The sequence below is a fragment of the Cyprinus carpio genome, chromosome B24, assembly GCF_018340385.1.
Source record: "Cyprinus carpio isolate SPL01 chromosome B24, ASM1834038v1, whole genome shotgun sequence".
NCBI classification, from domain to species: domain Eukaryota; kingdom Metazoa; phylum Chordata; class Actinopteri; order Cypriniformes; family Cyprinidae; genus Cyprinus; species Cyprinus carpio.
The window spans coordinates 10,860,418-11,148,775 of NC_056620.1; the positions used below are offsets into that span (position 1 = coordinate 10,860,418).

General features: G+C 36.0%; 4 protein-coding genes, 1 long non-coding RNA gene and 2 pseudogenes across 14 annotated transcripts; 4 read left to right on the top strand and 3 right to left on the bottom strand.

The window, feature by feature from the left end:
* Nucleotides 1-20,499: 20,499 nt before the first annotated feature.
* On the top strand, nucleotides 20,500-33,310 carry LOC122142201 (annotated as a pseudogene).
* Nucleotides 33,311-62,355: 29,045 nt separating this feature from the next.
* Nucleotides 62,356-174,053, top strand: LOC122142211 (docking protein 6-like). Of its 7 annotated transcripts, none has more exons than XM_042752032.1 (9): nucleotides 62,356-62,668; nucleotides 82,822-82,953; nucleotides 99,902-100,009; nucleotides 106,711-106,825; nucleotides 114,404-114,523; nucleotides 119,742-119,931; nucleotides 120,209-120,347; nucleotides 123,266-123,374; nucleotides 173,934-174,053. In XM_042752032.1, the coding sequence occupies exons 1-9, from the start codon at nucleotides 62,603-62,605 to the stop codon at nucleotides 173,972-173,974; spliced, it is 1,020 nt and encodes a 339-aa protein (XP_042607966.1). In that variant the 5' UTR covers nucleotides 62,356-62,602; the 3' UTR covers nucleotides 173,975-174,053. The 7 variants fall into 7 exon arrangements, with proteins under 7 accessions (XP_042607966.1, XP_042607963.1, XP_042607965.1 ...); XM_042752029.1 differs by lacking the exon at nucleotides 173,934-174,053 and adding an exon at nucleotides 136,892-137,028; XM_042752031.1 differs by lacking the exon at nucleotides 173,934-174,053 and adding an exon at nucleotides 136,797-136,918.
* LOC109106014 lies at nucleotides 136,447-138,619 on the bottom strand. The gene is made up of 3 exons (XR_006158444.1): nucleotides 138,301-138,619; nucleotides 136,925-137,315; nucleotides 136,447-136,848 (listed from the first exon to the last, which is right to left on the bottom strand). It is a non-coding gene; the product is annotated as an uncharacterized LOC109106014 (long non-coding RNA).
* Nucleotides 142,947-152,856, bottom strand: cd226 (CD226 molecule). 3 transcript variants are annotated; one of them, XR_006158443.1, is made up of 7 exons: nucleotides 152,705-152,856; nucleotides 151,249-151,575; nucleotides 150,724-151,080; nucleotides 149,609-149,705; nucleotides 145,258-145,312; nucleotides 143,475-143,977; nucleotides 142,947-143,263 (listed from the first exon to the last, which is right to left on the bottom strand). XR_006158443.1 is itself a non-coding variant. In XM_042752035.1 (6 exons), the coding sequence occupies exons 1-6, from the start codon at nucleotides 152,769-152,771 to the stop codon at nucleotides 143,846-143,848; spliced, it is 1,035 nt and encodes a 344-aa protein (XP_042607969.1). In that variant the 5' UTR covers nucleotides 152,772-152,856; the 3' UTR covers nucleotides 142,947-143,845. The 3 variants fall into 3 exon arrangements, 2 of the variants coding, with proteins under 2 accessions (XP_042607969.1, XP_042607970.1); XM_042752035.1 differs by having other exon boundaries at nucleotides 142,947-143,977; XM_042752036.1 differs by lacking the exon at nucleotides 143,475-143,977 and having other exon boundaries at nucleotides 152,705-152,855.
* Nucleotides 153,096-223,383, bottom strand: rttn (rotatin). Of its 2 annotated transcripts, none has more exons than XM_042752025.1 (49): nucleotides 223,316-223,383; nucleotides 214,410-214,597; nucleotides 213,978-214,173; nucleotides 213,675-213,752; nucleotides 212,509-212,599; nucleotides 212,298-212,412; nucleotides 211,395-211,542; nucleotides 210,732-210,897; nucleotides 209,603-209,787; nucleotides 209,366-209,481; nucleotides 207,851-208,021; nucleotides 207,372-207,584; nucleotides 206,355-206,467; nucleotides 206,111-206,237; nucleotides 204,618-204,743; nucleotides 204,229-204,345; nucleotides 203,635-203,774; nucleotides 200,700-200,862; nucleotides 200,423-200,522; nucleotides 199,885-199,973; nucleotides 199,037-199,154; nucleotides 197,155-197,251; nucleotides 196,239-196,304; nucleotides 195,892-196,083; nucleotides 194,824-195,063; nucleotides 193,671-193,815; nucleotides 190,312-190,484; nucleotides 184,891-185,110; nucleotides 184,505-184,633; nucleotides 184,190-184,300; nucleotides 180,852-181,010; nucleotides 176,886-176,963; nucleotides 176,537-176,714; nucleotides 176,160-176,257; nucleotides 174,848-174,944; nucleotides 174,543-174,738; nucleotides 173,980-174,067; nucleotides 171,963-172,113; nucleotides 171,733-171,870; nucleotides 170,933-171,129; nucleotides 169,411-169,516; nucleotides 168,804-168,901; nucleotides 162,813-162,893; nucleotides 161,712-161,838; nucleotides 155,646-155,854; nucleotides 155,160-155,436; nucleotides 153,777-153,880; nucleotides 153,467-153,536; nucleotides 153,096-153,333 (listed from the first exon to the last, which is right to left on the bottom strand). In XM_042752025.1, exons 2-49 carry the CDS (start codon nucleotides 214,497-214,499, stop codon nucleotides 153,251-153,253), a joined length of 6,570 nt encoding a protein of 2,189 aa, XP_042607959.1. In that variant the 5' UTR covers nucleotides 214,500-214,597; nucleotides 223,316-223,383; the 3' UTR covers nucleotides 153,096-153,250. The 2 variants fall into 2 exon arrangements, with proteins under 2 accessions (XP_042607959.1, XP_042607958.1); XM_042752024.1 differs by lacking the exon at nucleotides 223,316-223,383 and adding an exon at nucleotides 216,183-216,338.
* Nucleotides 223,384-223,396: 13 nt separating this feature from the next.
* LOC109058536 (suppressor of cytokine signaling 6) lies at nucleotides 223,397-227,544 on the top strand. The gene is made up of 2 exons (XM_042752027.1): nucleotides 223,397-223,780; nucleotides 224,783-227,544. The coding sequence occupies exon 2, from the start codon at nucleotides 224,907-224,909 to the stop codon at nucleotides 226,482-226,484; it is 1,578 nt and encodes a 525-aa protein (XP_042607961.1). The 5' UTR covers nucleotides 223,397-223,780; nucleotides 224,783-224,906; the 3' UTR covers nucleotides 226,485-227,544.
* Nucleotides 227,545-240,649: 13,105 nt separating this feature from the next.
* Nucleotides 240,650-240,803, top strand: LOC122142328 (annotated as a pseudogene).
* Nucleotides 240,804-288,358: the final 47,555 nt, after the last annotated feature.

The following is a 288,358-nucleotide window of genomic DNA, read 5'->3' on the forward strand; positions in this document are numbered from 1 at the left end:
GTTCCAAACTTCTATGACTATAGAGGTCAATAGGAAACATAACTATTTTTTCAATGTATGTCCTTTTATGTTCATGCAGGATTGGAACAACATTCAAAATATCTCGTAAATAATGACAGAATTTTCAATTTTGGGTGAAATATCCATTTAAATAAATGCAAATCAATTTACTTTAGTTCATTGCAGCCCTGTTTTGTGTGATGTCATATCTATTAACCCTGGAGGTTGGCTTTTGGTGCTTCAGTTCAGATGTTAAGCTAGCTCTTCTTGAACTGAGCTGGAACACAACAGTACTTTCACTGGTTTGAATACACTCACTTGCATCCTTAGTAATGCTTTGCTTTTTGGTCTTTCCTTTTTTGGAAGGTTTTCCACATGCTTAAAGCCTACAAATGTGTTCTTGGGGCTTAGAAATTGTGGAATGTTGATTAGAAATCATTTGGAAAAAACTCTGCATTTTGCAACCCCCAGAAAAGAGCATTTAGTGAGATTGCTAATCATGCCGTACCCTCATGAAATATTGAGGCGGATTAACCATAACATGGAAACATGTTTGATGTGTACGTGCACCCTTAAAAAATTTTTTTAATGTGTTTTTTTATTTAGAAAGTCATTGATGTTCATTTTTTTTTTTTATCATTTGTACATACATTTATTATGTTTTCAGCAGTATAGTCTCTACAATGCATGCATAACAGTGGCATACTATTGCATTGTATTGCATTGTATAGATTTCACTCTTTGAACTGCATTATACAAGCACTTAGGAGATCTACCAGGCAGTACTCCTGCAGTAATCTGGACATGGAGGGAGGGGGATATAAGAGCTATTTATCCCTTTTCCTCCATAGATTCAGCTTGGTCAACATGACTTTCATTTATTGAAATTGTATTTTCTGTTAAATTCTGTTCTGTAAAATATTATTTTAAATTTGTCATAGACTGCATCTCTTACTGTGTTAATATGTCTTTGCAGCAGACCTCAGAATAAACATTTTTTTTCCTCTCTCTCTCAAATGTGCTAAACAAGTTATGGTGCTAGATTTAATGAGCATGATGTTTACATGTGTGTAATTGCACCTATTGTTAACCACGTCATATACAGTACATAAATTGCAACTGTATTTCAGTAACACTTTATGTTTTTCATTTGAAATAAGCTGTACATAGCCTTTTTATACAAATCTTATATATAAATGTGTTATTTAAACTTGTCATTTTGTGCCTCATTGCAAAGCTACAACACTGCTCAAAAGTTTGGGGTCAGTAATATTTTAAGAAATTATTACTTTTATTTAGCAAGGGTGCATTAAATTGGTCAAAAGTGACAGTAAATTTATGGTGTCAGATTTCAGTTTTAAATAAATGCTGTTCATTTTACCTTTCTATTCATAAAATAATCCTGACAAAAGTATCCACAAAAATATTAAGCAGCTTAAGCAACTGATAATAACAAGAAATGTTTCTTAGGCACCATCTCAGCATATTAGAATGGTTTCTGAAGGATCATGTGACACTAAAGACTGGGTTAATGGCTGCTGAAAATATAAGTAGAAAAGTTTTTTTTTTAAGTATTATTTGACATTATTTTTTAATTAATATATATATTTTTAATCAAATAAATGCAGCCTTCATTAGCATAACGAACTTCAATCATTCAAAGATCTTACCGACCCCAAACTTTTGAAAGCTTTGAAATAACACCCACCAGCAACAAATATTTTAGGTGAGAGTTTTGGATCAAGACTAGTTGTTGAAAGAGACATCAGTGCAGATTGAGGTTTGAAAACGATTCAACAAAAACAAATACAATCAGAAACCTAATAATTATTTGAAGTATATGTGTTTTATAGAAGTATAAATACCACCACCTTGCTGACTATTTAAATTAATGTTGTATTTATTCTTTTTAATCAGACTGCTTGCTGACATATTTTGTATTGTTGAATAAAGCTGAAAACCATTTCACAGTTAGTTTTTCTTCAAGTGTGTTAATCAGAAATATATATTCCCTCCTTTTTTCTCTGTCCACCCGTCCCCTTCTCTTGTTTTCTCTCCCCTCTCTCTTTACACAGAAACAGACAGAGCTGATAGTAATTATGGGATCTTCTGAGAAACTCTTTCTCATCGCTGCTCTTTTGATGCTCCGTTTACAGTTTCACTTAAGCTTTGTAATTTTAAGACCACTTCCTTGATATGAAAACTGGTTACAATTATATCTTGATAAGAAAACGTTGACTTTGGCCTAGCCGATACCCATCTACATAAACAATATGTATATTGTCTTCCGAGAGGGGCCCTCGGGTCTGCAATGGAGCGAATGAAACCGATGAACTCTGTGAAAGCTACAGGCTCCTCCTCGTGCGCTCACTTGGGAGAGGGTGGGGCGAGCAGGCAGACAGACTTTTATAAATTTACCGCTACCAAATTCAGCAGATTTGGGAGAAGTATGCAGATTTCACAGGGAAATATGATGCCATAAATGTTTTGATCTATTGGACAGACACAGCTGTTCTTCTACAGACTTCCAGCTGTGAGAAGAGGCAGATTCCTGCCAATGGCGTACAAAGAATAACAGATCATCGTACCCTTTTCTAAACCTTATGGTATGCGGTAGCTGTGCATAAAATATGCCAAAACATTAAAAAGGTAGTGTTTCACAGGAAGGATGAAGTAGGTGTACAGTAACACTGAATGGGCAGGCTACGTAAGGCATCAAAAATGGACCATTTACTAGCTTTTTATACTGGTCTTATTGTGCACAATTCATTCATATTGTTTTAAATAAAAAATTGTTAGTCTTAATAATCTTTAATCAAAATGTAATAATGCACTTCCTCTCAAAAGGCTTTTCTTTCCCTGCTAACGTCAAGCTGATGGAACTGATGGGGAAAATAGCCAAACATGTCATCTGATTCTCTCCAACTATGTAGCAAACAGAAAAGGTGACAAAGTCTATTTTCGTCTGCTTCTGTCCTGAAACTCTGATGGATCCTCATCCTCAGACAAACATCATTACTGGCCTGCCAAAAGCAGATGTGCAGAGTTTGTCATATTATACCCCAAAACACTTAATGCTTTAAGGCACTATCCAAAGGTGTTTCAACTAAGTACAGAGCTAATGGTGTGAATACTTATGCAATGTAATTATCTCATTTATCTCAAGTCATTATGGTGTACAAAGAAAATATTCAGAGAATATATCAAAAATATATTATATTAAGTATTCATAAATATATAAAAAAGAGATACATAAAAAAAAAAAAAAAAACATTTAATGTATGTTATTTCCCCCTGAAATGCATTTTATAATTCAGTATAATGATATATTCTATTTTATTCTAATATTCTATTATTTTTTTCTTTTATTTTTTTTTTTTTTAGTTATCAGAAATATATTGTTTGCTTTGCCGTTATGTGGTTTGGCGTGTAGGCAGATCTGAAAAAAAGCACTTAAGTAATATTTTAAAGCACTAGCATAATGCTGCAACATAACAGATTGTGAAATATTAGTGTCCCATTTTTGTATATATACATACAGTGAGTCTAATTAAACCACATAGGAGATAGGATTGGTTTGTCAAATCCTGTTTCATTTAGAAATGTTGCATCAAGGAAGTTAAATTAGTTGTCAGCGGGGTTTGACATTGAATTAATTCTGTTCCATTATATTTAACAATATAATGCATTATTAATCATAGGTTCTATTGAGTATATTTCTGTTCTGATTTTTCACTTGCCTCATTGCTTCATATGCCTCATTACGCTCGTACAATACAGCCCTGTTTTGATTTAAGCTCTTAGGTCAAAATGACTAATAGTGCGCTTTAGTAAAATCCATACAAAGTCCAGCTCAAGTGGAAATTAATGTTTCACGTCCTTAAACAAGAGGCTCCTCAGACCCAAAACTGCAGCTGCAAGAAAAATACCCCACCTGTGTGAATTACAAGATTCATTGTGCACTTGTTTGTATTCAACTAAATTGGACATTGTTTTATTTCAGATCAACCCAAATTTGTCACAAAATTTCAATCTCAATTATTCCAATAATAATGTAAAACTTTGAGTTTTTAAAATGCCATTTTCTTATGAAATACAACTTTTACTTGGAAGATGTGAAGAACAGGTGATTAATTATAGGAGTTTTTTTTCTTTTTTCTTTTTTTCAAACATGCCCTTAAACTCTTCCAGCTAAACATCAGGTGAGTTTGTGGCTGACAGCGGATCAGAAGAAAGATCCAGTTTGTCTTTGGCTTGCACATGGCAGACCAACAACCTGCTGATGAAAACTTGGCTCCCACTCATTTTCTTTCATGTCTCCCGGGAACCATTGCAGATAGCATTCTTCAATTCTTTGTGTGCTTTTCCCCCTCTCTCTCTCTCTCCCCCCCTCCGCCCTCCCCTCCTTATGAACAACACACAACAAATCTGTTCATTCGACAGGCGTCCCTCCTCCCCCTCTCCCTGCGCCTCCTTCCTCTCATCTGAGGTGGCTAAGTTCAGACTGGCCTCTGCTGTCCTCGGCCTGCCTCTTAAATACTGTCCCCACTTTCCATGCTACATGAGAAAAAGCCAGCTGTTCATCATAATGGAGCTTTAAGCTTTACATAATGCTTGTCAAATACAGCTTGGAAGAAAGCTTGTAAATTAATTTATGTTAAAGTTAGTTAATGCATTAATTAACATTAACTAACAGCAATACGAATACAATATTTAATGTTGGTTAAAAACAAAGCTGTTGTTAGTCATTGCTAATTCAAGTCCATTATATATTGACACAACTTTTGATTTCAATAATTTATAAGGGTTTAAATTAACATTAACTAAGATTTTAGTTTTCGTCTTACTAATGTATTTAAGAAATAACAAATGGAGCCTTATTGTAAACTGTTACTGATATATTGATACATTACAATCTTTTGAAAGCCCTAATATATTTATTTTAAATTCATAACAATACCGAATTAAAATCTTTCCTAACAACCCTTGGCTACATGTACCTTTGGTTAGGAGAACTGAGCATTCGGGAAAGGAAAAACACAGAATGAAGGGAGAGAGATAACAGATAATGTACAGTGTTTGAAGCAGGCGGTGGGTTTTCAACCATGGCTTCAGGGCCACCAGGGGACCTCAGCAATCTTGGTTTTTCCTATGTTCGTGAATTTGGAATGTTGGAATATATCTTCATTTAAAAAAAAAAAAAACCTGCTGCAGTTAGATCGTACTCCTGTCTCCATTTACTGTACATCCGATGTTATAACCATAATCATAAACACACCGTAGCGCCATGCACTGCACATTCTTATTCTTCTAGTTATGTATAGTCGCTAATGAATCAAAAGTTTTGCGTATTCAAAGAAAATAGGTGACTTCCACATTGCAAAATAAAGAGGATACAGCTGACAGTGGAGACAGATACTTTTTCGCATTCGAATGGTGCAGTAAGCATGAGGGCTAACAACTAATAAACAAAGCCTTGACTCCTTGGTTGTGACATAAAGTATTTTGTCTTTCCACACTAGAACTGCTGGCTGGTGCAATTACAGAAATTTTGAAAATATTCCATGTTTAATGCACCTGTGATGGTTAGGATTTACATGGAATTTACATTGTCCCTGAAGCAAATCACATCTTCTTGATGATAGTGTGAGGAGGACTGTTGAAATTATAGGACTCTGCTTCAGTGGTTTATGGTGGCTGGAGCAGCGTGAATTTACACACATCTGTTTGACAGATAGCAAGGGCTCTGACTGGTTTGAGATCTTCACAGATGTTGGCGCATGGTTGTAAAAAGCTTCTCAGCTGTAAATCTCAAAGTTTGGTAAGATACCACTCAGAGTCTGTTCTCAGGATGCAACCAAGAAAAATGCTAAATGCATGGCATCTGTTTGAGCCCCTTGTGTCGATGTGATTTCTTTGTAATTGTGATCTTGTAATCTTAGTATCAAGTGATTGATATTCAAAATTAATTTGATGATCTTTTAGAGTTGTTGAACACATGATTATTTTTTAAAGTGTAATGTCCAACACAGTGGACATCAGGTCTTGAATGACAGCAGGAACCTCATGACTTAGTTGTGTGCCAGTTTGTGAAATTTGTGCAAGCATTTCAAAGCTAAAATGCAGAGCTGCTAATTCTAATGCTGTTTTATGCACTTTAAAGGGATACTCCACACCAAAATGATAATTTTGTCATTAATCACTTACCTCCATGTCGCTCCAAACCCGTAAAAGCTTCGTTCGTCTTCAGAACACAATTTAAGATATTTTGGATGAAAACCGGGAGGCTTGTGACTGTCCCATAGACTGCCAAGTAAATAACAGTGTCAAGGTCCAGGAAAGTATGAAAGACATCGTCAGAATAGTCCATCTGTCATAAGTGGTTCAACCGTAATGATATGAAGCGACGAGAATACTTTTTGTACGCGAAGAAAACAAAAATAACGAAGGATTCGTTCAAATCAAAGCGTAAATACATGTAGAAAATGTATCCTTGTGGCGCGGCTGACATCGAAGAGCATAAGCTGCTTGCAGCAGATGGACTATTCTGACAATGCTTTTCATACTTTTCTGGACCTTGACAGTGTAATGTACTTGACAGTTAATGGGACAGTCAAGGCTCCCAGTTTTCATCCAAAATATCTTAAATTGTGTTCTGAAGACAAATTAAGCTTTTACGGGTTTGGAACAACATGGGGGTAAGTGATTAATGACAAAATTTTCATTCTGGGATGGAGTATCCCTTTAAGGATTATGAATATTATTAATATAATTCCTTTATTAATCTTTAAACTGTCATTTACTTTTTCAATGGTTTTAGTGAGAGACAGAAACAGAGAATGTGAAATGAATGACTACACAGCAACACACACGCACACACACGCACACACACACACACAAAATGGGGCAATATTTTTTCAAAAGTTACATTTTTGTTCCTTTTAGGTATCAATATGTACCATTAAAATATTCATATGCATACTTTAGGTACAAAAGGGTACAGAAAAGGTATCACCCCAGTGGCAGTTTTAGACTGTACTAATAGCCTTACTGCCTTAAAATAATTTGCATGATAATAAAGCTAGTATATACCCTGACTAACATGAAAGACAATCACAGAAAAACAATACCTTTGCACATTTAGTTTGAGTATTTGGTGACCCATGTTCTGTGTTTGCCTTGATCGTTGCCTTGATCTGTAGTTTTTGTCTTGGAGAAGCATTTACATTGGGAGAACTTCATAGATTTCATGAACCATCATTTCATGCCAAGATCAATGTCTGTATGGGCATGAAACACTGAGATAGTGTCATGAAATCAGATTGGGCTTTCCCAGAGTTTCCTTGAAACAGTCCATTTCATGTTTCTAAGAGGAAGCCACTTGTGCTGGATGGCTTTGATGCTGAATCAAAGCAGTTGATGTGACATAATGTGATGAAAGTCTGTAGAAACGTTTGGTGGAACATATGCTCCATTCAGGTAATGAAATCAAGTCACACAATAATGGTACTGAATCACCAGCAGATGGCAATCTTTGCCAATATGGATCTTTACACTACCACAGACTTCATACAGTACCATCACAGTCCTCATGGAGGCTGTTTACAAAAGAGGAGTAGGAAGAGTGTGCAGCAGGTGGCTTGGTTTTAGCAAAATATTTACATTTGTATTGTTCATCAAAATATTAGTTTCTGTTGCTTATTCTTGATGACTGTAGAGATGATCATGTTATAAACAGCATTATATGTCGTGTAGCCTATGGTTAGCCTGTGGATTACAGGTAGGCCTAACGTTAAAAATGTTGCAAATAATGTTTAAAGTTAGTTTTTGCACAGGCAGATCATTTAGCTTCATAAGACCTCAGTATATCACCAGGAGCTACGGGGATTCTTTTTTTCCCCTGCTTTTTCCCTTACCTCAGTATTTTATGAATCACCTGCAGGATCATGGTTTCGGCTAAACGTCATCTTTACTTTTCTAGTGAAGAAAGAAAATAATCTACATCGTAGATGGCCTGAGGGTGAGTAAATAAAAAGCAAAATTAAATTTTTAGATGAATTATTATTTAAATTATGTAGCGAGAGAAAATTCATATAGTCCAATAGGTGGCAGAAAACGTATTTTGTAGGTTGTTTGTTTGTTTATTTGAAGAAAGTCTTGCCTCCTTTCTAAACTTGGTAGATATGGCTTTAAAAGACTAGTGAACATTGGAAAACATTGGAAGAGCAAGAAACCTGTAAGAGACACAACAAGCTGGATGCAAAATAACTAGCCTACATTGCAAAATAATAACATATACTGTAAATAAATATTGCGGAAAAGCTGTCACAAGGGCAGTATTTTTTTACCTTTAAGGTACCAATATGGGCCCTTTAGATACAAAGATGCACCTTTTGAAAGTGCACCTTTTTCTGAAATTGTAGTTTTAAATCAGTGTAAATTGTTCCACATAAAGTTGCATAAAATATATAATAAATACCAAATTTAATAAACTAGCCAGTTTGCAGAGTCAAAATGGAGTTTAAGTAATGCATTTAATTAAAGTGCAGTTAAATGTAACAAATCTTGTAAAAAATGTATCATCTTTTATTGGAAAATTAACAACATTTTATTACATTTTGATAATTGCCTTAATATTTAAAACAGCTGATGCAAAAAGATAGTGATTCAACTACATTTTATAAAAATCACCTTAAATGTTTAATATATATAAAAAATATATTAAAGTTGTAATATATATTAGATGAGAGTCAAATTGGACAGCAGGGACTCATCCAAGATCACTCATTTAACAGTTTGTCTATTGTCAGCATTATGGAGAAAAAAAAAGATAAAAAATGGGAAATATTCAAATCAGGAATGTCAGAAACAGAATGCATAGTTTGTAAATAAATAAATAAATAAATAAATTTACAGAATTAAATTATATTTTGTGGCTTAAATAAAATACATGTTACTCAAAGACTGAGACTGATTTATTTATTTTATTATTATTATTATTATTTATTTATTTATATATTTTTTACCAGGAAAGGAGTGGCTTTGATGCACAAAGTTGTTTTTATTGTTTTAATGTTATGTGATCTTACCCTTAAATATTCTCTTATGTGAATATTTTCATAGCAACATGAGCCGCTTAAAATTAAGAAAGATATCAACATAACTGATATTCAAAATGGTAAGCAATTGCTCCTTTGTTTACGTTTCGTATGTATGCGTTTATCTCATATATTGTTGTTTCGGTTTCTCCTTTAGAATGAGGAATAAAAAAAAGTGAAGTGAAGTGAATACAGTATATACTATTGATAGCTGCTGATATAGAGAGCTAATTCATCTCACGCAGGCACAGAACGCATGTGTAGTTTACAGTTGGCTGTAGTCTGTAAAGTGTTTTCAAGATCAGATGCTGCTGACGCAACCCTTACGAAAAATAAGTTTATTCAAGTGTGCTATTAGTATACTTCTTTTAAACAAAAAATAGGAAAGTATGCTTTTAGTTAACTTTTTATGTACTTCTCAGAAATGGGCTTTATGTACTTCTCAGAAATATACTTAAAATGACATTTAAGTATACTTGACTTATACTTACAAAAAGTCTAAATATACTTGAACTATACTTAAGTATACTTAATAAAATAAACTTGAAGTATACTACTTTTTGGTAAGGGAAGGCAACAAAACTGTCGGCTTTCGTCGCTGCTAGTTCTTTGAAGTTGGCTTGTTGTGTCCGGGCCTTATGGCAACATAGGGTGAGCCCTGTGTCCTACCCACCAAGACCTTATAGGACACACACTAATCCTAACTCTTGAGTGTTCCCCTGGGTTGAACTGATAGCTGTTATTATCTGATGTTATTATTTAAATTATGTTTTTGGGATTAGTTTTTTTTTTGTTTGTTTGTTTGTTTTTTTGCTTAGTTGATTCAAAATGTCAAATTATAGTATTTGTAAGAAAATTATTTTGGATTGTCTTTTTTTTTTTACATATTTTTGTAATTTTTTTGTAACCTAGGGACACACCATAAGCCACGTATCCACCGCTGGAACTTTACCCAGGAACTAGGGACTTTGGGCTGGTACTTGGTGTGTTTCCACCGCAGGAACCAGGAACTAAATAAAGTTCCAGGTAAAAAAAATGCCCCTCAGAAAGTCCCTGCTTGCGAGGTAGTACCTTTTCAAAGGTCCGGAACTTTCGGGGGCGGGACTTGGGCGCTAAACATGCTGATTGGTTGAGTTCACACAGCATTGTGATTTCAACCACCATTTATTCGGATCATTTTCAAAATATTACTGTTATTGTGTCATGAAATGTAATTTTCAAAAGTATTTCAGGCGAGAATGTAGTTGTTTAAAACTCAAATCTGCGGTTTATTTATAAAGACAGCGCCTATTTAAAAATGTGTTTCGCCGATTTCGGAGACGGTCAGCTCCACGCGATCAGCGGGAGCTCATGTATCCGACCTATAGCAGTCTCAACTCGGCTAGTCCTTCTGACATTTGCCGCTGGCTCTGATGCTCCTTAGTGATTAAACATGAAATATAATTCATTTTGGGCAAATCTAACAGGTAATCTTTGGTCTGTATTCAATTTATCTATATGTTATAATGAAAATAAAAAGAAGCAAATTGATATAATATTTCGTTTCATTGTAATGTAGGCTGTATATATACACATTTCCCTGAACTAAGTGCATTTCTGCTGCTATTATTATTTCTAAATGAAAAACGAAAGGAGGCAGTGGTATTTTATATCCCATTTAGTTTTACTGTAAATATACAGTGAGGAAAATTGCAGTAGCCAAGGCGAGCTGACTGACGTTATCTAGTACGCTGCTGTTTGCAGAATTACCGCATTTGCGTCGTCCATCTGGGCGACATCACACTCCCAAGTCGAATGCGCAAAGTCTGAACTACCGAGGATGCAAGTCCAAAATTTGCGTACTTTGTATTGAGAAACGCGCGCAGACCTATGTTACCAGACTATTTGCCTAATCTTCCCGGTACTTTAGACCGCGGTGGAAACACAGAAAGCAACTGGTCTGGGGTGGAAATAGTTCCTGGGGAAAAAAGTTCCTGGTACAATTGTTCCGGGTAATTTCGGTGGAAACACGGCAATAGTTCGAACTCCAAGTGTTTCCCCTGGGGTGAACTGACAGCCTCACCCAGATTTTCCAGGTGACCAAGTTGCACTCTTGGTCCATTACTTGCCGCCCTTCCCAGAAGGCTGGGGCAGAGCTTCCCTGTCCTGTAAGGGCGGCCTCTCCCTAATTGTACAGGTACTTACAGGTTTCCTGGATGCAGACTATATTAGACTTCACTATGGGCATATAGCTGATCTGTCCCGCCCAGAGTTCTGCAACGGAGCTAGGAACCAATATGACATAAAAGCCAATTTTCTCAATTTTTTTAAAAAAATTTTTTATTTGGCATTAGTTTTTCTTTGTCGTTTGAAAATGTGTTTTTATTTGCATTATTATAATCTTAATTATCTGAATTATTTTTGCTTAGTGTCCCTGGAACAGGTCTCCAGGCTTGCAGTGTTGAGGGTTTGGACGGGCCCCTAACTGCAGTGGCACATCAGTTGCCTAGAGTTGCTGGCAGCGCACCTTGCCTTGATCCATCTCAAATGGCGCTTATGAGGCAAGCATGTACTGGTCCGCACGGACAATACTGCAACTGTTGCGTACATCAACCGATAAGGTGGCCTATGTTCCCGTTGCATTTCGCAACTCGCCCGCCACCTCCTCCTCTGGAGTCAGAACCATCTGAGGTCGCTTCGTGCTATTCACATTCCTGGTCTGCACAACCGGGCAGCCGACAAGCTGTCACGAGCTGCGCTCCTGGGAGAATGGAGACTCCACCCCAGATGGTCCAGCTGATTTGGAGTCGTCTTGAAGCCACTTAGGTAGACCTGTTTCCCGCTCCAGAAACTTCTCACTGCCAGTTGTTCTACTTCCTGACCGAGGGAACACTAGGCACAGACGCATTGGCACACAGCTGGCCGCAGGGCCTTCACGAGTATGCACTTCCCCATTGAGCCTTCTTGCACAGACACTGTGCAAGATCAGGGAGAAGGAGGAGCAGGTCCTGCTCGTGGCGCCTTTCTGGCCACTCAGACTTGATTCCCGGAACTGATGCTCCTCGTGACAGACTTAGCAGATTCCTCTGAGAAAGGATCTACTGACTCAGAGATGGGGCACCTTGTGGCACCTGTGTCCAGAACTCTGGAAACTTCATGTCTGGTCCCTGGACGGGACTTGGAGGTTCTAGGTGACCTACCCCAAGACACCATTCATTCGGCGAAAGCACCATCTACGTGACATGCTTTCACCTTGAAGTGGAACCTGTTCATCGAGTGGTGTTCTTCTCACAGAGAAGACCCCCGAAAATGTCTGATCAGAGTTGTGCTGTCTTTTCTGCAGCAGGGGTTGGAGTGAAGGCTGTCTCCCTCCACCCTTACAGTCTACGTGGCTGTGATTGCTGCCAACCACGACCCCGACTGACTCCCAGGTAATCCTGAGTCCCTGAGTTATGTTCCCAAGGTTCCCACTACTCCCTTCAGGGATCAGGTGGTGAGCCTGCAAGCGCTGCCCCCGGAGGAGGCAGACCCAGCCCTAGCTTTGCTTTGTCCTGTCCAGGCATTGAGATGTTACATAGACAGGACACAAAGCTTCAAGACCTCAGACCATCTCTTTGTCTGTCAAGGAGGCTGGCAGAAGGGAATGCTGTCTCTAAGCAGAGGATGGCCTACTGGATAGTGGATGCCATCACCCTGGCTTATCTGGCACAGGGTGTGCCCTGCCCATTCAGGTTGCGAGCTCACTCTACTAGAAGTGTTGCATCCTCCTGGGCACTGGCTCGTGGTGCCTCGCTGACAGATATTTGTAGAGCTGCGGGCTGGGCGACCCCCAACACGTTTGCTAGATTCTATATGCCTTCGTGTGGAGCCGGTATACTCCTGTGTTCTCACCTCAAGTAGGTAGAAGCACTGAGAGGCCCCGGCTTTGGGTCGGCTTGCTAAAACCGCTAGGTGCCGATGAATCTGTGAGAACCGGTAATGGGCTGGGTTCCATATGTAGAGAACCATGTGGATCCCATGTGTGTAAAGTCCACGGTATAGCTTCAGAGCCTGTGTTTCCCCGGCAGACTTCCTGCTATTTTCCAAGAGAGTTACATTCACCTCTAATCTTCCATATGCTCCTAAACGGTTGTTGATATGTGTAAGTGCTTCCGAAACCTCCTTGGGGAAGAATTGGGCTTCCGCAATGTTCCTGTCCCTAGTGATACGGGTACATTTTCCCAGTGTTATCCAGTCTTACTGAGTGGGTAGTGCCATATCAGCAGTAGCTGGTCTTTTTGTGGTAAGCCCTGGCCTATGCCAAAAAGTAGAGGTGCAGGAGGCTTCCACATGACATTGGAAGGGGCAGTACCTGTGGCCCTTTGGTAGGGATCCAAATTCGTTGGTCATCCGATGTGACGTCGAGAGTGAACGACTGAAAGGGAACGTCTCGGTTACGTATTGTAACCCTCATTCCCTGAAGGAGGGAACAGAGACGTCACATCCCGTCGCCACAGCTTCTGTACCACCACTGAGCGGCTGTGTCACAGCCTCGGCTCCTCAGCGAAAACCTGAATATACGCTGCAAAAACATCCTAATTATAAACACGCTCTTATAATCTACACCCGAATTCAATAGGTCTCTCTAAGCGTGCATTGGCTCGTTTAGTTTACACTCGAAGTGGATTGGTCTCTCTAAGCGAGATCCCAATTCGTCAGTCATCCGACGAGACGTCTCCGTTCCCTCCTTCAGGGAACAAGGGTTATAATACATAACAGAGACGTTTTCAGTAATTAAAATGTTAATTCTTGATATCAGGAATTTGTTTTTCTACTAGTAACAATGGCTATTTTTGATATCAGGTATTACATTTCCACTAGTAACAATGTTAATTCTTGATATCAACAATTCAATTTTCACTAGTCAAAATGCTAATTATTGATATCAGGAATTCGATTTCAACTAGTAAAAAATATAAGTGACAATGAATTCTTGATATCAGGAATTCATATATTTACTAGTAAAAATTTATTCGAATTTTAAAGAAGTGGCGCGATCCAGTGTGTGACCGGTGACCACTTTTAGACGTCTACTCTGGGAAAATTATAACTTTCTGATGCAGATGACAACTATACTTATAACTATGTTCTTGTTTTTTCTCTACTATAACAAAAAAATAATAATTTCTTCCTTCTAAAAAAATCTTACTTGTTTGAGACTCTTCTGTTGTCTGTCGTGGTCGCTTCTTATGATAATTATACCTGCAGAAGTCTTGACATGATATTGTAGACATGTTGTGTCACACGCTGGTGTTTGTGTACAAATGTAAATGTGATTTACAATTTCAAGGATTCACTTCAGTTTGTAAAAAAAATAACTTATCTGACAACTACTTATGCCTATATTTAAACCTTGTCTTATTTAACTGTATATTTTTTTGTTTGTTTTCATTTAAAATCTTATTTGTGAGTGACTCTCTTCTTTTTAGGACAAAGATATGCTTGCAGAAGCATTGAGTTGATATTGGAGAGATGTTGTTTTACACACTGCTAAGTGTGTGTTAATGGAAATTTGATTTATATTATATTTTTAAGGTTTCAGTTTGTAAATATCCAAGTTATCTGATAAGTATTTACATTTACCGGCCACTTTATTAGGTACTGTTCAATTGCTTGGTAACACAAATTGCTAATCAGCCAATCACATGGCAGCAACTCATTGCATTTAGGCATCTAGATGTGGTGAAGAAGACTCGCTGAAGTTCAAAATGAGCATCAGAATGAGGAAGAAAGGGGATTTAAGTGACTTTGAATGTGGAATGGTTGTTGGTGCCAGCCGGGCTGGTCTGAGTATTTCAAAAACTGCTGATCTATTGGGATTTTCATGCACAACCATCTCTAAAGTTTACAGAGAAAAAGAGAAAATATCCAGTGAGCAGCAGTTGGGTGGACAAAAATGCCTTGTTGATGTCAGAGGTCAGAGGAGAATGGGCAGACTGGTTAGAGATGATAGAAAGGCAACAGTAACTCAAATAACCACATGTTACAACCAAAGTAAGCAGAATACCATCTCTGAACACGCAACACGTCGAACCCTGAAGCAGATGGATGCCGCTTCTGTCAGCTAAGAACAGGAAATGGAGGCTACAATTAGTAGGATCAGAATTTGGCTTAAAGAACATGAAAGCATGGATCCATCCTGCCTTGTCTCAATGGTTCAGGCTGGTGGTGGTTGTGTAATGGTGTGGGGGATATTTTCTTGGCACACTTTGGGCCCCTTAGTACCAATTGAGCATCGTTTAAACACCACACCCTACCTGAGTATTGTTGCTCACCATGTCCATCCCTTTATGACTACAGTGTACTTCTGATGGCTACTTCCAGCAGGATAATGCACCATGTCACAAAGCTCAAATCATCTCAGACTGGTTTCTTGAACATGACAATGAGTTCACTTTACTCAAATGGACTCTCTCATGGTTAACTGAAGTACAGTATGTTTTTCTTCTTTTATTTAAAATCTTACTTGTAGGCAACTCTTCTGTCATTTGTTGTGGTCTCTACATTCTGAAGACGATGACATGCCTGCAGAAGTCTTGATTTAATATTGTAGAGATGTTTTTTTTTCTCACACTTTCCACTTTCTTAAAGTCCTTCTCCTTGTATCTTGTACATTTCTTTACTGAATCTGTGTGGCCAGGAATTCCAAATTCCATGATGTCATAATGGGTGAAAGCTGATTGGTTGAGAGTGTCTCTGTGTCAGAGCGATGCATGATGCATTTAAAGACAGTGTTTATTAATATACTTTACTGTACACTTTTACAGCATTGTTCTTCTTTTGCAGTGGGATCTTTCTATTGAATGTTCTTTTTCATGCAAATTTTTAGGTGGACAATTAAATGGCAAGAATTAATTCTACTTGCATGAGCTAGGTATTAAAACAGATTTCTCGATTTGGTTCATGTCGAATTCATTTTCAGAATGTTGTCCATGTTCATTTTTTATGTTTATATAAAAGAAATGATCTATACAAGGAATCTTCAAACTTCACATTAGTATACATTTAAAAAAAAAAAAAAAATAGGACTGATAGATTAGTAGACATATTATTCAACACAACCTAAAGCTAATCTGTGTATTCCAGCTGAAGTTAACTTTTAATTTATTGTGTAAATGTATGTTATTGTAGTATTTTAAAATGTATTTTAATCTTTTAAAAACACAAAAAGTTCAGTTTAGCAGCTTTACACTTCTGTTGAAATGTTTTGAGGTCAGTCTAAAAAAATGCATTCATTTCCTGAGTCCTCTGATGCTCCAAATACAAGATGCTCCAAAAATGAAGAGACATGAATCCTTACTGTTGGCCACTGTTATTTTTTCTCTGTTTTCTTCATTGTTGTCTGTTATGTGTTGTGCCTTACTTTCTGTCTGTTTGTGATCAAGGCAAGGGTAGATGATTGTGTAAAATTTCATTCACTGTTTCAACTGTATCACGAAGACAGTTGAGCAGTGGACAATCTCTTGAATTTAGGGACACACTCCTCCCAGTCTTCATGGGTCTATGGGTCAGAACATCGCAGTCTGTTTATCAAGGTATGTTGATCGCATAACCAGCTGTGCCATGCTTTTAAGTTTACTATTGATAATGAAATAATAATGATAATAAACATTCATTTTTTATTGATTGAACCATTTTGCCATCCCTGATTTTGATAAGATTCACACAAATATTTTCCAATTAATTGTGCAGTGTGCAATGTGCAAACAGTACTCTGTTTTATTAAACAGTTATATTGTGAAATATTTCTACATTGAAAATAATTTTTCAAATGTGTTTAATTTCTGTGATGGCAAAGCTAAATTTTCTGCAGCCTTTACTTTAATATTCAGTGTCACGTGATGCTTCAGAATTATTTTGTGCTGAATTGGTGCTCAAGAAACATTTCATACTATCAATGTTGAAAACAATTGTTCTGCTTGATATTTTGTGGAGCGATTTTTTTTTTTTTTAGGTGTCGTTGGTAAATAGTTCCAGTAAACATGTTGTAAAATGATAAATGTCTTGATTGTCACCTTTGATCAGTACAATATAATGGGTCCTCCCTGAATAAAAGTATTAATTTCTAAAATAATTACCAAAAAAATCTTCTTTAATGATTCATGTCAAAGAGAATTTCAAAAGGTTTATTTAGTCCATGTCTGACAACCAGTTCTAAGCATATCATCATATCATGCATTAGCCTACAATAGGTTTGTCCAGATAGGAAGCTTATCTTAAGAGTATTATCAAGAACCTGAAACTCCCAGAGCAGCACTCTTCACAGTGATGTTGCCGTGGTTGTTTACAGGAGGAATATGGTAGGACGTGCTCCATATGAATATAAATGAGATGCACCTTGTTCCATGTGCCCTCCCAACTATACAGGAAGATTTCAGTGTTTTCCTGCTGTGAAATCAAATTACCAGCCCTGGATAGAATAAACACAAACACAGATTTTTACATATATTTGTCATACATCTCATTATAATCTCTGCAGGATGTATGCATGACAACAGAACTCTGTTTGGGGAATATGCATTGCATTGTCTTATTTACTCCTGCTTTTTCGAACCTTATTGCACAAACACTTGCAGAATCTTCCAGGCGCATTACTGCAATGATGTAAACATAGAGTCCATTCCTCACTTTCTCTCTGCAAATTCAGCATAATATATCATCAAAAATATCTTATATAAAATAGGTATTATGTTATTTTTCCCAAATCCTTAACCAAGAACAGATTAAGTTAGAAGTTGATTAAAACCCAGTACGACACTTCTTTTATATAATTAGTACTGGACATTATGGTACTGTCTGTAACATTTATAATTAAATATGCTTTGTATAATTTCAACAATTATTGTGAATTATTGTAGGTAAATTGTGACTAATTGCAAATGTTTTGAAGGTATTAGAGCTAGTGTAAGAGGGGGAAAATAATATTATTATGGTAATATAATATAAAAAAATGTGAAATTACTTACAGACCTGATGAGGAAAATGATCCAAATAGAAGTGAGAAATTTTACATTTTTGTAAAGTAATTTGCATGGTCAGTGTCACAAATTTGCATATTTGATTAGTGACCAAGTGCATCTTAAATACTCCTTTATGTCATGAATTTAAATAATTAAAACTTACATTTTTTTCAGAATGTTAAAATTGAATCTCAGAGCTGAAAGCTGAAACCCAATACTGCACTTCTTTATATACAGTACTTGGGACTGTAGATTATATACTTACTGTAATAATGATAATTAAGTATGCATTGTATAGTTTTGAAACATTATGTGAAAAGGTTACAAAAGTATCAAAGGTAACAGTATGATGAAAATATGCATTATTATGGTGATACACTAGTGCCTTATAGAAGTAACAACAGTATGCACCCACTATGTCTTGATATAATTCCACCTAGAAAACAGTAGAGGGAGACGTTGAGCTGTTTTTGGTCTTGTGTTTCTGGGTTCATCCAGTTTATTGGAAAGTAAATATACACAGGACACTAACTTAAATACTTATCTGTCTCATCAGCCTTAAAGCACATGTACACTTGGGGAAGAAGTGGCGATTTGGCTGCCCAAGAGGGAGCCAAATAAGAAAAGTGAAAAGACTTCAACTGGAAAGAACAACCAGATCTTCTACACAGCAATGCAAACGTATTGTCTTTTAACAACATATGTTATATGAAGCTTTTCATGGATATGGAATAGTGGGTTTTTTTTTTTTTAGTAATTTAGCAGCCATTGACTTCCATAGTATTTTTTTATACTTCATCTGTTTGTTTACCAACATTCTTCACAGTATCTACTTTTGTGTTCAGCAGAAAAAAGAAACTCATACTGGCTTGGAACAACTTGAGGGTGAGCAAATAATGACAGAATTTTTATTTTTTGGTAAACTGTCCCTTTAAATGCCATGACTCTATACTGACTGTGTCTTATGAATTACTGTAGTGTTTTGTGGTGGCCTCCTGCTGGCACATGAAACACCTTGGCATTTCTATTTCAGTTGTGGAGAGTCCTGGTCTCTTCACACAGCTATCCATTCTGATGGCTGCGGTCACGGCCCCATGCCAGTGACCTACACAACCAGCCGCAAACTTTGGTTCATTGCTGTTTAAAATGTGGTAGGTCATGCTGTAGAGACTCATTATAACATTAAGTGCAATGTAAAGCTGTACTCCAAAAGCACAGCTTCTGGTTTGGACAGTACAGAGATGCTAAATATGAATTAAAGAGTCAGCAATAAAACTGGATTGAGTTCAAATGTATGCACATGAGCTACTGTATAGCAGATAGAACAGTGATTTACATTAAGAGACAGTGTGAGCTCTGCAAAATATAGCAAATAGTAAAAAAATCATATTTTGTAAAGTTATTAGCCAAATATCTAAATATAAATATTGGTGTTGGTTGGGTAAGATGATGGTCATGTTATGATTTAAAACGTTTTGTATTTAGCAGATACAGTAATTGTATTTCTTGTTTATTTTTTACAATACAATGCAGGATTATTATTATTACAATTTTGTTAATTAACATGGAAGCAAGAAAAACTGACTTTTGTGATGTCACAAATTACCTTATTTGATTAGTGACCTAGTGCCTAGTAAATTTAATAAATTAACTTTCATTTTCATTTTTCTAAATCCTAAAAACAAACTTCTTAAAACCCTGTATATACACTTGTTACACCTATTAAAGAATGCAGATAATGTCCAGTGGTTCTGTTGTCAAAAATCTAAATTGGGAAGAAATGTGATCCAACTACTGAATGATTTATGGTGCCACACATGGTTGAAATATAAACTGCTGATTTTTTGGGGTGGATAGTGCAAAACAAACTAACAATAACCAGCATGCAGCATTTTTTTGTGGGTGAAAATGCTTTATTAATGAGAGAGGTGAGAGTAGAATGACCAGGCTGGTGCAATCTGACAGAAAGGCAACAGTATGTGAAATAGCCACATGTCATGTCAGTTCTTTGCTGAAGCACATCTCTGAATAGGCCTAAACATCAATCGGTGAAGTACACAGGACAGCAGCAGATGGCCATTTTTTCCCAAGGTTCCCAAGCCCAGGTACCATTCCAGGCTATGCTGGTCACTTGCTGAACAAAACTGGACTATACTATAGATGTTGCCTGGTCTGATCTTCTGGCCCCTAAACAATGAATTTGAACTCAAACCAGCTAATCATTTGGGATGTTTCAGAAGAGATCTAATACAAATACTCTCATATCAACACGGTTAGAATCTAAGGAATTTTTCAGGCTCTGTTGACTCCATGTCACCACCATGAGTTCTTGCATACTTTACTGGATAACAATACGTTGCATAAAAATAATAACGATGTATTTTGCATTAGCCTCTACCACACATGGCACACATTTATACACACAAAAGCATCCAGTCTCTAAATATTTCTTTGGATCCAGGTTAAACGGGTGGGGTGACTGAAACACGGGAGGTGTGGTTTGCAAAGATATTCGACTTTGTAAAAGAAGTTGAGTGTGGATTTAAAGAGATGCTGCAGCCTGTCACATATAGAGGGAACCGAGTCTCCACGGCACAGTGATGGTCGCTAAACTGCATTTATGAGCGCGATTACAGATGCTTTGGGATCTATGGATGATCATTCGCAAAAACATTACTGTCACTACACTTGAATTGCTCAGTAGCCTACTAAAACTTTTGGTAAGTCTGCAGAAAAGCTGCGTGAGCGCTCATTCGCTGGATACAGTGTCTCAGGTAATCAGCATTCAAAAGTGTAACATTCAAAAATAGATACTTTTTAATCAGTTGCTAGTGAAGTTATGGTCAGTTGTTCTGCATGTTGAGACTGTCTACTTTCACGATGTCTTAGCAAAATAATAGACTATTTGTTATTTAGCGTACAGCTTGCATTAAGTCTGCGATATATTTTATTTGTTGTTCTACTATAGACGTCATTCATCTGATTTAAAGCCTATTTGATGTTGATACAGTCGTCTCAAATTCGTGAACGAATCGTTCTTTTGAATCGGATCTTTTAAATGAATCGAGGTTAGCCGTTTTGAACAATTTGTTCACACAATTGATTCGGCCCCGAGTCAACTCACATGACTCGATCCGAGGGGCGTGTTTTAAAATCGTAATGAACAGAGAGCCTCTTTGTAAGGAACCGATCTAAATGATGGCTTGAGAAGTAAGTTACTTTAAAAGCCGAATATCAGAATTTCAACTAAAACATAGTGGAAATATGTTTATGCCTATTAATTGAGTTTACTGCAGTTTTATTCGTCTATGAAAAAGAATAAATTTTAGTAGGATACGTAGTATTTTTTAAAAAAAGTTTTAAGTTTTAAGACTGGATATATTTTTTTCTGTTGTGAACTGTAATAAATATTTCAGTTTGGGTTAAATGCTTTTAAAAAAATCATATAAAAGCATACCTTTTTATTAACTTTTAAATTAGGCTGCAGACGTGGATAATTAATATGACTCACAAAAATTAAGAAGCACAATACAATACAAAAATAAATGATTTTGAAATGATTTTGCATGATAACGAAACGTAATTGACAGAAATGTACAGGCTTAAGTAGTAAGGCAGAATGCCAGGGACCAAGTGAAGATGTAATTGCGTCATGATGTAAAAAAAAAAAAAAAAAAAGAAACAAGTGTCATGTCCTGTTTGTACCTTCCTTTCATCTGCAAAATTCTGTCCCTAGTGGAATACTTATAGTAGCCTAATTTTCAAAATTTAAACAAAACAAAACAAAACAAAAGAGTTTTCCATCTTTTTCTTCCAAGGCAACCCTTCCCCAATCTCCTTCTCTTTTTGTTGTACCTGTTTTATTTATCAGCTTTATTGCCTAAAAAGCTGTTCCTCTTCTCTTCAGTTACCCTCAGACCCTCAGACGTCATCATCAGAACTCATCCACCATGGGTCACTTAACCTCTGCATTACTGAGAGGTCTCTCTCTCCTGCTGGTGACCCAGAGTGTGTTTGCCATGGTGCTGTTTAACGCCACAGATCTCAGCATTCTCTTGGAGAAGTACCTGGATGATGATGGAGACTGGATGGTGGAGAGACAGAGAAGCAAGAGGGCCATCACTGCCAGTGACATGCAAGCAATCCTGGACCTCCACAACAAACTCCGGGGGCAGGTCTACCCACCAGCTTCAAATATGGAATACATGGTAAAACATCTCTACACTACAACATCTCTACAATAACACATATTAGGAATAAATATCCAATGTGGTTTATCGGTATGTGTACACAATACAACTTTGCAGTCAGTTTTGCATTGACTTGATTTGCAGTCAACAGTTGTTTTTGAGGTTTTGCTATTGCATAGAGGTAAAATTGTAATTTCAAATTCATGGGCTTTTTTATGACCTAATCATTTTGCAAAAGTTTTAGCAAAAGTGTGAGAATCGAGAATTAATAGTCTTATAATGGGGAGCAACATGAATTGCCTTTTTAGTATAGCCTGATGAGAAAGTAGTTGATTTTAATAAGCAGTCAAAAGAACTATAAATTCAGTAATATTAATAAGATTAATATTAATTATTAATATTTATAAATTCAGTAATAACCTGTAAAATGTTTTCTGTACGCTAAATATATATATTTAACCCATCCAAATATATATATATATATATATATATATTTAACCCATTATGTACAACAGTTATGTACAACTGTGGGGAAGTCATGGCCTAATGGTTAGAGAGTTTGACTCCTAACCCTAAGGTTGTAGGTTCAAGTCTTAGGCCGGCAATACCACGACTGAGGTGCCCTTGAGCAAGGCACCGAACCCCCAACTGCTCCCCGGGCGCCACAGCATAAATGGCTGCCCACTTCTGCGGGCGTGTGTGAGTGTGTGTGTGCACTTTGGATGGGTCAAATGCAGAGCACGAATTCTGAGTATGGGTCACCATACTTGGCTGTATGTCACTTCATTTTCACTTTTGTCAGCAAAGTTTTGATGATGTTGATAATTTAGAGGTTTTAGAAATTCATGTGTCAAAATTATAGGGTTAGTAAAAATAACTTGTAAAATGGGACTGGAGAAGAGTATAAAGGTTATCGTCTGATCTACTAAGCCTTGAAAAAAAAATGCTAACACAAGTGTGTATTTGTTTGTAATTACCTGGTCTTTGTTTGCAAAGTGAATGGTGGGGTTCCAGAGGTTTATGAGAAAAAAGAATAAAAAGGCATGAGATTATTACAGACAATTAGTGTCATTGCAGGATAGAAATAAAGTATCAAAATAATATGCATATTTGAAGGTTGCATAAACAGTTGTACAGCTTTAGTGAACGTATTGCTTTCCTGAAAGTTGCCCTGATTTCTTTGCTCAAGCACTGTCAGTTTTCAATGGGCTGTTTAACAGAGGACCACACACTTGCAGACACTCACCACCATCAAGACTTTAGTCTGCATGTAAATCACATATATATTGTTCTGTCTGAAGGATCATTGTTGAGATGGAAGGAATTATTATTCCCAGTATTCTTCCAGTCATTCTGTGAAACGGACGAAGAGCCCCTTCTGCGCAATGTTGACTCGTGGATATAAACTAGCAGAATGTCAGTATCTGAGGTGCTGTAAAACAAATACAGTTCAATATTGTTTCAGAAGCAGCATTTCCTCATGCTTAGTCTGGCTGGATTACCACCAAACATTACAAAGCCCTCAGCTCCCAAGAGGTATTAAAAGAATAGTTTGCTCAAAAATGAACATTTTGTCTTAATTTCTTCAACAGTTTCTTCACATTCTTCTAAATCTTTCTTCAAAAGAAAGGTTTGGATCAGTATAACAGAATTTATACAGAAATAAATTTGCTCTGTTTTACAATACCAAGCAAACATTTGGAATCAAAAGATTTTTTAGAAAGATTTTTTAAATGCATACATTTGATTAAATATACTGTGAAAACTTTTACTGTTTAAATAATATGTATACTGATTTAAACAAAAATATTAAGCAGCAAAAACACATTTTTAATATTTCTAATAATAACAAAGGTTTCTCAAGCATCTAACCTAACATATTATAATGATTTAAAAATTCAGCTTTGCCATCACAGGAATAAATTATTATTATTATTATTATTATTATTTTTTAGCAAACAAGTCAAATTGAAAACAATGTAACATCTCAATTTAACATACATTTTTATTATATTAAAATAAAAAAAAAACAGTTCCTTTAAACTGTAATATTTCACAATATTTCACAATACAATTACTGTATTTTTGATCAAATAAATGCTGCCTTAGGCTCTCCAAGAGAAGTCTTCTGTAAAAAAAAAAAAAGAAAGAAAGAAAGAAAGAAAGAAATGAAAACCTTAAGGATTTCAAGCTTTTGACTGGTAGTTTGAACCATTTGCTTCAGACTAAAATTAAAATAGAATTTGAAGCCTTGTTCCTTTGCACGCTAAACAAACCAGTACCATGAGACTAATACAGTTTACACTTTTAGAACAGAAAAAAATAAGTGGTGCATGGAGCTCTTGAACACTAAGACCCATTTATATATTTCAGCTTTTCAGAAAGACGGGCAGTGGTTTGAGAGATGCCTTGCAGGGATTGTTAACTGGGTGTCGGGAGTGGAGTTTGGGCAGCTCAGCAGAGTGAGAGTAATAGGAATGGTGTGATGGATCTGGAGACATGGAATGTGATGATGCGCAGCTCCAGCCCTCCACAGCCTCTCATAATACCGGATTTGGAATTCTAGGCAAAACAGCAGAATTCCAGTCTGAAATCGAGCAATCAACAGACCCTCGTTTCAACAGGCACACATATGCTGTACAGCAGCTGCAATAACTCTATCTTTTTTCATTTAATACTTTCCCTCTCAACAGAAAAAATGAGCTCCTGAGGGACGCTGGAAATTTTTCATTTTCTTGGAATGTGACCAGATGACAAAAAAAACGTGCAGCTGATGAGGTGTCAAGTGAAGTAAACAATGGTGTGTGAAAGAGTGTGAGTGTCTGCACTGACGGGACGTGTTCTTCTTTATTAGTCCTGTCTAAGTGCGGTCAGATTCTTGGGGGCCTCCCCTACCAAGAGCGCTGTGCAAACAGAATCACTTTGCAATTTTGAGTTTACAGATTTTGCAGGATAGACCATTTACTGGTGGAAATTTGCAGATCTGTACCCTAACCCTAACTGATGTTCAATTTTCGATTTTGACCGCTAAACAATCTATTTGTGTTTTAGAAGTGTTCGATTTTGTTGTATGCATGATTTAGTACACCCTAATACCAGAAGCCATTAAGACCCTAGTAAAAAAGTCATTTTTTAACATAAATTTATTTCATACCAAGTATAGTTGAAATCTATTAACGGATTTACTGACATCGCTTGAAACTTATTTTTAAGCCTAAAATGTGTTTTTTAGTATATTAAAATTTTACTAGGGTATTCATGTACTAGTTGATTATTTTAGTTGATTATTAGAGAAAAGAAAAACAACCTGGGTTACAGTGAGGCACTTAAAATAGAAGTGAATGGAGGCAATCTGTAAATAGTAAAATATTCAGTATGTTTCAATAATATAGATGTAAATAATGCGTTAACATGATTTTAGTGTAAAAACATGATTAACTAATGTTTTAAAAAAATCTTTTTACTTTAGCTTTTAATTGGACTTTTCTGAAAATTCGTTTTGTTGTTCTTTCTTAAGTTTCAATTTCCCAACTTTTATTTCTAATTCATACTTTATATTAATTTAAATATTTGTATTAGTCTTTAAACTTATATTAATAATATGTTTGATATTTTATCTGTTTTTATTTTAAATGTTTTAAATTGTAATAATACATTTAAATTAAAATTTTATATAAAATATTTTAATAATAAATTGTTGACATTTTTATCCAGTTTCACAACTTCGTCACCATGACAGCATAATGCTTAAAGCACTAAATGACCATAAAAATGATAAGAACAATTTTACAACTACACAATTTTTAACAGAAAAATAATAATGTTTTTATAAAATTATAAGCTGCACATTTCTGCTGTTACATCGTTCAAATAATGGCCCCATTCGCTTCCATTGAAGTCTGTTATTTGTTGTTGTTGTTAAGAAAATGAGGGATGAATCAAAATGCTATCATTGATCTTAACTTTATTGAATGCAGAATATTCCTTTATCTCTACAGTATGAAGGCCCACTTTGATTGGTGGCTTAGCAAACCAAGCAGACATCCAGTTGGCAGGCGCTCACTTCAAGGATTAATGTCTCAGGCAATTGTTTCAGCTATTTTAGGGACCTTATTGGGGCAGGTTTAGCACTGGACTGTGCTTTGGGACTACCCAGGAAAAAAAGTGTAACATGTATGGGCAGTGACAGGGCACATAACTCCCCAGCCACAATTCTGGCTCAGGTTTCTCTCCAACCTTGAGTTGTGCATGCTTTCCATTCAAGGTGAAAGTGCTGTTATACTTTTCCAGAATAATGAGATGTTTTTATTAAACAGCAAAATATGGGTCAGATGGACGGAAAAACACATATGTGAATGGCCTTGAATGATGTAGCTTGTGACCAAACCTAGCAACACAGAGCAGGAGCTACAGAAGACAGATACAGAAACACATGGAGAAGATTATTGTATCCAAAAATAATAATAATAATAAAAAATATCTGTGCCGTTTGAATCAAGACACAAGAGAAATAAACTAGAAAGAAACCTGGTTCTTTCTCCAGCCTGCAAGCACACATTGTATTGAAGTCTAAAGAGAACTTAACCTGCTAAAACTGACATAATATTATTGACTACAACAGCCATTGACTTTCACAGGACTAGATCATTTTCCTGTTAACCACATTATAAACAGGTCATCATCTTAACTACACATACAGTACAAAAGTTTAGAGATTAAACAGCTTTGTTTCTGTAGCGCTCTACTTGCCACTTGTTTCCATCTGAATCTGTATTTCTCTGCCATGTCTCTGTATTTCTTTTAGGTGTGGGACACTGAACTGGAGCGGAGTGCTCAGGAATGGGCTGAGACTTGCCTGTGGGAACATGGCCCAGCTGGCCTGCTGCCTCAGATTGGTCAGAACCTGGGAGTGCACTGGGGAAGGTCTGAATGTCCTTTGGTGTTTTATAGCAATGTGAGCTTACTAGTCATTGAGTTGCAGCTGGAATTTAGCTTTATTAATACACTGCTGTTCAAAAGTTTGGGGGTCATTGTGATTTTATTTTTTATTTATTTTATTTTATTTAAATTTTTTTGTAAAAGAAGTCTTAAAATACTAATTAACAAAAAAAAAAAAAAAACTTACTGGCCCCAGACCAGAATTGTGGTGTACTGTATGTCTAACATGTATTTAAAATAAACTAGTGAAATGCTATATTTACACCAGTCTCAATATCAGATAGCACACTCAAAGACCACCTACATGCTGTTCACTGACTGCTTGATGCATATTGCATATAAAACTAGAGATTGATTTTTAGATCTGGCAAACTGTAATCCAGTTGGCTTGGTTTACACAACTTTAGTCAGTAAGGCCAGACATGTTTTTTTTTTTCAGTCCACCTGGAAATGAAGTCAAAGGCACCATGCTGATACAGTGAGCTGTTTTGAAGAATGTTTGAAGTTAGTGTCAACAGATCTTTAAAAGATACTGGCACTTGAGGGAATTTCTAGCAAGGGTTTGATGCACTTTCTAGAAGTTTAACTAGATATCTAGATATGTAAGAATGTTCTTATTTTGGTTTCTGAGTCTGTGAGTCAACCATGCTAGACTGTTTGTTACATAAAAAACCCAGGAGTAATACTAAACACATAAAAAACAAATGAACTGTGGTTTGAATTCACTGTTCAAAAGTTTTTGAAATGAATTATTCATTTTATTTAGGACAGATTAAATAGTTCAGGAGCAACATTAAAGACTACAACATTGTTGTAAAAAAATTATATTGAAAAAAAAAAAACGCATCATGCAATGTTTCCACAAAAATATTAAGTAGTACAACTTTTTTCAACATTGATAATAATAACTGAATTAAAAGTTATAATGTTACAAAAGATTTTTATTTGATGTTATTCCATCACAGTAACAAATCAAACACAAAAATAAATTAAAATATAAAATATCCATTTAGCCATTTAACGGTTTGTTTTTAATTGTAAAAAAATATTTCAGAATATTACTGTGTTTACTGTATTTGATCACATAATTGCTGGCTTGGTGAGCATAAGACACTTCTTTTAAAAACATTAAAAAAAAAAAAAAATCGACCCCAAAATTTTGAACAGTAGTATACATATCAACGAACGTTTGACTTTATATTGCATTAGTCCAGTGCATTAAATGTAGGCTATTACTAATGATGCTTTTTTTAATGTTCACCCCAGATACCGTCCACCTACTTCTCATGTACAAGCCTGGTATGATGAGGTCAAAGACTACTCGTTCCCTTACCCCCAGGAATGTAACCCTCACTGCCCTTTTAGGTGCAGTGGTCCAGTCTGTACCCACTACACTCAGGTATATATACAGTAATAGCATACCTCATAAGCATATCACAAGTGTATTTACAGTAGGTGCAAATCCATTTATGCATTTGACAGATCTGAAAACCAATTCTGAAATTTATGGGATGTCAGTGAAGGAATTTTAATAACCAATGTAATATGTGCTCTCGTTCTGGTTGTCAAGCACTTCAGCTGTGCAGCCTTTTAAAATTGTTTGGAGTCTAAACTGGGCATTTGGAGAACACCAGACAGGAGAGAGCATGAAGCGCTTCAGTTGCTACCAGTGAACATGAGTGCCAATATCTGTCTGCCTTTTTGACAATGATTCTTAGATGTTAGAAGGCAGTTGTAAGGGCTGTAAATCATATAGTAGCATATTAAAACTAAGGACGTCACAAGATAGAGCCTTGAGGTACCTCAGAAGTTTAGCTGAGCAGTGACCGTAAATGGCCACAAAATATTTCTACTACTAAACAGTTAAAGACTACCAAACCACCAAACATATAAAGCAAAATGAAACAATGAAAAAATTATAATTAACACAATAAAAGATTATTTTTAAAAAATCTTAGTGATAGGTTGGATTATAACATGACATATAGTAAATCATATGGCTATAACTACTTGTTTTCTTTTGTTTGTGTGTTCTTTTTAAGATTGGGGCCATTGTAAAGACAAGATTAGAAAACCCACACAAAAAGAATTTGAATAGACTATAGCACATATTCCTTATGTTAAAGATAATGCCTAAGGCTATTTAAGGATAGATTTACTTTAGGCAGATATAACTGATTGTCTGTTTTCCTTACTGATTCCAGCTTGTTTGGGCAACTAGTAGTCGAATGGCTGTGCGATCAATGTCTGCTACAACATGAATGTGTGGGGGCCAGATCTGGGCAAAGGCTGTTTATCTTGTGTGCAACTACTCACCAAAGTGAGTAACTTATTAAATTATTCTCATTTGTTATTAAATAACTGCTCTCATTCACTGGCATTATATTATGATAGCTTGTCAATGTTGTCTGTCCTTGTGTGTGTTTCATCCTGTACAGGGGTAACTGGTGGGGATATGCCCCATATAAGCATGGCACCCTGGTTGCTCTGCCTGTCCACCCAGCTATGGAGGAATGTGCAGAGAAAAACCTCTGTTATAAAGGTTTGTTATGAGCTTTTAATGAAGTAGCTTCCAATATTATCCATAAAGACACTACTGTTCAAAGGTTTGGGGTCATATTTGACAGAAATATTACTGTTTTCACTGTATTGTTTTCACTGTATTGTTTTCACTATATTTTTGATCATATAAATGCAGCCTTGGTGAGCTTAAGAGACTGTAAGACTGCTCATTTCTCTGCTTTATTTTCAGGTGATGGAACAAATAGACAAAGCCCACGTGAGGGAAAACACGATGAAAAAGAAATTCTATAGAACCAGAGGCCCCTCATAGCCCTGGGCCCCGTTTACAGGCCCCAAGTCCAACCAGGACGCCCAAAATGCATTTGTGAGCAAAGAGCAGATGTGTAAGCTGTGGTTCTCTGATTATACTTTCCAGCGTCATGGGGGAAACCACTTTCAGAAATAAAAAGTTGTGCTTGAAAAACCAAAATTGATTTTCTGAATTGTGACTGCACCCAGAAATTGCTAGCATGCAAATTTATTTCTGTTTAAACTTGATTGTTTTGATGTTCACCAGGCATGGATCTGTCAATTTTTTTTTTTTCAAACATATATTTAATGTTGCAAGTCACTTTGTGCAGCAGGGAGTTTTTTTTGTTCTCATAATGGTGATCTCCCTGCTGAGTATGTTTGCTTTGGGGACGATGAATACTGTGGGTTTTAAAATTGCTTCCTTTGCTGAAAGCGGGTTTTGGGACTGCCCCAAAGCTGAGATCTCCTGCTGCTGGCCACCATGAGCTCCTGCTGGGAATTCCACGGCTTGCTTTTACAGAAACTGCAGGAACAGAGCTGTGCATTCTGAAGTGCAGTGCTGCTAAATTATACAGCATATCTAAACATAAATGAACCACCTGTGTTTTTTCTGCTTTGTTATGCAGCCCAGATTGTGACATGTGACCGAAAGCTAAGAGATCAGTGTAAAGGCACCACATGCAATAGGTGGAGATAAAAAACAATGCCATATACATCACATGGGTCTTTTTCATGATAATAATAATAATTCCAATTTTCAGTCCAGTTTTCTGCTATTATTTTTCCCAGATTATTATTATTGTTATTATTATTATTATTGCCATCGTAATAGGTATGAGTGTCCTGCTGGTTGTTTAGACAGCATGGCAAAAAAGTGGTTGGAACAGTGTATTATGACATGTTAAGCCTGGCATAAAGTTTTTTTTTTTGTTTATCTTATCACATATAGTCCAAACTTTTTCACACTGACAATATCTTTGCCCTCAGCAATCCAGTATTTGCCGGGCAGGCATTCATTACGGTGTCATTGACAAGGATGGAGGCTGGATGGATGTCACAAGACAGGGCAGAAAGGACTTCTTCATCAAATCATACAAAAATGGACTTCAGTCCCTCGGGGTAAGCAGTCTCCTCAAGATTGACTTTCATGCGCATTAGAGACATCTCATCTAACATAATGAAAATGTTGCAGGAAATACCAGAGTGCCAATGCCTTCACAGTATCCAAAGTTACAGGTAAATTACAATTTAGAATATATTACATGGTTCTCTGTAATACTTAATTTCTGTTGTGACATTCAGCAGTGAAATATTTTATATAAATGTTTTTGAAAGAATTCTCTCAAGCTCCCACATGGCTATGCTAGTTTCACAACTCCTTGTAACACTGTGCATTCTATTCTCAAATATTAAAATAATTTACATTTAAATTATTTTTTTTATGTTTTTGAAAGAATTCTCTCAAGCTCCCCAAGGCTGCATTGATTTAATAAAACATACAGTAAAAAAAACTGTTTAATACTCCAGTCTTCAGTGTGACATGATCACCAGAAATAATTCTAACATGCTGATTTGATGGTTTAACAAATATTTCTTCTTATTATTATTATCAATGTTGAAAACTGATGTGCTGCTTAATGGTTTTTTTTTTTAGAATTCATTGATGAATAAAAAGTTCAAAAGAACAACATTTAAAATATGTTTTTTTTTTTATAACATAAATGTCCTTATTGTCATTTCTTGTCAATTGATTTCTTGTCAATTTAGTACACTCTGCTGAATAAAATAAGCTTCTTAAAAAAATAGTTATAGTAATAATAGGTATTGAATATATATATATACAGTATAAGTAGCTGAGGAAAAAGCACAATGATGAACAACCAGTCTGTTATCATTGCAAAATAAACCCTGACAACAATAATCATGACCCCAATGCAAAACAGAGGGGTCTTGCATGATCCAGATTGTTACATACAGTACCTTTACTATTAATTTCATCATCTTTCCTTTGTTTTAGTAAAAGTTATCACATGCGAGACAACAGTTTTCTGCGCTGTGCCCTTACCAGAAGCCTGCAAGACACTGTCCAAGGTAAAACTGATCTGTAACGAACCAAACCCCCAGGTGAAAGTTTCTTTTGTGTAATCTATTTTAAAACGAAACTTGCCGTAGCATTTGAAACTACTATTATTACACTGTCAAACAAAATCTTCCAAACTTTCTTTTCTTCCCACAAGGATTTACTGTCCAAAGAACTGCCTGCAAGAAAATCCCCACCTTTCTCGAGTCATTGGCACCAAAATTTATTCAGATGTAAGCATTTTGTTTATTTTTTAAAATCAAACTGAAAGTAAGAAGATTGCTGCCCCACCAAAGACTTCATTTTAAATGTAAATTTGTTTTGCAGAAATCTAGTATATGCAGATCTGCAATTCATGCGGGTGTTTTAAGAAACGAATCAGGTGGTTACGTTGACGTGATGCCCACAGACAACAGGAAGCTGTACATTTCCTCTTACCAGAACGGCTATATCTCAGAAAGGTAGGTTTTATCCCCAAACTGGCCTGTGTGGAGCTGGGTAAGGCAGAGTATGGGGCAGCCTGTCTCTCTTTTAGCTTTTAAAATCACAGGCCTTATTAATAAAGCTGATTAGGGTAGAGCTGTACCAGTGGCTCCACTCCAAGCATGCTTGATAGAGTAAACTTGATACTGTATGTCACTTTCAAAGGTATGGCAGACAAAATCACAGATGAATGAACGTGTTCTAACAATTAAAATGAACACAGCCATCCCATCAGATAATCACAAAGGATATGTTAAAAATATCATAAACATCTACTTTAACTAAATAATAGTGCTGTCAAATGATTAATCGCGATTAATCACATACAAAATAAAAGTTTTACATAATATATTAGTGTCTGCTGTGTATATTTATTATGTACTGTATATATAAATACAAACACATGCACATATATTTATATATTAAAGAAAAATATGCAATGTTTATAGATATTAAATATATTAATATATAATATAAAATATACATGTATATACATGTAAAATATTTGTATATACATAATAAATAAACAGTACAGATAGTGTGTAAACAAAAATGTTTATTTTGAAATGCGATAAATCGTTTAACAGCTCTACTAAATAGGCTTCTCACCGAATGCTGGTACGAACACAATTATGTTTAAGGGTTGGGAAACATTGCTATTTAACTTCTGTGTTCTCTCGCAGTCTGCAGAACCCCTCGGGAGGCCAGGCATCAGGGTATACGCAGTAGTTCTTTGAGCGTGTGCTGAAAATCGTGGGTCCCTCATACGACTCGGTCTGTTGATTAGGCTGTAATAGTGGCCATTTGTGAAGGCCTTTCTGCTCTAACCAACCTGTGCTGTATTTTCTTTCACATGAATGTTGACTGAACTATTTGCTTATAGATGGAGGACCCTTTCCAATGCATCAAGCTGATTAGCCATTTGTATTGCCTAAAAAGCATGTAATTAGAGGATCATTCAGGGAATAATGGGTGTCTGTATTGCAGAGAAAAAAAGCACAATTAAGGAGTTTTTAATCTTATCGTTATTGTTGTATTAAAGAACATTGTTAAAGAATGTTAGCTTTTTTAGTTTCATTACATGTGGAGGAAGTCTCAATCATTTATATTTTTATTGCTTTTTTTTCACTTATGTATTTATTTTTATGTAATTTTTGCTTGTAGGGCAAAGGAAAAGGACTGCTGATATGGTTTTGATGATAATAGAAGCTTAGGTGGGATTATAATCCTGCCAGGGCCGGATCTTACATCTAAAAAAACATCCCAACAAAACCATAAATATGAAATGTCCACATCGGTTAAACCACGCGGTAAATCGCTTTGTTGTGAATAGCCTTGTCTCATGATATTAATTCTAATGAGGTTGCTGTATGCATAGGTATTGTGTCCTGTCTCAGAGAAAAAAGACTGAATTTTGATTTAAGGATTTCGGAGGTTCCCAAAAAAATGCTTTTATATTATGGCAACTGGAATTTGAGGTGCCCTTTGTCATTCCTTAACGGTGATAGTTCACCCAAAAATTGAACACTTTCTGTTATCATTACTCACCCTGAATTTTTGTCCAAACCTGTATGAATTTTGTTGTTTTGCTGAACCACACAGGAAAGGGAACATTGGAAGAATGTGGACGGAGCAACACAGTTGACGGCAGTCATTGATTTCTGGAAGTATGGAAAGTCAATAATATCCATCACCTTTTGGTTTGGTTTGGATTCATAACTTTAAGATGAGTAAATGATGACACGAACTTTGGAGTTGAACTATGGCAAATGGTTCTCAAATGGTTTAGTCACAATCAAAAATGAAAACAGAGGGGGAAACATTATATTTAGTTGCTGACATAAAAGGACATATCCAGCTAACATTCTGAGAACTTTGGTTGACGTTTGGCAAGGTTCTGCTTAAAGTAAACCTTACTGGAAAAAATTGTTTCTTCTTAATATAATGTTCGTTCAGGAGTTATCTGGGGTTTAGTGAATGTTCCCAAAAACACTAGCCACAAAAGTGTTATCTCATGCAATGTTTGTGGAACTCTTCTGAAACGTTTATCTGGACGTTTCATCATAATGGTTTTTTAAAGTACTAACTTGTTTTAGAACATTCAGAGAACCAGCAAGTACAGCTTTTTCGGCTAAAAGAATGTGTGTGTTTGCCAAAAAAAAAACTAATATATATCATAGAATATCTTATGAATAGATATATATATATATATATATATATATCTAGTCTATAATATTTATCATGATTTACTCCTGCCTCATGTTTTTCCAAAACTGTACCAAGGTTAAAACACAAAAGAAGAATTGTATGACACAAAAGAAGATATTTGAAGAATTCTGGAAGAAAACAAACAGATTTTGGTCCTCAATGACTGCCATAGTAGGGGAAAGAAATATATGGAAGTTACATGGGAACCATCAGCATTCTTCAGAATCTCTTATTTTATGTTTACATAATAAGAAGGAAACTCATACAGGTTTGGCAATGGCATGAGGTGTGAGTAAATGGTTGACATTTACATTTTTGGGTGAACTATCCTTTTAAATGGGAAAAAATGACAGAACTCTTTGAATCGGGGACATATATGTCAAGAAAGGTTTTGATGGGGCACTTTACGCACTATGTCGCGCGGTGGCTCAGGGGGGGGTGTGCCCAACATGTCGTGGAAGAAAAGGAGTCTGAAGTAAGTCAAAGGCAAGGTGTATAATTTTGTGTTATTCGCACCTTAGTTGTTAAAAACATTTGATACAATAAACTTCAGGTAATCAGTCCCCAATGAATCTTCAAACTCTTTTAACTGAAATTGTAGTTATATGTTCAGCCCACAATGTGATATTATAATTATTATTTTGGATGGATTCTTGGATTTGATCCTTTTTTGGAAAACCCTGGGGACTAGGCACAATGAATGGGGACCGAGAAACTATTGAGGCCATCTGTCTGTATAATAAAAAACCAGAGAAAATCATTTTCCAGTGTTTTACTGTCTCTCACCCTCAAAGTAAACGCTAAAAAACAATTCCCTTCGGAATTATCGAATCATTTTACCGATGCAGCACACGCTGGCACCTACTTTCATTCAATTCAGAACTGTTAGATGCCTGTTAGCTTATCCTTTAGGCAGCAGGAATTGAACTTGTCTTCTGGATAAGAAGGTCCCAGGTTGAAAAGTGACGATTAAGCTACGAGTACTAAACCAGCGCTGTCGTAAAAATATTTCAACACCTGCAGTTTCAGACAACCTCACGTCATCTGTTTAAAACTTGGTTTATTAGTTAGAAGTCCACTTTGTTCCAATGCAAGCTGTCTGTTTTCCGACCTGAAACAATTGCCGTTGGCTTTGCCATAGTAGAAAAGCCAAGATTTATGGTGATGTCCGAAACATCATTCTCCATCCAGGTTGTGTCCACCTGGCCGCCTGGCAGTCCAGAAAACCACAACTTCAGTTGTAATTTACAGCAAGCCGACTGACCTCATAACAGAACAGGATAATGTACCCTGCCTGCCACAGTCACCTATTTTTATAGGATCTTAACTGCCCCTAAGAGGGACCGAGATAATGACACCATTGATTGCACGCCGTCTCAAGACGTGTAAAATTTAACTTTGCCAGTTTAATTGGAGTTTGGGTGCCTTGGATTTAGGAAATTACTCAACAAAAGCAATAAGTAGGGACATGGGAAATATTAGTGTTCAGCACTGCTTTCGTTCCAGCATTATCGACAATTGTAAAAAAACAGAGGGCAAATACACATTTGAGGAAATGAAAAACAGCAGGTGTTATATGCTCACCGCTCTTTTTCAACTAAGTGAGACCAGACAAAGAACAACCATGGAGCATGTCAGGTGAATAATTCTGGTTGTGGAAACCCAAATTAAGCTGTCAGTCTGCATTATGTCAACCAGTTTTTTTTTGTTTTTTTTTGTTTTTCTAATTGGGTTGCCAACCGTGGATTGAAAACAAAATATATTACCACATGATTCTGCAGAACAATCTGCCAGTTCATCGAAACAAGCAATCAATACTTAATCAACAACCAAAGACAATGTGTTCAACAGCTTAGTTAATGCCAATCTCTAATCAGCTAAATACTTGGACAGCACACTGTAGTACATGGTCCACAATTCAACTCCTGCAGACGATCAAAGGCCGCATCAGACTGGGGAAGACAGAAAGTCGATTTACGTGACTTTGATATGGGCGTCAAGAGTACGGTCGGTTTGCTGTGGTCTGAAGTAGATTTCCGAAACTGTGACTTCTTCCCATTTCCCGCTCCTCTCTCTGGGTCCCCCGAATGGTCTGACCCTCGCGCCACTATTCCTGACACGCCGCCACACTAAGGGGTGTGTGGACCACCACGTGCACGAGACGCCCCAACCTTCACCGCCCAGGAGGCACGCTGTCTCCTGGCCGAAGAGGGACTAACGAGAAGAGCAAGGACGACCAGACGGAAGAACTAGACATGAACGCCCAAACGGGAAGGGTGACTCCTCCAACTGTGTGTGGGACTAGGGACACACACGAACAGACACTTTGAGACACGCTCTTCTTCTCTCCCCAGTCCGGTCTTGAAGGTATGCCGAAGCGGCCTCTCTGGCCTGCACACCCCGTCCAAAACCTTGCCGCCGATGGCTTACCGCATCGAAAGGACCACACTGTGAGCCACCAACGAGGCCTTAACAGCAGTTTGCACACGGTCACCCGGAACTGGACCAAAAGGTGGGAGGAGAAAGAGAGGAGGATATCGGTTGACTTGGTCTGACAATTTCTCCTGCTAAATTTGAATGGTAAAGTCCAAATTTGCCATAAACATTATGAAAGCTTAGATCAGTTCCGATTTGTATAAATGGTTCACGCTGGTGATGTATGTTTTAATGATGGGGAGGTGATGTTTGTTCGCACACTTTGGGACTTCTTAGTACCCCACTGAGCATTGTTTAAACACCACAGCAGACCTGAATGTTGTTGCCGACCATGTTCATGACCACAAGTCATCTTCAAACTGGTTCTTGGATCTTGACAATGAGTTCACCTAAACTCACATGGCCTAACACACCAGATCTTCAATCCAACAGAGAACCTTTGCAAACCTTTCCAACAGTGGGCTGTGTGTGATGGAACTGGCGATGGGCAATATCTGCAGCATCTGAGTGATGCTATATTGTCCAATATGGACCAAAAGCTTGAGGAATGTTCCAACATCTTGTTAAAATATATGCCAAGAATTAAAGTATAGTTCACCCAAAAATTAATAAAACTCACACTCATTTCATTCCAAACCCATAAGACCTCATTCCTTCTTCAGAACACCAAACATTAAGATATTTTTGATGAAATCCAAGAGCTTTCTGGACCCCTGCATAGACAGAAACGCACTGGACCCCATTCAAGGGCCCCGCAAAGAGGTAGTCAGGACTTAGTTAAAAAGTCCATGTGACATGGAGCTACGAGAATATTTTTTTATGCGCACAAGCAAACACAAAATAACTACTTCATCAACAATTTCGGGGGTTCTATAATATCTTAGTGTCTCTATGTCTTCTTACTTCTTTCCTCACAAAGAAAAGGTCTTCTGTGCAGGATGGTATCATTTTGGTCACACCAAGCTCAAACATTCTCCTTTAAGCCTAAACAGAAGGTTGTTTGAAACAGGAAAGCAGGTTCATTAGTTACCAGTTGACTAAATAAGGCACCAGAGGACTGTCTTTGGGACAGCATGCAGGACAAATGAGGCTGGAGTTGGCCTCAACTTTCCTTGAGACACGCTGAAGCGGTTGGCAGCAGCGCATTGAAGATGAAGATGTTTGTGACGAATGGAAACGACAAACATATAAGACTTATGCTTTCTGAAGTCCATGTAAAATAACAGTCACATTCTTAACTTTCTAAGCTGCTGATTGATGAAGTAAACTGAAACACAAGAAGATGTATGACACAAAAGAAGATATTTTGAAGAATTCTGAAGAACCAAAAAGATTTTTGGCCTCATGACTGCCATAGTAGGGAAAGAAATATATGCGGAAGAAAGGGGAACAGCAGCTTCTTCAGAATATCGTATTTTTATGTTTAAATAAGAGGAAAAATCATACAGGTTTGGAAGGATGAGGGTGAGAGTAAATGGTGACAATTACATTTTTTGGGTGAACTAGCTTTAAATGGGGGGAAAACTTCAGAACTCTTTGAATCGGACATATATGTCAGAAAGGTTTTGGAGGGGCCACTTTTACACTGTCCTTCTCAATGTCACAATGTCCTGTTATAATGGCCTACTGGGTAGCACTTGATTGTAATATCTGTGTGGTTTCACCAAACTCACGTTGTTTTAAAAAACATTTTACAATAAACTCCGGTCGACAGTCCCCAATGAATCGCAAAACTCTTTTAAACTGAACATGTAGTTATATGTTCAGCCCACCCAATGTGATTATTATTATCTCTTATTGTTTTTTTGTGGTTCTGGATTTGGATTATTTTTTTGGAACCCCTGGACTGGCCACAATGAATGTACCAGAGCAAAATATTGAGGCCATCTTGTCTGTTATAAAAACCAGATGGAATCATTTTCAGTGTTTAACTGCTCTATCACGCCTCAACGCCGTAACAGCTAAAACAATTCCCTTATGGAGTATAGAGTCATTTTATCGAGCAGCAGCACGCTTGCACTTAACTGATTCATTCATTCAGACTGATGATGCTGTAGATCTAATTTAGACGAAGAATTGAAATGTCTCTCTGGGTTAAGAAGGATGGGTAAATACGATTAACTACTAAACCAGGAGCTGCTTAGTAAATATATTTAACACCTGCAGTTTCCGACACCTCAAGTCATCTGTTAAAACTTGTTTATTAGTTAGAAGTCCACTTTGTCAATGCAGCCTGTCTGTTTTCAGACCTGCCACAATTGCAGTCTGCTGTGCCATAGAAAGCCAAGATTTATGGCTGATGTCCGAAACATCATTCTCCAAAAAAATCCAGTTGTGTTCCACCTGGACGCCTGCAGTCCAGAAACACAACTTGAGTGTAATTACCAGCCAGCCACACTGACATCATAACAAAACAGCATAATGTAGGGTGACTGCCACAGTAACCATATGTTTATATAGTATAAAGTGCCACTAAACATATAATGACATGATTTCAACAGCTTGATAAATAACTTTGCCTGTTTATTGGAGTTTGGTGCCTTTGGATAGAAATTACTCAAAAAAGCAATAACGTAGGACATGGAAATATTAGTGTTAGCACTGCTTTCTTACAGCATAATCGACAATGTAAAAAAACAGAGGGAAAATACCCACTTTGAGAAAATGAAAAAACCAGAAGGTGTCTATGCTCACCTGCTCTTTTCAACTAAGTGAGAACAGACAAAGAACAACACTGTGAGCATGTTCAGAATAATTCTGGTTGTTGACCCCAATTAAGCTGTCAGTCTGCATTATGTCAACAGTTCAATATTTATCTTCTTTCTTTCTTTCTTTGTTTTAAAACAGTGGATTGAAACAAATATTATTACCCCATGGATTCTGCAGAAAAATCTGCAGTTGCATCGAAACAAGCAATCAACTACTTAATCAACAACACAGACCATGTGTTCAACAGCTTGTTAATGCAAATATCTAATCAGCTAATCACTTGACAGCAACTGTAGACATGGTCAATTCAATCTGCAGAAATTCAAATGGAGCATCAGAATGGGGAAGAAAGTCGATTTAAGTGACTTTGAATATGGCATGGTTGCTGTTGTCTGAGTATTTCAGAAACTGCTGATCTATTTCCATTTAAAGCCATCTCTATGGTTTACACAGAATGGTCTGAAATAGAGAAAATATTAATTGAGCAGCAGTTCTGTGGGCAAAAATGAATGTGGATGCCAGAGGTCAGAGGAGAATGGCCAGACTGAGTTGAGCTAATAGAAAAGCACAGTAAGGTATTGAAGGTATGCAGAAGAGCATCTCTGAATGCACAACACGTCAAACCTTGAAGAAGATGGGCTACAGCATCGAAAGACCACACTGTGAGCCAAACCGAGGCTACAGTTTGCCACAGGCTCACCAGAACTGGACAATAGAAGATTGGATATAGGTTGCCTGGTCTGACAATTTCTCCTGCTAAATTTGCATGGTAAAGTCCAAATTTGGCCTAAAACATTATGAAAAGCTTAGATCAGTCCTGATTTGTATAAATGGTTCACGCTGGTGATGGTGTAATGATGTGGGAGATGTTTTTTCGCACACTTTGGGACTCTTAGTACCAACTGAGCATTGTTTAAACACCACAGCAGACCTGAATGTTGTTTGCTGACCATGTTCATGACAACCACAAGTCATCTCAAACTGGTTTCTGGATATGACAATGAGTTCACTAAACGCAAAGGGCCTACAACACCAGATCTCAATCCAACAGAGAACCTTGCAAACCTTTCCACCAGTGGGATGTGATGGAACTGGAGATGGCAAATCTGCAGCATCTGAGTGATGCTATCATGTCAATATGGACCAAAATCTTTGAGGAATGTTTCCAACATCTTGTTTAATGCCAAGAAATATATGCCAAGAATTAAAGGTATAGTTCACCCAAAAATTAAATAACTCACCCTCATTTCATTCCAAACCCATAAGACCTTCATTCATCTTCAGAACACAAATTAAGATATTTTTGATGAAATCCAAGAGCTTTCTGACCCTGCATAGACAGAACACGCAACTGACCACATTCAAAGGCCCAGAAAGGTAGTAAGGACATTATTTAAAATAGTCCATGGACATGACAGAAGCTACGAGAATATTTTTTATGCGCAAAGAAAACAAAAATAAACTACTTCTTCAACAATTTCGGGTTCTAAAATATCTAGTGTCTCTATGTCTCTTTACTTCTTTCCTCACAAAGAAAAGGTCTTCTGTGCAGGATGGGTATCATTTTTGGTCACACCAAGCTCAAAATTCTCATAAGCCTAAACAGAAGGTTGTTTGAAACAGAAAGCAGTTCATATGTTACCATTTGACTAAATAAGGCACAGAGGACTGTCTTTGGACAGCATGCAGGACAAATGAGGCTGGGAGTTGCCTCAACTTTCCATTGACACGTGCAGCGGTTGGCAGCAGCAGATTGAAGACTGAAGATGTTTGTGCGAATGATGAAAGACAAACCTTAAGACTTATGCTTTCTGAGAGTCATTTAAAATAACAGTCACCATTAATAACTTTCTAAGCTGCTGTTTTGATGAAGTAAACTGAACACAGCATATATATTCACAGCCTGGCAAGAAAATGCTACACTTTTCTCTTTCAGTCCTTTGGAACATCTTCAACAATCTTACTCATTCGTTTTTCTATTTACATGCTGCATTTTCCTAAACCTTTGAAAACGGTTCAGTCTGGCAACCACAAGGTTGCTGGTGATGAATTGAAATATTATGGTGACCAGAAGTAATGTCTGCCTTTCTACGCCCACCTTTTCCTTGGCATCAGAAGTGAACGTACGGATGAAGGGAAGTCGTTAAAAATATGACGCACAAATTAAAATTTTTTGAGTGGCAGAGCTTTTTTAGACTCTTTCGACTTGCCAAATGAGTCTTACAATTAGAGCTATTTTATTTCTTTAGACAAAACCTTATATAATTAAAAAACAGTAATTTCAAATAAAAAAACAGTAATGTTCAAATAAAGGGAGTTAACTAGAGCGAGGACACACCTCTACCAATCACCTCACTTCCCGAATCCTTTATATATCAGGCCGCCTCATACCGTAATATTTGTCTCTTTCTCTCGAACCCACCCTTCCCTCCCCTTATTCTTTTCAAGGTTGCATTGGGGGTCCTAATCATCTGGCCTAAATATACAAACGAGATGATACCCCCATCCTGAGTCTCTCTGGACCATCAATTCCAGACACCCTGATCAACCTGATCATCATCCTATCCCCTTTAACTTTCCATCCTCTTCCAACTCATCCCTAACATTCTGAACAATAAACCAGTGTGGTCTTTGCTTGTGAATATTAAATTAATATCTGGGCTACTGAAACACAAACTCCTACTTGTTTCCGCACGTTTTGGATTAACGTGAACGTGATGTGCACGTGAATGAGTGATTTGATTTATTACTTCTGACACATTAACAAGACTAAATAACGTCTCACTCTAAGCACAGCCACCATCCCATTTTTCATATAAAAATGACAAGTCTTTCCCCAGTGCAAATTTTACAGAAAAATGAAAGAAAAACAGCACAAAAAGAGCGCAATCGGAACATTACAGTAGTATGAACAGACAGTGACAGACAGTAATGAACAATCATTATGGTGGATGAGATGCCAGATGGATCAGGAACATGTGCTGTCAGCAAAAGCAGTATTGAGTAAATAAATCTGTTCTTGTTTCCACAGTAATGCAGTAATTTTGTGCCAAGTGAAACTTTTCCTTTAAACATGTATTCTGTGAGATGGATAGCTTTTGGATGACATTTTAGTCAAATATACTATAACTGGTTAAAAAAAAAACTAAATTATTGCTATTGTAATCTTCATATAAACAAGAATTTTTGCTCCTAGAAAAAAAGTGTAATTGCTGCCATTCATTGTACTATACATACATGCCAAAACTCCATCAATGGGGAAAACCATAACAAAGTTTTGCTTCAGGTGTGTACCATATGTCGAAGATTTCTTAATACAACAAGAACATCCAATTTCTGAGATCTTCTCCAGAGATTCCCAGTTTCTGGAAAGCTGCTGGTATTTGTGCATTAATATTGAAAGTTAAGGAAAGATTTATGATGAAAGTCTTGCAAAATGCATTGTGTAGCGTTCTAATATGTTTTGATTATTATTATGATCCTGCAGACTCAAAAGTTTACGTCTTCTTTAATGAGACTGAGTACTGTTTTAGTTTACTGAAACAACACCACATTAGTGAAATGAGGAAATACCTTTAAATACAGGAAACGGCTCAGATATTACAGTGCTGTCTACTTTGGCATTCATGTTGAAAGGAATCTAGGTCAAATAGGACGATGAAGAATTTTTTTATTTTTTCTCCCCCAAATGTAGAAGGAATCAAGCTGAGAATGAGTGAATCCAAAAGATTAGTTTCTGAAGAAAATATGGGATCTGGCAAGATATATTTATTCATGACATGATTGACTGTTTTGGGTTTCAGAAAACCCCAATGTGTTTGTTTGTTTGTTTGTTTATTTATTTGTTATTTTTAAAGAATGTAGTATTTATGTTTTTTGAGCATAGTATATAAATGCATGCATACACACACATATTAATTTATTATAATTTTTTAGTGTCAATATTCAATATTATCAATATTCAATATAATCAATATTCTTCACATGTATATTTTTATAGACTCACAAATGTATTTGCTTTTTCATATTATTTTTTTTCACTGTTGCTTTTTATTATTATTATTATTTTTATAGTGTATTTTCTTATTATATGCTAGTATGTATATCCAAACATAGACAAATCTATACTACTGTAAATTATTATATATATATATATATATATATATATATATATATATATATATATATATATATATATATATATATATCATTAAATATGACAAATATATAACATTATACAAATATTCTTAACTTTTTACATTTAATTTTTTTCAGTGTTAGTTTTAGTCATTTTAGTACTTTTATTTCAGCTATTACTTGGCAAAAGCAACTTCTCTAATTTATCAAATATTTTCCAATTTAGCAAATATCAAATATTTAAAACATATCAGTTTTTTTTTTCCAGTATATCAAAATATATCAGTTTACATGGTTGACATCTGTTACAGCAGCATAAAGGACACAGTAAGGTTACAGACTGTTGTGAGCACAAGGGGTTGTGCTTCTCATCCACGTCACCACTGACCTTTCTCTGTTTATAAAATGGATTTCATTTCGCTTCTTTTTACATGTACACACATGAGCCATTGTCAGTACCCGCGGGGAGGTAAAAGAGTCGCTTTGTCTTGATGAAATGGCAGCAGCGGCCACACATGTTTCTGCCAAAATCAGCCAAGATTCAGAGCTCCACAAACTTCACCTGTGTTATATTAAACCTGTCAGATTAAATGAGTGAGCTGATAAACTGTTGCGAATACAGTGTGAGCCAAAATACACGCCTTTACCCCCTCACTGGCCCAAGTATCCAACTGATCCCATGAATGAGTGTGTATGGCCAGCTTGCAGTGACAGCTTGTGAAATGAAATCCTGTCTGAAGTCAGCAACACTTGCTTGTTAATCAATTAATTTCACTTCCAGTTGGATATCTTATAAACAATACTAGATTGCAATACTTGGATCACCACTTGTTGCATGCATGAAAACAATTAATAAATTAGAGAAGAGTTTTTAATTCCTAAAGTGTTGGTACATACATCTTGAGTCCTCTGTAGAGGACATTATATTCTAGCAAATTTCTCAGAGACCATATATGCCACAGTTTTATGTCTGGATGTCACATTCAGGGCTTTAGAGATATCAAATATTTGGAGGCTTGACCATGACAACTCCTCTTCCTTTGTCTTTTAAAATGACTGATATTGACCAAATAATCAAATTTACCATAGTTATGGAAATATGATACTGTTTTGTAATTATTATTTAAATCTGAGTAATAATTATATTGTTTGTCATAAATAAACATCTCAGGAAAATGTTACAAATCAGAAACTGTCACAAAAGAGGACATCAGTTTCATACAAATCTTCTGTACAGGACACCAGGACATGTACAGAAGTATGTAAATTAGGCATTTTGTGGAGACACAACAAGTCAATAGGAAACAAAACTATACATCAATATTCCTATGAAATATAGGAGATATAGAGATATTCTTAAGAAAACGTTAAGAATGTTAAGAAAAAGTTATTACTCCCATTATTACACTTACTTTTTCCATTAAATGTTGCCCCAAGAACACATTAATATGCAAATTAGATACAATATAAAAAAAAATCAATTGTATAGAATGGGAACAGTAATCGCAATTGTGCACACATAATACATAAATTAAATAGTAGCCTATATCAAATCGCTCTGTTATAACTCTCAAAACATAGCTGAGAATCATATTTGTTCAAAGTTTGGTTAAAGTGCCCCTATAATGGATTTTTGAAAATTATCTTTCATGCAGTGTTTAACACAGCTCTAAGTGAAAACATCCTGCAAAGTTTTAAATTTGAAAGTGCACCGTGTATAAAGTTATTGTCTCTCAAAAGAAAAAGTAGACTCTGAATCATTGAAACGAGTCGTTTTTAAAACGAATCCCAAGACGTTTCATGTTGACGTCAACATGAAACATTAGCATATTGCCCGCCCACTTGCTGGTCTTTTCCCATTAGTCTGAATGAAAATGCAAAATCATTCTTTGCCACTAAGTGCCGCCTTTGGAGTGGTAAAAATAGTGGTTTCCACAGCAACGCTGTACACAAAGCAGCACTCACTGTGCTCACAAACTTATTAGGCATGATGAAATAAAAATGAGACTAATTGGACCAATCACTGCAGATTAGCATCACGCAAAGGAGGGGTTTGGAAAAATGAATCGTTGAGCGAATCGTTTGGGAGTCCTTGAGCAAGTAAGGTAAAAATAAATGCATATTATAAGACAATGAAAGTGTTTTTTGAACTTGCATGCATGTAAACCTGTTGTTGGGGACTCCCAAAACTAAATTACAAACCTTTCATTACCCATTATTGGGGCACTTTAAAAAATTTAATAAGTGAATGACAAAAACAAACAAACAAAAACAATAATATAATATAATATCAATAATATAATATAATCTATATAATATAATATAATATAAATATAATATAATATAATATAATATATTATATAATATAATATAATATAATATAATATAATATAATATAATATAATATAAATAATATAATATAATGATGATAACTGAGTCCTCATGTCCTCTACAGAGGACATAGCATGACATATGAATAAAATATCTATTTTCATTTTTTCCCCCCTCTCCATTTGTTTTATTATGCTCCAAACCAAAGCATAATATCACAAAGTTTTTTTCATGGTTCAGTAAAAAAAAAAAAAAAAAAAAAAAAAATATATATAAATAATATATATATATATATAATATATATATATATATATATAATATATATATAATCAGATATATTTTTCAGATTTTCAAATTTATTCAAAAAAGATTAATTGATGGTCATAAAACATAAAATGGAAAAACACCATTAAATCAGAAAACTCATTCATACAACTATAATATTCTAAGTCATCTGAATTCATGCAATAGTTTTGTGTAAGGAATAGGATTAAATTTAAGTCATTAATCATTGAAAATCTTACTTCTGTCACAGCCATTCTTTCAGCAAACCAGAATATATTAAAAGAGTTTTATAGTTTATTTTATTAATCTCACTTTCATACATCATTATGACCTCAGGGGCATGTTTAAAAAAAAAAAAAAAACAGAAAAACATTCAAAAACTAACTGAAGAGAAGTCCAGACATCTTCTGGCCTAAACAAAATGAAGATCTGAAGTCAAAATATGAGTAATCGACCATCGCTGTCTGGCAAGTTATATAAGTCATAAATTCATCCGCTTTGTTCCCCAGCATTGAGAATGAACCATCCAGCCATTGAGAGAATAACTGATCAAAAATATAATAGAATTGACGTCATAAGTGCCCCGTCCTTGGCTGATACCACAGTGCACCGTGATTGTTTGGTAAATTTGAGGGGAGCAGAGGATGCACACAACCAATGAATTCTTGATTCTTGTCTGAGGCCCACAAGGACCAAACTCTCCACAGGCCCAGCAGAACAAAACAGCCCAGCAACAACCTCAACAAAGAACAGCAGAAAAACCATTAAGAGAACCACTGAGATCGAGCAGTTCTCCACATCACACCACCTGCAAACCGTTTGCCTGCAATGACGTCAGACACCGAAACTGAGCACAGCAGAACTTGCTGGTGAACGTTTTTATAATTAGCACAGGCATTGCAGCAGTAATATCCTGATTATGTGTTCTTGCACGACTTATTTTGATGACCAAATTTTGAAGTCTTACTATTTTAATTCATAACTGATTCCAATCTTCAAACAATTCATTAGGCAGAGCATTGTTAATTGCATATAAATATTTATGACCTCAAGAAAGCAAACAAACTGTGTCCCTGGAGAGGGTTGTTTTATTGAAATGACATGGCACTCTGTGTGCTGTATTCTCTGAACACTCAATTTCACTGCTCCCTGTGTAGTGTTGTCTTTATAGAGTTTGGATTTGTGTTTCAAGGTCAAACATTTATGCGCAAAGGGAACAGATGTAATCATTGTTTCACTGGATTTCATACATACACAAGTATTTCTGCATAATCCTGAATCATCAAGAGGTTTGCACAAAATGTCCTTTAAATTTACTGTAAAATGTAAAAGCAACTAAAAACAGATGGAGCCAAATAAATCACACTATTTTTTTTTTAAAACAACTGATTTGTTTATCCAATTAAAACAACAACAAAATACATTAGTAAGTATGATCTGCCCTTATGAAAACTTTCCATAGATTTAATACAATGGTCACTACAGTTAAACCATGGTAACTACAAATTAACCATGGTTTTGCCACACTAACCATAATTTAACTATGGTATGTGGAGTGAAACTGTGGTTATACAAACAATAATCAGTACGAAAAAAAAAAAAAAAAAAAAAAACATGGTTACTTTTATGCAAATTACTTGCATGTATTGTATGTATTGTATGTATTGGCGATTGCCTCATTAAAAGAATATAATCTAGATTTGTCAGCAATATAAGAATGAAGGTTAGCACTATGACGGTCAGCACTAGAAAACATTTATTAATATTTATTTCATTTATTTATTTATTTATTTAAAAAAAAAAATGTTACAATTTTAGGCTGGCCTACTGAGCATCAGGAAAAAGAGTTCACGAAGAAAGGAATAAACAATCTTTTAAAATAAGCCTACATTTGAGAATTCTGTGCCAGTCAGCATTTGTATATAGGCCTATAAAGCATATAAAGTTAACCTCCAAGTTATATATGAAATTCACTCAGGCATAAATAGTCAAGTAATTCAAGCGAAAGACTGAAATATTGGGATGAGCTCAGCTCAGTGACCATGTGACAAGCAGTGACATGCACTAACTGGACCCTCAGGTTTCTTACATGCATCAAATGTAACATTGCCATCTAATGGACAATAGCTGCTGTGACAGCTGACAGTGCAGGTGTTTGTCATCTCTGTCTTGTTCCTAGAGGACAACAAGCAAAGTTTGTTATTTCTATGATTTGTGATATTTTGATTTAAGAATGTCTGACCAACTAAGGTAACTATACCAACAGCAAAAAGCAGCAGGTAATTAATTTGTTGGCAAAGCTCGTATCTTACTAACAAACTTACTAAATGGGAATATACTGGAAATATATTGAGCTATACAGGTACATACATTTTCTTATATGGGAAAATAGTGTTTATATTTTTCAGTATACTGCAATATATGCACAGATCATGTATGGCTATATATTGATACATACAAATATATAGCAATAAAGACAAAATCTGCACTACATTTTTACATGTAATAGCTTTATTGAAAAACTCAATTAACTAATTTCTCTTTCATGAGTTATTAACACACGTAATACATAATAAAACATTCAGAAACATTTAACTCACTTTGCATATCACACATTTCATATATGAAAATATGTTTGAAGTGTTAAGGAAAAAAAAAACTCTCATTAGAGACATGACAAATTGGTGGGTGGAAAATTAGATATTTTGAATATAAATATAGCATATCAAATTGAAATAAACACAAATATATGAATATGTATCATGGTTATTCACAAAAAAATTCTATATTTATTGAACACGTTCTCATATAATTGTGAACATATATCTGTTCAAATATATTTATACACACTCATTACCTTATTTATGTATCTGTATGAATTGTATTATTGAATATAAAATTACATACATTATATTGTAAGTTATAGAATTGTATGTATTATTCAATATATTGTAATATATTAACACAATATATTATTTTGTATTTTCAAATAAATAATTGAATATTGTTTGTTCATAACAAAATATAAAGCAAGAAATTTTGTTAAAAAAACAAGGAAAAAATCCTAGATTGTGAATGAAAATATGCATCTGTTTAGAATGTGTTTTGAGTTGAGTTATCAGGCATGATCAAACATGCAGTGGCAGTGAGTCTCATGACATTTCACATGCAGAGTGTGTAGTTGTGTGCATGTGTGAATGAGTATGACAGTTAGACAGCAGTTAAAGTGTGACAAGGCACACATTTTTTGACAATAAATCCCAATATAGCACAGCTAGGCTGTGATTAATAGTTTGGAGTTCACACTTCACACACTGCACAATGAAATGTGTGATGTTTATTCCAGTGGAAGACTTTGTTCCATCTTCGACGGAAGCCTTTATTGTCACCTTCAGTGACAGCTCTCCGACTCCTCGTGCATTGAGGGTTAGGTTTCATAGAGCTTTCATTTATTGGTGAGTTACCAATGTCATCAGCACAGCTAAATTACTTCAAAGGCAGCTGGGCTGCTAAAGTCTGTTACCTCAAAAGTGAAGGTCAAAGAAGCCCTCAAACCATTTCCTATTCAACAGTTATGAATAAATCATAAATATGACACCAGACTCCTCAGGGTGGACAGCGGAGATGTAATTTTTTATGCAATACAGTAAGTGGAGGGCTTGCAAATAAAGTTGCTGTGAAAGGTACTTCATCTGAGGTTGCATGTCTGTTGCGGAAAAGGTTGATTCTTGGTTGTGAGAGTTGAATGCAAAATTATCTTTTTACTCCACATGCAATGAATAACCTTTCTGACAGACAGCAGTTAACACATGTATAGTAACTCATAATGTAATAACTGCACAAATGTAATAAGTATTACATTATTAAAATAAAATAAAATGTTCATAATGTAATAATTTTTCTCAAAATGTAATAAAATCTTGAGCTCATAATGTAATAACAATTATTACATTATGAGAAATGTATTACATTATAAACTCACCAAAAATATTGTTATATTGTTATAATTCTATAATTATACTAAGCAGTCAATTATAAGGGACAGTCAAAATATTTGTGCTGTTATTATATATATATATATATATATATATATATATATATATATATATATATATATATATATATATATATATATATATATAAAAGAGATAAAGATATAGATATAAATGCCAAAATTAATCTCAGATGTGAACATATTTGCTTTGCTCAATCTTTTCATGTACAAATTTATTCTAAAAATAAATATATTTATACATATATTTGTACATAAATGGATTATACATGAATGAGTATACAGCTTGTTATTTCTGAATATATAAATAGATATAACATTTACATTTAGTGATGTAGCTGGGAAAGGTATAGCTAAGGTATGATTGGCTGATGTCATGCCAGCCTGTGAACCTATCAGTGTCCCTACTCCTTTGTGATTGGTTAACATGGTTTAAATCCTATTAACCTTTCAGTGTTGGCATTGATAATATACAAAGTGAAGGGCTTGATTACTCAGGATGCATCATCCTTGGTACTAGACCTTTGTGGAAGTAAGTCATTATGAACAAGGGATAGGGCTTGGTGCATCCTCCTGTTGTTGTGTTTTAGCAGTTAGGCCTTTTTCAGCATGCTAGTGGCCGTGGTGAGCGACCATGCATTTTGCTACATGGTAAATCTCTCTTGGTGTAACTGCACATCCAGGGGTTTCCAGTAACTTGGTTTGAGATGAATGTACATCAGTGATGTGACTGCACTGCTGTTTTGTTTTTAGTGTTTGTTGGGTGAATGTTTTAAAGTTTTCTGTCTTGGTCTTACTTTGGTTAACTTTGTTTGTATGGGTTTTCTCTTGTTTTTTATTCATTCATGAGCAGCCATTCATCAACTTGTGTGCGAGTTAGCTGGGAGGCAAGTAAGATATTTGGCCTTGGTCGTCCATTTGGTTCCTCCCGTCGGTGCATACGACTGCTCATTTTTATGTTTTTCTTTTTGTTTTTCATTTATTGTACAAGTAGTTGTCGAATCTGTGTATGTGGACTCCTTTTGGAGTAGATGGCTTTTTTGTAGTATGAAAGTGAGAATTTTGTATTTTTGAATGTGTCTTGAAATTTGTACCAGTTAACCATATTGTCATTTAGGAGTAGAAACTTTTAAAGCGGGGGTTGCAGTCTTTTAGCGTGTCCACATGGAGTACGGTGCTTAACCAGTTGTATTGCTTTCACAAGGTGTGAGTATGGTATGATGTGAAAATCCAAAAGGCCCCCGCTGGCCATTTCTCTCCTACTGGTCATTTCTTTAAAACTTATATTATTTTATCATCCTTCATCAATAATTTTTTGTGTACAAAAACCAATGCTTTAAACTAATGTTTTATTTTTGTGCATAAATAAATTGCTTAATTTTTATACTTAATGTCTATGTCTCCTTCATGTCTATGTCTCCATGCTCACCCTGCCTTTGGCAACAAACCTGTGTGCCCTTGTAAAGGGCTGTTGTGTCCAGGTATATTCCAACTGGCATAGTTGATTATAGGATGTGTATCCATTGTTTTTGGTAATTTCCCCTACCTGACTACTCACTGCCACAGTAATTTAGCAGACACTTTTATGCAAAGCAACTTACAAATGAGGACTATGGACGCAAGCAAAATAAATAAAAGAGCAATGATATGCAAGTGCTATCACAACTCTCAGTTAGCTTAATGCAGTACACGTAGCAAGTTTTTTTTTTATTATATGATAGAACAGAAAAAGAATAAAGCAAGCTAGTGTTAGAGGTCTTTTTTGCTTTTGTTAATTGTATAACAAATAAAGAGAAAACAAATTGATAGAATGCAAAAAGATTAGAGAAGCTAGTGTTAGCTTTTTTTTAAAAGGAAAGAAGCAGTTAGTAAATAAATAGAGTGCAAGTCTAAAAGTGGCAAGTTTTTTATAAACTTTGAACAAGGAATTTTTAGCAATGTGATCTGAGAAAGTCACCTAACCACCAAACATAAAATAAAGCAAATCTGCTGGACCGTGTAGTTTTAGTAATGAGTATGAGAAAGTCAGCTGATCATCAATCATAACTCCAAGGTTTCTGGCTGTTTTTTAAAGGAGTTATGGTTGATGTGCCTAACTGGATAGTGAAATTGTGATGAAACAATGGGTTTGATGCAACCACAAGCAGTTCTGTCTTGGCAAGGTTAAGTTGAACGTGATGGTCCTTCATCCAGCACGAAATGTTTGTTAGACAAACTGAGATGCGAACAGCTATCGTCGGATCATTAGGATGGAATGTGAGGTAGAGTGGAGTGTCATCAGCATAGCAGTGATATGAAAAGCCATGTTTCTGAAAGACAGAACCTAGTGATGCCATGTAGACAGAGAAGAGAAGTGGTCCAAGAATTGAGCCCTGAAGCACCCCAGTACTTAGATGTTGCGACTTGGACAGCTCACCTCTCCAAGATACCTTGAAGGACCTATCTGAGAGTTAAGACTTAAACCACTGGAGTGCGGCTCCTGAGATGCCCTTTGCCAATAGGGTTGACAGAAGGATTTGGTGGTTAACCATGTCAAAAGCAGCAGACAGAACCAGCAAGATAAATATTGAAGATTTGGAATCTGCTCTTGCCAGTCTTAGGGCTTTAACAACTGAAAGCAAGGTAGTCTCAGTTGAATGTTCACTTCTGAAACCAGACTGGTTGCTATCGAGGAGGTTGTTTTGTATAAGAAAGGCAGAGACTTGGTTGAACACAGCTCGTTCAAGTGTTTTTGCAGTGAAAGGAAGAAGGGAAACTGGTCTGTATTTCTCTAAAAGAGATGGGTTAAGGGTGGGTTTCTTAACTAGTGGGGTTATTTTTTTAACTCAAAAAATGTCAAATGGTGTATTAATCAAGTAGAAAGTAACATACTTTCCTTATATTCATTATTCTCAATTTTCATGTTTTTCACTGTTTTAAATAACATATTGTTATGGCCCAAGCCTTGTGGGTTTAGTGTTTATTGTTTGTTTTTCCTTTTTTTTTGGTGCTGATTTGGTTTATCTTTCCTTCCCAAGGTTAAGCTCCGCCCCTGCAACCTGTTTCGATGCTAGAGTCTTGTGCTCAAGGGAGATGAGGAGCATGGACGTTGTGGTGAGCTGAAGTGGTGTGTTGCTGCCAGTCACGTGATTCCTACGGTCACTGTTTAAGCTCTCCTGTGATGAGGAGTTTGTGTGTAATGTGTATGGTTCGCTGTCCTGTCAGCAAAGGAGCTCCATGCACGTCCTGGTATCCAGCCAGCCGTTGACAATAAGCTGCTTTCTGTTTTGTGATTTTGGTTGTTTTTGTTGATCTGTATTCGTTTATTTTGATGAATGTTAGGGTTTATTCACACCTGTCTTGTTTGGTTTGATTGAAACGAACTCTGGTTCGTTTCCCCCTTTGGTGCGGATCTTTTTGGCAGGTGTGAATACAACAATCGCACTCTGGTGCGCACCAAACAACTGAACCGAGACCCAGCTGAAGAGGTGGTCTCGGGTTCGGTTACAAACAAACTCTGGTACGGTTCGTTTAAGGTGTGAATATGATTCAACCTCGATCCGACCCAACTGCAGAAAGCACTGCGCCTTTTGAGTTAACAGTCTGGAGAAGACGCATAAAAATGTGGATATGTTCAGCAAGTTCAGTGAAAGGATGAAGGAGAGGGGATTTGAGCGGTCTCCCACAAATCACGTTGAGCGGTTTCTTCCCCATAGAAGTACATTATAAGGAAACATAACATGGTTTAACATACCTTAACAATGACTGGGGAAAACCAAACTTCTGTCAGATTTTACTTATAATAAACACCATTTTGCATCCACGTTAAGCTGTTTCCATATATGGACACCTGTGGTGGAGAAAGTTATATTTACTTAATATTAACGTAATGAGATATTATTCACTTTGACAAAATTTGACAGATGTTTGGTTTTCCAAGGTTGTTGTTAAGGTAGGTGTTATATCCCTTGTAAGAAGCAATGAGGAGGCATTCGAACATCAAGATCCTTTATTTAACCAAATTAAATAGCAGAGTGGTACAGCACACGCAGTAGCACTCTATTCAACTAAACGTATATCATGAACCTCTATTTCCACCTACTGGCCAATGTGCACAAAAGAACACAACAGTAGGCTACGTTAAACCACGTTAAGTTGTTTCCTTAAAATGGACTTTTATGGGGGAGAAAATGCTCAACATGATATTATTCACTTTATCTGTGGAATAAGGGCTCGTTCTTTTGACGGTAGTTAGTGTTTATTACAAGTAAGGTTTGACAGAAATTTGGTTTTCCCTGGTCGGTGTTTAGGTACATTAAGCATTTTAGAATGTCCCCACTTGCAAAGTCTGCCATCGCTTTCCTATGCGTGCTGTTTTTTTTAAATTTACCTAATTCATCTTCTGCGCAGTGCCATGGTCAGTATGCCATTGTAGGTGCACATAAGAGCAAGCTCTCTCCGCCAGAACCGTCTTGCAGCACTTTTTCCTCTTTACAAAATCTTTGTTACAACATTGTGTAGATGACATTGTCTCATCTGATGTTCATAAGTGTCTGTCATGGTTTGAAACGAAAACAAGAGCGACAAGAGTTTTCATTCGGTCAGCAACGGGGTTCCGTGTTAGTGAAAACGTTTTCCTCACCACTCTCTCACCCTTCTGCAGCGCCTGATGTCAGTTTTCAGCCTTTCGTATTTGACGGATTTGTATCTTTGGATGATGGTGTCGAAAGCCGAAAGCCTGTACGAATTTTGTGTGACACCGGAGGATCTCAGTCATTTATATTGTCGGACATTTTAGACTCGGCGTGTAATACCAGTGTGATTGTGCAGAGTATTGAAATGGGTTTTGTAACCGTTGCTCTGCATTGTGTATGGGTTACCTCTGATTTGGCATCTGGGTGTTCTGAAGTAGCAGTCCATCTTTCTTTACGTGTGAAGGGTATTGATTTTATAATGGGAAACGGCAGCGCTGGCGGTAAGGTAATGCCGGTTGTACAAGTGACAGATGTCCCGCATACCGATTTACAATCTGATGTAGGCCTACTTGTTAAATCTTTTCCGGATGTGTTTTCAGTTAGTGCTGTTATGACATGTGCACAAACAAAACATGACATTCAAGAGAACGTAATCAACAGTTCTACTGGAATGACGCCGTGTTGATGCGTAAATGGAGCCGATCATTAAATGCTGAGCAGACAGATGAGTGGAATGTGGTGCATCAAATTGTGGTGCCTTTGAAATTCCAGCAGCATGTTTTGAGTCTGGATCATGACCATCCTTGGTCTGGACACATTGGTATAAATAAGACCTATAACTGGGTGCTCCATCATTTCTTTTGGCCAGGATTAAAAACTGATGACTTGAAATACTGTAAATCATGCCACATTTGTCAGGTTGGTGGAAAATCTAACCAGGTGGTGCCACCTGCTCCTCTCTGTCGTATAACTACCGTAAGTGAACCGTTCGAATGTATTCTTGTGGATTGTGTGGGTCCACTTCCTTGCACTATATCTGGTTGTCAGAATTTATTGACGATCATGTGCGTAGCTACTCGGTTTTCAGAAGCTTTTCCGTTAAGAAATATAACTGCTAAAACAGTGACGTAAGCTCTTACAAAGTCAGGTGCTCTTCACCCTGAGAGTCAAGGGGCTTTAGAGCACTCGCGTATTTCTTAATGCCTTAAAAGCCCTAGGAGTGGCTCACGTTGTGTCAAGTGTTTATCACCCTGAGAGTCAAAGGGCTTTAGAGCACTGGCATCAGACATTAAAATCTGCACTGTGTAAGTGCTGCCTAGAGACTGGGCACGATTGGAACAAGGGAGTTCCTTTAGTTTTATTTGTGGTGCGCGAGGCGTGACAGGATTCGCTGGGATTTAGCCTATCAGAATTGGTGTTTGAGCACAACGTTTGTGGTCCTTTAAAAATGCTCAAATCCAAAGGACGAGAATCCAAATCCAATTCCGTCTGAGGAGACAAATGTTCTTGATTTTGTCACTGGTATCCGTGAACATTTACATAATGCTTGTACTGTGGCGAAAGAAGCTCTATCCCTCACACAGGAAAAAATTAAACACTGCTTTGATAAAAAGGCAGTTGTGCGTAGTTTTCTTCCAGGGGAAAAAGTTTTAAACCTGATTCCTACCCCTGGCTCCACTTTTACTGTATGCTTTTTGGGTCTCTATGTGGTTAAAAGTGAAGTGAGTGAGACAGACTACATAATTCATACTCCAGATCGGAGGCGGATAACTCGTTTATGTCATGTGTATATGCTGAAGCCCTATTTATGTCATAATAAAGGAAAGGATGAAACTGTTAATGCTTCTATGAGTGAGTTTCATTGCTTACTTATACCTTGCCTATTGATGTTGTGAATGATGGATTGAATTTATCTATGGAAGTTGTGAATGGTGGATGTCTGAAGAACTCCGAAGTTTTATTGACGCTTCCCTCTTAACTGTCTTATCTGTCTAATGAACAGTGGAGGGACAAGTAAACTGTTGGACAGCTTCCCAGAGCTTTTTAGTGACGTCCCTCCTGGTACCTCTGTCATTCAGCATGACATCCATGTCAACAGTGCATTACCAATTAAGCAACATGCATATCACTGTCCGATGAGTAAGAGTGAAGAAATGAAATGTGAAGTGAAGTATCTACTGCAGAATGGTTTTGCTGTGTTGAGTAGTAGCCCATGGAGCTCTCCATGTGTCTTAGTGCCAAAAGCTAATGGGTCTTTCCATTTTTGCACTGACTTTAGGAAAGTTAATTCTGTCACTGTACCTGACGCTTTTCCACTACTGCGCATTGATGACTGTATAGAGAGCCTTGGTGCTGTGAATTATATTATGAAGCTAGATCTGCTGAAAGGTTATTGGCAGGTGCCTCGAACCGAGCGTGCTTCTAATATTTCTGCCTTTGTAACCCCTGATGCTTTCCTACATTATACGTGGATGGCGTTTGGCCTTTGAAATGCACCAGCGTTGTTTCAACGGTTGATGTCCATGGCTTTGAGTGAAGTTCCTAACTGTAAAGTATATCTTGATGACATAGTCATTTATTCATCCACATGGGCTGAACATTTACATGATGTGTTTCGCCGTTTAGCTGTGGCATCGCTGACATTAAACTTTAAGAAATGTGAATTCACATAGGGTACTGTCACGTATCTGGGGAAGCAGGTGGGTATCCAGTGCCTACTACGAGGCGGGAGCTACGTAGATTTCTGGGGATTGTGGGGTACTACCAGTGTTTCTGTAAGAATTTTTTGAGCATAATTGCTCCTTTAACTCGATTATGTAGTCCTAAAATTGATTTCAGTTGGACTAATGAGTGCCAACAGGCATTACTGTCTGCAAAATCTCTTCTTTGCAGTGCTCCGGTGTTGTCGTTCCCAGATGTGTCCCGTCCATTTTAAATGGAAGTGGACGCCAGTTCTGTCAGAGCGGGAGCTGTCCTTCTACAGGAGGGTGCTGATGGAATATCTCACCCAGTGTCATACTTCTCTGTTAAAGGGTTATTTCACCCAAAAATTTAAATCAGGCAGCGTTTTACTCATCCCCGATGCATCCTAGGCATATATATGACTTTCTTCTTTCAGATGAATCCAGTCGGAGTTATATTAAAAATTGTCTTTGCTCTTTCAAGCTCTATCATTGCAGTCAGTGGGCATTGCATAGCTTCAGTCCAAAAGACGTGAAATAAAATGCGCCCTTCCATAAAAAAAGTGTCTCACACTGCTCCGGGGGGTGAACATAGGCCTCCTGGGGGTGAGTAAAACGCAGCCTAATTTTCATTTTTGGGAACTAACCCTTTAAGTTTAACCGTCATCAGTTAAATTACTCAACAATCATGAAGGAAATGTTAGCACTCTTGCTGGCATTACAACATTTTTGGGGCAAGTATGTTTCCAGTAATTGTCTATACGGACCATAATCCGCTAGTTTTTCTGAGTAAGATGTACAATCACAATCAATGTCTGATGCGGTTGGCATAAATGGTGCAGCTATATAATTCAGAAATGCGTCACAAAAGAGGATCTGAGAATGTGGTTTCAAGGGGTGAAGTGTTTCGGCCGAAGCCTTGTGGGTTTAGTGTTTATTGTTTTTTTTTGTTTTTTTTTTGTTTTTTTTTTGTTTTGTTTTTTGGTGCCCCTGCGCACCTGCAAACTGTTTCAGTGCAGGCGTCTTGTGCTAAAAGGAGATGAGGAGCATGGACACGGTGGTGAGCTGAAGTGGTGTGTTGCTGCCAGTCGAGTGATCACTATGGTCACTGTTTAAGCTCTGTAAAGAGCGTGACTAGCACTTGACGAGGAGTTTGGTGTGTATGGTTCATGTCCTATCAGCAAAGGAGCTCGGTGCAAGTCCTGATATCCAGCCAGCCACTGACGATAAGCTGCATTCTGTTCTGTGTTTTTGGTTGTTTTTGTTGATCTGTATTTGTTTATTTTGATGAATGTTAGTTTGCCTAGTTTAGTTCTTTTGTTTGTGTTATTGTCTCTTATTCCGCTAGTGATGATGATACGCGGGTGGTGTAGGTAAAGATTTTTGTCTAATAAAATGATTGATCTGTCTTTTTGGCTCGCGTGTCTGTTTATGTTACTAGAACCCTTTAAACGAGCATTTTGAAAGTAGGGTTCGTAACATTTTACATTTTAGGTAATATAGTATGTCCCACCTGACACTGCTGACCGCAAAAATATTAAAATGACTTTGATTCAGGAATGTTAAGCATGTTCATCAGAAGGTGTTTTCAAGTCATTGTATATGCATGAAATACTTAATGTTTTATGAATGCCTAATGATTAAATTAAAAAAAATAATGTTTTTTTTTTATTTAATAGGTAAAGAATGAGTGTCATGTCATTGACCCATGGATATTTTTTTTTTGTTAATTTTTTTACACTTATTGTCTTATATAAAATGTGGTAACACAGACTGAGTAACAAACATTTGCAGCATATTCTCTGACTGAGTTTATTTGAATGTAATGTTTTAATGTTATAATTTTCATAGCCAGGAGAAATGAAAAAATAATTGAGAAACAACTGCATAATGTTGTGCCTCAGAACAAAATAAACAAATGAGAAATGACAGCTTTCAAATTACATATAGTTCCCAATGACCTTCTTCTTCCCTTTTTTTTCTTCTTGGGGTGGTGGAATTGATGTATGATGAGAAAGGCAAAGTAATAAATATTTATATTTATATATAATTCTTTACTGAAATCAAGTTATATCCTCCATATGGATTTTACGCCTGATCCATTTACTATCTGACTTTTTTTCATATGAGATCACCCATATAACATCTTTCATTGTCATGAGAGATGCACAAAACCATCTCACAAGTGTAACTGTGTCATCAGCTGTATCTAATGGGGTTTGGCATTTTTCCACAGGCAAAAGGGCGTCTCCATAAAGCAGGATTAGAGAAGGAGGATTTTTCAGGCATTTTCGCCATTTGTGTCAGTGGAGCTACAGCATGCTCTACATCTAATGGATGACTATAACATCCCAGACCTCTTTTTTCTTTTTCTTTTTTCTCATTAGCTTTTGATCTGCTTTGATCTTTTAATCCCAAGGATCCAATCAATAAAACAAATTTCCCATCCACTAGTTATCAGCACCCTTTTATTATAGATGGATAATTCTTATATGAAAGCAAAACTGTATTTTGCTAATGAATGAAAATGAAATCTTACGGATTAAAGATACCACATAGCATATGTATCTGTCAGATGTAAAATAGTAGGAGTCTTATATTTTTTGGGGGTTAACTTGTCAGATTATTTAAGGCATGCTATGTTTGGAACATGTTGGAATTACTAACAACATGCAATCTCACACAACAAGTCATATTTTTTTATTTTTTTTACAAATAAATAAGACAATAAGCCCTTTCTCAAATCAAGCCGTTCTCAGCCTCTTGGCTGTGTGACGTCACACATACCCAGGCCCCTCCCACAATTGTTGATTGACACTGTTGTTTTACCTTAGACCCGCCCTGAGTGAGCTGTCAACAGTCTGTCATTCTTTCGACGCTGGAGCAGGATGTTGGATGTAATAATGAACATAGCAGTTGTCATTTATGCACGACATCTGAGCAGCTGAAGACGCATTGGTGTACCTTTGATTTTGAAGGGAATGCGCCCCTGACCTAAATGCGTCTATGTTTATGCAAATAATTTGTGATCCAGCCTGACCTACAGAAGAATTGGGTATATGCTTTTTTTTTTTTTTTTAATGAATCTTTGCAAATCGCCAACCCTCTAGTTAGCAAGTTCAGCAAGCATCATGATGAATTAAAGCTAAAGTTTACCAGAGAACTGCACGTCACTCCACAGAAGAGAGGGGTGGGGTGAGCAGAGCTCATTAGCATGATTAGATTAGCATGAACAGGGCTGTTTTTGACAAGGTAAAACAGGTGTTGTTATACACTACCATTGAGAAATTTTAACCAAAGTATGTTATAGACTTTTCATTAAGACCCTAAAGAATCATATCAATTTGTAAACAATGGGCATCCGATGAAATCCCAAATCCCATTCTTGTAAAACATGTTAAAATTAATGAATGAATGAGTAGTTACATAATTACTTTACAATGAAATGCCATTAAAAAAAAAAAAAAAAACATAAAAAAAATATTATACAATGATATTATATATGTAAGCATATATATATATATATATATAAATATATATATATATTGTATATTACCTAGGCTATACAGCTGTTAAAAAAAGTATATTAAAATGCAATGTATTCCCAAAATTCAATTCAATTCATTTCAATTCAAGTTTATTTGTATAGCGCTTTTTACGATACAGACCGTTGCAAAGCAACTTTACACAAAATTAAGTTTCTAAAATATTTAGTAGTAGCTTATCAGTGGTGAGTGTCAGTTTATGTACATACAGTATGGCAGAAATGTACGTAAAAATAAATTAAATATGTAATCAAACAGATGATGAACACTATTAACAGCAATTATTATATAATGCAATCAAACTTATAGCAAAATTTGGTAGTTCTCTATGTTGTTTCAGGGTTGGCATCAACTGAGGTGCTCTGAGGGGTTGGTATCATCTCTTCTCAGATGTTCTGGATCCAGACTGAAGTGTAAATCCTAGTTATCCAAAACCTCTTAATACTGAAATATCATAATATTTATTTATTTCTACTTGTGTATGTGTGTGTGTGTGTGTGTGTCAGTCCACAAAAAATGATACACACACACACACACACACACACACACACACACACACACACACACACACACACACACACACACAAACAGACAGACTAGAAGCTTATACATATAAAGGATTTTACAAGGAAGATTGGTCTTGACAATAATCTTCATAATCGAGTTTTTATTTTATTTTATCATCATCATCATATTATTATTATTATATTATTATTGGTCTTATATTAGCTATACAGCTGTTAATTTTTGATTTCCACATCTAAAGAAAATGTCCTGTGCCTGTGTGTAATGAAATAACCTATTCCCAAAAACATGAACCCACAATATCATTCATTCATTCATTCATTCATTCATTCATTCATTCATAAATAAATAAATAAATAAATAAATAAATAAATAAATAAATAAATAAATAAATAAATTCATGATTTTTGATTCCATTTTAAGCAAGTAAGTAGTTGTCTGCGTCCACCCCTCTGACAGTCCTCTCATGGTGCATTCCAGGAAGCTGCTCTCTTCGCTGAATTAAATCATCTGACGCGCGCGCTGTCTCCCCACTCGGGTGGAATGTGCGCGCGGTTCTCGCCGGTTAATCGAGCAGCAGCAGCAGCAGCGGCGGCGGCACTGGTACTGAGGCAGAGGCTGCTTGAGGACTGAATGTCGCACTGACTTCTGAGGGGACTCGCAGCCGAGACGGGGAAGAGGACAGAGAGGCTGTTAGGATGGCTTCAAACTTCAACGATATAGTGAAGCAGAGCTACGTGAGGATTCGGAGTAAGAAACTGGGGGTGAGTAGAGTCAGTATCTGCTGGACATTACTGTGTGCTCAGTCATTTTAGGACATCTCTATTTAAAAGGGCTTGATCAGGAACACTATTAACGTGCACGAGCAACTCATGCTACTTTTAGTTTTTTTTTTCTTAATGGCCAGTTATTTATTTTTCAGCATATATTTATTATTCAGTATATATAGCTTAAATCCTGTTCTGATAAAATCCATCTGAACAGGTACATAATTATTAAACAATCACGATAATAATTGCTTTGGCTTATTTCTTGTTTTTTGAGCAAATGTGGGTTGTTGAAAATTAGTTTTTACCATAAAAAAGTATGCTTTAGTCAATATTATTTAGGTATTTGTTTAAATAGCCCATGTTTTATTATCAAAGTTGTAATAGACTTTTGTCTGTTAAGAAGATTAATTGTTTATTACATTTGAAAAAGTTAATCAAGAATCTGCTGTCTTCAGTAGTTTCTTTGCCTATATATGAGAAGACACATTAGTCAAGTCTCCAGATGCAGCATCATCTGTTTATTGTCCTCCTGATTCTGCAGCTGTGACTAGAGCGAGTTCTGTAGGTCATCAGGGCTGTGTGATACAGCAGGTGAATTCATCCAACCAGGAAAGATTAATACATTCATACACAGTCGTACGACATGCCGATTATAGTTTTATAGCAGGGTAGGAGGTTTGATGAGAGTTTTACGAGGTATTTATTGAAGTTTATTGGCCAAAATGTATTTTATATGTAATTTTGTTTTGCTGAAATGCCCTTAACTGTAACAGTGCAATATACAGTGCAATCCAATATTAATTTCAACTTTACACATTATTCACAATATGCAAAACAAATAATTTTTTATGTATATACAAAATAAACTTGTTTTCTGGTATTTTAATTTAAATTGAAATAAATGAAAATGAATCAAAATATATAGAAATTACTTATTTTTATTTAGTTACAAATATATAAAATAAATAAATAAATATAGAAATGTATACATTTCTCCATTTGTATTTTTTTCTTATTTTTTCACATAGGAAAAATGGTTCAGTACTTATAACAGTTTATTCTGCTACTACATTCTATATTATTATTATTATATATATATTATAATATGAGTAATTTCTATATATTTTGATTCTTTTTATTTATTTCAGACACTACAGGTGAATAGGGTAAGGAAAAAACAAACAAAAACAAAAAACTAATAGTTATCGCCTTACCCGGCTGATTTATTGCAATGATAATTGCAAACACTTTTTGTATTACAAGTTTTCTAAAATGTTAGGTTTAAATATGCAAATGAGTAATTTTTTAAATAATACATACATTTCTAGTACAAAAATCTAAACACTGGATGATGTCAGTTTCAAAATTCTTGTTTAATTTTTTTTTTTTTTTTTTTTTTTTGACGTATTAGAATCAAAAGTTTTTACAGAGGGAATTTTGGGTATCTAGTTTTTGTCTTTCCATAATTCAGAAAATGCTTAGAACAGACAGAAAACACTATATTTCCACAATTTTTGGGGGAATAAAATGTTGTATATAATCAAACCAAATCATATATGAACAAATCCCTCTGTAAAAAAACCTTCAGGATATAGACACAAATAAAAATGTAAAGTTTGGTGTGTGTAAGTGCTACTGAAGTGGAGATTTATGGCTCAGTGTAGAAGAAAATACTCATTTTGAGAAAATGTCCCTTAAAATTATTATATATAATTCAAATCTATTGACACAAATAGATAAAGTGCTATAAAAGAAACACTTAACAGTGTCTTATGGATTTGGTTTTCTTTCCGCTAGTCTGAAAAAACAAAACAAAACAAAACAAAAAAACCCCCTAAAAAGCCCAAAATCTCAAACTTGAGAAGTGCATGAAAAAACAGTGTTTTTGCCTGCAGTGTCTCCCCTTAAAAGAACAAAAAACAAGTTTATTTTGTATATACATAAAAATGTCTTTCTTTTGCATATTACATATATTGCATTAATGTAATTGACAAATTAATTAATAATAAACAGACTTTTTGTCAGTGTTTTCAGAAATGTCCTTTTTAGCATAAATTATAAATACTGTATAACACTTTTTTTGGCAATGAAACAAAATATAACTAAAAGTTCTAATCAAAACACAATGTCTTAGGAATGTTTGACCATAATGGTTTGTTTTCATCCCTATAAAGATTGAATATGAGATAAAGTGTATTTCCACAGATATTGCTTCCATAGCGTGAGTTCACTCTAAATGCATTATTTGAAGTGCAGCTTCATATTGCATGTTGATTTTTATTGGTTAGATAAACTTTCCAGCTGTATTTCAGATATACATTAGCCTGTAAATACAGTAGTGGTCACATCTTATTGAAACACAGATAAAGAAAACCGCACAGTGATACCACATCTACTGCATCTGTTCTTGAATGCAGAGCATAGAATTACTATCTACTGTAATAGTACTGTGAAGAAATAAAACCACTCTCATTATTTTTCCCTCATGTGTGGTATCTTCATGGTCCCATTTGCCATTAATTGAGCAGAATGAATGTGAAAAAAAAAGGAAAACGTGTAAAAGCATGTGAGTTAATTTGCTTTGAAATCCGTGTAAAACCCTGTAATGTGTATTTACAGTTCAATGCACCTGACATTAACTGACCTTCTCACATAGACGTAATGCCCTTTGAACCCACAGACTTCTGCACCTTTGGCATTTTCCCATTTGACACATATCTGTGTATAAATATAACTGAACCTTTAGATATTATATAAATGTTAGTGATAACCATCCAAGCTAATCTGACGTTTAAACTTTTTACTGTTATTTAAAAAGCCTCTTTTACTGGTCTTTATCAGCCATTTGTAACATTTTGAGGGTAATCTGTTTATCTGATAAAGTACGCTGATGAAACAGGCAGCTGCTGCTTTGAAGACTGCTTTAGAGGGAAGGACTACTTGTCTCATCAGTGCTGGCACAGTCGTTTTTTTTAGTGCAAGTATCATGTTTTGAACAGCAGGATCAGCTTAGGGTTTCCCTCTGATGTCTCTCTCTGTTCCTCTCGTTTTCCCTCTCCTATCTTTCTCAGGCCCGGTCCACATGGAGATGCGTTTCGCTGTATACGCATACATTTTGTATCGTATAGGCATTTCGTCCATAGGGATCTGGCGTTTTGGGAGAGTGTAATCGATATTTTTTGAAACCAGGTCCCAGAGTGGATAAATTTGAAAACGCCGCCCTTGCGTTTTCGTGTGGACAGTGTATCCGTATATTTACTGAAATGATGACGTCATCATCCCACGTTTCACCCCTAGTCAGACACCGCTACGTCACGTAACAGAAACAAAAACATGAACAAACACTGAACGATTGTCTTTTTATTAACTACCATTAACACAGATAATTAAATGTATTGTTCCATGTTCGTTTGTATACCGCGCGCAAGGTTTATGTGCATAGTCCAAGTCTTCTTCTCTGTTTTTAGTGTATCTCTGTGGCAGAATTACAGCGCCACATGCTGGTCTGGCATGTGCACTACATCGTTTTGTGTCGGTTTTGTAAAAAATGAGATTTCTAAAAAAAACTAAAAAAAAAAAGATCGGATAGGGAAAGCTCTGGCTTCGTGTGGACGTAGCCTCAATCTTCTGAGACCTAGACATGTAATGCAAATGAAAAAATAAATTTACAAAAAATTACTAATGCAAATTAATTCATTTTTGGCAGTTTTCTCGAAAAGAGTAGGAAATGTTGTTTTTTCCCCTCCTTTTTTAAAATAAATGGTCAGAGATGCTTAAACTTCATAAAATGTTGATTTTAAAATGTTGATGTAAATTTCTATTTATTTTATTAATCTAAATTAAGCTTTCACTCATTAGGGGCAAGTTATGATTGGGATCAAATATTTATTTGATAATTTTTTTCATGTAATGACATGGGTAACAGTGTTGAATTCTTGAAATACAGATGATTTTACTTCTTGACTGTGACAATTAAAAACAATAAATAAATAAATATATATATATAATATATATATATATATATATATATATATATATCTATATATATATACTATATTATATATATATATATTATATATATATATATATTAATGAATTAATATACACTACAATTCAAAAGTTTACGGTTGGTGTGATATTTTAATGTTTTTGTTTAGTTAAAACAATACAAAAAACAGTTGTATTGTGAAATAATATTGTTACAACTTAAAATCTGTTTTATTATATTTTTAAATGTAATTTCTTCCTCTGATGCAAAGCTGAATTTCTTAAGTGTTACATGATCCTTGTAAAAAAATCTTTGTAATAAGCTGATTTGGTGCTCAAGAAACACTTATTATTATCAATGTTGAAAACCGCTCTGCTTCTTTATATTTTTATAGAAACTGTGACACAATTTTTTCAGGATTCTTTGATGTATAGAAAGTTAAAATAGGATTCTTATACCATTATACATTTATTTACTGTGCCTTTTGACCAATTCAATGCATCATTGCTGAATAAAACCATTCATTTCTTTCAAAACAAAAAAATCCTCTTAGGTGGGACTGGCAAAAATCACTATTTTAAATGAGAGACACAGATGTTTAATATGTTTAAAGCTAGTAACTTACTTAACATATAGTCAGGGCCTTTCTATATAAAATCTGTCCAAAATCTCTTTAACCTTGGATAATTTCACATGTCATCTGTTTATGTTGTCTTTGTTGTCCCAGACAGTCACTGTTTAGGACACTTACAAACAGCCTTCTAATGCATTGTGAATCCATAGAGAATCAACCAGGCTTACCCTGGAGTGGTCGACTTAAAACGGCCTTTCCTCTCAACACTTCCAGCGGAACTGTAATCTTATTTAAGCTGTTGTTGCAAGCCAGTACTTGACCCATATATCAGATCTGTGTTTTGTCATCTGTCTTTATGTACAGGCAGTGTAATAATGCCAGAGATTAATGTTTGACAGAGATCATCCTAACACGAGGTTTTGGACAATGAAAGTGTCTAGCAGTAAAAGCCCATATGATAGATATACATTGTCTCAATCCATGTTAAGATGTCATGTCAAAACAGCTGCCATATTGCAATTTGATATACACTATAGTTGTAGGTTAACAAGAAAATACTGTTTCAGTCTTTCTACTTCAGAATTATAGTTTAATTCAGTGTGTTATTAGCAGTTTTTTTGTAATTGTTTTTGAAATGTGCTAGCAATTTAAAAAGGCTGAAAAGTTATATTTAAATTTTTTTAACTTTTTTTTTTAATTATTAAAAAATGTTTTTCAAAATTCGAAATTCCTACAAACATCAAATCATTTAAACACATACACAAAAATAATTCATAACACAAAAAAAAATAAAAATAAAAAAAAAAAAACATAAAAAAAAAAAAATTTAAATGTTCTAAAAATGGTCAAAATCCTAAATTTAGTTTATTTTCCGGTAAATTGCTAGCAATTTCTGAGTAAAAAACATTTCTGAGTAAATCCTAAATGTTTTTATGTATTGTTTTTTTAAATTAAATCATTTAAATTATTTAGAATAATTCATTTTCTTTATTCATTTTAAAAACTGTTGTAAATATCACATCTTTGTCACAAATTTACTTATTTCGTAATTGTTTAAAGTGTTTAAAAATATTGGAAACCCTAAAATAGTGTTTATTTCCAGGTTTAAATTAGATTTCGGAATCACAGGTTTTCTCAGACTTTTGGACCCTCCTGAAAGTGTCCAAATTCAATTTAGAAAACTGCATTTTTCATATATAACATGCTTAGAAAAGATGTGACAAAAAATAGATACTATACTCTGTACATTCAAACATACATTTTGCAAATATATTATTTCAGCTATGTGCTAAACCTAATGTGCACACCAACTCTTTTTTTAGCATTGATGTGTCAATATTGATTATCTGACAGTAGTTTTGAGTAATTCATTCTATAGGGGAAGTCGTGGCCTAGTGGTTAGAGAGTTTAACTCCTAACCCTAAGGTTGTGGGTTCGAGTCTCGGGCCGGCAATACCACGACTGAGGTGCACTTGAGCAAGGCAATGAACCCCCAACTGCTCCCCAGGCGCCGCAGCATAAATGGCTGCCCACTGCTCCGGGTGTGTGTTCACGGTGTGTGTGTGTGTGTGTGTGTGCACTTTGGATGGGTTAAATGCAGAGCACCATACTTGGCTGTATGTCATGTCACGTCACTATAGTGTCTCTTGTGCGCACACAGCTACGTTTCACATTACTGTGTCGTATTCATACGGATTCTCTGTTTTCATGTTCATGCTAATAGTGTTTATCCAGCTTTCATCAAATTGATTCAAACAAAGAGCGGAAGACAAATTGGAGGCTCTTATTAGGGCTGATGAATTGCCCCCCACAGCAGCAGAAGCGGCAAATGTTATTCAGAGTGAATAATGCTGCACTATTGTGCCATTTCTTTCACAGATAAATCTCCTCTCAGTCTTCACTCCAACATTTCACATCATCGATCCCTGCTGTTTTTAATTACAAAACACACTTTTGTTTTGATCAGGAGCAAACATTACTATTAGCTTTCACGGATGTGTGTGACATAACTGATTGTGTCGATTCTTCAGTGTTGAGTGAGTCTCAGCTGTTTATGCATGTTATGTTCCCATTCACTCATTTTATCAGGCTTTGGAAGCGTTTTGTATCACAACAGTAATTTGTGTATTTTATACAGTTTTCATACTTCATAATGTCTAGAAGTTAAATAATCTTGACATAGCAAGAGGGCAAAAGTGAGAGAAAGCTTTACAGTCTCCTGCTGATGACAGACAAAAGTCTTTCATTCAAGGTGGTTTGAGTGCTGCCATTTAGCCGGTCATCAGACTGAAAAGTCAAATTGCACATGTTGAATCTGAAAAGAGGTCTTCATCATTGATTTTAGTCTTCCACAACTTCTGAAGCTTAGTGCAGGCTGCTAGACTGAAGCTTGTCACCTTTTCATGTTATAAAGGAAGAGTTCACCTAAAGATTCTGTCAGTATTACTCGCCCTCATGTCTTTTTAAGCCCTTTCTCTTGTAGAACTCAAAAGATTAAGTTTTTGAAGAATATCCTGGCCATTTTTTTAGTATAATGAAAGTGAATAAGAACTAAGGATGTCAAGCTCCAAAATGACAAAAAAGCCCCATCATAAAAGTATTATAAAAGTAGTGAAGTGATATATTGTAGCTTTATATTGAAATTTATATCAGTGTTCAATAATCATGACAACTCATTGACTGGTTATCAGAACAAACCATAAAGTATATAAAGTGTATGAATATATATATATTTATATATATATATCTATATATATATATATATATATATATATATATATATATATATATATATTATATATATGAGAGAGAGAGAGAGAGCGAGACTGTAATTGGTTTCTGTTCAGAATCTTATCATAATTTTACAAAACATAAAAAAAAAAAAAAAAATTCCCTAAACTGTAATTGGTTTCTGTTCAGAATTTTATTATACGTTTGCAGAATATTAACTACTCCTTAATTAAGTAAAAATGGCTTCAAAATAAATCTTACTCTATTTTTTTCAGTGTAGAGATTTTTTTCTGTCTAAAATGGGTTTCTATTTTTTTTTTAATTATTACAAAATGTTTTAAAAAAATCTAAACTGCTGTAAATGTCACATTATAATGTCACAAATTTACTTATTTGATTAGTGACCTAGATATAATGCAGAATCTTAAATAAGAATCGTCTTAATTGTTTATTTTATTTATTTTTTAATTCAAAACCCTAACATTTATTTCCAGGTTTAAAGTAGATTTTGGAATCATGAGTTTTCTCAGACATTATATTGTGTAATACTAATGCTAATAGTACTTTTTATTGCATCCTTTTTGAAGTTTTTAAATGTGTGTGGGAGAGTGACCTTCTCTTTTGAATTTCGAATACACTTGAACACTTTAAGCAAAAAAGCTAAGACAAGTTAAGCTAAGAACTTTGTGTCTCTCTTTTTATTATTGTTCCCCACTCCGCAAGCTTTGACTATCACAATTTACCAGTCCTATCATGTTTGTCCTAATCTGAGTGCTATATCATATATTCTCAGAAAACATTTCAGAGAAGATATGATCAAATAGCCAAGTCTTACTTAATGAGATACACAGTGAAACAAAGCTGTCTGGTTCCAGTCTACAGAGACTCTTTCAATTTGTATGGAAAATTTTCACCCCTGAATGAATGTACCATAGGTCCATTTACTTAGCCACTGTTTCTTCTAATCATTTGGCACACATTAATCATATCTGTGTCTCCTGGGTCTTGCTCATATCTAGTCATTTTTCTGTCTAGTGTCTCTGAGCACAGTACAGCATGTGCTTTGGGCTAAAGCAACAGCACCCAGTCTGGCCAGCTCAGCCCCAGTCAGCCTAGCATGGCCCATTGAACACACTTTTGGGGTTTTGTTTTCCGCAGGGCAATTTTATTTCACTCTTCTATCACTTTCTTTCCCACAGAACATCTCAGTTTCCTTTTTTTGCTCCCTCTCTCTCAAGCTGAGAAAGTTCTCGATGCTTCAGGCCTCTGAGAATTTGCTATGTGGACATGCTATCTGCTTTTCTCTGCCAGAAACGAAAATGTGTTTTTCATGCTACTTTGTACCCACAGATAAACCACAATCCATAGTATAGCTAGACTTTATTCTTTTTCGAATAATTTTATAGACCGTGTACAGTTATGTGCAGTTATGACCCCCATTATAAGGACACTATGTGCCTCTGGACTGTTTCAAAGTTTATTTAAATATGTTTTGAAAGATAAAATGCAGAAGGCCAGTGAATTTTTTTTATTTTTTTATTGCAGTTTATTTAGTCGTTATGACTAAAATGATTTTATATTGTCATGTCATATTCATTATTTTTATAATAAATATGATTTTTAATTTTTTTATTTAAGTTTGATACTTAATCTCCAAAGCTTGTTTTAAAAAAATGACAACATTGTATTGGAGACTGATTTTTTTTTTTGTCATATTTTTGTTAACCGTATGTTTTAATTTGTGATTTAATTGTCATCATTGTCATGTTGTTATTATTCGATTTTGTACCATACAAAATTAAAAACAAATCTTCATCATTAACTGCAGAAGGCTGATACAGTTTGTATCTTGCTCCAAGTGCAAAACTCAGTTCAGCAAAGTGTAGTTTAGCTGACTGAGTGTGTACGTGGGAGTTTTCATGCTCTGTTTTAATTGGAGAGCCACTCACTAAGCACCTGATCCCTGCAGTAAGTTATGCAAACAGCTTTCCATGAATCCATAATGCTGCCAGTCTTCGGTTTGAATTTTCTCTAAACCTAAGGCTTAGCAGAAGTCCAAAAGTGAAGTGTTGTCCGGCCATTTAAAATTAGTTATTTACAAGCAGAAATGGGGTTTGTGTTTATTTTTTTCAGATCCCACAAAGGCTTATTTTGGAGATTTGGTGCCTGCTCAGTACCATCAAATCCAGTGTTTACTTAATGGTTGCCCATTCTGCTTTGTAATATCTGCCAGAATGATGAACAGTCCCTCGCACATATATGAGTGACCGTAGACATTATGTTGAGAAATAGCGGTCGCCCGCATATAAGTGCAATAGACTATAATGAGCAAAGAGATGGCTGCCGAGCCAAAAACGATTCAGTTGTTGATGAATATAAAGCGTTTTATTGCACAGTAGAATGGATTTAGCCTTTTATTAGGCACAATTTTCATTTTGGCAAAAACATTTTTTCTAGAGAAATTTATTGGCAATGGTAGGAGATGCAGGGAAGACAAATGGCCTGGACAATAAAGACAACATGTAATTTATGGGAACATTGCCTGGAACAAAATTATATGTCATGAATATGATGAAATATATTCCCAGTAATGGAGATTCATATAAGATTGTGAATTTGTAGGCTACTACGGTTCTTCTTGATAAAAGCTTCCTTTCAGGTCTGCGTGACCTTTTTACTTCAAATTTCTGACCGGATTCCTCTATTCATGACAACTGAATGATTGCAGCGAATGATCTCTTTTAGTCATCCACTGTTATGCAAGGGTTATCTTGAATCATAGATCAACTTAATTCTTTCAGAGAAAAGCGAGTATAAAAATAAGCATGTAATAACACAGAATAGCTATTTTCTGTGTGCGGTGGTGCATTTAAGTGCTTCAGATCTCCATTAATCTGTGTCACATAGGTTTCATACTCTTAGATGAATTAATATATATGCACCTGAGTTTCTGAAAGGACCTTAGTGATTTCTTGGAACAGTCTTCAAACAATATCCCTGCATTAATCCCGGTTGTTTACCAATGCAGGTGCTTGGGTGCACGTGCTTAGCCTTGGTGATTAGTCCAAAAATAGCAAACCAACAGTGTCTCTAAACTCCACTTCATTATTCTCCACTGATCGTGTTGTCATGTGGGAGATGGTTGTCACGGTGGCGTGAAGGTAAACAAGTTAAAGTGACAGAAAATCAAAGCATCCTTGAGTTTTTCAACCATGTGTCTAAAAAAGATAGAGCTTTGCTCATGAATAACTTACAGAGCCTTTGAAAATACAAGGACCATAGACCAATTGTCTTATTTTGCTGTATTACAAACTCTCATTCTATTGAATTATCATCAAAACACTGGCTAAAAAATGACTTGTGTATAGAATTTTTTTGTAAGAAAATATTCTTGACAAAATCACTTCAGTTCTAGGTCGGGATGTGCAAAACAATATAACTGATTAGTGGTTTGTCTGAATGACTAGTTGACAAAATAATTGGACTTAAAGGGATAGTTTACCAAAAAAAAAAAAATGAATGGGGGGTTTGGTTACCGCATGATGATTGAAATAATTTTTTGTCTCTAACTGATCACATGCCTGAAATTTAAAACTTTATAAACCGTAATCTCTACTAGCTTCCGCTAACTGTTGTACGTGCATTCATGAGAGAGTGGTGTTGCAGCAGATGATGTAATACATAGGCGTAGCTTGAGCTCCGGTGAGAATATACTAGTCTCATGAGAACCAAGTTTTGTTTACAGCAAAGGAAAACCAGTCTCCTTTTGGATTATATCGACATCCTCTGACATTTTCCTTTCCTTTGCTCTCTCCTCTGTGTGTCTGTGTTTGTCACTTCTACACTCTACGTCCTGCAACATCCACTAGAACCCCGCTCTCTCGTGAATGTGTGTAAAATAGTTAGCGGAAGCTAAGAATTATGGTTTATAAAGTTTTAAATATAGATATTTCTCTTACACAAACACATCGCTTCACTTCAGAAGGCCATTATTTACCCCTTAAAGCTATGTGGAGTACTTTTTATGATGGATGGATGCACTTTTTTGGGCTTCAAAATCTCAACACCCATTCACTGCCATTATAACGTTTTGAAAACCCAGGACATTTTTTTATATAACTCGTTGTTATTTGTATGAAAGAAGAAAGTCATATACACCTAAGACAGTTTGAGGGTAAATAAAACGTGGTAATTTCCATTTTTGCGTGAACTATCCCTTTAAGAACTGGGGGGAAAACCTGGCAATATCAATTGAGAATTTCCAGACATGGAAAATTTGTAAAAATACAGTCCCAAAGGTTTCCGTAGCAGAACTTGTTTATTAATAAAAAGCTTCAATACTAAATCGCTACATTCTGTTTCTCAGTAATGAGGGGGTAAAATTGCTGTTTATCAAGTAACTAAACTCACAGCAGCATTGTTTGAATTAAAGTAGAATTTTTTTTGTGCTTAAACATTTTATTTTGTAGAAATAGCTGTTTGTGTGCGGAGCCCCTAAGGATAAATATGAGATAGACGTAAAATTATATTTAAATGTTTTTGTGTTGCCCCAAGAAACTTTGTTTTCACCTGCCTTTTTTTTTCAATCACCCAAAAAACATTCTCTTTGCTGACAGTATTATTGTATAATTTGTAGAGCTTTAATATCCACTTTAATGTCTCGCAAAACATTTGCTTTCTCCCAAAAAACTGTGCAAAAATATTTGAGAAGATGTGTTGTCTTGCAAAACTTTTGCTTTTATTTAGTGTAGATATAATATATTTTTTCATACAAATGAACTGACAGCACACTGTCAACATACAAATGATTTTTCAGCCACATAAAATATCAAAGCAAAAATATATAAATGTAGAGAACCATAATTTGACCTTTGTGATCCAACTCCAACAGTAATATTTTTCTAACTAAATCTTTTCAGACGTTGTATGTGGGTCATTATTATGCATTCTGTCAAAGTTTAGACATGCTGCCATGCGTTTAATTTCTTTTGGAGAAATTGCTTCATTTGTTTCTGCTCTCCCAGTGCTATGCAGAGTGCTTGATATGGTTGATGGCTGCACCTTCACTTCCTCCTCAGCTACTGAACTCTTTAGCTCCTTCAAAGTGATTGTTGGCCTCTTTGTGGCATCTCTCACAAACCTCCTTCTTGTCTGGTTGGAGGGCTTTGACAGATGACCTTTTCTAGATGGTTTCTGGGTGGTTTGCTGTAGCTTCCACTTGATAATTGACAATTCAGCCAACAGTGTTCACTGGAACTGGCAAAATCCTGTGTGACCCATCCTCCGGTTATTCATGCGAGCTATGTGCATCTCTAAAAAAACCTCTTGAATCGAGGTGGCATGTGTGTTTGCTTGATTATTTGCTTGTTTATATTTTATCGCGGCATAAAGATCATCCAGCTTGACAGTTCTGTGCAAAACATAGCATTTCCTGGGCTATATTTGTCCCTAGGCAGCTTTGTGGATTGCACAGCTTTTCTACTGTATGAGAACCCCATAATGGAAGCAGTGGATAAAAGAAAAAAATTCCATAGGCAAGCAACTGTACATGATTAAAAAAATGAAATCCCCCATTAGAGAGATGGGATGAGAGTATGGTAGTTATCCGGCTTATAGTCTCAGACGGCACACCCACAGACAGTCTGATGCATCTTGTGCACAAAAATAACTAGAACTGCCTGTAGTCGGCAGTTGCAGTCTGATTGGCTGACTTCTATTCAGTTTCAGAAGCACAAAGGAAGTGGAAGCAGAGTGGTGTTCACAAGTTCCCAGATTGCTACAGTGAATGCTTCTGAGAAAGAGCTAGTGACTGGAAAGTTTAAGAGGTTTGTGGCATGGAATCTTTGGACTGACAAGAAAAAAAAAGTATTTATCTTTAAATCCACTCTAACTCTGCTGGACACATTGATGAGAGAAACAGCACTGGCCATTTCATGAACAAATCACTGAATCAGATGTTTGATTGTTGTTCACAGTTCCCAAAGATGATTCTCTCTGAATGATACTTTTACAAAATCCAGGCTGGATGAAGTGGAATATTATCAGTGAATAATAACTCGAATTTGGTCTGTCTGTCATTGTATTGCTATTGGGTCATAACAAGGACAAATTTTATGAAGTTTGCATTGTTTTTTTTTTTTAAGGTTGAAAGCTACAGTTCCCAATGTAATTGCATGGAAATTCAACATTTCTTCTTTTTGAAAGAAGGTAGCTTTAATGACTTTTGAAAGACATTAATATCATAATATGTAAGAATCATTTGTGACTTCTGCTGTTATTTACTCTTGGATATACACTGCCATTTAAAAGATTGGGGTCAGTAAAATTTTCTTTCTTTTTTTTTATCCACTTTTTATTCAAAGATGCACTAAATCGATCAAAAAATTGACATTTATAATGTTTCAAAAGATTTCTGTTTAAAATAATTGCTGTTCTTTTGCACTTTCTATTCATCAAAAAGTCCTGAAAAATGTGTCAGTGATTTCCTCAAAAAATATTGAGCAGCCCAACAGTTAATTTAAATTGTAGTAATATTTCACAATACTACTTGTGACCCTGGACCACCAAACCATTCTTAAGTGTCAATCAAGTTTTTCGATATCTGAAAGCAGAATAAATAAGCTTTCCATTGATGTATGGTTTATTAGGATCGGACAATATTTGGCCAAAATACGACTATTTGAAAATCTGGAATCTGAGGGTAAAAAAAAAATATATATCAAAATACTGAGAAAATTGCCTTTGAAGTTGTCCAAATGAATTCTTATAAATGCATATTAGTAGAGATGTTCTAATTCACTCAACTCACAATTCGATTTGATTCATGATTTTGATTTCACAATTCGATTCACGATTTAAATATATATATATATTTTAAACAAAATGATATTTAAGACATTATGAATTAAATGTGTCCTTTTATTATTGCTTGGACAAAATGCTGTACATTTCTTTGTGAAATTATAATATAACTGTAATAATATACTAATATAGCACTTGCATATTATTGCTCTTTTGTTGGTTTTGATTGCTTCTTTTGTCCTCATTTGTAAGTAGCTTTGGATAAAAGCGTTTGCTAAATGACAAAATTTAAGTAGAATGTAAATGTAAAATAACAAAACTAAATTTAAATTTTAAAACAAGCCCCGAATCAAATAAATAACACAACTAAAATAAATCTCTTCATTTAAACAAAATAAGGCTTTGTCTGTGCTCTTTTACTCTCCAACCACTGCATTTTAATCATGATCCAAACAAAGATGCTGCATACAGTATATGCAACATGAGCAGTTTTTAATTTAAATTAGATTGTATAATTTAGAAATTTTGAAGCAAAAACAGAATGGTTTGACTTCAGTTTTGTGAAACTACACACAAATATCTGCATGAAACAGCAGATGAGCTGAATGAGACGCAGATTCACTCTCTGCCAGCAGGTGGCGCCTAAAGCGTTTCCTTGGTTTCTGCTGTAAATGAAGCAGCGCTGCACTTTGAACTTTAATATGCATTATACAGAGGCAAGATGAAAAGAAAAAAATACCATCTGAACTTTTCTTAAGACAGTAAGTTCCTCTCAGACATGCATTCATATAAACTCCTACACCTAAATGAATCATGATTTATCACATATTTGAATCGATTTTCAACCGGCTCGCGGTTAATCGTTACATACATATAGTAATCAAAAATTACGTTTTGGTATATTTACGGTAGGAAATTTACAAAATATCTTCATGGAACATGATCTTTACTTAATATCCTAATGATTTTTGGCATAAAAGAAAAATCTATAATTCTGACCCATACAATTTTTTTTTAGCTATTGCTAAAAATATACCCTAGCGACTTAAGACTGGTTTTGTGGTCCAGGGTCATATTTGATAAAATAAATGCAGCCATAGGGAGCAAGGGACTAAAAATTGTTTGCTATAATTAAACATATTATTATTTTGTGATTAAACCAAATGTCTGGTACTGCAACTTAAAAATCTGCCAAAAAACTTCTAACCTTTATAGTTAATAACTGTAGATTTTGACGTTTGCATATGGAGGTTTTTAGTATCTAAATAATCCTCACTCCACTGCTTCACTTTAAGATGAGGAAACTTGACCTACATATTGTTTCAACATTATTTTGCAGCTATTTTGGTAATGTACTAGTAGTATGTGCAGAGCTCAGGCAGGCGGTTAGACCTGCTTCAAACCTGACATTTTAACTAATGTTCTTCACGAAAGGTTAGAGTGACCTACATGCTCCATGTGGAGTTTTCTCTCTCCCCTTCTCTTTCTCCTTGCACCTGAATGAAACGTTGCCTTAATTGTTAGAACGCACAAAATGAGAAGTGTTAATTATTCAGACTTTAAATTAAGCGACTGACGTTAAAGAAGATACCTTGACGTTGATAACAACAGCGTCATTCTATTGTATATTTAGCCCTATAGAGAGAATATATCAACTGTATTTCCAAACTTTCTATTTCTGATACCGAACAGGGATGTGGCGGCTCTGATAAACCAAATGTTTGTGAGTCATCAGCACCTGCTGAATGTCACCTGAATTTCATTTCCTCCCGCAGCTCTCAGATCTGTTGGCCGCAGTAACAGGGAAAGCATCATAGGTGTTCTGCAGGACCAAATTTGTGCAAGAGGAATAAGTAAATAGAGGGTTATGCTAATGCTATAAGCCAAGAATGTTTCTCTCTGCCCCTCCTGTGCTACGCTGGACACTAGTTCTTGCTGGCAGTGTTATCATCCATGCAGATCTTTGAAAGGCTAGGCTTCGGATTAGCCCTGTGCTGACACAGCATGACCTTGTTGGGTTGTGTGTATGTGCGTCTCTTTGATATGTGAAAGTGTGTGGATCTGTGTGTGTGTCAACAGTGTTTTCTCCTATAGGAGGTAGGGAAGGCAATGCTGTTCAAAAAGAAAATTAATAAAAGGTGATAAAAAGTAATAATAATAATAAAAAAAACTATAATAACATTTTTCTTTCTTTCTGAACAATATTTATGTATTAGTAACAAATTAAGCTGAAAAAAAACTTTGATTAAAACGTGACTATTAGTATATTACATTTACTTGTCTTTAACTTGGACATTGGACTAAAACCCCCCATTATACACCATTAACTGAAATAAAATAAGTATAAGTCAAGGTACTAAAATTTCTAAAGCTGAACAGAAATTAAAAAAAGTAATAATTAAAGCTAAATTTAAATATTTAAAAACATTTAAATAAAAAACAATAAAAATGACAAAAGCACACAACAAAATTACTAAACCTAAAATGAAAATACAATATTATATAAACAATGCTGAAAAAACACTGGAACACAAAGAAAGCATTTTAGTGGTTTTTGCCCTTGCGATAAAAATCAAAGGTTAACCCTCTGGAGTCTAAGGGTATTTTTTAGGGCCTGGAGAAGTTTTGTCATGCCCTGACATTTGTGCTTTTTTCAGTTTCTTATAAATATCTAAATGGCTAAAGTCTAATCTCACTGTAATCAGCACAAACTAGGCTATAATAATATGTGAGCAGCATGTATGTACATGATTGTGTTTTTGAGAAAAAAAAAATGTTATGCGTGGTTAGTGAAAAACTAAAAATGTTAAATCACTTGAAAAAGGCAATAAAACACATATAGAAAATTGGTTCCCAGGAATTTTGAGTACTGGAGCTTGTAGCCTAGAATTTTTTTTTTCTAAATGATGTGAAAATCATCTTGTTTACTCACTTACAGAAAACAATATATTGATTTAAATTTTCTAAGACACTTTTTGTTGGTAAAAGTCATATGCGAGTAGGCGTCAACTATCATGAATTCACACCTGAGAAGACAAAGGCCTGCATAATGAGCTGCATAATGAGCCATTCAGTCAGCTGTGTCACTGAGAGGGATGAGTTACAAGAAAGAATGTGAGGACAAAATAAATCTATATAATTTTATGTTTGTAGTTTATTTAGAATATATTTAATTATCCCACAACATAATTTAATATTCATTTGTGAGTGCAGTTAAACAGTTTATTAGGATCAATCAAAGCTGACTTTCAAACTGAATTTTTTGCATCATTACTCCAGTCACACAATCCTTCAGAAATCCTTTTAACAATCTTATTTTCTACAAAAAAAAAAAAAAAAACATTGTTATTATTATCATTATTATTATTATTATTATTATTATTATTATTATTAATGTTGAAAAGAGCTGAGAATTTTTTTTTTTAGTTTTTTTAGGGGGGATAAATTGAAAGAACAGCAATGATTGTTACATTTGTTACAGTTACATTTATTGTTACATTTATATTATTTACATCAAGCTTTTGAATGGTATAGTAGTGTGTATATTGTTATTGAAACTTCATAATATTTCACTTGATTATACATTTAGTCAGGGAATTATAGTTTGGAAAAAGTCTTTGGAAAAAGTCTAACTAGTAAAATGTTTACACTTTATGTGAAAACTAGTACAAGTATATAAATAAATAAAAAGAGACTTACTCATGTTTATGAACTCTGCTGAATAAAGTGCTTCATTCTTTTTTCTGAGGAAATCCAAATCTCAAATCCTCAGCCACATCACATCTTTTTGGGGTGAATTATGTCTTATTCCTCCCATCGCGAAGCAAACAGTAAAATAATAAAAACTTGAAGAACAGTCTCGCTGCTTTGTCTTCTGTTGTGTGGGCGTATTCAAAAGCCGCGCGCTTGAGTGAAACATTTGAATCTCAAAAGCGCGCTCGGCGCGGGGGCGTGGTCGCATTAGAAGATAATTAAGGGAGACGTGAAAAACAGACATCGCGTTGTTTTCATATGGATTACTTTATCACAGAATATTTGTTTTCAGCAGCACTTGTTTAGTTTAAAAGTAGACATGTCAGGCTTTCTATAGATATCGCTCTCATGTCTCTTCGTTGAGTATTCACTGAGTTACAGTTCATTTTAATGACGCATTTGTATCTGAAGATCAGCGCAGACAAAGGCTGCAGACAGCACTCCTTGTTTGTTATCTTTATTTTATAAGTGCACAAAGTTTTGTTGTTATTATGTCTGTATACAAAAAAAAAGTAGACCCTTTAAAGATTCGATTGATGTATTACACTTATCTGTACGATCAAAACTGAAAGTGTAATTTAAGTTCTTTTCGGGGTTATCAGGAGAAAATACCCCAAAACGCGTATACGCGTTAATCGACTCCAGAGGGTTAACTCACTGGTTTTCAACAAGCGGCCCGCGGGCCGGGTAGTCACATTATCAGCAGTGAAGGTAAGATAGTGCTGGACATTCAGCATCAACTTTCAGTTTGCCCCACCACTCACTTGAAGATGTTTAGGCAAAAGGAAACACAAATACTATGCAGCAATCATCCTTAAGTGATGTTTTATAAAAAAATTTGGGAGAAGCACAAGCAGATAATTAACACGGCCAGTTCATAATTAGCGATTACACCATTTATCCAATCGGCACAAGAGAAAACTCGTATAAATAACCAAGTACGTCCTACCTTTGTTATCTCTCAACTTTCAGCATTCGGTTCGCTCCCTTCGCCATCCAATGAAGAGACCTATACTTGGGATCTTTTCAGATCCGCCGCAATATGCCAGCACCTTGATCACTCCTTCCCCGCCAGACATGGCCGCCGAGCACCAGGCTTCATCGCGACCACTGCTATTCTCAACCAGCCACACGCTCTGGCCAATAGACAGTGCAAAGCCTCGAGCTTGTCTCGCTCGACACCACCATCGTCTCGCACAAGACCCGGCTCTCCTTAAGCACTGGGTTGCAGCAGCAGCAGGCCTTCAATGAGCCTGGTCCACACCCCAGATCTCACCACAGCAAATCTTCATGTGCTTCCCGCTGCGGCTCAGCCTTTCACCGCGGCTCTTCCTGCCACAGTGCTGTATGCAGCCGGGCCTCCAGCTCTCATAACAGACGCTAGTTTGAGGTTTCCTTTGCTAACGGCACAGGCCGTGTTGCAAATTAATAAAATTTCAGGTTAAGTTGCTAAAAGCTGGTTTTCGTGGCTAAAGTTTGTTAAACGACGTTATAATAAACAGATGTTGTGTTTTTTAACCATGAAGCAAACCATGTTTTTTCCAAAGTTTATCATCCAAACTGAAATGTCTGAAAGCGTTACATTCGCCTTACTGTGCATGTATAAAACCTCACTGAAGATACAGACGGAACAGACATAAGTTTCATGCAATTCTTCTGGCAGGATCAATTCATTTATGGAAATATTTCACCATTCACTGACGCGCCCATGGTGCGCTCACTCAGAATTGATCTAAAACGCAACTCCCCTCGTGTTTTGCCGCAGGACAGCAAGTCGTCTTTTTAGGACTATAATATGAGGAGCATGCAAAGTAAATATTTTTTAGCAACAGTGTGAAAGTGAATAGCACATAACTGCAAAATTAACATTACTGGTATAAACATGTCTATTGGTACCATGCGTTTCATGACTGAACATGCTTCATCGTTTTCAAAAGCCTCCGTTTCCATAGTCCATACTCCAACGTGAAAACAAAATTTTCAAATTTTTTCACTCTGGAGAGCATTTAAAAAGGCTGAAAGGCCAAAACGAGAGGAAAAGATGCTTTTTCAACAGAAACATATTAATGTGGACAAGGCTTGAGGAATTGCCAAATCTAGCAACAAATTAATAAGTTGTCAACACTGCAGGCTACCCAGGCATTTCAGCTTGTCCCGTTAAACGTCTCTAACCCTTCCACTTTCCCGCGGCCTACAGCTACAGCAGCTGAAGCAAGCATGAAGCTGCTTCTGCTTGCAACACAGGCCCGCACATCTCAGTATTTCCATCCTGTCACTTCTAACCCCCTTTTTTCCTTTCAGCTGCCTCCAGCTCCCGTAGCAGACGTAAGCGTGAGGCTGCCTCCGCTAGAAGTGCAGGCTACACAGGCTCTTCAGGACATCACAAACCCCACCCCCTTCCCATGGCCTACAGCAACAGCAGCTGAAGCAAATGTGAGGTTGCCTCCATTTGTAACACATGCCCACATCTCTTCCGCTCCCTCACGCTACTAATAACCATTTTTCTGTTAAGTGGCCTCCAGCTCCCATAGCAAATGCTAGCATTAGGCTGTCTCTGCTAGCAGTGCAGGCTGCACAGGGTCTTCAGGACTCCCTTCCCGTGGCCTGCAGCTACAGCATGTGAAGCAAGTGCGAAGCTGCTTCTGCTTGCAACACAGGCCCTCACATCTCAGATTTTCCTCCTGCTACTTCTTACCCCCTTTTCCTTTTCAGTGGCCTTCAGCTCCCGTAGCAGATGCTAGCGTGAGCATGCCTCTGCTAGTAGCGCCAACCAATACACAGCCCTTTCCTTACCAATCACCTCCCCACCCCTACCCATGGCTTGCAGCCCCACCATCCAACCCTAGCATGAGGCTGCCTCCGCTAATGGTGCAGGCCCTGATGCCCGCCATTCCCCCTCTCTTCCCCTTCTTTTCTTCCTCTCCCACACCCAGAGCCGTCCCAAGCGTGAGCATGCCTCCGCTAATGACGTTGGCCCCAGTGCCTACCATTCCCCCTCTCTTTCCCTCTTTCTTTCACTCCCGGAGCCATCCCAAGCATGAGCATGCCTCCGCTAATGGCGCAGGCCCCAACGCCTGCCATTCCCCGTCTTTCCCCTCCTTTTCTTCCTCTCCCGCACCCAGAGCGGTCCCAAGCATGAGCATGCCTCCGCTAATGGCGTAGGCCCCAACGCCCACCATTCCCTCTCTCTTTCCCCCTCTTTTTTTCTGCTCCTGGAGCCATCCCAAGCGTGAGCATACGTCTTCGCAAGTGGTTCCTGCAGCTACCTTTCCTTCTCCCCCCTCGCATGCCCGCATATCTTTCTTCTCTTTATCTACCACACCCCTACCCATCCCTCCTAATGCTCTCACCTTGGAACCACCTCCCGTAGCCAGCAGCATCAGGACACAGATTTTGTCAGAAGTTCAGACTGTTGGCACCAGAGGCAGAACCATCCCAACCCCAGTCCCTCCCTATCCATAGCTGATATTCCCATAAACCATCCACTGAAACCTCTCCTTGAAGCTTCCCCAATTCTATCCTACAAGCCGTCTTCCCTAGGACCCTCCAATCTTTTCTAACAGCATGGAAATGCTTTAAAGCATTTCACTCGGCTTACAACCTGTCATTCCCCGACTTTTCCTTGCTTGCCATCACCTCATTCATCTCTCACATCAACAAAAAAACAACAACAAAAAAATACAAATCAGCTCCATTAAAGGTTATCTAAGCGGAATCTGATTTTTCAGATGCTATGAGCTCACTATCACATCTAGCTTCAACACAAACAACCACCCCAACTTTCTTCGGTTTTCTCAGATGCTATGAGCTCACTATCACATCTAGCTTCAACTCAAACATCCACCCCACTATTTTTGATCTAGCCGTGCTGGATGATGAAATCCTCTTTTACTTCATAAAGCAAAGTAAAACAGACCAAGAAAGGCCATTTTATTTTCAACCTCCAATCACCCATACTAGCATACCAAGCCCTCACTCATTTCTGGTTTCAAAAGCACCTTAAGTCTGTTCTGCTCCTATCTGGTACCCCAGCCATTCATTCCAAATTGGTGCAGCAAATAAAGCGGCCAAAAAGGCTTCTCCCAGCGGCCGATACAAGCACTCGGTCACTGGTCGTCAGAAGCTTTCAAGAGATACATTCGATTAGACCGCTTCCACATCAAGGAAGCCCACCGAACTCTCATCGGCCGACACCTTTAATGTCAGTACATCCCTGTTCACTCAAACTTCAGAACCATAGCTAACCCTTTTTTTAACATAACCTAATCCACCTATAACCGCCCATCCTCACTCCAGCCATCCAAGCAGCACCCTGCTCCTGCAGGAGCCTTACCTATTTCCCACACTGCCGCAGCAGTGCCCACTCCCGCACTAAAACATCATGTATTTCCCCACTGCCGCAGCAGTCCCCACTCCCATAGGAGCCTTACCTAATATCCAATCCAATCCAATCCACTTTATTTATGTAGCACAATTTAAACAAACAGCAAGGTTACCAAAGTGCTTTACAGAGATAAAAATGTAAAACAAGAAACAACCAACATAAATAAAATAGCATCAACAGTAACAGCGACAACGAAGACTACAACAGCTCTCATGGTGAGTCAAAAGCCAGGGAATAAAAATATGTTTTTAAACGAGATTTAAAAGTGTGGAGGGTGGGCGCAACTTTAATATGCAGTGGTAAATCATTCCACAATTTGGGAGCAACTGCTGAAAAAGAGCGGTTGCCTCATACCCACACTGCCGCAGCAGAAGCCACTCCCGCGGGAGCCTTTTCTGTATTTTTCTACTGCAGCAGCAGTGTCTGCTCCCGCAGGAGCCTTTCCTGTATTTCTCTACTGCAGCAGCAGTGTCTGCTCCCGCAGGAGCTTTTTCTGTATTTATCTACTGCCACAGCAGTGTCTGCTCCCGCAGGAGCCTTTTCTGTATTTATCTACTGCCACAGCAGTGACCGCTCCCGCAGGAGCCTTTATCTCTCTCTCCCACTGGTGCAGCAGTGTCCGCTCCCGCAGGAGCCTTTTCTTATTTCCCTACTGCCACAGCAGTATCCCCTACATCATTATCCCACTGCCGCAGCAGAGTCTGCTGCAGCAGTGTCCGCTCCCGCATGAGCCTTTTCTGTATTTCTTTACAGCTGCAGCAGAAGCCACTCCCGCAGGAGCCTTTTCTGTATTTCTCTACTGCAGCAGCAGTGTCTGCTCCCACAGGAGCCTATATCTTTATCTCTCCCTCTGCCGCAGCAGTAACAGTTCCAGCAGGAGCTTTTCCTGTATTTCTCTACTGCCACAGCAGTGTCTGCTCCTGCAGGAGCCTTTTCTATCTTTCTCTACTGTCGCAATAGTCGCGTCCCCAGCAGGAGTCTTTATCTCTCTCTTTCAGCATTAAATGCTTCCACAGAAGCCAAATTCTCTTCCTAGATACTGCTGCAACAATCGTATACCAAAGGATGTCCAGCACCCCTCTAACATTAAGCCTTGCTTTTTGGGGGGTCGTAATTGCATGTATCTGGCTGCTATCCTGTTCTAATTGCTTTTTGGGGGAGCGCTTTTGGGCCGAGTCTTGCTGAGCTCGGAGCCCTCTCCCTGGACAGCACGCCAAATACACATAACCTTTATTTAATTATATGTAAGTGTGAACTCGTGAAGTGATGTTTTATAAACAAATTTCGGGAGAAGCATGCACAGGTAATTAACATGGCCAGTTCATCATTAGTGATTACACCAGTTATCCAATCAGCACAAGAGAAAACACCTATAAATAACCAAGTACGTCCTACCTTCGTTATCTCTCGACTTTCAGCATCCCTCCGCCACACCAACCCCACACCTTCAGGTAGTTTCTAGCCTATCACGGGAGAAGAACTCGGGGGAGCGATTTTGGGCCAAGCAAGACCGAGCTCGGACCCCTCTCCCTGGACAGGGGGAGGGTGCCCTGGGCTCGGGAGTCTTGTCAAGCTCGGAGCTCTCTCCCTGGACAGCACGCCAAATACGTGTAACCTTTATTTAAATATATGTAAGTGTGAACTCGTGAATTGCAGAAATGTGGCAAAACATCCCTGGAGAGAACCCCAGATTATTAAAGGGGTGGTTGACTTTTTTTTTTTTCTAGGCTTGATTGTGTTTATGGGGTGCAGTATAACATGTGTTCATGCTTCGTTTTTCACATAATTTACCTTTATTCCACATTGATCTGTCCCTTCTCTGACAGACACCTCAATTATTTCCTGTTTTTTATGAAGCTCCCCCTCAGAAATACGCGATGGGCTGAGATTGGTCGGCTGGCTCAGTGTGTTGTGATTCACTAAACCGCCTCTAGAGCGCGTCTAAACATCCTGCCCCTCAAGCTCAGAATGTGCTCTGGTTTTACTGTAAACAATGACGTCCTCTACATAGCTTATCAATTGGAGCCCGATTGAGACGCAGAGCATATTAATGAAGAGGATTGCCCAGAACCTGTGCAAGCACAGCTCTTAATGGTATGTTTGTTTGTTGTTGTCTCATACTTTTAGATACGCTGTTGTTTGTAAATGCTACTGCTTCTGTTAGCTTTTAATATATGGTTTTATTCTGATTAAAGCTTTATACAGCACAGCAACCGTACGCGTGTCCATGTATAATGCTTCTCATTGTTATGTGAAAATAAGTGTATAAATGGAACAGTTTGTTGGAGCTGATCTGATGATCTGAATGAGAGAGGGAGAGAGAGAGAGAGAGATGCAGAGCAGGGTGACGTGAGGAACAGGATTGAGAACCGCTGCTTTAGAACATTGGTTTTGAAACTTGTGAATCCATTAGAATCGTTAGAAGACAGAATCACGATTCATACAGTATATGAAGAAATTTTTACATCCACCCCTAGTCTCTTCCTCTTCTCTAAAGCAGCACAACATGGCCTTGCCCCCTTTGTTGCATGTTCCCGGGGGTGGGGTTTATCTGGGTTCGTGACATAACGGACCTGGGAAGAAGCCTGTTGTAGTCCCTTACCAGCCATTTTTGTAGGCAATGAACTGCCAGAATTTTAAAAGACGATATCTCCGTTTGCATTGAACTTTCAGAGCTGCAACTTTGTAGATATTATTTATGCTCAAACAGCAACATTGCACACTAACTAACGTTGAGTGAGTGAAATCGCAATCAACCACCCCTTTAAATTCAAATGTGCTTTCCATATTTGGATCAACATAGGCTACTTTGTGAATGCACAATGTTCAGAATTGTTTATTTATTTATTTCAATGAATGTAATAGATTAGATATCATAATAATTAGGCTATAATATTATAAATCTGGTTGGTTTGTATTGGTGACGTAATATGTAAATGATATGCGTGCGGACCGTGAGATTTGCACTAGGACCAAAGTTCAGCCCAGTAGAAAAAAAAGGTTGAGAACCACTGACTTGGTTGACTTGGTGAGGTGGTTAGTTGTCTAATAAAGTAAATTGAACCACAAACTCAAATAAAATGTTGTTGTTATTATTATTATTATAAAATTAACAATAGCCAAACAACAGTTATGTAGTAGTAACAATAACAACAAAAACTTGCTCACCAAAAACTGTTAAAAACTTTGGTTGGTTGGTTTGGTTATTTAGTACAGTATATTATATTTGCTTGTTAATAGTGTAATGGATTTCCATTTTCCAGGTCTTTAACCTGGAATTTACATTGGACTAAAAAAAAAAAAAAGCCCATAGAGTGACTTTGCCTCCTCATTTCACAAGTCGATCGCACGCCACTGGTGTGTGTGTCACTTTGGCGTATGTCATTAACTCCATATTACATTTCTGGACTTGGGTGGGAGCCCATGGATATTTTATTAAAGAGCGTCCGTGCATGGGAAATGAGCCTGCGCTACACTGTGATTACTTGCTACTGGGGCAACGGTGTGTTTCACTTTCGGAATGTCTCAGATAGTGTAATCTATGATTAACTGGGGTATAAGTTTCACTTTCCTTGGAGCAGTTGTCGTCACAAAGCAAATTAATAAATTAAATGATGCCTACACCTGAGACACATCAGCTTGCAGTCAGAGTGGAATCTAAACCAGGGCCCGCCATCAAACTTTTCCACATACTTGCCTTACAAGCAAAGTAAAACTGATAGTTTACCTGCCTAATATCTTTAATGGGACAGTTCACCCCAAAACATCTTCTGTCATCATTTACTCACCCTCATATCGTTCCAAACTGGTATGGCTTCCATACCAAAGAAATCCAAAATACGGTTTAAAATAAATAATAAATAAATGAGAAATTATAATTAAAATTATAATTACTTATATATTTATTAGAATTTTATATTACAAGTAAAAAGATGAAAAACTTAAAACAAACTGAAAAATAAATGAGCACTAAATAGAACTATAAAAAAACAAAAAAGCACAAAATTACTAAACCTAAAATTAAAACTGAAAATATAAAAATAAAAGCTAATACAAAAATGAATAAATACTATAATAGCACATTAACAATTCTAAAATAACACTGGAGCATAAAACATTTTGAAAGAGGTCCAATGTTATTTTGAATTCTCTAATAAAGTGAAGTGAACCGCAAACTCATATCGAATGGGATCAGATCCGCCTATCTCACATCATGACACACTGGAAACATTTTGCCCTTATTATGACAATATATATTGTCAAAATAAGGCTTGTCCCAGAAAAGCGTTAATGTAAAGCCCTGATATCTCATATGTTGTGAAACTAAAAAAAAAGCTTTATCAGAATGCAAACAGAAGTCTGGATGTGATTGCAGTAATGAAGGCCTTATAGCAACCGCCCGTCTAGATAATAAATCAAATCATAGCATCCTCTACAGCTCTGTCCCAAAACAGCTTGGCAATCATGTCGAGAGGAGCCCATTTTCTTGTTTGGAAACTGGTACTCACAGAGTCAGGATATTCCCAAACAACATCACTGCTCATCAGTCTTGCAACTTCATTCTTCATGGTTTCTCAAAATCAGCAGAAATTGCTTTGTGTGTCTGTGTGTGTGTTTAGTCATCCTCTTATAGCTTTAATGTGTGTTCCTGATTCCTGTGCCTGTACAGATGACCTATATTTTAGGTGACTGTATTTGCACTTATAATATTATGTATAACCTAACATATGTGATTTATGTATGTAAAGTGACTGTTTATTTTACAAAAGGTAATTTATACGTCATGAAACTCATTTAAATTAATAAAATAATATATACAGTATACACTTCTGGTAAAATTTGGGGTCAGTTTTTTTGCTTTAAAGCAAGTAATACTTTTATTCAGCAAGGACATTAAATTGATCAACAGTGAGAGCAAAGACATTTATAATTTAACAAAACATTTCTATTCTAAATAAATGCTTTTCTTTTGAGCTTGAATTTTCTTTTTGAACAAAGGATCCTGAAAAAATAAAATAATAAAAAGCAGCACAATTACTAATAAATAATTAGACATGTTTCTTGAGCAGCAAATCAGCATATTAGAATAATTCTGGAGACTGGAGTAATGGCTGCTGAAAATTCAGCTTTGCACCACACAAATAAATTACATTTTAAAATGTATTCAAATAGAAAATGGTTATTTTAAATCTTAATACATTTTCACAATATTACACTGTTTTTTCCGTGTTTTTAATCAAATAAATGCAGACTAGTTGAGCATGTAATGCAGACTAGTTGAGCATGGAATAATCCACACTAAAATAATAATAAAATAATATTAATAAAAAGCTCTCAAGAATAATGTATTAAATTAGATGTACTGCAAATAAATTATCTTAGAGCCCCATTTCACTTTTTGTAGCCCTACTGTCACTGAATATGGTTTTTCTTCATCTATACTTGTCTGAAGGAAATTTTCTACAAATATTTGCATTGAAAACTGATTATTGTATTTTGTTTTCAAGTCACGCAGTAATGTGCAGTTCAGTTAGTCTGTGTATTCAGTTTATTCAGATCTGTTTGAGGTTACAGTTCAGAACATCTATGATCTAAAAAAGCAAGTTACGGTAGTGTTGATTCTCTCCGTCTCTGCCCTCCCTCTGTGTAAAGTGAGTATGATTGCAGTGTCTTATAAGTAATCAGATAACCTTCTCCACTAGCAGCTGGTGGTTTGTGGATCACAGCAGACACAGATTTTATTAGAGAGGTGAAACGTCAGTCAGTGGAGCCTCTAAGGTGGCTCACATCATCTTACTGGCACATGAAAAGGTCAGCCATCTCTCTGACTGAGCTGCATTGTCTTTTGATAAGCCAATGTCATAAACAGACATTCCTGCATGCTTACATGATAGCATTCATTTGTTTTGGGCCTCATATTTGAATTTTCTTGATTCATTTCTTTTTTTATATAGGCAATATATATTTTGATGGCTACATTTAGCCTACACTTTACAGACATGCAAAACAGGTGTAATTATTAAACCCTTTAATGCATGGAACTAAAAAAAAAATTGCATTCAAAACTTTGGTCCAAATTTTTTCAGTTGCAAATTAAAATTATTGGTAATAATAAAAGTAATTGGTGTATGAGAAATTATAAGATATTACTATTTCAGTCTTTCTGCTTATATACACATTTAATTCAATGTGTTACTTTGAGGTTCTTTGTAAAATGTACTAACAATTTCTTAGTGAAAACTGTTCATACAACAAAAAATTCTCAGTGTACATAAGCGAATTGGGCTCTATTTGGGCTCTATAAATTTTTATAAATTACTGTAAATATTTGATTATGAAATGCATTTAATGCATTTTTTTATAATCAAGTGTGTGAACTAGTATTGTCAAAAGTGAGTTGGTACTGAAATTTTAAAAATTTCCATTTCCCGCTAACATTTGGAAACATAAGAGTGTTGGTGTTTCATTCCTTAATAAAAAAAAGTGTTTTAAACAAATTGGCTGAGTAAATGATACAATGACTCACTCAGAAAACAGTCACTTGTTTTGTGTCTGAATGAACTAGTGGCTTTAAACAAATTTGTTAAATAAATTATTCAATGCCTCGCTTATTAGGACAGTCACTTGTTTAGTTTCTGAATGAATCGATGTCAGTTGAATGAATGATTGATTATTAAGACAGTCCCTTGTTCCTTGCGTAAATGAATAGGTTGCTTTGAACAAATCTATTGAATGATTAAGTTATTCACTCAGTAAAGGGATAGTTCACCCAAAAAATGAAAATTACCCCATGATTTACTCACCCTCAAGCAATCCTAGGTATATATGAATTTCTTTTTTCAGATGAATAAAATCAGAGTTACATTAAAATGTTCTGGCTCTTCCGAGCTTTTTAATGGAAGTGAATGGGTATCTAGATTAGGGATGCACGACATTAGATTTTTGCCAATATTTGCAGTGGTGATTGGCTGCTATGGCTGGAGATTATGCATCTACGTCATCAGTTTTAAGAGCTTTTCTCAGTATTATTCATGAGAATGAAATCTTATGATCCCATCACTGTTCTGTATTATGCATGAGATCGTCTTAAATACTAGAATTAAAATCTCTTTTTAAAGAGCTTCCGCATAGTCAATAAATTTTATTAAAATAATTAAAACAATTCAAATATGTGCAAATAAGGGCGCTGATACAGTGGCACGTCTGTTCATGAACGCGATGACATGATGGATTATTGTGATACACAACAAACAATAATATAGACCGAAAATTTAAAGAAGAGTAAACAAAAAGTAACTGCCTTTATTCTTTGAAGTTTAAACTAATGTGTCTAATGACACTTTAGGCCTTTATAGGCTGATTCTGATATCGTTCCAATAAGATTGTGCATCCCTAGATTTTAAAGTCCAATAAAGAGCATCCATCCATCCATCATAAAAAGTTCTTCACGTGGCTCCAGGGGGTAAGAATAATATCAATATTTAAAACTATATAAACTGTATTCTCTAGCTTCTGCAAACTGTCGTATGCATGTACACGAGAGAGTTGTGTTCCAGCAGATGACATAAGACGTAGGCAATTCAGCGATAACAGCCCTTTTGGCTTGTTTCAGCCTGCTAGTAAATTAAGCAGTGTTTTCCTCTGAGAATCCTCTAAAAATATCTACTGGGATTAAAGTGCTCTATTAAACGTTATATATGGCATGCATCAATCCTTATCAAACTCTGCAGAATTTTTGTAAACACTATTTACGGCTGGTTCTTAATGAAGTGGCTAAAATTACCTGGCTTAGTTTCCACTGAAGAGTCCTTGTGTGTGTATGTATAATTTTGACAGTTTAGAGAGTACATTGCATCCTGATTCATAATTAAACAATCCACTCCAGAGATAGAAGGTTTGTTCATTAATCAGCCTTTGAAATTTCAGTATGCAATCAGAGAGCTCGGAGAAATACTGTCCGCCCGTAACTCCTGCCGTCGATTGAGCTGCACTAAGTGGTGGAGAAAGAGGGAGGCTGATTGCAAATTAATTTATGTCAGTCATAGTTAGGCTCAATGACTTTGGCCATGGTTGCGTAAAGTGAAATTTGGGTAAGAGTAGTGTGTTTATTTGGGGATAATACCATGAAAAGAACTAAATGCCATGGTCAGAATTAGCATTTATATAAAGCTATTACACACTCAAGTTGCATTTATTTGCCCATGTCAACCTTTAAAAAAAAAAATAGGGGGTGCCTATTTAGATTGTAGCAGAAAATCAGCAGCTTTTTGGGGGAAAATACCAGTCAATTCTTCTAAATGATGTTCGGATGAACTTAAAGAAAAATTGGCACCAGCTTCACTGGCACAATTTCAGAAATACTTGCAATGTGACAAAACAAACTACCTACAGTTACATCTGATTTTTTGATAAAATTCCTTTGAGAATGAGAGAATGAGATATGGACTAGTTCAGTTTGCTAACACACTGGCTGTGTTCAGGCTTTGTGAGCCAAGCGTGGGAAATCTTCTAATCATTGCCTTAGAAGTTCCTGTTCTGAATAGTTTCTGGGACTTTTCATATTGTTGTGAAACTGAAAGATAGGGAAGTACACAATAAAATATATTGTAGCATTGGCTACATGGTCAGCCCCTTGATACAGATCAACACAAAGGAAAGTTTTATTACTCAGGAGACATAATAAAGTTCATAAGTTTCAAGTACAGTAACTATAAGCTTGGTCTTCGATGTTTTCCTAAAATTCTGTATAAATAAAAATAGGAAAAAAGCATCACTGTAAAAAAAATAAAAAAATAATTGTAAATAATTTTTTACAAGAAAATACCATTTGTCTTAGTTAGGTTAGTATTTAATTTAGTATTTAATTGATGTCTTTGTATTTATTTGTGAAATTGAGCAATTTCTGAGTAAAAATTAAGTAAATCCTATTGCCAAAAAACAAACTAAAAACACTTTTTTACCAACTATTTACCAACCTAATACACAGTGTTGGGAAGGCTACTTTGAAAATGTAATAAGTAACAGATTACAAGTTACCCTATTTAAAATGTAATAAGTAGTGTACTATTTCAGTTACTTTATTAATGTAACTGATTACATTTTGATCATATTTCTAATGAATGTTTTCAACTGTTATTCATTTTCAGACATTTAAAGAAGGCAGGGTTAGTAGTTCTCAACAGTAATTACTGTCGACTTTCCAAATCCTTCATTACTTAATGATTATAAGATTATAATAATTGAATTTTAAAGCACAGATACCAGAAAATCAGATTTTAGCACCCCCTTGTAACATTAACATTTTCATAAGTAAGTGAAATTTATATTACGGTTTCATTTTGTTGTAAATTTGTCTATTTATATATTTCTATATTTATATTTTTTTATTTATAGTTAGTTTTTTGAAAGTCAAAAAATCCATTTGGCCCAGAAATTCAGTTTGAAGGGCCTTGTCTCTTGTTCTTGGCTGCTTTCTAGGATTCAGCTAAAAGTCTTTCATAAAAACAAAGTGTTAGAATGAGAAAGTTTGCTTCTTTAGTAGAAGGTCAAGAGGCAGCTGTATGTCTCGAAATTATTTATTTGAAATGGTTTCTTCTTGCTGGCTCTGCTTGACCTAAATAAAATTGAATTCCTCAACCAAAATCAATAAAAAGAAGAGATTATAGATAGCTTATGCTGTAGCAAAACATAAATAAAAATGAAAAGTATTGAATTGCCTTATCCATGTCAGAGGGTGCATGTTTGAATAAGCAACCTTGTCTATCACAGTCTGGCATCCCAAAAGTCCAGGCAACAGAAGCTTGCAAATCTCAAATCATCTCCATAACCACATTTGATAACAGATGGCATGCATGCAGTGTTTCATTATTCACTGTAAAAAACAAGAAGTTGATTCAACTTTAAATAATTTGTAACCTGGCTGCCTTAAAATGTGTTAAATAAGTTTATTGTTAACTGTTGTTGTTTCACCGTGTGTTGGAGTTTCTTAAACCTATAATTAATAGTTGGGTTAAAAAAAGTGAAGCTGAATCAACTTTATACTTTTTCTAACCAACGAGTTTTTAGTTAGCCCAACAAGACAAGAAAGTTGCTAACCTAAATCCAAGTTGAAACAACATAAAATTAGTCAGACCAACAAACATTTAGTTGTTTAAACCAAGTATTTTGTTGAATAAATGGATAAACATAAGTAATGAAAACTTAAAAAAAGTTGGCTAAACTAAGCATCATTTTGAATTAACTTATCTTTTTAAGGCCGCCAGGTAACTTTTTTCAAGAATAGTTCATCTTACTTGTAATGTTAAGTTCATTCAACTGGCTGAACTATGTAATTTGCCCACACAACAAGTTTCTATTTTCTAACAGTACTTGAGAAAAATAGCTCATAGAGATATTCAGAATGCTACTTTATTTGACAGTACCCTACTTAGCATTATTGTGTTTAGAATTAAAACCCCCTGCCTTTAAAAAAACATAAAATGAACAATGACATTTAATTTCTTTGGAACAATTGCAGTAAATATTTACATTCTTTTCACTAATGCACATTTAATCAAAAGAACAGATGCGGAATTCTGAAAATTTCCAGCTCAATATAAGTCAGAGGTCAGAACATGCATCAAAGTGCATTGTCAAAAAAGATGTCAAAAAAAAAAAAAAAAAAAAACCTGTAGCATGTTTCGTAGCCCGTAAACATGCAAAGAACAGCTGCTTCCACCAATGTTCTTGAAAAGTTTTGAGAACATTGAAACTGTACTGTTTTGTTAATGATGCACAAATGCTTTCAGGAACGTCACAGATATTGGTGAGGACAAGATGCCTTTCCAAAATGATAGCAACATCAATGGTTTCTTTTGAAAGCACTTCCCATTGCTCCTCCTCAGTCAAATCAAGATGTCAATGCCCTTCACTAATTCTTCAATTTCATAAGATGGCTGAAAAAACAACAAAGAAATTCTAGTTGCTAATTACTATTTCAAGAATGTAAGGGTGCTTTAACACTAGCATTTTTTTTAATTGGCACTTTCTTGCATGTATTGCTATAGCCTAATGGTTAGAGAGTTGGACTTGTGACCCGAAGGTCGCAGGTTCGAATCTCAGTGCTGGCAGGAGTTGTGAGTGAACAGCGCTCTCTTCCACCTTCAATACCCATGGCTGAAGTGCCCCTGAGCAAGGCACTGAACGCCCAGTGCTCCCTGGGGTGCGGGATATATAGCTGCCCTCTGCTCTGGGTGTGTGTTCACGGTGTGTTCACTTCTCACTGCTGTGTGTGTGCACTTGGATGGGTTAAATGCAGAGCACCAATTCCGAGTATGGGTTACCATACTTGGCAAATGTCACGACTTGACTTAGTTTTATGAAGACCATATTCAAATTACTGTCACTTTAATGTTAGATTTTACATACAACATATTATTAGTAAATAAATATTAACTTATATTATCTGTCTTGGCCATGTGTTCACGAGAGTATCATGACATGTGTGGTGCTGCTGACGAGTACCAAGTACCACAGTTTCAGCCAAAAATTTTCTACTGAAGGAAAAAAAGTCACCTACACCTTGCAAATTTTCATTTTAGGGTGAACTACCCCTTTAACACTATTTTGGCTTTACTTTAGTATTGTGACATTGTATAACAACACACACAAAAAGTTTTGTACAATATATAAAAATCTCACATTACACAACCGCAGACAACCAAGATTTCTTCTTCTATTATCAGGACCACATCACTGCAGATTGATGGTGCTCATTTATGCCAACAGACATGTCCTTGATGAATTCCTCTTGAGAACCTGTGTGCTTTAATAAAAACAAAGGGAAGCATTAAAATATGCCTTACAATATTAACATGCTGAGGTCCATCCACAAGAATTCTGTGCTAATCTTCAATCAATCCAGAATATCATAAAAGAGGAAATGTTAAAACGGCACTATAAATAAAAAGAAATAAATCTTGACAGAGAAAGTCAAATGTCATTGCAAGCTTATGTTTCAATTACCAAAACCATATTTATACAATACAGAAAAGGCTTTTAAATTACATAACACAGGAAATTAGAACAAAACAGCAAAAAAGCTAATTTTACACATTTGTGAAAATACTTATCGCAGGGCTGTTTATAAAAGATATATGCCATTATTGCTATTCAAACCTTTAATTTTATAACTGACTGTATATTACCGCAGCGTTGCGATGGGTTCCAGTGAGGTTTGTACCGTCAGAACATTTACATTACATTACATTTACATTTATGCATTTAGCAGACACTTTTATCCAAAGCGACTTACAGTGCATTTAGACAAAATAACTTTGTTCTCTCTTACCGGACGTGTGTGTGTGTGTAGGTGATGCAGGGTTGCCAGGTTTTCGCAACAAAACCCACCCAGTTGCTACTCAAAACTAGACCAAAACTAGCCAAATCGAGTTTCAAGTGGGGTGCCTTGGTAAAACAAAATAACAAAATACACGTTTTTCGGCGGGTTCCTCTGCTAAAATTGGCATGTGTTATTGGTGTCGCTTCAACCCGCGAACATGAAAAACAACCCGCGGCAACAGTGTTAAAGGGGTCATATGATGTTGCTAAAAAGAACATAGTTTTGTGTATTTGGTGTAATGCAATGTGTTTATGCGGTTTAAGGTTAAAAAAACACATTATGTCCACATAATGTACATTATTGATGCTCCTCTATGCCCCGCCTTTCTGAAATGCGTCGATTTTTACAAAGCTCATCATTCTGAAAAGCAAGGTGTACACTGATTGGCCAGCTGTTCTCAGTGCATTGTGATTGGCCGAATACCTCAAGCATGTGACGGAAATGTGTATCGCGTCATGTAAACATAAAACCTTGTCTGCATTTGTGATTGGAGAAATGATCTCTTCGTAGAGAAACAAGCTCTACTCTTCACTGCTCAAAACTTACGTTTGAATCATTAGTGGCAAATTCTTTAAATATGAAAATGTACTTACAGACTGTGAGTCAAAAGCGCTAGACTGTCCTTGCAAAGTTGGAATTGCCCCACTTAATAGAAACAGACATGGCCATTGTAGGCTACTTTCCCAGGAAACAGTCCTCGTTCTCTGTAAAATGCGCTGCACACATCTGAATATTTGGGTTGAACTGTTTTGGAACAGTGTTGTAAATACAACTTGATTTCTAGTTGTGTCCTCTTTTGGATGCCCAAACAAAGTAGTTTTACTTTCACAACGAAACACACAGCGTCTCCACAACATGGCGGCAGCGGCAACAGCAAGAATGAAAGTTACGCCTTCATTCTTTGTGTACATTTGGGAAACAACTAAACTGCGAAATTTTCTTTTTTACAGAGTTCCTGATTTTCCCTTTTGCAACAATGTGGATAAAATGCAACTATTTTGCGTGTAACCTTTCGGCTCAACACACATAGCAGGTATCAGGAGCACCAGACGTGCGTACAGGAATTCACACAGATCAGTTATGTTGAGTGCCAATTTAAGCATTGTTCTTTTTCTATGCACTACATTAGTGCAGTAAACAAATTAATCTTGCCCATGGATATGAACCCGACAGGAATACTCATACATCAGCAAATGAGCACTGGCTGCCTACAGCAGGATTCTGTAAATGAATCCTCCTAACCTTAAAAGCATGCTGGGTCATATGTTTTTAAGTGTGCTCGGGTGGTATTTCACTCCTCGGCACGACACACAATGTAGGTGCGCAGAATTTATTTTTAAAACCAGGCTCGAGGTACCATTAAAGTTCTGTATTAAGATAATAAACGGTGGCACTGATCCAGGTGGACTCTTAAGCCTCGGTCAATATCCATCGTAAAATGTTCAGCTACATTTGAAGAGTCGTCTTCCATTCTGTGACGAATTATGTTTTATTATGCAAATAAATCAGAGATATTAAACAGATGTGGATGTTCCCGCTGAGAAAAGACCATTCAAACCTCATTTGTTAATTATGGAACTGCTGGGTTATTGATTGGGATTTTCCCCATGCCATTTGAGGATAGAACTGTGTCTGTTTTGGGCAGTGTAAGATAATAAACAGAAGTGTCAGGGGAAATGGATTGAAATAAGTATGTGTGTGTTTGTGGATTTAAAAAAAAAAAAATTAATAGAGATTGTGCACATTCTCTCACACTCTCTCTTTTCCGTTGACCTTGAAAGGCTGTCAGGGGAATGTGATTGTTTAATCTGCGAAAGTCTCAGACGTTGCTGGGAGGAATGTTTCTGACAGAATTTTAGGCCTTTATTTCTTTAAATAGTACTCAGGGGGCAACCTCAGACAAATGGACATTGAAATGAGAGTGGCACTGAGATTTAGAGGTTCTTTCATGTGTTTCTTGGCTCAACGGTATATTGTGTTACATAAGAAAGTATAGGCAAAGTCTTGTATTGTCTAAAAATTATTTTCATGGAAATGTTTTCAATATTGTATGCAAGCTGGTAGATGTCAATAATGCCTGGTACTATTTTTATGGAATTGTCTTCATTTTATTTATTTTAAAGTAAATTTTAACTTTTTCATTGTATATCTGTGTACATTCTGTATTTAGATCATTTAAGATTTATAAATATATGTAACATACATTATATAAAGACTTTTTTTTTAAAAAATCCAGTTTATATCAAAATATAGATTGTGATTTAATTGCAATTAGTTTATTAAGTAAGATATTCAAGTTTATTAATTATGCAGCATGAAAAAAAGGGATTAAAAAATTATATATCAAAAAATATAAAACAAATAATATATATATATATATATATATATATATATATATATATATATATATATATATATATATATATATATATATATATATAAATTTTGTTTTATATTTATTGATAATAGTATTTTTTAAATCCCATTTTTTTCCAAATACAGACTGTGATTAATTGCAATTTAATAATTTTTTTTTTAATTAAATCAGTTTTTGATTATTATTTTGTGTCCAAAATGTTAAACATTTAAGTAAATAAGTATGTTTCTTTCTGTAACAGATCTTCAGAAGATGCTGGCTTGTATTCAAGAAGGCGTCCAGTAAAGGACCACGGCGATTAGAGAAATATCCAGATGAAAAAGCAGCTTACTTCAGAAGCTTTCACAAGGTAATTGAGATTTCCATGCTTCATTTAAAATTTTTCCATGTTTTATTCAGTTTATCCTGATTAATAACTTAATTTCGATCGCGCTTACAAATCAGTAAATTAAGAGGCACATAGGGTCCATTCTGTTTAACATGCATCCTCGGTTCATTCCAGGCTCAAGGATAGCTCTATTCATTACCTGCGTAATTTATTTGCACAGTGCCCCTCATGAGAAGTTCCTCTGACAGTGAGAGCTCTGGCTCAAGGGTTCATGCCGTGAAAGAAACTCTGAGTCTAATTATTTAGTTAGCAGGGGTCGTAGGTGTTTCGGAGCGAGCGCTGTGTGATACTTTTGGAGCTGACAGTAGTTCAGGTTAAAGGTGTAAACGTGAGCACATGTCTGTTTATTGTGTTGTGGAAGATGCTAATATGATGTGCTCTCTGTGGATTGTTGGTCAGAGGCTTGTATCTGGCATTGGCATCGCTCCAATGACTTTGAAAGTCACTGTGATAAAGGATTTGATCAGATGGTCTTATCAGCATAGAGTACCTCTACCTCACCCACGCTGAAATTGCTTGCAGGGGTTTGGGATTTCTCCAGGTGGTTGACACATGGAGTACACAAATTATAGATTTATTATAGATTGATTTTAGAAATAAATTATAGATAAAAAAAAGTACAACAGTAGTATAAAATTTCAGAAGCCATTACTCCAGTCTTCAGTTTCAGATTATTTTCCTTCAGAAAACATTTTAATTTAATTATCTGATGCTAAAGAAACATTTCTTGCTTAATATATATATTTTTTAAAGATCTATTTTTGGCATTTTTGCCTTTATTGTGATAGGACAGATCAGACATAGCAGGAAGCAAAGTGGGATAGAGAGGGTGGGCGGGATCGGGAAAGTTCATCAAGTTGGGATTCGAACACGGGACACCCTGAAGCACAATGGCGCTGTATGTTGGCACCTTGCTTAATATTTTTGTGAAAAGCATAATACATTAATATCAGAAATCTTTGCATAAAAATTTCAAAGGAAGGTCGTTTTTATTTGAAATTAATATATTTTGATACATCTTTTTTCTTTTGACTAGGGCTGGACCAGAATATTCAATTATTCAAATATTCGTTCGGTGAGTTGGCATTCAATTTTTTTTAATTTTGGGATTCGAATAATCTTTTTTTTTTTTTTTGAACACCTGGCATTCCCCGCGAAATGGTCTTCATTCGCGCTTGAATATAACCGTTTTTTTTTTTACCATCGGGTCGAACAGGTTCTAAGGACTGTCAGGTATGGTTACAGTTGTATTTCCAGGAGTCCCAAAAACAAATATCTGATCATCGTCCATATCGCTGTTTATATTACACTTGCGTTACCAAGGCAAGGACTGACGCATTTGTATTGCATTCCAAAGAGCACTGTTATAAGCGCCACAGTGGAAAATGAAACCGTTTCCATGTTGACTGGCCTGGATCGGCACAGAATCGAACGGTTAAGCAAAGAGAACCATTCGGCCTGATAGTGGAATAGCGGCGTTTGAATCGCCCATGAGTGAATGTCATGATTCAGTTCATCTGGAAGAGAAGACCAAAATGCAGAAGACTTCAGCTGTGTGGGAGCACTTTAGATTGAGTGAGGACAAGACAAACGCAGTGTGCCAGATATGCGATTTGAAACGGGCCTACCACAACAGCACATCAAGTTCTGTAAGTAGTACATCTATAGTATATTGTTGGTGTAAAAAAACCCGAGCTGCTTTTATCCACTATGTTAATCAGTAATTTTACACATGATAAAAACATGCACTTAATTTGCTTGGAAAATACTTGCGAATATGGCAGCCCCCCCCCCCCCCCCCCCCAAAAAAAAAGTACAGTAGCCCAGCCTAATAATAATTTGTCTATATTAAAAGTATTGCTCTAAACAGACCTGTGTGTTTTCTATCACTAGTGCAGTGTCCTTTCTCGGAGCATATAACCCCTGCCCGCGTGAGGCGCGCCACTTCTGTCTCGTGCTGTTCTGTAGTTTATTAAAAGTTTATTAATTCTGAACGTGTTGTGTGTTCATATTACACTTGGGACCGCAGCAACACACCCGCCACATCTTATGGCGATTGGATGAATGGTTCTCGACATAATAAAAATGCAAAAAAAATGCAAATTCCTCCCTTTATTAGAGAGAAGAATGTTTAGCCCCTCCCTCCAAAGCTTCGAATATTTGGTGTTGATTACTATCGAAGCTTAGAGGCTCAAAAAATGGTATTCGGACCGGCCCTACATTTGACCATTTTAATGCATTTTTAAAGTAGTTTTTAATTTCCTTAAAAAGTCATAGTGTTTTAACTATAAATATATAAATATATACATACACTATGTGTGTGTGTGTGTGTGTGTGTGTGTGTGTGTGTATATATATATATAATATATATATATATATATATATATATATATATATATATATATATATATATATTCAAAAGGCTGCTGCAAATTTATTTGTAATGAACACACTAAAGGGATTTTTATATTTGATTGTTTTGCTAACTTTGAATGCTTTTTTTAAGATGTAAAATGGAAAAGGTAATGCATTATTTGTTTCTTTCTTATATTTTATCTACTGATTTTATGCATTGTTCTTATTTATAACAAAGATAAAATAAAAATAGCTATATTGTGATATACAGTAATTATTATTAAAAAAAGAACTGGAGGAAAGATGCAACGTTGCTAGGTGATTTTGCTTTGGAACCTTAAGAAAACTTTAAACCATTTTTTTTTTCTAAATTTACTGTGCTGACTCTGTCTAATTCAAATGGGGGTACTGTAGCTCAGTCATTTTTCATCCGATTCCAACAAATCATAAATCATTTTGATGGCCTTTTAATGGAGAATGTGATTTTTTATTTTTTATTTTTTTTATTTTTTTTTTACATTTGCTCATTGTCACTCATTTTGCTAGTACTGGTCACATATGTTATACGTACAGCAGCAGTATTTATTGCATGCTCACTGCTGCATGTTGTGGATGTATTGGCAATAGCAAGTATCGGTACTTGCTCTGCCACAGCAGCAGTGTAGCAGATCTATTCCGCCAAGACCAAACACTTTAACATTGTTAACTTTGTACATTGTACATTACCATGCCAAACCCTTCAAGAGTTATATACTGTATGTTTTGAAAGGAAAACAGGATAGGAAACGACGTGACGTTCCAAGTATGGTGACCCATACTTGGAATTAGTGCTCTGCATTTAACCCATCCAAGTGCACACACACAGCAGTGAGTAGAACTGGCATTATCAGAGTATAGATCTTGCAATATCGGAATTAGGTTTATAACATCTAATTCTGAATTAAAATCCATTAAAGGGCATTTTGCAATTGCTTCAGGTTTCTGACCAGGAACCAGACCCTCTTTCAGTATGAATAATTTCAGGCATTACTTCCCTTTCCTGTCCTTAAGCCCTTTGAAAATATTCCAATTAGGCCTCATTATCAGGGCGATGGCTGATGATCTTACGCGCCGAACATGCAGAACATCCTAGAATAATGAGCACAGATGTGGCTGTAGATTAGGGCTGTGACACCGTGGTTTGATGTTGCTGCATTGTGGGAACGTGCCTTTATCAGCTCTAACAAGCCTTCTAATATTACTCATTAGACATGAGGAGATGAGTGAATGTGGTACAAAGCAACAGCCCGGCGTATCAGTTTGTGTGATGAAGATGCTGTAACAGGCAGACTGTATTACACAGACTCTGGTGGATGTGCAACTGTCTGTGTGCTCTGATGTCTCTGCACTAGTTTGGACTTTTTTGCTTATGAAGTTTTGATTTTGAGTTAAATTGAGTAAGCTGATATTCACATTATGCATGAGCTTGATGTATACTTTACATAGTTGAAGTCCCAACTCGTTCATATTTGATGTTCATATTCCAATATGAATTCAAGTAGAATTGTTAACATTCACCTCACCATCTTATACGATTTTGATAGCATATGTGACCCTGGACCACAAAACAGTCATAAGTGTCAATTTCTTGAAATTCATCATCTGAAAGCTGAATAAATAAGCTTTCCATTGATGTATGGTTTAAGATCGGACAATATTTGGCCGAGATACAACTATATGTAAATCTGGAATCTGAGGGTGCAAAAAAATCTAAATTTTGAGAAAATCACATTTAAAGTTGTCCAAATGAAGTTCTTAGCAATGCATATTACTAATCAGAAATTAGGTTTTGATATATTTATGGTAGCAAATTTAATCTATCTTAAAATTTAATATCTTAATAATTTTGGGCATAAAAGGAAAATTGATCATTTTGACCCATACAGTGTTTTTTTTTTTTATTTATTTTTTTTTTTTTTATTACCAAAAAATATACCCCAGCGACTTAAGACTTCTCTGTATTCCTTAGTGAAAGTTATTCTCAGCAGCTTTGTGAATAGGTTTTAAGAGAAAACTCTTTGCTAATTTATTTACTGCTATTTAGGAGAACTCTCAGTGGTAAAATAAAATGTTTTGTGAGTACGGACCCAGATCAATATCCCAGGAGTTGGACTTGAGTAACTGACTTGATGCTATACTCTAATTAAAAAGTGTTCCTTTAATTTTTTTGAGCAGTTTATTTTCAGTTTTCATTTTACATTTAATTTATGGCTTAGTAATTTATGTGCTTTTGTCATTTTTAGTCATTTTTTTTCTTCAAATTTTACATATAGCTTTATTTTTATTTCAGTTTTAGTTTTTGCAATTTAAATACTTAAAAAAAAAAAAAATGAAATGTTGCCTGAAATTCATGTTTAACTTAATTTGTTTAAGCTTTTCATCCAATATTTGTATTTTAATTTATTTGTTTCAATTACTAAAAAACTATTTTTAATAGTTTTACTTAACAATTAAAAAACAGCTTCTTAAATGTTCTTTTAGACTGTACATTGCTAGTCTCAGCTTCAGACGTCATGCCCATGGACTGACTTCCTGGCCAGAATAAACTGGAGTATGGGCCAGACTGTTTGATGTCTAGTCCAAGGTCTGGCTATGTGAGGCTAGCACATTGCTGACAGCTGAGTAGTTTTCAGAAGATGCTTCCTCATCCATTCACTATGACACACCCGAGCTGAAGAAGTTCTTTCAAAGCCTTGAGCAAAGCCTTCATCAGATTCATAATAACCCACCCTCAGCACAACACAAACACCTCCTCCCTATTGCCACAGGCAAATCATACATCTCAAACCAAGAAATGCCATCGGCAAGACTGAGAGGTGAGGTGTAGTATCTCTTGTCTCGACTGCATTTTAACTATTTTAACAGAGCTCGAAGAAGTAATTGAAAACTACCTTAAAAACCCTTTAAATATAGAAGATAAAATGAAATGTACCCTTTAAATATAGACCATGCTTATTTTTGTACTGTCAGTAAGCAGGTTGCTTTTCTCTGTGGTAATGTTGTTTGTCACGGCTGTGGAAACATTTTGAATCATGGATGAAAATATCTTATTTAAATTCACATCCCTTCTAGCTTGATTTATTAAAGTGCATGTAATCACAAAACAATATCAACGTTCATTCATTCTAATTGCAGTATGGTGACAGCTTAGTCATATCCCTAATTATCCCATTATGCTGTACTGGATGAAATGATTTGTAAGTAAAACTGGTAAAAAAAAAAAAAAAATTATATTACTTTTTTTTTCTCTATAAATCAGTGGTTCTCAGCCCTTTTTCTGTTCACAACAATAATCTAAGGCCTCGTGATTTTTACAGTTTTTTTTGTGATTGATTGGATAAGGATTAATGACCAATTCTCGCTATTACCTATGGTCGCTTATATATTAATATTAATGTCTTACCCTGCATAGATAGCAACTACCACGTTCAAGGCCCAGAAAGTTAGTAAGGACATCATTAAATAGTGACATCAGTGGTTCAACCGTAATGTTATGAAGCTACGAGAATACCTTTTGTCAGGGTCAGAAAGCTCTTGGATTTCATCAAAAGTATCTTAATTTGAGCTCTGAAGATGAATGAAGATGTCTTACAGGTTTGGAATGACATGAGGGTGAGTGATTAAAGACAGAATGTTCATTTTTGGGTGAACTATTCCTTTAACAACTACCTTGCTAACTATTACTAAGCAGCAAATTAGAAGTTTATTGAGGCAGAAGTCATAGTTAATAGTGAGAATTGGACCCCAAACTAGAGTGTGACCAAAATATTTTTTTTTTTACTTATACAGTTTCTACCTGATAAATTAATTTAGATTTTGGCATAATTAGAAAAATGTATATTAATTATAACAATGTCCATGAAATTATAAAATTATTATAAATTTACATGACATTTTCTAGAAGTCTAGAAATCACACTTAAAAAAAAAATCTTACTGGTTTTTTATAGAAAAAATAAAACAGTTAAGGGGGTGAATTAAAATATGAAAAATCTTAATTTTTTAGTTTTTTTTTTTTTTGGTGTATTTGACTCTTTGTTTCCAGTGCCCAACTGCTCCTTGGTGTTTGTCATTAGTGTGACAATAGAGACAGTCAGCGTTAACTCTCATCTCCATTTCTCCCTAAAGCCAGGCACTGCAGTAATTTCAAATCATTTCATTTTCAGATAACAGTAACTACATTACCTCAGTGTCATCCTCCTTTCTTCGTTTCCTCCTCCTCTTGAGTTTGTTAATTTTGGTAATGAGTTTTGTCGTCTTCTTCCGCAGATAACTGAGCTCCACAACATTAAGAACATTACTCGAATGCCACGAGAGACCAAGAAACACGCAGTGGCAATTATTTTCTGCGATGAGATGTCAAAGACATTTGCCTGTGAGTCAGGTAAGCACTGTCTCCAACTCTGAGAAAAGTCTTTGTTGTAGTGCTGGATTCTATCCAAAATGGCTTAATTTATTCTATATTTCAAGATGTGCAAGTATTGATTTTCACATATCAGGAATATTAGTTTTATTCTTTGACGTACTGTATTCCTTTTATACCTTGAAACTAAAGAAGGCACTGCAAAGTGTTCAGGTTATTACGCTAGTAAGTGTTAGAAGAGCCCATTGAGATGCAGAGAATATATATTTTTTAAATTGTGTCATAGATTGTGTCATAGTAGAGAATGAATATAGCCAAAGGCAACAGGCGGATCAGCAGTTAGAAAACAAAACAACAAGAGAAAGGCTTAACACACAAACACGTTTGAAATATGAATGAGACACTTTACTCACCATTAGCTTGGCAGCAGAAGGCGTCTATTCCCATGTGTTTTCTTTCCTCTCACACTGTGAATCTTGTAGTGGAAAGATGGCAATGTCAAAACTGATCAAAGCATTTTCGCAAGAAAAAAAACTACACTCAGAATACAAACATGAATAAGCACTAACTTGGTTGAGAAACCAAGTTTTAGGTGAGCAGTTTTAGGTAAGCATTAATATTCAGTTCTGGGTTTTAGCACATTTGTCATTTTACCGGGCCAAATAAAGCATGATTAACCCTAATTAAGTGTAAAAATGTGTTGATCTACCATGCAATGTGTTTGAACTACCATTCAAAGGTTTTGGGGACAATAATTTTTTTTTTTTTTTTGAAAGAAAGAAATTGATGTTTCTACTGTAAACTGAAAAAAAAAAAAAAAATATATATATATATATATATATATAATTTTTTTAAGGTATGTGGTTGTAAAGAATTTCTTTATTTTTTGACCTGTAAAAAAAAAAAAAAAAAATTTAAATGTAGCTAAAAAAACTGATTGCAACCACTTACCTTAAAAACATGTAGTAAATTAAATGATTAATTTTTTTCAGTGTATGCAGCAAGAACCCGTTCAGTTGATCAGAAGTGTAATATACGAAGTAATATATGTTTCAAAAGATGCTCATATTTTGAACTTTCTATTCCTCACATAATCTTGATTTTTTTTCTTCACAATTTCTACACAACGTTAAGCAGCTTACTGCTTTCCACTTTGATAATAAGAACTTTTTCCTGAGCACAAAATTATCATATTATGGTATCTGTAGAATCATGTGTCATTGATGAAAATGTTAAAATAGAAATGAGTTATTTTAAATTGTAATACAATTTTACAATACTAGTTTTTACTGTATTTCAATCAAATAAATTCAGCTTTGGAAAATTCTTATCACACCCCAGACTTTTGTGTAGCTCATGGATGTGTATGAATGAATAAATATAAATTGATAAATATGCTTCATCTGCTTTTGTGGGTAATATTTCAGACCAAGAACCTGCATCTAGTTTAACATGGCACTAACTGCACAGATAAAATGCTGAATCATGAGTATTATAAATTGAGTCATTCACATAAGCATAAAAAATCAACTTTTTATGTAAATAGTCTTATTTAAATATATTTATAATTTATAATGAGCTGAATTTGCAAAACTCAGTGCTGCTGAATGGAATTATGTTGAAAAGGAGACATTTAGAGACAAACTACACTCTCTAAAATAAAGTTTCCAAAAGGGATTTTTCACAGAACATGGGGTATCCAAACCTGTTCCTGGAGAGCCACTGTCCGGAAGAATTAAGTTCCAACCCCAATTAAATACACCTGAAGCAGCTAATCAGTGTCTACAGACTTACTAGAAACTACTACACAAGTGTGTTGGAGCTGTTTGGAGTTAAAATCTGCAGGACGTTGGCTCTCTAGGAGAAGGATTGGACACCCTGTCATAAAAAAAAAAAAAAAAAAAACATTTTGGGTTCACATTGAACCTTTCAGTAAATAAACCAACATTAAATAAATAACCTAAAATAACCCATTTTTATTTTTTAGTTTAACGAGTTAAAAATATTTAACAGTTAACACAGGGGCAGGAATAGTATTCCAGAGTTTGGGAGCCAAATGTGAAAAAGCTCTACCTCCTTTAGTGGACTTTGCTATCCTAGGAACTACCAAGAGTCCAGAGTTTTGCGACCTTAAGGAGCGTGATGGATTGTAGCGTGGTAGAAAACTAGTTAGGTACACAGGAGCTAAACCATTTAGGGCCTTAAAAGTAAGTAGTAATATTTTGTAGCTGATACAAAACTTAATAGGTAGCCAGTGCAGGGACTGTAAAATTGGGGTAATATGATGATATTTTCTTGACCTGGAAATGCCACTGCATTTTGGACTACCTGTAGCTTGTTTATTGAAGATGCAGGACAGCCACCTAGAAGTGCATTACAATAGTCTAGTCTAGAGGTCTTGAATGCATGAACTAGCTTTTCTGCATCAGGAACAGTTAACATGTTTCGTAGCTTGGCAATGTTTCTAAGATGGAAGAATGCTGTTTCTGTAACATGGGAAATATGGTTTTCAAAAGACAAGTTGCTGTCCGATATAACACCCACATTTTTTACTGTAGAGGAAGTAACAGTACATCCCTCTAGATGCAAATTGTAAGCTACGATATTCTGTGTACTGTTTTTTTTTTTTTTTTTTTTTTTCCAATAAGTAACATCTCTGTCTTATCCGAATTGAATTAGTTTATTTTATAGTAGTTTGGTATAGTTAATTTTAATTAAATTAATTAGTTAATCTTATTTAATCGGTTGACAACACTAAAAAATACCAAAAAAAAAAAAAAACCTAGATTCCAGTAAAGAACACTAAACCGTGTACTCTCGGGATAATGCATAATATTTTGTGCAAGATGGCAAAGACGTAAGATATCAATACCCCTTTGCTTGGGTGGTTTGGTAAGACTCTCCCTCTATTATAGTTAAGATAATGAAAAGGTTCAGAGTTCCACATCCTGCACAGTCTACAACATACAGCAGTATTTTGTGGATGTATTTGCACCATTACCTCACTTTCATAATTACTTTAGTGAAATAGCTGCAAAAACAAGCCCAATAACAGGAGGTTTCATTGATTTTTAGTGATTTCCACCCACAATAATGTGTGCAAAAATGGTCACAAACACATTATTAAAACTCTTTTGACCATAAGAAGTGCTGAATTTGTCCTTCGCTTTCAAATTTCCTGTCAAGCTGAATTCCCAGGTAGGACACTAGAGGAGAGAGAGGGAGGAAAGGGGAAGAAATGGAGGAGACGGGAAGGAGAGGCAGTGGAGTGGATGTGCACGGGGAGAGCGGGACGGTGGACCCGCTGGGATATCATTAGCACCTCTGGGGTCTTCCGCACTGCCAGGGGGAGGCGAGGAATGTTCTCCTGAATCCATTTACCACAATAACCTCCCCACCCCCCAGCTCTCCTTCACTCCCTTCAGAGGCAGGATATTAATGGGAAATGCGTAGAGCGGGCATAGGGCATAAATGAAGAGCTGAGCGAGATATAGCCATACACTGAGGGTTTAAAAAGTGTACGTGCCTTGAGGCTGTTTAGATGAAGAAGTCTTCAGCAGTGTCTGTGACACGTTCAAAGACTTTTCTGTGCTGGATTGTTGCTAATGTGTCCTGCTGCATTAGATCACCTTGTTGTCCTTGTAGGAGTAAATCACCTTTCAAGTCAGTCTGAACTGCGGGCAAATGTGTGTGTGTGTGTGTGTGTGTGTGTGTGTGTGTGTGTGTATGTGTTTGTAAACTCTGCTTGTGGCTCTTTTAATTTTGGCACAGGTACATGTCCACAAGCCACCCCCTCTCGAACTTCCCCTTTCTCACAAACTCTGGCCATATGGAGCTTGTGTCCCTCACATGTCCGCCACATGTAGGAACTCGACCTCCCTTGATCCTTCACTTCCACTTCCTCACCTCCCTCTGAGTCTGTCGGGTTACGCCTGTGCTGCTATGACCCTTTTCTTTTCTCTCTCGTTTTCCCTCAGTATTACAATAATTGTGTCTATGAAGGCCCCGAATTTAAGCAGATTTATCTAAGATTTCGCATTTTGTTCAATGCTTCAAGCAATTTGCAAATTGCAAACACTTTACATTTTGCATCAAAAAAAAAAAAAAAAAAAAAAACTAACATAATATAAAATAATATGCTGTTCAAAAGGTTGAGGTACAATTTGTTTAAAAAAAAATATATATTTTATTCAGCAAAGATACATTACATTTATCAAGTGACTGAGAAGACTTTTACATTTTAAAGTTTTTTTCCTTTGAACTTTCTATTCATCAAATAATCTTGAAAAAAAAAAAAACATGTATAATTGTTTCCACAAAAATATTATGTAGCCCAACTGTTCAATAATGATAATAATAAATGTTTCTTGAGTAATGGCAATTATATTTTAGAATTTAAAACTGTTATTTTAAATTGTAATAATATTTGACTAGTTTTCTCTTTTTTGTATTGTGTATTTTACTGTGGTTTTAATCAAATAACTTCTGCCTTGGTGAGAGACTTTTTTCAAAAACATAAAAAATCTTACTGACCCAAACTTTTAAATGGTAGATTTTCATAATATAAGAATTCAGCAGAGCATTGCATCCGCAATGCCAAGGTCATGATTTTGATTTCCTGGCAATGCATAAACTGAAAGAAAAAAAAAATGTATTCCTTGCAATATAAAACATTTTGGATAAAACGTCTGGCAAATGCATAAATGTAAATGTTCATTTGAAATCTAAATTTGTTTAAATGAATATTGCTTTGATCCAAATAAAAGCTCTATTAAATACTTGAGCTTGCTTGCTTTTAGGATGCTCTGCTTTGCCAAATGGAAATGCTTGCCTTTGAAGAATAAAGCAGTAAACTGTAATTAAATTAGTTTTTCCCCCCTTCCATGTAAATGCATTTTTCACTGTTCTTTAAAGTGGCGTCATTGACGTGGTCCTCCAAACAGGGCCCACAGACCCTACTAATCAATAATGAAATTCATTGTCGATTATTTCCATTACCCATTTGTTGTTGCAGCCCTAATCTATTTCATCCATCCTGACCCATTTTCTTGCTCCTAACTATTTATCATGTAGTTCTTCTCATTTCCTGTGCTCTGAGTGAACTATTAACCATGTGAAGATGTTGTGCTGTAAAGTGCGGTGATTCCACCGGGCATCTTTGTGTTTGTGCACATAGCTGCCTGAGCACTTGAGAGTTTGCCATGCTGATGAAGTATTTGTTTATCCAATTTTCCACTCAGTGGGCCTAAAAGTGTGTGTGAATTTTGACACACTTAAAGGTCACCGTCTCAGGAGAGAGGCCATGCAAAAAAAGAAAAAAATCAAGCAAAAAGCTTGTATAGAATAATGGGGAAATGTGCACAATGATTTGAGAGTTTAATAAGTTTGATAAAGAGAATTCAAGGCATTATGTTTTTTCCCCAGCTTTTAGATCTGTGTGCATGATTTACACAGTATTATGAGTGAAATTATTTGATAAGTGTCTATTGTACTATTTAAAAAAAATCATTTGGCACGTTGAATTGAATATTTTGAATGGTGCCTGCTCACATTACTCAAGCAGGCAAAATTAAAATGTCAACAGCCATACAGTATTCATTTTAAGCTTCAATTACTACAGCTGAAATATACTTAGGGCAACATCAAGCAGACAGCCATTGTTATTCAAACAAGCTCTGCTGAAAACGCAAACTTGGAGAGGTCAGGAATCTGCTAACGACTACTTGGCACGTAATTAGACAAATCTAATCTCATAATGTTGAGCTTTCAAACCCATGTCACATGCAGAAGCGGTGTAGACCAAGCTCATTTTGTAGTTGGCGTAGTCATAATTTCTGCTCCCTTTCCTTTGTGTCATTGTGCTAAACCGCATTAGGTGTTTCAGAGTGGATGTTGATTTGTGAGGTTCGCTCATTAGAATGATGCTCTTCAGAGTCTGCTGTAGATTAGCCCAGAGCTTTTGAAGAATAATGTAAAAATGGAGTGCTAAAAAAAAAAAAAAGCTCAACTCCTACAGAATGCTATTTGTGTCATTCTTTTGTGTGCATACAGGGGCCAGAATAACTATTGCTACACCTGCCAATGATGAGCAAACCGAGAAAGTGTGCCACCCTACATACTAAATACCTAAATACTAAATAATTACTGCCTATTAAAATCTGCATTATGTATTTATTTATATTTCTGAAACTGTAAATATATAACAATAACTTTATGTAAAATATCACATCAGATCATATGTACTGTACTATACATACATATTATGTATTTCAGTTATGTGTATTATAATTAATATTTATATCATTTATTTATATTAAATATTTAAAATTGTGTGTGTGTGTGTGTGTGTGTGTAAGGCACATAGATTTCCCAGAATCTCATCCTACAGATTTAATGAATATATGATTGTCCTCATTATTCTAAATCAACTTTTGTCAGTCAAAACAGTTTTGAGGTTAACTGATCTAATTTGGTGTCTCTGGAAACAAAACAAAATAAAACAAAACGGAGCAAAACAAAACAAACAAACTAACAAACAAACAAACAAACAAACAAATGAAAAGCAAACTAACAACAAACAAAATCAAATACAAAAACTAACAAACAAACAAAACATAGTGATCTATGACTGTCTTCGATTCTTAATTTACTCGTCTAAATTGTCAAAAAGAAAATTTTAAATAGAATAATTGATTTAGTATTTTACATTAATAACACTGTAATTAATATATATATATATATATATTATATATATATATATATATATATATTATATATATATATATATATATATATATATATATATATATATATATATATATATTATTCAGATTAATATCAGCTTTCACTTATACATTTTGTAAAAGTTTAGCCAGGGGGGCTTCTTGGCCCAGGTACTCAGTTGCTTATTTTAATAATTTTACATTTTGATTTAATGACCTGATTCAGCAAATGTTTCTATTTATTTCCCACATGATAATAACATATAGTCTGATGTATCTTCATCCTGCACATGCTTAGCTTATATCTAAATAGGTTACAATTTAAAAATAAATGCACATTGTTCTTAAGCAGGACATCGTCCCCCATCTTACCCTATATAGTGTGAGTGTAATAAATAGTAAAGTTCACATAAAAATGAAACTACTGTCACCGTTTCCCCTCATGCTGTTGCAAACCTGTATGGCTTTCTTTCCTCCATCATTGCACTTCCTAAAAATGGTCAGTAATTCTGTTTGCTTTAGTTGACAGCCAGGTTTTACTCACATTTGGCACTCGGTGAGTATTTTTAGACTCTGTGTCCACACCTATGAACTTGACTGTCTATCTGCCTGTCTGTCTGTCACTTGTATATGTCTGTCTGTCCATCTTTGTGTCTGACTACTGGCTGCTTAGTTTTAAAGCAGAAAGCATTCAACATATTCTCAGATAGGCTGAGGTGGTCGATGAATAGAAAAATATAATGTTCATCATCAACTAAATGCTAAATAAAGTGCTAAATCTGTTAATGTGTCTTCCTCCTGCTTGTTGCAGTCTCTTCAGCAGCTGTTCCTGTATGTTTGCATATAAAACTGATGCTATGGATGTGTGTGTCCACAGAGCTGGAGGCCGAGGAGTGGTGGAAGTTATTGTGTTTGGAGTGTCTGGGCAGCAGACTTAATGACATCAGCCTGGGAGAACCGGACTTGTTAGCAGCAGGGGTGCAAAGGGAACAGAACGGTCAGTATCCAATTAGAGCGCGGCTTTTTGCGTGATTTTTCCTCTTGTACTCCCTAAATGATTCGATTACAGGGTCCAAATGTGTTTGTTAAACACAGTCCTTCCAGGTCTGTTCTCATGTTTATAAATGATCTGCTCGGTCCAAGGTTCTTTACTAAGCGCTAATGGGCAACGCCGTGCATCAGAGAATCAGCCCATAATGAAGCTTGTCATAGAGATGGATGAGATTATGGAGCAGAAGAAAAGAAGAATGAATGCATGTGGAACCTCTGCGAGAAAACGCTTAAGAGAATGAGCGAGAATCTTTAGCGAATGCAATCCGTTTCTTTCTGGAATGAATGAAGCAATGTGTGGCCAAACTGTTAAATCAAAGCAAAGGGTCTAAAAGAGTGTCACTTCAGGACTCTTCACATCAGGTGACAACCCAAAACAGTACCAGGATTGTTCACTGTACAATAAACAACAAACAAAACATTCTATTATTAGTATTAATTTGCATTTGGTGTTGGTGTCTGATAGACACATAAAAAATAGCTACATAAAAACTCTTTAACTACTCCTGCTTATATGGATAGTTTTCATTTTTTTAAATATAAAAAAATATATATATTTTTTCATTATATATAAATATATAATGTTTAGTGTATGGAAGTTTTATTTTCATTATTTTTAATTGTTAAATACAAATATTTATGAATCAATTTTTTTTTATGAAATATAACTATATAATATCAAATATTTTATATTTAGTTATATTAAATAAAGACTAAAAGAACAATATTGAAGCATTATTGAATTTAAATATATTATTTTATAGTTTATTAGAAATATATTTTATATATTATGTTGTCACACTATTTGCATGTTGTTATTGCAAATAATTAAAACAACAAATGTATTTCTTTTTATTCTATTTTTAATTGTATTTTAATTTTAAATTAATTTATTTTATTTTATTTTATTTTATTTTATTTTATTTTATTTTATTTTATTTTATTTTATTCCAACAAACCCACAGTCTGCAGTGCTTATGACTTTTTATTCCAGAGAGATTTCAAATTAAATATAATGTTTTCTGTGACTATAAAAACAGTCCTGACCGACAAGTTGAGAACCGTTGCTTTGAGCCAACTTCATCTCCTCCAAGATCAGACTGTTTCAGTCTGAGATGGCCGGAGTTGTGTCTGTGTTTATGTGAGTGTTTTTTAAACATAATTCAGAAAATCAATAGCAGTTCATCTCCAAGTGCTGCCGAAGCATTCAAGCATTAAGCTGCGGCAGACACCATATAGAGTGATCATCAATTTTTTTTTCAATCAAATGACAGGCAAATATTGATTTGTTTTCATAACGAGAGCGCAATGTGTATATGATTATATCAGCTGGAGGTCAGCAAAATAATCATTTCTCCACTGTTCGACAGCTAAGGAATAACGAGCAGAGAGTTTGCCATTTGTGCTCCAATTAGACCCCACTAATGGCGGGCTGCGATAATTAAATCAGAGTTAATTTTCACAATCCCTAAAATAGCCCCCACATTACATTGCCTCTTCCTCCGGAGAGACACATAGCTTATTTTGAAGCATTAGGTATAATTAGGCACTATTAATTTGGATTATGAAGTGCACCCTTGTCTTTTTGGAGCTAATTGTGATGGTATGGTTACTCCAGTTGTGGTTGGCTCAACTGTAGCTCTATGGCAACAATCTGTTGACCTTTGTGCACTGCAAGAGCCGCATGTACAAGAAGAGAAAATAGTCCATCTGAAAAATAATAATCATGTTAGATGGCTCTGTTGAGATGTGCTCAAGATTCCCAGCCGTACCCTTTAATTCTCTGTCATCTTTAGGCAGAGCAGAATCTTTCAGCTACCCAAATAAAAGCTGTTTGAGATGTCTGTAAATATGACAGCCGAATGGACTCGCCACGGTGGTTGCCCTTTTTTAAGTAATGTAATTATTATTAAAAGAAAAATGTCGATCAAACAGCATTTAGAAAGCAGGATGACAAAACTGAATGGCTACTATAATAGTAACCATTCAGTTTTGTCATCCTGCTTTCTTGAAACAATTAATTATTAGAGTTTTTTTATTAAAAATGTCACTTTTGCAAAAATACTACACATTTTTTACAGCCTGAGCCCTTCAGCTTCATGGCTTCAGTCTGATATATAAAAGCTACTTTTAGTGATCGAATCAATTTGCCAATGGAAAAAAAAAATACTATCTACTACCTATCTATTTTTCCCTCCATTTTAATATTTGTAAAGACGTCACATGTACAGATGTAAAATAAATTGTGTTGTGAACACAATTTCAATAAATATTTAATACATCATATATAATATAATATTATATAATTAAAATGTTTATTAATTAATTAATTTAATATTATATTATAATGTCAACAAAACCCCAATCTGGAATACTTACTTTAGTATTATTGAGATACAATTATACTTTTATTCATATTTTGAATCAGCTTTTTATTTTTATATTTTCCATTTCACTTTAAATTTTTAAAGTTTTATTAGCTTTGAGTCTAGTTTTAGTTATCTTAGTACATCTGATTTAACTAATTAAAATGAGGATTGATGATATATATATATCTGTATATATCTGTATATATATATATATATATATATATATATATATCCTATACAGGTCCTTCTCAAAAAAATTAGCATATTGTGATAAAAGTTCATTATTTTCCATAATGTAATGATAAAAATTAAACTTTCATATATTTTAGATTCATTGCACACCAACTGAAATATTTCAGGTCTTTTATTGTTTTAATACTGATGATTTTGGCATACAGCTCATGAAAACCCAAAATTCCTATTTCATCCGACCACATATCATGAAAAGTTTCTCTAAACGAGCTATTAACCTAATCATCTGAATCAACTAATTAACTCTAAACACCTGCAAAAGATTCCTGAGGCTTTTAAAAAACTCCCAGCCTGGTTCATTACTCAAAACCGCAATCATGGGTAAGACTGCCGACCTGACTGCTGTCCAGAAGGCCATCATCGACACCCTCAAGCGAGAGGGTAAGACACAGAAAGAAATTTCTGAACGAATAGGCTGTTCCCAGAGTGCTGTATCAAGGCACCTCAGTGGGAAGTCTGTGGGAAGGAAAAAGTGTGACAAAAAACGCTGCACAATGAGAAGAGGTGACCGGACCCTGAGGAAGATTGTGGAGAAGGACCGATTCCAGACCTTGGGGGACCTGCGGAAGCAGTGGACTGAGTCTGGAGTAGAAACATCCAGAGCCACCGTGCACAGGCGTGTGCTTTTGAACCATGAAACAGCGGCAGAAGCGCGGACTGACCTGGGCTACAGAGAAGCAGCACTGGGACTGTTGCTCAGTGGTCCAAAGTACTTTTTTTGGATGAAAGCAAATTTTGCATGTCATTCGGAAATCAAGGTGCCAGAGTCTGGAGGAAGACTGGGGAGAAGGAAATGCCAAAATGCCTGAAGTCCAGTGTCAAGTACCCACAGTCAGTGATGGTCTGGGGTGCCATGTCAGCTGCTGGTGTTGGTCCACTGTGTTTTATCAAGGGCAGGGTCAATGCAGCTAGCTATCAGGAGATTTTGAAGCACTTCATGCTTCCATCTGCTGAAAAAAGCTTTATGGAGATGAAGATTTCGTTTTTCAGCACGACCTGGCACCTGCTCACAGTGCCAAAACCACTGGTAAATGGTTTACTGACCATGGTATTACTGTGCTCAATTGGCCTGCCAACTTTCCTGACCTGAACCCCATAGAGAATCTGTGGGATATTGTAAAGAGAAAGTTGAGAGACGCAAGACCCAACACTCTGGATGAGCTTAGGCCGCTATCGAAGTATCCTGGGCCTCCATAACACACTCAGCAGTGCCACAGGCTGATTGCCTCCATGCCACGCCGCATTGAAGAAATTTCTGAAGGAATAGGCTGTTCCCAGAGGGCTGTATCAAGGCACCTCAGTGGGAAGTCTGTGTGAAGGAAAAAAGTGTGACAAAAAAACGCTGCACAATGAGAAGAGGTGACGGGACCCTGAGGAAGATTGTGGAGAAGGACCGATTCCAGACCTTGGGGGACCTGCGGAAGCAGTGGACTGAGTCTGGAGTAGAAACATCCAGAGCCACCGTGCACAGGCGTGTGCTTTTGAACCAGAAACAGCGGCAGAAGCGCCTGACCCTGGGCTACAGAGAAGCAGCACTGGACTGTTGCTCAGTGGTCCAAAAGTTTTTTTGGATGAAAAGCAAATTTTGCATGTCATTCGGAAATCAAGGTGCCAGAGTCTGGAGGAAGACTGGGGAGAAGGAAATGCCAAAATGCCTGAAGTCCAGTGTCAAGTACCCACAGTCAGTGATGGTCTGGGGTGCCATGTCAGCTGCTGGTGTTGGTTCCACTGTGTTTTATCAAGGGCAGGGTCAAATGCAGCTAGCTATCAGGAGATTTTGAAGCACTTCATGCTTCCATCTGCTGAAAAGCTTTATGGAGATGAAGATTTCGTTTTTCAGCACGACCTGGCACCTGCTCACAGTGCCCAAAACCACTGGTAAATGGTTTACTGACCATGGTATTACTATGCTCAATTGGCCTGCCAACTTTCCTGACCTGAACCCCATAGAGAATCTGTGGGATATTGTAAAGAGAAAGTTGAGAGACGCAAGACCCAACACTCTGGATGAGCTTAAGGCCGCTATCGAAGTATCCTGGGCCTCCATAACACCTCAGCAGTGCCACAGGCTGATTGCCTCCATGCCACGCCGCATTGAAGCAGTCATTTCTGCAAAAGAATTCCCGACCAAGTATTGAGTGCATAACTGAAAATAATTATTTGAAGGTTGACTTTTTTTGTATTAAAAAACACTTTTCTTTTATTGGTCGGATGAAATATGCTAATTTTTGGGGTTTTCATGAGCTGTATGCCAAAATCAATAGTATTAAAACAATAAAAGACCTGAAATATTTCAGTTTGTGTGCAATGAATCTAAAATATATGAAAGTTTAATTTTTATCATTACATTATGGAAAATAATGAACTTTTATCACAATATGCTAATTTTTTGAGAAGGACCTGTATATATATATATATATATATATATATATATATATCTGTATATATCTGTATATATATCTGTATATGTGTACATTTTTTCCAAGTGGGGAATTGTTTTTAGTTTTAGTTAACTCTAACTTTTACATTTATTTTTTATTACAGAAAGATTTAATGTTTACTTGATGCCGACCCCAAACCTGGACATCTACGGAGAGTGCACAATGCAGATCACCCACGAGAACATCTACCTTTGGGACATCCATAATGCCAGAGTCAAGCTGGTCATGTGGCCACTCAACTCCCTGAGGAGATACGGCAGAGACTCGACCTGGTTCACATTTGAGTCTGGAAGGTGTGTGAACGACATTTGATTCTAGTTGAGAGTGCTTTTGTCTGACAGGATGTTTTCATCATAAATCAAATATTCCTGATTCTGCTGATCTGGATATTGATTTGCTGATTCATGAAGGTGCTCAACATTTAACATGTGCTTTCCCTTGCAGGCTGACCTTAAAGCCTACTCTTACTGTTCATCCTGTTACGACAAGAACATGAGTGTACTGAAAACTAATAGAAGCTATAATTGCTTAACGGATGTGTGTGTGTGTATGTGTGTTGTGCTCTTATAGGATGTGTGATACAGGGGAGGGTTTGTTCACGTTCCAGACCAGAGAAGGCGAGATGATCTATCAGAGAGTTCACTCTGCAACACTGTCCATCGCTGAGCAACATGAACGCATGATGATGGAGATGGAGAAGAGCTCACAGGTATAGTAAAAGTAGACGTCCCATAATTCTACAGGGTACACTGGAGAGAAAGGCATTTCTTATTTAATATTTTACAACATGGTAATGTATGTATTATTCCATAATGTTAGTGCAATCATATTTCACAAATAAAAGGTGGTTCCTGAAGCCCCCTTAAAACACAAAAAGCCACTTGAGGGGTTCCATTTATTAAGTTGTATTATTTATCTATATAATTTTATAGAATGAATGACGTTACATTCTATTTTAGTAAATTTAAAATTCACTTCTGTTTATTGATTCAAAGTTGATTTTCCATAAAAATTCTAAATGTTTTGTAAGGCGTTACAAATCTTTATTAATTTATGGTTTTTAATATACTTAAATTGCTATAATAATAATGATAATAATCACTTCTATCCTTTAACTATTGATTTTTAATCGTCTTAAACAAAACTAAAAATCATAAGCAAGGTTTAGATCTCAAAATTTGGGGATCAGTGAGAATTTTTGTTCCTTTTAAAAAAATTAAAAAAAAGACTATTAAGCAAGGATGCATTGAATTGATCAAAAATATAACAGTAAATACATCTGTAATGTTATATTACATTTCTGTTTTAAATAAATGCTGTCCTTTTTAACTCTCTATATATCTCCAAAAAAGTATTATATTAATTTCTTAAGGTTTCCCCAAAAATATGAATCAGCACAACTGTTTTCAACATTGATAATAATAAGAAATGTTTCTTGAGCACCAAATCAGCATATTAGCATGATTTCTGTTTACTCATGTGATGCTGAAGACTGGAGTAATGATGCTGAAAATTCAGCTTTGCATCACAGGAATAAATTACATTTTAAAATTGATTCAAAAAGAAAAGAGTTTTAAATTGTAATTGTATTTCACAAAATTACTGTTTTTGATCAAATAAATGCAGCCTTGGTGAGTATAAAAGACCTTGAAAAAAACATTGAACGTTTACTGACCCCATACTTTTGAATGATATTGTATATGTGATAATTTCAGTGATTCACATATGCTAAATAGAGTGAATTTACAGCATTTTTATATGAAATAAATTTCATATTTAGCTACCTGTGCCCTTCACCAAGTAGAAAATTTACAGAAATTGAATAAAGTTATCAAACACTAAGTTCTGATTAAATATAGATGAATCCTTAAAGCTACAAAGGTTATTGATTTCCTCATTTTTCGTTTGTTCTTTGATTAACAGACATCACAGCAGCTAGATTATTAGGTTATGTGGCTGCTATTACTTTAAGAGCTGCCGCTGCTAAACAAGAGGCAGATCTGAGACACATTCTTAAAAGTGACTCATACTGTATATAACAAATATATACATATATGCACAGTTGTAAGGCAGCTTTATTCTTTTTTTGGTAACTTCATGACTTAATTGATGGCATAACTATGACATTGCGTGCTTGAAGTTTATTTCGCGCTTTATGAAATTATATACAGTGCACCACCACATTTGTGCGTGCGATTGAAGAGCATGCACTACAAGCACAGTATAACAGCTGACAGGACAGGAAAAATTGTTTTTATTAACATATGGTCTGACAACAACTCATCTGAGCGCAGTTCACTGATGTCCCACTAGAGTTGCCTCGTCACCTGTACCGTTTCTGCATTTGTTTGACTAGCACCTGTCGCTGAGGCGAAGTGGAGTACGCGTCTGAAAAGTATCCCATTTGATGTGGTCATAAAGATGTTCTGCATTTAAATAAATGCAATTCTTATCAAGAAAAAAAGAGACGGAAGCAGCAGTTGTGAGTGGGGTGGCCAACCCCTGCCCCTGCGTTAAATATTTTTAACGCCGTTAAACTGGGAAAATTAATTGCATGCCTTAACATGCTAATTATGACAGTACTAATTATTACCTTTGATCAGATAACCTAAAAATCAACCTTTTATCACTGCACAATATACAGTAATTGAATATCAGAACTGCAACTTCCCTGTTAAGATTCTGCCAGTTTTCTATGTTTTCCCGCTTCCTTGCTTGCACAATGCACAGTATGTGATGCTTTATAAATCCAGGTCAGAGAACACTGGCATCTTTAAAAAGCAGCTGCTGTCAACTAATCCTGAACTGTACTATTGGTCGAGTACCTTCAGAATGCTGCACTTATGTGTCCCTATAGCTCAAATGGTAGAGCGTGACGTTAGCAACATCAAGGTAAAGAGTTTGAATCCCAAGAATGCGCATACGGATAAAACGCATACCTTCAATGCAATTGAAGTCGCTTTGAATAAAATGTAAATGTAAATGGATTTGAGACACATCTTATGTGCAAGATAACGACAGAAATAACAGCCTCAGGAGTTTTTCAGTGTTCAAAGCTTCTGAACACTAATGCCTTAAAATGTTATCCTACTATTTTGGCTATCAACTGTCATTGAAAGCACATTTTGGTTATTTCTCCGAACCCCCTGAAGCTAGTGAGGCTGATGAATCGTTCAGTTGCCTGATGCGGATGGTCTTTCCTGCTCTATTTAAACTGCTCCGCTGCCTCGCTGGCAGTGAATCTGTGCTGTCATCTCTAAAGCCTTCAGTGGAGGTTGATGAGACTTGACCATATGGCCATATGGCCCTCCGCTCAGATCTCGCTATCCAGGACCCTTGCCAAAAATGCTGCTCGCTCTGAAATCTTGATCAAGAGTCCTGATAAGAGTCTTTATTGGTTGGGATTTATGAAATTCTTTTAAAATGTTGTGATAAATGCTCTTTTTAAAATGCTGTAATGACATCACACTCCACCTGTCATCTGTAATAATCAAAACAGCCTAATGGAGGGGTGCTGTTTACCGGAGAGTCTCGGTCTTTGAAATCTTCTCAGCGTAAGCCCTTTCCGAGTGATTTGACTGGAAATATAACCAATGTAACCCAATGATTTTCTGCTCTGCCTCACAGACTCTTTCAAACGAGAGCACATTAACAAAGTCGATATCTCTCCCGCGAAGCGCATACTGGCACCACATCACGCGTCAGAACAGCGTGGGAGACATCTGCAATTACCAAGGTAAGACAGAGCTCCTTCCCACTCCACAGCACAGTGAAAACACCATCTTTATATGTCTGTCGTACTTATGAGGGTGACGATTTCATCTGAAGCTCCATTGGGTACATTTATAAATTGGTGTGCAACACTGGCCCTTTCGCTTGGGTAAAATAAATCAATGCGGGGAATGAGTAAAGCATTAATATAGCAACACATTTGTGCGTATACCATGCTTTTTTACATCCTGCTGGCCTTTCTGGAGTCCTTGAGTGAAAAGTGTTTTGTATGACGGTTTGAATGCAGTACTGCATTAGTTTAGCTGGTGGATTTAATTCACCATGTGAATTAAAGTGAATGTAAATTAAGCATGGAAGGTTTCCATAGTGATCTTGAAATACCAGTAAAGCTGAGTTCCGCATAGGGAGCGGATTTACATAAAGTAGCTGATGAGTTTGTATTCATCTAATTAAAACAATTGTGTCAGCAGAACCTTACTGTATTTATGCTTATTAAAACATTTTTGATATTTCTCCAACAAATACAATCATAAATACAAGATGATTACAGAACATTTCATTTATTTACCCTCATATTGTTTCAAACCAGTTTGACTTTCTTTCTTCCATGGAACATAATAAGAGATGTTTAGCAGAGTGTTTAAACTGCTCTTTTCCTTACAGTGAAAGTGAATGGGTACCAGGAGCTTTCACAACAATAGGGGCTTTCACACCGCGTAGTTCCCTTTCAGTCAGTCACTCTCAACGTCACGTCAGTAATGACAGACGAATTGGGATCTCGCTTAGAGAGACCAATCCACTTTGAGTGTAAACTAAACGAGCCAATGCACATTGGCATGCAATGATTGCATCCAGCTTCCGCTGATCACAGCGTGAGTATAACTAGGCAGCAGGTGCAACACATACTCAGCTTTTTGCTTCATAAATACAAAGTACCAAAGCAGCCAAAAAAATGTATAAATCAAAGATAAGTATGCATATACAGGGTTTTTCCTGGGTCAAAATTGGTCTTCGGTGGTGGCTGACCGACTGGTCATCCACACACAGCAAAGAGTACCCTAGTACCCACATGATCCGCAAGCCCAATATTGACAATAAATGTTACATTTAAAATAAATACAATAAGAAACAGAAATAAAATAAAAAACAATGTGATTTTTTTTTCTTATCCTATTTATTCATGAAAAAAACGATCACTGTCAGGCTAGATAGTAAAAGAAAGCGATTACAACTTATTTTACATGTAAACATCAGGTATCACAATTTATCTATTTACAAATTATGCAATTATCAGACACAGATATTACCTGTCACCCTCACTGTCATCCTTTCTTGCCCTCTTTGCAAAAGAAGCTGTGATTTTTCCACGACTGGCTTTCATAGTTTTGAAAGATAAAATCCTTTTTTGATAGACCTGATAATTATTTTAGTATAATCATATCAATTAAAAACGTAGAGTTAAAAGGTGTAACAGTGTAATTTTTTACCATATAAAATTTAATACAATTAGCAGCTAGCTAGCAACAGCTTGCTTTGTGCTTTGATCTAGTTTCATTTCACTCCAGTCTGACTTTAAACTAAATGATTTTAGAGGTAATTTACTACACACTGTCATAGGCCTATACATACTGTGGATTATTAAGGCTAAATTTTACTAAACACTCTTGTTAAATGGGGTAAGCACAACTTACTTTCTCATTTCAGATGTGTATGTTCTTCTAAGAAGTAATGATTTGTTATACACCGATTCAGACACTGACGGGCAGACCAACTGCTTTAACCATTCATTATAATGAATCGGCTCAAAGGAGTCATTAGGTCGCGAATCGTACTTTAGCGGACGTGTTGTGTGGGAATCCTGGCTGTTAGGACATCGCGAAAGATTTGTCAACACACACACACACACACTTCATAACTGGATAGAATTTTTTTTTTTTTTTTTTTTGAGTTTATTTAAAGTTATGTCAGCTGAATGTGCGGAATGCTTGTCACAAGTTGTAAGAGAAGAAAAGGGATTTTTTTAAATTTATTTATTTATTTTTTTTGACTGCAATTCACACCCAGCGGTAATTCAGCAAAAATATTCTCCGAATGCACCACGTGAAACATGGATTCGGTCTTCCGAACTTTAGGATCAGTTGATTTTGATGCGAGGGAGAAAGCAAAGACAGAACTGAAGACGGAGGGCTCTATCATACACCCGGCACAAGTGTGTTTGCTAGTTTCAGTCCGGCGCCGTTCGCATTTTCCCATCTAGCGCCACGTTGTTTAATTAGCAAAATGCATTTTGCGCCCATTTGTGCGCCCATGGGCGTGCTAGTCTAAAAAAGAGGTGTTTCAGGCGCATTGCTATTTTAAGGAGCTGAAAATAGACTGCGCCATAGACCAACTCAAACCTGGTCTAAAGTCTGGCACAATGTTTTTTTTCTTTGTTATTTAAAGAGCATGTTAGTATAGGCGGGTCCACAACGCGTGTACATGCTGCTTATTAAACACAGGGACGCACTGCAGCACACAAACATGTCAAATATTAAAAATTAAAGGATTGCGATGCATAAGAATTTTTTTGTAGGCTAATTAAATATAAAAATGCCTACATCTCATAATGGATAGTCATCGCATGTATCAGAATTAGGCTATCTATTTGCGAGCAGGTCCGTTTCATCTCGGAGACGCGTTCTGTCTTTGCGCTTTCCAAATAGGGCTTGGGCGTCGTGACGTCATTACTTGGCGTAGCCGCCATGCTGATGGCCTCCTTTCCTGCTACTCGGACTACTGCGCAGTGTTTAGACATACTCCCTCTCAGCCGTGTGTCTTAATTTGATTAATTAAAAATCTATTTCAACCATGGTAAACCGTTGCTGTATTGTGGGGTGTAATAGCGCAACACATAATCGCCCTTTGAAAAAAAATGGATTAACTTGCCACTGCTTTCCTGCTTGGAGGCGCGACCGCGGAGACCAAGTGAGGTATAATATCTGAATATTAATTTTCTATATCTTAAGTAAACACTGAAAATAAGGGAAAATTTCCTGGTCTACTCATCCAAAAAAACCGGAAAATTTCTACATTCATCTTTCTGTTGCTGTCCCTCTGCTGACAGCAAAAATTCGTACTACAAAAACTGCTGCATTAACTAAGCGAGATTGTGAAGCTATGTCTAACGTGACTTTGCTTACATTGGTGTGAAATTGTGCTCTCACAACAACCACGCTGTTATCTTAAAAAGGCCAATATCACGCTAAGGTTGCTTTCAAGTAACGTTAAGCAAAACGATGGTTTGAAAATATCTGTTTTGCTGGAAGGGCAACTGTTGTAGCAACAGGACAACAGCACAGAGACTGACAGGTCCGATGGAAGGGCTAACGGGATATTTTACAGGAAAATACTACAACGGGAAGACAGCGGGAAAAAAGAGCTCAAATACATGAGAACCCCGGAAAAAAAACGGGAGGGTTGACAGCTACTAACTAAACTTTTGAAACACAATAAGTTAGTTAAAAGTACATGTGAATAGTTGTTAGCACTAACGGTTACTAAACTAGCACACTAGGCGGAGTGCAGTTTACCTTTGTCCGGATTACTGTATACTGTTTGCCGGCTTTATGATCTGCAGCTCCTTAACCCATCCATTTGTGAACTGCACATGAGACTCCAATGACTTGTAGCTTCGGAACTGTTCTGAAGTGTAGGCGCGCTCACAAAACAAACAAGGTAGCCGAAGATATCTGTAATGCAAAAGTGCGGCAGCAACTCGTCGTCGGTGCTCCACTCTTTGTTTGGGATTTTCATATTGATCCAAACCGTTAATAGTGCCGATTTTGTCCACATACCGATCCCTGGCATCCCTACTTAGCATATCCCTGTAAATCCCACAACCTTTTCGCGATTTTAACATATTTTTTCTTTCTCCCAACTCTGTTTCTTCTCGTTCGACTTGCTGTATGTTTACATTCACGACGCCATCAACATGGCCGCCACGTCCCAGAATGCAACGCGGCGCCCAAGCCCTATTCCGCCGTGTAAAATAGCAAATCCGTCATGGCACGAGCGCAACTGGCTCTGCGTTCAAGATGAGACTATGATTGGTTTATTGCAGGTTACGCTCAAAAAACACCCATTACTCATTAAGAGAATAAGGACTTCCTGTTTAGACCATGTGCCTGAGCGTGCTGACCGTTTTTCTGTCGTTAAACAAGCAAAAGTGGATTCGAACAAGCCCTGAGTGCACCTGCGCCGTACGCTTTACACTTTGCGTTTAGATCGTTATAGGGCCGGAGAGTGCCCGCGCGGGGTTGAAGCGCTGTGCTCGTTCTCTCCGTCACTCCGTCTGTAGCCTGCTTCATTCACAAAACCCAATTACAGATCAAATAAGGCTTTGGCGGGACAAAAAATCGTTTTGGCGGCCGCCAAAAAATTTTCAATGTAGGAAAAACCCTGATATATATATAAAAGTATCCATACTGTACAAAATGGAAAAAACCAACATCAATAATGCAATCTAACTCCTTTTGCAGGTTAGAACTCTGATACCCCCACATAAAGACAAGACATGGGTTCAACCGGGTTGCAGCAGTGAAGAAGGTCACTTCTTCACACATGGCTTTTTAAAAATGCCGGGTAGCCTGTGTTTTGTACGCGTTTGGCCAATGTAAGCAACAGACACTTACGTCACTGGTAGTTCCTACACAACTCTCAAATACAATACAATTAAGTAACATAAAAACTAAATACTCCAAAGGGAGTTCCTAGAACTAAAACCATTCCTAGTTCCTGCTGGGCGAATACACGAAAAAGCGGGTACTTGCGCCAGTAGTACTAGGAACAATGAAAAGGTTTGGTCCAGTGTGTAAGCCCCCCAAAACACCATGTAATTATTATAAAAGTATTTTGTTCAACTTGTGCACTTTTTTTTAGTCTTCAGAAGTTCTGCAATAACTTTGTGTGAATAGAACAGACCAAAAGAACAGAATAGTTTATTTTTACTATACTTAATTTCTTCCATGGAATAAGAGAATTTCAGCGGAATATTCAAGCTGCTCTTTTCTTTACAGTGAAAGTAATGAAGAAAGATTTTTCTAACTATATTTAGTTTGACTCATGCACTATTTTCTAAATCTTCAGAAGATATACAATAGCTTTGTGTGAGGAACAGAACAAATTAAAATTGAGATTCACTAATAATCTTGCTTTGAAAATCTTGATGGCTATGATCACCATTCACTTTCATTGTATGGAAAAGAGCAGCTTTGATACAATATATACACATTTATTTTTATTTTTTTCTTAATTCTGTAAATAATGACAATTTTTAAACCTATTCTTTAACTCTTCTAATTAATTTTTTTTGTTGCTTATATAACCCCCTCACTGATGCACATTTAAATGGCATATCCATGTTACAAAAATACATATTGCATCTACTTGCTATTTGTGTGCCATTAATTTTATTTATTTATTTTTTATTATTTTTTTTTTTCATTTCTCATGGATTTTTAGCTAATGCTTTTGAGTGTTGGATTGGAAGAGTGTGTTAACTGAGAGGTCCATGTGGTCCAGAGACACATGGCATTAGGGAAATGATATGTCCATCTGCTGGGAGAGAGATGAGTTAATCTGCCTGGTGAGAGATAACTGGACACCACATGGGTTTGGTGCCTCGGTTTTTGTCAAGCTGTCAAAACCTTCCTTTGTCATATGTGAATAACCAGTGCTTTTACTGTTACGGAATTTCACAAGGAAATTTGGACATATGAATGCATCAGTGTGAGAGCACAAAAAGATTATTGGCTATAATGACACAATATTTGTGTCCCTAATCAGTGAAAAAATGTTTTGAGGCAGCTCCAGCTGCTGATGTATCTGCCTCTGAAGCAGCCGGCCTTAAAACCTCTGTCTCATTCATCATTGTGGCATTCCCATTGTTGAGATGTTAGCCTGATATAGTGAATGTTCCCCCCTCCTCATCAGCTTCCCTTAGAAATACAAATTCAGCAGAATGCTACTTTTTTTTTCAATGAATAAATTGAGTGCATCACCATGTTGAAGGACGGTGTTTAGGTTGAAGAGTCAATGAGAGTGCGCGCCTTCCGTGAGAGGAAAATGGAAAATATTACAAAGATCTCTGCTGTGCAACAGCACACTCTTTACGAATTGTGCTGAATAGAGGACTTTGCCACCTGCATAAGATGGCATATACAGCATAAGATGTTTTTTTTTTAATCAATCAGCATGCATATGAACAACCCACTGCACTGCTGCGTGCGATAATATACAGTTCATGCCATAAATCTAATAATTCACACTTGAAGAAAGGATATTACATTAATAAATCAGTGAGCAAAGATGAATTGGTGACAGCTGATCATTAACAAACAGTATGTAATGTTCAGTATATTAGTTTAACGGCTCATTAGTTTGTGTACATTTAAATATTTTTAATATAAAAGTAAAATGTTTCAATAAAATAAAATGTAAATGTAAGTATTCAATAATAAGTAATTATTATTTACAGTAAGTCATTAAGTAATAAATAATAAAATATCAAATGTACATTGTTCAAAAGTTTGGGGTCAGTAATTTTTTTTTTAATTTAAGAACTTAATACTTTTATTCAGCAAGGATGCATTAAATTTATCAATTAAAGTGACGCATTTATGATGTTACAAAATAAACAATTTTCAGCATTGATAATAATAATAAATATTTATTGAGCACCATATTTAGCATTTAGGTATGATTTCTATAGAATCATGAATGAGAAATAATGCCTGTAAAAGTGTTATGCTGATGCTCGTTCAGTCACAGCTCAGGTGAAAGATAGAATACAGGGGCCACACTGGCAGCGTACATTTGGTCACAAGATAAATTTGTAGTCAGCAGGTATGGATCTGCTGACTCATATTATATGAGTCATACTGTATGTTCTGGTAAAAATGGATCACCTCATTCCCCTCCAAGACATGCAGCACAATTAATAAATACTTTCTGTTACAAATAGCCTTGTAGTATATTACTTTTTTTAACCATCTTAGAGAAGGTGAAATAATAATGTCACAATAATGTCTCTGAATTCAGCTACAGTACTTGTCTGTGACAGAATTTGCCAAATTTTGGATGAGTAAATCAAAAGTAGGGCTGTACAATAAATCAAATTGCAGACTTTCTGTGAATATTAACCTGCAAAAGACTGCTTTCACACAATACTTTTTTTGTACATGTTTTGAACAGTAAGCTTCTATAGGTATTGTTAATTTAAAAGGAATTATAGATTTAAAAGGAATTGTTTTAATTTTATTACATTTTAAAATATTAAGTTTTATGCATTAATTTGATATCCATTGTTTCTTGGTAATAAATTTGTATTAAATCATAAAAAATATTTAAAAACAACACATTTACATTTTAAAAATGTTAAAAGCAAATGAATAAAAAACAAAACCGATTTCATAGGGCCCTACCGTTTATGAGTAAACACGAGAGACTAGTTTATATCTCACAATTTTGACTTAAGTCACAATTGCATGTTATAAAGTCAGAATTGCGAGATATAAACCCGCTATTCGAAGAAAAAATTTAACAATTTTGAGATATAAACACACAATTCTAACTTTTTTCTCAGAATGGCAAGAAAAGGTCAAGTACAAGATAAAAAGTCGCAATTACCTATTATTATTATTTTTTTTTTTTTTTTTTTTTTCAGTGGCGGAAACAGGCTTCCATATAAAGGTGTTTTTATTTTCAAGTTTTTCTGTGCTGTGTGATTTAACACGCTGCAATACTGTGACGCTTTCAATTACAGCACTATAGAAAGCTCCCCTTGTGTCATAATTATATCTAGCATAATTACTGTAACAGTGAACTGTGAGCAGAGAGCTCACACTTTGTATGACACATTCATTGACACACAGACAGGTTAATTCATTTCCACACTTTCTCCAGGGGCCAGCTGCATAAACTTTGCCTCTGTTAAGACTGTTTGACCAACTAGTTCTTACCAAGAGGTAATGATACATACATTTTTTGGATTCAAATTAGACCAATTTATGTTTTTATGTAACCAACTTTAAAATGTTACGACCAGCCTAAAAGCAAAAAATGAGATGACTAACTTTTAAGACTAGTCTAAGCATTTTATGCCACTGTATGAACACTTGCACTAAGCACGTTCGTGCTGAGCCAGTCTAGTCCATATACAGACTCAAAAATGCCCATCTTCGCATACCTCACCATCTCTAATCTGAAATCAATACACAACAGACTCGATCTGTGTGCCTCCCTGCCAGACAGCATGTTCCCAGCAGCTCCAACCTAGCAGCGATGGTATAAAGAGGCTTTTCTGGAAGATTCAGACAAGAAGTAAGGAGAGAGCTTTTCTTATTATATATACACACTCACATGCTGCAGTTTCGGGTCTTGGGAATGCTCTGGAGTGGTTTGATAAGCCTGATTGGTCCCATGTGTGTCCTTTTGACCGGCTGCACCTTGCTTTGCTACTGATTGGGACTCTTGTGTTCCCTGTCAAAGATTGTACCGTCTGTGTGTGTGTGTGTTTCCTTCAGCAAAAACATGAGTAGGCGTACTTTTGCAGAGAAGTGTTATTTTTGTTACTCTTACAGCTGTGTATTCGTTAACTAGTGTTACTCATTCCTGTGCTGATAATGGCCATATTAGCCACAGACTGATATTAAATGTAAATGATCTATAAAGGTTTGCAATTAAAAGTGTAAGGCCACACCAGGCATTCAAATTTAAATGTAAAAAATAAGTCTGTTTACATTCAGTATATAACTGGTATTTTATGACCTCATATTAGTTAGATTCAATTGAATATTTGTACTTTTAACAACACATTTGTTACCTCACACATATATTTAGATTGACTGTGTAAATAAATTCATTAATACATAAAATTAAAACCAAAATATGTAAATCTAACTGTCAAACGTTTAGCCTGAAATCTGGATGATGCAAGGGGAAAAGTCATGGACATGCTGTTTGTCAACTACCCAATTTTAGACTTTTGAAAATGGAGGCTTTTGCTTAAAACCTTTTCCTCTGCCTTCATTAGTTTGGCTCATTTACTTTGGCCTTTATGGTTTGTAATCACCTTGCGGTGAGTGGCTGTCTGGTTACGGCAGGTTGTGTGAGCAGATTGGGCTTAATGTAAATTAACTTTCAGAGCAGGAAAATGTGAGTTTACTGATGCCTAGAAGTATGTAGTGGACCAAAAAAAAAAAAAAAAATCCTAGTCAAATCAATTTCAATCATTTAAATCGACCATTTATCTGAAAAATGTCCACGATTTTTTAGTTGAAATAAAAAATTATATTTTGTACTTTTCTTTAGAGACATTAGCTCTATGCATGCATGTATGTATGTATGTTTGTGTGTGTCTGTGTGATTGTATTAGGATGTCCTGATCAGGTTTTTTTGTGCCCCCAATCCGATCCGAGTCAAATATTGAGTATCTGCCGAGATTGAATCCCAATCTAATACTTGTATATTCCTAGTGTCTGGTGCACAATTCAAGTACATTAAAGTTATTAAAATCAATCCAATGTATACAGAGTTGTGCAGAGCATAAAAGTTATATATATATTATATATATATATATATATATATATATATTATATATATATATATATATATATATATATATATATATATATATATATATATATATTATAATATATTATTATAAGATACTCTTTATGTACACACTATATGAAGACCTTGATATATGGTAGACATTGTACAATAAGCACAATAATTGCAACAGATGGTTAGAAAGCACAAAGCTTGCGGTGTCAGAACACCAAATCCGAAGCAAGACGCAGCCCACAGCAATGCGTTATGACGTCTCAGATTGTCTGACACCAGAAACATTACAAAAATGTGCATCAAATACACTGATGTGTGTGATGCGCTAGAACAGACCTCACTGGTTCTCGCGTATCACGCACGTACATTTCTTATTTATGGCAGCTGAGTATGGAGACAGATAAGTCTCAAATATAATTCACGCAAAAAACACGATTCACACATGCGTAGACAATTTCACATGCATGAAACCTAATTCACGTACACACAAAAAAAATTAACGTGCGTGAAAAAAAAAATATATTCACAAAAAGCAATTCACATGCGCAAAATAAAAATATATATCATAAAATACATTTCACAAATGCAAAACACAATTCGTAGATATATAACTGTGCACAAAAACCTTTTGAATGTTTAAAATGTACGAGTGTCTGAAATGTACAAATCGTCATTTACTACGAATCCACTCGGATTTGTGTGTGTGTGTTTTGATGAGGACTTTCCTGGCAGAGCTCTCTTCCCACGTGGGTCTGTCGTACTCTTTAGCCAATCAGATGCGAGCTTACCATTCAACCAATCATATCATAAGCCACCGAGAGTGCATTCAAGGAGCACGATTCTGTGCACCGGAAATTACGCCTTTACATCAGTAATCCCATAGACAGTAAAAGAAATGGACACAGCGACCCAATTGGAACTTAATTGAGACAAGTGAAGCCCATTTTTAGCGATTTTTAGAACTTCCGTTTCTGACGCGCAGACTCAAACTAAGCTTGATGACGTCAGCAACCTGTCTGACAGATGTAAACCTTCTAGTAGCTGTGCGTGCAAACTGCCATCGTTAATCTTGCAGAGACGTTGAGCTTGAGCGGGGAGTTCTTTGGCGTGAGTTCTTTTGCTCTCGCGCAAATTTGCTCTGATTAGTAAATCTGGCCCCTAATTGGCCCTGATCCCGATCCTTGAGATCGGATTGGGACATCGGTAGTTATTAGCTAGTGGCTAGTAGTTATTTTTATTTGATCAGTTTTTTGTAATCCACTGTAATTTAAATGGCAATAAATAAATAATACTAAATGGCTTTATTAAAGGGATAGTTCACCCAAAAATAAAAATTGCCACATGATTTACTCACCCTCAAGCCATCCTAGGTGTATATGACTTTCTGCTTTCAGACGAATACAATCGAAGTTATATTAAAAAATGCCCTGCCTCTTCCAAGCTTTATAATGGCAGTGAATGGGGGTTGAGAAATTGAAGCCTAAAAAGGTGCATCCATTCATCATAAAAAGAACTTCACATGGCTCTGGGGGGATGCCGAAATACTATTGGGTAAACTGGCAGTGGGCGGGTTTCACAAACCAAAACAATGTCCAAGATTCCGGCCCGGAACGCACATTTTCAAAGGAGAATAACTGACTGTTTTCCAGATAAACAAGTATGTTTCTTAAATATCTGCAAGCATATTTTTATGCGTTAGTAGAGTCAAAATCTTACATACAGCACCTTTAAAATGTAATAAACCACAATCTCTAGCTTCCGCTAACTGGCATATGTGCATTAATGAGAGAGTGGCGTTCCAGCTGATGACGGAGGACGTAGATGAACGCAGAAGCGCAGAGGAAAGAGCAATACAAAACACCGGTCACAAATTAGAAGTACAAAATGAGTATTTGTGTAGAAAAATGTTGGGCAATTTCAATATAAGCCACAAGGAGAGTTTTTTTTTTTTTTTTTCTGTAAACAAAACTCGGGAACGTGAGTACAACAGTTTGCTAAAAATGATGAAATTGTGTTGAGTATATTGTACTGAATAATATTGTATTCATTTGTAATGTTAGTTCGGTTTCATGCTGTAACTAACAACTCCAAGAAAGATCCAAGTTAGCAGTCGGCACCCATTACAGTACGACTGCACATGAATATTTAATTCATATGTGAGGTTGTTTATATGTTGTAACTACGTTTAACAGCATAATGTACATATTGTTAATGGTCCGTTGGTTGCAACTTAGTGCCCTTTTATGCCACAACTAGACTGAGCTGATGCAACCGGCCCATGATGCAATGGCAGAGATGTCATACTGTAAATACAGCAGTAACACTTGCATCCTGTTTTTTTTTTTTTTCGGCTACATCTATCTGTCAGTCTGACTGAACGATATATTTGAATGTTTGTGAAGGATTACAGTTTTTCAAAGCATTAAAATAATGAAATTTACACAATATATACATCAGGTTAAAGCAAGCGCAATCCTCTTCTAATACTATACTGTAGTTTTTCTAGAGCTGCTGTGTTAGACTGGTGTGACCGCCTTGCTTTAATGTCAAGCCAATGACAAATCGTCTGTGTCCCACCAGGTTAGATCAGTGTACTGCAGCCTCTTGTGCGAGTGTATGTACACATTTATGTGTGTGTGTGTGTGAGACAGCTGTGGTGTAACCCAGAGCCCCGGCGCAGCAGGAGCTGTCTTGCACACAGCAAATATGCTTGTTTACTATCCCGGCAGATAATTCCTTTTTTTGTCCTACCCGACTGAAACCAGGCCAGAACTTTGAGCAACATATCTGCAATATAATGACTTTTTTTTTTTTTTTTTAGACTGGCTTGTTTCAAAAGCTTGTTTGGCTTCTGTCATCTCATAGGAACTAATGAAGAAGAATCGAGAGGTTGTCACTTGTTTTCTTCTCTGGTCGCTGTTAGTTGGAGCCCCTGTGGTGGGAACTGATGGTGTTGGCCAACTGGCTGTTTGCAGTCAAAATTGGGGAGTCAAAGACAGCGGCACTTCTGTTGGTTATTAGTTAGAATAAATGAAAATAAATCAGTACACATTTTCTGTGCATGTTACTCCTTTAATGACATGAAGATAAACGGAGATTGACTTTTTACTTCCTCATTTAGTGTTTGATGTTTAACAAGTTGTCTTTGCTGTATTATTTTAGTATTATTTGTATACTATTAAAGTATTTATGAGTATTTTATAGTTCCTATTTTTTAAGTTTTTAAATATTTTAAGATCATTTTAATTTATTTTTAATAAAGTTATAGAAATTTTAGGATAACTTATATATATATATATATATATTATTCAGACACCATATACGTTTTGATATTTTTTACTAGTGGGTGCAGGACACTATAGTTCATGTTAGTGAGGATAGCAAAATAAAGTTGTTTTTTTTTAATAATTTTTTATTTATTTTAATTAATTTATATAATTATTATTTATATAATCTCTAATTATAATTATCTATAAACAATAATATAAAATTTCCTGAAGGTCACAAAATTAATTTTTGTGTTCACGTTTTTTTTTTAATGTCCTGTTGTTGCCTCTGTCTGTTGAACTGAATAATGTATTTATAATGTAGACTACAATCACGTCGTCTGGTTTTTCATTATAGTTTGACTCTCAGTATTTGATAAAGATATAGTTTCCTGGTTGCGCAGGTACACTGTATTGCCTTTGTTATAAGAAAGTGATACAGCTTGTAGGCTCCAGACATTGCAAATATTGTGAGAGTGTCCATGTGTGTATGTGTGTGTGCGTTATCATCCAAGTGCTGTTTATCTGGCCGTGGCTTCATTTCCTCCATCCTGTAGAGCTCACTGCCAGCTCAGATCATCTGTGGCGCGGTACCCTGACTGCAATTTCCTAAGGTGATGGAAACACACATGTGGATGGTGTCTTTTGGCAGGTCGCTGGGGCCACAGAGGCATAACATGTTTACCAAGCATGCAGGACAAGTGGCGCTCCGACTGCCCTTGGGTTCATACAGGCTCCCACAAATCCGCTTACATCAAAAGTGTGACATCTGGATGAGAGGACACCTTCTGTGCCGCCTGAATCATGTAGCAGAGCAGGAGCGCTCAGTTCTGCCACATTCAACCCTCCTCCAAACACACCTGCCTGGAATTTTCAGGAAAACACAAGGGGATCGGACTTTCGCATTGATCTTCACTAGTACACACAATTAAAGATGCTTTAAAGACACTTTAAGCTCAAGTCATGTCGGTGATGTTTTAATGACTACAAAAATTAAATGTAAAGTTGCGATAAAATGAAAGCTGCAGTAGATTTTTACAGATGAATAGATATGTAGGGTGGGTTGTTGGAGTCAGCTGTAAAAAAAAAATATATATATATATAAATTATTAATAATAATACATAAAATAAAATGATAAAGCTTTGATCATACAACAAGCATTTAAATATCATTATAAGATATATAGTGACAACTGATATTTATAAGAAGTCTGCTTCTAAAGATCTCATTGATTTAAACAAGATATAAGCATTTAATCTTATCTTTTAGTCATATAAATATCAGCATATTATTGCTCAGTTTAGGCCTTTGAATAAAATGTAATAAAATTCTGTATAATTTTTTTTCCTTCTCAAGTGTGAGCTCTATATAAGCCATGAAACCCCCATCTATCTATCTGACTTCTTTCATTTATCAGGCTTTACAGGGTTAAGCAGACAAAGTGATAGGAGAAATCTGGCATTGATGAATTGGAAGTTTATAACATTTTGATAAATCGTGAGGTTAAAAAGATTTAAATATAAAACGTAGAACTATCCGTGGATAAACTGTTCACAGTAAGATCTATAACATTAATTTACTAATAGATAAAACTATTATATATTATTAATAGATCAAATGTAGTGTAGTGATATCTGAAAAGCATAAATATACTGGAAATAGAATGCACCTTTAGCATACTATTCTCAAAACACTATTATTTGGGACGCACTAATTATTATTTAGGACGGATAGTATGCGAATTGGGGACAGAGAGCTGGTGCAGGATTCAGCATGCACCAAAATACATCGGTTTTTCAAAAAAATTATATAGAAAAGAAAACTCCAAAATAAACATTTCACCCAAACTAACCCACCCACCCACCTGTAACAAGTTACAGTCTAACATGAAATAGCTGTACGTTTCTCAGAAGCGACTCGGCTGGATTCTAAATAAAGTCTGTCATTCGCTCGGTGAGCTTGTATTTGTTTGAGGCAGTGCTCTATATATGGGCTTGGGATTGTTAAGAAACAAGTTTTGTGTGCTTCGCCTACTCGGAGAGCAGGTATCCTCGTCTCACCCTGGATATTCTGCTCCTCCTCATCCATAATTGATCACACAATCACCTCTAGAAAATCGAGTCGAGCCATCTTCCTCTCCTGTGAGCGTGCCAAACACTGATATGTGGAAAGTTGCCAAGATCTTTCTCCCGTCTTGTTTGAGGAACGGTGTGATATTAATGCACAAAGGCGATCAATGCTGCATTTCACAAGCGCAAGTTAATCGATGCGCAGGAATGTGTTTCGCCGTACACTTCTATTATCTTTACTCGAATGTCTTTTGGAATCGGTGATGTTTCGATAACACGCTTTATGATCTCTTTGGCTCTTTCAGGTACGAGCTTGACTATGACGCTCATTCCACGAGCGCAGACGTTTCAAAGCTTCCTTTCCGAGCAGACGGAGGAGGAACGGAACCAGGAGCAAGCGACGGCGGCCTCTAGCGGCTGCGACAGGAACTGCAGCAGCTCGCCGCTCCGTTGACTGCACTGTCACGGCTTGACGAGAGCCACGACTCACGGACATTCCAAAGCTTTAGGAAGCTCGTAATAGACACATGTACAGTATGAACTCTCTCTATATATGTATGTATATGTATGACTTAATAATTATTTGTAGAACGGTGTGTACACTAAAAAGAAAAACTCTAGGAGCCTCTTTTTGTACGTCGAAGAAAACAAATGCCAAAAAGTTGTACCATAATCTTTATTTTCCTTGTGTAGTTTAAGACAAGTTATTTTTCAGATTTACTGTAAATATTAATGCGCTGTAGTGCTTCACACCACAAGTTTCTTGCATTTGTGTCTGTCGTCGTGACACTTAGATTCTGTCAAACAAGATAGTCTGTCTGTTTGTGTTTTAGCACCCTGCACTTTTAAATTAGAGCTTGTTTTGCACTTTTGTCATTTGCTTTGGGTTTCAATATGTGCAGCCGTGTTGTCTGTAGATGCGCGCAGTGTGGGAAATGGGGGAAATGTATACTTTTAAAGGGATAGTTCACCCAAAAATGGATATTCTGTTCACTTTCCAAACTGGTATGACTTGCTTTCTTCTGAGGAACACAAAAGAAGATATTTTGAAGACTGCAGGGATGCACATTTCCATCAGAAGCACTGTAAATGTATCATAAAAGTGTCCACGATACTCGATTCTGATTCTGTTGTGTGTTGAACAGACTCAAATTAAAGTGGTTATTCAGTGCTAATCTTTTAGCTCCCGGATACTGTGTTTAAATCATGAACAAATCACAGATCTTTTCAATGAATCAGTTGATCTAGTTCACTAAAACAGTCCGAATGATAAGTATAGGCTAAGTAGCCTATGTTCACATTATTTTTTATTTTTTTTTACATTTTTGGACGAACTATTCCATTTAATATTTTCCCCCTCATATTATATGAAATTAATTTCTGAAATGTGTCTACACACTGGACGAGAGGTTTGGTTATTCTGAATCTTCTCACACTGCAGAAGAAGTGCCTTCAGACTCTGCTAGCCTGAGACTCTGGCTAGAACGCTGATTATATTAGCATCCTGCATAATCTTTATGACTGAATTACGTTTATACGTTGACACTGCATTTGTTTAAAAGCAGAACAAAATGTCTATTCTCTCCCTGCAGGAAAATCCTTTTCCAATAACTCTACTGAATGGGTTTCAGAGTTTCTAATGGTCTTGATAGTGGATGATAGAAGTGTGCACAGAAACAATAATGCATTCGGTGTGACAATCAATTCAGATTTACTCTACCATAAAATACCTTTAAATGACGTTGAATGACAAAATGATGTTTTGTCTAATTGTGCTAGAAAAACCAGAATAACAACACAAATGTTCATGTCATGACTCATGATGTGGAGCTAAAGGTTTGAGAAGCACATGAAGACCCCCCCGCCCCTCCCTACATGTAATAATTTACTCAGATTTCATTCTAGTCAGCGTTTAGTAGCACTTGAATGTGAATTAACCTTTTATTGCAGTGTGCATTGTTCTTCTTTTAAAATGTCTTTTAAAAGGGAATGCCCTTTTCTAAGGGGATTTCTAAGGGATATTTGGTCAGACACTGTTTTAATCCATGATATTCCAAATTTTGCCAGCTATGAACATAACATGGAAATTCCCTTTGGGCTTTTTCAGGAATCATTTCTTGTATAATGTCTTTCTGATTGTGTTAAAGCATTTACACAGGTTTCAGTTTGTGTGTGTACGCTTATTTGTAATTGTGTGTTGTTTTTTAAATCCATGTTTTATTTTATGGCATTAAGTAGAATTTTGTCCTGTGTGGATATGTCAATGTTTACTGAGTAAAATAAACTGAATGGAATTTACATAAACCCCTGAATACAGTATATGTATATCTGTGACAGTATATATATATATATATATATATATATATATATATATATATATATATATATATATACCAAGGCAGCAGTTATTTGATCAAAAATACAATAGAAGAGTAATACTGTAAAATATTATTACATTTTTTATGAACTGTGTTCTTTTTATTATATTTATATTATAATTTATTCCTGTGATGGCAAGTTGAATTTTCAGCGTCATTACTCCAGTCTTCAGTGTTACATGAGCCTTCAAAAATAATTTTAAAATGCTGATTTGGTGAAACATGTAAGGCAATAACAATATGAAAAAAATCTTAATGTTGAAAACTGTTGTGCTGCTTAATATTTTTTGTTGATTGAATATTGAAATTGAATATTTCCACAAAATTTGCACTTTCAGTAAGAAAATAAAAAAAAAAAAATAAACTTAACACAAACACACATACAAGTAAAATAAAACAAAAAAAATATAAAATAAAATACTATTAATCTTTATCTTATGTTGATTTGGTGCTTAAACTGCAATATGTAACTTTTGGTTAAATGAACAAAAATCGGTTATTGGCACATAGGCCTGCATAAGACACAACTGTGTTCTGTTCTTCTTTCCTCAATTCGCAATGGTAAGCTTATAATAATGATTGAGAATTTAAGGTGTAGGGTCCTATTTTTGGGGAAATTGACGTAAATAAGACCCGGCTACTATAAGGCCTGTTTGTGGAGCTTTGTAGCGTGTTACTTAGAATTTAAACTTGGCATCCCGATGCTTTAAATCGGTGAAGTTCTAAGCGGCAATCATCGTTGACAAAAGCGAAATCACCTCAAACTGCAGAGAGTCTGCAAAAGACAGCGACAACAGTCTGTGCTAATACAAGAGTAAATATCAGTGTGGCTTTCGAGAAATGGTGACAACTCTGAAGGGTTAAAAGACCGATGTAGAGACGCCTTTTTTCCTGCTGAACAGGTAAGACATTTCAGTGGCTCAGTAGCGAACCGTCATTAGAACACTTGTTTGCTTGATTCAGATACTTATCCAAGATCCAAGAGATCCGATGTCACCATCACATACTCATCCACGCAGCAGTACTATAGCACAACCCATGTAATCCATCCATCCATCAATCAATCAATCCCCAAGTAACAGAAATGGCGATAGAGAGGCAAGTTACGTACTCAGCTTTAAAAATTTTATCAATACTATAAAAAGTGCTGCTTAATATTGTTGTGGAACCATGCTTTAAAGAGAAAGTTCACAGAAAAACAAAAATTCTGTCTTTAATTACTCAACCTTATGTGATTCCAAACCTGTAAGACCTTTGTTCATCTTCAGAACACAAATTAAGATATTTTTGATGCATCCAAGAGCTCTCTGAGTCTGAACCTCTCATAGACAGCAAGGATCCTAACACGATCAAGGCTCAGAAACTTAGCAAAGAGATCATTAAAATAATCCATGTGACATCAGTGGGTCAAACGTTTTTCAACGAAGCTACGAGATTACTTTTTGTGCACAAAGAAAACAAAAATAACGACTTCATTCAACAATTCGTCTCCTCCGGCTCACCCTATAGCACCATTTTGGAGAGTATCACATATGTAAACAACATATGTACACGGATATGTTGTTTATGTTCAGATCAAAGCGTAAACAGCGTATCCGCGTACGGTGCCGCTGACACAGAACAGCATACATTACTCTCCAAAATGGCGCAATAGGGTGGAGGAGACGAATTGTTGAATGTAGTCGTAATTTTGTTTTCTTTGTGCACAAAATGTATTGTCGTAGGTTCGTAAAATTACAGTTGAACCACTGATGTCACATGGATTATTTTAATGATCTCTTTGTTATGTTTCTGAGCCTTAATCGTGTTAGGATCCTTGCCAGCTGGGAGGGTCAGAGAGCTCCCGGAATGCATCAAAAATATTTTAATTTGTGCTCCGAAGATGAACGAAGGTCTTATGAGTTTGGAACAACATGATGGTGAGTAATTAATGACAGAATTTTCATTTTTGGGTGTACTATCCCTTAGGATATAAGAAAGTTTAAAACAACCACATTAATTTGAAGTATAAATCTTTTGTAATATAAACGTATTTAATGTCATTTGATCCCAAACTTTAGACATAACGTATTTTTTCCTTTAAGAGTTGTTCATGTTACTTAAAGGGGTCATCAGATATGACATACATTTTTACATGATGGGCATCTGATTTATCAGAATGGGCATCCAATGACCCTTTAAATGAGTATATATATATATATATATATATATATATATATATATATATAGATAAAAGAAAAGAAAAGCAAAAAGTCAACATTAAATGTTAATTTTTTTTTATAAGAACATACATCAACAACATCATACATGCATAATACAGTGTCATGAGGCCAAATCCCATCAAGCCTAATTTTTGATTTGTAGATGCATCAAAATGTGATTCATTTTATTCCTGTACATGTTAAGTGCTCTGTGCTCAAACATCACATCTGAACTCTTGAATGATCTTAATCATTTAAAGTCATATCTCACAAACAAATCATATTCCGCCTGTAAGCTGAACATTGTCAGTTCACCTATCCTAGTTCAAGACATCCTCCTTTTCATTTTCATTCGTGAGGCTGGTACTTCCATTTCTGCGGAGAGAAAGCATTCGGACTCAAACTGAGACATGAGACAAGGATGTGATATTGAGAAGATTCATCCACTCAAATGCTCTCTAAGGTCCAATCATTTGATAATTAGAGTCACTCAAAGTAAAGTGTTGCTTCAGCGTCTGCTCACAGTGATCATGCTTGGCTTAAATCTGGCTTTGATACAGTCCAGAAAGCTTCTTAAGAAGATTACCTGTCAAACCGACTTCACTGAGGAGCAGAGGACATCGTCCCCAGTGTGGTCATGAGCAGCCAGCAGCCAGCACCATTATGCAAAGAAATGTCATGTAATGTGGGTTCAGGGCCAGGCTGGAATGGTTAATGTAATGATGAAGATGACGATGATGGTGGTAGTGGTTCAACAAATGACAAATTATATGCATGGCTCCATTAATCTTCTGCATTAGTAATTTCCCCTCTGAACCATCCATTAGTATTCAGGTGCAAAAGCATTTCTTGGCATTTGCGTTTGTTTTGTGTTTTATGATTTCTGCAATTCGGCTACAGCTAGTTTTCAACTAGTTCCAATTTGTCAATTTTTACTCTATAGAATGGTAGTATATCTCATCTCTTTTGTTTGTGTTTTTCATGAGCTCTCACTATGTGAAAGTTAACGTATATATCTTTATCTCTTGCCCCACTTCTGGTCCCCTTTTTCATCCTGTCATAGACACGGCCATGTTCATATGTGTTACGCTGTCACAGAGAGAAAACATTCAGAGTGAGTTATGAATGAAAAATGAGCATTAGACCTACTGCACAACATTAGTGTTAAGGGACTTTCATTAGTAGCAGTTAAGCAAAGACATGACACCACTGTTCAATACAATATAATAAATATTATAATAGAAAACATAAAATGCTGAATTTCTCTAAACTATATTGTGTAAAGTAAAAATGGGTTCAGGAGAGAGATTGGAATGGATATGTGTGATATATTTGCTTTGCATTTTTGAAGTGGATATATGGAATATAGCGACTATTATTATTACTGATGCATCATATTAATCCCAACAATGAAATATGGCTGGAATATTCAGAAGGGTCAGTTTCATGAAATATGTCCAGATTGTTTTCAGTGTTAGAATTAACTAAAACTATATATATATAAAAAAAAAAAAAAAAAAAAAAAAAAAAAATATATATATATATATATATATATATATATATATATATATATATATATATATATATATATATATATATATATATATTATATATATAATAATAATAATAATAATAATAAATAAATAAATAGATATGAATGTATCAATAAAATAAATATATAAATGAATAAATAAAATATAAATGTGAGATGGAAAACTGTAATTAAAATAAAATAAGTTGACGTATTAAAATAAATTACTAAAACTAAAACTGATATTACAATAAATTAAAGCTAAATACTGGTTTTTAGACTAATATATTTCATTTATACTTGTATAAAATGAAAAAATATAAATTAATTTAAAACAATAATAATAATATTATTATTGTACAGTATTGTAAGAATATATCTAAATATATAAAAATATATTAAAAATATTTTAAAAACGTAAACAAAAAAATTATTGATAGAATATTATATAATACTGTTAATATACTAATACTGATGTTAAAAAAATTATAATTGTTATAAATTGCATAATTGAAGTAAATACATATTCATATTTCACTGTGTATTTATTATACTGAATTTCATTTGCTGATTTTAATAAATACAATTTCAGTAGGGACCAGATTATTCATTACCGTCTTATTATAGTATTAAAAACAGTATGGATGTTTTTAATCATACTACAATTTTGGAGGAGTAATGAAGTAATGCAAGCAAAGTGAGTCACGGTGCACCAAAATAAAAAATAAAAAAATACATAATTGAACACTCAATTCTGTGGTGAAATATGGTCGTGGACATTTCACACAGCAACAATACACGCTCAGCTGTACGGAGCAAAACTGATTGACTTATTTACCTGTCTTTTGGCAGGGTGCAGTTTGATTCTGTACTCCTCTCTCTTTCTTTTCATCCTGTGAAAACCAGTTTAGAAACTGAGTGACGGTTTACTCTATATGACAGACATTAAAGGCCGCTTAATCATTTTATTAAGGAGCAGGAAAGCAAACACTGCAGTATAGAGATAACCTCGCTTCACTGCAAAATAACAAACTGCACACTCAGTATAAAACTTAGTGAGGCTGGCAGTGAGTGTGTTGGACATATGGTGAAGACGAGGAGGGGATAGGATTTCACAGCCAATTATCTGAGAGCCCTCTTAACAGACAAACCAGATGCTTATAACTTTATACCTAATGAAAGCTATGGAAAAATGCATTGTCCTTCAACCATCAATTCAAATTCAGTCACAAGCAGCACAGAACACTGTCTGCGCTGTTATACTAGCAATTAATCTGTCCATACTTCCTGTTTTTAGTTAAGTTAACCCTCATGATTTCCACATAAAAATTGGGAAGGAAATCATGCTTTTTGCTGTTCATCACCTGCTCGAGCACATTCTATAACAAGACATCCTTACTTAGGAACTCAAGATGATTTGAACCTCAAGTGTAAAAACTACGGTGGCCCAGTAGTGCACAACACAACGAAATCTCCACAACACTACAAAATTGCCAAAACACAGCAAGATCACCACAACACAAGACTAATTTTGTTGTGTTGTGCTAATTTCATTGGGTTGTGGCTTGTTTCAATTGCACTGTGCTAATTTCATTGTGTTGTGCTTATTTCTTTGTGTTGCAACTTGTTTCTGTTGTGTTGTGCCAGTTTCATTGTGTTGTGGCTTGTTTCTGTTGTGCTGTGCCAATTTCATTGTGTTGAGGCTGGTTTCCATTGTGTTGTGCCAATTTTGTTGTGTTGCGGCCTGTTTCTGTCGTGTTTGTAGTTGTACCAATTTCACTGTGTTGCGAGTGCAACTTGTTTCTGTTGTGTTGTGCCAATTTTGTTGTGTTGAGGCTGGTTTCTATTGTGTTGTGCCAATTTCACTGTTGCGACTTGTTTCTGTTGTGTTGTGCCAATTTTGTTGTGTTGCGGCTTGTTTCCAGTGTGTCGTGCCAATTTTTTTGTGTTGTGGCTGGTTTCAATTGCACTGTGCTAATTTCATTGTGTTGTGCTTATTTCTTTGTGTTGCAACTTGTTTCTGTTGTGTTGTGCCAGTTTCATTGTGTTGTGGCTTGTTTCTGTTGTGCTGTGCCAATTTCATTGTGTTGAGGCTGGTTTCCATTGTGTTGTGCCAATTTTGTTGTGTTGCGGCCTGTTTCTGTCGTGTTGTACCAATTTCACTGTGTTGCGAGTGCAACTTGTTTCTGTTGTGTTGTGCCAATTTTGTTGTGTTGAGGCTGGTTTCTATTGTGTTGTGCCAATTTCACTGTTGCGACTTGTTTCTGTTGTGTTGTGCCAATTTTGTTGTGTTGCGGCTTGTTTCCAGTGTGTCGTGCCAATTTTTTTGTGTTGTGGCTGGTTTACGTTGTGTTGTGCCAATTTCCAACCCTCTATGGACACCTTGGCAATTGAATCACCATTGGCTAGTAAAATTTTTAGTTTACTTGCCAGACTGATATATATATATATATATAAATAAATATACATCTAGTTGATCATTTGGAATCATAAATATATTATATATACACTCCCTGACAAAATTCTTGTTGCCTATCCAAGTTGTACAAACAACAATTAATAACTTGACTTCTAGTTGATCATTTGGAATCAGAAGTGGCTTATATGAAAGGGAAAAGGCCTCCAGATTATGCTTATTTTACCAAAATAAAATCTTATCATGTCTTGATTTTTAATTATTTAATTAGGACAGAAAGGTCAGACGACACAAAGACAAATGTCTTGTCACATCTTTAAAGGATTCAACCAATCACAGATTAGAGCGTCACCTGTGACAAATACTGTAATTAACACATTCCCAGGTGTGTAGAAGAAGAACCCCAGCACACCCAACCTTCATTTGAAATGCATCCTTACCTCTGACAGCATGCCAAATATTTAACCACAGACCAAAGTGCTGATCATCAAGAGCCTGAAGACCAAGTCTCCTGCTGAGGTGGCAGACATCTTTAATGTATCTAACGTCAAGTGGAGTGGATAAGAAAAATATCTGAAGAAACTGGTGAAGTTCTTGACAGGACCAGGTCAGGCAGACCCCATAAGACAACTGTTCAAGAGGACCGTTTGTTGATTCGACAGTCCAGGGCCAGCCCTTTTTCAACTGTAGCAGACCTACATAAGAACTGGTCACCAGAAACTCCTGTCGAATTCTCTCACGCAGTGGTCTCAGTGGCCGAATTAGTACACAGACACCAGCATTAAACTGAAGACAACTAAAAATCGTGTTGCATTTGCCAAAGCCCACAGCTTGCAGGAAGGATGGACTGTGGAAAAGTGACAAAAGGTTGATTTTTGCGATGAATCATCTATTGAACTGCATCCCAATCATCACAAATACTGCAGAAGACCTATTGGAACCCACATGGACCCAAGATTCACACAGAAAACAGTCAAGCTCAGTGGAGGAAAAATCATGGTTTGGGGTTACATTCAGTATGGGGGTGTGTGAGAGATCTGCAGCCTGAGGTATCAATACATTCTTGCTGCCCATTACATTCCAAACCACAAGAGAGGGCAAATTCTTCAGCAGGATGGCGCGCCTTCTCATACTTCAGCCTCCACATCAAAGTTCCTGAAAGCAAGGTCAAGATGCTCCAGGATTGGCCAGCCCAGTCTCCAGACATGAACATTGAGCATGTCTGGGGTAAGATGAAGGAGGAGGCATTGAAGATGAAACCAAAGAATCTTGATGAACTCTGGGAGTCCTGTAAGAATGCTTTCTTTGCCATTCCAGATGACTTTATTAATAAGTTATTTGAGTCATTGCCGAGATGTATGGATGCAGTCCTCCAAGCTCATGGGAGTCATACACAATATTAATTATTTTTCCACTGCACCATGACTTTATGCTCTGTACTGTACATTATTTCTGTTAAGTGACAAGACTTTTGTCTAAGCAAAGTCTGACATTTCTGTCCTAATTAAATAATTAAAAATCAAGGCATGATAAGATTTTATTTAGGTAAAATAAGTGTAATCTAGATGCCTTTGCCTTTCATATAAGCCACTTCTGATTCCAAATGATCAACTAGAAGTCAAGTTATTATTTGTTGTTCCTACAACTTGGATAGGCGACAAGATTTTTGACTGTATAATACTGTAGGATACATGTTTGTAAAATGGTACAGCTTTTTAAATATCTGAAAGTACACTCTTAACATCAATCAAGCATTACAATAAGATATTATTACAATCAAGTATTATTATAATAATAGAACTTTAGTAATTAGAATTAAAACTTGGTAACCATATATGAATGCATAGACATTTTAACTGAATTTAGGACTGGTGGTTGTCCTTTTCTTGGTCATTCGGTGTTTCTGTAATAAAAAAAAAAATTTAAAAAAAGGGGGGAAATCTAACAAGAATACTGATTATGATGATGATAATAATAATAATAATTATTATTATTATACTAATAAGAAAATGAAAATATTTCTGTGCTAAACTTATAGTTAGTCTCCAACTCACACACTGGTGAGTCAAATCTGAGAATTTATTAGCCATTGGCTAGTATTAGACATCATTTAGTCACCCAGAGTGAAGATTTAGTCACATATGCGAGTGATTTAAGCCCCGTTCACACCAAGAACGATAACTATAAAGATAATGATATTAGCGTCCACACTAGCGAACGATATCGTTTGTTTATTCTAAGCGCATGCGCGTCTTCTCGAGCTCGTTATAGCAGGATGGATTCTGATTGGCTGCCAGTATTTGTATCATACATCAGCTGGAAAAAAAACGCTCTGAAAGTGATTCCAATTATATCTTTCTCTGTGCCTTTATCGTTATAGTTGTGGTGTTAACTCTGCTATTCTTTAATATTAAGAGCGATTTTTAGAACTATATCTTTTTCGTTATCTTTATAGTTATTGTCCTTGGTGTGAACAGGCCTTTACTCGCAATGTAGGATTGAATTTGTGTTGTGTTGCGACTTGTTTCTGTTGTGTTGTACCAATTTCTTTGTGTTGCCACTTGTTTCTATTGTGTTGTGGTGATTTCATTGTGTTGTGCTAATTTCGCTGTTGTGGCTTGTTTCCGTTGTATTGCGACTTGGTTCCGTTTTGTTGTGCTAATTTTGATGTGTTTCGACTTGTTTTCGTTGTGTTGTGCACCACTGGACCACAGTAAAAAAATAAATAAAAAATTAATAAAAATTAATTATTTAATTAATTAATATGACACACCTGTTCAGCCACGTCAGTAATAAAATCATCAGAAGAGCGACACCAATCAGTCCTCCTCCAATATACACATAAAGCATGTGATGAAGACCCCTAAAATCTGAAATAAGGGATAAACAGGTATTAATAATTAACATAATTCTCCAAAAGTAAGGAAAAAAATTAATGAAACATTTATGATCCGAGTATGAAAAAAAGGTAATAGTTTGCCTTAAGTTCTTCAAAAATAAATACTTAATATCCAGAATCAAAATTAAAAACCTTGAATGCAAAATGACGTAGGACAATTTTGGGGATTTAAAAAAAAAAAAAAAAAAAAAAAAAATCATTTGTGATTTTCTGCTTCTTATATACAGTAAATCTCGTATGTTAGCCTAAGCAATGTATTTTACATGTTGTTGGTCATACTGTAGGTTCAGAAAAAAAAAATGTATCAGAAGTACAGTCACATTTACCCTGGTTCAGTCCATTATTACAGGTACAATGACCAAAAGAAAACTGCATTGTTTGAAAGTGATTTCTGTGTGAGCTGTGCTTCATAAATTGCTACACTACTGACAATGATGACTTTTTTTGGTCACAAAAGGCAAAAAAATTGGGTAAAAATTTGTTGTATTTGCAAAGTCTTTGCAAAGGGGGTAAAATTTTTTATTACATGATATTAACATTTTTCACGACTTTCATTTTCATATTTCGTGTTGATAAAAAAAAAAAAAAAAAATGGTAAAAGTACAATTTAGTATGGCAGTGGTTCTTAACCAAGGGCCCGGGGTCCACTAGGGGGCATCAATGACTTGTTCTTGTTGTTTTTTTTTTTTTTTTTTAATAAAAGGCAAATCAAGCTAAAACAAGTTAAAATGAAAATATTTCTTATTTTAATTCACCCCTCAAATTATTTGGGGAAATATGAACATAAGAACGTGAATCAGAGATGTCCAAACCAGGATCTGTGGGCCAAAGTTGGTCCGTGATGACCTGTGATTTGGCCCCCCATGCCAGATCACAAGAGGGGGAAAATAGCAATAAAAATTATGCCATGCATAATGATTTTTAGTCCTTTGTAGAGAACAGTTTGGGCTCCTCTGCTGTAAATAAAGATAGTTCAGCCCTATTCCTACCTTGAGCAGGTAGAGTGGTCAGCAAGATTGTGGTGGACCGGACACCGGCGTCTGTGCTGAAGTTGCAGCGGTAGAGTCCTCCATCTTCTTTGACAATGTTGGTGAGGTGCAGACTGACCTCCATAGCATCACTGCAGTTCAGTAGCCCTCTACTGTTGAACTCACTCAGCTCCACGCCATCTTCTAGCGTCTGACATGTTGCTATAATATTACTACCGCCCATCTCTGTGTCCAGTTTCTCAATGCTTACTTGGTAAACCTCACTGTTGTGGACAAGGTCACACGTAATGGTCAGGTTGTCGTTTTCTGCGGCCACCAAATTAGTATCCGGTTGAATAGAGAAGGTGGTGGTAATTGCTAGACAAAAAAAGGAGAGTAAGTCTATATGATATAGAATATGAGCACGAACCTAGTTACCAATTTCTTACTGTACACTTTGGAATCACAATTCAGGGTTAAACCTATTGGGTCACCATGTCTTTATCTGTAATGTTGGAAAATGTAACATGGTGAAATATAATTCACCTGCTTTTTCGACAAATGTGTCTTTGGTCCATGAACCCTGAGGATAAGCCTGCAGAGAGCAACGATACTGGCCGATGTCGCCCTCAGTGACATTCATTATGGAAATGCTGCCGTCCATCGCGGTGGATTTCAGAAACGTCACTCTGCCTTCATATGATAGCTCATAGTTGGAGCCATACTGAGGATGATAAACAGCTACCGGTTTTGAAAGAGACTTTTTAGTCCAAGTGACCATAATAAGCTGGCCAGTCCACGGACACAGGCAGTCCAATACCATTCCTTCCTGCAGTGTGACTTTTGATTCTGGGGCTTTCATCTGAACGGAGCCTAGAAGACCATTATAAAAGTGTAGGAAATCAGACACAGATGAAAACGGACACAAAAGAAAACAAAATCATCTAAAAATACACTATTTCAAGTCAACAGACACTGGCAGAGAACGTCAGCGTTCACACACACCTTCTGACCAACATTTTTTTTTTTTTTCTGGGCATTTGCAATTGCTGGATTTTAAAATGTATGTAATATTTTTAACTCAAAAAGTATTTTAGAAATACTCTACCGTTCAAAAATGTGTGGTCCGTAGGATAAAAAAAAAAAAAAAAAAAAAAAAAAAAGGTTTTTGAAAGAGGTCACAAACAAGGCTGCATTCATTTTAACAAAAATACAGTTAAACGGTAATATTGTGAAATATTAAAATAAAAAAAAAATAAAAAAATCATCAATCAAGCTGAATTGTTTAGCATCTGTTACTCCAGTCTTCAGTGTCACATTGTTCAGATATGATGATTTCAAGCTGTTCAAGAAACATTACTTTTAATCAATCTTTAAAAGTTGTTCTGCTTAATTTTTGTTTTGTTTTGTGTAAACAATGATATCTTTTTGTAATAGCTAAAATATATATACATTCTGATTTGTATCAATTTAGCAATTTTGATTTGTATTTATTTTACCAAAGTTGAAGTAAAGGAGTATGTGCTGAAATACAATTGCTGGTGTGGCTTCTCTGTAACCATGTACATTGTTTATTGAAATTGCAGCAGAAGAACCTTAAAAAACTAAACATTAATGGTTATTAAACTGTATTTTGCACCCTTATAGAACTAAACTAACAAAAACAATGCAACCAACAACCACAAGTACAAACCAAAGTTACTTTCAATGTAACCACATATTCTCATTCCTTTCTGAAAGGATTATAACAAATCAAAAATCAGTTATTTCAGACTATTTCTTCTTTAAAATGCATAGGATAAAACTGATTTATATTCACCCTATCAGCACTGAAAGTCAATTCAATCATATGTAATCAGGAACAGTGTTTATCATGCTAAAGAACCGCCATTCATGCTTCCGTCCTTTGATATATACAGAAATTAAGAACAAACAATAGGCTACAGTTTAAATGTTTTTTATATATATAAGCAACAGTTTCTACCTTTGCTAAAAAAATTACCTTTTAGAAAACAAAGCTGCATCATGAGTACCAAGAAGTACCAGTAATCCTTTTGTACTGCCACCATCTTGCTCCTCTGAGACAGAATGAATACAGCATTGACGAGGACTGAGCGACCACAGCACTTTCTGTGTTCAGCTGCAAGACTCTGCAATCACATCCTCAACCAGCAGATAAACACTGTTAGAGACCAAATGAGAAATCTGCCCCACACAGTTTTTTTTTTTCTTCTTTTTTTTTTTTTTTTTTTTGTTCACCTGAAACTGAAAGAGCGGACTTGAAACCAAACTCTGAATTCCCCTATGATAAAATAAAAAGAATACAAAGGAAAGGAAAAATCATAACCTTATTTAATTCATCCAGAAAGTGATAGTACACCCAAAAAATACAGTTTTTTTTTTACTGTAAAACCAGTTCATTTATTGATTTGCTACAAAAAAAAAAAAAAAAAAATTACAAAAACTCAGAATGAAATATTCCATATTGTACCAAAACATAAATAAACATTCACATTATTAGGTGACTTTCATGATATCAGGGAAGCACTTAGGAGCTGAAGATGTGTGTGAGATTTCTCAGGCACTTCAGAAGATAGACGTTCAAGGGTTTGTCACTTGTCTGCTCTTCATCTGTATGAACAAACAAACAAACAGTTACCTCAAATTCTCAGGAAAGATCAATTCCTGATGCATCTACTGCTGTAGTACCATCACAGAGTAAAAATGAGAGGCTCTACAATGATCAAACTGAATATATTCCCACCTTTCCTGGCAGACATGTATGCCTCTTCAACTTTCAGTCTGATGGAAGGACACTTCAAAGTGGCCTTTGCCTTTGTAAGAGGAGATATGCAGGATGGGAAGATAAAGGGTGAGACTGATCACACATGTGCGAGATGCCAGACTCGCATGTAATTTGCGTTTATAAAATGATCATGAATCCTACATAGATCCCAAAGAACTACTGATTGACTCTAGTAGTACTATTCAATATTTTTTCCCAATATTTCAGTATTCATGTTGTCATAATGTTATTATATAATAACAAGATACCACTGAATAAATTACATTACCTTCTGATTGTTGTGCAACAGAGCCCAAAGCGCAGAAGCTCCTATGGTACATATTTCTGATGAGCTACTGCCCAAACAAGAGATTAGCAGCTCAACAGCTTTATCTGAAATATATAATATTTAGATAAAATGTAATATTTATGTGTCTATGTATTTATATGTAACACTTAGTAAAACTATCTCGCACCACACAAAATTTACATATTTTTATAGCAATTATATATATATATATATATATATATATATATATATATATATATATATATATATATATATATATATATATATAAATCATTATTATAGCAATTATTTTAAGTAATAAAAAATTACATTTCTTAGTAGTGTGTATTTGCTGCTTCGTGTGCATATTCACATCATGTCAAGACAAACATCTTATTTCCTTCACTTTCTATAAAAAGGAATTGGGCGGAAACATTGGTTTGATGGGTAAAAGTATCATCACAACACTGCGGCTGTTGTGACATCCGGATTTCGGTGTTTGTGTGTAGCTAGACTCAAACGCTGGGTGTGATGGATCATTTTTATACCTACAATGTCAAATTGATCTTAAAAGACTAGAATCTATATCACAGACCTACCAAAAAAAAAAAAAAAAAAAACTAATAATAATAATAATAATAATAATAATATTAATAATAAAAAATAATAAATATATATATATATATATATATATATATATATATATATATATATATATATATATATATATATATATATATATATATATATATATATATGTATGTTATATATGTTGGGGTGGGTATATTATGTCGTTCCAAACCTGTAAGACCTGTAAAACAAATATTACAGATATTTTTGATGAAATCTGAGAGCTTTCTGATCCTGAAAAGCTCAAGGCCCAGAAAGGTAGTAAGGACACCATTAAAATAGTTCATGTGACATCAGTGGTTCAACCGTTATGTAATAAAACAATTTTGTGCACAAAGAAAAGAAGAAAAAAAACACTTTATTCAACAATTTCTTCTCTTCCATGTCAGTATCCACTGCGCTTTCTCAACAGTACCACGACGCATATGTTCTGTGCACACAAAAAGTGTTATCATAGCTTAATAAAATTTTGGTTGAACCACTGATGTCACATGGACTATTTTAACAATGTCCTTACTAACTTTCTGGGCAAAAATATCTTAATTTGTTTTCTGAAGATGAACAAAGGTCTTACAGGTTTGGAACGACATGAGCGTGACTAATTAATGACAGAATTTTCATTCTCTGTGTGAATTATCCCTTTAACCATGCCCACTGAGCCTTATTAGATATCGGCACTGGCATTATCCACTCAAAGAGGAACATGTTGATCAACCATTAAAATGTAAAACCTTGTAAATCCAGTGCTCATACCATTGGCTAAGACTTTGGGCTTGTTAGCGGAGCAGAAGCAGATGTTGTGGAGAATGAGCAGGATGGTGGGTTTAGAGCTGGAGTGTTTGGACTGGGCCAGTCCGACCAGCAGCTCCAAAGCCCCTCGGAGCCTGAGGATCATCTGCTGTCCGTCCTCCCCAAACGACACGTTCAGCAGCAGCTTGAGCCAGAGGAACAGAGGCTCCGCCGCCGGACTGCTGCTTCGACCACCTGCCTTAGGCATAGGGAGAGACAGGAAGTGCTGCAGGAAGTTACTCTAGGGAAAACAGCAAGAAAGAAGGCTTTGTTAACACTTCTCTATGAAACAAAAAATCAGATATGCAAACAAAAGAGTCATAAAAGGTTTTTTTTTTTGCTGAAGACCAGAATTATTTAGCTATATTTACAGCCTGAAGTGTCTCACAAGGTTATATTTCTCCCCCCACCCCGAAGTATTTTTTGCTTTAAACATAACCATTGAGTTACCTTTAGCAGTACCCCTTTGCAGTCCCTTGAGATGGCCAGGTTGGCCAGCAGTGAGAAAGCCAGACTGTGGATGCTGCTGTTGTCAGGGGCAACCTGGGAGGCCAGTTTCATCACCCCATGCATCAGTGAATTTGTGACCGCAGTCTTAGGAAGAACAGCCTGAACTGAGCCAGAGCTACCACTGCTGCTGCTACATAAAGCACTGCATGCTAGAAGAGAACAAATGAGAGACAGAGCGAAAGAGAGAGAACATGAATACAGACAACATGATTTCCATGATTATGAAAAAAAAAAAAAAAAAAACTAAACCGTATACAAATAGTTACAAAAAACTAAGCAACTGTATCTCAGAAAGATAAAATCACAGTGTTAAGGAAACAAAACCCTGAAATGGGCCCAAACACCTTGTATATCAAAACAATTGTAGCTTTAAACAAACATTTCACTCATTATTAATATACTAATAGTTATTAATAAATACTAAATATGTAGTATACACATATGTATACATACTGTATAACAGAAAAAGTCTGGGGTCAGCAAGATATTTTCTTTAAATAATTATGAAAATATGTAGAATTTCTACAGAACTCTTACTGATTTCACACTTATGAATGGTTCTTTCTTTCTTTTTTCCCCGTGGTTCTGCAAAAGTGCTATAGGAAACATTGCCAGTGATATAAAACCACACAAGCCTTTTCTTTTTGGTAATCTATTCATCTTGTCTTAAAATACCACTGCACAGTTGTGTAACAATGAGCGTGGAAACTCAATGGAAACAGAATTGTTCCACTGTGTTTAACTCTCTCTATATATATATACAGTAACAATGCTGCATTTAGTCAAGGGTCAAAACCACTAAATGTCTTACTTCTGGGTAAGTGGAAAGACGCAAGACTGCAGGTGAATCATTTAACATGATGCTGGATTATTGAGAGACCTCAGCAGGGTTTTGCTTGGTGAAGAAATCCAATATTAATCGGCCAGATGAAAGAATGATGGTTGTGTGTTGCAGGTTAATGAATTATAAAATAAAAATGACACAGGACAGAATATGATGGTGAGGAAAATGTGCTGGATTGGCTGATTCCATAATTGAAGAACCATCCTCAAGAACTTTCAACATCACCTTGAGAAACACCACACATGACAGTATGCTATTGTAACCTAGTGCTGTTAAATGATAGTCACAGTCAAAACACACACACAGGCGCAAAAACACAAATGTGTGTGCACCCACCCACCCACACCCATACGTATATGTACAGACTAACACACACCCATGCGCTGCTGGCTCTTCACAGGTGTGAAGCCACATCCTGTCTCAAAGCACAGCTTTCCATGAGCTCAGATAAAAAAACAAAGCATTCATTGTGTTCAGGTAAACACACTCACCAACAGAAACTTTCATGTACAACACTTTCTCTCTCACACACACACACACAGAAACACGTGTAAATGCTTTCATGTGTAACCGTCTCCTTCAAACAAACACACACACAAAGCAGTTGTTCCAGATAACATTCAGATTTTTAAATACTTTTTCTGTAATATTTATAAGAAAGGAAGTCTTAGATTTCAAAAACCTATTAGATAATTAGATCAATTTCACTTCAAGTCAACATGAAATCAAAATTAATGATTTTATTTATTAAATACTGCACTGTTTATTATTTATTTATCTGTGCACAGTATTTTATTTATTTTTTATTCACATGCAGTGGTGCGAGGGCAGAACAAAAATTCCTCCCCTCCAGCAACCTGTCACTCACAGGAGTTCGCGGCCAACGACAACAAACCAATAATTTCCCGATAGACAAAATCAAATTCCACACGACTTTTTTTTTACTCATTCGAGAATCAAGGAAGGAAAGATGATCTCAACTTGCGTTTCGACTTTGAGAAGCAATAAAAAATATTATTTTAAATGTTTATGTTTGCTGCTTTTGAATGTTTGGAAACTGCAAGATATTTCCAGTATTACCACGATAGAAAGTGCATCGCCGTTTGCTCCGTAGTTGCAGAGCGGTCAGAGAAGCCATGATGACCCCTGTCCACCAGCGAAAGCACCTGCAATGGGCACATGGCCATCAGAAATGATCTGACAAGTACAACCTACTTAAAGATTGTTGCAGACCACAGACTCCAATGCCAATGGCCTCTTTCAGCAGGATAATGCACCCTAAAACACTGCAGAAACAGTTCAGGAACGGTATGAGGAACATGACAAAGAGTTTAAGGTGTTGCCTTGGCCTCCAGCTTGCCCTGATCTCAATCCGATTGAGCATCTATGGGATGTGCTGGACAAACATATCAGATGCATGGAGACCTAAAGGATCTGCTGCTTATGTCTTGGTGCCAGATACCACAGGACACATTCAGAGGTCTTGTAGATTCCATGCCTTGGTGCATCGGATCTGTTTTGAGGGGGACTTACACAATATTAGGCAGGTGGTTTTAAAGGGATAGTTCACCCAAAATTAAAATTCGGTTATTAATTACTCACCCTCATGTTGTTCCAAACCTGTCTTATAATGTGCATTAATTTTAACCTTATTTGCTCAATGACTCCCAAACAATTCACTCAGCAATTAATTTTTCCAAATCCCTCCTTTGCGTGATGCTAATCTGCGGTGATTGGTTCTGATTGGTCATTTTCATTTCCATTTCAGGTATCCTGTAATGCCTGATAAACAGCGTTTATGAGCGCAGTGCTGCTTTGTGTACAGCCGTTACCGGGGAAACCGGTTATTTTATGCTCCAAAGGTGGACCAACACGAAAATCAATTTTTGGGATTCGTTTTAAAAACAACTCATTTAAATGATTCAGAGTCGACTCTTTCTTTTGAAAGACAACTTTCAGATTTAAAACTTTGCAGGATGTTTTCATTCACTTAGAGCTGTGTTACACACTGCATGAAAGGTAATTTTCAAAAATCCATAATAGGGGTACTTTACGATATTTTTGTTTAAATCCAAGAGCTTTCTGACCCTGCACAGAAAGCAACGCAACTGACACGTTCAAGACCCACAAAGGTAGTAAGGACATTGTTAAAATAGTCCATGTGACATCAGTGGTTCAACCTAAATTTTACGAAGGTACGAGAATACTACGGCATAATTCCAGCATAACTGTGTTTTCGCAAGCGACAACTCAATAACAATTACAACGAAACTGCGAAACATTAATCCAAGCACACAAACTGCAACTTCTCACACTGGACTGACAAGCACAGAACACTATTTAAAGTTCCAGCTTCAGAGGATACGAGAGAGTGGTGGATTTATTGATTTATTTACTGTATATTATGCTGCTGCCACACAGATCTAATATAAACATGCAATTTCTTTTCCAGCTGTTTACCTTCACAGACATAACTGACTGTTTTTGTAACTCGTGTGTTTTTGCACAATAAGACATGAAAGAGAACTTATTTTAGGACTCGCATACATAGTGACAGCTGTTTCTGTACGTGTGCTCCGGATGTGTACACGCAGAAAACCGTATATATCACACGTTTAAACTAATATGGTTTAAATGCATGATTTTAGTGCGATAGACATGATAATCAAAACCAAACGGATGTTTTTTTGGAAGAATATTTGAGGTACAAGCTGTAAAGGCACAGCCCTATTCTGGAAAAGAGACTAAATATACGAAAACAGCGTGTTTCTGCTTTCACTCAAAACAGACATTTTCAAAATTATATAATTAATGATCTGTGGGGTATTTTGAGCTAAAACTCGACATGCTTGGAGTGGTCAAATGGGGCATCTATCTATACAAATCTATGGGTAGAACAATGAGCAGGATATTATTGTTTACACAGTTGTCAAGGATACGCAGAGCGAATGTGGGCAGCCATGCATCAGTTTCAAAAGTCTCCGTTCTAGTCCGTTTCATAGGTCCGATTTAGGTTTCTGGTGGTTGGTGCTTTCAAAACCTATCAGGACCTTTCCAAAAATCCGGGTAAATTTGTTCTGGCAATCATATCGTTCTTATGGAGATGACATGATTACTCTGAGTTGTTTACAAAGCTCAGCTGATTTTTAATGAGTTTTTCTATGTAAATAGGTGCTAGACGGACATCTTTGACCATTGCGCCTTGCAGCTTTATCAACGTGTCACGCTTCTCCATTCATTAGGGCTGCAACTCTGCAATTGGATGCTATTATGTGCATCTTGTGTTTATAAGAGCAAAAATTTCTGATTGGCTAGTAATGTTAGTTTGGTTAAGAATGAAAGCTGTGCTCCTCTCATACCATTGGTAGACAATCCAGAACTGTGCCGGAGAACTTAAAGCCTTTTTATATATATACAACCCCAATTCCAAAGATATTGGGACGTTTTGTAAAATTAAAATCAAGAATCTGTGATTTTTCTTATTCTCTTTAACTTCTATTTAATTGACAAATGTACAAAGAAAAGATTTCCAAATTCTTCACAGACCAACGTAAATGTATTTTATAAATATGAACAAATTTGGTTTTTGATGGCTGCAACACACTCCAAAAAAGTTGAAAAGTATAGAATATCCACGTTAAACTGTTTTGAAACAGTTCACAGTAAGCAGATGAATAGGTAATAGGTCAAGGTATCATGTTTGGGTTAAAAGGAGCATCTCAGTCTGTGCAAGCAAAGCTGGATCATGGCCCTTCACTTTGTGCCAAATTTCACGAGATAAGTGTCAAACAAATCAAAAATCACATTTTGCAATGCAAAATTGCAAAGAAATTTGTCTTTCACCAAGTACCATACATAATATTGTGAAAAGATTCAGGGAATCCAGAGAAATCACAGTACATGTAGGGCAAGGCAGGAAAACTCAGTTGAATGTGTTTGACCTTTGAGCCCTTAGATGGCATTGCATACGAAACCATCATGCTGCGGTGTTAAATATAGCCACATGGGCTCAGGAGTACTTCAGAAAACCACTGTCATTTACCACAGTCTGCTGCTGCATCAAGAAATGCAACTTGAATATCTGTTACTCTAGGAGAAAGCTTAACATAAATTATATGCAGCGATGCTTCCGGGTTCTCTGGGCCAGAGCTCATCTCAGATAGTCAAAAAGACAATTGTGTGAAAATGTGTGCTGTACTCAGTTGAGTCCACATTTCAACGTGCCTGGGAAAAATGGATTTCGAGTTCTTAGTCCCAAAGACCAAAGGGACCATCTAGACTTTCATTAGCGACAGAAGCTAAAGCAAACGTCTGTCATGGTATGGGGGTGCAGCAGAGCAAACAGCATGGGTGAATGACATATGTGCAAAGGTACTATTGACTCCTATTGAAAATGTAAATGAATGTATGTGTCATGAAAAGGAGAATCAGACAATGACAATCACAGACTGCTGAGCTTTTGAAGTCTTCTATTAAGGGAGACTGGACAAAATGATTTGACAGTGTTGTCAAATTGATGTGATAGTGTTAAACATGCCTCTGTTCCAAATTTTTGGAGTGTTACAGCCATCAAACTAAAAATGTGTTCATGTTTACAAAATACATTTATGTTGGTCAGTGAAAACTTTGGAAATAATTTCTTTGTACTTTTGTCAATTAAATAAAAGTTAATGAGAATGAACAAATCACAAATTTTATTGCATTTTACAAAATGTCCCAACTTCTCTGGAGTTGGGGTTGTGTGTGTGTATATATATATATATATATATATATATATATATATATATATATATATATATATATATATATATATATATATATATATATAATAAGCTGTAAAATGCCAAAATTGCTCTACCAGACAAAGTAATCATTTACACCTGAAGTACCTCCCCTTAACACAAATGCTCCACACTAGTTTCCAGTAATCTGGCAGCACATTTCGACTATGACACAATCCCTTCTGTAGCTGTCGGGCTCTTGTCAGCCTTGCATTTAGTACACAATGGCACTTACTGTACCGCCACATGACTCATGAGACGGTTACAGTGAGCACAAAGCCCATACATTATCTCAGCACCCTGTCTCTCGCTTTCTAATCCTCTTTTACTCCGTCATTCCTCTTTTTTCGCTCTCTTTCCTCCACCTCTCAGAAGACTGACCCACTGTGCAGTTAGCCGTGTAGACACAGAGCAGTTCCAGGGCTGCTGTCATGGTGAGATCATCGAGCAGGAACCAGGGCCACAGAGCCATCAGCACCGCTGCCAGACGCAGCTCTGTAGCCACGGCCTGTTGAGACAAAACTTGGCGGTATCAGTCAATACTGCATATTTAAGTGCATATTTAGAAAATCTCAAAATTAACTATATCTCTAACTATATTAATTCATAATAAAAAAAAAAATTCACATTATTATACGTATAATTATATTGTACTATTATAAGTATACTTATATTTATTTAAAATACACATTACATATATATATGAATATGAATATTAATATTATTATTTTTGTTTTACTTTTTTTCCCCACATTATAACACTAGCTCAGGGCTGTTTGCTTTCACTTAAGACTACCATCAGGGACTGCAATCTGCCTGTATGGCTAAATCTGACACATTCACATGTACAGCTGATGTCAACAAACTTAATATAGGTGAGATATTTTTTCTATTTACTTGCATATCATATGACCAAAAAAAAAAAAAAAAAAAAATTGAAATATTTATTAAAAAAATAAAATAAAATAAAAAACAATATATATATATATATATATATATATATATATATATATATATATATATATATATATATATATATATATATATATATATATATATATATATGCATGCATGCTGTTTTTTATTGTTTTTAAAAAAAATGTAAGAAGGGAAATTAAATAGTGACAAAATGTTCATTCTTGACAGAACAGTTTCTTCAAAACCAAAACCTGAACATTAATTGAAAGGCTGTAAATTGGGGTGTTTAAGCCTAACCCTAAATATTCATTCAACAATCTCAGGTTGGTTAACTTCCTTTGTACTTCAGAGAAATGGTCATATGACTGATTACATGCACACAGTCTTGCTATATGTTGTGTAGATTTTCTTGTAAAGACTGCACCTTAGTCCTTACAAGAAAAACTGCATGATGCCAGCAAGACTTTTTCACACCCACAAGACCCCTGTGAGAGCGTCTGCGGATACTGTACAATGAATGTAACTACTCAATCAGCACGGGGAAGATTATTTGAAATGACGTACTTTGCATTCATTATGTTGATACAGGCAATTTCGCAGTATCTCTAGAATCATCTTAAGTTCTCTCATGCTGTTCTCCACCTGCTGACATTGAACAAAGACGGAGAAGTTAGAACAAGATATCATGCTGATAGTGGTAATTTTTATACCGTCTTTTTTATATATGCAAACATTTGTGCCTGTTTCTATTAATTATAATTGTAACACTTCATAATGTTTTATTAATAGGTCTTAGCAAAAATTACATGTTTCGTAACAAATGCACGTAGCGCAACATGATGTACTGACATAGGGAATGTTCCTGGATAGACATCCTGTGTCATTCCTAGAAAAACATTCATTTCAACCATCATAGGCCTAGCACTAAATTAAGACTGCATAATTAGTTAGCAGTTTTGACATTCCAAGACCAATAAAGGATTTTGATCCAGAAACATTCTTCAATCACTGTGATCAGTTTACATATTTTCAAAAACAAAATAAATGTAAGATAATAGTATTTATTTATTTATTTGGTATCGTTATGTAAAAAAAATCCTGATTGTAATAAAGTAAATAATTTTTTTAATATGTTTAAGTTTTTAATAGTGCTGGGCAATGATTAATCACAATTAATTACATCCAAAACAAAAGTGTTTGTGTACATAATATGTGTGTGTGTACTGTGTATATTTATTAGAAAATATTTACATGTATTTACAAGTACGTGTTTATATTCCTATAATTTATTATATATAAAAATATATTCAATATGTAAACATGACATATTTTTCTAAATATATACATGCATGTGTTATATACATAATGAATATACACAGTACAGGCACACACACAGGTGCATTTCAATAAATTAGAATGTCGTCGAAAAGTTCAATTATTTCAGTAATTCAACTCAAATTGTGAAACGTGTATTAAATAAATTCAGTGCACACAGACTGAAGTAGTTTAAGTCTTTGATTCTTTTAACTGTGATGATTCTGGCTCACATTTAACAAAAACCCATCAATTCACTATCTCAACAAATTAGAATACTTCATAAGACCAAAAAAAAATTTTTTTAGTGGCCTTCTGAAAAGTATGTTCATTTACTATACATGTACTCAATACTTGGTAGGGGCTCCTTTTGCTTTAATTACTGCCTCAATTCAGCGTGGCATGGAGGTGATCAGTTTGTGGCACTGCTGAGGTGGTATGGAAGCCCAGGTTTCTTAGACAGTTGCCTTCAGCTCATCTGCATTTTTTGGTCTCTTGTTTCTCATTTTCCTCCTGACAATACAGGTTCAGGTCTAGTGAATTTGCTGGCCAGTCAAGCACACCAACACCATGGTCATTTAACCAACTTTTGGTGCTTTTGGCAGTGTGGGCAGGTGCCAAATCCTGCTGGAAAATGAAATCAGCATCTTCAAAAAGCTGGTCAGCAGGAGGAAGCATGAAGTGCTCCAAAATTTCTTGGTGAACGGGTGCAGTGACTTTGGTTTTCAAAAAACACAATGGACCAACACCAGCAGAGCACATTGCACTCAAAATCATCACAGACTGTGGAAACTTAACACTGGACTTCAAGCAACTTGGGCTATGAGCTTCTCCACCCTTCCTCCAGACTCTAGGACCTTGGTTTCCAAATGAAATAAAAAACTTGCCCACATCTGAAAAGAGGACTTTGGACCACTGGGCAACAGTCAAGTTATTCTTCTCCTTAGCCCAGGTAAGACACCTCTGACGCTGTCTGTGGTTCAGGAGTCGCTTAACAAGAGGAATACGACAAACTGTAGCCAAACTCCTTGACACATCTTGATGCCTTGACCCCAGCCTCAGTCCAATCCTTGTGAAGTTCACTCAAATTCTTAATCGATTTTGCTTGACAATCCTCATAAGGCTGTGGTTCTCTCGGTTGGTTGTGCATCTTTGTCTTCCACAGTGTTTCCTTCCACTCAACTTTCTGTTAACATGCTTGGATACAGCACTCTGTGAACAGCCAGCTTCTTTGCCAATGAATGTTTGTGGCTTACCCTCCTTGTGAAGGGTGGCAATGATTGTCTTCTGGACAACTGTCAGATCAGCAGTCTTCCCCATGATTGTGTAGCCTAGTGAACGAAACTGAGAGACCATTTTGAAGGCTCAGGAAACCTTTGCACGTGTTTTGAGTTGATTAGCTGATTGGCATGTCACCATATTCTAATTTGTCGAGATTTCCACGACATTCTAATTTATTGAGATGTACCTGTATTATATACACAAAAACGTTTATTTTGGATGCAATTAATTGTGATTAATCATTGCCCAGCACTAGTTTTTAAATATGACTAATATTTTGAATCAAATCAAAGTCAGTATGATTTAACAGCATGTAGGAATCCATTCTGTCATCACGTGACAAGAAAACAATAAAGCAGGAAATTATACAACAGAGAAGAACCTCATGTCCTCATGTTACCCTCAAATTATATTACTTCAGGTTTTACTTTGGTAAGGACCGCAGGAAAAATTTAAATAAAATGTTTGCAAATAATTACGATGCGAACACTGGCATGTAGATACAAAGAAATGTTTAAAACTGTACTATTAGATTGTAACTAAAAAAAAAATAAATAAATAAAACACATGCGTTTCAGACTTTGACATTTCCATGACATTTATAGCCATTTCACTAATAATCTGCATTATATACGTAATAATGATTGTTGTATTATTAATTAAAGTTATTATAAAACAGTACAAACTTCAGGAAATTAACTGGTTAAATCAACTGAACTGAAGGATCGTTCAGTTTTGTCATTTTTTGTCACATTTGTCTCCCTCCCTTCACCTGCCTCTACCTCCCTCCTCCCTCTCAACAGGCTTTCAGTGTTTCTAATGTTGAAGCTGTCTGTCATGTTGCTGGAACCCTCCGTACCTTCCTCCTGTGAGCACTCTTGCCAGTTTTCACAGACTCCAGGTGAAGCTCTGCGTAAATGTGTTTCATACGTTCCACACAGCTGTCAATCTCACCAGCTGAAGAGGGAGAAGAGACATGTATCTGTCTATGTACTCATCCATCAGACAGTGACATCAGGCATTAGACACAAATATAGCATCACCTGGGACTGAAATTAATCTGTTATGTGAGATGTCCTCCTAGTTGAGGGAACAGCAGCTTTTTAACTGCTACCTTTTAAAGGGACATATTCTATGCTTCTAGGATTTTTCTTGAAGTTTACTCAAATGTTAGTAAAGTTGTTCGCACCAAAAAGTAATTAATTTGTAAGAAAACAAAACAGGATATTTATTTTACTATACCTATAGGACGCTGAATATACAATATGTAGTTGTACTGTAGGTGTTCATATGCAAATGTGCTCATAGTTGTGACATCAAACCAATAGTGTTTGATTTCCATAAATGGTTTGGGTTGAATGGGGAGGGAGTCATGCACTGTGAATGCTAGCAAATGTCTACATTGTATGTCACAAGTTAGCTCCTCATCGTGTGTTTGTGTTAAAGATCAGTGATGTAATCTTTACCTTTACATGCATAACTCTGAGCGCTGGAGCTACAGGCTAACAGAGACATGAGCGCTTTGGCCGTCATCTTTTTCAAGGGGTCCTGGAATGGAATCTTCTCATATTGCTGTAAATTAAACAGGAAGCACAAAATGTTTGCATCTTGTTCTGAATAAACTGAATAATTTTTTGGAATGATTTAATGATTATTTCTTAAAATATAAATACATGTAAGAATGGCATATGTAAGCATAGTGAAGCAGTTTAGTTTTAAAATACTACTAAGTAAATTAAATCAAAGTCAGTATGGTTGTGTGGGTGATATATATATATATATAGTCTTATATCAAGATCCAACATTCAAACGCTTGCATATAATTCATCAGCACAAATATGGCTTATCATCTGCAATATTAGAAGTATTAGAAACTTTACATGGCCACTCAATCTGATGTTAATCTAAAAATATGTGCACTATTCAGTGTCTGTGCGGAATATGGAAGCGCAGGACAGATGGAGGCGCTGGTGCACACTCACTTGCTCTTAAAATACTCAATTTTTGCGCACACAGATAAGAGTAATACATCTTTCGGATCTGTAAAGACTCTACCTTTATTTGTGTGCACTCACAATAACAACAAAATGATGAAAGCAGTTTATTTCACTTTTGTAAAATAACGAAAGCAAACCGGATGTGCTTTCTGCCGATGTACTCAATACTTGGTAGGGGCTCCTTTTGCTTTAATTACTGCCTCAATTCAGCGTGGCATGGAGGTGATCAGTTTGTGGCACTGCTGAGGTGGTATGGAAGCCCAGGTTTCTTAGACAGTTGCCTTCAGCTCATCTGCATTTTTTGGTCTCTTGTTTCTCATTTTCCTCTTGACAATACAGGTTCAGGTCTAGTGAATTTGCTGGCCAGTCAAGCACACCAAACACCATGGTCATTTAACCAACTTTTGGTGCTTTTGGCAGTGTGGGCAGGTGCCAAATCCTGCTGGAAAATGAAATCAGCATCTTCAAAAAGCTGGTCAGCAGGAGGAAGCATGAAGTGCTCCAAAATTTCTTGGTGAACGGGTGCAGTGACTTTGGTTTTCAAAAAACACAATGGACCAACACCAGCAGAGCACATTGCACTCAAAATCATCACAGACAGTGGAAACTTAACACTGGACTTCAAGCAACTTGGGCTATGAGCTTCTCCACCCTTCCTCCAGACTCTAGGACCTTGGTTTCCAAATGAAATAAAAAAACTTGCCCACATCTGAAAAGAGGACTTTGGACCACTGGGCAACAGTCAAGTTATTCTTCTCCTTAGCCCAGGTAAGACACCTCTGACGCTGTCTGTGGTTCAGGAGTGGCTTAACAAGAGGAATACGACAACTGTAGCCAAACTCCTTGACACGTCTTGATGCCTTGACCCCAGCCTCAGTCCAATCCTTGTGAAGTTCACTCAAATTCTTGAATCGATTTTGCTTGACAATCCTCATAAGGCTGTGGTTCTCTCGGTTGGTTGTGCATCTTTGTCTTCCACAGTGTTTCCTTCCACTCAACTTTCTGTTAACATGCTTGGATACAGCACTCTGTGAACAGCCAGCTTCTTTGCCAATGAATGTTTGTGGCTTACCCTCCTTGTGAAGGGTGGCAATGATTGTCTTCTGGACAACTGTCAGATCAGCAGTCTTCCCCATGATTGTGTAGCCTAGTGAACTAAACTGAGAGACCACATTGAAGGCTCAGGAAACCTTTGCACGTGTTTTGAGTTTGATTAGCTGATTGGCATGTCACCATATTCTAATTTGTCGAGATTTCCACGACATTCTAATTTATTGAGATGGTACCTGTATTATATACACAAAAACGTTTATTTTGGATGCAATTAATTGTGATTAATCATTGCCCAGCACTAGTTTTTAAATATGACTAATATTTTGAATCAAATCAAAGTCAGTATGATTTAACAGCATGTAGGAATCCATTCTGTCATCACGTGACAAGAAAACAATAAAGCAGGAAATTATACAACAGAGAAGAACCTCATGTCCTCATGTTACCCTCAAATTATATTACTTCAGGTTTTACTTTGGTAAGACCGCAGGAAAAATTTAAATAAAATGTTTGCAAATAATTACGATGCGAACACTGGCATGTAGATACAAAGAAATGTTTAAAACTGTACTATTAGATTGTAACTAAAAAAAAAATAAATAAATAAAACACACATGCGTTTCAGACTTTGACATTTCCATGACATTTATAGCCATTTCACTAATAATCTGCATTATATACGTAATAATGATTGTTGTATTATTAATTAAAAGTTATTATAAAACAGTACAAAACTTCAGGAAATTAACTGGTTAAATCAACTGAACTGAAGGATCGTTCAGTTTTGTCATTTTTTTTCACATTTTGTCTCCCTCCCTTCCCCTGCCTCTACCTCCCTCCTCCCTCTCAACAGGCTTTCAGTGTTTCTAATGTTGAAGCTGTCTGTCATGTTGCTGGAAACCCTCCGTACCTTCCTCCTGTGAGCACTCTTGCCAGTTTTCACAGACTCCAGGTGAAGCTCTGCGTAAATGTGTTTCATACGTTCCACACAGCTGTCAATCTCACCAGCTGAAGAGGGAGAAGAGACATGTATCTGTCTATGTACTCATCCATCAGACAGTGACATCAGGCATTAGACACAAATATAGCATCACCTGGGACTGAAATTAATCTGTATGTGAGATGTCCTCCTAGTTGAGGGAACAGCAGCTTTTTAACTGCTACCTTTTAAAGGGACATATTCTATGCTTCTAGGATTTTTCTTGAAGTTTACTCAAATGTTAGTAAAGTTGTTCACACCAAAAAGTAATTAATTTGTAAGAAAACAAAACAGGATATTTATTTTACTATACCTATAGGACGCTGAATATACAATATGTAGTTGTACTGTAGGTGTTCATATGCAAATGTGCTCATAGTTGTGACATCAAAACCAATAGTGTTTGATTTCCATAAATGGTTTGGGTTGAATGGGGAGGGAGTCATGCACTGTGAATGCTAGCAAATGTCTACATTGTATGTCACAAGTTAGCTCCTCATCGTGTGTTTGTGTTAAAGATCAGTGATGTAATCTTTACCTTTACATGCATAACTCTGAGCGCTGGAGCTACAGGCTAACAGAGACATGAGCGCTTTGGCCGTCATCTTTTTCAAGGGGTCCTGGAATGGAATCTTCTCATATTGCTGTAAATTAAACAGGAAGCACAAAATGTTTGCATCTTGTTCTGAATAAACTGAATAATTTTTGGAATGATTTAATGATTATTTCTTAAAATATAAATACATGTAAGAATGCATATGTAAGCATAGTGAAGCAGTTTAGTTTTAAAATACTACTAAGTAAATTAAATCAAAGTCAGTATGGTTGGGTGGGTGATATATATATATATATAGTCTTATATCAAGATCCAACATTCAAACGCTTGCATATAATTCATACAGCACAAATATGGCTTATCATCTGCAATATTAGAAGTATTAGAAACTTTACATGGCCACTCAATCTGATGTTAATCTAAAAATATGTGCACTATTCAGTGTCTGTGCGGAATATGGAAGCGCAGGACAGATGGAGGCGCTGGTGCACTCACTTGCTCTTAAAATACTCAATTTTTGCGCACACAGATAAGAGTAATACATCTTTCGGATCTGTAAAGACTCTACCTTCATTTGTGTGCACTCACAATAACAACAAAATGATGAAAGCAGTTTATTTCACTTTTGTAAAATAACGAAAGCAAACCGGATGTGCTTTCTGCCGTCTCGGTTTCTGTGAATTTGAGTGTGAAACCCCGTGTATACCTTTGCCTTACAGACATTAAAAATAGATCTATAGAGAGTGAAATGTCTACTTTCAAATGAACCAACTCAAATTGAAAACAAATATTCTCAGATTATGTAGTCCACATGAAACATGCATACAAGCGCGTCCACCACTGCAGAGATGTGTCATCGACTCCATTTCTTAAACCAGAAACAAAGAAAGCTCTAGTTTATCAATGAATCATTAAAATGTTAATGCAGCCTACTTACTGTTTTTCACTGACACATTCATAATCATTACTTCTGCCGGTGTGCCGTGGCAAGCTTTATGCATGTGCTTGAGTGCTTATTATGCAATGTAGGTGATTAAAGGCTCATTATAATGATTTAAATGGCTTATTAATAAACGTGTTAGTTTAGTCAACTAATGCTTCAAACGAACGACTTCTAGTCAACCAAAAAAATCCTTAGTCGAGGGCAGCCCTAATGTTACTTATTTAAAAGTATGTGTGTGTTATATATATATATATATATATATATATATATATATATATATATATATATATATATATATATAAATGTGAAAAAATAAGCATTGTTATAAATCTGATTTTTATTTCTTGTCATTATGGTGTATGGAGTGTAGACTGATGTGAAAAAATAAGCATAATTTTAGAATTTTTTAGATCTGTCTTTTAGTCATACTTTTTGTCACTGACCCATACATAGAAGGAAGTAGCCAATTGAGAGATGTGTAAGGTGGCCAACCAATCAGAACTGAGATTGCCATTTTGAGAATTTTTATGTGATATGAGTCCACAAAACTGAATCTCTTACCTTTAGTAATAGTTCACAAATGACCTCCCCAGACTCAGAAGAAAGGACTGCAGTTAGCAAGGAGCCGGCCCGATCCTCCGTGTGGCCTCCTGATCTCCTCTTAGCCTCTTCTGTGAACAGCACACACAGAAAGTGCAGGGTCGATGTGTAGAGAGAAGACTCGGCTCCCGATTGGTCCAAACACACTCGGAGAGTGTCTGTCGTGAGAGAAAGCAAAGACTAAACATAAAGAATGCTAATATTTACTTTTCCAAGCTTTTCTCAAACTCAAACTCTGAGATGAGAAGATGCAAAAGATGCAAAACTTCACAACAAACAATCTTCACCACAAGGGAACATCTGACGAAAAAGTCTCTCCAAACTCACAGGCTTTTAAAAACAGCTTCCAAAGCCTGGATACCTGCAGGCAAGTCAGCAAGTCTACTGCCCACCCACCTGTTTTAGGATTTTCTACCACATCCATCAGATCTAAAGCAGGCTGATTGTTCTCTCTGTCTCTGTCCCAGTCTGTCATATGCAGCAGGGACACCTAACCACACATACAGGCATAATGAGCTGGCCTCCCACTGCATCTGTCTCCATCTCCATCTCCTCAGCTGTCTCCTTCCTTCTCAACATCTATCTAGCACATCTTCTTCCACCTAAACTCCTCAATCTTTCTTTTCCCTCCATCCCTTTGTGCTTTCATCATGTTTGCCACCATTTTCTATTTGTACTCTTCTGTTTCCTTCTGCCTTCCCTTTCCATTTGCTTGTCTCCACCCTTTGTAACACACTTTGGTGTGTGTATGTGTGTGTCACCTGAAAAGCGCTGCCAGTGTTTCCCCAGTGCCACACCGACAGATGGGCCGACCGCAGCTTGGTTCCTGCGCAGCAAAGTAGCCAGGAGCATCAACACATCCGCCCAGGTGTTGAGCATTGCACCCTGGGCCTGCGCATCTGAGGACCAAAACAAGGAAACACTCATCAAAAAACACTTTCAAATCACTTTTTCTTTCATTTGAAGGGGTTGTGGATTTGCTGAAGACTACCCAAGTCAGCGACAGACAGCATGAGGATGGAAATGAGGTTGTTCAGCAGGGGTTTGAAGATCTCTCGGTGGAACGGCATATCCTCACTGTGTACTGCTGCTGACTGCAGGAACTTACACAAACTTTGCACATAATACACACTACTCAGAACCTGAGGGAGAAACAGGAGGGTGAGGGGAGAGAAATACAGAGTCAGTAGGAACAAGTGCAGTTACCTATCGAAAAACACACATACAGCACATTGGTTTCATAACCCTGAATGACAACAAATAGGTGACTAACTGGAGCGGTGTTGAAGAGAAAGTGGAACTAAACCAGAAACCAAGATTCTCATGTATTCCACTTTCAGCAGAACTGCTTTTGTCAAGTTTAAAAGGGGTTAAAAAGGGTCAGTTCACCCAAAAACCAAAATTCTGCCATTCATTACTCAACCTCATGTCGTTCCAAACCCATAAGACCTTCGTTCATCTTCGGAACACAAATGAAGATATTTTTATGAAATCCGAGAGCTTTCTGACCCTTCATAGACTGCAACGCAACTGACGTTCAAGGCCGAGAAAGGTAGTAAGGACATCGTTAAAATAGTCCATGTGACATCAGTGGTTCAACAGTAATTTTATGAAGCTACGAGAATAACAAAAATAACTTTATTTAAACATGCTTGTGTGATGAGCATGAACAAATGAGCTTTGTTCTAGTGTGTGACGCACACACAAGCCTCTGTTTACTATATGCGATTTGCTCTGTGTATGTGTTTTGATGTGAATAAAAGCCTACAATAAATCTGATTATATAAATCAATAGTGTCTCCTCAAAAGACTTGAATTAAAACACTTGATTTCATAATATGATCCCTTTTTGAGTTTTTTGGATCTTCTAAATTTTGGTAACCTGACCTTTCAATGGAGGAACTGAGGTTTCATTAAAATATGTTTGAATGACAAAAGGGAGAGTAAATGACGACAGAATTTTTTGGGGGCATTACTTGAAGCTCAAAGTATTTAAGAGATATAATAGAGCAGACACTGGACAAGGATGAAACTTTCTAGCGTGCACGTTGTCCGTCTGTGTTCGAGCTCACTATCAAATGGAGTTTACTTTGAAAGGCTAGATGTTTGGCTGCATGTATGTAAGAGTTTGAATGAAAACTGTAAACTCTTCTCACTTACTTCGCATTTTATTTATTTGAATTTAATATGTCACATATTATCGATGTGCAGATTTTGAAGGAAATAGATTTATTCATGGTGCAATGTGTTAAATACTGCTAGCAGTACTATACTTTTAGCTAAAATGATCATAAAATTATCAAAAATATTTAATAAGCAATCATGCATGTGTTTAAGTCCCTGTTTACACTAGTGCGTTTTTGTTTTAAAACAGCATTTAAAATAACTTAAAATGAAAACGATCCTTGTCTACACTGGTGTTTTCACTGCGTTTTAGAAATGATCTCCATCCACACTACACACCCAAAAACGCATGTCACATGACCATTAATGCATGTACAACCATAGATATATATAGGTAGATGCCCTATTATTTAGATGGCGGGCACTTCTACGTGCTTGGAGCGGTCGAATGGGGTATCTACCTATACATATCTATATGTAAAACTATGAGCATGATGTTATTGTTTACAGTACACGGTCATCAAGGATACGCAGAGCGAATGTGGGGAGCCATGCCATCGTGTTCAAAAGTCTCCGTTTTGGTCCGTTTACACTGAAACACAACCCCAGGGTCTTCAATCTAAAACAGGGTCTGCAGCATTTTCACTGTAAAGTCTCCGTTTTCACAGGTCGAAAATGCCAGAGTAGTGTAAACGACAGGCATAACCGTAGCAAAAGGTATGCATTTTAAAACGAAAACACACTAGTGTAAACATAGCCTAAGGATGTATAGAATTTTGTGAATGATGGGTGTTCCAAATTTGCGGAAATCTGTCAAGCTTTCTGTAATGTTCTGCAGAGGTTCCCTTATGGTGGAAAATGATGGATGAACTCCCATAATGCACCTGGTTCCTGGCATCTTCCATAGCAGCTGGCAGGAGAGGTGTCCTTAACTCATTGACACACTGAGATATGGCCGCAGCATCAACAACACTGAAACAGACAGCACAAAACCAACAGAAAGTCATGAAGGTGAGTTCGCAGTCTAAACAGATGAATACAACAGACACATAAATAGAATCTAAATATAAAAATGGTTTGTGTCATTTTTGACATGTTTCTTGGGTCTCGCTGTTTACCAGCAGAGACAAATTAACCACAATTTGGTATTTAGAAAGAGTGGGCAGATGGCAGGCAGGATGTGGTTGTGTTAAAGACAAGTGCTGTCAGGTAAACCAAGAGAACATATTTATATACACGTGTGATTGTGAAAATGAGGTGAGAGGCGTGCATAGGGTTGCAGTATGTCATACATACACATGTGTAGTGCATGTCTGTGTTTAACAGCTTAGAAAATCTAAATAAATATTCAGCACTTTGCTAATAAAATGTCAGTATGACGCTTTAAAAATATAAATAATGGCAGAACTTTGCACAACATCTGTTTTTCTTCACAAGTCTCTCTAACCTGGCCATGTTCTCAAGTATTTGGTTCTGTTTGAGGGCAGATAGACTAAACTCAGGAAGCACAGCCAGCAGGTTGTCCAGTAAACCGCATACTGCTAGCAACAGGTGAGGTGTTACTATATCACTAGGCTCGGTCATCCCCCCTGGGTGGGACTCTTGAGTGAAGGCGGAGTCTGAGCTGTCTGTGTCACTCTGACCTATAGCATAAAAAATAACAGCAGCCTCAAATTACTAAATGGGGGGAAAAAAAACATTCTTGTCAAGGCCAAGCTGTCAATTCCTTGCCTTTTTCCCCTCAAGTCATACCTTGAGCAGTGAGTCTGTTGACTGGAGTGTCCTGAATTCCAGCAATAGCGGAGGTTGGAACTGGAGAATGAGTCCCACTAGAGCTACCTGATGGAATCTAAAGAACACAAAGACATACATAAAAACAATTTGGAAATAATGCAGGCTAATTTTTGCTAATCTGATGTTGCTTGCAGCTCTCTGTAAGCGTGTAGCTCTCTTATACGTTATAATATCATTATACCACATTCCATAGATTTTCCACCCAAAACAGCATAGAAAATGTTAGAAAAACCAGCAATTTCTTTCTAACTTAATTTTCATTTAAAGATATTGATTATTCAGGGGTTACCAAGGAATTGCATCACTAATTATCTTATAAATTTACTACTTTGGCAGATAAAGGCAATTTGGTAGTAGCTTTACTTAACATTATCAATTATAATATTACAAAACATATACAAAACAGGCTGACTAATCACTCAGTCATGCATTTGGTCATTTTAAGATTATCAACTGCCAACTGTAAATTCCAAATATTGTCTGCTTTAGCAGTTTGGTTTGTAAAATTCACTATTATATTATATTATTATATTATAACTAACAATGACATTTTATTTTACATTACATTATAATATAGTACAAATAATAAAAATATAAATTACCATTCGAAAGCTTTTTATTGTTGTTGAACTCTTTTGTACTTACAAAGGCTGCATTTATTTGGTCAAAAATACAGTATATTATATAATTCTGATATATTGATTTGGTACTTAAGATTACTTTTCATTACTTTTTTATTATATCAGTTTTGTTTTACTATTAATTGTATTATATTATAATTATTATTTTCAGTGTATTTTCAGTGAAAATAGTTAATATTTTTGTGAAAACCTTTTTCAGGATTCTTTGATAAATATAGAAATGACAAAGTTTAAAATTAAATGTAAAGTTTAAAATGAATTTAACTTTATTCAAATAGAAAACAAGTCTTCCTAGCCCATTTACAGATGTGTTTTAAGCATATAACTTAATATTTCAGTAAACAAAACATATATCTTAATTTTGCATCTCGGGTACATGCATCTTGATTTAAGAATGTTAAGATATTTGTATTAGAACACAAGACAAAAATACTGAGCAAGATTTTTTTTTTTTTTTTTTTTTTGCAGTGCATGCAAAATTTAATGCCATGATGATGTATATAAGGCTTTCTGCTCTGATTTAAGGTGTTTTAAGGCATTCATTTATGGAAGGTGAATCAAGACATTAAGACCTGCAGAAACCCTGCTAGAAGAAAACCTTGGTCGACTACAAATTTATGTCTACTGACCAGAGTACTGGAGGTGGACATGGATCCTGAGCCCTGAGTTTGGTTTAGAGGAGCAAGCATCTCTCTCCAGTGCTTCAGAGAATCATTCAGATCTGTCTCTACAGAGAGAAACACACACTGCTTCATTTACAAACAAAACAGAAAAATGTACTACTAAATTATATGCACTGGAATAATTACCTCAAACAGCTACCAATACTTTAAATTCTGTTATAACAAGCAAATGATAAATGTAAACACCATCATCTAAAATATGCAGCACACTGGCCATGATCTCTAGTACAGAACAGTATTAATAATGTGTGTAAGCATATGGATGTCACCGAGTCAGACATCCATTAATAGCTGGCAGTGCTCTGGGCGTGTGGACACCATACCCTGAGTGACATTGGCTGGAGGTGGAGGGGGGCTTAGGGTGAAGGCATGTCTGCCCATGTAACAGCTCTTCACCATCTGGCCCACGCTCTCAAAAAACTGGCAGTGGTACAACAGAGCCTGCAGGGCAGGAAGCCCGACCAGACACAGGCCTGAATCCTCATCATGCACACAGGGGCTCTGGTAGACACAAAAAAAGAGAAGAATAGAAGATAAAAAAGAATATACAGAAAATATAATACTAAGAAACCCAGAAATCACCATAGACAGATCTGTTATGTCTACAGAGCTTTTAAGAGCGGCTGTGTTATTGATATTCAGTTCTGAAAGTTTATTCTCATGTAAACATACCTGCCAGGCACACTCTTTGGCCTCTTCTGCATTAGCAGGCATTGGCATCACAAGGAGGTTTTGCAAAATAAACGCTGCCTATAGGGAAGGGGAACATAAAAATCAGCAACACTGCCATCTTCTTGCAAATGAATGGAAATGCATGCTGGTTGAATTCTCAAAGGAATCGCACAAAGCAAGGGGGAAATTCTTTAAAAAGAGAGAAATGCAAACACATTTCCTTGGAAGTGTGACTGTCTATGCTTGTTTAACCTCTTTTTCTCTTCCTGTTTCTGAATATGTCTTTGTACTAAACCTATAGTAATAATGAAACATTCAGAAATAGATCACAGATCTGAACAAATATGACTTGCAGAGCCCTTCTGACTTTCGACATTAAAATATAATCATAATTGCAGCTTATTCTAACCTAGAACGCCCACTTACACAGGAAGTGGGCGACTGATTGCTTTGTGCAGCTACTAAGCACTTTATTTCTTTGTACACTACTGGTAAAAAGTTTGGATAATTAAGATTACATTTTAATGATGCAGAGGTTTTTTTCTTTATATATATATATATATATATATATATATATATATATATATATATATATATATATATATATATATATATATATATATATATATATATATTTTTTTTTTTTTTTTTTTTTTTTTTTTAAAGAAGTCTCTTATGCCATGTCTACACCAGACGCAGAAGCTAAAGGCTGTCTACACTGGATGCAATAAAGCGACTGTAGCAAACCATTTGTACTTTGTGTGAGTATGTCATAAATAGATGAGGCATCATTTACTGTAGAGGGATTTGTCATGTTGACACATTTATTTGATTAAAATGCAGTAAAACTGTAATATTGTGAAACATTGTATTAATTTAAAATAATATTTCTATTTGAATATATGTTAAAATGTCTTTTATTTCTGTGACCATAAAGCTAAATATTCAGGAGCCATTACTACAGTCTTCAGTGTCACATGATCTTTCAGAAATCATTATATTTTTATCTATTGCTCAATTATTATTGGTAGCCAATGATTAAAACAAATAGAAGTCTTCTGTAACATTACAAATGTCATTACAGTCAATTTTATTAAACTGAATACATCCTTGCTGAATGAAAGTATTATTTATACTATTAGTTATACTTCTGTATGGTAGTGTGCCACGGTTTCCAAAACAAAAATATGAAGCAGAACAACAGTTTAACATTTATAATAATAAAAAAATGTAATCAGAAAAGAATGATTCCTAAAGGATCATGTGACACTTAATACTGAAGTAATGGCTGCTGAAAATTCTTCTTTGCATCACAGGAGTAAATTCCATTTTGCAATATACTTAAGTAGAAATCTCTAGAGAGAGAGAGAGAGAGAGAGAGAGAGAGAGAACGTGACTTTACAAAATGGGACGTGCATGATTTATAGAAGTATGCTATATTAGATTTATTAATGTTTTAAAAAGCGTGAAAGAGAACTTGCGCTGCTCCTCAGGAAGACACCGTTTTATACGCTCAGAGCAAGTGGCAACCTCCCGCTCTCTCATGTGAAGCCAATAAGGAAGTGACAAACTGTAATTCGACAACTGGCCACTAGAGGCTGGCTGCAAAAGGGAGTTAATCCCATAGACTCCCCATGTTAAAACGGCCAACTTTACAGCAGAAAAAAAACATGTTCACAGCCTGGTTAAAAAAATTATTTTGGTCTATATAGCTAATTTTGCCCTTCATGAGAACTGTGACAAGGGTGAACTTTTTCTGTTTAAATTCTATTAAGCCTTAAAGTTCTGCATAATTAAGGGCGTGGCCACTTGAGTGACAGGTGGATTGCCGCTGCTGACACTGCCGGGGAGCTAGGTGGGCGTGACTTCAGCAACCAGCTCCCGTCTTTTTGCCCATTTTTGATTATCCGGGAGTGACGCATGGTGACGCGCTGTCAAGATGGCGACAGCCCACTCCGCCCACTTTGAGCTTCAAAAACGCTCTTCAGGAATCTACGGGTGATGTCACGTACAGTACGTCCATGTTTTTATACAGTCTATGGCTCAGAGATGCAGCTGAACACGGACATGCAAAGTCATCTTTTAGCTCAAGGTGTGTGCCTAAATGGTCAAATACATGCAAAAATGTGTTAAAATACAGCGCTTAGTGATTATTCATGTATACCTTTGTCATTCATGTAAGAAATGAGCGTGTGCTTAACCCTGTAAGACCCAAATTTAGAAAAAGAAAACTGAAAAAAACTGAAAAAAAAAAAAACTGTTGTTGTGGGAGGCATCTAATGCAAAAATAAGTTAGTTTTTATATTTTAGTATGTTTTTAGTGAAATTTTGTAATATTACAACATTGGCCTTTAGGGTAGCATAATTGCAGTGATTTTTTTGCTGATCTCTACAATGTAGATGTCATAGCAACCTTATTTACAGGAAATATATATTTGATGTGTATCACTATCTTTTAAATAAATCACTTAAAAAGTTTTGGTCATATAGCCCCCTCATAATCATGTAAAAGGGGTCATATGATGCGATTTCAAGTTTTCCTTTCTCTTTGGAGTGTTACAAGCTTTCAGTGAATAGATAAGATCCCTAAAGTTGCAAAGAATAAAGCAGGGCATGACGTGCAATTTTTAATTTTACTGGTTAACCACTGTGCCAAGCCTCCCCTTCCCTCCATCACCCCCCCCCACACACACACACAAAAAAAAAAAAAATTCTAAAGTTTCTTGAATAACATATATACAGTGTGACAGTACTGAACACCACTATGTGTGTGTATGACAAGGCTAATGCATTAAAACCTTCAGTTAAATCACCGTTCTATATTAATGCGCTGCTTTAATTGATGCGCACACACATCAGAGATTGCGCTGTGCAAAAAGTAACATTCAGAAGCTCATAAACTTGTTGTCAGTGCTGCCACGCAAATTTTATTAAAGATACTGAATTGCTACATTATATTTTTCAGCAAGGAGGGGGTTTTTAAGTAACTACACTGTTTTTAAGTAACTAAACTCATTATTTGTAGAGAGAGACACAGACACAGACAATTTACACATCTCTCTCTCTCTCTTTCAAAATGGCCATATTTGAGAAAAAATAAATAAATTGAGTCGTTTGCATCACTGGATATGGATGTCAGTCATTTAACATTTCTATCGTAAACGTATCATTAAAAGTTGACTAATGATTTGCAGCTTCATCTTACTTCACTCTCTTTAACGTTAAACTGAGGCTTCGTGCTCTGCTTCTGTCAACAGTAAACCCCACCTACTTTGATTTGATTGGCCATCTCAGTCATTTTGACATTGACGAGAGCTGTTAGACCACTGAGGCTTTGATGTTAAGTGCCTAGTATGTGCAGTGGTCGTGGGTTCCGTAGACTAGCGCAAGTTAATTCTCACACTTTAATAGTATTTATAGCTCCTAACAGGCTGTGTGACTATGAGAAGTTACCTCAAAATGTACGTCAGTATGCAGTTTTCCCTATTGCTTGCATGCCAGCGATTATCCCACTGCGTGCCACTGTTGGAACGCGTGCCGTAGGTTGCCGACCCCTGGACTAAAGTCTCAAACCCAAAGAGACATTCTTAATAAAAGTTCAGACTCATCCATGGCCTCCTAAAACGCCTCGTTTTAACACCCCCACATGTCTATGTCAAGATGTGGGAAGATTTGCATGACGCTGCCCAAATGTTCAGGGATAGACAGAAAGTTTAAACCGCATAAACACATTTCATTACACCAACTACACAAAATAATGTTCTTTTTAGCAACGTCATATGACTCCTTTAAATAATCATGATTACAATATTGACCAAAATAATCGTGAATATGACTTTCCATTTTTTTGAGTCCAACATGCATCAGATGGTCCATGAACTGACTGAGGGCAGTCCATAGACTCTCAGTATGAAGCAGTCTGGGAGTTTTTTGTGTTGTTTTCAAGTTTAAGCTGGATGGACTCACCTCTCGGCGCACCATACTGCACTCCTGTCTTTCCAGCAGGATGTTGAGTACTGTGGCCCACAGACCTCCTGAAATGTTCTGGCAACTCTCTGACAACGCCACACACCCTCGCTCCAGCGAACTCAGAGCTGCACCCACAGCTAGGCTGGCGCAGCGGACCTAGAGCCAGACAAATACACACACACACACACTTGTGTTCAGACCCAGCACATGTGCTTGGCAGTGCTAACTGCCATGAGCTCTTTGGCGTGTAGCACTGGCACTAATTTGTGTTTGTCATGCCCATTATTTTCAGTGCTCAGCATCTGCTGAGCTGAGGGAGGCCTGGACACGCACGAGTACTTGGGAAAACTATCCAAAACAGAAGGCCAATGCACACAAATTGCTAAATAAGGTTTTCATCAAAATTATGGACACGTACATTTAATAAATTTACATTGTCTATGATTGCATTCAGTGCAAAAGTACAGAGAATGTTAATTTAAAGGGGTGGTTTTTCTAGGCTTGATTGTGTTTATGGGGTGCAGTCTAACGTGTTCATGCTTAGTTTTTTTTTTAAACGCATTATTTTTCACATAATTAACCTTTATTCAACTGCGATCTGTTCCTTCTCTGACAAAAGCCTTGATTATTTCTTATTATTATGAAGCCCCTCCCTCAGAAATACGCGATGGGCTGAGATTGGTCAGCTGAACATCCTGCCCCTCAAGCTCAGAATGTGCTCCTACTGTATTGTAAACACTGACGTCCTCTATATAGTTTATCAATTTGAGCCCGATTGAGATGCAGAGAATATTAATGAAGAGGATCGCACAGAAACTGTGCAAGCACGGCTCTTAATGGAATGTTTGTTTGTTGTTGTCTAATACTTTTAGATATAAAGCAGCACAAAAAAACCACTTCCCCCTTTTTTCATCTTCAAATATATGTATAACGCTTCTCATTGCTATGTGAAAATAAGTAGTTCACCCCTAGTTTTCTCTTCCTCTTCTCTAAAGCAGCACAACATGACCTTGTCCCCTTTGTTGCATGTTCACGGGGATGGGGTTTATCTGGTTTCGTGACGTAACGGAGCCGGGAAGAAGCTCGTTGTAGTCCCTCTTACCAGTAGTTTTTGTTGGCATTAACCCTCTGAAGTCGATTAACGCGTATACGCGTTTTGGGGTATTTTCTCCTGATAACCCCGAAAAGAACTTAAATTACACTTTCAGTTTTGATCGTACAGATAAGAGCAATACATCAATCGAATCTGTAAAGGGTCTACTTTTTTTTGTATACAGACATAATAACAACAAAACTTTGTGCACTTATAAAATAAAGATAACAAACAAGGAGTGCTGTCTGCAGCCTTTGTCTGCGCTGATCTTCAGTTACAAACACGTCATTAAAATGAACTGTAACTCAGTGAATACTCAACACAGAGACATGAGAGAGATATCTATAGAAAGCCTGACATGTCTACTTTTAAACTAAACAAGTTTAGTTTTTGAGAAAAAAAATGTTATGCGTGGTTAGTGAAAAACTAAAAATGTTAAATCACTTGAATAAGGCAATAAAACACATACAGAACATTGGTTCCCAGAACTTTTGAGAACTGGAGCTTGTAGCCTAGAATTGTTCTTTCTAAATGATGTGAAAATCATCTTGTTTACTCACTTACAGAAAACAATATATTGATTTAAATTTTCTAAGACTCTTTTTGGTTGGTAAAAAGTCATATGCGAGAAGACGTCAGCTATCATGAATTCACACCTGAGAAGACAAAGCCCTGCATAATGAGCTGCATAATGAGCCATTCAGTCAGCTGTGTCACTGAGAGGGATGAGTTACAAGAAAGAATGTGAGGACAAAATAAATGTATATAATTTTATGTTTGTAGTTTATTTAGAATATATTTAATTATCCCACAACATAATTTAATATTCACTTGTGAGTGCAGTTAAACAGTTTATTAGGAACAATCAAAGCTGACTTTCAAACTGAATTTTTTGCATCATTACTTCTCACACAATCCTTCAGAAATCCTTTTAACAATCTTATTTTCTACAAAAAAACATTTATTGTTACTATTATCATTATTATTATTATTATTATTATTACTATTATTAATGTTGAAAAGAGCTGAGAATATTTTTTTTCAGGTTTTTTTAGGGGTGGATAAATTGAAAGAACAGCATTGTTTTGTTACATTTGTTACAGTTACATTTATTGGTACATTATATTATTACATCAAGCTTTTTGAATGGTATAGTAGTGTATATTGTTATTGAAACATTCATAATATTTCACTTGATTATACATTTAGTCAGGAATTATAGTTTGGAAAAAGTCTTTGGAAAAAGTCTAACTAGTAAATGTTTACACGTTATGTGAAAACTAGTACAAGTATATAAATAAATAAAAAGAAACTTACTCATGTTTATGATCTCTGAATAAAGTGCTTCATTCTTTTTTTCTGAGGAAATCCAAACCTCAAATCCTCAACCACATCACATCTTTTTGGGGTGAATTATGTCTTATTCCTCTCATCGCGAAGGAAACAGTAAATTAAAAAAACCTTGAAGAACAATCTCGCTGCGTTGTCTTCTGTTGTGTGGGCGTATTCAAAAGCCGCGCGCTTCAGTGAAACATTTGAATCTCAAAAGCGCGTTCAGCGCGGGGGCGTGGTCGCATTAGAAGATAATGAAGGGAGACGTGAAAAACGGACACTGCGTTGTTTTCATATGAATTACTTTATCACAGAATATTTGTTTTCGGCAGCACTTATTTAGTTTAAAAGTAGACATGTCAGGCTTTCTATAGATATCTCTCTCATGTCTCTGTGTTGAGTATTCACTGAGTTACAGTTCATTTTAATGACACGTTTGAAAATGAAGATCAGCGCAGGCAAAGGCTGCAGACAGCACTCCTTGTTTGTTATCTTTATTTTATAAGTGCACAAAGTTTTGTTGTTATTATGTCTGTATACAAAAAAAGTTGACCCTTTACAGAATTCGATTGATGTATTGCTATTATCTGTACGATCAAAACTGAAAGTGTAATTTAAGTTCTTTTTGGGGTTATCAGGAGAAAATACCCCAAAACGCGTATACGCGTTAATCGACTCCAGAGGGTTAATCCATTGTCAAATGATTTCAAATTTCTTAAATATTAATAATAATTATAAAAATTATATCAGCTATCGCCCCCCCTGCTTCCAAGATATCGGCATTGGCTGTCAAAAAAACCCAACAATATCAGTCAACCACTACATGTAAGTGTCCAAAAAGTTTTCAAAACAGCACTTTATGTTAATTACCTACTGTACTGCCATAATGTGCATTATATGAAGGTCTTACCTCAGGGTCTCGGTCCACCCACAGGGGAATTAACCAGGCCAAGCCAAGCTGGGCGGCACTCTGCCCATCAGAACTTTGCTCACGGCCCAGAGACCACAGGGATATCCAGTCTTAAACAACACACAAACACTCTAATTATGGAGATCTGCTGTAATGATAACCATTCCACTTAATATTATACAGAATATCTAGTGATGAACCGATATAATCGGCCAACATCATGTTCACTAAATTGATTAAAATAAGTTTTATCACCCCCTAGTGTCAGATTTAAAGCCTTGTGATATCAGTGTCAATTGCAATGGCATTTCTGACCTCATTTTTATTTTCCTTCATCATCTCATGTGACAGATGAAGCAGGCAGATAACTGCGTTTTTTGTCACTCCTTTGCCCATGAAGGACATTGAGTTTCCTCCCAAATCTACGTAGAATGAAGAGATGACCTGGGAAGAGCAGTCAAACAGGAACACAATCATAATTAGCAGTCTGGAGAAAGAGAAATTTCATAATGCGAAGTGAGATGCAGCTGAGACACAGGTTGGTCAGAATGAAGTGATTCATGCTTAAGTGTTTGGGAACATCTTGGACCCTGAGTGTGAGTGTGTGTTTAATGTGTTCTGTCTGGATAAGTGTAAATAATCTGTGCAAAATATATTCTAGTGTGTAACTAAGACACTTGAGCACATGTGTGTATGCATACTTCCAAGAGGCCACTGAGGTACTTGAGGCAGAGTGTGTTTGGCTCCATGTTGGGTGTGTGCGTGCTCCATCCAGGCAGGGCCGTCACATGGGCCATGGTCCTGAGAGTGCGCTCTAGAGATGGCAGGCCGTAGAAGCATGGAGCGTCGGACAAGCGTAGGCACTGTAGCAGGCGCAGAGACAGTTCAGAGGCAAACGGTCCAGACAGAACCTCACAAATCCTTTAAAAAAGATGACAAATGCAAACGAGTGAGAAACAAAGTCATCATTATAGGGATCATTGTCTTAGTATGAAGCACTATATATAATATTTTTCAAAAGTACGAGGTAAATAAGATACAGTAATACTTAAACTTAGCAAAGACTATTTAAAATGATCAAACATTACAGTAAAGACATTTATAATGTTAGAAAAGATTTCTATTTTAAACAAATGTTCATTTCAAAGAATCTTGAATGACAAAATGTATGTATCAATGTATCAACTTTTCTCAACACTGATAAAAAAAAAGTTTTTTTGAGCACCAAATCATCATATTAAAATGATTTCTGAAGGATCATGTGTTTATTTTATTGTTGTGATTATTTTGTTTATTTTATTTCAGTGTTTATTGTTTTGTTTAGTTTTGTCCAAGCACTTCAAGACAAGGGCTGGTAACAAAAACGTTGCAGATCTGAAAGTAAAAAAAAATAAATTTAAACGTCCTAATCATATGAATTTAATCTATTTGCTAAACTTTAATTTATTCAAATTATTTACGCTTTCTATTCTTCTTGCAGCATCAAACCACTCCATCCATGTGTTTTTAGTTGAGGAACAAGTTCATGCTGTTTTTCCAAAGTACTTTTCTTCTATTATGGACTACAAACAATTATAATTTAGAAGTGCCAAAACAAGCACCCCAAAAAAATGATACCTGTTAGATTGCTGCTCATAAACTGAAAATGTATGCAGGGAAATGTCTTAGTAGATCAGATTTGCATTACAGAGCCTTGATACATCAACAACTAACAGTGGGAGTTTCCAATTTACAGATCCTCAAGGAGTCTTCAGAAGAGTTATTCCATAAATAACAAAATTAAATCAAAAGCGTCATTAGATTTGTATTTCCCCCCAGATGGCAGGTAGAAGGAAAAGACTCCTAATGAGGATTGTAAAACATTTTATGCATGTACGTCAAAGAGAAAAGGAAGAGTGTTTTCGGAATAACAAATCTGCCTTGTTGGACTAAATGGTTTCAATGAGTGTGTTTTGGGAAGCAAACAGATGTGACAGAGTGTTTTCGCACCCTCACTAACCACAGGTGCACGCTAAACTCAATAGACGCTATGGCTCTTGAATACACTTGAAGATTTAATTAAAATGCACAGCAGTCTTCAAACCAATCATCCTGTTAGAAAAAAGACTTAGGTCAAAGAATGATATCATTCTTTTACTCAATAAAAAAAATCTTAGAAGCTTCTTGGGCCATGAAGCAGGGGTTAGCGCACATGTTTCAGTCCCATTGAACTGTGATGTGCATATGGGTGACGCAGGTTTGAGCTCAACACAATTTCTTAATACAAAATCTTTGATGTAAACAAAATCCATTTTGGTCGCATATGCTTCCGGAATTTAAGCTGTGTGATAAAATATATATTTGGGAGCATTTGTGCAAATGCAAATAATTGTTGTGGTGCAACCTGAATCATTTCTGTACAAAACATTCACTAATTACTGCACCGTATATGTCTGTGAGCTGAAACAGTGACTGGTCAACCATTGTATCCAACATTACATAACCAATTAAACATCATCTGTACATTCTTAGCTTTAATGCAGACTTTCCAGATTGGTTAATATTAGCCGTTAATCACTCCCTTTCACTGTGCTCCACTGTTATGTGACTGGGAACTAGCACACAAAATATAAAGTGCTGAAGAGAGAAGATGAAAAGAACAAAGATAATGCAGAGACTCTCAATGGGGAATCGGTTCAACACTGCAGCTGGAGTTGCTTGCCAGTTAAGTGCTGAACAGGGTAAGGGTCTGTCTTGGCATGTTTAAGAGAAGTCGGACTGAAAGTGCACTCTGCAATGACGAAGCCTCTCATCAGCAGAAAGATTCAAAAGGCTAAGCACACCTTTGCTGAGGAACATGTTGTGTGGAGAGAGAACTGGTCCAAAGTTCATTTTAGTGATGAAAACAAGTTTAATTTAATTGAGTCTGATGGGAAACATTTTGTTCCACGTCAAAATAAGGAAAGACTGAACCCAAAGTGTGTAAAGAAGTTAGTGAAAGAAGGAGGAGGAGGGAGATCATGTGACCCTTCGACGGCGGTGCACACATGGTCCTTCGCTCTGCTCACTTTGTCAAATATTCTACAATACTGATAGTAAATTTCGAACTACTTTCTATTTACTCCATCATGAGTACTTCACCGGTCAAGGAAAATCTGAAGAGTGATTGAGCAATCGCCAATAAAGAAAAAATTCAAAGATTCCAAAATCACTAAAGAAGAGCTTGATGGCGCCATATCAAGCTAGCACTTAAAGAGCAGCAAAGTACTTTGGATTCGGTTGTGGCCTCGAGAGTAAGAGATGCGATAGACTCTGTACGGACCCCGGTATTGGTGCGTGACCTACATATGGACATACTAGCGACCAACAATTCTGCAAATTGCTAAAAGCAGAAGTTGAAAAGCAAGCCATCGTGGCAAAACAGACACGTGACTGGGTCGATTCCATTCTAGCAGCTGCACATGAGGACAGGAGAACAGTCACGAACCTAAGAAAACAGCTAAAACAACTTACCGATAAAGTGACGAACATGGAGGATAGGAGCAGGAGAAATAACGTACGACTGGTGGGGTTACCAGAGGGGGCGGAAGGCTCTGATGCAGCCGGCTTTTTCTCAGAGATAATCTATCCAAGTGGATTCCTGCACTGAAAGGACGCAATATTGAGATTGAGCAGGCTCATCGCGTGTATGACAAAAGAAAAAGTAACTCCGAGTGGCCGCGTACTCTTATCTTTCATGTGCTGAGATGGCAAGACAGATTGACGATCCTGAAGGGTGCACGGCAGGCATACCCAGTGAAATATATGCAGGATAATGTCACGCTGCTGATTTTTCCCAACTTCAGTCCAGCCACGTCTGCCAGGAGAAGGAACCTCAACCCAGTCCTTAGGAGGATGAAAGCACTGGGTCTTGCAGCAGTTTCTCATCTATCCGGCAATAATTAAACTATGACACAACTGTGAACAGATGATGTTCTACTCTTCTCAGAAAGCAGAGGATTTTATCAGCTCACTGCCACAGAAGAAGGCATCTTAACTGCCCAGGAGAGAAAAATAACAACGTGGACATGGACACTTAAGTTGCTGCTGTGATCTTCTATCCTGCAATCTTATCTACTGACTGATAAGCTTTGAAATCTTTTTTTTTGGAGCTAATGGAGAGAAGGTTTGATTACTAGTTCTTGACGCTCGGCTTTTTAGAGACAGGTTTTGCGTTGGTGTGGATTGGTCACGTATCCAAATATTTTTCTGTTTTGTTTTTTTCTTAGGCAGACCTATATTCTTGGTAATGTGCGGTCTGTTTTGGTTGTTGTTCAAAGTTGTTTGTCGTTCCTGTTTCTGTGCTACTTTTATTTTATACAACAGACATTAATATTTATATTTATTTCATTTGAATTTTAAAAGGATTGCGCACTCAGGTGGTTTGGCATATAGAGTTACTTTAAGGAGATCTCATTTTGTGCGGGATTGGATTGCGCCATCTTCTGGTCAATCATCTGTTTCCTCGGTGTGGGATTTGTTGATCGCATTACAATGCCTTTTCGTGTCAAATCTGTTTGGAATCGGAAATTATCTGACCTTAATTTATCTGTCGACTTGGGAGAAAGTGTGGTCTAACCTCAGTTTAACCTCTAAAACTTGGCTTACCGTCTTATATATTTCAAAGTTATTCATGGAGCATGTATAGTAACACAGAGTGTGTGGATGATGTCTATTGTTGTTGTTTTGGGGTTTTGTGATGTTTGTTGTATGTATAAAAATAAATAAAAAAATTGATCACAAAAAAAGATTGAGGAGTTGTCATGGTTTGGGGGATGTTTTGTGCAGCAGGAGTTGGGCCTCTAATACTGCTACATGTACATGGTAGAGTAAATGCAAATGTTTATCAGAACCTCCTGCAGCAACATGCGGTTCCTTCCCTGCAAGCAACCCTCCCAATCAGCCAAAGCGCCGTCTCACAGCAAAACGGGATAAGCAGTTCCTAGATATATAAATTGTAGTTGTGGTTTTAGTAATTGTAGTTCATTTTTAGAAGTTGGAAGTAGAGACCTGCACTCCCGTGGGAGTACCGTGGGACCCAACGCAACAGGGTGCGGCGCGTGACAACTCTTGATGGGTGAGTGTGGTTGGGTAGAGACTTGTGTGTGTGTGCGGGATGCAGGAAAATAAAATGATTCGTGGGACTCCTGCAAAATAGAAATATCTTAAGATAATATATCTAAAAAATAAACAATTTGTTATTCATCTATTGCACAAAAGCAACAAGAACAACTAATATAACATAAAAATGATTGTGGGAGTGGGACTGAAAAATCCGACCCGCACAGGTCTTTAGTTGGGAGCACCAGTACTACCAAGTAAAAAAAAAAAAAGTTAATTTCAAGCCATAATTTAGCTACAATAACTGGAATACCCTGGTAAATAGGCCTACCATTTGAAGTTTGGTGTCAGCAGGATTTTTGTTCAGCAAGTATATATTAAATCGATCAAAACTGACAATAATTACATTTATAATGTTACAAAAGATTTAAAATTAAATAATTGAAATCTTAAAAGAACAGCATTTAAGAATCCTAAAAAAAAGGTTCCACAAAAATATTAAGCAGCTGCTGTCAACCTTGATAATAATAATAAGAATATTTTTAAGCAACAAATCAGTATATTAGAATGATTACTGAAGGATCATGTGACACTGAAGACTGGAGTTATAGCTGCTAAAAATTTAGCTTTGCATAACAGGAATAAATCACAAAGTTAAAATATATCAAAATAATAATATTTTACAACATTATTCTTTTTACAAAAACATCTTATTAAAAATATCTTACCAACCCCAAACTTTGAAACTGTAGTATATTATGGCCTAACAGTTAGTCAAGAGAAATGATGAGAAATAAAATTTTTATAGTCTTCAAACAGGACTGAGGTGCCACAGTGTGTGTGGGTCTGTTCTATAGATAGAGCAGTCCGATGGTTCACTGCATGTGTTAAAAAAATATGAGTCAGTAAGTGTGAGTCTGTCGCTAAATGATTCAAGTGAGTCATTTTGTGTGTGTGTGTGTGTGTGTGTGTGTGTGAGTGACTCATTCAGTTTGTGAGTCGCTATCCTGCGTTTGTGTCACCCACCGCTGTGTGTGTGTTACCTGTCAGAAGTGTGTGTCATTCGAAGCAGCAGAGTGTTGAAGAGGCCTGTCAGTTCTCTCTGTAGCCGGTGACTGAGGTGGGCCTGGAGCTTGTCCTCTTCCCCCTGTGACTGGATCTGTGTGTGGGTCTGCGCTTCACCACTCAGCAACAAGTTCAGCAGGGTGTGCGACTCCTACACACAAGAACACACAGCTACTTAACAATGCTATCTGTCAATTACGGCTCTCGGATACCTCCAGATTCACCCGAACACAATTTGATGACACCAACCTCATCCTCATCTACCACAGGAATGACAGTAAAAACAGCAGCTTTTTTACAAATTCCTCAGTCAGCATCACCAGAAATCAATTTCCTTCATATTTATTTAGACAAATTTACACAATATGGACTAAGTAGATTTTACACTTTCTGAAGAAATGATGAAACAAACAATTTAAATGCAATTTATTAAAAGTTTAACAAAAATTACATTTTCAAGGCCCAATGAAATACGTTTTTTTCTCTTTCACATTGTTTTATTTTTTCCATTCATTTTCTGGATTCCATTTTAATGGTTTCATTAAATTTTAATAATCAAAAGCATCTCTAAATAACAGATTTTTATTAAAAAAAAAAAAAAAAAAAAAAAAAAAATTAATTGCATGCTTTCAATATATATATATATATATATATATATATATATATATATATATATTATATATATATATATATATATATATATATATTTCCAGAAATACTGTGTTGTGCATTTATATTATTTCTTATACTAATTTAAAATTCTATTAAATAAATTTTCTGGTAAATATTCCTTGAAAAATAATGTTTAAATAATCTTGTAGTAGTAGTAGTAGTAGTACTATCATTACATTAAGTAATATATTTCTGTCACAGTTTCTTCAAGTTAAAGGGGTCATATGATACTTTTTTAAAGATCAGTATTTGGTTTAACAGAATATGTTGACATACTTTAATGTTCAAAAAACACATTATTTTCAGATACTGTACATTATTGTAGGTCTTCTATGCCCCACATCTCTCAAGCGCGTCGTTTTTTACAAAGTCCCTACTTCTGACAAGAGCAGTCTGCTCTGATTGGCCAACTGACCCAGTGCATTGTGATTGGCCGAGCACCGCAAGCACTCGTCGGAAATGTAACGCCCCTTTCCATAATCGCGAGCTTCATCTTTCAAAATACATGTAAAGACAGTTAATAATGACCTTAGTTTTACCATCAGTTCAAGCCTGAAAGGGGAACAGAGTCACGTGACAGACAGTGATGAAGCTCCTATGTGTTTGCAGTACACAAGCCATGGACGGTTAAGACAGCTGACTCCACCGTGTGACCCTGTCTCTCTCTCTCTCTCTCTATCTCTCTCTCTCACACACACGCACGACATGCAAAACTCCTTACAGTAGCTGATTCAGAAGCGACAGATTATTGTAGCAAAGTCTGAATTATCTCCTCTCCTAGGTTCATGAAACGGTCATCCATAAAATGTGTTGCTGTTCTGTTGTAAGTAATCTTAAAGCTTCCTAATTGCATCTACTTTCAGAAGGCCAAATATCCCTGACATGGCTGCTTCAAGAATAACTGCGGTTACTGAAACCACACCTTCTTTCTTTGCGTGAACATTTGGGCGGCATTACGCAAATATTTCCATATAGTGACATAAAGATGTGGGGGCGTGTTTGAATGAGCCGTTTTACGGGGGCGTGGCAGAGTCTTGACTTTGATAAAGAATATCTCTTTGGATTTGAGACTTTAGTCTTTGCAACTTCACAGATCTTCTTCATGCACCAAGAGCTTGTAACACTCCAAAGAGAAAGGAAAAATTGAAATCGCATCATATGACCAACTTTTATTTTAATGCTATGCTGTGAAGACCTACAGCATAAGTTTCTTTGCTTATATGATATGACAATAGTTTTTTTATCTCAAAAGAAATGGTAAAATGCTCATGAAGTGATTCTCAAAGCAGTTCTAGAGATTATGTGTTCATGTTCTCATATATTTAAGATGGCAGATCCTGAAAACACGGCGAGCGTCATTAGCGTTTCAGTATGTGTGTAGTAAAAGAAACCGCGTGTCTGCACCATTCATTCACACAGAGACACAGAACATGCAGGATTATATTAAAATGGTATTTTGTGTCTTAATAGTCATAGACACAGTCCATATCACATTTTGATTTAAGTGTGCTGATCTACTTTTGAGTTATTCATCCAAAATTTGGCAAATTCTATGACTTTTTGCGACACACAGTAAATTCCATTTGTATGACTGGATTCAACGATTCCATCCACATTTTTTGCACTCAGGAAAAAATTGGCATGTGGTTGCATTGGCATGTGGTTTCTGAGTTCAGTGTTTTTCTAGTATTATTTTTAAACTATTGTCTTTATTAATATTTTGAACTGGCTATTGTTACATTTTCAGTGTTTTTTATTTATTTTAGTATTTGTTTTAGTCATTTTATGTGATGGTCATTTTTCACTTTTTGTCAGTTTGTTGTTTAATATATTTAGCTTTAATTTATTTTAATTTCAGTTTCTGTAATCTTAGTTACAGTAATCAACATTTCTAAATTTCATTTAAGTTTCTTTTTTTATTTTATCTCAGCTTAATTATATTTTCAATTAACAAAAATGATTTTAATAGTTTTAGTTAGGAATATCAGCACTTGCAGGTGGTGGCTAGAACATTCGAAAGTAATAGCATACTCCTCCTCATTAAGCTGCACGATTTGAGCAATCATTCATGTCCGAAGCTCTGATGATGCAGGATGGGTTACATTTAAAAATTTGGTGCAAAAGATTATTAATAAGCATGTGCTTGCTTTAGCAGGCACCATAAAAAAAGCACTGTAGTGCCTGTGTTTCATTTAGACAGCACAGATGTTTGAGAAACACTCCAGCGACTGTGGATGCTCTCTGCGTTTCACCACCTCCCCCACCAGGCGCTTCATCAAACCCAGCGTTCTCTGTCAGGCGTCAAGGCAGGTTTGTTTGCATACATACACATTAATGCGAGGTAAGGCAGGAAGAGACTTAAAAATAAAGCCATTCATCCCCAGTGTGAGAAACAAAAACAATGATTGCTGATGAACGGCTTTCCGTTACAAGCGTTAATACGATATTAATGTATTTGTATTGCTCCGCAGTGTGATTTATTTCAGCTTTTCTTAATAAATACAGCACACTGTGAGGTGCATCTGAGGCAGGAGGGCAAACTAATTTAATTACCAAGGTACAATAAGTCTCTTTATTGTTTTACGAGGTCTCCAGAGTATTCTCGGGGAAATGCAGGCACTCATTTATAACAGATTCAAGACAGCTGTGGTTTATTTATAAATACCTGGTTTAGGAGTAATTCTAAGAGCCATTTTAAGTCCTGGTGGTCCAGTTCAGACTGGTTCTGCTTGAAGAAGGTGTTGAGGAATGACACAATGTCCACCAAGAGCCTCTCATCTTGACGGCAAGCTGGACGTACCATCAGAAATCTGTCAGATTAATAAAAACGGTTTACTTTATTACTCAAATGTTTGGGGTTGGTAAGATTTTTTTATGTTTTTGAGAGAAGTCTCTTACCAAGACTGTATTTATTTGATTAAAAATACATTAAAACAGCTATTCTGAGAATTATTGCTACAATATGCATCATTTTCTATATATTTCACATTGTTGAAAGGGTCAAAATATGCGCCTTACAAGGGAGTAAAATGTTTTGTAGGTGTATATTATTTTTAAAATGGTTATTACAAAATACTTTTTTCACTTTAGACTGTGTGCATTCTCTGGTTAAACACATCCACAATTTATTGCACTGCATTGTTTTATACTACCTTAATGCTACTAAGATTTTTTTTTATATTAAATGTCATATGCTCACTGGGTTTCATGTATTTGATAAAATCATCACAGTTTTCTATTTATTTAAAATGTAATTTATTCCTGTGATGGCAAAGCTTAATTTTCAGCTGCCTTTACTCCAGTCTTCACACGATCCTTCAGAAATCATTCAAATATGCTGTTTTGGTGCTCAAGAAAAATAAAATATTATCAGTTGTGCAGAAACCATGATACATTTTTTTTTTTCAGGATTCTTTGATATATAGAAAGTTCAAAAGAACAGCATTTATTTGAAAGAGAAGTCTTTTGTAACATTATAAATGTCTTTACTGTCACTTTTGATCAATGTAATGTATCTTTGCTGAACAAAACAATTTCTCTCAGAAAAAATAAACAAAATAAAATATATATATATCTGACCTTAAACTTTTGAACAGTACTATATATAGTTGTAGCACCAGTGTCATTTCTAAGCTTTATTTTGCCAAAGATAAAACATTGTTCCGCTTCATGTCTGAATGTGTCAGCTCATTCATTGTTTAGCGCTGTGATATGCTGGTGCACTCCATCAAGCTCATGCAAAGTCATGCCTGGTGATCACAAATCACAAATCTGGAGGTGCAGGAAAACAAATCAATAGATCAACACAGAGAGCTTACCTCTCTACAGCGTTGTGCCAGCTCAGGGTTTGCAGGATGGTCTTGTTGCTCTGGGCGGTGGATTTGAGTGCAAGGCGGTCTGCAAGGAGGTACAGGTGCATCCTGGTCATGGCAAAAGTCACGGTGCTGTGGGAGCTCGCGTCCCGTACCTTGCTAACACAGTCATGTAACCCGGACTTTAAGTTGCTTATTCTTAAGACCACCGCCTGAGATTCGCACAGCACCAGTTCACCATGAAACTTAGAGAAGTAAAAAATTAGGATTAAAGAGGTGTAGCGTTAAAACATTAAGCCATTCAGAACTCCAGAATGAATTTGTCTGATTCCTCCTTGTTGGTTTTTTTCTTTGTTTTACACAGATGGTCACCATGAACTGTTGATGTCTTGCAAGTGTTACAGAAAGATTCTTCAAAAGAAATAAATAAAAGTTTCCTTCCACAGATAAATAAGATCATACAGGTTTGGGATGATAGTAAATAATGACAGAATTTTCATTTTTTCATTTATTTCTTTAAGGAGGCCAGACAGGTTTACTGCCAACAGATCTGTAATCATTTTAATCTTGGTAACAAAACAACAGCTGCTGCATATTAAAATGACGTTTATCCTAAAACATAAATTGTATGCTGCTAAAGTTTCTGAACTGTTCAACAAAGAAAGCGATCTGTCTCAACTCTTAAGAGGATCCAGATTTACTACCCAAAACTTCTAATGCTCAATGCAATTTTAGTGCTTAAAAACAAATAAATAAAACATTTTCAAACTAACTCACTTATTAAAATGCATTAGCTAACATTAACTAACAAGGAGTAATATATTTTTAAAGCATTTATTAATCAATGTTAATGTTAGTCAGTAAAATAGAATTGTTCACTGTTTGTTCAAATTAGTTTAAATTGCATTAATTAAACCATTGATTTTAATATGTATTAGTAAATGTTGAATTTATTATGTTGGCATATTAACATATGCCGGAATATTAACTAATGTTAACAAATGAAACCTTATGGTAAAGTGTTACAAATTAAATTACATTTTCAATATCTATGAAAACCCAAATCCAACTTACTCGGGTACATCACTCCTAAAACCCCTCAGATGCTCTAGCAGTCCATCAATCCCAGAATGCCATGCTGTGTTCCAGGTGATCTGCAGTGCTTCCCAGGCAGGCTTCAGACTCAGCAGGTCCGAGTATGGAGGAAGAACTGAACAGTAGGGACTGACTGCATGGTGTGAAGGAGCTTGAAACGGCAGATTATACCTGAGATAACACATTTTATACACAATTAATCTGTCAAATAATAGTTAAATCACCATTTAATTTACCCATGACAACTCTGAAAGTAAGGTTATGGTGAAATTAAACAGCCATTTCTTTTAATGCACAGCTAGAATGTCGTAATGGATGTGATTTACCTCCGTATAATGGCAGCAGGCAGTGAGAAGGAAGACAGGCCTGTGTCTGGGCCAGCTTTATCAGTCCTGATCAGGAAACAAAGATGTTGAAATGTAACGTGAGCCAAAGCATTCTGGTTTTTATGTGTTTCTGTCTATACAATGAAAGTCATTAAGAGTCAAATCAACAATAAGTACATTTCCTTACATTTCCTCACTCTCAGACCATCTAAGATGTAGATGAGGTTGCTTCATCATCAAAACTGATTTGGAAAAAATGTGCATTACATCACTTGCTCACCAATGGATCCTCTGCAGTGAATGGGTGCCATCAGAATGAGAGTCCAAACAGCTGATAAAAACTCGCAATCACAATGTCTTGTGAAGTGAAAAGCTGCATGCTTGTAAGAAACAAATCCATCATCAAAACATTTTTAACTTCAAACCATTGCTAGTCCTTTCTCTAGTGAAAAAGTCATCTCGTCCGAATCAGGAGAGAAATATGCACAAATCAAGCACTGTTTACAGGTGAAAATAGTCTAAAACAGTACTAAACAAATATGTCAGATTTGGATTATGGAGTAATTGATGGACTGGAGTCATGTGTGTTATTTGTGAATTATTGCGATGTTTTAATCAGCTGTTTGAACTCTCATTCTGACGGCACCCATTCAGTTCAGAAGATCCATTGGTGTGCAAGTGATGCAATGATAAATGTCTCCAAATATGTTCTGATAAAGCAACCTCATCTACATCTTGTATGGCCTAAGGTTTACATTTTTGGATAAATTATTCTTTTAAGTTAAAGAAAACACATTCATAATTATAAGAAGGTCATTAATTAGGATTTTTGTTTACTGACAGTGTTGAATGCAACTGGCTGCAGATATTTTACATACTGTATAGACACACAGATTGTCCAACAAAGAAAACATACCAAACATCCATTCTTGCTATTTCATCAAACAGCAGAATGCACATCAATGCGGCAGCCTCGCTCACATCACCCTGGTTCTCCTTTATCAACAGAGAAGCTAAAAGATGCATCAAAAGAAGTCAAATTATCAGGAGAGCAATCATTTAAATGTACAAAGGTGTCAAAGCAGGAATCGTACAGTATATGTACACATTAAAAATGGTTAATTGTGGCATGATAGCTTGAAGGGCTACATCCTGAGAGCAAGGTAAAATAAAACATGAAAACAAAACTATAACAGGGAAAGCAACAACTCATCAATTATATATGTTAAAGCAAAACAAAACAAAAAGGGCTTGAGCCAGAAAACCAAATTTTACATCACTATACTCTAGGCGATCACAAACATTCAGCAACAGCACATTGGTGAGCTCTTCACTTGAAAATGCTTGTAAATGTCAGAATGTGGGGCATGCATAAAAACTACATTTGCCATTTGTGCAATGTTCTAGACTTGAGAACTGGAAGGAGAGTGTCAACAGCTCTGCATTTTCAGCAGTAAATATAAAAATAAACAAAGTGTGCAATTACGAGCAGCAATTAAAGGGAAAGTTCACCATAAAATTAAAATTACCCCATGATTTACTCACCCTCAAGCCATACCAGGTGTATATTACTTTTGTCTTTCAGACGAATACAGTCGGAGTTATATTAAGAAATGTCTTGGCTCTTCCAAGCTTTATAATGGCAGTGAATAGTGGTCGAGATTTTGAAGCCAAAATTCTTTTTAACATCCATCATAAAAATTACTCCACATGGATCTGGGGACAATTCTTAATATAACTCTTATTGTATTCATGTATGAAAGCATAACGTCATGTACACCTAGGATGGCTTTAGGGTGAGTAAATCATGGGGTAATTTTCATTTTTGGGTGAACTATCCCTTTAAGTGGCCCAACACACCAGTAGATTTAGCAGACACAGTAGATCTGTGCTGTCACAACATGTAATCAGTTTTGTCTGTTTGTTTGTTTGAAAGGCTAGAAGATATGTTGCTTATAACTATTGATCAGTACGTGTTGCTAACTTCAAACTTTCCTTAAACACTAAGGGCATGGTGGGAATAAAGTTTTGTTTTAAAAAATTGCCGTTGAGTTGTTTGCATGTGTTGAAATGGTTATAAAATTCAAATATCCAATTACTCATATTTATACGTTTTGATGTGCAGGTGGTCTAAACTAATATTTGTAAAAAATTGCAGACCTTAAAAACATGGTAATCAAGCCCCCACAAACATATGGAGAGAAAAATCATGATTTTATTATCCAAAATAGCCAGTTTTAGCTAGTTTAATGACATTTTGATTAGCAGGCGATGCTGTCACCAGTAAGACATAATGGCAATGACATCTACCAAGTATCAGTTTAATAAAAAAATGAATTAAACATGTTCTCACTACCTGTTTAAGTTATTTTCCATGCCATCAAATGCTGAAAATTCATTATTCCCATTAAAATAATAAATAACATTTTAAAATATATTCAAATAGAACACTAATTTTAACAACTGTAATAATATTACAGTATTACTGTATTTTTGATCAAACAAATGCAGCCTTGGTGAGCGTAATAGACTTCTTTTTTAAACTTACCAATGTCAAAAATTTGAACAGTAGTGACTGCGCTACTGAATTATGAACTGTTGGTGGCGCTAGAGGGACTGAGAAAATGACCCAAAATTGGCACTATGAACATTGAAATCCTTCCCAATCATTGTATCAAATTGGCTGACATAAACTACAACAGAATGAAAAAGGTGCCTACAAAACTTTGGTGCTTGGGACTAATTATCTACGGTAAACTGAATGAATTAATGTTGGAGAGATGTTTTGCGGGCCCTACCTCTCAGCAGCATGATGAGAAGAGACGTCTGCTGAGCCACACTGTGACGCAGGGAGGGGTCTGCAAACACCAGCTTCCTCAGCATGCATATGCTGGGCTCCAACAAGCAATCCATGCTCTGCATAATGAATAAAAACCTGAATTCAAAACCTTCTAATGTCAACAGATCCCACAGATAAGGCAAAAGGCATAAGTTGCAAAGGTCTGGGCTTCTTGGAAGTACTGAATAAAATAAAGTGAGATAATTAAAGAAGTTTTAATAATCATCAGAAGAACTTTCACACTCCGTTAAACCTAGGGAAAACCACATCCGCGATAAACTACTGAAGTGCTAAGTTGTTTAGAAAGGTGTTATGCCACTGGTGCTGCCTTCATAGTGGTAAAAGTCATAACAAGTCATCATGATTGAGTCTAGAAGTGTTTACAGAGTCAACAAAATCACGACTGCAGTCATAACATTCACAGTAAGACTATAACGCCACAACAACTTAAATAGCCTCAAAGCCAAGGCAAGTAGTCAAAACAAACAGCCAAAGCAAAGTCACAATTGACATTAACAGCACTAACTAGGCATGGCAAATGAAGGCGACGTATCAGATTCAGCTCATGGCATAACTGCCAGACATTTCGGTGCATAATTTTCACTAATTAGTCACATTAGCAGGCCGGAATACTCGACAAAGCTGGCAGCTATCAGCCAAGGGATGTACAGAGCATGCAATACATGTGAACTATTACTGACTCACTCATGACTGACACCATTAACTGAAGCATCATGCCCAGGCACCAGTTTCCCGAATTCATTCATGATAAAAGGCGCACGAAACAAAAGAGAATGTGAGGATTACCGCCACACTGTTGTTGACACACTCCGTGATGAAAGATATGAGCTTGTCTGATAAACCCAAGGCCTTCAGCACAGCATGCATTGATGAATCTATAAAGAACATAATGAAATATAAATCAAGACTGGCTTTGTTTCTAACACATGTTGAAATATGTTATCTGCTGTGTCAATTTATGCTTTAGAGATCAAACACTTGCTTCAAAACACTTAAAATTGGTTTGTGAGACAACCTGTTTAATTTGATGCAAATGACAACAGTCCATTAATGCGGATGGTTAAATGCGCCAGTGTTAATTTAGCATTATTGATATACCATTATAGCTTTTTAATTAGACTTTATTTTTTATTTTCTGTTATCATTTTTCATCATTTTTTAAGCATGTTTATTTAGTTTTAGTAATGTTAAACTTAAACTAAACAGAAATGGGAAATGTTGCATTGGCAACTAGATGAAATAAAACTTCAGTTAATGTTTATTTCATAAAATATGTATTTTATTTTTATTTTATTTCATAAAATAAAAAGTATGGATTCCTCACCTTGCAAAACAATAGTCAGCTGTTCTGCCGCAGATCTCCGCAAAACTAGATCTACCGTTTCTGACGTGAGAATATTGTACAACTTATTTACAGACTCCACCTGTAAAAAACAACAACAAAAAACAGAGCGTTAACCGAAGCTTGTTTCAACACCTCCAAGAATAAAGCAGCATTTTTTCACATGATGCCAATGCCAGTAATGGTTCTTTACCAATAACTACTCAACACAACACTAGAGTGCATTATTAATACACAGCTGAGTGAGGGTGTGCTTTACCTTCACATATGACTTGTCTGAATTGCTCAGCTTGATGTCCACACTTTTATTAAGAACATAGAGATTTGGTAAACATGACAGTGTGGAGCTGTCCAGGGTTGGTCTGGCTCCACCAGCGCTGGTCAGGTGTGGTAGCAGATGTTGGACTGCTGTATTCCTCACACTAAATGTTGCAAACAGAGCCAAAATAATTAAAGAAGCTGGGAAGAAGTTATTAAGCCTAAAGTCCAAGCTGCTCTTTTCTATAGACGGTTTCATCGGGCACACGCACCTGGCCCTAAGTTAACTTCTGGTCTGTGTTTGTTTATCAGTCTGGCTATGGCGCCGTCTACAAACGCAGTTAAAGTTAAGGTGATGAGTAGACTGAAGTTGGGCTCAGGTGGTTGTGCTGTGTGATGTGTTTCCTATACATTTATTTATTTGTGGTGCTCACAATATCAAAACTGACCGATTTTCCAAAAGGCTTCATTGAATAAATATGAGCACGTACTGCACGTTTAAAAAATCAAAACGAGGCGCGGGTGTTTTTATATCACTGTATTTCTGTAGGAAGGCTATTTTCAATATCATTTTCATTTCATCTTGCCTGTTATATGCATGATAAAGCAGCGTTTAAAGCAGCTAAAATAATATATTTTACATTTAGATTACAATTAAGTATATTTATAAAAAAATTTCGGACACTAAATTGCATGTTAAATGCAATTAAATGAGAACTTATTATAGTCTATATTTACTTTAAATGCAATTAGCTGAACTTTAGAGAGCTTTGTTGACCCACTTATTTAGTAATTTTTTTAATATAAAATTTAATAATTACTCCTATTGTCGTAAAAAATATTGTTAAAGTATAACGTGGAATGTGCTGACAAGCATTTACGGTAAACTATAATTTAATGTAATTTCTATTGATTTTGAATATTTTGATTTGATTGTGAAATGATGAAGTTGCAATTTAGTACAATTAAAAAATATTTACTTGTATATTAATGTAATATTGAATAACAGTACTCCTAAAATTATAATAAAGTACTTTCATATGTTAGTCGACACAAATCAAAATAAGCATACTTCTCATAAGAATGACACAATTATTATTAAAAAATATTTGAATGACTTAAAATGTACAGTAAAATGTTTAATTTGACAATACAAAGTGAACATTTTTAAGGTGTACTTAATTGTGTTAAAGGGATAGTTCACCCAAAAATGAAAATTTGATGTTTATCTGCTTACCCCCAGGGCATCCAAGATGTAGGTGACTTTGTTTCTTCAGTAGAACACAAACCAAGATTTTTAGCTCAAACCGTTGCAGTCTATCACTCTTATAATGTAAATAATTGTAAATGCTCAAGTGGTAGAGCATTGCGTTAACAAGCGCAAGGTTGGGGGTTCGATTCCCGGGAACACATGATAGGTAAAAATTGATAGCCTGAATGCACTGTAAGTCGCTTTGGATAAAAGCGTCTGCTAAATGCATAAATTTAATTTAATTTAATTTAAAACCAAATTAAACCCTGTGGCTCGTGACAATACATTGATGTGTAAAGACACAAAACGATCGGTCTGTGCAAGAAACTGAACAGTATTTATATCGTTTTTTTCCCTCTGATTCATGCAACGACCGAACTGTTAAAACTCTCCTGAGCACGTCCTCTTGTGTGCGTTCTCAGCAGTAGGCGGCCATGTGCGTGAGGCATCTCCTTCTTCTTCTTGCTTTATAGCTGATCGCAGACTTATAAGTGCATTACTGCCACCTATTTCTCAAATTGACCACTGACACTCCTAATTGAGATTGTAGATAGAATGTCAATGGTCAGTTTGAGAGATAGGTGGCGGTAATGCACTTATAAGCCTGCGTTCCGCCATAAAGCAAGAAGAAGAAGAAGACGCCACACGCACCTGGCCGCCTGCTGCTGAGAACGCGCACAAGAGGACGTGCTCAGGAGAGTTCTAACAGTTCGGTCTTTGCATGAATCAGAGGAAAAAAAAAAAAAAACGATATAAATACTGTTCAGTTTCTTGCACAGAACGATCATTTTGTGTCTTTACACATCAATGTGTCGTCACGAGCCACAGAGTTTAATTTGGTTTCGTTTGTGTATGTTTTTTTTTTTTTTTTTGTACGTTTTAGCCATAATTCCCATCCACTTACATTATAAGAGTGAAAGACTGCAACAGTTTGAGCTAAGCATCTTGGTTTGTGTTCTACTGAAGAAACAAAATCACCTACATCTTGGATGCCCTGAGGGTAAGCAGATAAACATCAATTTTTCATTTTTGGGTGAACTATCCCTTTAAGAAATGGTTTCGAAAGTGTACACTTTTATTCCATTATTAATATCACATTATCTTTAATTACAGTTTTAAAAAAAAATGTCAGTTACACTTTATTTTAATGTGTCCTTGTTACAGTGTAATTATAAATTTAAGTACTGAGTAATATTAATTAACTACATGTGCTTACTGTATGGTTAGGGTTAGGATTAGGGGTTGGCTTTGGTTTACTTGCATGTAATTATGCATATTTTATTGTTATTCTAGTAGTAAGTACATGTAACATGGACACGAAAATGTTACGAAAAAATATTTTTACGATTTGAAGAAAACTACAAGCGCACATTCAATACAATGTATGGCAATGTATTCTTTTTCACATGGGAAAGCTAATGTATGCTTTCAGAAGATTTGGAATATATCTAGGATTGCTTTTATGTTGCCTATTAATGTGAGGACCTTGACATTCAAGTTCCCATTCATTTTCATTAGAAAATAGCAGCGTTAATATTATACAAACCATCTCCCGTTGTGCTTCACAAAAGAAACTGATACTGATGAGTAAATGATGACAGAAATTTAATCTTTTGGTAATTACTGCCTTAAGAAAGTGAAAGAAATGATTAGATATCCAAACCGATGTGCACGTTTAACTTACGCATGGTGCTTGGTGAACAGAAGCCGGAGGGCCGCCCGCAGTCTAGCAGTCAGTGAGCACACCTCATCTCCCTTTTCAGCAGATGCTTCACTTATCAGCAGGATACAGTTTCCCAGGGCGTCCTCAGTGCTTGCATAACTCTAATATACCAAAACGCACCAGGTTTTAACACAACCATGGCAGACAATAGACTTGCAAGCTTAAATCCATCTTGGAAAAACAATAAGCAACACACAATGCCATTTCACCACTGCTTTATTGACAGCACAAACCAATTACTCAGAGTCTTCAGCTAAATATGAATTAAATGTGATGACCTTGACAAGATTTATGAATATTCAATTTCAACCCCACCCCACCCCGCAGTGGAAGTCGTTTCAAAATAATGAAACACAGCTTCGCTTGTTGAAAAGTACAAAATAACCTTGTTTAAAATAGAATGCGGTGTAACATGGATATTACCATTCAGCCTCAGGCGTCTCGCAAACACGTTCATTTTACATTGGAAATGATTTTTTCAGCCTGGTTTGACGGTTATATTGCGGCTGTGCATTTGTGTGTGTGTGTGCGCGTGTGACGAGAGATTGTTTGCACCTGTAATATGGGAATGACCGGGTAAAGTGCCTCATTAAATCTGCTCCAACTTGCAGCTGTCATCATCAATCGTCCCTTCAGCAGATAGAGTAGAATATCCTTGGCAGCAGCGCTCACCTTTGGATCACACATAAAGTTAGTTGATGGCGCTATGATATTGCACTTACAACAAGCTACCTCATCCAAATCCGGCAACTGCCAGCTACAGCAGTGAGACGGGGGCACTTCCAATGTCAATCATTAGCTTAGCATGACCTCAGTAACCCATTAAACATGGAGCGTGGAAGGGATACATTATTTATCAGCGAGCTGTGTATCGATATATCAAAATATTTCTTCTTTGTGCATTACTTGGGGTCTCGCTGGAAACAGGAAGATGAATAATTCACCTCTCTTGCTTGGTCTTGAAGGCCAAACATACTGATCTCATACAGGACACGGGAATGAAGCAAGAAATGCACTCCGCTGCAGATGGATGAGGCGGGTTTGGCCACGTTCTGAACTCCTAAACACTCCTGTAGGGATGAGAGCAGGAAGTAAGGGTGGGATATTACCGTCAACAGAGTTCAGGGGTCACCAACACCCTATGTGGAGTGTAATAGAATTGGTAGGCAATGTAATAGAAATTCAATGTATACTACACACAACCATTATAAAGGATAACAGCATTTTACTCCCTACAAATGGAGCTGTTAACCAAAATATTATATGTTTACTGCAAGCTGAAAATACCAGGTCATCAGGTGGTCAAGCTTGCCAACTACTCTAAAAAGTGGTTTTGATAATAGCTAACATATAGTAAACCTGAACATTTTAATACATACATACTATTTTTGGTACAATTTTATCGGTACACTTTTATTAGTACAATTTTTTGAAAGAAGTCTCTTATGGTTTTCAAGGCTGCATTTATTTGATCAAAAATACAGTAAAAGCAGTAATATTGTCAAATAACATTACATTAAAAATCTGTTTATATATATATATATATATATATATATATATATATATATATTATATATATATATATATATATATATATATATATATATAATATATATATATATATATATATATATATACATATATATATATATATATATATATATATATATATATATATATATATATATATATATATATATATATATTAAAATGTAATTTATTCTTTTGAAGGCAAAGCTGTATTTTCAGCAGCCTTTTAGTGACACATGATCTTTCAGAAATCATTAAAAAATGCAGATTTGGTACTCGGGTATCATTTTTATTAATATCAATGTTAAAAAAAAACAGTTGTGGAAACAGTAATTTTTTTTTACTTTCATAAATATAAGGAACAGAATTTATTTGAAATAGAAATATTTGTATCTTTTGTAACACTATAAATGTATTTACTGTCTCTTTTTATTAAATTGAATGCATCCTTGCTGAATAAAAGTATTAAGTTCTTTTAAAAAAAAAAAATATCTTACTGGCTCCAAACTACAAAACTACTTGGTAGTGTAAATGTAATATTATAATTAAATATTTGTCAATAACATAATACTCTTTAAATGTACTTAAATATCACAAATCTTAAATAAAATATACTTAATTTTGCTAAATGTAATATAACAGAGTCATTTGGTTGTAATATATTGTGGCCATTCTTCTTTGAGGTTCGCCACTGAACTGCAGAACAGGAAGCACTGGACTACTGGATCAGGCACTTAAAACCATGTTAGATCAGTTAATGTCCAACTTTGACCAACAGTAGCTGGTTTAGCTGGAATATTCACATTTCCAAAACTAGGGGAACTTTTCCCTGTCTTTCCTGTCACTTATCTACTGGAAGTGGCTTAAAATAGGCTCTATCTCCCAATTTCCACCGCACATCTTGTACCTTCAAAATGCTCAGAGTGCAGGAGTAGGTTTCTGCCTTCACCGGGGACAGAGGATGAGACAAAAGTTTCAGAAATATCTTCTGACTCTCCGACTGCAGGAGCGGGCTTGCTTGTGCAAATTTCCACCTACGAAGAGACACGATTTTAACAGATTTTTATACGATGACACCTTTTCCGCAGTGCCAGACAAAACAGCAGATGTCAATGGCGGTTTTACAGTTTCCATAATTGTGAGCAACTTACAGGTAGGAGCAAATCTGGACGCATTCCTTCACCACCGGTAGGTGCTGATGGTATGGAAAAGCATCTATTCCTTGGTCAGCGAGCTCCAAAAGCTCATGCCAATTTTTATCACCCTGTGAAGAAACATTTCACTTGAATCAATTTTACTTAAAATTTTTAATTAAAGTAATAGTTATACAGAAAATAAGAACATAGAGGTTTGGAATGACATGAGGGTAAAGAAATAATAATATTTGCATGAGCTAGTCGTCTAAAGACAAACCATTATTCAAGTTGCATTACTATCTTCTTGATTAAAACTTAACTTAGGACTGCCCGATATATATCGATACCAAATCGGTTATTGAGATTGCTGAGCGTCCAGGGTTACATGCTAGATCTCAGGTTTGATGGAGCATGGGGCAAAAAACGTAGTCAACATAATCAGCGTAGTTTACGTTCAGGATAAAAGCACACATGCTGAATGTAAACAATGCTGATTACCTTGATTACATTCTGGGGTTGATTGTGAAAAAGATTTTCTTTGCACACAAAAAGTATTCTTGTAACTTTGTAAAATTGTGGTTGAACCACTGATGTCACATGGAAATTTTTATCGATATCCTTGCCATGTTTCTGGACCTGGGAACATTTCAGTTGTGTTGCAGTCTATGGAGTGTTAGAGAGCTCTCGGATTTCATCAGAAATATCTTAATTTGTGTTCAGAAGATGAACGAAGGTCTTACGGGTTTGGAACGACATGGGGGTGAGTAATTAATCATAGAATTTTAATTTTAAAAGTTTCCAAGCATTACATCAGCCTTTAGAAACCTCAAAATGACTCAAATCTCAATTTATTTATTTTTTTGTATTTATTTAGACAACAATGTTTAATATCAGCTATAACATTATGTAATAATTATCAGCTTATCTTTCAACAACAGTGGATGCCTTAATTTACTGAATCCACTAGAAGATACATATTCTTCTAGTAGATATCCTGCAAGTTATTTGGTCTTGAAAGTTTCCAATCATTACCTCAGCCTGTGCATCCTTTAAAAAAGTGCATGTAGCCTCCATGCAGTGAGAAACACGGGACACTCTACGATACAGGCTGTATCTTTCAAAGCAAGCCTGTTCTAGGTACGCCACGGCTGACTCATGGATGAGGGGGTACGCCACACTGAAGGATGAATCGAGACACACGAGGAAAATGGCAGCCACTGTACTTTCCGGAAGGTTATCTCCAGCCTATATGTAAAGACATCATACATAAGGTAATAAACACACATAGGTACACTAAACAAGCACACACTAATGAATTTGTCTGTAATTACATCGCTGTCCTTAGGTCTACAGCTTAACTGAACAATTGACCCTTTCACAGCGACTTCTGGTGTGCTTTACACTCTCATTTGTTTTAATAATGACCATTAAGGACACAGCCATATGTCCATTCAGCGATGGTGGCACTGCTTATTAATGTCTAAGAATGGCACAGCCATATGCTTACTCACCTTCTCCACAGGTAACAAGGTTTGCAGGAGACGTATTGTGAAAATGGCAGTGCCCGTGAAGACCATTCGGTGGTGGATCAGAGACGATTCTGGTTGTTCAGAGGAAGTCATGCCATGGTGGTAGTATATAACATCTCCCAATGTTTCTATACATGCTCGTAATTTCTCCCTCTTTCACAAGACCAAAAAAAAAAAAAACATTAGTACTGAGAGACTCACTGATCTCATGTCATTTTATTGCCAGCAGGGGGCAGCAAGAGTCCTGTGCATTTCAAAGAAAGTTTTCAGATGACAGCAGTTTTTCAAGATAAAATGCCATGAGCGTGCATTAAAGATCAATGAGGGAGAGAAGCATGTCGTGAAATATACATAATCATATGCAGCGGGGAACGTTCTCATAGGTGTGCACACACACTAAACACAATGGGCTCATTTAAAAAGATTTCTACGGGCAATGAACATCATTGGATGAGACAAATTTGTAAATCAGTGTGATGTGACCTACATAGTCCTCGGTATGAGTGTAATGCAATGCATTGATGTAATTTTTTGTTAAATACTCATAAGCTGAATGAAACCAAGTAAACTCTGCATAATGATAATGGTAAAACTTTACAATAAGGTTGTGAACGTTAACATTTTGTGAATATCTATATGTTAACATTGGTTTATGCATTATGAACAAACATGAATTTGAAAAGTGTTCATTTGTATTATATGACACAATGTAATATGATATAATATAATAATATAACAGCTAAATGTTAACATATATGCATATTGGGTAACATTGACCGGGACTCTATACTAGAGATAAAAATCCTTAAAAGAGATATTGTATCTCAATGGGACCATCTTGGTTAATTAAAACTAAATGTAAAAAAATAAATAAATAATAATATTTTATCAATGAGGCTCAATGCATTAACACTAGTTGATGAATTAGGTATCATAAACTAATATAAACAGCAATTAAACAGAATTTATTAATCTAGGTTCACTTAAAAATTTAGTATTTTTATTATTATTAATTAATGTTCATTCAAAAAACATTAATTAATGTTAATTTATACAACCTGAAATGTATTAATGCACTAACATTAGGCAAGATTAATAAATGTAAGTAAAAGTAAGTTCATTCTTATGTGAGTTATTTCATCACTAATGCTATTGAATAGAGCCATACTGAAATGAGTTGTAGCTTAACATAAGCTGTAAAGTCTTACTGTATTTTACTAAACCAATACAAATATTTTAGATGGAAATAGCAGATGTATTGAGCTGTCAGGAGCAAACAGGGACTTCTAAGTGGTAAAACTGGCCTAAACAACAATGGTCGTGCCATGACTGATTTGTGCTGATAGCTTAACGTTCTACAATGACCATCTGTCCCTCAGAGTAAGTGGAGTGGGTGAGACGGAGCAGCGACAGGTGTGTGTTTGTATGCACTAATGCAGACATCAGCCTCATGGCTATGGATCTGCACTCTGGAGAAGGGTTATTGAAGACACTTGCCAGCTCTGTCGCAGTCAGGCTGTGCTCGTCCCACACCTCAGGGGCTATGCTATCTCCCAGCAGCCCCTGTGCCTCTGCCAGCAGCTCTAGCACCCGTTGGAACACCTTCAGGCTCTCTGAGAAGGTGGGGATGAGAAAAAAAAAAAAGAGGGAAATATGATGAGCATACGTGTGAGGGGAGAGGCAGCAGCTGTAGCTGCGTTTGAAACAGGAAAGAGGGCTTAAGAGGACTCTCACCTGTCCTGATGAGAGGGAGAGCGTGCTCCACGGTCACCACCGCGAATCTAGCCAGGCTCCACTGCTGCAGCTGCAGCTCCAGCGAGTCCTCCGCTTCCATCTCCGGAGGGAGCTCCGGGTGGGGCTGCGGGAGGGGAGACTGTTGGGCTGGCCTGGGGGGAGCCCCTCTCTGACTGCTGCTACCGCTGTACCACACAAATCAAAAAGAATTCTTAATTGCTAAAGACATGAATGGTTGTGAGCAACATTTAAAAAAAATTTAATGTTTTTTCAAAGGTGGTGACGAATACTTTCGCTATATTTAGTTCTTATCTTTTCCAACATAAACCTAAATTTAGTAGATATAGCCTTTAAACGCCATTTTTTAAAAACTTTTTAGTTAAAAAAAAAAATTATTTTAAGTCAAATGTTTGGGGTGAATATTATTATTTTTTAATGGGTGCATTTATCTGATCAAAAAAAAAGAAAAAAAAAAAAAAAAAAAAAAAGAAAAAAAAAAAAAGAGTAATATTGCTTAGATTAGATTAGATTAGATTCAACTTTATTGTCATTGCACATGTAAGGTACAAGGCAACGAAATGCAGTAATATTGTACAAATATTATTATAATTTTAAAGAACTGTTTATATATATTTGTTTATTTATTATGTAATTTATTGTGATATAGTTTTGTTTGCAATTATTTTGAATTCATTTGATTCATATTCTTTGTAACAGTGTAAAGTATTTACTGTCATTTTCAGTAAATTTAAAGCATCCTTGCTGAACAAAAGTATTAATTTATATATAAAAAAAAAAAAAAAAAGATTACTGACCCAAAACAGTTGAATAATAGTGTACTTTTTGTAAAATTTCTGAACCTTTATGGTTTCTATATGTAAATTACCTCTGGGCAAGGTTTTTTAAAAAAAACTATTATAATTAAGATAAATGTTTTTACAAAATAAAATAAAAAATAATTGCATGTACAAAAAAACCAATTAAATATTTCACAGCTCATCACAATCCAAAAAAAAAGAACCTTTTCCAGGCCTGGAAACATTCTTTTATTTAAAAAATGAACAAGGAAAATCCTGTCTTCTATATTTTTTTTAGTAGAGAAAATAAAAAAAAGTAGAGAATAAAGCACCTAGAAGAGGCAGCATCTCCGTCCTGGCCATCCCCACGTACCCGCTGAACAGGTCTGCCCACCACAGAGGGTCTGGTGGAGATTTCCTCCGGGGAAGAGACTCCTGAGTGTTGGGTAGCCCTCACCTCCTGAGGATAGGAGATAGACGAGTTCTGAGAAACAGGGTCTAAAGGGGTGAAATAATTAGACGGATATTAATTAGGCATTTATAAAAGTCTTAAACTTCCAATTGTAAAATCACATTTAGAATAGGAGATAGAGATACATAATAAATATTTAAAAGTTTGGGGTCAATAAGATTTTTTTTTTTTTTAATTAGTACCTTTATTCAGCAAGGACACATTAAATTGATCAAAAGTGACACTACAAAATATTTTAAAATAGAAAACAGAATACACATATCTCAATATTGCTGTTTTTACTGCACAAGAAGAGCAGAAGAGGCTTTCATTTAAAACATTTTTAAAAATCTTACCGACCCAAAACTTTTGAACTTTGAGTGTATGCAACTGATATTAATAGTTAATAAGCCAATGCATATAAAAATAAATAAATAAATAAACTGACTTTTAGAATGCGTCAAAAAACTAAAAAAAGATGAGCTAATATAAGTGAACCCCCACAGAATAAGTTAACATATTTATTATAGATGGTGTATGGTACCTTGCTTGGCTGAGCAGAAGCTTGGATCTCTGTAGAAACGTAGGCGGCTCCTCAAGTTCCTGCAAAGCTGTTCCAGACAGGCCAATGCCTGAAACGTCAGGTAGCTGACATCACCATCAACATTCAGACCGAGAAGTGACAGCAGACTCTAGAGGGGAAAACAGCAATATATGAAAACAGAAGTTGATGTTGTCTTGTAAACCTGCAAGAACATGTTTCGAATTTTTATAACATTAGAACACAACCGCTGATCTAAATGCTGCAAGTGTTTAAAGGAAACTAATTCTACATTCAATTAGGCACTAAATAAAAGGCCACCTGACACTGACTTTTAACTTGTGTAATTTGTACCAATTTAAAATTCACTACCCCTCCAGTGATACCAAAGCAATGCCAGTGAATCAGGTTGATTCAATAAACCTAATTGAACTGATCACTCCAAACTCAGAATCAGCTGCACCTTCAATTTTTAAACAATTATACAAAAGATCAAGAGCATTAAGTACAAAAGAGAATGCTTCCAAAAAATCCAAATGCTTTATTTTCATTGAGGCTACTGAGAATACATACATATCTCAGAATAATTGATGATCTCAAATGTGACCCTGCCAACACATTTTTAACCAAAATACTGCTTGGTTTTAAATGCCTGTACTAAAACGGCTAGACTCAGCTCGCCAGATAATCACCACGGTACAGTCCTAGACATAAGACACGATTTGCAACTGTCATTCCAATACTTTCCAGACTTGAATGCATTGTACAGCCAATCAGATTCTGTGGCATTCAATTATAGAATGGGACGGGGATTACAGCGCTATCACTTTCATCACTGTCACTCAACTTATGAAGCTCCCATCAGGGGTTAAAACAACTGACAGAAAGGACATTTTGTAATCTTACTTGAACTGTACTTGGCCTTTGCAGGAATATTTCGGCAGGGAAGTCTTGCATGATGACGTCACGAAGCAGCTCGCAGGTGGTTCGTACTAAATTGTGATTGTCGCTTCTGAGGGAACTAAAGATTGAACAAGCGACAAGTCATTTTGGCAATTAGACATAGATATTAGATTAGAATTGTGGTAATATTACACCAAGCAGAGGGTACAAATACCTTTCATTTGATGACAATATATGTCGATCGGTTGTGTTCAAGGACAGCCATGGAAAAACAGAGAACTTCAAGCATCTTACAGAAGTACTGACTGCAGGGTAAAGGAATAAAAAGAATATAAAGGTCTTAAAGACATCAGTCTCGAGAATTTAAACAAAGGCAACAATTTCAACAATATGTTGATGTGTTAGTATGAAAATTCTGGCAGTATTTTAGGAACAACATGAGGGCGAGTAAATGTTGACAGAATTTTCATTTTTGGGTGAAATACTGTACTTCAAGTCTGTTAATCATGTACAATGTGTACAGGTGTTAATGGCAAACTAAAACATTTGGATTCTGAAATATTTCAGCCACATTGTATAACTAGATAACAGATTAGATTTTGACAGAATCGTAAGAATGATTTGGGACAGTCTTACAAGCATCGGTTCAAATTAATTACTTAAACTTCTTCCTTTTTTGTAAATAAAATTCAAAATATGCTACTGTTCAAACTTTAAAAGTTTGGGGTTATTAAGATTTATTTTGAAAGATAATAATGCTTTTCTTCAGTAAAGTTGCATTTAATAATTACTTATTCAGTTTATTTAATAAGGATTTATTAAATAAATGCTGTTCTCCTGTTAACTTTTCTATTCTTCATAGAAACCTGAAAAATGTATAATGATTTCCATTAAAATATTAAGCAGCACTGTTTTCAATGTTACATCAGGAGTTACGGCTGCTGAAAATTCAGCTATCACCACATGAATAAACTACATTTTAAAATATTTTATTGTAATTTATATATAGCAATAATATTTCACAACGTTACCTTTTTAACTATTTTTGATCAAATAAATGCAGTCCTGGTGAGAATAAGATGCTTATTTAAAAACCTTTTGTATATAAAAATGTAATATAAATCCTTTTGACAGACATGAAAAATTGCTAAAATGCTAAAATGTAAATAAAAAATAAAGATATTAGCATGCAAATCTACCCCAATTGCCCCAACCTTGCCAGAAGAAAAAAATACCTGCTGTCGAAGCCTGACAATTCTTATTAGTGCTGATATTATTTAACGCATACATTCCACAGCGATCCATTTTACAGATTTAATGAGTTTAAGTTCGCTCTAAAAGTTAGTTAACAAAAAGTAATTTGATGTTGATGTCACCTACATGATACTCTGGGGGTGGGAGCATCTGTCTGCTTGGGTTTACTGCACTGGAAATATCCCCTAGCCGACGAGTCGTCTTCTGAGAACACAAAAGCAGCTGCGGTTGAAAAGCGAATCAGGCCCAGCACTTTCATGCTCTCCTCTGCCTTGAATCAGACAGTCTACTCATGATCATTCCGGAGCTGCTGTCAGACAGCTATTCAAACAGGACTATTTGGCAACCTTGACACTGGTTATAATGACATCGATATCTACAGTAATCTGCAGAACAGAAGGATATAAATTCAATGTAATGTTTTTATACCTGTCGGCAGCGAGGGAACAGAGTGTGGCTCGTAGGAGGTTGTGGGTGGACAACTAGGCAGGGCCTCTGGGAGGTGGAAGAGCTGATCGAAGATGCCATCTACGATTGTTCGGAGGCGAGGATCCACGTTAGGCGAGAGCTGTGTTAGGAAATCGACAGCCCCTACCTCCCGTAGCATTTGGGCTCCGGTTGGGTGCTTTGACATGGAACGGAAACCAAAATTAGATACTACTCAAAACATGCCATCTAGTAGAATAATCTGCCTGGTTCTTTCTGTGGATGCTGACACGATCTGATTGGTAATGAATAGTGCCACCGCAGTGAGGCCCATTAAAACATCACTTCCTGTCATTGAGAACATCTCACTAAATGCAGCCTGGCAATATAAAGACACTCAATTCATTTTACATACCTTCTGTGGATTATAATTACCTTGGACAGTGCGCCGATCAAGTCTAGAACTTCCTCCTGCATTGGAACCTCCGGAAAATTAAACCATTCCAGAAGGAAGACAAACAGCATCCTTTCCTGGACCAGATCAGGAATGGCGATGAGACCATGATCCAGTTTGCTTCTGATATTTTTAAGAGCCCGAACTCTGATTTCCAATAAGGAGTGTCCTGGAGACAAATAATTATGTATGAATACAGTATCATGCAACACAACAATTTACACTCTTATTTTTGTATATTTTTTAATGTTGTCATATTATTAATCGCATTCAAAATATTTTTTTTGTTTACATATGTGTACTGTGTATATTTATTATGTATATATAAATACACACACACACACACACACATACATGTATATATTTCAGAAAAATGTTGTTTGTATATTAAATAGATTTATATAATTATTACTATATAAATATAAATATATACATGTAAATAAATGTACATATTTTCAAAATATATACTGTATGTGTGTGTGTGTGTGTATATATATATATATATATATATATATATATATATATATATATATATATATATATATATATATATATATATATAATATAAAAAGTACACACATATATTTTATGTAAACAAAAAGTTTTCTTTTTGGATGCGATTAATCGCAAATTAATCGTTTGACAGCACTAATATTTTTTCAATACAAATATTTCTTAAAGGGATAGTTCACCCAAAAGTGAAAATTCTTTCATCATTTACCCACCCTGCACTTGTTGCAAAATGGTATAAGTGTCTTTTTTCTGTTTAACAGACAGAAAGATATTTTGAAGAATCTTGGTAACCAATCAGTTGACATTAGCCACTGATTTCCCATATTATTTTTTTCATACTGTGGAAGCCAGCCGTTAACTTTGGTTCAGTTGCCAAAATCTTATTCAACAATTTATTCATACAGGTTTGTAACAACTTGTGGGTAAGTAAACAACAGAATTATCTTTTCTTATGTATGTATCTGTATATATATATATATGTATGTATGTGTGTGTGTGTGTGTGTGTGTACAATCCCTTTAAATTAAGATACATTTGCCTTTAAAGCAAAATTACTTAACATATTAAGTCGTTTTCTGAAATATTTATCAATTTAATGAGTTTTTGTTTAAAACACGATAAAATATCTGCCAGTGGGATACGAAAAATAATCTTGTTTCTCCTTTAATTAAGTTTTTTTAAACATAAACTCACAAACTTTTTTCAGAAAACAAGACTTATTATCTTAAGTCATTGTGTGATACAAGCAAATGTATGATTCAATAAAGTTTAGATATTTGTACAGCAAAACAAGACAAAACTAACGTTACTAAGCAAGAAACTGATATTTGCAGCGTATGCAAAGCAGGCTGATGAATTTTCCTGATATTATAACACAGATTGCAGTTCAACTACACAAGTTTACAAAAAAATGTGCAGATTGATTGTTGTTATCATAAACTAAAATCAACAAAGAAAACTTTGTCAGATCCTTTGTGAGTGAGCTGCTGTGAAAACGTAGGCGCAACAAAGTTATATTAATCTTTGTATGACTTCAGCAAACTAAAGAAATACTTTTTTTGCAAGATACAACAGCAATATTAGCATGACTGGTAATTATGCATAAAATGCCAAATAACAGTTAACTGATCAAAACATACAGCCTCACTTCTGTTTACGTTAGCTGATCAGGCTACTTCAAAATCAGCTGTTTGGTGTTTAACGCTCAAAAAGCCGACTGTCTCTCTTACACAGCGTCTTACCGATCTTCTTTATGAGTGATGATAACTCCATAGTTGTTTATCTCACAGGTGGAAAACAAAACGGACTACATTTACTGCACAACGGCGGTTTTCAGTTAAACGTCACATCCTCTTCATCACTGGCAGCGTCGCGGGTCTGTTTTCAACTAGCGCGCCACTGTCAGGCACTTCCGGTATATGTCAGATATGTGTGAAAGAGGCCGTGCAGATCTGTTAGGGTTTTACAACAGTTAACAAACATATGTTTTGCAAAATATAAAGAATATAAATCAATGATTGTATTCTGTACATAATTTATCTGAATGAAAGAAGATAATAATGCTATTGTTTTTTCTTTATAAAAGTTGTAGATCACTAAATCTAAATCTATTTATTTTTTTATTTACAACTGGGTCAGTTTTTATTAAGCTACTAATGTTTTCGATACTAATTATTATACATGTCTAGAAATAGGCCTGCGATTGTAAAATAAAACTGATAGTAACACAAATAAATAATACTCAGTAACCTTCACATGGTGCGCCTCAGGAAGTCAAACTAAATATTATATGAGCTATTGTATTTTCTATTCATTTTTTATGTGGTTTGCAGTTTTGCAACCCTGTTACCAATACTTACTTTCAACAGATCAACTTTTTTTGTGTTCCGCAGTTTAAAACAAAAGTCTTAAATGTTTGAAAAGACATGAGGGTGAGTAAATGATTTCATTTTTGGATAAACTGTCCATTTAAATCTAGTTTCATTTTATGTTAAAGCTCGCATTTTAGGTTAATTCTCACAGCAACGCTGGATTTGTGCCTTTCTTCATGGTATAACAAAATCAAGGGTCACCAAAGTGTACCATATTTGTTGAATGTGCATATTGATCTCCACAGTTTTAGAGGATTTGATGACCTACAAGGTATCTTTTATTGATTTCCTGGGTGGCATTTGTACTGTGACTCTTTACACAGCTAGAAATGTCACTGTTCATTACAACACTGATACCTATAAACCACACTGTTTACACACAATAAATAAATAAATAAATAAATAAATATATATATATATATATATAATATCTATATATATATATATATATATATATATATATATATATATATATATATATATATATATATATATATATATATATATATACAGTGAGACAAGTAGGCTACAGTGATCTGTTTTATTTTCCAAACATGACTAGTGTAGGCTACTAAACATTTTTTAGGCATCATTGCAAATCCCATCAACTTTCTAGGAACCTCAAAATAGTATTATACAAAGCTTTACATGGTTTAACAGGTTATATTTATTTGGTGACTAAGATTTTCACACTCCGGACAGTGACATATGACAACACAGTAGGATGCTTAAAAGTGATAATTAAAAGACTTCTAGATTTTGATAGACGGCTCAGCAGGAACACATTTTTTACTTGAAATAAAGTCTATGGATTATAAGTGGTATGTGATAGAGGACAAAGCTGTGATGTTGTATGATTTTAGAAAGCTGTGATATATGAATGCTGCACATATATTTATATTTTTACATTAAAGTACACAGTTGCATCACAGGCAGAGCATAACTGATATTAATTTAAGCAGGTTTAAGACATTATAAACAATTCGAATTATATACAACAGAAGGTAAAAAAAAAATGTAAACATTTAAATGTTCCTGAGCACAGTACATACATTGCAATTAGTTAAAGGAACGGTTCACCACCAAATTAAAATGAGCTGAAATTTACTCATCATCTGGCCATCCAAGATATAAATTGTAGATGTAGAGTTTGTTTCTATATTGGATTTATCACTACATCACCTGATCCTCTGGAGTGAATGGGTGCCGTCAGAATGAAAGCTCAAACAACTGATCACAAAAATCCACAGTAACACACACGACTGCAGTCCGTCAATAACATCTTATAAAGCGAAAAGCTGTGTGTTTATAAAAAACCAAATCCATCATTAAGACATTTTTAACTTTAAACAAGCACTCTATTAATAATACTGCATTCTCCATTAAAAGAGTCATCTCAACTGAATAAGTAGTGAAATATGCACAGGTCAAGCACCATTTACAAGCAAAAACTGTCCAAAACCATTCTAAACAAATATGTTGTTGGATTTTGATGTGAGAGGACAACAGTGGATGGAGGAATTGTTATTATTTTGGCCAGAAGTGAGGCAGTGTTTGAAGTTAAAGCTTCTTAGTAATATATTTGTTTCTTACAAACACGCATATTTTCACTTCACAATGTTAATTCTTGGACTGGATGGAGTCATCTGGATAACCTGTGGATTATTGTGATGCTAAATTAGCTGTTTGGACTCTGACGGCACCCATTCACTGCAGAGGATCTATTGGTAAACAAGTGATGTAAGTATTCTAATGAAGAAACAAACTCATCTTCATCTTAAATGGCCTGAAGGTGAGTACATTTTAAGCAAATTTTCATTTTTGGGTGAACTATTCCTGGTACTTTAATCTCTGAATATAAATCAGTTGTATAGCCTATTTGTTATGACATGTTTATTATTTTATTTTGTTGTCCTTGATAAATATCCCAAGATCTTCATCATCAAATAAACGGATGTCTTGTGTATCTGTGTTTCTTTATTAATAACAATCTTGAATCAATAACAGCACACAAACCATAAGACACTTTCTACAGTACATTCTAATGAGCCTACAATCCACAAAGATTGATTATATAACATTTTGGGCTGATTTCATAGGACAGGTCTTCTGCATAGCATCGGATGAGTCTTTCACCTCTCTTCCATCCGTCTTTATATCAGAACTAAAGGCCTGTATGTGGCAGATGAAATATGATTTAAACACCTAAATGTTCACCATGTGCTCACTGTGATAGACCCTGCTGGTAACCAGCCTAGATCTGAGATCAGTCATTCAAAGCATTCCAGCCTGAGGAAACAGACTGCACCTTCAGATGAATGTGTCCTGGGTTCAGTATGATTCATCACCTCCTCTAGTACACCGAAGCCTCACTGTCCAAATCACTCTATTTGTCTAAAACACCACAGTGCTGTGGTCTCCTCCCTGAGCGGTCTGACTGGTTGATATGACTCTCGGCACATCCCTGACCTGAAGACCTTTGGACTGATTTCCCTGTTTTATTTTCCACATGGCTGTCTCTTTCTGATATGCGAACCTGCGTTACGGAGAGGATCGCTCTGCGTCTTTTCCCACTGTGAGATAAAGTGCTTGTTTGATGAACCAAATCTATCGCCCTGGCTTGCACCCATGCTCCTGCCCGGACTCATCATAAATATTCCTCACTAAGAGTCCAATATGGAACATAACCCAAACACATTTGATATCGCAAAGACCAGGCAGACACTCCGATTTCTTATTTGGTTATTTTGAAACTCTTTAGACTTTCTATATGACAGTGAGTCTAGGGGGTATCTGGAAAAATGCAGATGTTGCTTTGTTCAAGTCATCATGAAATTGGACATTTCATATTTTTTTTATGGAATATTACAGGGTTTGTTTTAGATGATTTATCTGTGTACATCATTCTTTTTTTTTATTCAAAAACATTAACTTCCCCTCCCACTCACAACACCATCTCTTCTTTGATGATACTGTATGTGCTCAGAATCAATGGTGGGACAATTATGCCCCCCCCCCAGCATCCTGTCACTCACATGAGATCACAGCAATCAGCAAACAACAATCCAGTTAATTCCAGATGGACGTAATCAATATAGAGTGGTGTAGTTGTGACGTCAGAACCCAGAAAAATAATTCACAGCTGATTCCTTCAAGATTTTCCTATATGGGCTTTTATAATGGGGTTTTCCAATTTATGAGTAAAATAAAGCCTGTGTTAAACAAAGCTTGAAAATGCTTTGACCATTTGTTCTACAACATAAACTACACACACTCACTTCCCAAACTGTCTTATCTAGCTAATTATTAGAAACATATGTTTTCAAATATAAACATAGCTGCTTCAGAATTCGTTTTCGGTATTTTCGTCACAATAGATAAGTAAAGACTAACTGACCAAATAAAAATTTGCTTAAAATGTATTCACCCTGAGTCATTCCCTTGCCTACCACTGGATCCTCTGCAGTGAATGGGAGCCATCAGATATATATATATATATATATATATATATATATATATATATATATATATATATATATATATATATATATATATATATATAGGGCGCTCCCTCCAAGAAGGCAGGGGTGGCAGTGTCTCCTCAAAAAATTGGATGACAAAATAATCGATATTAGAAACATAAATTGCAAATATTACTAAATATGGCATTAAAAGTATAAAAGTCGCTTGTTTTTATAAAGTAAAACTGTCCAACAGCGACACACACAGGTAAAGTTAGAGCAGAGGCTTGCCTCCCTTCAGTCCATAGGCTTACAATAGAGACCCCTTAACGTGCCGTGACTTTTCTGGGTTGTAATTGAGAATGAATGGGGGAAAGCCACATGAGAGGAGGCAATGCCTCCATAGCGCTATAATTGGATATGATCGGTTATGATTAAATGTAATTGTTTTTTGCGATAAATCCCGCCTCTTGTTTTCGTGCGAGCTCTTGGCTGAATGAAGAAAATTATGGTGTTATTGACTTCTTATAAAGTAAGTAAATAACTCTCCCGCTTAAATACCACTATTAACTACTAATGTGTCATGTCAAAACGGGGGCGGAGCCAGGCGGTGGCCTGGGGTGGCCGTGGCCACCACTGACGAAAGCTTGGCCACCCCTTTGGCCACCCCAATCAAAACTGCAATTTTTGTCCCTTTTTTTGTTGACAAGAAATGTATTTATTAAGATGCGGAACCACCGTCTCTCTTTATGAACACATCAAATGGGAGAATTTTCAGACGCACACTTCAGCTTCACCTCAGCGTCACCTCTGCGTTAGGCGCGAGTCAAACGAGCGAGGAAAAGCTACAGCAGCCAAATCAGCTTCAGTAGAACAATATCTAAAGGGCTGAATTAAAAACAGAAAGTGACATAACATGCCTAATGCTATTACAATGCATGCTTTAACATTACACAACCAGGCCATCATCATTACACAAGGACACTCATTCAAACTGTTTACACAACATCCAGAGTTCTTCAAAGCACATTTACACCCAAATGACCCAAAAAGCATCAGCTCAGTGACAATAAGCAAACCATTTTTTTTTAATGCTTAAGTAAATATCCTTGGTGTTTGCTTTGCATATGTTAATTGCATTCAGTTCGAGTCGTATTTGCCTGACTCATTACATTCAGTGCGGCTCCAGCTGTTTCAGGTGTAATTAATGCAAACTCTCTCAGACTCTTTAAGGACTCTCCATGTGGAGCGAGCAGAGGTTTTGAAGGACTAGCTCGCGGATCGGCTTTCCTGCATACTAATGCATCCAGAGCATGCACTTGTTGACTTGAAAGGAAAAGAGGGCATACGCTAAAGAGGTAAACATGATCAATCCAATAAATGACCCCTGACCAGAGAGCAAGAGCCGCTCTAGCCAAGTAATCTCAGACAACAAAAACCCAAGTGGTCCCACTGGTACCATCACTGTCTGACATGTCTGTAATACACGTCTTCCGCTCCACTGCAAGTGTTGAAGATATTAGGGTGGGCACCGAGGGACCTCTGACAACCGCCCCCCCTAGCGAAAACAGTCAAGCTGAAGGACTAAATCAATGTGAGAGATGCTGCAGACATATTGTGCAAATAATTTCTGGCTCATGCAGCTTTCATACAAGATAGGAAGAATCATATGAGATATGACAAATGATAATCTCCTGATTTAAAAGACAGAAAAAGCATGCAATGTAAAGAAACCCTGTTTATCTTTATATAAAGATTCTGGTTTGTCTTCTAAAACCCTTTATAAGCATGACTGTGCTATTTTAACGAATCAGGTTTTCTCCTCCTCTCTGGATATAATGTGGTTCAGCTTGAGAAGCTCTAATAGGGGCATGTAATTAGACTCTTTGCATAGATGCTGTCTCTGTACAAAGAGCTCCGGCAGGTTCACCACTGCATTTTATTAACTTGACAGTTTAACTTTAAGGATGAAAAAAAAAAAAAAAATCCCAGCATCTCAGAGTAAGGCTCAAATTAGCCCAACAGCAGTAAACACAATTACCCACTTTAAAACAATTCTGACACTAATTAGACCACCAATGAATTACTTTAAAGTTCATGTTTATCTCAAATAACACCACAGTGCTTAGGAAAAAAATAAGATAGCAACCTGACAAAATATTCGTAAATTAAATTTGTTTAGAAAAATAATATAAATATATTGCATGTCTTTATCTGTGTTTGTTTTCATTATTTAGCATATTTAATATCCACTATCATTTCAGAATATAAAGATACTGATGTGAAAAAAGACTGTGCTGATCTAAGTTTAATAACTTTTAATAATAATAATAATATATTATCTATCTATCTATCTATCTATCTATCTATCTATCTATCTATCTATCTATCTATCTATCTATCTATCTATCTATCTATCTATCTATCTATCTATCTATCTATCATCTGTCCATCTATCTGTCTGTCTGTCTATCTGTATATGTATGTACATATGCATGTGTATGTATGTATATACAAATCTGACTTTCGTGAAAACGCACTCAAGAAAATTCTGAAAATGTTTTGCATTCAGCATAAATAAATTTGACTGAAAAATTATCAGGAATTAAAATGAATAAATTATAGATGAAGGGGAAAAAATGGATAAAAATTTGAAAAGTCATATGTGATTTGAAGCAGATGTCTACAATGAATGAATGAAAAAAAAATCTGACACCCTCCCCTTTCATATTTCATATAATAGGCTGCATTAATAATAGACTTTTCATTATTATGTGATGGCTTGCACGCAGAATGTGAATTTACTGTATAAAATAAAATAAAATAAAATAAAAAATAAAATAAAATAAAAAATAAAATAAAATATGATTAGATGGTCTAACATTTTTTTACAACCTCGACACCATTTTCCATAATGCATAAATAATATATCTCACGTTTCTAATAATACAATTTAATAATTAACTGAACATATAATAAATAATACATTATTATGCTATATATTATATATAATGGTTTGCTGTCCAACAAATGTGAATTTACCTATTTATATTGGTTATTTCACGAATGAATGAATGAATCCCAGTCCAGACGTCCTCATCCCTCTTGTTATCCTTTCAGAGTCTTTTCCCATAATGCAACAGTCAACAAAGGAAGAGGGAGAGAAACGGATTGTAGCCAAAGTGGCTAGCTAGCACAAAAAAAGAGGAAGAGAGAAATGGGGCTGTCATGAAACTTTAAGGAATGTTTCTCTCATTAAACGGGCAAAAACAGCCTTGGCTCATCACGTGCATGAGATGATGACAGACCACGAGCAGTGGGTGTTTATGTGGTTAAGCAGCTCTTGTTCGTACGCCGGATCTGTTACTGGGTTAAAGTTAGCTTAGCAGCTGTTTATTATCAGCACGCTAATGATAAATGCAACCCTCGTCGTCAGATTTACAGACACGTTCGACCCAGATCCATCTTTCTGAAGCAGGAAAGGGGGATTAAGCTCTATTTAAAGTGGTAAGTGGACATAATTTGTTATATTAACGTTACACTCTTAATTTGTGTCGGACACGAAGAATGTCCCGTAGCCTGCTAACGTTAGCTAAGTCAGCTCATTTCAGGCCTGTTCATTTTGCGAGACAAAGTTACAGAGTTTGATCTGACTGTCCAAACTTAAAAACGTATTATAACAGATTAACATTTACATTTTTTTTGTCCTGTGTTGCTTTATGGTTATTGAGTTCGATACAGTCGTATCGTATTCAAGCTAAATGTGTTTATATAAAGGCCTGTGTCAGTTCTGCAGTAAACTGCTCTTTTTGAGGAACACCATGGACGATTATAATTAAGTAAATGCATTCAAAGCAATACTTTTTGATTTTAAATTTTGTGAAGGACGTGTATGTAAACTGATCTATTGGTTTTATGTCAACACATTATTTATAATTGCTGACAGTTTAGTAAAATTATATATAATATTTTATTGACACTGTCAATAATACGTTGTTACACATATTTGAAATGTTAACTTTGACTCATCTGACAGCCTAACTTGACATCAAATATTTTTTAAAAGTAAGTTAATTGTGTGAAAAGTGCAAACCAGTAGTAAACAAGTACTAATTGTGTTTTTGTGGATATAAGCATTATTAATAAATGTGATTTGTGGAATTGGCATTGCAAACTGAATACATTAAAAACTAGATAATGAGTATAATAATCTAGTTAAATGTAGGTATTTGTAGCTTTGTTTGGTTCTCATGGTCATGGAAATTATACAATTATCAGATAATATTGAAATCAGTTTTCAGGTTTTTTAAGAAGGAAAGAAACTGAAAATATAAAGATGTGAAATAAAAAGGAAGTAAACACTAACCAACAGTGCACTCAATAATCTGGTATGGGAATCACATTTCTCAAATCAAGGCAATGCTCATTTTACATACAATTTATAGATTTTCTGAATGTCAGCAGTTGTTATTTCACTTTTTAAATGATGTCTTCTCTCACATTTTGCAGATGATGAAGGCTTTGGCGTTCACATGATTGAGATTTCCCAGTCACATGGCCAGACTCTGCGGTTAGCATCCTTTGGTCAGCAGATAGGACCGTCCCATGCCCTCACCTGACTGGGTGTACAAGGATGAAGAAGATCAGTCTGAAGACGATCAGAAAATCACTTAACATAAAGGGCAAAGAAGATGGGGATTTTGTCATGCTCCAGCAGCCATCATTAGCGGCTGAGTTCACCAAGGATGACTCTCTCTTCGGAGGCTGTTACACCAAAGGGCTGGTAGGTTGCGATCTTAATGGGGAGGATGAGAAGGGTCATAAGAACCGATCGAAGAGCGAAAGTCTTATGGGCACTCTAAAGAGGAGACTGTCTACCAAACAGAAATCGAAAGTCAAAGGAGGCTCCACCTCGGTGGGCTCTGGAGATGATGACGACACCTTCTCTTCCTCATCTGTCCCGATAAGCTTTAATGAAGTCAAAGCCCAGCGGCCCTTAAGATCCTCGTCCCTCCGAAGCCATCATTACAGCCCTTCTCCGTGGCCTTTCCGGCCAGTCGTCTCTGATGAGGCTTGCATCAAGATGGAGGTGAAAGTCAAAGCTATGGTCCACTCCCCCAATCCCAGTCCCTCCCTCAATGGCATCAGAAAGGAGTTCCATGACATCCAATTAGAAGGTTTGTTCCAGGATCAGAGCGAGTCTCTGAAGGACATGGATACACAGAGTGGCAACTTGCATTTGAACATTGAGGATCACGTGCCTATTGGACTCACACCTCAGGACTACATCCAGTACACAATGCCTTTAGATGAGGGAATGTTCCCAGATTCGTCCCAATCCTTCTGCTTGGATGGTCCCTCGCCAATGGAAGTGGTCGATCAGGTCGAATCTAGCTCGTTGCACGTGGATCAGGGCCCGCATGACCACAATCTCATGCCATCGGACATTCTCATGGAGCAGGCGGTGAACGGACACCTTCCTGGTACTCCGGCGATGGTCCTTTCCAATTCCAGAGCTGACACACCTTTATTTTCTCCTTCCCTGTCACCTCTTTCCAACAACGATATTCCGAGGACCCTCTCTGGGTTCAGTGGTGCAGACTCTCATGTTGTTGAGAGAGTGAGGCACCACCTGAACTTTGACCCCAATTCCGCTCCTGGTGTTAGCAGGGTGTACGATTCTTTCCAAAGCAGCGGAACCATGGTTGTAACAAGCCTTACGGAGGAACTTAAAAAACTGGCCAAGCAGGGTTGGTACTGGGGACCTATAACTCGATGGGAGGCTGAGGAGAAGCTCATCAACCTTCCAGACGGCTCTTTTTTGGTGAGGGACAGTTCAGATGATCGCTATCTACTCAGCCTGAGCTTTCGGTCACAGGGAAAGACGCTTCATACCAGGATTGAACATTCGAACGGCAGATTCAGCTTTTACGAGCAGCCTGACGTGGAAGGTCACACTTCCATCGTAGATCTCATCGAGCTCTCTATAAAAGACTCTGAAAACGGCGCGTTCTGTTACTCCAGATCCCGTCTGCCGGGGTCTGCCATGTACCCCGTTCGCTTGACCAATCCCGTCTCGCGGTTCATGCAAGTCCGTTCCCTGCAATATCTTTGCCGCTTTGTCATCCGACAGTACACGCGAATAGATTTGATTCAGAAACTGCCTTTACCAAACAAAATGAAAGATTATTTGCAGGAGAAGCACTACTGAACGGACTGTAGTGGGATATGGTAGTAAATTGCACTTTTTGTTGAATGGCGCGTTCTTAAAACAGTTTACATATATGGAGGTCAGGTGATCAGTTGCGTAGGTTGACTATCCGATCTTCCCACAGATATATGCGGTTAATTTGTTGTTGCTCATATTTAGTGTTTTACATTTTGCAGGTCTTTTCGGAGCAACGTGGTAAGTCTAGAAACCATTTAGCATTGGAATGCCATGCCTAATACACATTCATATTGATTATATGAATACGTTTTGCAGTAATGCTAAAACTCTTATCAAAGCTTGGATTTGAGGATCGGATGTTGCATTAATGTGCTTCATTCTTCAATAGTTTTGCTGTGGTGTAAAGGTGTGGTCACATTGGCAAAATTTCGTGAGCAAAAGAGGTCTATTTTCAGTAGTGAAGCACAGCTAATATAGAAATATAGCATCTTTCTATTGGTCAGTGTCGCAAATCTATTGCGAAATCTGCGTGAGGAAATCTTTCGCAATTCCCAATCGTGTCGATTCCTATTGAAATTACTGGGTTTTCTGTCATGAAAAATTCACCGAGCAATGATGAATGTGATCGCACCTTTACAGCGAATTTGCTTTTCTCTGGAAATATGATGTCAGCCATGTTTTTGGCATGTTTTGATAGTTTTCCTTCTACAGATCGGTACTTTTAATGAAACTTGCGAATATGCTGGATGACTGAATTTTGGTGAAATACAGTTATAATGTCGAATGCGTCAAAGTTCGACAGACAACTTTTGTAAGAGAAGTATTTATTTGGGATTAATGTTCTACATTTATTAGAGGTTAACAGTAAAACATTTATTCGTCCATTAGACTTTTGTAGATCTGTGCAACAACAAATTCGGTTCAGTCAGGTATGAGAAGGCCGCAAAAGAAAGGACTGTGAATCACATCCAAAATGTTATAGAAGAATACATGCGGAATGCTACGAATCTGTGATGTTATATGAAAAGGGAGATGGTAGAGAACAAAAGAGGTTTTGTTTTTTTATTTCTGTTGTATAGTGTGGTTTATACAGTATTCTTTTCTGTCTAAATCGTTAAAGGGATACTCCACCCCAAAATAAAAATTTTGTCATTAATCACTTATCCCCATGTCGTTCCAAGCCCGTAGAAGCTTCATGCATCTTCGGAACACAATTTAAGATATTTTGAATGAAAACCAGGGGGTCTGTGACTGTCCCATAGACTGCCATGTAAATAAGTGTCAAGGTCCATAAAAAGGTATGAAAGACATCGCCAGAATAGTCCATCTGCCATCAGACATGCAATCTGGGTTATACGAAGCAACGGGAACACTTTTTGTAAGTGAAGAAAACAAAAATAACAACTTTATTCAACAATTCTGTATGCTCTTCTGTATCATCTGTGCCACAAGGATGCGCTGTTTCTACATGTATTTAGCGTTGATTTGAAAGAAAACAGCGCATCCTTGTGGCGCAGATGATACAGAAGAGCATACGCAGCATACAGTGATATGGAGAGACACAGAGGAGACTGTTGACAAAGGAATTGTTGAATAAAGTTATTTTTGTTTTCTTCGCTTACAAAAAGTGTTCCTGTCACTTCGTATAACCCAGATTGCATGTCTGATGGCAGATGGAGTATTCTGACGATGTCTTTCATACCTTTTATGGACCTTGACACTCTTATTTACTTGGCAGTCTATGGGACAGTCACAGGCCTCCCGGTTTTCAGCCAGAATATCTTAAATTGTGTTCCGAAAGACGAACAAAGCTTTTACAGGTTTGGAACGACATGGGGGTAAGTGATTAATGACAAAATGTTCATTTTGGGTTGGAGTATCCTTTTAAACAAACGTTTATTATGGTTCATGAACATCTTATTTGTCTTGTATAAACACCATTTTAAGTATTTCATATTCTAGCGCTGGATTGATTGCCATCACTCGTTGATGTTGATCTGGTTGAGAGAAGAAAATCTAATTGGTGACAACCTACCCAAAACCTAAAAGCACAGTTTTATATTCACTTATTTATACTTGAACATGAGCAAACTTTCAATTAATCTGCAAGTATCCCAAAGGAATTATGCATTCATAAGTTCCTGAGTGAATATGGGAGATTTTTTTTGCCCTTTGCCGAACGACAGAAGGCTTTCCTCACCCTCTGTCCTCCATAATAGCAGCATGTCAGCCTGTCAATATTTCATAAACTCTGCTTCAAGCCAAAAATGTTGCATTCAGACATTTGAGAATTTATACACTGTTGTCCATTTGGTTTTTCCCACACCACCTGTCCTCTTTCCTGTCACCTGAAAGGGAAGTATCTGTTGCTTTTCTTTTGTTTAATAGGGCTTCAGATAGGAAAAATTGGATGCTCGTCTTTTGTGAGAGTTGGTGGTTTTGTGTATTACTTAAATGATGCTGGGATAAATATGTCATGAAATGGTTCAGTCGGCACTGCTTGGCTTTGGATTACATTGGGATAATCAGCAAACAGGGGAGCTTATAAATGTCTCTTTAGCTGGCATATTGAATGTGTGTGAATCAGAGCCAGAACTTTCTATTTGTGGTTTCGCACCACACATGGTCTAAGGCTTTTAAGGGCCTTTTTAAAAAGTGCCAACTGGCGTTCACAGAAACCGGTGAACAATGCTGCGGAAAGTATTCGTGAGACACATTGGGGAGACTTTGAAGGTTAGCTGTCAGATAAACCCAGTTTGCCATCTTTAATATTCATCAGTGAAAACATAACCCATAGAGTTAATTCCTTCAGTGAAAAATGTGTTTGTTTTACGTAATGCATATGAGGGAACAGTTTGAGACGGAAATTGCTCCTTAACACATCCGGAAACTTATTTGAAATGCTGTATCTATGTGTGTTTTGGTAAAGAATATGATTTATTTGCTGTATTTGAATGTGCAAAGCTGCCATTTTCCAATTAAATGAAGGGTTGTTGGATGTCAGAATCACCTAAATTGTGTGTGTTAGTTTGAGAGTGTGGTTAAGTAAGCAACAAAAAGAGGAATGTTTTAGGCAAGGCACACGATTTTCAGTTTGTTGAAAACGCATTTACCAGAATGTGGAAGTCGACTAATGCAAAAAATAAATGTGAACTGAAGTGACCGCAGTGTACATTGAATATCCTTTTGTTAATTTTTTTTTATTTACAGATGTGTGGCGTAATTAGATAAACACTGAAAATGTTCAGTGTGTGTGTGAGCATGTGTTTAAAAAAGAAGCAAAGTTGCCGGGACTCCTTTATGTTCAATATCATTTTCATGACCTTGTATGAATGCCGTTAGATGTCGCTTGTTCAGATTGCTGAAGTATTTTGAACCGATGACAGCTGAGCACTTAACAAGCTTCACTGAAATATCTATTTTTCTGATCCATGTTCTGTTGTCCTTGTGCTGCGAATGAAGGTGAATGTTTACATGATGTATTTAGTACAGATTAGTTTCTCTTTGTTTATATCTCTTGGTACAATTTTACAAACATATTTCTTTAATGTGTCATACACATTTGTGCTGCTTTACGATTATGATTGCCTTTTTAATTTCAAAACGGGAGAGATAGAATGTCACCTAGATATAGGCCTATGTATTCACAATGACTTTGGTATACTCTTGAGAAAGTCAGATGCAAAAATTGTAGTCAACGTTTTTAGTTAGTGATGATAATGCTCTGAATTCAGTCCTTTTTGTCCAAAAGGGTCTGCTCACTCCAGTTTACATGGTCAGTTTTCCAAAGTCACTTGTTTTTGGTGTTAATTTGAAGTAATGAAAGTACCAATAGTGTTTTCTTGCACATTTGGATACAGTTAAAACATTTTTGTATCTGCTGGTATAAATTATGAATAAAATGTTATTCAAAGCTTTGTTCTCAGTCTTTCTTTCTTTCTTTCTTTAGGTAATTAATACTAATAAATTTCAATATTTATTTAAATATCTGTGCATTTAGATGTTTATTGATATACATATGTAGGTATTTAATTAGATATTTTATGTTTGGTTATTTAGATATTATGATATTTAGATACTTAAGCAGGTATTTATTTAGATGTTTACTTAGATATGAAGAGAATTGTTTAGATGTTTATTTTTTAGTTTTTTAGATTTTAGATTGCCATATTTATGTAGATACTTATGTAGATGTTCATTTACTTATGTAGGTATTTATTTAGATATTTTAGATGTTTAGTTATTTAGATTTGTAGATATTTATGTTGATATTTAGTTATGTATATATTTAGGTATTTAAACAGGTATTTTGATATTTATTGAGATGTGATATATTAAGATGTCTATTTTTTATGTAGATATTTAAAGATACTTATTTAGAAGTTAATTAAAAAAATTAAATATTTAGATATTAGATGTAGATACAAATGTAGACGTTTATTCACTTATGTAGGTATTTAGATTTGTAGATATTTGTTGATAGTTATGTATATATTTAGGTATTTAAACAGGTATTTTGATATTAAGATATGAAGATATTAAGATGTTTCTTTTATTTTTTACTTATGTAGATATTTATAGATACTTTAGAAGTTTATTTAGAAATGTAAATATTTAGATATTTGATGTAGATACAAATGCAGATGTTTATTCACTTATGTAGGTATTTAGATATTTAGATTTGTAGATATTTATGTTGATATTTAGTTATGTATATATTTAGGTATTTAAACAGGTATTTATATATTTATTATCATATGAAGATATTAAGATGTTTATTTTATTTTTTTATGTAGATATAGAAACTTTAGAAGTTTACTTAGAATTGTAAATATTTAGATATTAGATGTAGATACAAATGAAGACGTTTATTCACTTATAGGTATTTAGATTTGTAGATATTTATGTTGATATTTAGTTATGTATATATTTAGGTATTTAGGTATTTAAACAGGTATTTAGATATGAAGATATAAAGATGTTTATTTTTCTTATGTAGATCTTTATAGATACTTTAAAAGTTTATATAGAGAGGTAAATATTTAGATATTAGATGTAGATACAAATGCAGATGTTTATTCACTAATGTAGGTATTTAGATATTTTAGATATTTAGATTTGTAGATATGTTGATATTTAGTTACTGTATGTATATATTTAGGTATTTAAACAGGTATTTAGATATTTATGCAGATATTAAGATGTGTATTTTGTTTTTTATTTATGATCTTTATAGATACTTTAAAAGTTTATTTAGAAATGTAAATATTTAGATAGATGTAGATACAAATGTAGATGTTTATTCGCTTATGTTGGTATTTTTTTTAGATATTTTAGACTTTAGGTATGTTGTATTTTTTAGATATATTTAGATGGTTTTAGTTTTAGTTTGTAAATTTTTTTTATATTTCGATTTAGATGCAGATATTTAGGTATTTAAATATTAGATTTGTAGATATTTAGGTATTTAGAGTTTTTAGATATGAAGAAAAACTAATAACATTATTAATAAATTTTAATATATATATATAATAATAAAAAACAAAAACATAATTTAAAAAACTATATAATAAGAAAATACAAAAATAAAATTATATTCACAAACAGGTATTTAGATATTAGATCTTTATAGATACTTTAAAAGTTATTTTAGAAAGGTAAATATTTACTAGATGTAGATACTTATTTAGTATTTATTTTATTTAGATGTTTAGTTATTTAGATATTTAAGCAGGCATTTGTTTAGATATTTATTCAGAAAATAATATGTTTATTTAGATGTTTTTTTTTTGTTTTATTCTGTTTTTTTTAGGTATTTCAGATATTTATATGTAGATATTAATTTAGATACTCATGTAGAGATTTAGATATGTAGGTATTTATTTAAAAATGTATTTATTTAGATACTTAAGTAGATTGGAGATATATACATTTACAGTATTTAGATGTTTATTTATTTGTATGTTTAATTCTCAATATATGATTGACAATTGCTTTTGGACTTGTGACTTTTTTTCCCTCAACTTTTGTCAGACATACAGTATTCGGGGTGTATTTGTACTGTTTGGGTTCCTAATAGCAAAAATACAGACTATGCTTACAGTTCATGTCTTTAGACTTTAAAGGAACAGACAATTTTTTTTTTCTTTTTGTGGGTGCAAGATGTTTTATTCATGGTAAGGTGGTGATAAGTTGTCACACTAGGATGCCACCCTCATGAAATAGCACGTCCTTTTTAAATGTGCTGAACTGAGTGAGTCAAACTTTCAGTGTGAAAAGAAGAGGTTTGTTTTGATATACAGCGATATTCAGTTCTGTTTCGGGATATAATTAGTGTTATGGATCCGTCATATTGTGTTTTTAAAGCCTCCGTCTGTTATCCACCCATTGTTTAGGTAAGAACTTATTCCACGTTGTTCAATACATATTTCCCAAAAATTGATTTAACTAAAAAGTATTCATGACTGACTTCATTAGCTATATGCCGTTGAGAAGCCTAAATTAAATCTGAATAGCTCCCTAGATTTGCTACTGTTACGTCAGTTTCAATTAGAGAGAAATGGCTATTCAGTTTGTTTTTTAGTGGGAGTGTTTCTTTCTCCCGTAAGTCATCAATCAAATGTCTTATTTTTTAGATTTATGACTTAGCCTTGCCATCTGGTCCTCTGCATGAAGTTCCATTTGTCAGCGGATGATGAAGACAACCCAAATTACCCAGTGAACACAGCTATGGCTTTAAAATGGCGTGGCAGAAGGAACTTTGTGGGTCTGCAGCATAATGATGAGACCCAGAGTGCCTGCTGGCACCAGATGTTTTTATTTGTGGGGTACTAAAGGTTCACTTTTGAGAGCAGTCTGTGATCCAATGCCAAAGGACTAATCACCGCTGAAGCTATGGGTAACCTGCACTCATGACTTATTTACTGAGCATAATTAATTAATCAATTAATGGCGTTTTACATTTTTACTTTGGTGGCAATGAGGTGGTTCTGGGTTACTGTCAGAAGTGTGTTTATTGTTTAATGTTTATATATATATGGTAATAATATTTTAGTTAGAATTTACATTCTACATTTTTTTCTTTGTTGTTTTTAGCATGTTGCTATATGGTTGCTAGGATGTTCTGGGTAGTTGCTAGGTGTGATTGCTTATCAAAAGAGCCCAGACACAAGTCTCCATCTATTCAAGTCTTTAGATATTAGTTTGTTTTTGTTTCAACTATTTTTGGATAGTGGGGTCCAAATCAACATTGGAGCCTAGTGACTTTCACTGTATAGATAAAATAAATACTAAATATCCTCTTTTGCATTCAACCAGAGGAAAGAAAGTCATGCAGGGTTGGAATGGCATGATAGTGAGTAAATCATAACCGAATATTCATTTTTGGATGAACTTAACCATTTAAGTATGAGAAACAAACACTAATAAACTAAAGTCAATAGTCATTCAAGCTGGAACCCTGCCAAACAGAGATGCAGAATATGGCCTTTATTGCACCAACAGTTACATCTGGTACCTGAAGGACAACAGGTGACAAAAAAAATAAAGAGAGAGTGAGAGAGAGGCTCCAGCAGTGTTATGGTGACAATATTCTCTTCTCCCAGCGATCTGTGGATCCTCATGTGGCAGAGAGAACAGGTGGCGCCCATCAGGAAGTGGTTGGGGAGAACGCTCTGTAGCCGTACTTCAAGGAAGAGCACCCCACTATTGGTCCTTTAAAATCTGAGCCATACTGTTAGGAGAGAAAGATAAAATCCAAGCAGGTGTTCCTTTGTCAGGTTAGTCTCTGATAGAGTCTCAGGAGCAGGTATCTTTGGCATGTGTTCCCTTTGCTCCAATCCAAAGAGTTTCTTTCTCACTAGTACTACACCACCGATGAAAGCCTCACGGTTTGCATGATCACTCACAATCTATGAAATAGCACTTTACATTATAGCAACTGTGAGAATATTATGGGTAATAAAGATAATTAATGTGAACATTTAGTAGTAATGTCTAATATTAGTTATGCTTTAGAGGGATAGTTCACCTGTGAATTAAAATTCTGTCATCATTTTCTCACCATCATGTCATTCCTGACTGCATGTCTTTTTTTTTTTTTTCTCAGTCTGTTCAGAAGGCTTGGAATAAAACGCATAAATCAAATATGGTCCAGTTTTGTGGTGCTTTATGTCCTTTTTGTGTGCGTCCTTTTTTAATTGCATGGAAAAAGTGTAACCAGAATTTTCCAAATCTTTGCTTTTGTGTCCCACAAATGAAGTCACCCTTGTGAAAAATATTTTTTTAAATGTATTATAAGAATATATATATATATATATATATATATATATATATATATATCAGATAATATAATATTGATAGCATAAAAGGCCACTTAAGTGTAGTTAAAGAGCATGCACATTTCTTAACATACTTAAGTACGCTTAAAAAAAATGCATTTTGTTATATCGTCAAATTAAGTTTTACTTTACTTTTGCTACTACGTTGTTAGGTTTTACTACTTTTGTTTTAATAATATTTTAATATTTTTAAATTAATATCACATATTTAGATGTAACTGATATTTTAACTATAGCTGTAATTTTAACTGTAGTGTATTTAATATTAATTTTAAAGTTAATATATTTGACTTTTTCTGTTGCAATTCCATCATCATTAAAAATTTAATTGCAAATTTAAATACATGACACGTTTCAGTGGAAATTACATTATTTCAGTTTATCCTAAATGCGTGTCAGTATCAGCAGCACACTTTAAAGACAATAATATTTCAAAGACAAAAACAAACAAACAAACAAACAAACAAAAAGGAATTACATACTTAAGTGGACCAAAAAAGCTATCTAAAGTTCAACCAATTGCATTTGATATAAATTTAAACCATAGCACATTTTCATTTAATAGCAGTTAACATGCAATGTGTCTAAAAACATTTTTTTTTGCCCTTAAGTATATTCTTTTAAATTATGTTACTCTTCAATAATTTTTTTAAAGTATTTTATAGTGTACATCTTTTTTTCACATACAGGGCAGTCAGGTCTGGAAAACAAAACAAAACAAAACAAAACACACAAAATGTTGAATAAATGATGACACAATTTTCATTTATAGGGTGAACTGTCCCTTTAAGATCATGTACTTCATTAGTATTCTTGACTTTCTAATGTTTTTAATATTTTTCCACATAGCCTAATAGTTCACTAACTTTCATAAATAAAACATTTTTGTGTTCAAGGTTTTTTTTTTATATTCTAATTTGTCATTGTAGCACTAAATAAAATCTCATTCATGCAAATGCATAATTTATGACAACACTACCAGAAATATTCTGATAAAAGGTGTCAATTGAATTGCAATGCCTGTTTATCCCTCATAGTTTGTCAAAAACTGTTTTGTGTCTCCACCAATCCAATGCCAGCATGTCACATAGTACTTAACCAACAAAGCCTTCACACCACAAAGTGTGTGTGAATCCTCTAGGCAGTGTTTCTCTGTATTACCTTTCTGCATCGTTGCTGCTCTGTCTCCACCGGCGTTTACATGATCCGCAAATCTCTCAATCTATACAAGCCACCAGCAATGCGGCTCTGATTAATGATGCTCTGAACCAGCAGACATTGCAGGGTGTTGCCCTGTTTAGCATGCCGTACGTTTGCCTGTTTACTGTTCTAAAGGTGGCTTGCTTTTTCTCAGTTTCTTTCAGTGTGTACAGCATTTGTGTACAGGACTATTGTGATACAAATATTTAGCCCGATTCAAGCCATGTATATGTTGAATATAAAATCATGTATTTTAACTCTTAGAAGGCGGTTGATTCTGTGTGCATCCATCATTGACATCTATGTAAATGATGGACAACGTCTTGGTTTGCTCTGTTTTGAAAAACCTAAAGGAAGGGTAGCTGAGTCTTATAAAAGAAAACCTACCTGTCTTTATAAAAGAATGCTTTAGATGATACATCTAAAGAGAGCGAGGAGGATCTAGCTTTGCTTTTAAACTCTTCCTTTTTTCTATCTAAGGAAAAATCCCTTGATATGGATATTTTAGTGCAAAAATAATATTCAGTGGATCTCTTAGAGATTACATATAGACAGGGCATGAATTAAAATGCATGAGACTGTTCTTTTTCATACAATGATGAACAACATGAATATGCTGACTAGGATGAAGGATTGCCGAATGTAAATATTTCCTCTCTAACAGTAGCGTAGCACTTACAACTGCAAGGTCATGGGTTCGATTCCTAGAGAAAGTAAGTACTGATAAAATGTAAAACGTGTATATTGAATGTAATCCCTTATAAAAAGTAATATATTTGAAATTCATTTATTTCATACTAAGTATAGTCCAAATCTATTAACATATTTAGTGACATATCTTTTGAGACTTACTGAAATAAAAATTATAAATACACTTTATTTGGAATATTACTTGTGCACAGATTTCTTAATAGCTTAAAATTGATTTTAATGTCACTATAAATGAGGATTGTGTGATTTTTGAATAATATGTCTTTAAATGCAAGATATTTAAAGTGTACCTAAAGTATACTTGCAATAGTTCCGCTTTATCAAATATACTCCAGTATATCTTTAGTTGGACTTCAGCACTACTTCTGAACAAAAACAGTACAAAAATATAACTGCGAGCAGCAATTAAGGGGCCAAGCACTCCAAAGGCAAAATGAGGAGCTAAGCATGGCATGGAGCATCAGACCAACTGTAACAAAGAGTAATTAAAGCAAGTTTAGGATGATTTGAAGCAAAATGGCTGAAAAATCATAAACACAACTTCTCGTAATATGATTTAATCGCTTATCACTTGTGACCAATAGGTGGGGCTGTTATCAAATCGATGTGATGTGTTCTGTGTGAGGTAACAATGGCACACACAAGTTCGGTATCAATATGTCAAAGCTTTGCAGAGATACAGCCTCAGACAAAATCTGGTATTATGCCTCAAATTTGTTGCGGTGCTATACAAAAAAGTTTTTTGTCTATCAACACCAAATCCATAACTTTTTGCCAGCTTGGTCTGAAAAACTTTTGACAACAGTGTGGCACTGCCCCCAAACGTTTTGATTACCATCAGGGCATGGTCCTGAAAAAGCATACCAAGTTTCACAACAATACGTCAATGTGTTATTAAAATATAGCATTTTACTATAAAATTTAAAATGGCTGATGCCCAAATGGCTGACATTGGAAAATTGGGTATCATTCGACTCGGCATGCTGCACCTAATCTAAAGAGACCACTAGGTGGCACAGCGCTGAAACACTGCAGGTAGTCTCAGGTCATGCTTGTTATAACGCACACCAAGTTTGGTCTCAATATGCCAAACCGTTGCGGAGATACAGCCTCAGATCCATTTTTGAGTGCTTTTCGTCGAATTCTTTCACACGTTATTCGAGAACGGTTTGACTAATCAGACAAACCCTCAAGGACGAGTTTTGAAAAAGTAGGTTTTTCGAACAATTAAAAATTGCGAAAAAAAACTGAACCTTGCAATTTTTGGCATGAGCCAAGGGTTTAGAGGAAAAAAGAATTTTCCTTCTGTGCCTTATAGTTCAAAGGTTGTTAGCATAAAAATGAGTGAAATTTAGACAAGTGGTGGCACTAGAGAGTATGAGTTAGAGACTCCAAACTTGCTGTGGTTAATGTTGAGATTGTCCTCTATCAGTGTGCCAAATTTCAAACTTTCCCACAAGCGGTTCTATGGGCTGCCATAGACAACAAGTGCGGAAGAAGAATTAGAACAGTGCCTTCGGTGCTTGGCCCCTAATTACCAAAAGTACAATTGTAGGGTAGTTTTATTAAGTACATACTTTTGTAAATGTATTTGTAATATACTTAGAATGAAATAAATATATTTTAAATACATTTTAGTATACATATTTTGTTCTCTAGGGCAGAGATAAATATAAAAAGGGACAGTTCAAAACATTCTCAACCCCTTTGTTGAAGCAAACCTGAGCTTTCGCGCTTCAATGAAAAACTCAATGAAAGTTTAAAAGGTCAGAATTTTAGTTATTCACTGATAATTGTCCTTCCAGTGAAATGTTAAACCCTGTGAATGAATCACTGAGTCAGTGAGTTGAGCTCCAATTCAAGAGTAACAATTACTCAAAATTGGCGAGTAAATTGGTGAAGATGAGTAAATGATTTTGATTTTGGGGGTTCAAGTCAGGAATTCTGTAACAAAAAAGTTAGTGTTTTTATTAAATACACTATATATATATAATTTTTTTTTTTTTTTTTTTTTTTTTTTACATATATATATCAGTTTTTTGTGTTTTTTGTTTTTTGAAAAAGGATAAGCAGAAATCTAAACTGATAACAATAAATAAACATACGATATGTAGGCCTATATATATACATATTAGTTTAATCAAAAGTGACAGTAAAGACATTATAAATGCTGTTTTGAACATTTATTATATGTGTATACACATAATACACATGGACACAGACTTATGTTAATTATTTGCATTAATTAAATAAAAAGTGACAGTAACAGGAAAGAGCCAGTGCCAGTGTTGTGTCACACCGAATTGTTGGGTATTGCTTGCAAAACAAACATAAAAAGAACATGACAAATAAGTAAGATGTGTTTTTGCAGGCCACGTTTTAAAAGTATCACCCTGTGAAAAAAGCAGTCGGTTTGCTGTTAGGAAAATATGAACCCACGTGAACATCATGCGACTAGTTTTGTGTGAAACATTTTACTCCTAAACATCTCTCCTCAGGGTCTTTCCACCACAGCGAACTGCTGCTAAACGGTCGATTATTAGTTGTCCCTCATCTTTTCCCCTGACCCATAATAGATTGCCGAGTCCAAACCTCTCTGAACTCTGTAGCAGAACAGTAAAGAATATAAAAAGCAAAAGATTCCTTGTTCTACTGTGTATTTTCCCCTTGATCAGCTGTTTAAGTGCATTTATGTCTTTTTCTACCGTTTCTCTCACACGGCATAAGCTTTGCTATGAAATTTTCTTCCCATTAGGACCATGAAGCTACGAAGTGCCATTCCGCAGCTTAGGTTGTCCTAGATCTGTCCATTTACTTCCTTCTTAAAACAAATAGATGAGTTTAGGAAGTGCTGCTTCCTTAAATATACAATACCTCAACACGTGGGGCTCGTTATGTAACGTATGCACGAAGAATGACTTTTTCCATCTATTATGCACACTGCTTTTTAATCGGCATCCCTGGCCTTGTATTATACTTTTCCCACAATTGTTTTTGCTTTGTAAATAATGTAATGCAGCCTTTATGAAGAGGAGTAGCCATAAGCTATGCAATAATAATGAACTTTGGGAGCCAGCTTGTGCAGAACTGAAATAATTCTGTTTGAGGATGACTGTTAAATATCTACAGCTGTCGAATTACATCTACAGGGAGGCTGTTAGATAAAAGAATGCATGTGATTTATTTATTTCACAAACTGTCAGCTGCTCTGAAATACTCTTGATGCTTTAACTTTATTTTGAGAAGAAAGGAAACAAGATGATGGGGGGTATGTAACCATTTTTGTGTGCTGATGTTACATTACCAGCGTTTATCTGAATCATTAATCTCTCTGGCATAAAAAAAAAAAAAAAAAAGAGAGAGAGGGAGAGAGAAAATCGCTGATAAATTCATTTTACTCTGCAATTTGCACAGAGACTTTGTGAGTCATGCAAAACATTTCCTTACCAATTTTAGGTAATTAGGGTCAAAATGAGGCAACAGCAACGTTGCTCTTTAAAAAAAAATACAAAAACAAAAATCGCAAATAAAGAAATACGCAATTTCAGAAATTTCAAGAACTGTACTGTATGTTCATCAAGAAAATAGTAATCATTGTTAATAAAAGTAAAAACGGAACAACAAAAACTTTCAGTTTATAACTTTTGTTTTAGCATTTTAATTAATTTCAACTTCATTGGCCTAATGGCTAGAGAGTCGGACTTGTAACCCAAAGGTTGCAGGTTGAGTCTCAGGTCCGGCAGGAATTGTCGATGGGGGTAATGAATTACCAGGACTCTCTTCCACCTTCAGTACCACGACTGAGATGAGACCCTTGAGCAAGACACCGAACCCCCAACTGCTGTGTGTGCGTGTTTGTTCACTACTCACTGCTGTGTGTGCACTTGGATGGGTTAAATGCAGAGCACAAACCCCAAGTATGGGACACCATACTTGGCCACATGTCACGTCCTTTCCATACTAACCTGGCAGGGGAGACACCATGATCAAGAAAGTGGTTCACCCAGGGCGAGGTTCACCTGGCCATGCTGACCCCTGCAATTCCCCCAAATGTGGGAATTTTGACTGCATAATTTATGGTAGTAGGGGACTGCGTTCGCGCACTCCCCTGCTATTCTACAGGGGGAGTCTTGGCATAATGGATAGAGAGTCGGACTTGTTACCCGAAGACTGTTGATTCGAGTCTCAGGTCCAGCAGGAATTGTCATGGGGGGAGTGAATGACCAGCGCACTCTTCTGCTCACAATACCATGACTGAGGTGAGACCCTTGAGCAAGACATTGTACCTCCAACTGCTCCAACTGCCCCAACTGATGTCACATGGACTATTCAATCCATATTCTTACTACCTTTCTGGGCCTTTAATGTGTCAGTTACGTTGCTGTCTGCAGGGTCAGAAAGCTCTCGGATATCTTCATATAATTTGTATTCTGAAGATGAACAAATGTCTTACGGTTTTGGAATGGGGTGAGTAATTAATGACAGATTTGTAAGTTTTGGGTAAACTATTCCTTTTAAGTTATGCTTCATTCCCCTTAGGAATTGATGAGCCCCCCTAGTGGGCTCCATCCTTATTATTATTTTGTTTTTATATATATATTAGTGCTATCAAAATGATTAATCGCATCCAAAATATATTTTTTTTGTTTACATAATATATGTATGTGCTGTTTATTTTTATTATGTATTAATACACACACACACACACACACACACACACACACACAAATATATAAATATATATATATATATATATATAGCCTATAGAAAAATATGTTATGTTTATATATTAAATATATTTATATATATAATATAAATTATATGAATATGAATATATACATGCAAATACATGTAAATATATTGAAAATATATACTATATGTGTTTGTATTTATATATGCATAATAAATAATTAAAAAAAGTACACACACACACACACACACACACACACACACACATATATATACATATATATATATATATATATATATATATATATATATATATATATATATATATATATATATATATATACATACATATGATGGGCGAATGAGCCCATTTTAATGGTCATATATATAGGTACAGTACATAAAAGAAAAAACAACATTTCCTCGAGCGAAAATCAAGAATGCAGCCTCAACGAATTAGCATTCTGTCTAACTACTCTGGAGTCTACTGTCATATTTTTTTTTAGCCTCCTTGAATTGTTTATTTCTATATTTTTTTTTCTGCAGCTGAAACAAACCAAGCTGTAGGGAGAAGGGAAAGAGTGAATGCTTAGACTTCCTGTCAGACATACTTTTTCTTTTCTGCTTGACAAACTTGATTTTACAATGCAAAATATGCAATATGTGCAGCATTTGGATCCATGAATCACTACGGAGGAGAACTGTCATCTCGCGCCATGAGCGCCTGCAACCGCTCCGTGGAAGAGACAGAGAGAGAAATAGATGCAACGAGAAATAGAAAAAGAAAAGGAGAGAGAATGGAAATCTGGAGCAGGCGTAGGTGGTGTTTAGAGGAATAAATAATTCACCATTGAGCTGATAGATTGTGTATTTCTACAGTTACAGTGAAAAGGTAGTGAAATATGAAACAAACAATGATTTTCTTATAAGAACTAATATAATCAGCTTTTAGAAATAAGGCAACAGTGGTTTCATGAAGCAAATGTTTCAATGGTCATTTAAATCTCTATACTTAGAACTGACAAGAGCTGAGATTTTGAAGAATGATATGAAAATGGTATGAATAAAGTTTTCTGATATGTAAAATAGCGTCACGAGTTGCACATGCAAAATGGCCACAGTGACTCACCCGCCTTCTCAAAAATGCTCATGCGAAGCATAAAAGTGCTTTTGAAAAAATTATGAAAATTGATTTCAGTCTTTGGAAGGTTTTTGACAAAAAAAATTAAATCATTTTCTATGCAGCACTTTCTTTTCATTCAAGGGTTGCTTTCTTTTTGGTAAGTGCTGCAGGGTAATGTTCATTTCCACTTAGTGGCTTGGCAGGTCAGAAAGCATTGATACCAATGGAGGGAGTTTTGAAGTATTGTACTCATGTCATTTAGATCTGTTCAATGGCTGATTATATTATAGCCTGATGTGAAGGGCTAATCTTACATTGTACTTTGCCCACTGCACCTCAATAACAATGTAGTGTTTGTTCATGAAGTGTGCTGCCTGCTGCTATTTGCCTCCACTTAATTAAAACAATTTCATAGCTAAAATATCTTTATTTTTCATAAAATTTTAATGGAATTTTAACCACAATGTTATTATAAAGTGACTGCTTTAAGGATGCCTTCATCCAACAAGAACACTCAAAGAAATTGGCGTTGAAACTTTTTTATGCTATTAAAAAGGACATTTCACTCACAAATTTAAATTATATCATCATGTACTCACCCTTCACTTGTTCCAAACCTGTATGAACACAAAAGAAGATATTTTGAAGAATGTTTGCAACCAAAGTTGATGGTAGCCAATAGCAATTGACTTCTAAAGTATTTTTTCATGGCTACCGTCAGAATATCTTCTTTTTGCTGATCAGAAGAAAGAAACATTGAGGTTTGCAACAACTTGAGGGTGAGTAAAAGATGGCAAAATGATCATTTCTGGGTGAATTCCTTCATTAAAACAATTAAAAAGGAAACAGAAAGTAACATATTAACAACATACTTAAGTAATCTTTTATTTAAAACTTTGATTTTTTTTTTTCAATCAAGTAGACAACTTAAAAAATAACAGGTATAACATAATTGGACATATTATTGAAATGACTCGATTTTACCTGTGAAAACTTAACCAAGCAATGGTGAATGTGACCATACTTTAATGCTTTCTAAACTGTATATTTGTATAACTGAGCTCACACAGTATATACAGTGCAGCATGGTGAAAGTTATTGGTATTGCATGTAAACAGAACTGAAGTGTTGTTTATTGGTTGCCCTCTGTAGACGAAGATATATGTGTGCTTTATTGCATGCTGGGAACATCAGCAGTCAATGCGATTGTACCTAAGAACTTTGCTCACTGTAATAACCAAGAAGGTCTACCTGGAGAAAATGATTCGTTAGCATTCCCATTCATCTCATTGGCAGCTGTAACTAATCACTCTGAAGCTTCATGAAAACGACAGTTTTGATTGGCTGATGGCACTATGAGGATGCTCACAGTCCCAGACCCTTCACTAGCGACTGCCCTGTAGCTTATTGCATTTGTCCAGATTTTACTTTTATAAAAAAATTATAATTTTTTTAATTTTAATTTTTTTTTTTTAGTAAAATGAAGATCATAAAAACAAACAGTATTGCAGTTTTTTTTTAAAAACTGTGTTACTTGTCTTGAGATTTATTTATGAGTTTTGAGATTTAGTTTATGGCATCTACCAGCAGGGACTTTAAGTAAAACCAGTTCACCCAAAAATGTAAGGGAGAAATGTAGCATTACATCACTTGCTCACCAGTGGATCATCTGCAGTGAATGGGTGCCGTCAGAATTAAAGTCCAAACAGCTGGTAAAAACATCACAATAATCCACAAGTAACATGACTCCATTCCTATCGTGAAGTGAAAAACTGCATGTTTGTAAGAAACAAATCCATCATTAGGATGTTTTGAACTTCAAACTATTGCGTCTAGCTAAAATATGAGTCCTCTATCCATACTATTGATTTCTCAAGTCAATCATTTCTCCAGATCTGTTCAGATAAAGAATCTACATCTCATGTTCATCTTGGATGGCATGAGGGTGAGTAAAATTTTACACAAATTTTCATTTTCAGGAGAACTATTCTATTAAATATAAGCAGTCATACAATATCCCCAAAATGTACTGTACTTGGCTGCTATACTTTAAAATATATGAATTTGATTTTGGAAGACATTTTTTTTTTTTTTTTTTTTTTACCCAAAGCAAGAAATTTAAAATTTTCAGTAAGAAAATTCAGTTTAAACATGCTGTTATATTACATGTTGTTATTTTACAAACACGACCACATTCAGTCATGTGTCCCCATGAGTTCTAACACGTTCCCATAGGAGTACAAGATATCAGATGCATTCTTCTCTGAAAAGCAGGGACCCTAAAAAACATTCCTAAAAAACAGGAATCTTTATTAATTTATTATAGATTACTACACAAATCCCCCCCCTTTTTTTAACTTAGCCCCACAGGAATCCAGCTCTCCTGCCATACTGCTAGGGCAAAAACTTTTTTTTTATACCGCACTAGCATACATACATAAATATACAAACAAATAAATGAATAAATAAATAAATACAAGTCCAAGTAGAGAACTAGCAAACAAAAGTAAACAGTTCCCCCAAATGCAGCCCAACTTTTGCTTAAAAATTCTCACTCTGCTGGTATTACGGTTTCTTGTTCACTTGAGCTGGTGTCAGAAACTCGTCTTGCCTCCCCTTTGTTAATCTGCAGTAAACAACACTGTGTCTGGGGAGTTTGCATTGCGACATAACATACTCCAACTCCAAAATAAAAGTAAAAGAAAGAGAAAGAAAGCAGGGGGAAAGCAAAAAGAGGGAGAGCATTATTAAATATGATGCCTCTCACACTCTACAGTGTGCACAATGATAAAAGCTGTTATGACATCCTGTTGACAGGTTAAACCCGCAAATCCAGTTAATTGACGTTGCCTCAGATTCATGTTGCCGTATCAGAGATTCTGCGACTTTCATATCGTTAGCTGCATGTATCTTATTCCCTGGAGCGAGGTCTTGCATATAGCGATGTTGCCAGCTAAACCTCGATCTTTTCTGATATCATGAGTAATCAGTCAGGCCTTGTTTAATTCATTTGTTCACATTGTTATGTTTAGTGATTACATGCTTCTCTTTCCACATTAGATGTGGTTGCATCTGTGAGTTATACCTGTAGATGCTAAATTTTATGTTGTAAAATATAGTAGCTGGTGTACAGAAGAGACCAGGGTTAATTGTCATGCAGTTGTTCACTCAAAAAATAAATTTCAGCCATGCATTTGTTTAATTTGACTTATATTTCAGAACTTTATAGTTAATGAGGCTGTGTGACAACTAGCCCCGGTCTGTGCAGTGGCATGCAAATCTCATTATCACATTATTATGTTGCAAATTTATGCAAAATCGAGTATTGCACTGCAGCCGTTTTCTCACCTAATAAAATAAATTTCAGTCATAGCTGCTGACCGTCACAGGTATGACAACTTGATGTAATCTTTTTAGATTTTTCTCCTTTGAGGGATCGACTGAAATGCAGATGAGAAAGATCTGAAGTGGGAGAGGTTTTTCTCTCCTAACATCATATTGAAAGACACTGTCCTTTACAGCCTTACGCTGAGTGTTCAAGTGCATGTTGCATTAAAGATAATTGTTTATTTTGACAAATGTGAAAATTATTTTCTTAAAATTTAATTAACATGTTAATTTGATGTGGTTAATTACAATAAAAAATATCAATTATATTAGAAAAATTATGTGATCTTTCATGCAAAATTAATACATTTAAGCATGCCCTTTGCCCTATTTATACATTTCTTCACAAGGATTTTTTTCGAATTAAATTTTACCTGGATATGCATTCCTAAAATGGTACTCTTGGCTTGAAAAAAAAAACAAACAAAAAAAAAACAAAACAAAACAAAACAAAAAACATTGTCAAGAAAGCCAGTCTGGATATAAAATCTGAACAAAAATAGCGCAGGAAATGTTCTATTGTGAACTGATTGACAGACTTGGATTGGATTCCTGTATGGTGTGACAGTGATAGGCTCTTTGTTATGTTTATATTTATTCCCAGCTTTACATATCTGCCACAATAATGTAAGACATTGAAATATGTCAATCGAAGAGGTTTTATGAGCAACAATGTAGCCTATATATTCAATAAATTAGTAAAAATTCCTCATGTTGTGATCTGGGCCTTTTGACCTTGAGCTTCTTTTCCTTTTTTAGTTTTTAAATGAATATTGCCAAAATTATACACAAATAACATTATTTTCACTCAAAAACTGAGGCTCATAAGATTATAAATAATGAAGCCTACAATCAATCAGAAACAATCAAAAGAAAAACAAAACCTGTGCTAAATGAAAGAAAACAAGTTGACAAAAAGTCTGAATCCAAAATACCATTAGAGATTTACAAGCAATTTTTTTTTAAATGCCTGGTAATTTTGTGCTATTAATTTGACTTTTAATTCTTTAAAAGTCTTAAATTAACCCCTAATAATATCTTCTACTGCATTAGTTTGGTTTTTGGTAAAGATACAGTAATATCACTCGCTAACCACCATGTTTTGCTATTGTACAGATGCTTCCTCTTCCTCATCTTCACCTATCCTTACACCTGGCCAGAATGTTGACTTTGAGTCTGTAAGAAATGTGTGCTGTCTGCTAATTAAATATGTGAGTATTTAAAACAACCACCAGCTGTAAATAGCATGAATGTCTGTCCCCAGGGAAGCTGCCAAGCTGTTCTCTTTCTCGCTTCTCACGAGTCACAAACAACAATTTCAAAGAGTCTCCTGTCTCTGTTACAGGGGACCCGGTATTATTTGTACAATCAGATTTTTTATGGGATGCAGAGAACATTGCACTCAAAGGATACAAAGGGATTGTATCCCAGAAGGCTGTGTGTATGGCTTTCAATTAATGAGGGCACCTTGCACCATTCTCAGCTGTTCTGTCGAAATAGTTAATAAACTGTGCAAGAAAATATGTCTTACTGCACTCACTAATGCTTCTTCTCTATGAAGCATTTGGATTCATTCCATTTTAACCAAGCCTGTTGCACTACATAATTAAAGTGACGGATCATTTATATCACGTTAAATAAAATGTAGTAACTGACAAACATGTCTTTTATGAGTGCTACTATGAAATGTAACTACATCCCAACTATTTTAGAGTGATGTTTTTTCAAATTTTGTTGAGTGTTTTGAATGTATGAATGTAAGTAAAGGATTGTATATTGTTTAAACATTAAGGATGTTTGAATTGCCTTTCTATCAGCAGAAAGCATCCTGCCAAATGTGAGCTTGTGTAATCTTGGTAGAAAACCTTATTTTCCTTATATTTTATCAATGTTTTATAATTAGGCTATTATCTACACTGATATTCTATCATAATGTTTTAAGTTCAGGATGTAGTGTATTCATTGTTTTACGCCCCTCTATACATCAGACGTAAACAATGAAAAGTTTTTTTTCCCTTTATTTTTTAAAACTGATCACTCAGCAGTCTGCTAGCATCAAACGGAACGGCAGAATCTTGAGTGTTTGGCAAAGGACCAGCACAAACCAACAAAGGACCAGCACAAACCAACAAAGGACCAGCATAAACCAGCAAAGGACCAGCATAAACTAACAAAGGACCAGCATAAACCAGCAAAGGACCAGCATAAACCAGCAAAGGACCAGCATAAACCAGCAAAGGACCAGCATAAACCAACAAAGGACCAGCATAAACCAACAAAGGACCAGCATAAACCAGCAAAGGACCAGCACAAACCAACAAAGGAGCAGCATAAACCAGCAAAGGACCAGCATAAACTAACAAAGGACCAGCATAAACCAGCAAAGGACCAGCACAAACCAACAAAGGACCAGCATAAACCAGCAAAGGACCAGCATAAACTAACAAAGGACCAGCATAAACCAGCAAAGGACCAGCATAAACCAGCAAAGGACCAGCATAAACCAGCAAAGGACCAGCACAAACCAACAAAGGACCAGCATAAAACAACAAAGGACCAGAATAAACCAGCAAAGGACCAGCACAAACCAACAAAGGACCAGCACAAACCAACAAAGGACCAGCATAAACCAGCATCCCAGCATCAAAACATACCTAAATAGCACATGCTAGTTTTTTTTTTTTTTTTTAGCAGGGTAAATACCAAACAATGTAAAATATCACATAATTATTTCTGACTTATTTATTCATAACTGCCCCTTTTATATAAGTAGGAATTATATGGATGAAAACCAGAAAAAAATCACTGATAATTTTCATTTCACGCTCATAGATTTGATATGAATAGCTTACATCACTTCCTGTGGGTCGCATTCTGTTTACCTGAAATATTTCACAGCCAAAGCTCAGATTCGAAAACTAATCCGGTCTGTCGTTGTTGTTGTAAGTAGTGAAAAGGTGGCTTAAATTGCTTGCTTATAGCTAAAATGGGATACAAGTATTTTAACACTGAAAAATAACACACATTACTTTTAAGTGGTTCTTTGTTTATCCGCTGTAGGGAAAAGGACAGATGGCATTTAAATAAGATTATTCAGTCTTAGTGTTTTTGTAAACTTTGTCTGGGTTCTTTATGGTAGAAACAAAGGGAGCGAGAGAGAGAGAGAGAGAGAGAGAGAGAGAGGAACAAGACTTTGTGGCAAGGAGACTGTATCTTGTATTATTTTAAAATGATTAAAAACTGCGAAGTTACTAAAAGAGAAGAATTCAGCAAATATGTACGGTGGTCAAAATTATTACAACACTAGTATTTTCACCGGCTAAAATGGTTTGTCAAGTCCGTTATTTCTATCTTTTGCTATAGTGTGTGTCGGATATCGCCAAGTAGTAAGGCACGAGGACACAGGATTGCCAACAAAAAAAGGTTTTATTTTACTCAAAAATAAGAAAAAGGTCTCAGTTACAAAATAAATCAACTTGTTCTAACAAATAATCTAGCTAGACTTTAATAAAGTAAACAAAACAAGTTTTAATTCAATATAACGAAACTTAAGAAGAACTGAACAAAACAAAACTAACCCCCTAAATGAGACAACAGACAGGTATTTATCACAGACGGTGAGCTCACTTAAACAAGACAGGGGAAAACATACAATCAACACTTTATAAACCAACAAATTAGTTACAAGTTATCTAATCAAAGTAAATAGAGTAACAAACAAAACAATCTAATAATACAAAACAACAAATATTAATACTAAAAATAAATTGGAACCAATCAGAAATATAACTTCATTTCTTCACCCCCCCATGACATAGCATCCAGTTGGTATCGTCCAGTGGAATGCTCAGACCATAAATATTGACTGCCGCACGCGCCTCAGCCTTTTGTCAGTCAAGACCGCGATGACGGAAAGACGCACACCTGAGTCAACGCCATTCATCCAACCTCCATGCCACGGTAACTTAAACTCAAATAGAAACAAAGATAAGGAAACAGAAATAGTACAACGCAAGCCAGTAAGTGTGCACTCCAAACCAACGAACGAAGTACTAACATGTATAAATAAAGCTTTGCAATTTGTCAAACAAAGTCTGTGTAGTGATTTTCTTATACATAAACCTTAAATCCTATACTATAAATTCAAATATAAATGAATAATAAAAAGGAAGAAAATAACTATCAGTATGTAAATGAATATATGTATCGTGAATGAATGCGTTGATGTTACCCTTATCAATGTGTGGCCACAGGTTCGGCCATCACAGTGTGTCAGTAGGAAATATCAGTTTACATTTCCAAACATTCATTTTGCCATCAATTGTAGGCTAATAATCCAGTGAGGTTTTTGTTTGTACAAGGAGTCTGACAACAGCCAGTGTTCCACACAGAGATCTGATCTCATCATCATCCAGTCTGTCTGGAATAACATGAAGAAACAGACTGAATCCAGAAGAACTGTAGCAATGTCTCCAAGATGCTTCAGGAAACCTACCTGCAAAGCTGCAGTACTGTTAAAAGTTTTAGGCACTTGTGCAAAAATGCTGTAAAATAAACATGCTGTCAAAATAATGTCATAAACAGATTTTCTTTATCAATTAACTTCTATTAACTAAATCAAATCAACATTTGGTGTGACCATCCTTTGTTTAAAGCAGCTCTTGCCCTAGGTGCACTTGTGCATAGTTTTTCAGGTAGCTTTGCAGATACAATGTTTTGTTGCATTTTCTTTTTTTTTTTTTTTTAAGGAAGGCTAGTGTTTATTGGATTATTTTACTCCTGCATTTATTTCCTGATGATATTTTGTGTTTGTTTGTGTAAGACTGTGCTCTGTCTTTTTTTATTATTGGCCACAGTTGCCTTTCTTTTCTTTTCTTTTTCATTATTGTGAATGCTTGCCCTTGAAACAAACATAAAATGAAATTATAGTTGTCTATGGCTAAGATGAGGGGTGTGTACATCAGATGACTTGAGAACAGCTTTACCTCTATATTTTACTATGATTTCTGATCTGATGATGATGATCATTAAACACAGAACACACCCAGATGCTCACATGCTCTCTGACTGTAAGAGATTTGCATATCCCATTAAACATACACACTCAGAACGAGCCCCTCTCCAGCTTTGAGGAGTGTTCAAGTCGTGTAGCGAGGCGCACTTCGCAAGCTGAGCCTCCCACTCTCCGGCACTGCCAAGTGCGTCATCCCGTCTCCCCTCTCGCCCTCTGGCCCTGGAGTGGCCCCTCAGCACCACTGGCTCTGGATCCGTCCGCACAAGAGCCTGTGTAGGACTGTTAAATATACACTGCGACCAATTATCTCCATTCGATTAGCTTCCATAATAATTGATTCTGTAGAAGTCAGAAAGTACCAGGCATCGTATCAAGAGATCCTGAAAAAAAGGAAGTTATTTTTCCTCCTGCACTGGCACATTTTTTTTCTTCTGTATTAATGTGGCAGTCAGACTAATTTATCAACTGCAATTTTTGAAGTGCCCTTGGGAAGAAAGTTGCTCGTCATCGCATACTCCCGGATTATTAGGCGGATGGCTTTGAAAATGCGGCATTGTTTGTTAATATTACTTCCAGTAAGGATGGTTTCATAAACACACGCCAATTTATCACCAAGGATGAAGAAGCAGAACACATTTTCGTTTTATTATTTGAGTTCGTGTGTTCTGTTTGCAACATTCATCTTCTGTGTGTTCAGGTGTCACTTAGTGCTCTAACTTCGCAGACTGCTGATGGCACAGATCCTGCTGATGGGGATCTCTTTACTGAGCGTTTTTAGTTCTTATAAAACATTCTTCTCCTGTAATTCCTCTTCTGCTCTATCCACCTCCAGTTTTCTATAAGCCATATTAAGCCCCTCTCCGGGGTGGCATTACCGTGGATAGTGGTTCATTTGTTCTGTTTACGGTGTGGAGGTGATCTACACTCATCTCCCACAGCTCTGTCCTGATACACTCCCTTTCGCAGAGACTGAAAATTCTTCACCTCTCTTCTGTAGAGTCTTGTTGGGATAATTCTCGAGAACTGCATTGTAAACAATTGCATCTGTAGTTTTTGCAGTGCACATGAATGAAATACTTGGTGCTGATTGATATTATTTAGACTTTGATGCCAGCTGGAGATTATGTTATGCGTATAGCCAGTCGAAATTTGCATATGCAGACCCACACGGATTTTAGCAGCTGCAGAGTCCATTTATTAAATATTTTGGCTAATCTGACGATGCTTTTTCAGATTTGAAGTTTTGAAATGAAATCAGGACCTGGTTATGATGAGAATGGTAGCTTATAGAAAAATCTGTAATATATATTATACAGTGACACAAGTTGTGTTATTCGATTAGAGGGCCTTTTGAAATTAAATTAATACTTTTATTCTGCAATGATGCATTAAATTGATCAAAAGTAACAGTAAAGACATTTACAATGTTACAAAAGATTTCTTTATCAAATAAATGCTCTTTTGACCTTTCTATTCATGAATGATCTTCGTTTCCACACAGCAGCACTACTGTTTTCTGCATTGATGATAAGAAAGGTTTCTTGAGAACCAAATTGGCATATTAGAATGTGACACTGAAAACTGAAGGAATGGCTGCTGAAAAGACAGCTTTGCAATCATATGAATTAAAATTGTAATAATGTTTCACAATATGATATTGATGTATAAGTTTTATAATATTAATATTTATGTTTTTACAGTTTCTACCCTTGGTGAGTGTAAGAGACTTTCAAAACTATTATGAACCCCAAACATTTGAACAGTAATCTAGATGCAAACGTTAAAGTTTCTCAGAGTGCGGTACTTACAGAGTGACCTTTCCTTAGAAATTATCATTATTATGAATAATGCTTAATCATATTTCTCTTCACAGTTCACTTGGGCAATTTTATGGTGAAGTGCTTCAGTTATGTCAGTAGAATCTGCACATAAATTCTTTTTTTTTGCATTTAACTTAACCTCATTGTATAAGGCTGACTCAGTACATATGTAAAATATAATGCACAACTTATGTAAAATCATATGTGTCATCAGATATACACAAGGGTCCAAAACTCTAAGACAGTAACTGCAAATGTTGATACATTTTAATTGTAAACTTCTAAAATCAGTTTAAACACTTAACCTGAATTTCAGAATATCGATTTTGCCTTATTAACAACAGCACTCAGGCTGCATCAACTACACAAATGTGTGAAAAACTTGATCTTTATGTTCTCCAGCATGATGTGAGAACGGTCCAAAGAACATCTTGAGCTTCAGCGGAAACTGATCTGACTGTCTGTACAAAGTGTCACATGATCAGTGTCAAACTTTTATTTTTTGCTTATTTCATCTGTGAACAAAAAATGAAAAAATCTCAGACTTTTGGACCTTACTGTATGTAATAAGATATATCCAAATCAGAGGTCCAGCTTTTCCTTGAGATCCACATTTTGAACAGCTGCTTTTCTCAGAGTGCCACTTTTTCTGTTGTCACACATCAGTCATATGTTCTCATCAATTCCATCTTTGACCCAAGGGTGGATCCATAGCTTGTGCCCCCTCCCTTTATATGCCAGCATCACTTCCTCTTCCTCTTTCTCTGCTTCATTTCCTCTCACAGCATCTCACTGATCCATTTCTTCCCAGCTTGACTCCATCCACACTTCCACAGCTTTGGAAAACTGAGATATCTGGCCGCCTGGGATCAGTCTATTCTAGATAAACCTTACCTCACCAACTTGCACAGCACACTGACATATCATTTCTCTTCAAAAGCAATTCTAAAGTAATGCTTAGAAAGAGGACGAGGGTGATTGGATGCATTAAAATGTGCTAGAGGAGGGGCGGGGCCTAACAGAAACATTCATTGCCATATTTGGAACAAGGAGGTGCATGCCATAAATATGAGTATTTCTTTAATATGGGCACATGTATGTCCCAGGGTATTGATTGCATTACAGGAATAAATTGCATTTTAAAATAAATTAAAATAGATTTTTTTAAATTATAATTTTATTTAACAATAGTGTTTTTACTGTAGTCCTATTTTTGATTAAATAAATCCAGACATAGGTAATTAATGTTAAAAAACATTTAAAAAGTCTTTCTGACCCCAAATGTTTGAATTGCAGTGTATAAGGGTCAGAGCAAAAGTGTCTTGAAAAGTTTTCATAAGCCTTTAATATAGATTTTATTATTACAGTAGTCCTAGTCCTAGATCTTCAGTCTTTAAAATAAAATAAGAAAAAAGGTCTAATATTTAAAGTGCTGTTAATCTAATCTAATCTAATCTAATCTAATCTAATCTAATCTAATCTAATCTAATCTAATAAATAAATAAACATAAGCCGTTTAAATTTTAATTGTGTAAAATTTATTTATATCAGTCTGCTTCTATTTCTTTCTGTCCTATTTCTAAACAGAACATTTGTATGTGCGTTATTTTCATCACAGAATTACATTTTTAAATGTGGTAAAAATATATGTAATGTTTTAGGAAAATTACAAAAATTATAGAATTTTTCTCTTATACAAGTAGGACATTGAGGACATAAATTACATAAACTAATGAGAGAATCTGAATAAAACCTGCGTTTTAAGTGAGTTTAAAGGAGTCCACAGGGCCAATCGTGGTCGTAGTTGATCAGATGCCATAGAAATGCTCTGCTCAAGACTCATAAATGCTGCCAGAGTTTCTGCTCTCCTGTGTCATAAAACAAACCCTTGACACTGCAGTCTTTATCACTGGAATCGTTGATGCCATGTAGGACCCTAAGGAGGAAAGCCAGTAATGCTTGTTGTGGGGAATCAAGGACAGCTCCCTCTGAGATCATAAAAGAGAACACTTAAAACTTGACAATAGCTTTTTTGACTTTTGCAGCAAGTTGGCTGTTTTCTCTCTTACTCTATCTGTGTCTCTCATACCAAATATCTTACTAATGTCTAAACAAAAGTTTTTTTTTTTTTAAGCTTTGGTCAAATCTGATCTGTTCATGCTTCTTAGCCCACTGCTTTATATATTTATATTTATATTATTTATTTATTTATATATATATATATATATATATATATATATATATATATATATATATATATATACATATATATATATATATATATATATATATATATATATATATAATACTACTACTTAAAATATATTTATTATATATTATTTGGAAATGTGGAAGTCCTCAAATGTCCGTTTGTTTCCCTTTGTTCACAAGCAAAAGCTAAATAAACACACACACTCTCCCAGAGAAATAAATTTGTCCACAAACCCTTTGTGTGTAAAAACAAGTGAACTTTCATTATTGCCGATTCTGTCTAACCCACAAATAACTTCACATGCGAGACAGGATGATTGATACTCTTCATCACCCGGCCTCTCTCTCTCCTCCCCCTAATTTAATTCCCAACAACTGCCATGCCCCGTCATCCATACCAAAGTGTCTCACCAATGGAGCAGCCGCTATTGATCGACAGTAATAACACAAACTCTCCTGATACATCCATGCTCAGTGCTGACGAAACAACACCAGCCCCCCAAAAAGAAGGGAAAAGGAGAAAACAATTCATAAAAGTATTAAAAAGCACAAATTGATTTTCTGATCAACAAATCAATCCGTTTTTCTCTGAAAATGTGCTTTATTTTAACTACCTGAAGGAAAAGCAAGCTCACTGATAAGCTCGTAACAGTGCCAGAGGAGAGAGACAGACATGCAGCCAGAGATGAATGTGTGCAGTATATCCCCTCATTAGAACGTCTATCACCCCCATGGCCTTCCTCCCACAATGCTTCGTCTCCCTTTTAGAGGTTACCACGTCAGCATCTCAGTTTTGCTCCTTAATAGTCATCAAATTTTCTATTCACAGTGGTATAATCGGCGCAGATGAAGATGCTTTTGGACTCTGATCTATGCAGTTTTTTTTTTTTTTTTTTTTTTTTTTTTTGTGCGAAAGGAAGCCCGGTAGCAAACTCCAACTCTGTGTTTTGTGCTGTGGAGCAGCCTTGATCACTCTTACCCCGCAGTCTGTATATTTTCCAGTCAGGCCTTATATTTACCACATCAAAGACGTTGCAAATTGCTCTGTAATTCATTTTGGGAAATTCTGCCAATACTGCAAAAAATAAAAAAAGTCTTAATTTCCCAAGAAAGTGGTGTGTTTATCTTGAATTATTATTAACGGAAGGCCTTATTTTTATTTTGTTCAGTTTCTGCTGAGGGTGTTAAAGTGGCTTCTGGTCGATTGTGTTCCCGATGTGAGGAACACCTGATTTCATCTCGGGCTCAGAGAGATGTCATCCCCCATGATGCTTTGTTAAACTGCGTAGATCAGCAGAGAGTGTGGGTACCCTGTGACATAAAGGACCACACAGAGTTGGGATCATGATGTGTTTTTACAGTTTCTCGTAAATGGTAAGCATTATTTATGACTAATTGTTATTTAGCACTTTCTTTCTTTTTCTGCTGTTGTCCCTAATCACTCTTATTTTGTAGCCTTTCCCCAGAGACCAGTTTACACAACTGAATTGATTTCTGGTCGATAAAATAAGGTCCCGACCTATATTTCTTTTAGAGTTGCTTTTTAGACATAAATAATGACCTTTTATTCTTAGAAATATGCCACATGGACCTAAAGTGGTAGTAATGATCAGTGTTGGGGAGTAATTAGTTACATGTAATGGCATTACATAATTTAATTTAATTTAATTTAATTTAATTTAATTTAATTTAATTTAATTTAATTTAATTTAATTTAATTGTGTAATTAAATTAAATTTAATTATCAAAAAAAAAAATACAAAAAATAACAAATGTATTGAATATTTCCACACATATACATATTTGATTGATTTCTTTCCCAAATTGCATTGACTGCTCTAAAATATGAGAAACTTACATGGTTAATAATGTAACCTTGGTTCCCTGAGATACGGGAACGAGTACTGTGACTTGCTTAAATGTCCTTTTTTTCTCCTGAAATGAAGCCTTTTTTCAATCAAGCAGTGAAACTGCATGGCCATTGGTTCATGCGGTGTATTAAAAAATGAACCAATGTCTCGGCAATGGAGCTGCATGGGCCTATGGCAACAGAGCCCACCAGAGCCTGCCAGAATGTTTCGCCACAGGATCCTCAGGTTACTTCGACTGAAGTGCAGCTACATAGTACAGCCAGCAAAGCAGTACTCGTTCCCGTATCTCAGGGAACTGAGGTTACATTAGTAACCGAGTCTAGACCACAGTTTATGCACCAAGCAGAGAAAACAGACCACTTAATGGTGTAGAGGTGTCTCGTAGATGGGGCTCTAGCCTCCAAAATCGTGTTTAACACGCACTCTGGTAGGCTTGTAGGCTTCCATCAAGCAGCCAAAGGTGCAGAGCCCACAGCTTGGGCCGGGTGTGCCATATCGTCCTGTTTGCTTGAGAGAGGAGATCTCGTCTCAGCGGAATGGGCCAGGTGGCTGCTACAAGCAGCGGAGTTAACTCTGACTACCAAGGTTGGTTCTTCTAAAGGGGTGCCACAAAGAGAATTTTGTGCCCCTGTTCCCTGATTCCCCTGATTTCCTGTGGGATCAAGGCAATCAGGGGAAATGCGTAAAGGAGGAGGTTGGGCCAGTCATGGGCCAACGCATCTCTGATCTTCGAATAATTAATTGGCCAGTGAGAGTTGTCTTCTGAGGCGAAGAGGTCTGCATCGGCCTCGCCAAAGGTCTCCCAAATTCTCTGAACCATCTGTGGATGGAGCATCCACTCTTCTGAGGGGACATTGCTCCGAGATAACATGTCCGCTCCTCGGTTCAATTTGCTCCGTATATGTGCTGCCCTCAGTGAGTGCAGGTTGAGTTGAGCCCATTCCAGAAGGCGCCCTACCAGAAAGAAGAGGCGCTTCAAGGAGAGGCCTCCTTGGTGATTTATGTAGGACACCACCGACATGCTGTCTGAGAAGATTAGCATATGGTGTCCTCTTAGGTCTGGCAGCAAGAACTGACAGGCTCGACACACTGCTACTATTTCCTAGGCAGTTGTTGTGAAGCCATTTTTCCCCTTTCAAACAATGGCCGAAAGTCAGTTTGCCCTCGCACAGTGCCCCCCAACCTGTTTTGGAGGCATCTGTCGTGACAACCTTTCTCCTGCAAACCATTCCCATGGCCACACCCTGTTCCATCCAGTGAGAGTTCTTCCAAGGGGCCAAGGCTGTTAAACAGGCCTGGCTTACCCTGATATGTAGGCATCCGTGACGCCATGCATGGGATGGAACCTGTGGTTTCAGCCAGCGCTGAAGGGGCTACATACAAAGCAGGCCCAGCTGTAGTGCTGGTGATGATGCAGCCATGAGGCCCAGAGAGGGCGAATGGCACTGATCTCAAAGGAGGCCGCGAGTTTCCGCATGGCCAGAGGATGTTCCAGTGCGACTACGGCTCTCATCTGAGCTGAGTCGAAAACTGTTCCCAGGAACGATATTCGCTGGCTAGGGATCAGCGTGCTCTTGGCGAAATTGACCCTGAGTCCCAGGTCGCTCTAATTGGTTGAGGAGGAAAGTCTTTTTGATATTAATTCTGCCTCTGACTGGGCCAAAATGAGCCAGTCATTGAGGTAATTGAGAATGTGGATTCCTATCTGCCTTAAAGGGGAAAGAGCCGCATCCATGCACTTCGTAAAAGTGCGGGGAGCCAGAGACAGTCCGAAGGGAAGGACCATGTACTGATAAGCCACTCCCTTGAAGGTGAATCACAAGAATCATCTGTGATGGGGGCTATCTGGATGTGAAAGTATGGGTTTTTCAGGTCCAGAGAAAAGAACCAGTGCCCTGTGCGAATCTGCGAGAGGATCTGCTTCAGCTTAGTCATCCCTTTTCATGAGGAAATCTGCAGCTGCGGATCTGGAGCACTTTGGCAGGAAGTGTTGCATGGCCTGGGACGACTTCTGTGCCTCCATGAAGCTCTCAGCGAACCCTTCAACTGTCGGTCTAAATAGGCCGGTGGAGGAGATCGGGGAATCAAGGAAGGGGACCTTGTCTGCATCCTTGATCTCTGTCAACGTAAGCCACAAGTGGCGCTTGCACACCACAAGGCTGACCCTGGACCTCCCGATTGCCTGAGCGGTGGTCTTGGTGGCGCGCAAAGCTAGTTCCTTTGCACTTCTCTGCTCCCTGAGAGTCGCAGGGTCTGGGTCAGACTTGTCCATGGAGGAGAGGAGCTTGGCCTGAACGACCTGGAGGACTGCCATAGAATGGAGTGCTAAAGCCACCTGTCCAGCCGAAAAGTAGGAGCATCCAGCGAGTGCTGAAGTGGTCCTACATGGCTTGGATGGGTGGGCAGCCTTTGCCTTCCAGCTGGTAGCCATGGGTGGGCAGAGATGCGCAGTCACTGACTCGTCTAGGGGAGGCATCTTCTCATACCCCTTTTCTTCAGCGCTGTCGATCATAGTGAGGGCGGATGAAGCAGAGGCGAGCGGAGACGGGGCACGCCATGACCTCATGAGCTCGTCATGGACCTCTGGAAAGAACAGCGAGGAACACTGGTGAGGGGGCAGGGTCAGCTACCGAGCCCGAAAGCTCCTCTGCATCCAAGGCTGCCAATGACACGCTGTCATCGGGCAGCTCGTCATCACTCCCCCCAAACAAATCAGATTGCTTGCGCTGGCAGACGGATGCTGGTGATGGGATGGGATCTGAGCTGACATGAGCTTACATGTAACCGAGCGCTAAAATCCTCTGCGTTCTCGCAATGAAAACAGTCCGTCTCCATTAACGCGGCCTCTCTGTGTGATTTCCCCAAGCAGGAAATGCACTCGCTGTGGCCATCATTGCCATGCAGAGGAGACCTGCTCAAACTGCAATAATGGCGCGGCATTTGAAACAACGCCAAGCTCTTTTAGAAAGCTGTTTTAGAAGTTACCGGATGGCCGAAGGGGAAGCGGGACCGGAACTGCTGCAGCTCTGAAGTGTGAGGAAAAGGCGGCAGATCAGCCGAGCAGAGAGGTCGCTGGGGCCTGCTGCAAGGCGTGTCAATGGCGATCAGGCTTCTGGAATCAGCAGAGAGCAGAGCTATCATCGCTGAAGGAGAAGAAATCTGAGGATCCTGTGGCAAAACACCCACTTATATAGCCAGATGGCCCTGCCCATTCTTGTTGGCTCTGGCAGGTTTTATCAACATAGGCTCGTGCAGGTCCGCGTGCATTGCACGAAACAGTGGACATGCAGTTTCACTGCGTGATTGAAAAAAGTCTTCAGTTCTGGAGAAAAAAGCTATTTCCCATAGCGTCTTTTAAGCAAGACGCAGTACGAGTGAAGTCTTGACAGTAAACCAATATTTCAGGAGTTTAGGACTCAGAGTAGGACACATGCTTATTCCATAACTGATTTATTTCCTGTTTGGGTATACATGTATATGTGCTTTATTTTTAAAAATTAACTGTTTTTTTTTTCAAGGCATTGTTAGATGTTAGATGCCAAACACAGATTGTTCACTTCATTCGATGGACTAGTTTTTGAGTAAATTGTCAACAAATCTTTTGGTGAACTATTCCTTTATTAGCAGTGTTGGTATTGAAATTGGCCTTCACGGTACTTGGTATGGGATCAAAATGAATATAAGTGATGTAGCCCATCCCTAGTGCACAGCTTTCATGGTATCTATAAATAATCTCAGCACACAGCTCACAAGGGTAGTTTCCCAGCTTTCTCTCTGATATTACTAAACCTTGATTCTACACACACATTTGTTAATTGTGCAAATTTTGCAATGTCTGCATTTAAGGAACATTATCATTTCCCTTGAGTCATGGCGTGTTATGAATATGCAGATGTCCACAGAGATGATCTTAATACATCTGTGACTGTGCAAATTAGGCAGACTATGGCTGTTTCATTTTAATCATTTCCAGGTGCAAGTAGGTCCTTGGCACTTTAATTAGAAAATGTTCCGGGTTTTCTTTTGATGCCAGCATTGTGCGATAGTATCTGAATGCTTTAGCGAGTTCAGCTTGATGAGATCAGACAATACTTGCACTCAGTATATGTTGACAATGGATTGTGCTTTATGGGAATAATAGAAAGTATAAAGAAAAAAAAGAGAGAAATACTGTAATGATAAACTGTACCCATAATGCCTAAATTCAGTATAGCAGAAGGAAGAAACAAGAAAGCAATAATGGGGGAATGTGTTGGTAGAGTAAGTGGTTGGCCGGGATATTGTGAATACATAATGAGCAATAACCTCGATTGACTTTTGGCTTCAAAAATATGTACAAGGCTACAATCATAAACATCAATATGTAGATGCCACGTTTGGCTATAAAATGTTACCAGCACCATCATTTTAAGACAGTCAATGAAGAGACTTCTTAGAATGGATGTAAATAGAGAAGTGCGCTGAATTAAGTAAGTTTGGAGTTTACTAATGAAAAAAAAAGCTTTAAGAGAAAGCTCTATAAGAGCACACATAATTTTTTTGACAGGAATACATTTTAATTGTACTAGCCACTCTTTTCTATTGGCTCTTTTCTCTAACAGTTGTTAACTGTTAGAAAACTACTGACTTTAGTTAAATAATGTCTCAGTTTATAGATCATAAAAATAGACAAAATTTGATGATGTATTTTCACATTAATTTAGCATGATTAGTGACAACACTGCTGTGATGGTGTTTCTAGAGTCAAAACTTTGCCCAATATTAAATGGGTCATATGATGTTGCTAAAAAGAACATTATTTTGTGTAATGAAATGTGTTTATGCGGTTTAAGGTAAAAAAAAAAAAAAAAAAAAAAAAAAAAAACCCATTATCTTCCACATACTGTACATTATTGTTTCTCCTCTATGCCCTCCCTTTCTGAAACGCATCATTTTTTACAAAGCTTTTACAAAGTGAGGTGTGCTCTGATTGGCCAGCTATCCAGTGCTTTGTGATTGGCCGAATGCCTCAAGCGTGTGACGGAAATGGTCCGCCCCTTGCCATACTGTGATGCCTGTCCCAGTCAGAACATGGTGAGACAAGACAAAAACAATAAAACCCATTACAAACAAGCCATTTGTTGCATCCAGTGGGGACATAATTACGGATTATAATGACTTATACTGTTTTTTTACGTGTTGCGTTGCATTGCCCCACGTAAACATTAAACCATGTCTGCATTTGTGATCGGAGAAACAACAAACAACAAGCTCTACTCTACATCACCGGTTCTCAATTCCAGTCCTCGCGCCCACCACCTCATAATATTTCACAACACCCCTCTAACAAAACACATTAATAAAATAATCATCTTATAAGAAATCACCTCTCATCAACAACTTTCCCACCCACATACACCCTAAACAAACAGTCATCATTACTCCCTACTCCCTGAGCAGGGGAAAGCTGTTGAAGTTTACCACACTTCAGAACATTCATTCACGGATTTGCGCTGTGCAACATCTTCACACACGGACAAGTGTGACATCATATACCTCTGTAAATAAATACAATTTAAATTCACGTCTCGCACGCTTCAATGCACTTTGAATGGAACATATATGTTAGCTTCAAACTGGAATCATTGCAGAATATCCTGTGATGTCCACTTACGTTCGAATAGAACAAATGTCTGAAAGCCATAATAGAAACATACAAAATGTGCAGAGCAGGGGGGCGCGAGGACTGGAATTGAGAACAGCTGCTCTACACTGCTCAAAACTTGCATTTGAATCATCAGTGGCAAATCCTTTATGTATGCAAACGTACTTACAGACTGTGAGTCAGAACAGCCGGCATTGTAGTCTTCTCTCCAAGGATCAGGAAACAGTCCTCCATACAATGCTTTGCACACATCTAAAAATTTGGGTTGAACCGTTCTGGAGGGCGTGGACAAGTCTTAACTTTTATAAAGAATATCTCTTTGGGTATGAGACTTTAGTCTTTGCAACTTTACAGAACTTATCTATTCACTAACAGCTTGTAACACTCCAAAGAGAAAGGAAAACTTGAAATCGCATCATATGACCCCTTTAAGTTTTTCAATTAAGAGGGTGACTAAATATTTTGTTCTTTTATTTGTTAGCTTGTCAGCTAGTTTTCTGAATGAATGGATCAGCCTTATGTTAATGTTTTGAGAGAAATTGTGATGTTAAATTGATGATAAAAAGTAACAACACTTTCATATGTTTTAGCACCTTTTGTATACATTTCTAGATACAGGTGTTTAGATCGGAAGTTTAGTCATGCAGTTGTTAATTAAAGGTTTAAACTCTTACATTTAAGAGAGAACAAAAACTCGCAATTATTCCAAACATAAAATGATGAAAGCCATCCCTTCTTCAATGTGATTCACTTTCCTCCCTCCTTTAGATAAAACTCCTTAGGCTTGAAGTGCTGGCTACAAACACATGTACTGCCACGAGAGTACATTTGGCAGGTTCCTCAGTTCTGGCTGCCGTTATCCATCTCTCTCTTAATTTTTCCTTTTTTGGAAAGTTGTGGAAATGTAATGATGTTGTTTTTTGCAACTGGAGCACAGCAATAACACTGTAATAACATTTGCTATGATCCATCATTCTACCAACATGCACAATCTACCCTACTAATCCTAACAATTTTAAATTGCTAACATAGTAACCTTAATATCATAGAGATTATATTATTTTTTATTAATTTAATTTTTTTTTTTTTTCATTTAGCATTACATCACTTTTTCACGAATGGATCCTCTGCAGTGAATGGGTACTGTTCAAACAGCTAATAAAACATCACAATGACTTGTATGGCAAAAATACAAAATACTGCTAGTCCATAATTTATAGTAAGCAGATAGTTATAGTTATATAACAGATTATAGTTATCTGCTCAAATCAAATTCCGCCAACATATTTCTTTAGAACTGTTTTGGACTCATTTCACTTTGACTTTCTCTCCTGATTTAGATGTGACAACTTTTTCACTGGAGAAAGCAGTATTATGGATTATGGATTTTTCCTTTCAAACACTTTTCACTTTACATGATGTTAAAGGGGTCATATGACGTTGATAAAAAGAACATTATTTTGTGTATTTTGTATAATGCAATGTGTTTATGTGGTTTCAGGTTAAAAAAACACATTATTTTCCAAATAATTTACATTATTGTTGCTCCTCTATGCCCCGCCTTTCTGAAAGGCACTGCTTTTTACAAAGCTCATCGTTCTGAAAAGTGAGGTGTATGTTGTTTGGCCAGCTATCCAGTGCATTGTGATTGGCTGAATGCCTCAAGCGTGTGACGGAAATGTTACGCCCCTTACCACAGCGGTTTCCAATCCCAGTCCTCGCGCCCCCTGCTCTGCATATTTTGCATGTCTCTCTTAGTTAACACACCTGATTCATATAACCAGCCCGTTAGAAGAGAGCTACGTGCATGAACTGCATTCCAATTGATATGATCCCTGCACCGTGTTCATGGCTACCTACTCCCTGAGCAGGGAAAATCCGTTGAAGTTTACTTCACTTCCGAACATTCATTCATGGATTTCATTCTGAACATTTCATTCATGGACGCTGCTGCCTGCAGCATCTTCACACAGACGAGTGTGACATCATATACCTCTGTAAATAAATACAATTTAAATTCATGTCTCGCACACTTCAATGCCCTTTGAATTGAACATATACACTCATTTTGAACTGGAATCATGGCGGAATATCCGCTGATGTCCACTTTGCAGGGCACCAACGGTTGAATAGAACAAACGTCGTATATAAGAGGACTGGGATTGGGAAACGCTGCCTTACCATACAGTGATGCCGAGTCCCAGCGTGACAAGACAAAATAATATAACCCATTATAAACGAGGCAATTGTTCCATCCGTGGGGACATAATTACTGATTATAATGACTTATACTGTCTTTTAACGTGTTGCGTTGCGTATCGCGCTGCATATCGCGCTGCGTATCAGGCTGCGTATCGTGCTGCGTAAACATAAAACCATGTCTGCATTTGTGATCGGAGAAACAACAAACAACAAGTTCTAGGTACTCTACACTGCTCAAAACTTGCGTTTAAATCATCAGTGGCAAATTCTTTAAATATGTAAATATACTTACAGACTGTGAGTCAGAAGCACCTGACTGTCCTTGCAAAGTTGGAACTGCCCCACTTTACAGAAACAGACACTGGCATTGTAGGCTACTCTCACAGTAAACAGTCCATGTCCTCTGTAAAATGCGCTGCACACATCTGAATATTTCCGTTGAATACAACAGTGTTGTAAATACGACTTAAAGGGTTAGTTCACCCAAAAATGAAAATTAGGCTGTGTTTTACTTACCCCCAAGGCATCCTAAGTGTATATGACTTTCTTCTTTCAGATGAATCCAGTCGGAATTATATTAAAAATTGTCTTTGATCTTTCAAGCTCTATCATTTCAGTCAGTGGGTGTTGCATTGCTTCAGTCCAAAACACATGAAATAAAAAGCGCCCTTCCATAAAAAAAAAAAAAAGTGTCTCAAATGGCTCTGGGGCTGAACAAAGGATTTTTGTAAGAAAAATATCCATATTCAAAACTCACGCTATAACAAAAGCTCACGCTATTGTTTGAGCCAGTGTTGCTATGCTGAACTGGTCAGGATTCTTAAACAACCAGCAATGTTCAGTGTTTTCATAATGCCACAAAGACACATTATTTTCACTTTGCAGGGGAATCAACACACAAAATGGCTTAATCATAGTTGTCCCTTTATTGTGTATTAAACTGTGATAGGAGAAAGTAATTTAGCATCCAGGAAATGACACACTTCAACTTAAACTCTTGTATAAATAATACAATAGTTACAATGTTTAAAGTCTCTGTTTTGTCTGCTCTGTCCTCTGTCCAAATAGAGCATCTTCATTTCCAGAATTGTCCGGATACTTCATTCTGAGCATGTGTGTATTAATCACACCATCAGCTTCATTTCAGCAGAAACCTGAGCAAAACGAAGGTAAAGAACAGGAAAAGGTCAATCCTTCATCACAGCTTACAGCCGATAGGGTGATTGAAAGACATGATATTTTCACCGGAACAAGACAGGGTTGTTGGATAGCCTTCGACTTTACATAAAGCAATTGTGTCACTATAAAACAGGATGGAAACTCTTTTTTTCCCTGTATAATTTGACAAACACTACCAAGTACGTGCAGGGCATGTTCATAGTAGTGCGTGCCCTTTTTGCTCTGACCTACAATCAACTTTCTGTTGCCTTATTTACAGTGTCGAAAGTATAATTTCAGCCTGCTTTAACTTAATAGAATACAAATAGCCTAAACAATTATTCAGTATGCCTTTGTACAAAACGGCTCGTAATTGGCTCATTTAGACAGGGCATCATGGTCAGTTCATTGCGGAAGAAAATAAAGAGAAGTGTCTCAATTATCAAATGTTTTATTTCCAAAAATAAAAGAACCTAGACAGAATCAAGACAGGCTGTGCTTAACCTCAGGTGCTTACCAGGATGTCGATGTGTTTTTGTAACAATTGTTTGCTTTAATCAGAAGCAAATCTTGTTTTCAATAATTAGCAGACAGGTGAAAAGGGAGGGAAAGTTAATTTCCAAAGAGTCCATGCATTCATAGATCAATATAATGAATTTTAATGCCACACTGTTTACTCCTTCCAGGAGTTAATGCAGAATTAAAATCGTGATTCATCAGCTCAGTACTGTTTTATTTTGTTTTTGTTCTATGTCTCAAATCGTTAACTCATCCTCATGTTGTTTCAAGCCTACTTTCTTTTTTCTGCAGAACACACACACACACACACACACACAATTTTTTTTTTTTTAGAAGTGAAATTATATGAGATATTAAGAATTGTTTTCAGAAATTTACAACTTGAATTAAGTGTATTTATTTTATTTTTTTTAAATGGGGGGGGGGGGGTCAGTTGGGTAGGAAAAATAGAAAACTGAAAAATAAAATATTTTATTTATTTATTTAGTTGATTTATTTTTTTTAGTGGTGGATTCATTCATTCATATGTTCATTCATTTACAAATTAGCAGTATAGCTCATATGACAGTTTCCTCAAACTCAATGAGATGCTGTCTTGTCACTGACATATGATGGGTTCCTTACTATTCAGATCCCTTCAACCCTGCTGTTTTTGGAAGAATGCACTGTCACAGCACAGCACAGTTCATGGCAGATATGTTTTTACTGGCTATAGAGCAAATAAACCTCTGTTGGGGATGTTGGTTTAGTTACATGCTACAGTAAATGAACTACAATCAAGCTTTCAACAAAAGTAGAACAAAAATTAAACAAAAGTTGTTATTTTTGTTTTCTTTGTGTGAAAAAAAAAATATTATAGTAGCTTCATAAAATGACAGCTGAACCTCTGATGTCACATGGACTATTTTAATGATGTCCTTACTACCTTTCTGGGCCTTAAATGTGGTAGTTGCATTGCTATGGGGGGTCAGAAAGCTCTCGGATTTCATCAAAAATATCTTAATTTGTTTTCTGAAGATGAATGAAATGTCTTATTGGTTTGGAATGACATGAGGGTGAGTAATTAATGACAGAATTTTCATTTTTGGGAAAATAATTTTTGACAATCATTTTCAGACTTTTTAACGCAGCATGATGGAGAAGACCTATCAGGAGAACGTATTTGATCACTTCATCATATTTTTTAGTTACTTGAGGGAAAATGTTACCTGTTTCTAGAAAAAATAGTAAGTTTGTAGTTTGTACAGCTAAGCTACTGTGAAAAATGTAGTTTAGTTTCCTTTAATTAGCTACTGTCCAGCACTGACAGCAACAGTGTGTTGATGTGATATTTGATTTTGCAGGCCATCCGGATTCTGCCGTCATAGTACAGTAATCTGAAGCACTAAAGAGAGTGTTTTTGATCATTTGAAGATTCGGATCTACTTGATATTCCTGCGTCTGCTTAAGAACAAGGTTTTCTCAGCCTAACAAATTCTGCATTATTCATAAATCACCTGCACTGTCATCTTTCATGGCTGTCAGACCTCTATGTTCTTTCTCTTGAAATACATCTATACCATCAGGATTTCATCTATATAACTTTTGCCTCTTGACATATTCCTGCCGCTGTGTTTAAATATGTTTGTGCAGCTTTGACAAAGGCACGTCACACATTAAGCCAAAAGCCTCCAGACAGATCCATGGGTTGATGTTGTAGTGAGCATTGTTATTCTTTATTAAAGACACCATCCAGGCATGGTGGTAGCGGTGAATGAGGGCTGGTGTGCCTGAGTCTGACACACAGGAAAAAGTGGAGTGATGAAGAGGTAATTAAAGACAGGAAGAGGTGAATATGATTTTGGGGGGATCTGTCTGTAATTGGACACATGAAAGACACAAGTAGGGTGCATCGCTAGTGCTGCTGCTCCTTATTAGCCGCTAATGTGAAAACCAATATTTCAGCCCACGTCAAGGTGCAGTGGGAGACAGCAGCTCTCTCCGACAAGTGTAGGGTCCCCACTGAGAGTTTGAGAGCATGCCAGGCATTGTCCTCCATCCTCCTCCTGTTTAATTCGCAGACAGATTCTGATTCAAATATACCTTCCCTGTTTTGGCTGAAAGCTAGCTCTGTGTCAAATCTGGCAGGTTAAAGCACACATACCCTAGAGAGAAATACCCATGTTTTACTGCTGTAATTAAAAGAATATTCCTCGCTATAGGAGTGTAGTCTGAATTTTCAACTTTTTAAGAATTTGTACTGGATTTTTTTTTTTAGTAATTTTCTATATAATATAATAAAATAAATTTCCTAAAACCCCAAGAGCAATCTTTTACTCTAGTGTTTCTCACACCGCTTTTGGTGCATACATTGTTACCATTGTAGTTCAAATCACAAATGTCTTTTTTTGAACTGTTTTCTTTTTTTTTTAAATCAGAGTGACCCTTACGAAAAAGAAGTTTATTCAAGTGTGCTATTAGTATATTTCTTTTAAACTAAAAATAGGAAAGTATGCTTTTAGTTTACTTTTTATGTACTTCTCAGAAATGGGCTTTATGTACTTCTCAGAAATATACTTAAAATGACATTTAAGTATACTTGACTTATACTTACAAAAAGTCTAAATATACTTGAACTATACTTAAGTATACTTAATAAAATAAACTTGAAGTATACTACTTTTTGGTAAGGGGAATCAAAGTGAAGTGAATCAAAATCATACAGTGCAGCCAGATATACCAGAATAAAAAATTGTAGCCAGATTTTAATGACTGTTATTAACTATTTTTTAAGTGGATCAAATTACACTGCACACGTGTAGTCTAACTCACAAGTTGCTGTTACAAACTGATTCGTTTTAAGTGAATCAAAATCATACAACGCAACAAATGTAGTCTGATTCACAAACAAATTACTCTTATGAACTGGTGCTTTTTAAATGAATCAAAATCATATAGCACAACATGTGTAGTCTGATTTACAAACAAATGACTCTAATGAACCTGGATCTTTTTAAGTGAACGAAAGTCATACAGTGCAACAATTTATTGTGTGATTCTCAAATGTATTTTATCAACTGTTTTAGTGAATCAAAATCATACAGTGCAACAAGTGTTTTCTGATTCACCATTAAATGTCTTTTATCAAAGGGTTCTTTTTAAGTGAATCAGAATCTTGCAGATCAATAAGTGTAATTTAATTCACAAACAAATTACCGGTATGTACTGGTTCTTTTTAAAGGAATCAAACTCATACAACACAACCAGTGTAGTCTGATTATTTACTAAATTGTATAGCCTACTTACATTATGTTTTTGAAAAACTTGATTTTTACGTCTTTAATTTATTTATACCAAACACATATTCCAAGCTCTGATGTTCCAAGCTAAAAAGGAACTTACAGCAATAGCTGAGAGAATCAAATCAGTATTGCATCAGAAAATATGCATCGATACTTACACTTCCCTCTTTATATTCCCAAAACATTCTCCCAAAACATTATTCTCCCAAAACAAACAATTGCTCTGCTGGTGGTGGCAGTTCTGACATTTGGTGAACATAATGAAGGATATGACAGATATGTCAGTAGCAGCCATTATGTTTTCTCTTTGAGATGTAGTTTGATATATGAAGTACAATGGATGTAAGACTCAAGAGCTTGGTGCTGCTGGGAATAACTCATGAAAGCTTGACTTCTCTTCTGTGATGGTAAATTACTGTGACATGCTTTGTCCTCAGCTACATGCAGAAAAGGAAAACTTGTTTTTTTTTTATGACATGTTTTTCCAAGTAAACCCTGACACAAATCCACTTATTTATATGATTTAAATGTGACTCACTTATGTGATTTAAATTATATGCATTTCAATCCAATGCAGATACCTGGGCTGGCGTTTTGAGTCTGAAATTTAGAGCGGAGAACCTGTGAGGAGAAACAATAAGCTGCTGCGCATTATGACGAAAGATTTTGACAAACAATGAAGATCCTGACAACTGATTGTTCTGCGCATGACATCGCATGTCACAGGCATGCCCTCATTACTGGCCACACATCAGGTGATTTCACTGGGACCAGAAGGGGAATGTCATGTTATCACATCCAGAGTGTCATGTCATGTTATATTTGCCACGGCTTGTCACAACAGTGGCGGTGCAGCGCTTGTGATGGTGTTTATAACAGTTTGCAAACAAGTGCCTATCAGAAAACTTCAACATTCTGCATGGCTTATCTGTGGAGAATTATGGGATATGTAGAAGATGTAGGCTACAAGGTGAAGAGTTGGACAGAAGGTTAAGAGTCTTCATTTACACCATTACACATTTCGTAGATTTCATCATGTTAATTATTTCACAATCACCTATATTTGGATGTTAATTGATATTCATCAATGGCTTAGATATGGAAGGTGAGATATTTATATTCATAGCACAGGCTAGTTAGCAGTTCTTTTATAAATGAAGAATAAATTATTAGAAAAGACAAGTTTGTGAAGAGAAAAAAAAAAAAGTAAAAAGAAAAAAATGAATGAGTACTACAGTACAGCTGAACCCATTTCAGTATTTCAAGCTCAAGTTCATAAACTTTCCCAATTTTGTGTACTATTTTCTCATCTTTTAGATTTGACATTTCTTAAGTATCAGTCGAATTTATCAATTTAATTTAATTTAATTATATATGTAAAACTAAATTTCATAATTTAATTAAATAATAAATATCATTTAATAATAAATGAATGAAATACCTATTAATAGAATTTAGTTTTGTATAGAAATTCATGTCTGCACAACTTATATTTGTTTAAGAATATTTTCAAGAATTTAACCATAAGCTTTTAGATCTGAAAGTCTTCAGTTCAGTAAAGTGAAAAAAATGAAAAGTAAAAAATAAATAAATAAATGAATAAATAAATAAATATTTTATTTTCGCCGCATTCGCCGTGGGGCCCAGTGCGACCGCACCAGTTGCACCCCCCTAAGGACAGCCCTGTCAAGAATTTAACCATAAGCTTTTAGATCTGAAAGTCTTTTTTAAGAAGCTGCATAACATAAACATAAATGACCTGCATCCAATCTATGCAGATTATACATCAAATAATAATGCCTTCATAACTTAATAAAAATTGCCACAGTCACATTTTTTATTTTTTATTTTGCTGCACTTGATGAAAAGCACAAATATGCAATTCTGCAATGGAGAGTGCATTTAAAATAACATTGACTCATTAATATTTAAATTATGCACTCATTAGAGGTAATTTTCCTCATTTTTGTCTGTTTGAAGTTGACTCTTTACGCTCTAAAGTTCAACATACAGCTTAGTAGAATTTGAGAATTTGATATTATAAAGTGTTGAGGTTAATTGCTCCAGTAAAACATTCTATTAGGTTATCCGTTTGTCATCACACCAATGTTTTTTTGATCTAAAAATATTGCAGCAGATATTGAGTCTGTTATGATTAAATATTGATGCCCAATTTAGTCTGGTTTACTCTCCCTGTCTCCAGTGCTCCTGGAGAATGGCAGTATTGAGTTCAATAAAAGGAGATTGTTGGCGAGGCATGCCGGAGCATAGAAAGGTCACAAGGTCAAGTTCACTGAGGGGGTGGAAAAAATGAGTGCGCTGAAGGGTTCTAGTACTGGACATTAACCTGTGGAAGACCATCCAAGATGTAGATGAGTGTGTTTCTTCATCGGAACGGATTTGGAGAAATTTAGCATTACATCACTTGCTAACCAATGGATCCTCCTGGTGAATGGGTATCGTCAGAATGATAGTGCAAACAGCTGATTAAAACATTACATCCCAGTAATCCACAAGTAATCCACATGACTCGTATCTATCATTTAATGTCTAGAGAAGTGAAAAGCTATGTGTTTGTAATAAACAAATCCATCAATATAAGGTTTTTAACTTCAAACCATTTCTTCTGGCTAAAATACAAGTCCTCTATCCATGATATTGCTTTCTCCAGTGAAAAAGTAATCTGAATCAGGAGAGAAATATGCACAGAACAAGTTCTGTTTATAAGCAAAAATAGTCCCAAACATTTTTAAACAAATATATTTTGTTTTTATCATCTGTTTTGACTCATTTTGATGGCACCCATTCACTAAGAGGATCCACTGGTGAGCAAGTGATCAAAATCTGTTCCAATGAAGAAACAAACTAAATTACATCTTGGTTTGTCTGAGGATAAGTACAATTTTCAGCAATTTTTTTTTCTACACACTTTTTCTTTAACAGCACATTTTTACAACCCTGTCATTATTTTTGCTGGTGACTTCCGCTCAGGAGGAATACTCTAGTTGATATGGCTAAGTGAGGAATGTGTCTGGTGCTGGAGGACTTTGACACGTGAAGTGCACAGAGGGGTGCATGTCATGACAGCTCAGAGTGACTATATACCCACAGGCAGCTGCGCACACATGCCTTTATTGATGCCAGTGGTAAGGGTACCGGGAACACATCACTAATATGTGGAGTTATCTTCTGGAGGGAATTGGTGGAAGGTAAAAACACAGATAAAATTTTCCACACAGCAGTCCAGGAATGAGTTTGTGTGTGAATATTCTAGCAGCAGATGCTGCAGGCTTTAATGAAGTCATTGAGAGTCATGAACCCTTAGGACAGATGCATCACTCTGACAAAGTCCTGTTGTGACTGAAGAAACATTCAGTTCTTTCTTTCTTTCTTTCTTTCTTTCTTTCTTTCTTTCTTTCTTTCTTTCTTTCTTTCCTCATCCACCACCAGTGTGCAGCATCCACCTGGATGATGCGACGGCAGCCATAGTTGCGCCAGAACGCCCACCACACACCATCTTATTGGTGGAGAGAAGAAAGAGTGATGAAGCCAATTAGCAGATATGGGGATTGTTAGAAGGCCATGATGGTCAGAGGCCAATGGGCAAATTTGGCCAGGATGCCGAGGTCACACCTCTACTCTTTTCAAAAGACTTCCTGGGATTTTTAATGACCAGGACCTCGGTTTAACATCTCATACGAAGGACTATGCTTGTTGACAGTATAGTTTCCCCATCACTATACTGGGGTGCTAGGACCCGCACAGACCACAGGGTGAGCACCCCCTACTGGCCTCACTAACACCTCTTCCAACAGCAACCTAGTTTTCCCAGGAGGTCTCCCATCTAGGAACTGACCAGGCTCAACCCTGCTTAGCTACAGGTTGATATGACTATGGATTCTTTCCTTTCCCCCCATTCACCTACCCACCCATCAATCAATCCTTTGTTCCATCCATCCATCCATCCATCCATCCATCCATCCATCCATCCATCCATCCACCTTTCCTTCCTTGTTTTCTTTTTTGCTCCATCCATCCATTCACCCATTCACCCATCCACCCATCCATCCATCCATCCTTTGTTTTTTTGTTCCATCCATCCTTGCTTCCCTCTTTCCTTCCTTCCATCCATCTACACACATTTCCTCTGAGTCCTCTGACTTTTACATCCATCCATCCATCCATCCATCCATCCATCCATCCTTTCCTTCTTTGTTTTCTTTTTTGTTCCATCCATTCTTCTATCTTTCACTTGTTTTCTTTGTTTTTGGTTCCATCTATATTTTCTTCCCTCTTTCCATCCATTTGCCCACCTATCTATCATCCATCCAATGATCCTTTCTTTCTTCCTTTGTTTTTTGTTCCATTTATCCTTTCTTTTCCCTTCTTTCCACTCAGCTTTCCTTCATGGCTTTCTTCCTCCTCTTTTTCCATCCATCCATCCTTTATCCCATTTTTTCAATCCATCCACACACCTTCCCACCCATCTATCATCCATCCAATGACCCTATCTTTCTTCCTTTTTTTTCTCCATTTATCCTTTTTTCCATCCATCCATCTTTTTTCCCCTTTGTCTGTTCATCCATTCTTCCTTCCAGGGGCAGGGGGTTTGTGACATGACACTTATGGAAGAAATAGCAGCAGGAACAGTGTTGAGTTATCAAACATAGGAAAGAAAATATCATATTATGCTGATAGTGATGGACCGGATGGACCAATCCAGTTGATAATTTTTGAGATTGCTGGGGTAGATTTCCATTTTGTATCTTGGGTATCTTGGGTTCCAAATGAGTGCAACGTGTGAAAATTTGAATAGTTTGAATTTGATCAGTATGCAGATAGAGTTAACAGAAATTCTTACCATAAAAATTATCTTTGCTATTCACTTAGATTTGTTCAATTCTCATTTGTACATATTATTTTCTCCAAATATGTTAAATATGAATCCAAACTGATTTCAGCAGGATGCGTGGAATGTCACGGAATACTCTATTGTTTTAAAACCCTCTCTTATCACTGTATCTAAAGCAGAGCTGACAGCCTTTTCAAGGAAAAGACATGTGTCATGTTTTCTGATGAGTATTTGACACGGAAGCCTGTGAGTCTCGTCAGCCTTCATTTGCAGTCCGAGGGTGCCACGCACTTATGCAGTAGACTGAAATCCCTTATCTGCAGACTGGTTCAAGGTTCAGTGGCACTGATGACGGCTCATGACAATCCAGTGGAGACCATAGGAAAATGATCTATGATTTGAAAAGAAATGGGAGATGTGAATCTATGTGAAAGGGTGAATCACAGTAACATGTTTTTTTTTTTCTTTTAGAACTGTACTTCCTCTCTGTGGTGAGGATCGGTTCTCCTTGTGTATAAACTAGAAGTCATTAGCTGGAATTGCTTTTGAGACTCTATAGCCAAATTAATTTTAAGCACAGGTATTACTAAGCCTTGATGTGGGTAGAATGTCATGCTTTTTTAATCTTAGTCAGATTTTAAAAGAGGGTGCTTAGGGCAGTGCGAACGGTGAACTTTCATCTTTTTAATGAAAAAAAAAAAAAAAAAAATATTTAAAATTTGAGTGTACTAGTTACATGACATGAATGTAAATGGTATGATAGAGGCTTCTTTGTCTACATTATAGATATTTTAATCAATTTGTGTTGCTTTGGCTGAATTCCAAATACTGTTTCGGATTGATTATTTTGTAATTTGAAATCTCTAGTTTATAATTAATTATTAAAAACATGTTCATTATTAACCAGATTTCAATGCTTCTCTCAATTCGTGCATAACATTTAATCTCAGTTATTCGAAAGCTCGGCCTGATTTCCCCTCAGCATTCACTTCAAACCACAAGGAAACTAACAAACAGTCATTGATGTTGCAACCTATATTTCAGATTTGTCAAGGGTAGAAATGCAAAGTGTTATTTTATTTTTGTCTCAAAGTTTAGGAACTTTTATCTAGACGCAAACTTTCTGATATCAAGGACACTTCTCAGATATCATTCTACCTGTCCAACTGTCAGAATATTTTATAGGTTTTTCCTCTTCAAATGTTTCGCCGTGATTTTACTGATGTGCAGCATCACTCAGTCAGCCCCTGAATTATCACCACTAAAAAACTGCGTAAGATAGTTTGCTTAAAATAAAATCTGCTCAACTAACAACAACTGTGAATGAATTTTAAATAAATTCAAATAAAAAAGGCCTTGATGTTATGTGTCATTCATACTGCATCTAAAATAATACTCAGAATTTCCATTAAAAGGTTATTTTCAATAGTATTTTCACTGTTATTGGTAAACGATGTTCACTGCTCCATCAGTGATCATTCACAGAATCTTTGATTCTTACAGTAGCTACATTTCTATTACAGATTTGCACAAAACTTTAGTGATATTTTCTAAATGTCAATAAAAAAAATAAAAAAAAAATAAAAAAAAACCATTGCGCAATGATGGCGTTTCCATTAACAGATGTGACTAAAACTTAATTTTCTCCTCTTGTGATAAATCATGGCGATGGATGTAGGTTTACGTATATTGCCGCACTAGCTATTATTTTGAATCAAAGGAGACATAGGTGTGTGTCTTTTGTAAAGCAGCATCTAGAGCCACTTCTGGGATGCTTCTGAAATGTGCTGCAGCGCTGCTGGTATAAACACAAGCATTGACTCATGGCCAAGATCGGCGACCGCGATCAGCTCCGCCGTAATGCGCCGCAGGCGTGTGCAGTGTAAATTATCCATATTAATGGCACATATGAGGTGTTTCTTGGAGGTTATAGTACATTAAAGAAATATTCCTTTTTCGAATTGGCTAAAAAACCACCTCATGCGAGCGTAAAAACTTGTTGCGATATATGCGAGCTTTTGCGAAATCGACGTGTTTCCATTGGGCATATTTTCTATTTGCAATTTTGATTTGCACAATTTGAAGGGTAATGGAAACACAGCTATTGATGTGGTCCCTAGCGTGATGCCTTTGAGTCCCAAATAGAGTTGCATCCATCAAAGAATGCTTCTACGACTGACTGCATCACACTGACGCCACAAAGGCTATTCTGTTTCGAAGGCTCCTTCAAATGCAGTCTCGAAATGTGTCCTTTATTTCATGGGTTATGAAGGATATAACGAATCGAGTCTCCATGGCCTAGACTATCTCAAGATTCATTGGGAAAAAACAATACAAAAACAAAAGCGATTCAAATGTTGACTTATATTGTACCAAGACATTTTTTTACAGGTAGTTTTTACTTTTTATTATGTATATAAATTGACTAAGGTAAACATGTGTGACAGGTTATGAACCCTGTTTTGCAGTAAATGAAATTGCAGTAAAAATGACCTCAGGGGGACATAATGTTAATTTAATATAGACCTTATCAGCTAACCAATTGGTATGTTGTTAAAAAACTGTACAGTCCATTGAACACACTGTACTTTTATCCCTCACAGCCTCGTTTTCATTTCTGTCAAAAATTAAACATGGCACTACCCTTCTTGCTATAGTATAATTGTTTTGTGCATTGTTTTTTTTTTATTAGTGTAATTTTCAGGACAATTAGGTAATATTTTTAAATAATTTGAACTTCAATATTTCATGTCCACATATTTAATGAGCAGACATCTAATAAGCGGGGTAATGTGGAATCAGAATGTCATTATCGCAAAATAATCTCCTTTTGGGTGATACTCGATCACTCTGGGGTTTATTTTGCAATAATGACTGGCTGACTGTAGGCCTACAGTATGAAATCACTTAAATGTCTCTCATGGTTTATTGTTTTACCTGACATGATCAAGAATTCTTGTTCGGGACCAAGGAGTCGTATAATTGCTTTTCTATGTAAACGAAGATGTTTAACTTTTGGGCTAGCATCTCACACGACACGTTGTTCTAAAATAGGTGAACAGACATTCCCTTTTTTAGTGTCCTTTCCCCAAAAATGTCCCTGTGTTACACTGTAAAAAAGAAAAAGTTAGTTCAACTCAAATTTTCAAGGCAACCGACTGCACAGAATTTTTAAGTTGAAGATATCAACTTAATTTTTTAAGTTTTGAAGAACTACAATTATTAAGTTGCTTCAGCTAAGTTTTTCAAGTTCTGACAACTAAGTTTTTTTTAATTCAAGTTACTGGAACTTTCAAGTCTGTAAAAGCTTACTATTTTGAGTTCAGATTACCAGATATTTTACTAATAGAAAAATTCTTGTCACAGCAGCTGAAACAACAATTACTGTCATTGAGGTAATTCATTTTTTTCTGTTTTCTGGAAACAAAAAAAATAATGTTTCAAAAGTCACCACATTATAAAAATGTATGTTTGTTTTCAAATGACAAAGGTGAAAGGCTATGACAATCCAATAAGCAGACAACATTGTTTTTGTTTGTAAGACAACTTACAAGACTATTATGTCCAGAAAATAGACATAACCAGTTTAACATACTCTAGACCTCAAAACCAGGCACACAAACCTCAAGAACGGTGACAACCAACACATGTTAAAAAGATGAGCTCTTTACATCACAGTACAACAAATAACTAACAATAATGATAAAACAATAATAAAAAAGTTGAAATTAAGTCAGCAGACAGCAAAACAATAATGCTATAACAGTAACTGCATAATTTATTCACAACAAAATGAAATCCTTTAACTAACAAAGCCTTAACATTTCAACAATATGAAATTCTTTGTTCAGACAACTGTGTTTGACTAGTTGGGGCAACATTTGGGGTAATTTTGTTGGTCTGACAAGGATTTTTGTGTAGTTTCAAGAAAATAGCATTTTTGGTATTTGTGACTCAAAAGTTTTTGTAAACTGGAAAATGAGAAGTTTCATTTTTTACAGTGTACAGTATGTTCAAAACAACCCGCAAATACACTTAAAAAAAAAAAAAAAAAAAGCCTGGCCAACATAGCCTGCTGGCCACCAGAGCAATCGAGTAGTGATTATTTTCTATAGTTGTTACTACTATGTCATGCAATGCATGAGTCATACTAAGTCATTTTTTCCCTATAGACAATACCAAGTGTAATCTCAATATTATTTTGATCCTTGCATTAGGAAATGTTCCCATTACACATATCTGCCCATCTCATTCTAAAAATCACAGTGCTAATGTTAAAAGAAAATTGAAACGTTAAAAAGTTTAACAACATTAAAAGTAAAACAAGAAAAAAAAAACAAATACATACCCAATCAATATCCAACCCAACCAACTATATGCGTCTTGCATTTTAAGAGCAAAAACGTGTTCTGTGAGAATGGCTCCTAATAAGACTTCATTACAGTCTCCCTGGAGTAGGGGTTATGTGTCTTTATCAAGAGCACCACTATTTGGGTTGAAATATGGCTTTGAAAAATCATCAAAATTGTGAGCCAGATGAGGGATGGATAGAAGGGTGAGTTTAGGACTCGAGGGATCTGGTTTGGTGATGTTGGGAAGGCGAGGTTAGGCATGGGTTCAATGGTTCAAGTCAGTGAGAGTGGGCTTAATCTGATGGGAGTTCATCCAGGCAGGAGAACCATACTGGGATTCATAGAGCTAGTCTTAAACCATATGGGACTTGAGATAGATTGTAGTTGTTGTAGTGTTTTAATGGTCTCTGTTGTGCAGTACAGGTTTAAAGACATTTGGTTTATAGCCTACAGGACCAGGTGCAGGGTAATTGTCAGGAGGAACAACAATGTTTGATTTGTTCAAAAGCTATTGAAAGAACAAAATTCACACCATGTTAGAAGCAAACACTGTTATTTCTGCTATTTCTGCAGGCATGTAGGTTTCTGGCTAATTTATTAAAAAAAAACTACCTGAAAAGTCACCTTATGCAAAACAAGGCACTTAGCAAACCCAGAAAATCACAACAGCCTTTAAACTCAGAACAGCTTTTCTGCTAATTGAAACATATTGCTTTGGAGACTGTGGGCAAAAGGCTTTCCCAGAAATTTTAAGCTGGTTTGAGAACTATTTTAGGAACAAAACAGATATTATTTGTGTTGTAAATTATGACTCCCCTTCACTCTTGTAACTCATATTTATTAAAATGCATGCTCCAGAAATAGATATTGAAATGCATGTGGTCTTTTGGAAACCACATTGCTAATATTTTTACTGCTGCCACCTTTTAAGTTGATGGGTGTTGCCATGAGCAAATGGACGTATTGATTTAAGTAAATGCTGCCTCGGCAGGGTCATAGGGTAACATGCTGATCAGAATTCTGTGGTTTCGCTTCTACATCCTGCATATAAGCATTTGGGCTGAAAAATGTCAGGAACAGTGATCTATATATAGAAAATTTAATGGAATTTTGCCCAAGCACTTATTCTCACACTGAAGGGGAAAGCAACTATATTGAGTGGGTGTGGCTTCATTATTGTGTGCATTAGTGATGTCAAAATGGGAGGAGTTTCACCGTTGTATTGAGATGTAGAGCAGAAGTGTAAGCTTTTTATATACTTGTGGTTTTCGGGGTCCTGATGTATGGTGTAATAGAAATTCAATGAACCAGATTTTAATTAGCTAAATGTAATTATTTCATATAATTGATATATTTTCTGTTTGAAAGTATTTAGAAATTTTATTTATTCCTGTGATTCATTTCAGCATTATTACTCAGCATTACAACATTTTTATTTATTTATTTATTTATTTATTTATTTATTTATTTATCTATCAGAAATTTAATTACATTTAGTTAGTGGGGATGAATTAAATAAATTTAAATAATAACATTAATAACATGATATTAAAGACATATGATATTACAAAAGATTTCTATTTAAAATAATTGTTGTTCTTTTGAATGTTCTATTCATAAAAGAATCCTGGAAAAAAATGTGCATGGTTTCCACCAAAATATTAGGCAGCAAAATACTCATTCTAATAATAATATGTACAATTATTATTAGCAGAGCACCAAATCAACATGGAAATGACTTACCACACACACACACACACACACACACACACACACACACACACACACACACACACACACACACACACCACACACACACACACACACACACACACACACACACACACACACACACACACACACACACACACACACACACACACACACACACACACACACACACGCACACACACACACAATTTATAAAAATTTCACAGAAAAACTTAACTCCAGTTTATGTATACAATCCCAATATTGTTAAATAATAGCTAAAATACCAGCATTCAAATAGTTTTGAAAAGCCTCTTACACTTAAAACCTCAGGTTTGGAGTGAAATATCTATGTGCAGTATTCAAGTACTTGACACCATAAGTATTTTTTGCAAGTTCAAAGTTGACCCCTTATCAGTGGCTGACTGGTAAACTTTATAGTTCACAAATGCTCTGTGTAATAAGGATTCTGATAAAATCAGTGCTTTCTCATTTACAAAAATATAATAAATCACTTTAAATAAGAATTAAGAAAATTAGGTTGCCCCACAAGCATTTGATTTTGATCTTGATTTGCTATTGGCCTTAACAGATGCTGCAGACACATTGAATAAATCCAGCAGATGAAGCATTCTATTTCTGTTTATGCTTTCTGAACACTCCGGTCCCTTTGTAACTGCCTTGGAGGCCCTACATGAGAAGACACGACAGAAAAAAAACAGCACAGGTTTAATCTCATTGGTGCAAATGCTCCTTACTCTTGCAGCTGGGATTATCATCACTGGTCTGAGAACAATGGGATTTCATGGAAGCTTAAATTTCAGCACATTGGATGGCTCTTTATCATCCCATTGAGATGGAATTTTTAAATGATGCTTTCACAGGGGAGTGATGCTCTCCATGTTTACATGAGTGTTAAACAGCTCCCCTGGTTGTGCTGATATTCTCACACAAACAATAAAGTGATTATGCTGCTTTTTAAAAAAAGATTAAACTTAAAGTACTACCTTGGTGCTTTACCTTCTGAGACATATTTGCGATGTGTCATGGTAATATTTAGGTCAATAACATAATGTTAATCATTTAATTTATTAAAAAATCAATTAAAGTGAATGAAAATGCATACAATGACTTGAATACCATGCCATTTTAATACCATTCATTTTTTATAATCTTTTGTGAGGCAAGAAGAAAAGGCCTAATTAAGTGAATGAAATTCTTAAAAAGAAAGAAAGAATGAAAAAATAAATAAATAAATAAATAAATAAATACAACAGCAACAAAAAAACTTAAGTAGTTAAAATATAATATTTTAACAAAACAGCTGATCAATATTTGAAAAACTCTGGAACAAAAATCATAAATGAAGACCCTCGTGACTGTCTGTGAGGTCAATCCATGTTTTAAAATATCCAATAGTGTGACCTTTTTAAGACAGGCAAGGTTAGTTCAGGTTATAAACTGTCATGTGGTTTGACTCCCTAAAAATGTAATGTTTATGATTTTAGAATTCTTTATATTTGTAAAAAAAAAAAAAAATAAAAAAAAATAAAATGCTTTTCACCTTGAAAACTAATATTGTCTATACTAAGACGTCTAAACTCCCATGTATTCAAGTAGGAATATAATGTTATCTGAAATAATAAATAAATAAATAAATAATCTGTCAAACTAGGGCACAATTTAATGTATTAATATGAAGGAATTTTCAGTTTGGAAAATTAACAGAAGTTTCATTTTGAATTTTGCATTTCATTGCATTGTTTTAGGGTTATAGGGTTTCACCTAAATGAATTAAATGTTGTTTATTCATGCCTGATAACGAATGCCTGAATGATTTTACATCAGGTGTATTTGTTGCAGGGCGGATCCAACAACATGATCCCATGAAGTGTTAAGGAGAAAAGTCCGGTCCAACAGCAATCACAGCATGGCCACACTGGATATCAACTCAGATTTCATGCTTTGTGTTGCAGAATGATTTGAAGGACGGCGATTGCCTTTGTTCTAGCCTGCACCTTTCAGTCTGATCAAAAGTTTGCAGCTTTTGATGTTTTAACCCTATCTTTTCTTTGAATAAATACGCTTCCTTTGAACCATATGGTATCCTCTCTGTGCCGGGAGGGGACCAGGAGTGTTGCTACTCCCACCTGTGGTTTTAATTATGGCCTATACGAGGTGAGTCAGCCAAGCAGAAACAAACGTATGGGAGCAGGACTACCGACCCCAGGTGTTTCCCCTTCCTCTGTGGGGATGAGGGAACCGCAAGGAAACAAAGCGTGACCTGACACCACCAAATGCATGTTTGCTATTCAGAATTATCATCGGTTTTTAAATGTTTTCCACTGTTTGGGCACGCTCTCAAGATCAAATTTATCTGGGGATGATTGATATTCTGTGTATGTGCTGTACCTCTCCAGCTCCTTTGCTGTAATGTTCAGTGGATCGCCGCGAGACCTCTTGAGAAGAAGGGCCGAGCTGAGCACCCATCAAATTATGCCGGCTCCTTTTGTACCGCCCTCGCTATACATGGCGTGATCCTTCTCTTTCCAACACCCCCTGCCCCTGGAGTTCACAGCTCGTCTGCAACCCCTCCTGTACTTCTCAACACTTCTTCTTTTTCAGCCCCCTTGGTTCTCCAGACTTTTTTTCTTGTTCTCTTTATGCACAAATCCTGCTGAGTGTGTGGGTATTTCTGAACATAAGCTGAAAGCCAAACCCTGCAGGTCTGTGTCTTTTAGGACCAGCACTCAGATCTAGGCTCGTGTTTGTTTCAGTTCTATGCTGCATTTCTAGATTTGATTTTCTTTGTCGAGTTAAAAGTGAGACGGCAATTTTGTTGAAATTTGGGTGGATGCAAACGCGATCCATCGATCTCCTTGACGTCTCTTCCTTAATATGCACTGGAGCGTTTGAAATGAAGGAAAGTATCAAATGAAAGAAACATTGCTACCTTGAAACCATCTTCAAATGCTGTGCTTCTGAAGCTTATTAATTTCTTACCTGACATTGGTAATACTTTGAAAAGTCAGTTTTATTTTTCAGTAATGTATTCTGCGAGGATTCCTTTGAGGCTGTGGCTCCAGATTTTATTCCTGGTGACTGTTTCATATGGCTGCTGTATGTCAGATGTACAGGAAGCCTGCAGGCTCTTCCCAGGAGAACTCTGATGCAGGCAGACAACATAAATGGGGTCGCACAAAAAAAAAAAAAACAAAAAAAAAAAAAAACAACAACAACAAAAAAAACCTTGTTCTCTTGTGTCGAGTTGAGTTTTCAAATTAGCATTAATGTAGCTGTAATAACTTAGGGTTTCTGCTAATAAAATGCTGTTTTGTTTAAAATGAATGTGATCAGGTAATATTTAGTTAATATGACTTTTACATCTGTGAGAATTTATAAATTCAGAAAATACATTTGATGTGTCACACTTCTTTTTGACAGTCTATAATTTATTTATTTATTTATTTTTAAAGCTGTGCTAATGCTTCAGCTACATTTAATTCAGTTTATATAATGTTTCTATCCCAGTTTGGGTCTTGGCACTGTTCTGCTGGCTTTGAAACTTGGTTCAGATTGATTGTTCTCCTCAAAATCTTCTCTTCATTTGGACACACACACACACACACACACACACACACACACACACACACACACACACACACACACACACACACACACACACACACACACACACACACACACACACACACACAGATTTCACAAAAAGACATATTTGGCAGAATGTTCATGCTGCTCATTTCCATACACTAAAAGTGAATTGTGACCAGTTGAGCTCCAAAAAATGGCTAACTAGCCCAAATGATAAAATTGTCCAGGTAAATAGATAAGATAAGAATAAATAAATTTAAATAAATACGATAAAAGTTGCTCAACAGACTTAAAATATTATTTATACATTATAATTATCATCATATATTATAATCATCAATTATTCAGTTAAAATCTTCCCCTTGGCTGTAGATTTCTATGATTTCAGTATGTGTATATTAAAATTTGTTGCAATGATTTTTGTCAACACTGGTGGTATCCCTGAAGTTTTTGAAATAGTAAATTTTATTTTAATTTTTATCACAAACTATCATACTGTATGTTTTTAGAAAACTTATAACAGACAAGTTATTCATATGAATTTCTTCTCATTTCTAATTTCTTTTTTCCAATTTTTCTTTTTAAGAGCCTGACAGCCCTCGGTCACCATTCACTTTGATTATAGGGAAGGAAGCAACGTGAACTTTCTGATAACGGCCTCCTTTTGTGTACTACGGAAAAAAGTCATTTAAACTTGGAATGGCACAAAAGTGAGTACATCATGGCATAATTTCCATTTTTGCTGTAAAAGATGGCAGAAGTGGCAGGATATCTTCTACAGACAGAGATAAGTACTTTAGATAAGATAAGTATGTTCTATACAGAAGAACAGTAGAATGATCTAGTATTGGCAAAGTTTCTCCATAATTACATTTAATAATCCATCAGTCGGTACTGTAGTGTGAGTGTATTAATATTCATTACGTATTATGTGGGAGAGCAGCAGAGGATATAATAACAGCTAGCGCTCACAGCCTCTGTGGTTCCGGTACAGGGCCTTTGTCGAATATGAACCACCCCATTCAAAGGTCATGTAAATGAGAGCATCGGTCTGGAGCTAGCAAGGACCTGCCAATGGAGGAGGAAAATAGTGTAATTGCCGCTTGTGAGACTGATTCCTGACATTCGGTCATACCTGAGTGGCTGTTTCAGTAGCTGAGACCCTTATTCCGATCATTGGCATTCTGTGGGTGGATTGTGGAAGAGAGTTGGGTGCTCTGAAGCACATAGAAACATGTCATAGGAGAGTTGTGGCTTTTCCTATCAGACATGTGTCACAGTGTAAAAGTGCTCTTTGTCACTCAACACAAACCCCAGACTGAGTGGCTGCTTAGAGCAGAAAAGAACTTCCCTGTTAAACTCTGAGAGGGATGTGGAGGTGTTTCACTCGCCGCCCTTTGAGAGCCCTTTAACAAACCTGATGGATGCTAGACAGAAGCGCAGACATCCAGAGTTTTCAAGGAAAAATCCCTGCTCAAGTTTAGTTTATTTCACAATTTTGATTGCTTTTTATTATTTCTAATTTGAGTTTTTTTTTCTTCTTTCTTGGCAACTTATTATTTAACTACAATTCTTGTTATTTTAGTCATTTTAAATTCTAGTCATTTTGTGTTAGATGGTTATTAATGAGGCAGACTGGGGATACTTGTAACACTTTTTCTTCAAGTATATATTTAGGGTATATTTATTTTTATATTTTAAGACTTAGCATATTTGTGAAATATTATTGTTTTTATATAATTTAAAATAACTGTTGATCTTTCAGAAATGATTCTAATAGACTGGTTTGGTCTGGCTCAAGACACATTTCTTACTATTATCAATGTTGAAAACAGTTGAGCTGCATAATATTTTTATGGAAAAGGATTCTCTGATGAATAGAAAGTACAAAAAATGTAAATAAACTAAAATAAAATTTTTGATTCATTTCATAGCATCTTTGCTGTGTAGAAATATGAATTGCTTTCATATAAAAACCTCAGAATGATAGTTTTTATAATAATAACATTTAAATTATATACAGTATGTGACAACTAGCCCCGACCTCCCCCTTCCTCTGGGTGTGTGTGCTGGTGTTGGAACAGTATGACACTGAATCCTCTATCTATAGAAGTCATTTGCTACAATATGTGACCTTGTCCAAGCTGAATTTCAATTGGATAAAAAGGAGAAATCTTCTACTGAAAGACAAACGTAGAGCATAATGATTCAACATCAAGAGGTCACTTGAAGATCAATGAAAATGAAGACTTCAGTGAGTGTTGATACACAGTATGGGTTAGGGGTTATTTCACTTCGTGCATACAATTGCTATGCAGATGATTTTTTTAAATGTCCTTTGAGATGCTAAAATATTCTTATGGCAAAAATGTTTTACTTTCTTTTAAAGCTTCAAAGGGCACAGCACCCAGAAATATAGTGTCAGTTCAACCTGCTCACAAAGACGCCTTTCCCAATTTGATGCAGTTTCCTGCTTTTTCTAGAAGATCCATTGCACTGGATGGATCCCATAGCACGGACTTATATTTTTGTAACTCAGCAGACCCGATTGACACTGCCTCTGGATTGTCATCTAAAACTTTATCTCTGGAGAAGCTCAAACGCAGTGGTCTGACTGCATATGTGAGAGAGCAGGCTGGTCTTAGAGAGTCACTTTGTAGACTTTTTACACGTATTCCTGAGAGACATGGAGAGCTAGCACCATCTCACTTCCACCCACAGCCAGACTACTCTCATCATAAATAATCTGCCATATCTGAATATCATGTGACAGTGTGGGATGAGCCATTCCTGTTTCACAGCTTTAAACATTATAAAAGCTATGTTAAAATCTCAAATAAGAAGAGCGTTGAGGGGTTTGACTGGTTTCGGTGTGATTTGCGGGGAACATAACCTTGCCTTGCTGTCAAACTAGCTCTGATATGGGGGAATTGTTTTTTAATGGTCTCCTGTGAGTTGTGTCAGTAAGGGTTTTAAAAGCATGATCCCATTTTTCAGCTCTGAAAAAATTGCAAAAGATGTTGGGGGAATAAGAAATGTGTGGAAAAAAATCAAAAGATATAATGTTTGCAATTTTCAAGTGGTCTCTTCAGAAGTGAATTGGAGCCGTTGTGTGTCTGAGACGTGAGAAATCGTGCCTTTTTTCACAAGCTAGTTTTTTTTCAGATGTGAAGGTGACGAGCTCGCTGAATCAAATGAATGAAGGCAGCTTTAAGATATGACAGTTCATCAAAGCCTGGTGCCAGTCAAAGGGCACAGCTGGTGGGGATAGAGACAGAGCAAAGACATACTCACAAATGGAGCTCAGTGTCACTCAAATAACGGCCACAGGTGTATCAGCCACATTTCAAACAATCACTTTTAATTTTAGATCATATTAGAGTAGAACTCACTCCCTCTCCTTTGTATGTCACTCAAACATTTTAAATATTGTGAAATGTTTAAAAAATATTGCTAATGTCTCAGTGATAATTAAGTAGCGACAGTTTGTGGTGTATGCGCAAGTTAAACTGATTATTGAAAAGAAAAAAAATGTAGGGTGGGACTTGGTTCTGTCCATTGGTTGTTGATTGGATGGAGGCTGATTGTAAGAAAGGGGCGGATTTCAAGCAGTTTGAGGAGGCATTTACATGACACCATTTTCAACTATGACCGTAAACATTTTTGATGCGTTTTGGTCATTAATTTACATGACAATTAATTTTAAGGGCCTATGGGTTTCAAAGTTTTTGAAAAAAAATATATATATCATCAAATACTATTATCATCTCCATGTAAACTACAAAAGTGTGCATTTGTGAAAATGGTGACGTCATGTGTATTGTTTGTTCAGTCTCTAGGCATGCAGGAGTACTTGAGAACCATAATATAGCTATTTTTAGTTGTTTTTGTGGATCCTTATGAACAGAGATCGTTTTGACAAATTTCTCATCTGTACACAAAATTTTTCAAAAATGCAAATGAAAAAGTTTTCTGCCTTTAGTACATCGTTGTCATGTTAATGTACCCTGAATGAATGGAGAAGATTGGCAAATGTTACAAGAGAATCTTCCTGTCATTTCACTGCGTGTTCGAGTTATGACATTTTGAAGAAGAAGAAACAAACATATGCATAGCAAATCTTTCATAAGAAGATCAATAACAGACGTTTAAAAACTATTAGTAAATTCTTCTCTCATGATGATATTAATAAATATTCTATTCTATTCTATTCTATTCTAT

What these genes read in the sequence shown, in the direction of transcription:
- LOC109058536 (XM_042752027.1), top strand. Translation starts at nt 224,907, where the DNA reads ATGAAGAAGATCAGTCTGAAGACGATCAGAAAATCACTTAACATAAAG.
- LOC122142211 (XM_042752028.1), top strand. Translation starts at nt 62,603, where the DNA reads ATGGCTTCAAACTTCAACGATATAGTGAAGCAGAGCTACGTGAGGATT. An exon ending in ACTTCAGAAGCTTTCACAAG is followed by an intron (nt 100,010 to 106,710) that starts GTAATTGAGATT and finishes CTTCTTCCGCAG; the next exon opens with ATAACTGAGCTCCACAACAT. An exon ending in GGTGCAAAGGGAACAGAACG is followed by an intron (nt 114,524 to 119,741) that starts GTCAGTATCCAA and finishes TTTTTATTACAG; the next exon opens with AAAGATTTAATGTTTACTTG.
- rttn (XM_042752024.1), bottom strand. Translation starts at nt 216,213, where the DNA reads ATGGAGTTATCATCACTCATAAAGAAGATCG. An exon ending in ATCACTCATAAAGAAGATCG is followed by an intron (nt 214,598 to 216,182) that starts GTAAGACGCTGT and finishes ATTTGTCTCCAG; the next exon opens with GACACTCCTTATTGGAAATC. An exon ending in ATCAACATAATGAATGCAAA is followed by an intron (nt 161,839 to 162,812) that starts GTACGTCATTTC and finishes TTGTCTCAACAG; the next exon opens with GCCGTGGCTACAGAGCTGCG.
- cd226 (XM_042752035.1), bottom strand. Translation starts at nt 152,771, where the DNA reads ATGGTGGCAGTACAAAAGGATTACTGGTACTTCTTGGTACTCATGATG. An exon ending in GCAGCTTTGTTTTCTAAAAG is followed by an intron (nt 151,576 to 152,704) that starts GTAATTTTTTTA and finishes ATGGTCTTCTAG; the next exon opens with GCTCCGTTCAGATGAAAGCC. An exon ending in CACATTTGTCGAAAAAGCAG is followed by an intron (nt 151,081 to 151,248) that starts GTGAATTATATT and finishes TTTTTTGTCTAG; the next exon opens with CAATTACCACCACCTTCTCT.